Here is a 288358-nt window from a genome sequence, read left to right on the forward strand (position 1 = left end):
TAAGCATTACAAAGGGAATTCTTAAAAATCATAATTCTTTGAACTGAATCATAATTCAATTCTTTAGAAATTCTAAAGAGAAATGAACTAGTCTCACAAAACTTGAGAAGGAAATGGGTTCTGATTAATCAAAAGACTGAATGGATTCTGGGACATACATTAATCCTCTGAGGTCTACAGTGAGTAAAGTCCAGGAGCAGCTGCACAATAAGGATGTAAGTCTAAGAGTTAAATCAGGAGTATTTTATACTTAATTTAATCTTGGTAGAGGAAAAGTACAACTGTAATTTTTAAAGTAGAATTTCTTCTTGCCTCCCTTCTTTGGTTTTTAATCATAAAAATTTATTTAGGAAAACTAAAATTATTTTAAAAAGAGGCATCCAGTTCTAGAACAATTTTGCATATTTATATATGAAAAAATCAGAAACCAATTGGTAGATCTGTAATACACACACACATATATATAAACATTTTATTTTAATAATACTTTATCACTTCAATTTACATCATTCCATTATGAAAATGTTCAATTGAAGAGAGGATATTTCTTCAAAACTCTAAATAAGCAGAGCTTTATCAATTAAATTTACAGCATTACAGCCTTTAGAAATACATAATTCTTCATTTTACAGTAATACTTCCCCTTTAAAAATTCATCATGGTTTGTCACAGATTTAAAGTACAAGGCACCTAATGCTATGAAAGATAATATAGTATATGCAGTGTAAATGAAACAGATCTGTCAAACATTGATTCTTTTTAAAGTCCTACCAAATTTGTGTGAACATATTTGTTGCATAAATTAAACACTTTTTGTTTTGTTAATTTGTAATATTCTACAAAACTCAAAAATATAATTCGTACCTATTATAGGCAGCTTATTTTAGCATTTTACCTGTAAGAAACACTGATCTATGTACTTAAAATGATTTCTGAAAACATTTTCCTAATATAGTCCAGCATTTAACAAATAATAAGTGAAAATAAAGTCTTCAGAACATTAAAATTTTATTCTTTGATTAGTTCAAATTATTTCATCAGTTGAATTCCTTGAGATGTATAAGGCAGGTTGGTCCTTTAGATGGACTGTAGACCGAAACTTCCTATAACTGTAGTGGTATGTACACAGCTACATAGCAAAGTACTTCATTATGAAAATGAAGACAAAAGATATGAGGAAAATATGTTTTAGAGTTCCAAAGAACTGAAACTGTTATTTTTCAGACTAGGCACTGAAACATTTTTCTACAAAAACTTGCCAGAGATTGTCTCTTCGCTGTATACTACTCCATCATCAAGCTAAAAATAAAAACAAACACATAATCATCATTAGATTACAACTGTCATTTTTAATTTTCTAATTTATATTTTAAAAAGCAAATTATCTTAACATTGAAATACATATCAAACAGTCTATATACTTAAATAACTGGATACCAGAACTTGAGGTGAGTACTAAGAACTGATGTAAGTGAGTTCTACGTGTTGACTGACATCTGAAGCTATTTTAAGATCACAAAATAACAGTTTTATTCATAATACATCCTATCATTATCCCTGTGGAGATAAAGACTCCTGCCTAACCCAGTCTACCTTATTCTACTCTATTATAGTCTATCTTCTTTAGTCTTCACTATCTTCCTTTTATCCCACTCTCACTTCCAAAAATTTCTGGGTGAGAGTGGGTATGAATGTGAATATGAAAATGATGCACAGCATACCAGGGAGGGAAAATGCATAAATTAAAGCATTAAAAAGATTTAAAGAGGGACTTCCCTGATGGTTCAGTGGTTAAGAATCCACCTTCCAATGCAGGGGATGCAGGTTCAACTCCTGGTCAAGGAACTAAGATCCCCCATGCTGTGGGGCAACTAAGCCTGTGCCCTGCAACTAGAGAGCCTGTGCACTCCAGAGCCCAGGCACCGTATCTAGAGAGAAGCACAAATGCCTCCATGATAGATTCCATGTGTAGCAACTAAGACCCAACATAGTGAAATAAATAAATAAAGTATGTTCTAAAAAAGCTTTATATAACTATTTGCATTTTTTAAAAATTTAAATACGGCAAAATACATATTTAGTTCTACTGTCTCCAAAACCTCAGGAGAAAGACAATAAAGGGATTTTTTAAGGTTTAAACCACATGGACAAAGAACAGAGACAAGAATATAGCAGCTAATTCTTAGTTAGCAATGAAGAAATACAACCAGGTTTCTCTGTAGGGAGAGGTAAAAGAAACAACTAAAAATAGGTAGACTACAAACGTACAACTAAAAAACTAAAAAAATGTACAACTAAAAACGTACTAAAATTGGTACAAAATTTATAGAAAAAGGCAATTAGATACTCAGATGCCGTCCCTTCACTTTTCACAGCTAGTCAAGTGCCTCTTCTCTATCCCAGGAGAAGATCTGAGGTTAATTCTCTAAATGCCGGCACAATCCTACATAGTTCAGGAAAAATAACATTTATATGGTCATAACTTGGTAAACACTGATAACATATCTATCCAAACCACACGGTAACTATCCTGGATGATGAGGATGAAGGAAGGATACAGGGTTGGAAGGCAGGCAAGTGGAGTGGGAGCAGAGGAGGGGGAAGCTGAAAGTAACCTATCTTATACTGCCATAGTGGGAAAATCAACTGAAGATGCCTGAAACTGAAAAATCAAGAAATAGAAGTATAAGCATGGTACTTAGATGGAGAGGAAAATACAGAAATAATCAATGAGGAGTTTAAAGGGACTCCTCAGGGTGGGAAAAAAAGTGAGAGCAATATAGGCAGGGCAGGAGACAGCTGCACTGAACAAGAAGTCTTATAGAACTCTAACTCTTCACACTATTGCATGCATAGCCATCCTAAGAGTAAAAACTAGAAGAAAAAGGGACCAATCAGGGGTTCCCTGGTGGTCCAGTGCTTAGGAATCCGCCTGTCAATGCAGGGGACACAGGTTTGATCACTGGTCTTGGAAGATCCTACATGCCATAGAACAACTAAGCCCATGTGTCACAACTACTAAACCCGTAGGCCTAAGAGTTCTGTGCTCCATAACAAGAGAAGCCACCACAATAAGAATCCAGTGCATCACAACTAGAGTAGCCCCCACTTGTGGCTACTAGAGAAAGCCCACACATAGCAGTGAAGACACAGCAGCCAAAACACAATAAAACTCTTTCTGTCATGTAAGAAATATAAAAGATACTATTTCTTAAAATTAAAAAAAAAAAACAAAAAACTGTTCTTGAAACACTGTTAAGAGAAAAGCATAGTCAGAGAATCAGGATATGTTGGATGTATCATGCCAGTTATGGTAAACACACACATGCATAGAGAAAGGACTGGATATACTTGGTAATCACTTATTTGGGTTAGGTACCATATTTCATGTGTTTTAAACTTACCAAGTATTCAATACTTCTAACAACTTTGTGAGGGAGGTTCTTCTGCAACCCCACTTCACAGAGAAGAAAACAGGCACAATGAGGTTACAAACCTTGCATAACGTCACACAGCTAGTACACACAGAAGCTGGAATTGGATCCCAGGCAGTTTGACTCTAGAGTTGGATTTTCTCAGCCTCTAAGCTGTATCAACTCTCAAAAATATTAATTATAGGAAATTGATTCTGTATTTGAGCAATACAAGAATAAGAACCTGGGCTTCCCCAGTGGTTCAGTGGTAAAGAATCTGCCTGTCAATGCAGGGGACACGAGTTCGATTCCTGATCCGGGAAGATCCCACATGCTGTGGAGCAACTAAGCCTGTGGGCCACAACTATTGAGACTGCTCTAGAGCTCAGGTGCTGCAACTAAGGAGCCCAGATGCTGCAACTACTGAAGGCTGTGTGCTCTAGAGCCTGTGTTCTACAACAAGAGAAGCTACTGTGATGAGAATCCTACATATGGCAACCAACTCACAACTAAAGAGCCAGCGCAGCAAAGAAGACCTAGCACAGCCAAAAATAAAAATAAATAAACATTTTAAAAGAATAAGAACCTTATTCAATACTAATGCCCACTAACATACAAACCTGGAATATAGCTAACTAGCGCCATCCTCCTGAGAAACACCGTGCATAGGAATGAGACTCTCACACTGTTCACTGTCTTCTGGAACCCTTAAAAAAAAGACAATAGTTAGGAAAGCTTTAGACCTGAAAGGAACTTTTACAAATGATCTATTCCACTGGCTAATGCCTGAGGTCAGACCTAGGACTAGAGCAAGACTGCTCAACAAACTGTCCCAAGTTCTTTACAGAATGTAAGAAGTTCTTTACATTCTGTAATGTAATGTTTTAGAGAATATAAAATACTTTCTCTCTTAAAAAAAAAATGAAAAAGAAAATGAGGCAATGTTACCATGTTTTATTATGAATTTTGTTCACATCAATAAATTTTTTCTACACTTAAATTTGTTACAGCAAAACTGTAAGCACTTTGATTTCACCTGTGAATTAAAACATTTTTTAAAAAACAGCAGTTTTGAACAAACTATCCTATCACCCATAGATCTGAACAGATTCTTTTATCTGGCATTGTATATATAATATTATAATCTTTTAAAAATTCTTCATAGAATCTCTAAAAGCTAGGTCAGCATGGTATGATTCCCATACTTGGCAAACATTTGAAAAATTTATATTGGAACTTAACCTACTTCTGAATTCGATGTTTTCTGCATATAAAGGCAAAAATTCTTCTGATTCCCACCATCACAGGATCCCAATTATTGTAATGGCACAGGAGAGTTGCAATAAAAAATGAAAAAAATACAGGGATAGCGCCTGCAAAAAATAACCAAGAAAACTGCACCTAAAAATAAGAGACAGGAAAAAAGAAAAAAAAAACCCACAATTATCATTAAGACAATTTTCCCTTAAACACAACTTTTACATTTGTGATAACGTGGACAAATAAATTAAAACACCAAGAAAATAATACTAAGCACTGACAGAGTACATTAGGCAGTACATTATTAGGCAGAGTACATCAGAAATAGAATTATGAATTTTTAAGCATCTGTCTTACATATCACACTGCCCATTTGTTCTTTACTGATTACTGACTATTCTCAAGTTGATTCTTCTCCTCTAGTTTCTGAAGTCATTTTTTTTTAAATTCCCATTTATAAAAAACTAAGTTATGCTATAGCTGTGATATTGTGTTATGTTATGGGTCTTTTCTTATGACAGTACTGAAAACAGATGAAACTCTTAAGTGAAACTTTGGCAAACAATTTACTGATGAAATACAGCTTAAAAAGAAAAAGATTCCAAAGGAAATCACAAGTAAAGACTACAAAGAGAAATACTTTTACTAGGAAATGTGAGCCAAAGGAGACAGGCAAAGCCTCAGTGGTGAGGAGCTCTCAGATTGCTAATCCTGACCCTTCAAACCATCATTTTACCTGGATCATCAAGAAAATTAAAAATAATGAGATCCCATAAAGTTACCAAAAAAAAAAAATTATTTCCTTTACCACCTAGATTCAACTTAGGATCAAAAACAATTACCAAAAAAGCCTACACTGATTAATTATTGAGACTCAGCTGCAACACACTGGTAGTTTGCTTTCAAAATAATGATGAAAACAGTAACTCCTATCTTTAAAATAGGGAAGAAAAACTGCTTACCCTTTCTAAGTATTAAAGAAATGAGGTATAGAAACAAAGGCAAGACTCCCTCTTGTGGGAAACATATACTATTCCATTTCATATTAGCTTTAGTCAGAGTAAAGTATTTGTGAAAATAATTATTTATTTATGAAGGACTCATAATGCATAACACAAGGAAAACCACTAATAAATTTCAGCATGCACATTCTTCTCATATGGTACATATACACAGGCTGAGTCAGCCTAACACCTAGCAGGCAGTACTAAAAAGTCTTCACATGGTTATCAAACTATTGGTGTAGCATATTCTTGGAATATTTGCAGGATATTTAATCATCTAGAAAAAACATGATGAATTTAAATGACCCAAGAACAGAAAAAATACAGCATAAAAAAACTTATGACTAATTAGAGCTAAAAACGCAAATATAGTTGACAGAATGATATCATGACTATTCACCTAAAAAAATCCTACTGAAAAAACCAAACTTCATAAAGGTAGGTGAAACTCTAGATGACTTTTACAGGCAAAGTTCACTTTTAACAATGCAGTTATTTTTATGTTGCCAAATAATAAAAAACTTCTAATTTGAATTCCAGCAAGCTATGAGGACAAATTTTTTTTTTTTTAATGAAGACATTTATTAACAATGAAAACTGCCCAACTAAACAAAAAAAGTCTAATTTCTGAATATATCTGAATATAAGTCTGAATGCAATCAGGGATGCTTCCTATTATATCAAATAGCAATAAGTTAAAAACAAAACAAAACAAAATGTATCTTAAGCACAGTAAATAAAGTTAATGAATGCAAAATTTTTCAGAAACTATTGATATCTATAAATACCTTTCACTATTAGAATAAAAAAAAAACCTAAGAAAGTAAGTTACTCCCACTATGTTTCTATTGCAGTTCTGGGACACACCCTGCTACTTTTTCCAGAATGTTTCTTCTGCCCTTAATTCCCACCAAAGGCGCAGCCTACTCATTTAACTAAATGCCTGATGTGCAATCAAGAAGTGACTGTCGGTGTGTTTTTCTAATCAATTATATATACATATATTTTCCCTTCTGTTTTGCCTCCATCTTAAAATATTTGAACAAATTACAGTATCATTTACTAAAATTAAATTCGCTATTACAGGTCTTCTTAAAAATCCAAAAATAAAATTAAACTTCAATTTTTATTTTTCAAATCTGCAAAAAAGCTGATTTTTCAAAATATCAGTATGGTAAAGTTCATTTACACAGCAGCTACCAAAATCGTCTGTCTGATAAGCATCATTTCCCTAGTTTCACTAATTTTGGTTGATATTCAAGATTATGACCTGAAGATGTAGAAAGGCCTGGATATTATATGATGTATGATTTTAGTGTTATATATATTTAATAATATTCACATTATTTGAAAATCATGGTATATGAAGCATAATTAATTCTCAATTACAGAGATTTCCATTCTTAACCACAGTAAATAAATAATATACTGAATCAGAAAACAAAATTAAATAACAAAGAATTGTTTTTTAAATAAAAAACTAAATGTGACTAAATTACAAAGATGACCATTTCTTTGGTACTTTTTATATCTCTATGTAGTAAAACAGCTTGGAAGAGAAGGCACCAAGTATTATTCATGGTCATCTTTATAATTTAGTCACAGTCCCTTAACTTTCATTATTAGCTCTGATTTAATAATATACTTAAAATATATAGTAAATAGTTTGCCTTACCTTTTGCATACACATGTCAGCTATTATGGATAGAGGTATTGTAAGGCTTAGTGCAAGTGTGCCTATCAATGATGAGGTAAGAAAGCAGCCCCTAAAAAAAAAGCAAAGAAAGAAAATATACGTTGCCATACTGAAACAACAAAAGAACCAACAAAAAACAATGACCCCAAATTATCTATCCTCGTGGGGGGGACTTCCCTGATGGTCCACTGGTTAAGACCTCACTTTCCAATGCAAGCGGTGCAGGTTTGATTTCTGGTTGGGGAGCTAAAATCCCACATGCCTTGTGTACAAAAATCCAAAGCATAAAACAGAAGCAATATTGTAACAAATTCAATAAAGATTTTAAAAATGGTTCACATCCAAAAATCTTAAAAAATAAAAATTACCCTACCATATAGGCAAGAGAGATCAGGATAAAAGCTTACGACGGATTAACATAATAAACAATACAGTTACTAAGATAATTCTCAAAATTCATCTTTAAATATTAAAAATCCAATATATAAATATACAAATTTCAAAAGATTTTATATTATTTTCTAAATCTGCTTACAGATGATATTCAACTTTGGATGTGTAACTTATATTTTGTTAACACTTTTTATAAAACTGTCAGAAGAATTCTTAGTTTTGTGATAATGACACTTAGATAACAAAGGAAACAGCTATAATAAAAGTTCAGGACAATAACTTATAACAGTAAGAAAGTGATAACCAACAGGTGAGTCTGTCATTAAAGCAAAAATATCTTGCCCTCATTAAAAATTAAGTACTCTTTAGATGTTTGTTGCTCTTTTGGTTTGGCTTAGTATCAGAAAAAAAAAAAATGAGTATTTTTTTAAGGATCTTTCCTTGCTGTTTTTCATTTTTCTAGTAATTGATGTAACCAAAATATAAGCTCTTCATTTTATTTTCACATTGAATTATCAATGTTAGTATCAAATTCTGACATACCAACTGCATATAATTTTATATAACTGAATGAAAAAAATGAAGAAAAGCATTGTATTGAATAGATATTGAGTGTATAAAAATTAATTATAAAGCTGTAATATATATACAGTTAGGACTATAGAACTATGGAAATTATAGGTAAGTAAATTCTAGCTGTTAGGGTTAACAATATTGTCCTGAAATACAAGAGGCTAACTCTTGATAATATCAATAACCTCAGATATGCAGATGACACCACCCTTATGGCAGAAAGTGAAGAGGAACTAAAAAGTCTCTTGATGAAAGTGAAAGAGGAGAGTGAAAAGGTGGGCTTAAAGCTCAACATTCAGAAAATCAAGATCATGGCATCTGGTTCCATCACTTCATGGGAAATAGATGGGGAAACAGTGGAAACAGTGTCAGACTTTATTTTTGGGGGCTCCAAAATCACTGCAGATGGTGACTGCAGCCATGAAATTAAAAGACGCTTACTCCTTGGAAGGAAAGTTATGACCAACTTAGATAGCATATTCAAAAGCAGAGACATTACTTTGGCAACAAAGGTCTGTCTAGTCAAGGCTATGGTTTTTTCTGTGGTCATGTATGGATGAGAGTTAGTTGGACTGTGAAGAAAGCTGAGCGCTGAAGAATTGATGCTTTTGAACTGTGGTGTTGGAGAAGACTCTTGAGAATCCCTTGGACTGCAAGGAGATCCAACCAGTCCATTCTGAAGGAGATCAGCCCTGGGATTTCTTTGGAAGGAATGATGCTAAAGCTGAAACTCCAGTACTTTGGCCACCTCATGCGAAAAGTTGACTCATTGGAAAAGACTCCGATGCTGGGAGGGATTGGGAGCAGGAGGAGAAGGGGACAACAGAGGATGAGATGGCTGGATGGCATCACCAACTCGATGGACGTGAGTCTGAGTGAACTCTGGGAGCTGGTGATGGACAGGGAGGCCTGGCATGCTGCGATTCATGGGGTCGCAAAGAGTCGGACACGACTGAGCAACTGAACTGAACTCTTGATAAAGTATGTCACTTTAAGTGTTCAACAGAGGCTGGACAATTAGTTCTTATCAATGTGGTAAAGAGAATTCAAGGGATAGCCCGCAATTCATAAGCTTCTCTGTGAAAAGAGTATTTGGGGATCAAATATTGGGTTTAAAAAATTATTATTGGTCTTTTCTTTTTTGGCCGCACAACTTACAGCATCTTAGTTCCCTAACCAGAAGCAAGGCCTGGGACTGGCAGTGAAAGCACTGAGTTCTAGCCACTGTATCACCAGGGAATTCCCTGAGGTTTTTTTTTTTTTAATTATTTATTTGGTTGTGTCAGGTCTTAGTTGTGGCATGTGGGATCTTTCTTTGTGGCTCGAAGGCTCTTCGTTGCAGCACGTGGGCTGGTCTTTAGATGTGGCATGTGGGGTTAGTTGCCCCACAACATCTGGGATCTTAGTTTGCTGACCAGGGATCCTAAACACGCACTGCCTGCATTGGAAGGTAGATTCTTAACTGTTGGACCACCAGGGAAATCCTGGGTTTTTAAAATACATTTGTTCTTAGAAATTCATAATGCAAAGTAACATCAGACCGAGTCTGAGATGAAGTATTAAAAAACCCATTTGACTTATAGCAGGTTTCCCAATTTAGCTGATGGCTGAATTCATTTGATCTATTATCCATTCAGGACACTTCAGGAAATGCTGAGACAGAGGACTAGGTGGATAACCTCACATCTACACTAGAAGTACAGTATATGGAGCTAATGGTGCACTTGAAAAATTTTTTTAAATAAACAATGAGTGACAAGTACACATCTCTAATTTCCAAAAAAATTTACAACTGCACTTTTAAATCTTTAGTATGCTACTCCGTACATGATTATATATATGCTAAAGTTAGTTGTCTATTTATAGTTAACATAATCTTGCCTTCCTAAAAGAAAAAAATCATCATACATGTAGATTATGACTTCTGATTTAATTATTTTTAAGATATAAAATTATATAAAACATATAGATATGCTTCTTATAGTTGTTTTGAGTTACAATAACACCTAGAATTTAAGGGACATGAAATTTGTTCCATTACAGATTAACTTACTGCTATTGAATTGTTACTAAAAGTATTCTTAAGTGCTTGAGTATAGAAGTATATCTGAAAAATAAAACTTTTTTGAAGTCCTGAAAAATCCAGCCCAGGTAGCTTTGATCATAATATATGACTTTGAGTGTTCAGTTTTTTCAACAACAAAGATTCAAATACACAGTTGGGAATATAAACTGTGTTCCTTCTGTGGAGGATATTTTGTAACTCTTTATCAGAATCAGAAGTCCATGTGTTTGATTCAGTTTTTTTCAGTATTTATCCTATAGAATAATTACGTGTATATGCAAAAATATAAGGATGCTTAATACCATATAACTTTCAAAGCAAGAGACTACAAGCAAAAACATCTCTCAAGAAGGAACTGGTAAAACACATTATGTTCTATGCATTATGTTACATAACAGATTGGAGCATAACAGATTAGAATACTACACAGGCTTTAAAAAAATGAATCTAGTGGCTGATATGTAAGGATTTACATGACAACAATTTGTGGGAACAAAGAAAAGTAAAGAATGATATCCATAGTTTTCATGTTAAAAATAAAACAAATTGGAGGGGGGAGATCAAGAGATTGATACACACTTCTGTATGTACAGATAATTTTGTATGGTAGAAGGCTAAGAAATTAACAGTGGTTGCCTTTGAGAAAAAGAAATGAAAATTTGGGGTAGAAGACAAAGATTATTTTTTCATTATAATCCATTTTGTACATTTTTTAAATTTTAAAAAAGTTAAATATAAAAAAGAATACTTCAAAACATGTTATTTTATTATTTGAGTAAAATTTTCCAAGGGTGCAAACTTAGAATGCTCACATTAGAGAGCTTACATATGTCACAACTTGTATTTATTCATCCTCAAAGCCTACATTAAAATCTGCTGGCATAATGAAACTATCCTATATATTTATTAAAAATAAAACTCTCAATAAGGAATGAGTATTTTAACATTTGAAAGTGGCACTGTCCATGTTTACTCTAAGTCTTAATGTAATACGAACCATGCTAAACCTTTCTCTAGTCCAATATCCAAAATTTTTAAAATTATTTCTTTCAAATATGTAAGAACTCTTTGCTTTGAAATTTTCTAATTTAAACTAAACTTAGAATAGTACAGAATATAAACTTCTATTAAAATACAGTGAGTGAATAATCATTTAAAGCATAGGGTTCACTGCATTGAACCCTCTCAAACAGCCATCAAAAATGGCTGAAAATCAACAATTCTCTATGGTTCAACCAAGAACACTCAAAACATCACCAGTAAGTAGTTTCATCAGCTCAGAACCAAGAGTGGAAGGAGGCAGGAGAAACGATATAACAAAAGAAGTGACAGGATAAAAGAACAAGACATTTGATACATATTAATACACAAAAAAGGTAAGTCCTTTTGGTTTAAAAAAAAAAAAAAAAAAGCACCTAAAATAATTTGTACAAAATGAGGAAATAGATTTTGATACCAAAGGGTTCTAGATCAACAAAGGAATTTAAGATAATTACATACATTGTGTGCGTGTGTATTACTCAGTCTAACGACCTCATGCTCAGTCTTGGCAACCCCACGGACTGTATCCTGCCAGGCTCCTTTGTCTCTGGAATTCTCCAGGCAAGACTACTGGACTGGGTAACCACTCCCTTCTCCAGGGGATCTTCCTGACCCTGGAATTGAACTTGGGTCTCCTGCACTGCAGACAGATTCTTTATTGTCTGAGCTACCAGGAAAACCCAACTACATGAATTACTACAATATAAACTAAACCTTTAAGTACTACATAAAAGGGAGTGAGAGTGGAGGACATCAAGGAAAAAGATACTTCCTTAATTGGAGAGGGGAGACAAGTGCAGGTAGCATATTAAGCAAGACTTCATGGAAAAGGCTATTTTTGTTGCAGTCTTTTGCAAGGGAAAACTAATCAGTAGTTTAAATGGTATGCAATAAAATTCAGTCAGGAGCTTAAGTACAATTTGTGTTTCTAAGTTTCTATTAGATGGGAATAGAACTAAGTGTTAAACTCTATATTTGAAGGTTTTCTTAAACACTATATAAGATATTATCTTCAAAATATTTTAAGATTATTACCACATATCAACATAGTTGATACTACATCAAAGTATGTTAAAATCTCAAATTAATCAAACCCTAAAGATTAGGGTTTATATATCTGCCTCACTCATATGAAAAGTCCTGAGAATAAACAAAAATCTGAACAATCAAACAGACATTTCAAAGACTCCTGAATAAGCAAAGTTCCCAGATTCTCACTTAGAACGCACGTATGCATACCTGGGATACACATCTCCTAAGTGTGAGTGTCCATTAGAAAATGATACCATTAATCTGCGTAACACTCTACTTTATAAAACAGTTCTATAAATATAGGTCATTCATATTCATCTAATCATTCAACAAAGATTTATGAACTTCTATATGCAAGCCACTAGTCTATGCAATGGGAACACAGAAATTTAAAAAAATTAAAACAGTTCCTGCTCTAATGGAGTTACTGTATTACGTTGTAAGTATATAAGCTGAGAAAGTACATAGGAAGGGCCATCAGAAGACAGAAAATATAGAAATGCTTAAACTAGCCAAAAGTCAATAAATTCATAACTAATAAATCACAGGGTAATAAACAGTACATACCACAACCACAGGAACTCTGAGAGCACTGTTCCAATAAGGCCATTAATGACAATGCACATTAACACTACTTTATTGGGGAACTCAAAGTCCTCAAATCCAGTATAATGAAGTAAAAAGAAACCTGGCCATAAGAGCAGCAGATTAAAGAGACCTACAAAACCTAAACACGTATAAAAGAGACAAAAAGTTAGTAACTGTGATTTATTTCAATCTTTCAAAATTGCAACTCTACAATCAGAAAACATTAGGTTTCCTATAATGAGCTTCATTAGGTTTCCTTAACTGAAAGTTCTGTTACTTTTGTTTTTAAGTAAGTCCTATGGAGAGATGAACACAAGCAAAAACTTTATCAAGCGACTGGGGATCACAGAGTCTTCAAGGTTCAACTATCCCTACTGCATAGAGCAACTACTGAAGAAAAAACATTTACAATGATTCAAAAAGATTGGCTGTCAACATCAGATTATGATAATACAGTGTCCTGGAACGTAAAAGAAATAACTCGTGCATATCTATGTGTGCACGTGTTCAGCGCAAATTATTACGATGAACTACATACACTGTTTACTCTCTGATTCAATCTGTATTTATGCTTAAAGCACCCATGCTATGCTAGGGATAATGGAGGAAGGTTCTAAAAAAAGATAAAATTCTTGTTTCCTGCCTTCCTAGAGCTCATAAGCTAGTCTGTGAGATTACATACATATACAGATAGCTATGTAAATATGAACTAAACATGGACTATGTGTAAAGGATGGGTATAACATTTAGTGGGTAAGTGCAGTCTGACTGCCCTGGGATCCAATCCCACTCTACCATTCACTACTACTATAATCTTTAGGCAACATGCTAACCTCTTGCAAACCTCGGTTTTCCAATCTGTAAGTATAAAATAACATTTAATTAGGTTACTAGGAAGATTAGAAAAAAATACAACACAGTACATGGCATGAATAAACAGTTAACAAATGCTGTTATTTTAAATATAGAAATGTGAGCTTATATATGACTACACACATGAAAATGTAAAGACACAAATGTTATAATTTTATAGTAGTTTTTATTGGACTTTCTATACAGTTTAACTGGAGAAGGAAATGGCAACCCACTCCAGTGTTCTTGCCTGGAGAATCCCAGGGACGGGGGAGCCTGGTGGGCTACCGTCTATGGGGTCACACAGAGTCGGACATGACTAAAGTGACTTAGCATACAGTTTAACATCACAATTTCACTGTGAGATCCAAAGGTAATTATAGAGCTTTCCTAAAAGAAAATTACAGTAGATATATATTTTATATTTGCTGCTAAATAATAAACCTGTATTTAGGATGCCTAGTTAAATTGTAATAGGGAGGGAATGCCCACTCTCTATCTGCCACTAAGACTTACAGTACCTGCCTTCTCTGAAGAACTGTCCTGGAGAGTGAGTGACCAAGTCTGTCTTTCCCAAAAAGATCCCACCCTCTCCCCACTCCACACCCTCTGCAGCCAAATCCTAACGGCTCTAGGCTAGGACAATTCTGAGGACTGCCTCTGCTCTCCCTATGCTCCCTGCCCAGGGATCTATAACAAGCTGGCCAAGCCTCAGCTGCACCAGAGATCACATGGTTCTTGCCCCTTCTCTATTCTGCTTATCTCACTCGCTTGTCAGTCTTTCCTGCAGAGCACCCCTTCCATGAATCTCGCACACCAAATTACTGTCTCATATTTTGCTTCTAGGAAAACCAACTTAAGATACCTAGTGATAAAAATAAAAAACAACACACACAAAAGGCTTGTATAACATTAAAAAATCATTGTACTTAAAACATCAAACTTTGGGGTAAAGCATCTGCCTGCAATGCGGGAGACCAGAGTTTGATCCCTGGGTTGGGAAGATCCCCTGGAGAAGGAAATGGCAACCCACTCCAATATTCTCGCCTGGAGAATCCCATGGATGGAGGAGCCTTGTAGGCTACAGTCCATGGGGTCACTAAGAGTCAGACACGACTGAGTGACTTCACTTTCACTTTGACATTATCAGGAAGCAGATCTCTTTTTGTTCCCTGAACTTGAAGCCTGTGAAATTCCACATGAAGTGACAACCTTTGGATCTAGAGATGAAAGGTTCAAATCACTTCACTGGTTCTGCAGATTCTCATACGCCTCATATGCTTCTCCTCTTTCCTCAACTGAATGCTCCAGCACACTGGATCTACTCACTGTTTCCTGCTATGCTCTGCTCACACCGTGATGCCCAAAGAACTTTCCACATCTCAATTCTAACTACTTCTTCTCTAATTCTGTCTATTCTAAAGCCCAGGTCAAATTCATATTGCTTTACATATCATGGCATATGTCTACACATACTCTCCAGCAAGAGTAAAGAAGCAATTTTTCTTCAAAGCTGCCAATCTTAAAAAAAAAAAAAAAAAAAAACTGCAAAATATTAACATTTCAATCCATTCCAGATGGACTTTGCTATGACTTCAAAATAAGACGTCATTAAAATTATCTTCATATTTAAGGTATACTTAGGAATTCTCTACTTGAAAGCAACTTGAGTGATCACCCAGTCTGGTGGGTTTTCAAAGATTTTATTTTTGTTAATCATTAGGTGCAGATATTCAAACTACTTTTAGTAGAAAAATCATTTCTACAAATTAATTTATAATGCTAAAAAAACAACAAAGCAGAATTGCTTCAGTAGAAGCAGCAGAGCAGTCTGGGAACCAAACTCACACATTCAACTCCACTTCCTTCCAATCTTCCCAGGATCCTTAATAAATCAGCTACTAACCTAGTCTAATCTCATTTTCAGATGACTATGAGATAAAAGAAGTTACAACAGCTAGAGTACTTTGAATTCTCATCCCTAGGCTCCATTATCTATTGATATTCAGATATCGTTTAGAACATATCATGTCAATGTACTCTTCTTTTGTAATCCTAGATATCAGACTTCTTTACTGAGCTCATTTCAGGCAAATAAGAATTTATAAATTATATTAGGCATTTACCAAAATTAAGAATTGATGCCTGAAACTGTAATTGGGTAATTTAAAAAATCTATGTCATAAAAGAGTCTGAGTCTTACAGTGCAAATGACCTACAATTTTTAGTAAAAATTAGCTCATAGACAGAAATAGTATTAGACATCATTTTGGGGCAGTTTCCCCAATTCTATGCTTCTAACAATTCAAAAATGGCAAAATGTATAATACAACAGGTAACCCTCACATGCTTATAACAGCATAACCAGTGATATCAATGAGGAAAATATCTGATTTCCAGGTTAAAGATATTAATTTGAAAAAGGTATGTTAGAATTTCTTTTACCTCACATTGAGAGAGTGAACATTTCCTCCAGGTCCACAATTATGCAGAACAAGATAAGAGAAAAACACTGAGAGTGGACTTCATAATCTTTAAAGTCTAATGATTTTAAAGAATTACATGGGGGAGTGGGAAGGGAACCTTTCCTACTCCCTCCAAAAAACAAAAACAAAACCCTAAGTTAATCATTCAGAGTACATAGTCTCAACAAGTTAAACATATTCTTACCAAAGAACATTGGAATATCCAACTTATCTTCTCTGTCTACTTTTCTCTTAATCATAACAATATAAACAGCATAGAGCATGGCTCCAACAAGAGACCAAATGGAACCTGTAAAAGTCAATATAATAAAGTATTTGTTCATGAACTCATTCAACACATACTTAATTAAAATCTGACACAGTCAGGTCCTATTTCAAGAAATGAGTACTATTCAAATATGAAAAGATAAAGTATAACCCACCTTTTCCATGTCCTCCAGGAATATAGGAAGGACTTTAAAGTGTAAACCAACAAATACAAAATCATTCACTTTGATGATTTAACCAATCAGTTATACATGTTATAATACCAACACTTTGGTATTTAATTTTGAAGTGCATACTTCCTATCTTCCCGTACATAAACAATTTTGAGACCTGACATAGCCAACTTAACAATGTTTTCTTCCCACTCTAGGCTATTTATATTGTTCCGCACCCCCCGCCATGTATCATTTTAATACACATTCTACCACCATTTTCAAGACTGTTTTAAAGTCCCACACTGTCACCAAGCATCCTCTTTCTACTCCACTAAACTTCCATCCTACTTGTCTTCTATTTTAGACAATTTAATACTTACTACAGTTGAATCTAGTATGATTTTATTCTCTAGGAGTTTCATTTTGTCAATCATATATATTGATTAAAAGAAAAAACTTCTTGACAACTGCAAACACATAATTTATACTTTTTCATGTTCTAAAATACCTAACATAATGTAGCACTAGCAGTTCCTTCCTGCGTAATGAATATTGATTCTCTTTAATATATTAACTCACTCTCAAAAACATTTAAGTAAGCCTTTAAAAACAGCTATAATAAGGTGCTATTTGCCAAGTGACCACATTCAATACTTTAAATCAATTATCCAAAAGTTCAACGTTTCATTTATTTATTATTGCTATTAAAGGATAGCCTGTCAACAAAATCTCACACACAAAACACATATATTGTTTTAAACATACAGAGCTGCTCTAGGCGAGAAGAAGCTAAGACAGTTCAAGAGACACAGCTCCCTGGGCACTATCCAGGAATAGCTTAGAAAGCATTATTCTATTCAATGGACTTTAAATATCTAAAGAAAGTATACAGAAGGAAACCAAGGAAACTGGATTCTTCTGTTAAATCTAAACAATGGATCAAAAACTAAATGTTTACCATAGTAGTAATTGTTTCAGGTAAGAATCAGAAGAGAATAACAAAATTAGTGGCTGCAAGCATGATGGGCAGGATATATGTATAGTCTCCATATCTCTAACAAGATGCTTATCACTTACAAAGGGAAAAACTAGGAGCTACACTGGAGCAACCTGACAGACATCACTTTAAAATTAATGTCATTAGTAATAGAACAAATAAATATCATGAGCCTTCTTGATATGATGGATTTGTCAGGACACAGTATCACTTCCATGGTATTCTTGCCAAAAACGCACAATATTCATTTAACCATAAAGAATTACCAGAAAAATAAATTGAAGGACATTCTACAAAAAAAAGCAGACAGTATTCTCCAAAAATATTAAAGTTATGAAAGACAAAAAATGACAGTGGGATAGTCACAGATTAAAGAAAACCAAGGAGACATGATACCTAAACACAACAAATGATCTTGGACCAGAAGAAGAACATTAGTGGGGAAAAATGGTGAAATTTGAAAAGAACCTACAGACTAAATAAAAATGACTGTAATCGCTGTTAATTCCTGATTTTTAAACCTATACTGTAGTTATGTATGTTATAAACAGTTAAGAGAATCTGGGTGAAGGTTATATGAGAGTTCTGTGTTCTATTTTTTAATTTTCTTACATTATTTCCAAAGGAAAAACTTTTTTAATAAAAGCCTTATTAGTGCCCACCCTCTGCGTGTATATCTGTGTGCACATGTGTGCATATGCATGCACGTGTGTGTATGTGCACACGCACAATGATATGCACAGGTCTTTCTTGTATACTCTAACAGGAAGAATTCAGAGTCAGATACTTACCTATTGTGTTTCTTCCAGGAGACTTTTCAGATCCTGACAGATTTACCAGCACAACACCTCCAATGCTATGAGAAATAACCGTCATTACTGATGAGTAACATAATAAATTCCTTTAAAAGACTAATCATAAAGATCAAAGTTATTTACAAGTAATAAAGACTAATCTTAACTTTAGGTCAAACCATCAAAGAATTCATGATTTAATTAATACTGAATAATATCAGTATCGGAGAAGGCAATGGCACCCCACTCCAGTACTCTTGCCTGGAAAATCCCATGGACGGAGAAGCCTGGTGGGCTGCAGTCCACGGGGTCGTGAAGAGTCGGACATGACTGAGCGACTTCACTTTCACTTTTCACTTTTATGCATTGGAGAAGGAAATGGCAACCCACTCCAGTGTTCTTGCCTGGAGAATCCCAGGGATGGGGGAGCCTGGTGGGCTGCTGTCTGTGGGGTCGCACAGAGTTGGACACGACTGAAGCGACTTAGCAGCAGCAATATCAGTATACTATAAGTGCTGTATTTGTATTAATTCATTTAATCCACATAAAATGACTGACATTACCTTATAAGGAAGGTATTATTAATCATTACCATTCCCATTTTACACATGAGAAAACTAACGCACAAAAAAATGAAGTAACTTGACCAAAATCACATAGCTGGGATTGAAACGCAGGCAGTCTACTTCCGGAGTCTAGTGTTCTTAACTTGCTATGCTTATCTTCTGCCTTTCAATTAGGAAAAAGTCAATTTGTCATCCCTCCTTCAATCTTTTTTTTGAAATGTACATGTATTAAACCCATATAAACTAGTAATAACTCTTGATATTGTTATGGTTGTTTAGTCACTAAGTTGTCTGACTGTACAACCCCATGGATTGCAGCCCACCAGGCTCCTCTGTCCATGGTATTTCCTAGGCAAGAATATTGGAGTGGGTTGCTCTTTCTTACTCTAGGGGATCTTCCTTACCCAGGGATCAAACCTGCATCTCCTGCATTGGCAGGTAGGTTCTTTATCACTAACCCACCAGGTAAAATCAAAATTAACAGTAAAATTATTCTTAAATATTTAAATAAATAATTCCATCATTTTAATGGATAAAATAAGACCAAATAAAGGAGGCAGAGAAATCAGAGGTTATTTCTTCATTCAACTGTTGCTTATTGAGCAATAGTTTGGGTTAAGCAATGAACAAGAGAGATGTGATTCCCATCCTCACGGAGCCTTATATTGTCTTTCTATTTCTGTGCATCTTTCTACTTTTATTAAGACAACACAAAGAACAGTTAGAAATAGGCATGAATTGTGAACAAAGCTGGATAAACCTCATTACTTCCCTAATATAAATATACTGTATTTTCCTAGTGTAAAAATTCGTCTGGCTAAATCATGGGCCAGTCATGTAAAAGAATAAATTCCTAGCATCCATGAAGTCTAAATGGTAAATCAGTTGGCTCAATCAGACTGCCCATGAAAACTACCACTGTCAATCTACCCTTGTATCTAAAAGAGAGAAACACCACTTTGTGACTGCCAAGAACCAGTGTCTATTATAATCACTTTTCCTATACATCCTTCCAAACTTTAAAACAAAACTGTAAATTAGATGATACTATCATCATTTTGCCATCAAGGAAATCCTCTCAGAGAGTTAAGGGGAAATGGCCAGGGGCAAACAGAGCTCTGATTCAAAGCCAGCTCTGATAGCTCAAAAACACTAATCTTTCTGGTAAATTATTCTGGTACCTTCTCTGATTTCTGATTTTCTCTTACAAAAACAAGAGTTTCATCAAATCAATATATCTATTTGAATACTGACTGTAAGCAAAGCCCTATGCTAGGCCTTTGATAACACAAAGAAGCAGAAAACAAGGATTTAGTCTTCAATGGTTTAAAATCTCCTAGGGAAGACAAGACAAATAAATACAAAGCTAAATAAAAATAAAAGATTTAAATTAGTTACTAATGGTACTTATGTATTATATTACAAATAGTAATACAAAATTGCCAGATGGCTTATACAGAAAATAACTAAAAGATTAAGGCTGAGACAATCAGAGACAACTGCATGTGAATGTCAGTACAATACTTAGTTAAGTTCACAGTCTCATGAATGGGAACCAAAGATCCTCCCTTCAGTTATGCTCCCTAGGAAGGTTTTAAAAACTAAAACTAGCCAAGGATGTGATGCAGAGCTGATGTTCATTTAAAACCTTCTTTTATCTTCCTCTTTCTCTGCCTATATATGATATTATAATATAAACCCTCCTCTATCACTACCAGAAATGCTTTAAACACTGCATTTTTAAGAAGAACAAACTAGCTATTATACTATATTCTTACCTTAAGATTACAGCTAAAAGTTTAGAAAGAGTGAATCTATCTCCACTGTTACTTGGAAACATTGCAGCAAGGATTAAGGTAAAAAGTCCTGTGGAAAGAAAAAGATTTAAAGAAAGATACATTCGCTTAAATAAATACTGTTAAAATTATTTATTATCAACTTGATTGTTTAAATAAGTAAATTACTTATTACCTAACTTTTAAATCTTGTCATTTTTAAATGACTAAGAATACACTACAGTTACCTAGGCTGAAATGTTCAAAGACCATACAAGGAAACAGTCTCCAAATTAAACTGTTTATCTCACCAATACAGATCAAGTACAGTCCTATTTATTTTAAAACTACTAAGAGAGTTAATCTCAGCATTCACAGTAATATTCTGACCTCATCATAATCAAGTATGTGTGCTATAGTTATTTTTACAGCTCAAAAATACTTTTTTTATCTTCTAGACCTGGAAGTTGATTCAATTTTAAAAATAAAACACCTTTCATAGAGCAAATTATAGATCTGAAATAAGCAACCACATTTAGCCAAAGGGTCGAAAAAAATATCCTTAGAAAGAATATGTGAAAGGAAAGACAGCTACAATACAAAGGGTCAGCCTATAAAACTTTATATACAATGTATTTTTGTTGCATAGAAAATACTGTAAAGCATTAGAAGGAATATAAACAGTACAAGGCTATGGTACTAAACTTTAAGATTAAGTAATAGTTATAATACATTAATATATGTTAAAAAGAATGAAATAATTTATAACAAGATAAAAATATTTATATGTACACATATATATCAGAAATAGGCCTCAAGTTATAATACAGATAAGACAAATTTCTTACCAGAAGTTGAGGACAAAATATTAACTATAGCAACTTGTGTGTCTGAAAGTGCTTCTTGATATGAGAAATTTGCCAAAAACCACTGAAGAAACAGAAAATAATGAAACCTAATAAATTACTTATTTGTATTTGTTATTATAATTTATAGTTCCCTCCTTCTTTTCTCCTGCTAAATACTATTATAAGAAGTTTTAAATTTTGTTTTGCATTGAAAAATCACAGGCCTAAAAAGAAGACACACATTTATATCAGACCAAAAATCTTTGCTATCCAATTTTCTTAAGAAATGAACAAATTGGTTAAAAATTAGCACTCTTCAGGCTTCTTTTTAAAAATTAGGATAAATTTAATATCAAATCAACATTGAAATTTGATTTATCTAAGCACTGATAGTATTAAATTTATCTAAATCAAATTTAAGAGAAATCAATTGAACAGGTGATGCTTAAGGAGATGGAACTGGCCAGACTGATACAGACAAAGGCTGTATTCACTTTGGAAATTTCAGAATGTCCAAGAATACTGTGAATTTACTGGCTAACTGTGATTGTTTCTGTGATTCTCAGTTTTGAGACATAACACCAAAACTGGAGGTTTTCCAGTTATGGGAATTTTTTTCCCCTTCTTTCTTCCCTTTTGCTCATCTAAGCTAGGGTATCTTTATATTCCCAACCCTGGGCCCACTTTGATTTAGAGAATAAGAAATAAGGCCTCTTTTGACGAAGCCTGATGTTTGTGTGTATGTGCATACAAAGTTATTTTCACTGCCATCAGATATTCTAATGCAATTTACAACAACTTATCTATTTTCTGTTGGTGGACATTTTTTTGACTATTCCAAACAATGCTACCAAGAACATTTTAGCATATGCCTCCTGGGACACATGTGCATGAGTGTCCCTAATGTAGCATACATTAAGAAGCAGATTGTTGGTCTAAGTAAATTAACTGCTTGTCTACCTGTTTTCTGTTGCTTAAACAGAGGGACTGGATAATCATGTTCTGCTGGAGAATGATTTGTCTCTGTTAAGGGAGGGACATCTCCTGATCTCTTTCAGAACTTTTAGTTAAGTGAGTGGTATGATTATCAGCGTTTATATTTCAAAGAAGCAGTATAGACACATGATTTTAGCACACTGCTAGGAAGCAGCAGATGGTTGAGAGCCTAGAAGTCTCCATTCAGTCTACACTGTAAGCTAAAGCCAGACTGAAAGCACAGCAGAGACTCTGATTCCATCTGTAGTCTTCTGACATCCTAATTTCACTTGACTATCTAAATAAAAAATGAGGTTAGCAAATGGCAGGATGAGCAATATCAAATATATATTGCAATAGGAGCCACAACTGCTTGCAGTTGATGCACTAAACAAGAAGCAGAAGATTCTGCCCTTTAATTATCTTTTGGAGATTTTCTGCAAGAATAGGTAATGCTTATCAGGTGATAATTAGCTTTCTTGACCTACTTTCCTTACCATTTTAATACTTAAATACTGTGCTCACTTTCCAAACAATCTCACTGCTCTCTGCTAATGCAAGATAAAGAAATAAAATAAGACCATTTAGATGGTAGGAATGCAAAGATTCTAACTACTCATCATTAGCTATGAACTCTTTCCAGAAAAATCTTCCCACTCTCCAGTTCTCCCCAAATTCCATTCTCTGGCTCTCAAACTCAAGGCAGCCTCATCACAAAGTCAGACCATCTCAATTACCCTCAGTAAAAATTATTTTTACAATGTTTCTCTTCATTATTTCAGAGTTGAGGACAACCACTTACTAATAATTGAGCTATCACAAATAATTTATATAATACTTCATTATTTCATGAGTGGTAATTGATTTTAAAACTAGCGTAAAAGCCTGTGAGACCTAAATTGTACTTTACAGAAAAAAACTGTAACACCATAAGCCCTAATGAGACAAAATAATTAAAGGAGGGCTGGCAAATACAGTAATTATTAACTCCTTTTGAACTGCAATGTCCAATACACTAGCCACTAGCCACATGTCACTATTAAGCAAATGAAATATGGCTAGCTTGAATTGAAATGTTTAGAAATTGAAATAAAAACAGAAAATGAAATGAAATAGAAAAAAATATTTAAAAACTGAAATGTTTAGAAGATTTTAGTACAAAAAAAAGAATGCAAACTATCTCATCAATCATCTTTATATCAAGAGTATGTTCAAGTGTTTTATATACATAAAGTGGATTAAATAAAAATATAGTATTAAAATTAACTTTACTTATGTGGTATGGATGGACCTAGAGTCTGTCACACAGAGTGAAGTAACTCACAAAGAGAAAAAGAAGTATCATATATTAACGAATATATATGGAATTTAGAAAAATGGTACCAATGAACCTATTTGCAGGGTAGAAACTGAGATGCAGACTTAGACAGAGGACCTGAGGACACAGTGGGGAGGGGAGAGTGGGACGAAGTGGGAGGTTAGGATTGACATACATACACTACCATGTGGAAAACATAGCTAGTGGGAAGTTGCTATATAGCACACGGATCTCAGCTCAGTGCTGTGATGACCTAAAGAAGTGGGATGGAGCGGGTGGGAGGGAGGCTCAAGAGAGAAGGGATATATGTATACATATACCTGATTCACTCTGCACAGCAGAAACTAACACAATGTTGTAAAATAATTATACTCCAAAAAAAGAAAAACAAAGAATTAATTAAGGCCTATAAAGCGTTTCAAAGGCCAAAGATGAAAGACATCATACTAAGTACAAAGCCTCATTATGGGCCCTGCAGTTGATGGAATACAAAAACTCATTTATGGTTGGCAAAATTCTAAAACAGCTAAATTTTCAAATAATTCTCAAATAAAGACACAAGAAAAAAAATAACTTTCTCTTTTTTTAATGTGGCTACTAGAAAATTTAAAAATACATATATGACCTATATTTGAGGCTCACATTATATTTCTACTGAATAGCACTGCTCTAGACCTCAACTAAGCTTATCACTCTATTGAGTCAGGTTTCTAAAAAGTTGAATTCCTGGACTGTACTACTCTGACTTCCTATAGAAATGCCTTTACTAAAGATTAACATAGCTCCCTGCTCTTATATTAATAATGTACTTAATACTGATTTTTCTTTTTTTTTTTAATTTTATTTTATTTTTTAAACTTTACATAATTGTATTAGTTTTGCCAAATATCAAAATGAATCCGCCACAGGTATACATGTGTTCCCCATCCTAAACCCTACTCCCTCCTCCCTCCCCATACCATCCCTCTGGGTCATCCCACTGCACTAGCCCCAAGCATCCAGTATCGTGCATCGAACCTGGACTGGTTTCTCATTTCATACATGATATTTTACATGTTTCAAAGACTATTAAAAGTGGAAGCAATCCAAGTGTATATCAATGGATGAACAGATAAACAAAATGTGGTATATACACAGAATGGACTATTATACAGCCTTAAAAAGAAAAATATTCTGAACATGATACAAATATAAACCCTGAAGAACAAGAATAATTTATTAAATTATGAAGTGAAATAAGTCAGTCACAAGAGGAAAAATGTTGTATAATTCTATCTAAATAAAGTACTCAGAGCAGTTAAGCTCACAGAGACAAAAAATAAAATGGTAGCTGTCAGCAGCTAAGGCAGGTGGGAAAGGGAAATTATCATTTAATGGGTATAGAGTTTCAGTTTTGCAACATGAAAAAAGTTCTCCTGACAGGCACTGGAGATGTTTGCAAAACAGTGTGAATGTATTTAATGCCACTGACTTGTACACTTAAAAATAATTAAAACAGTAAGCTTTGTGATATGTATATTTTACTTCAATCTTTCTAAAAGGTTATTATCTGCACATATCTACCTGTAAATCTGCTATACAGAACAATATCTTGCTGCTGCTGCTAAGTCGCTTCAGTCGTGTCCGACTCTGTGCAACCCCATAGACGGCAGCCCACCAGGCTCCCCCGTCCCTGGGATTCTCCAGGCAAGAACACTGGAGTGGGTTACCATTTCCTTCTCCAATGCATGAAAGTGGAAAGTGAAAGTGAAGTCGCTCAATCATGTCCGACTCTGTGTCACCCTGTAGACGGCAGCCCACCAGGCTCCTCTGTCCATGGGATTTTCCAGGCAAAAGTCTGGAGTGGGGTCCTATTGCCTTCTCGAACAATGTCTTACTGCCTATGAAATTTATTCTCTCAGTTTTGAGTTGGGAAAAGTTAACTTTATCAATAAAGAGAAGTACTTCTTTTTAATAGACAACAAGCTACGTAAATCAGAAAGGTCTCCACCTTTCCTTCCTGTCAAACTGCCTAGAGATAAATTGTGTGCTTTCTTTTAGTGGAAGTTCCTGACATAATCAACGCATTCCACAGTCAGTTTGCCCCCTATACAGACATTATATGTTTAATCTGGTTCTTATCTCTCGCCTCCTTTTAAACTTTTACTATATAGATTCTTTGCGTTTCACCTCATGTCTCCTTTAAAAGTTAAAGAGATAAAATTAATTAATTTTAGTCTTGCTTTACACATTTAAAACAAGGTAATGGAAATCATAATAGCATAATCTAAATACATGAGCCTTTAAGTTAACCTTATTACATATGTAGTTACCATATTACAACTCCCAAAGATTCTTTGATTTTCATTCCTGAATATATTAATCAAGGTATCACTAAAACAGAGGTTATTCAGGCAGAGGATGGTGAAAAATTGGCTATGCCGTATATATGAAGCAAAACTGTAATGTAAAAAAAAAAAATCTAATAACCAGGCTAATAATATTGACATTAGCACTGCATCATTACCTAATTTTTTTAAATGCTCAGTATATATTTAAATCCTAAAGGTTCATACAAAACAACCTTGGAATAGGTTGAGTATTAAAATTCATTTTTAAATTGTAAATCAGAGTTTTTACTTACTCAGACAAGTTGTCTAATCCAAGATTAGCCTAAAATAATATTTTATTTGCTAAATGAATTTTTTATGTGAAACACTAAGCATATTTTTTGGTTTCTAAATCAAAATAATTGAGAAGCTATAATAAAATATTCTGAAAAAATGTTTACTATAAATACTAGTAATATTTTGACCACATTTATATGGCTTCCCAGGTGACACTAGTGGTAAAGAACCTGCCTCTCAATGCGGTAGATATAAAAGACCCGGGTTCAATCCTGGGTTGGGAAGATCCCCTGGAGGAGGAAATAGCAACCCACTCCAGTATTCTTGCCTGGAGAATCCCATGGACAGAGGAGCCTGGTGGGCTATAGTCCGTAAGTTCGCAAAGAATCAGACACAACTGACATGACAGCACACATACGAATTTTAAGTAAAACTACAAAAGCAATTATTTGAAGAAATCAATGCAGTCAATGCAAACTCTTATCTGGATATTTACTAGCATTTGTATTAATATATATCATAGTATAAAATAACTATTTATTATCCAAATTCTAAATATATATGAGTAGTTGTAGTGTACAGTATTTATTACATTCTTTCACATATGACTAGTAATTATTAACTTTAATACTCTAATTTCCCTCTGATGACAGATAACAGAGTTTAGAGTCATGAGTAAGCAACCTAAATTGTCTTACACTTCCATAGTATATTGTTGGTATGTATACTGTCTTAAAATTCAAATTCCAAACATATAATAAAGAGAAGACTTACCACAAAGCAAAAAAAAAAGCTAATTTTTGCTACTTGAGTTGCCGTAAGTTTCCCCACAGTTTTGAGTAAGGATTCTTGTTCTTTCACAGTAGGATATGACATGCGAGACAACTTAGCTTCCAATGCATGGCTTGATGGAAGTTGTCGAATCTCCATAATATTACTAAATCTTACACGAGACTTTTTGGGAACTTAAAAGGAAAAATATAGTACAAAATCATTAAACATTTCCCCTCACACCCAACAAAAGTTAAAAGTTTTAATATAATGATAAATGCATATAATTTATCTATGATCACGTTTGAATAGTCAAAAAAAAAACAGTTACATTATTATATGGGACAGCTCTGCTTATTGAAAAGAGTTTGCAAGAAAAAATGTTTCCATTTATGAAACATTTTGATGATTTTAAAATGAGACCAATATTCAAATAAAGTTTCTTCAACTGTATACATGCACAACTGCCTGATTCAGGATATAGTATGAATATTATTTTAGCATTTATATTGTTCAGTCGCAAAGTCATGTCCAATTCTGTGCAACCCCATGGACTGCAGCATGCCAGGCCTGCCTGTTCCTCACCATCTCCCAGAGTTTGCTCAAGTTCATGTCCAGTGAATCGGTGATGCCATCCAACCATCTTGTCCTCTGTGGCCCTCTCCTCCTGCCTTCAACCTTGCCCAGCATCAAGGTCTTTTCCAATGAGTTGGTTCTTCACATCAGGTGGCCAGAGTATTGGAGTTTCAGCTTCATCATCAGTCCTTCCAATGAATACTCAGGACTGATTCCCTTTAGGATTAACTGGTTTGATCTCCTTGCAGTCCAAAGGATTCTCAAGAGTCTTCTCCAACACCACAGTTCAAAAGCTTCAATTCTTTCACACGCAGCCTTCTTTTTGGCCCAACTCTCACATCCATACATGACTACTGGAAAAAACATAGCTTTGACTAGGACCTTTGTCAGTAAAGTAATGAGTTTAGAGCTCAAAAAAAAGGAAATCTGTCACTGCTTCCATCTTTTCCCCTTCTATTTGCCATGAAGTGATGGGACAAGATGCCATGATCTTAACATTTTTAATACTGAGTTTTAAACCAGCTTTTTCACTCTCCTCTTTCACCCTCACCAAGAGGTTCTTCAGTTCCTCTTCACTTTCTGCCATTGGAGTGGTATCATCTGCATATCTGAGTTTGTTATTTCTCCCAGCAATCTTGATTTCAGCTTGTAACTCATCCAGCCCGGCATTTATAGTAAAAGCTTATTTGGATTTTTTCTCATAGATATTCAATTTATGAGAATTATTTTCCTAGTCAAGCATGCAGAACATTCTTCTACAGTTCCACTACTTGCAAGAGAATATCATAGATAAGTTCTTCACTTTACACTGAAGCTGGCTTTCCTTATCACATTCACAACTGGCAAAACTCCTGTAATTCGCTATCAACGTCTTTGATGGCCTGGTTGCAGAAAACATTGTTGATTAAAAAATAAATCTATGTTTACAGTAACACCATAGAGATTTCTGGTATTTGGAAGCTATTTCCATTGAATTAATGAAAACTTCCAGTCAAACTACCAGACAACTACAGGTTGAACCAATACCACATGGAATAGGCAACCCACAGAACCACTTAATTTTGGAATGGCTTGAATGAAAAGCTAAAATTTTCATCCATTTCTAAGTCATGAAATTCTAAGTTTTGCTTACTTTTTTCAGTATCAATGTTTGTGTTCTCAGGTTTTTCACTTGGAAGATCATGAAATTTCACAGGAACATATAGAGGCTCACTCTGGAATGCAGCAAAAACAGAAACAAATATAAACAGCAAGTATAATATCTGATACACTGGCTAAATTTAAGTGAATGGTTTATAGACACAGATACCACCCAAAAGAGAGCCTTTCACCACCATGCTTATACAGCATAATTTTCCCAAAATGCATTTTCAAGACTTAAAAAGGAAACTCAAATGATCCACTCAGGTACAAAGACAGAAAGAATAAGTTTAAAGTTTAGAAATGTAATCGAACAGCACTGGCACATTATGATATTTAACATTTAAAAATCATAAAAACAGACCTCTCTCAGCTAATAGATTATCTCCCATTCCTTTTCATTCATTCTTTTAAGATATATATATTGAGTGTCTACTATGTCAGGTACTGTTCTAGGTCCTGGGGATGTAACAGTGAATAGAAACAAAATCTCTGTTCTCAATGATCAGTCAGTCTAATGGGGAAGGCAGACAATGAACAGATAATCACATGTATAATATGTATACAAATTTGCCAAATTGCTTCCCCTTACTACTTGAGTCACCTAAAACCAAAAATTCCTAAAAATCTGAACTAGATTAACAGATAGAAAAATAGCTTCCTCTTATCAGTTCTTACTTCTCATGTCCAGAGCAGGTAAACTTACATTTCTCATTAGTCCTCACAACAACTTTATAAAATGGAATTTTAAAGGAACTTTTCTAGAAGTTGAGATATAAAATAATTGAGTGGTAGACAACAGAATTAAATTCAGGTTTGTCTAACCATGCTCTAAAGATCTACATTTTTCAGTTCAGTTCAATTCAGTCGCTCAGTCGTATCCGACTCATTGCGACCCCATGAATTGCAGCAGGCCAGGCCTCCCTGTCCATCACCAACTCCCAGAGTTCACCCAAACTCATGTCCATTGAGTCGGTGATGCCATCCAACCATCTCATCCTCTGTCGTCCCCTTCTGCTCCTGCCCCCAATACCTCCCAGCATCAGGGTCTTTTCCAATGAGTCAGCTCTTCGCATCAGGTGGCCAAAGGATTGGAGTCTCAGCTTCAACATCAGTCCTTCCAATGAACACCCAGGACTGATCTCCTTTAGGATGGACTGGTTGGATCTCCTTGCAGTCCAAGGGACTCTCAAGAGTCCTCTCCAACACCACAGTTCAAAAGCATCAATTCTTCAGCACTCAGCTTTCTTTCTACATTTTAAGTGGTTCTAAACACCTCAACTGTTTTTGCAAATGTTTCTCAGATGATCTGTATTCAAGGTACAATTCTCCAAAGACAGTTTCTTAAATCAACATAAAATATTTTTTTTTTATTTAACTCCTGATACAGATTCTGTCAATTAAAACTATTCAGTAAATGAAGAGATAACAGGATTTGGAAATAGAGTCTCTTTGTTGCATTACAGCATTTGACCTAAAACAATTTGACATGTACATCTTACAGATAACAGCAAAACTTAGCAAAATAGTAGGGCTTCCCAGGTGGCACAGTGGTAAAGAATTCATCTGCAATATTGCAATGCAAGAGACGCAAGAGACGGGGTTTGATCCCTTGGTCGGGAAGACCAATTCACTCCAGTATTCTTGCCTGGAAAATCCCATGGACAGAGGAGCCTGGAGGGCTCTACAATTCATGGGTCCTATAGTTCATAGGGTCCCAAGAGTCAGATGTGACTGAGCACAGCACAGCAGCAGTAGAAGAGTAGGTTGCCATTTCAACTCTTGTCTTCTACACTGACAGAGACAACTGATATTAGTCTTGTGTTTTCTTCCCCTAGTTTTCTTTTTGCTGTTATTTTGTGTTTTGTTTTGTTTTTTGCTGCGCTGCACAGCTTTGTGATATCTTAGTTCCCTGATCATGGATCAAACACATACCCTCAGTAGTAAAAGCACAGGATCCTAACCACTCGACCATCAGGGAATTCCCAATGACTAGTCTTGTTGACACTAAAGATTCGAGAGAGAAAAGACATGACACTTTCTCTAAGTTTAACAAAGCCTACACTGTGCCGAATAACCTATCTTGCAAGCAACCGTAGTTCTAAGAGCCAGATGAACTAAAAAACAGTCAATAAGGTCACCTATAGTGCTTCATTAATTGGTACTAAATTTGAGAGTAACTTTAAAATCTTTCTCAAATAGAATACCACACTTGGAATGATACATTTTAAATACATAACTTAGTAATGATCTAAAAAGAGTATTCTTACATACTGTCTCCAACAAGATTAAATAGAGTGACTATGTTAATTCCTTTGTAAGCTTGTTTATTATCTGTCTCTCTTCCTTCCTCAAACACACACTGGAGCATAAGCTATATTTCAAGAGTCTAGAAGAAGTATTTAATATATTAAGTGCTCTTAAAAATTTGTGAAATGAATACACAATCTGCTTATAGAGTCTGTTTCAAGTAAATGCATTTGCTTCTAAGTGATAAAATATAACAAACATGATGTGACAAAGCTGGTAAGAAACAAAGGACTTCCTTTTCTCTTTTCACTCTTTAACTAATTTCCTCTTCCCTTCTCCCCTTAGAGGTGGCTGAATTGCTTGCTTCTAGGCCCCAGGTACCGCTAAGGAAAGAAAGTACCAAAAAAAAAAAAGAAAGTACCAAATTACAACTCTTGTGGAGAGCACCTAACATGGAGATACAACTATCTTAACATAGCTGTGGTGCTATCAAAGTTATTTCAGTCCTTCCCACCACGGTCAACTCCACCCAGTCTCTCCCTGACGAGAAAAGAAACACTTACCAAAGAACTATTCATAGTTGTATCTGTTGCGCAAGCAGCAAAGTACCCTTCAGCATCTGCAAACTACAAATTATGAGACATAAAATTCGATTAAACTCATGTTACAAACTAGAACTGATGTGAGTCACAGCTCAAATCAGTAAGGAAGAGTCAATGTAGAAAAATGGACAAGATATGGACAACTCACAGAAAAATTCTACTATGCAACAAATAACATGAAAAAAGTAACCAAAAACATGCAAATTAAACAAGATACCACTGCCTACCTACCCTACTGGCAAATGATTAGGGTTCTGCTGACAGTTCAATCTTACACACTGCTAACAGACATCAATCAGGTGAAACTACTACAGATGCTAATTTAGTGAAAGGAATCAAAAGCCATAAAATGACACTGGTGTTTTACCCAGCAATTATGCTTTTAGGAATTCAGCCTAACTAAATAACTACATATGAATACAAAGGCATTCCTATTTATTCACAACAAAAGAGAAGGTGAAAACACTCTAAAAATTGTTAGTTAAATAAAATAGGAAACAATGATAACAAATGTTTATTTGTCTGGAAAAATATTCACGATATGGTAAATGAAAAATCAAGTCAGGTTAGAAAGCAATATATATAGACCAAACCTATTTCTGCTATAAATCTTTTTTAATATATATACATATAAATAGATATCTACGGATAGTATCAAATATTTATAGTGGTCTTAGAATGGTAAGAGTACGAATAGATTATTCTTATTCTTCCTGTTAACATAATTTGTCTCCAACAATGAACTTTACTGCAATTAAAAAATACTTAACACTGAAAAATGTTCCAACAATGTTAAGTTTCATAAAAAGTTGTTTGTGATATACTATCAAGCACAAAAAGCAAGTAATAAAACAGGATGTAACAGAATAATTTCATTCTTATAAAAAGTGAAACAAAAATACACACATGTAAAAGAATGGTAGTACATATGCCAAAATAGTGTTAGAGATTATTCCTTGAATGGTAGAATTTATTATTTTCTTTGTTTTGTTCCTCTATATCTTTAACATTTTCAACAATGTACATGTATTAATACACATGTAACATATTCCTACATGTAATACTACAATGAATGTGCATTTCTATAATGTATACATCTTAACTTTTACAAAGTAAAAACTACTCATATTCATAATTTTGGTAAGTTTTTGTGCACAGGAGTATAATTTCCAGTCTTTACCTCAAAAATTACTGAAAAGCCCGATAAAAATCTAAAAAGTTCATTTCTCAGGCATGCATTCATTAGCTAAGACAAGAAATAATATTGTTTTAATTCACAAAAAGTAGTACACATAAAAGAAAAGGATTTCTGGAAACAGAAAATAAAACATAGGTTACCAGAAGCTGGGGGAAGGAAAGAATGGGCATTCAAGCAGAGTTTCTGCTTGGGATGACAAAAAAGTTCTGGAGATGGATAGTGGTAATGGTTATACAGAAAAACAAATGTACTTAATTCCACTGAACTACACATTTTAAAATGGTTAAAATAGTAAATTTTATGTTATATATATTTGAATACAATAAAAATAGGGTAAAAGAAAAAAATGATTAAAATGGTAAATATGATGTTATGTATATGTTACCAAAATTTTAAAAAGAAAGAGAGGGATAGAGAATCTAAAAACAAAAGAAAAAGAAAAGAATTAATGTAAGAGATAGTTTTATATTCTTTATTATGAAAAATTGAGTTTCCACTACAAGGAAGATATATCACTATATAAACTGTCATTTTTTCCCAACACTTAAAAAGAAGCATGTATGTCACATTAATGAAAGAATATAATTTGATTAGCCAAACATCTGAAAAATGCTCTGAAATATGTTATTTTCATTTTAACATACAAACTTTGAATTATTTTCTTCTATAATCAACTAATTAGATGATATTCATCTGGTCTGCAAATGACCAAAACTCTAGATACTTTTCTTATCCCTTCTCTTCCATTATTTTCTCCACATGTTCTGAACTGAACTGAAATAATATTTAACAACTCAGAGGATATCACAAGGTAAGCGAAAGAAACTGATTATGTACCTTTGATCTTTCACAAAATATTCTGATGCCAAGCTGATTAGAAAAAATTTTAAAGTATCAACAAAAGTAGGTTTTTCATATATCATACTATTTTCATTCATTTAACTGAACAACTTAAAATCTGACATCTTTCAAGAAACTGGTACTTTGAAAAATTGAAAACCCCTCTCCAACAAACACTTGAAATTTAAAACTTACAAAAGTAGCATGCTTTCCTCGAAATCCTCTTGTGCACTGTTGTCTCCAAGGCTTCCAAACTATAAAGCCCAAAAGGTACAGAACGAACATAGACGTTTTTGCAAAGGTGCTGAAGAATGGTTTGTTGTACTGAGTAAAAACATACTGTGGAGGAAAACAGTTACACAAACTGAGACAAACCTCATTACTCATTTCCAATAAAATAAGATTATTACATGATTTTTAACTCTTTGGAAAGATTTTTAACTTTTGGAAAGATCAAAAGAGACTACAAAAATATTTTTAATTCATTTCTGAATATTGTCTTTTTCTTATATGCCAAGCATAATATTTCTAAACAACTTGCAAAAAAAAGTTTTTAGTTTGCACTGAAAACCTACTATGCAACAGTATCTATATTAGGGACTAAGGCAAAGTAAGACAGGCTTTCCTGAGAGGAGATAAAAAGATCCAGATTTTATATATAGATAGATATAGATAAGAAGAATACACAGTGTAATATGCTAATACCATGACAGTGGGGTACAGGGTACCAAGGGAATACCAAAGAAAGATCATTCTGAAGGTTATAGAAATTTTCCAAAAGAAGCTATTCTTGATCCATATCTGAAAGGCTAAATAATAGCCCAAACAGAGGAAATAGCACAAAGAAAGCCAATGAAAAAGTATGGGCTATTAAGAAAACTGCATGAAGTTTAAAATTATTAGGAAGTTATAAAAAAAAAAAAACCTGCAATTATCATTTTTGTTTGATTTTTTTAAAAGTATAGTTGATTTACAATGCTGTCTTAGTTTCAGGTGTACAGCAAGACGATTCAGTTGTGTGTGTGTGTGTGTGTGTGTGTGTGTGTGTCTATGTATAAACTACCTATTTTTTCAGATTCTTTTCCATTTTAAGTTATTACATGGTATTGAATATAGTTCCCTGCACTACATAGGATATCCTTGTTATCATCATTTAAATTGAAAATATCAGCAAGAACTCATAATTTTTATTTCAAAAAAAAAAATCTTAAAGACAATCTCTTTAACAAGTGGTGCTAGGAAAACGGGTCAACCACTTGTAAAAGAATGAAACTAGAACACTTTCTAACACCATACACAAAAATAAACTCAAAATGGAGTAAAGATCTAAACATAAGACCAGAAACTATAGAACTCCTAGAGGAAAACATAGACAAAACACTCTCCAACATACATCACAGCAGGATCCCCTATGACCCACCTCCCAGAATATTGGAAATAAAAGCAAAAATAAACAAATGGGACCTAATTAAACTTAAAAGCTTCTCCACAACAAAGGAAACTATAAGCAAGGAGAAAAGACAGCCTTCAGACTGGGAGAAAATAATAGCAAATGAAGCAACTGACAAACAACTTTTCTCAAAAATATACAAGCAACTCCTGCAGCTCAATTCCAGAAAAATAAATGACCCAATCAAAAAATGGGCCAAAGAACTAAATAGACATTTCTCCAAAGAAGACATACAGATGGCTAACAAACACATGAAAAGATGCTCAACATCACTCATTATCAGAGAAATGCAAATCAAAACCACAATGAGGTACCATTTCACGCCAGTCAGAATGGCTGCAATCCAAAAGTCTACAAGCAATAAATGCTGGAGAGGGTGTGGAGAAAAGGGAACCCTCTTACACTGTTGGTGGGAATGCAAACTAGTATGGCCACTATGGAGAACAGTGTGGAGATTCCTTAAAAAACCGGAAATAGAACTGCCTTATGACCGAACAATCCCACTGCTGGGCATACACACTGAGGAAACCAGAATTGAAAGAGACACGTGTACCCCACTGTTCATCGCAGCACTGTTTATAATAGCCAGGACATGGAAGCAACCTAGATATCCATCAGCAGATGAATGGATAAGAAAGCGGTGGTACATATACACAATGGAGTTATTAGTCAGCCATTAAAAAGAATACATTTGAATCAGTTCTAAAGAGGTGGATGAAACTGGAGCTGATTATACAGAGTGAAGTAAGCCAGAAAGAAAAACACCAATACAGTATACTAATGCATATATATGGAATTTAGAAAGATGGTAACAATAACCCTGTATACAAGACAGCAAAAGAGACACTGATGTATAGAAGTCTTTTGGACTCTGTGGGAGAGGGAGAGGGTGGGATGATTTGGGAGAATGGCACTGAAACATGTATAATATCATATATGAAACAAGTCACCAGTCCAGGTTCGATGCATGATACTGGATGCTTGGGGCTGGTGCACTGGGACGACCCAGAGGGATGGTACGGGGAGGGAGGAGGGAGGAGGGTTCAGGATGGTGAACACATGTATACCTGTGGCGGATTCATGCTGGTATATGGCAAAACCAATACAATATTGTAAAGTTAAAAAATAAAAAAAAGGAATAAAAACAAATGAACAAAAAAAAATCCTAGTTATGTGCATTGAAAGCCCTAGAAAAAAATAACCCATAAGGAATGAGCACCACAAGAATCCAGATGATAATCTGTACCACTTTGAAAACAAAAAAACCATTGATCCTTGAAGAAAGGGTCAAATCCAAGACAGGAATGTATGACATAAGTCTAGGACATTTTGTGTCAAAAGGCAAACAGGATGGGGTCCTACTGAAAAAAGACACTAGAGACAATTTAAAGGTGCTCTCACTGGCCAAAGATAGGGCAGTTTAAGCATCAAAGGGATAATAAGCACAATCCTATTTCTTTTTTAAAATTTAAATTTATTTATTTTTAATTGGAGGGTAATTGCTTTACAATATTGTAATGGTTTCTGCCATATATTAACATGAATCAGCCATAGGTACATATGTATGTACCCACCCCCTTGAGCCTCCCTCCCACCTCTCACCCCATCCAATCCATTAAGTTGTCACAAAGCAGTGGATTTGAGCTCCCTGTGTCATATAGCAAATACAGCAAATTTCCATTGGCTATCTAATTTTACATAAAATAATTAATAACCACAATTGTTTAAAACACATCAAACATACAAAAATCCCTAAATGTATAATGATATACAAAAAATGCTCAATGATTATTTCTGGAAGTTGCTAGGTAACATTAATTTAAAATGAATAAAGAAAAGGAATAAAGATGTATCCAAACTTTCCCATATGAACCATGTTTCAGGATAACCAAACAGTAGTTGCAGAAAAGTTCTCCTTAAAGAATTTCAACTAATAAATGCAGAAGGAATGATCCTTAGAAAAATCAACATTTTATAACCTCTAGTGAAATACTCTCTCCAGTACTCTTGCCTGGAAAATCCCATGGACGGAGGAGCCTGGTAGGCAGTCCGTGGGGTCGCTAGGAGTCGGACACGACTGAGCGACCTCACTTTCACTTTCACGCACTAGAGAAGGAAATGGCAACCCACTCCAGTGTTCTTGCCTGGAGAATCCCAGGGACGGGGAGCCCGGTGGGCTGCCATCTATGGGGTCACACAGGGTCAGACACGACTGAAGCAACTTAGCAGCAGTAGCAGCAGCAGCAGTGAAATACTCTATCTGGACAATAATCATATGGATATTCAACAACTACATAAAGACTGATGAGGAACTTACAGTGCTCAAATTGGCATCATTCAAAGTAAGACTTGTAGCCATTACCAGCCTCATGCTATGATGTCAAAGGAAGTAACCAACACAATAAATAAAAACTAAACTATTTGAAACTAAAATAAAATTTTAAAGATAAGCGTATTTCCCTATCAACATTAAACAGATTTCTTTGTAGTTAAACTACAGAATGCTAATCTTAAAAAAAAAAAAGTTTGTAGAAGAGTGAAAAATCAATGGCCTAATGTATTCCAGAGTCTAACTCCAAAAAGGCTAAAAATTTATTCATCAGATACAATGCCAATGTCAACTATTTACTTAGCTACCACGTGGGATGACCAGCAGTATCGCAATGCTTCCTTTGACATTTAAATTCATTTTATAAATGCTAGTCTTCCTTTTGCCTTAATATAGCAACATGTAAGTTGAAACAATAATTTCTGAAAATGAATTTTTGCAGGGATCGTTAACTAAAGTGAATTAAGTACCTATACAAGTTGAAAGAAAAACTAGCTTGTGAACTCAAAATACCACATTACTACCAACAGGTCATCAATAAAAACAAAATAAAATTTAATTAAAGGCAATCACCCTATACATGTATTTCACAAGAACGTTTAAATCAGCAAACACATAAATGTCCATGCACCAATGTATATGTACAATAGTGACCATACATGAAAACTCGGATCACTTTCACTCATTTGTCCAAAAGTATTTTCACTTTCTACTAAATGGTGACTCCTGTATGGCTGTTCCACTAGAAAATAGTATTTATAAAAAAAGAAATAAATTTAGAGAAAAAAAAAAAAACACCAAAACCCCACAAATATTAAGAAAATAGGCATGTATCTCATTTTCTACATAACCTCCTTCTAGGGATTTAAGAAAACTGAATGAAACAATAAAAACAGTATCCTTTCAGCTTCAACTTGAATTGATACTTGTTCGTTATAAAAGAAAATTTAACAATATTCAAAATACCACTTAAGTGGGCATGAGAGACAGTAATGGCTAGAGATAAATATAACGATATTTCAATAACACAGCATCATTCCTAGATAAGGCTTACATACCGAAGTAAGTTCTGAGGATGCAACCCATATCACATCAACAAGTAGGAGAATAACAATCCCAAGAGCCATTCGCTTCCGCTGAGTGAAACCACTGCTCTGGGAATTTATTCGGTTCATGATAAACACACACACCATTTGCAGTCTGTTTTTAGAAAAACACAGATTACATTAGAAAGGATCTTTAAAAAATAACCATATAAAAATGAGAATATAAGTACAACAGAAGTATGACATTTGTTAAGCTAATGTTCAAAGTCACACAGTTTTTGTTTTTTTAAAGTGTTGAATTTACCTTATTTTAAAGGCCTTTCTGAGATCTTGAAGAGCAATGCCTGAAAACTTAGAAGATCTGAGTCTAAACGGAGGTGAAGAACTCAGTGCACCTAAAAATCACCACAGAATAATGCTTGTGAAAACATCAACCACTCAAAATAAGACTCATAAGCTCTTTTTCACTCTTCACCTTTAAAATGAAAGCAAATGAAAGAATATCGAGTATGTGAAATATAACTGACATTTTTCTCTACACTTCTGTTACCTACTATACATTTCAAATTATACTCAAAGAATACGATACAAAGAAAAAAAGCAAAATTCAACAATCAGCATATTTAAGAATACTTCACTAGTGAAGAACAGCTTCATAATAGTTTCATAAAGACAGAACTGGATTCGCCGCTCTTGCTACTCTCTTCAGAGGCACCCAACCCCCGGACAGTGTCTAGACACGCGCCTGTTTCTAAGTGTCTTCTCCGTCCCAGATCTTGAGTGGACTTGGCAGATTTGAGAGGAAGCGATTTGTTTTGTGTATTGAGGGCACGTTTCCAAGCACCTCACATGGTCAAGGGAAAGGATCCTCCACGCTTCCCCCACCCACCCTTCAGTGTGTCTACTATTTCGATCCGAAATAGTCATTCAGGAGGTGGGTGGGGAAACAGCTGTTCAAGGGAATCTTCCTTTTTTCGAGGAGGGAAAAAAAGAAAGTTAAGGCAGTGACGTCTCCCCGGAGAAAGAGATTAAAGCCGTGAGGCGGCGGCGCCGGGAAGCTTCCTCAACTACCAGAGTCTAGACTGGGCTCGCGCGCCCCTGTCAGCCTCCCCCTCAATAGGTCCCCAGACACTGTGGCCATTTCGGTCAGAGCACCTCGGCTGCTACCTAGAGGCTCAAGAGTGGGGCTGTTCGGGGCCCTCGGTCCCCGGCTTCGGTTCCGAGTGATTTCGCGGCCATCCTGTGCCTACTTACCTGGCCTTCCTGCCCCGGGATGGTGTCGTGGCGGCACCATGAGCGGACCCTGCCCGGACCCGCCGCCGCCCAGGGCCACGGCCGCGGCCTCGGACTCACAGAGCTCTCGCACCGCCTGTCATTGCGCTGCGCGCAGGCCTAGCCCCTGAAGCCGCGGTGGGCCTCGGGGCGACACTGCCGACGCCAACCGGCTCCACTCGGTTCGGGAGGGCTGGGGGCGGGCGAAGGTAAGGAACCGCGCAGGCAGCGATGGCCGCGGAGGCCCTGAGCTGGACCCTGGCCCCGGCCCCGCCCCCGGCCGGCCAGCCTGCCAGCCCGGCCTGCGGCCCCGCCCCTCTCTCCGGCGCAAGGGCGGTGGCGCACGGGTTTCGTCACGACTGCGCGACTGCAGGCGGCAGGAGGGTGTACGTCTAGGTTGGTTTGTCTATTGACTGGCGCTGGGCACAGAGCGAGAAGACGCCGCTGGGACGGCAGAGAGGAGATGGGAAGAAGGGAAGCAGGGCGCGGTGGAATGAGAAGAGGGAAGAAGGCGTGGGTGGTTGAAATGGAGCGAAGGACGAGGGTGGTGCCTGAGCCTCCAGATGGCCCCGCACCAAAACAAGAGCTAACAACTGCATTTGTTACAAAATTCGGTCAGGAAACTCTCAGTAGTTCTTTCTCGAGAAGAGGACGGAAGAGCAGAATGGCCGGGGAGAACTTTTGCTTTCTGGAAACTTGTATGTAAAATAGATCCCAGGTTCGGGAATTAGAAGTTCTGTCAGTAAGGCCAAACTATTTCACCTCCCTGGCCCTCAGATTACTGAAAATTAGGCATAATAATAGTACCTGCCTCGTCTATTAATTTGTATATATGCTAGGATTACTTGAGCATACAAATGTGAAGGGTTTAGAGAGTTCATACAGGTAGAACACAAATGTTAATAATTATTAAATTATACAGATTTTTAAAATTAGCTTTTGAATAGCCCATAAGAAAAAGCCTTGACCAGCGTCCTGATATGTATTTAGAAAACGAAAATGAGACCAGAAGTTTCTTCACTGGAGTTGTCTACTACCAGCGCATTTGTAACATCTTTATGAGGTGGTGTGAAGAAATTTAAGTTTTCTTTTGTAATCACAATGTAGTGCATTTCTTACCTTCTAAATTTCTCCTGTTTTATAGAAATTGAATATATTGAATTTGTTCCGTTAACTAGTAAAGCAATACCATTGAACATTTTTTGTTGACCCCGTCAATTTCTAATAAACTATCAGCATTAAGCTCCTCTAATAAATATTTAGAAAGGTATCATGCAGAATAAAAAAATCTTAACCATTTAAATTACTTAGGGGAAATTTGTTTGCAGACATTGATCAAATTATTCCAGTAGATGCTTTATTCTTGTTTCTTTAGAGTGGCAGACCCATAGTAGACTGAAAAAAAATAATAGCATTATGAATACCTTCCAGGATCTAAGAACCAGGAAAATTAGGTTGTACTCTTTTTTTTTTCTGTTTTGAGATTTATTTTTTTTAATTTTATTTTATTTTTAAACTTTACAATATTGTATTAGTTTTGCCAAATATCGAAATGAATCTGCCACAGGTATACATGTGTTCCCCATCCTGAACCCTCCTCCCTCCTCCCTCCCCATACCATCCCTCTGGGTCGTCCCAGTGCACCAGCCCCAAGCATCCAGTATCGTGTCTGACCACTCTTTATTCTGTGGTCTTGAGGACTATTATTCTCTCTACCTCAATTCATTAGAAATATGCTGATACTGTTACCTATTTCTTAAATAAATAATGCAAATGTAAGTACTTTGTAAATGTATATAAATTACCATTATTACCACTTATTTCCAGAGCATCTGTTAAAGGACAGTGCCTCTAGTCCTAGGTTAATCTTCCATTAACATGTTTTCCCAGCACACTCTGAGGAAAATTCCACTGGACTACTCTGAGTCAACAGACCCTGGTATGATTTCTGTGGTGTGGCATTCTGAACTCAGGCATTTCTTTCTTGTGTCCCCACATCTTGTCCAAGGCCAAGCCCTTAGTAACTTCGAAGTCTTAGAAAGCTGCTTTCTGGTATAACTTTCATTCTTATTTCTGTGATTAATTCTTAGATGCAAGAACTTTACATTTCCCTCCCTACAAAATCCCAACTGTCTACATTTTCAAATATAAATTCCACAAGAACAAGAATTTTTGCCTTTATTATCCTCCACTATACCCTTAGCATCTAGACTAGGGCCCAACACAGAAGAGTGGTCAATGTCTTGAATGAACTGGAACATGTCGCTGTCTCTTGACATTTTAAAGCCTATTTTCTTCCTCATATCTTCATTTTTGTTGGTACCACTATTTTTGTAGTCTCACAGTCTTAAAAGATTGATTTTTCATTTTTATTAAATTCCTTTTTACTCTTCAAAGTTGATCACTCTTTAAGTCCTTTTGAAATCTCTCAGTAGTAGACCCTTAAAATTCATGTTATTAAGTCCGATATCTTAAAAAAAAAGTTACCTAAAATATAGAGAATATAATTTCCTCAGTAATTACATGTGTCACAATATGAATATGAAGGTAAGATCATGTGTGAGTGTACAGGGCAGTCAGTAGTTCACTCCTGTACACCAGTATCAAAGATTACATTTCAAATTCAAGCCTTAGTAAAATCACAAATGGCTATGTCATGAGTCTTTGGAGCTTCCAGTTAATAGTTGAAACCACTTATAATAGTTCTGTGAATTCCAAGCGTGGAAATAAAGAACACTCAAATGAGAACAAGCAGAAAACATTTATTCAGAGCTTGCTATAGCAAGGCAGTCAGCCCACATCATTTGCATTTGGCAGAGATTCAAAGACGGGGAAGTGTAAAAGTTTTCCAGTAGAAACAGGGATAGGCTTCAGGTATACCCTGACGGTTGGCATGGGGAAACAAGGAAAGCTAACCAGAAACAAGGCATCCTTTGTGGTTGGAGGGATACATATTTACCTTGCTCTGGTTCTAAGTTGGAAACAAGACAGAAACTTAGGAAGCTGGCAGTTATTGATCAAGTGCTGACCAACAGTCTACTCTTGTCTCTTATATTTCATCATATTTTCTACTAGAATGCTGGGCACAAAAGCTCAATAAATAATTGATTTGATTTGTATCTAACACATGGTCTAATGGATTGGCGTTCACGATTTAGTTTTCATTACTGTACACAAGAGACTGCTTTTGAATTTGAATTACTGCATTTTACGGGGTAAGTCAGAACCTTGAGAGGTTCTGAGATTTAAATCTAAGATCCTAAGGGTTTATTGTGTACAATCAAGTCCTGCATTTTCAAGGGTTTACAGGCAGTTTGGAAGAGCAAAATATCAACAGAGAATTGAATAAAAGTTCTAAACACCCATAAAATAGGCATCTTAAGACAATGCTTGATTCATGGCCACTCATTGCCATGCCCTTGAGGGTATGGACCAGAGTTCTGCAGGCATGATCTCTTCAGGTAAATATAAAGAAAGCTTTAGAAAACAGGTGGATCTGAACTTCATTTTAATAATGGGTAGAATTTTGATGGGGATGGAATAGAGGAATGATTTTTTTTTCTAAGAATAAAAGAATATGAGTGTAGGGGAGGAAAAGTTCTTTTTTCCTTTTACCCTCCTGGTTTTCCAGCTGGGGTCCTACAAAATTAGACTGACAAAAGCCACGTGAACAAGGGAAAAACAAGCAGTTTATTAACCCATAGAGGGCATATCACTGGGGAGGAATCTAAAAGAAGAGTAACTCAAATTGGTGGTCAGAAGGTGGGCTAATACAGCATCTTTAACAAAACAAGAATAATTTGTAGAGATGTGATAAAGAAAAAGAGTTTCAGACTTTCAGGAGTGGCAAACCATGGGAAGGTAAATATTAATATGTGGGGCTGCTAATAGAATAAGGTTTGTTTGTGCAGCTCCATCTTGGCTTTCTGTCATCTTCATGGCTGTAAAACTTCCCAAGGAGGGCTTCCCCCATTCCATCCCTGGTCTGGGAAGATCCCACGTGCTGTGGAGCAACTAAGTCTATGTGCCACAACTGCTGAACTCGCACTCGAGCCCACGAGCCACAACTACTGAAGCCCGCATGCCCGGAGCCTGTGCTCCACAACAAGAGAAACCACAACAATGAGAAGCCCGTGTACCTCAACTAGAAAGTAGCCCCCACTCGCTGCAGCTAGAGAAAGCCCTCTTGAGCAGCGATGAAGACCCACCGTAGCAAAAAAATTAATTTTTTTTTTTAAACTTACCAAGGAGAGGGAATGTATGTATGGCAGTCCTTTTCAGAAGTTTCTGCTTTTAGTCAGGAACTTAGTCCGCATCTATTGATTCTAATTTGCCTCCAACTTAAAATATTCCTTACTGCATGGCCACGGTACCCACTGGAGGACGGCAAACGGTGGCCAGTTGGAGGGTCTCTTAAGTATAATACTGTTCCACAATTAGACTGATTTCGGAAGGAACAAGGGAAATGGGTAGAAGTAGCATATGTGTTGCCCTTTTTCTCTCTGCGAAATATGCCAGACTTATGTCCTAAGGATGTAGATTTGGGGGTGAAACCTTCAGCTCCCTCCTGTCCTCTTACTTTGCCCCCGTACCTGGGGCTCCAAGCTGAGCAAACTGAAAGTCAGAGAACCCCCCTCAGAAGGGTTGCCTTGGTCTCAGTGGAAATCCAAACTGAGATTCAAACTGCCCACGTGGAGGTCTAAACAACTCCTGTCTCAGTACAACCTCAGACTACTCTGGTTTCAGTAGAAACTCAGACCATTGAAGTAAGAGCTGAGATGGAGGACAGGAGACAAAGAGAAGAAGAAAAACAGGTTTCTCCAATCTATCCCTGGGATCATATGCGCAGAGCAGCCAGAGACAGGAACAGCCACACAAGCTGTTGCCTCTTTATGAAACACCCACCCGGAGAAATAATCAGTCTGTGAGAGTTAATAAGCCTTTTTCTTATCAAGAAATACAAAGAATCAAGGAGGATCTGGGAGACTATTTAGAGGACCCAGAAAAATATATTAGAGCTTTTAAAGGTGTTACTCTGCTTTATGACCTCACTTGGAAGGATGTGATGTATATCTCGGGACAAACGCTGACTCCCGACTCAAGGACTCGAGTTTTGGGAAAAGCGGTTGCTTATGGAGATGAATGGAGAAGGCAATGGCACCCCACTCCAGTACTCTTGCCTGGAAAATCCCATGGGCGGAGGAGCCTGGTAGGCTGCAGTCCATGGGGTCGCTGAGGGCCGGACACGACTGAGAGACTTCACTTTCACTTAAAATATTACTTATGCCAAAGTGACATATTCTTGTTCTCAACATGAGCAAGAGAAAAAGACGTGTCCAGAGGCAACTTATAAAACACTTGGCAGGGAACTTGCATGGTGGGCCAGTGGCTAAGACTCTGCATTCACAATGCAGTGAACCAGTGAAGCTGCTCAGTCGTGTCTGATTCTTTGCAAGCCCATGGACTGTCATGTACCAGGCTCCTCCCTCCATAGAATTTTCCAGGCAAGAGTACTGGAGTGGGTTGCCATTTCCTTCTCCAGGGGATCTTCCTGACCCAGGGATCAAACCCAGGTCTCCCACATTACAGGCAGATGCTTTACCATCTGAGCCACCAGGGAAGCCCTTAACATATTCCTTATATCAAAGTGACATATTCTGGTCCTCAACATGAGCAAGAGAAAAAGACATGTCCAGAGGCAACTTATAAAACTTGGCTGGGAACTTGCCTGGTGGGCCAGTAGCTAAGACTCTGCACTCACAATGCAGGTGGCCCCAGTTTGATCCGTGGTAAGGGAACTTATGTGAAGAGTTGACTCATTGGAAAAGACTCTGATGCTGGGAGGGATTGGGGACAGGAGGAAAAGGGGACGACAGAGGATAAAATGGCTGGATGGCATCACCGACTCGATGGACGTGAGTTTGAGTGAGCTGCGGGAGTTGGTGATGGACAGGGAGGCCTGGTGTGTTGCAATTCATGGGGTCGCAAAGAGTCGGACACGACTGAGTGACTGAACTGAACTGAACTGAAGGGAACTAGATCCCACATGCCACAACTGCAAGTTCACATGTTGCAACTAAGGATCTCATGTGCCACAATTAAGACCTGGCGCGCGCGCGCACACACACACACACACACACAGACCTGGCACAGCCAAATAAAAACTAAAACACTTGGCAGAACACAGCATGTATGTAGAGAAGCAATAGGAATTAAAATTTTGTCAAGGTTGCAGATATCATGGCAAGGTTCTACTAGCTGCAGAAACTAATTCAGAGAGTCTGGACTTTGAGAAACTAAGAGCTTTTAAATAAGAGAGCACTACATAAGACATCACACTTGAGGAAACCATGTTATAGGCAAAACTGATTATCAAATTAAGGCAGGTATTTGCTAAGCTAGAAAATACTGAATCTAAACATATATGTCTAGTATCCTCTTAGCACTCTGCACCATGCCAGACACCAGATTGACACTGATGCTCTTTTTCTGAAAATGGTCTCACTTGAGTATGACTTCATTTTATATCTTACTGTTGAAGGCATACTTGGTAAGGATGTAGATAAGGAAATAAGGGCCCCATCTGACTGGTGCTGAGGAATCTAATGTGGCACTGTGCATGCTCACCCTGTGCTTTCAGCCAGCTGATCAGCTTCCTGCCAACTGAGTCGCCCATGCCAGCAGGTTGTGGGTGTGGTTGTTAGTCACTCAGTCATGCCTGACTCTGTGACCCCATGGACTGTAGCCCACCAGGCTCCTTGGTCCGTGGAATTCCAAGAATACTGGAGTGGGTAGCCATTCCCTTCTCCAGGGGATCTTCCCAACTCAGAGATTGAACCTGAGTCTCCAGCACTGCAGGCAGATTCTTTACAGTCTGAGCCACCAGGGAAGCCTCAGCAGCAGATTAGAGCATAGTAATGAGGAGCTCATTGACAGCTGCATCCCCTTCCCAACATGATCCTGACCTCCTCAGCTTCTCTCTTCTTCTCCCATTTTGGTCTTATGCTCTGATTCTGATACTTGATATCAACAACTTGATATCTGATACCACTCTACCAGTACAACCTTGGGTCTTTCTTATCATTTCACCAACACCTGCACTCCCATCTGCTGCCAGGCTATAAGCAAACCAAACAGCCTGTGCCTCACAGTACCTGGAACACTTTCACAGCCCATGTGGCCCCTGAATAGCCCAGGTTCCCTCAATGTTCAAATGAGAAAATTTACAAAAAGCAAACTAAGGCTGTGATATATATATAATAGGTTCTTAGATGTGACTCTTTGTATTGTCTCCTGCTTTGAGCAGAGGCCCCAAAACACGGAATAAAAATAAGTAGCAGAGACAGTCATGTTCTAAGGTGAGATATTAGACTGCAAAGAGGGTGTCCTAACCCAGTTTTACTGTCAGCACACCGCTTGTATCCAGGCTGTATGTGTACATTATGAATCCATGAGAAGGATCTAAAGATGGGGAAATATGCATTTGTTTCAAGAGGTTTGCCACATGATCTGAATATTCCCATCAGCATCCCTGTATAGATTTGGGAGGTGTGTTTCTCCCCATCTCAAGAAAAGCAAGGGAGGAGGCAGGCACTTCAAGAGAGTATTCCAGAGTCTTGGCACACGTTCTCTTAATTTAAGGAACACAAAATATGGTGCCCAAGTTCAGGGGCAAGAGGATGTAACTAGGGCCTGTAGGAGCCTTGCTGCTTGGTCTGCAGGACAAGGAAAGAGAATTCTGATGGGAATGGCCTATATTTCCAGGCACAAAAATTAAGATGAACTTCTCCTGGGCCAAAAGTGGACCACATAGGAAGGAAACATACTGGGTTTCTTTTTCTTCTCTTTTTCTTTCAGTTTTATTGGCGTATAATTGACATATGACACTGTATAAGTTTAAGCATAATGATTTGATTTACATACATCATAAAATTATTACCACAATAAGTTTCGTGAACATCCGTTGTCTCACATAGAAAGAATATTAAAGAAACAGAAAAACAGTTTCTTCCTTGTGATGAGGACTAAGGATTTGCTCTCAACAATTTTCATATATAACATTCAGCCATGTTAATTGTATTTATCATGTTGTTACATCACATCCCTATTACTTATTTTTTTTAATATATTATCAACAGCAGGAAATGAGTTTTTATTGCATACTGGGCTTCTTAAGAGTGACTCTACCAACTAGGTCTGCCTAGAGAGATGAGGTCTGTAACAGAGAACTACTTGGGGGGTAGGGGGAATTGTAAGCGGTCGTGTAAATGAAACAGGATTGTGCCTAGGGAACAAAAGGAAAATATTTCCCAGCAGAAGCATTCCATGAGATCAAGATCTGCATTTGGAGTATACCATGCCAGTGGTGTTCCAGTAAAGGTTTACCACCTGATCTCCAGGAAGAGTCCAGATTTGTAGCATTTCTGCCTTCCATGGTGTGATTGGTTGGCTCCTGTCTCCTGCCACAGCCAACTTATGTGGGAAAGTTGCATGGTAGGACACCATTATAAAGTGTCTTTACCATGCAGATACAGTAGATGTAAATAAACTCAAGACAAGAACAGAGATAAAGTGTGTGCTCAGTTGCTCAGTCATGTCCAGCTAGCTCTTTGTGACCACATGAACTGTAGCCTGCCAGGCTCCTCTGTCCATGGCATTGTCCAGGCAAGAATACTGGAGTGGGTTGCCAAGCCATCCTCCAAGGGATCTTCCTGACCTAAGGATTGAACTTGCATCTTCGGCATCGCAGGCAGACTCTTTATCACCAAGCCACTGGGGAAGCCCCAGACATAATAGAAAAATGTAATCAAGTAGCTAGGAGCTATTGCATATTATCCCTGATTTTTAAAAATTTATTTAACTGTAAGTATATATATATATATATATATATATATATATATATAAATGGAGTAGGAAATGGCAGTCCACTCTAGAATTCTTGACTGGAAAATCCCATGGACAGAGGAGCCTGACAGGCTACAGTCCATGGGGTCACAAAGAGTTGGACATGACTGAACGACTAAGCACATTATGTATAATTTAGTTTTTTTTTAAGTCTTTCATTTTATTTATTGTTGGCTGTGATGAGTCTTCAATGCTGAACACACGCTTTCTCTAGTTGCAGCAAGCAGGGATTACTCTCTAATTGTTGTGCAGAGGCTTCTCATTGTAGCAGCTTCAGTAGTTGTGGATTATAGTCTCTAGAGTGCAGGCTCAATAGCTGTGGTGCATGGGCTTAATTGCACCATGGCATGTGGAATCCTCCTGGACCAAGGATCAAACCCACGTCTCCTGCATTGGCAGGTGTATTCTTAACCACTGAAAAACCAGGGAAGTCCATAATTTAGTTTTTAATGATGACTGGGTTTAACAACCATACAAAATTCCTAATAACTGAACAATTAGTGCTTGAGACATGACATAGGCAAACTTCAGCATGCGTCACTGTACTATTCTCAGAAGTCACAGATGTCATATTACAGCCAAGACCTTTTCTGTCCCTTCCCTGGTACCCTTGCTCTGCCTTATCCTTTATCCATGGAGGCTTCAGAAACAGGATAACAATATACAGCCTTGCTGTACTCCTTTCCCAATTTGGAACTGGTCAGTTATTCGAGATCATTCTATTGTTTTTGAGATTGCACCCAAGTACTGCATTGCAGGACTCTTTTGTTGACTATGAGGGCTATTCCATTTTTATTAAGGGATTCTTGCTCACAGTAGGATATAATGGTCATCTGAATTAAATTTGCCCGTTCCCATCCATTTTAGGTCACTGATACCTAAAATGTCAATGTTACACTCTTGCCATCTCCTGCTTGACCACATCCAGTTTACCTTGATTCATGTACCTAACATTCCAGGTTCATAGACAATAGTGTTCTTTACAGCATCGGACTTTCACCACCAGATGCATCCACAACTGAGGGCTGTTTCTACTTTGGCCCAGCTGCCATTCTCTCTGGAGCTAATTGCTATTAGTAATATGCTCTTTTCCAGTAGCATATTGGACACCTTCTGACCTGAGGGCCTCATCTTCTGGTGTCATATCTTTTTGCCTTTTCATACTGTTCATGGAGTTCTTGCAGCAAGAATACTTAAGTGGTTTACCATTCCCTCCTCCAGTGGACTATGTTTTGTCAGAACTTTCCACCATGATCCATCCATCTTGGGTGGCCCTGCACAGCATGGCTCATTGCTTCATTCAGATACACAGGCCCCTTCACCATGACAAGGCTGTGATCCAAGAAGGGGTTGATTTTTAAATTTTTAACATTTTTAAATATTTAAAAGTACCTTTTTATGCACAGAATATCCTTTAGAAAGTGTGCAATACAAGTATGTACAAATGTATGTATGTATATATTATTTACTATACTAAATATTTTACACCATAAGTTTATAACACTATAATTCTTGGTAAGGAAGAAAATATTCTAGAATTATAACTTAAAACATACTGTAAGTCTGAAAAGATACTGTTTCCTACCATAGGTCCTCATATGGCCATTGATCAAAAATTATTTATTAATGCTCTCTTTTATGACCATTGCTAGACAATGTGGGGAATATATTCATTGACTCACAAATATTTATTGAGAGCCTGTTATATTCCACCCTCTATTCAAGACAATAGACTATCTGAAAATGACCTTAACTTCAAAGCACTGGAGACCTAACAGTAAATAAAATAAACAAACCCCTGGGGACTTCCCTGGTAGTACAGTGGCTAGGACTCTGTGCTTACAACACCAAGGACCCAGGTTCAGTCCCTGGTCAGAAAAGTAGATCCCACATGGCCCTACTAAGACCAGCACAGCCAAATCAGTCAAGCAATAAATAAATAAATATTTAAAAATAAATAAATAAATAAAGCCCTTATATTCTGGAATTTATTTTCTAGAGGTAGACAATAAATAAACAAAACCAAAAACAAGTAAACACAGACCGTGATAAGTGCTCTGAAGAAAATAAAGATGGAGATGTGATAGTAAGTAGAAGAGACCAGTTTCCAGTGGACCTGTTAGGGAAGGCCTGTCTAAAGAGGTGACTTGTGTTCAGAAGACTGAGATTGAACCATAAATGTGAATAGCTGTGGGGAGAGCAATCAATGGAGGAAATAACAGGTGGTTTAAGAAGACCAGGTGTGGCTGAGGCCTCAGTGGGCAAGATGAGGTATGCTGCTGCTGCTGCTGCTAAGTCACTTCAGTCGTGTCTGACTCTGTGCGACCCCATAGATGGCAGCCCACCAGGCTCCTTTGTCCATGGGATTTTCCAGGCAAGAGTACTGGACCATTGCCTTCTCCCAAGAAGAGGTATAAGGTGGGTTAACTGGTAAGCACTGGCCAACACAAAATTAAAAAAAAAAAAAACAAACCTCTGGCTGCCATATGAAGAATGAATAGGAGCGTGGATACAGGGAAAAGGGAGAAATTAAAAGATTATTTTCCGAGTTCTGAGGAAGATGACAGTCTTGGATTTGATAAGGAGTTCCTATGGCTCATCGGGTAAAGAATCCTCCTGCAGTGCAGAGACACAGGAGACACGGTTTTGATCTCTGGGTCTGGAAGATCCCACGGAGGAGGAAGTGGCAACCCACTCCAGCATTCTTGCCTGGAAAACTTCCAGGTCACAAAGAGTCGGACACAACTGAGTGACTGAGGGCACACATACACAGCAACCAAGACATGCCTTGCAAGAGGTAGGGAATGTAAATCCTGTAGAAAATGTCCTTAATTTGCCTTCTAAAAGAATCTCTAGGTTGAAATTTTTTATGCACTGAGCAGTTTGCTTTCATGGATATTGTTAGGTTAGATTTTAAAAGTTAAACCTTGCAAAATCTAAATTACCCACAGTCCCGCTTCACCTTCCCAAGTCCTCTGTATTGTGATTTCCAGAATTGTTAATTGCAGTTCAGTTATGCATTAAGATATAAAATAGTTACTTTTAAAATCAAGAATTTGTGGGTGGTGAGAAGACCAGGCAGCCAAAATTCTCAGAAAATCCTCATCTTAGAATGACCTTAACTTCAGATTCTCCCCCTGCCAGGAATTTGCCTCATTAATGGCTCCTTGAAGCAGCTGTTGTCACTGAAATAGACTTTTGAGGTCATTAGGTATGAGAAGGACACATAAACTAGGAAAATTTGAAAAATGTGGTTAGCGTCCACTACATTTAGCATTAACATCGTAGCAAAGGTTAATTTTTTTCTTTTTTAGAGCAGTTTTATTTTCACAATCAGATTAAGTAGAAAATACAAAGAATTTCTCTGTAATCCTTCCAACTCGACTTCTCCCCTCTACCAACATCCCTAAACAGATCAACAGTATTTTAAATTCTACATGAACACAATTTTTCATGCCTTTCTTGTCTGACAAAGATAAACAAGTGAAGATTTGTTTTTCACAACATGCATTTATTGCAGCTAAGATAAGTCTCTGATATTTCATCATGATTACCCTTCGATTTTCCTCATAGACCAAGTCAATCACTGCCCCTTAGTCACTAAAGCAGCTCCTATGCTATTTCACAGACTTTCCTGTTATCAGTAGGATATATCAGCTGCCTTCATTCCCCCACCTTCCCAGCCAGACTTACACTGTCAATGATCTTTTTTCCTTAAATAAGTGAAAGGAATACATTTTCTGAAACTAATCGCATACCATGCTGGATGTATCTGCCTGTGCCTTATTGGTCAACTAAAGCCTTGAACTTTAATCAAAATGTACCATCATACAGGGTAAAGTAATTCAGAAAGAGAAAAACAAAGATTGTATGGTATCATTTATATATGGAATCTAGAAAAATGGTACAGATTAATTTATTTGCAAAGCAGAAACTGAGACACAGATGTAGAGAATAAATGTATGGAAACCAAGGGGGAGAAGGGGTGGGTGGACTGATTTAGTAGATTGGGATTGACATATATATACTGCTGCTGCTGCTGCTAAGTCGATTCAGTCGTGTCCGCCTCTGTGCGACCCCAGACGTCAGCCCACCAGGCTCACCCGTCCCTGGGATTCTCCAGGCAAGAACACTGGAGTGGGTTGCCATTTCCTTCTCCAAATATATATATATACTATGTATAAAATAGATAACTAATGAGAACTTACTGTATAGCACAGGGAACCCTACTCAGTTCTCTGTGGTGACCTAAATGGGAAAGAAATTTAAAAAGTGGATATACTTACAGCTGATTCACTTTGCCATACAGCAAAAACTAACAAAACATTGTAAAGCAACTATACTCCAATAAAAAAATTAGTAAAATGAAAAGAGAAAGATTACTTGGATTCAACCCAACCTTTTCTCACACAGTTCTTGGAAAAAAACTGTTGTGGAGACAATTCAGTACAAACACAGTGGGATTAATTAAACAAATTAGCAGGAATCTAGTGCTTTGATTCATTACCTTGCTCTTTATCCTGTACTTACTTTGTGCCAGGTGTGGTGCTTGCCACATAATAGTAAATAAATCAGCAATGGCCCCCATTCTTGCAGAGCTCCATCTAAGGTGCTTGTTCTCAGTGGGCTAATTTTATCTACCTCCCCTCCCACCCCCCCACCCCCCCAGCAGGAAATCATCACTTAGAATGAAGTGTTTGGGATTTATATAGACATCTCAAACTTACAAACAGAAATAAGTCCAGCCTACATCAGAAGAAGGTATAAGAATATATAGGAGGTTTTGCTCACTGTGATGTTTTCCGATTCTAGTACAATGATTCTCAACCTAAGGACTGATGTAGAATTCCAGAGAGTTTTAAAAACTTCTGGTGACCAGTTTGTACCTCTACTAGGTATACAGTAGGGAAATGTGAAACCTAACACAGAGTTGAGGGCTATCTCAGATCCTACCCACAGGGAAAAACTAGTGGAGACAGTTCAGTAAACCTTATAGGGATATTTAAACTTTCTTTCCTTCTTTTCCTTTCTTTCTTTCTCCTCTAAATTCCTTGAGCAGTTAAGTACAATCTACTTCACACTTTACTATATAAAGCTTTGAAGCTATAGTCTACTCATTTTATGAATGGAAATATTGTCTTTCCAAGAGATGATACAATATGAAATTTCATCTCATCTTCTTTTGATCCTCCTTTGGCCTAATGTAATGCTAACCATTTAACAAGTGCTAAACAATTGGTGCTTAATGACTTAAATAGATGAAAGAAAGACTCATAAAAGCTCCAAATACAGAGATAGGAGGAGGAGAGTATCAAATACGTCATAAGATGACAACTAAGCACAATGCAGTGGATCAGAAAGGGAAAACCCTAGAAAGACTATTATTGGGCCAGCTGGTGCAATTTGAATACAGATTGACCATTAGATAGTATTATGGTGTCAAAGTTAAACTGACCATGTTTGGTCATCATCCTGTGATTATGTATGAGAATGTCCTTGTTCATAGGAGATATACTAGGAAAGGGTAAAGGGTTAAGATATCTGCAGCTTACTATTAAAAATTCAACAACACAAATAGTAGTAATAATAATACACATATATGTGCACTTGTATGTATGGATAGATATAAAAAGTTGGTGATAAAGCAAATATGGTGGAATGTTAACAATTAGAGACTCTAGAGGAAGAGTGTCTGACTATTTATTGTATTCTGCTTTGCAATTCTCCTATAAAGTTTTCAAAATAAAGACTTACAATCTACATATGTATAATATTCTGAGAAATATTAACTGGGGCTTGGTAGTTGCCTGAATGCCATAGAGCAAAGAAGATTGAAAGATACTTTCCTGAAAGTTATACCTTTGCCATCTGCTATAAGCATGAATTACTTACGTGGCTACAGTGGAAACAGCAAGGTTCAAGTGTGAGATGGAATTTAGCCAATTAGGAAGTGTCATGCTTTTCTGATTAGGCAACATCTGCCAAATCTACAGCTGGACGAGAGCCTATAAAATTTGGATGGAGAGACTCTATAGTTCCCTATTCCAGCTGAAAGGGCAGTGTCCAAATGCTTATTCCTATACTCTCAAGAAAAAAATGTGTTTTTGTATTCCTCCTTGAACCTCTAAAATGGTAGATTAGTGGAAGAACATGGTCAAAGTACCCTGGAGGAGGAAATGGCAACCCACTCCAGTATTCTTGCCTGGAGAATCCCATGGACAGAGGAGGCTGACAGGCTACACCATGGGGTTGCAAAGAGTCGGACACAACTGAAGCGACTTAGCATGCATGCATGGTAAAAGTAATTAGAGGCCTGTTGCTTTTTTTTTTTTCCATCCCTCACCTCAAGCACTGAAAATATTCTGACTCCAGTCCAGGGCTAATTCTTTTAGACTACTAGTTTAATTTTTTTCTGTCATGGCATTTCTAAATACTCTGTATTTCTTCAAAGATATCTATACCACCAATACCTGAAACTCCAAAAACTCTATCACAATCTAGAGTGATTCCAGACAATTATGTACTCTTACATCTCCTAACAGCAAAGAAGTAAACAACTTCTCTTTCTCATCACCGTAAGTTTGGAACATCATTGATTGAGTTATTGGATCATTCAACAAATATTTGAGTGCCAAACCTCCTCCTCTCCCAGCCTCATTCTCTGTGGAGCAGTGTTAATTTTGTTCACCTCTTTTTTTTCATCCCAAGGATATCAAGTTCTACCAGTTCCACTTTCAAAATGCAAGTCCAGCTACTTCTCACACCCTCATCCAAACCCACTATCACCTCTCACCTTGACAACCAAAGGCATTCCTACTATCTGTCCTATCATTTACCACCTAGCTCACAAGATTCCAACCACACTACCTTCTATGCTGATTGTTCTTCCATCACCCCTAGCCCTTCCTGCCACAGGGCCTTTGCACTGGCCATTGCTTTCCCCTGCAACACCACTCCTGAAGTGTTCCAGGTCATCTCCTCAGAGATTTTCCACAACCCACGAAATCTACAGTTATTCCCCCCCACCCCATCCCACACCATCATCACTTTTCATTTTCCTACTCTGTTATATACTTTTTTTTTCATAGTAATTATCACCAACTGGAAATACAGTATATATTTATGCATTTTTTTGTTTTCCATCAGAATATCAACTCCAGGAGTGCAGGAACTTTTTATGTTTTGTTCACCACTGCATGCCCCACCTCTAGATGAGGGCCTAAAGCTTATAAGGAGCTAAATTAATATTGACTGATGGAATTAATTCATGACTAATACTTTCTGACAAATTTTCTAAACAAAGCTCCCTACTCCAGAGTAGTTAGCCTACAGTTAATGTTTTCAGAACCACTTGTCCTCAGAACTCTTGCTGTTAACTGTTCACTTGTTCTCCTGGGAACTGGTTGTTGTTGTTTATCGGAGTATGATTGATTTACAATTCTTGGAGCTCATAAAGGCCACAGGTTCAAGAAGAGGGAAAAAAGAGAGTAACAATTTGGAAAAGATCCATTTACTTTTCAAGTTTGACATTACACATTGGTGGTAAAGTAGATAGATGCCCATCTACTGAGGTGATAAGAACAGCAACTGTGACAAAAAATACCTTCTCTACTGGACTATTATATACCCTGAAATTCTACTGTTAAGGATTAAATTATCAAGTCATCAACATCAAAGTGCTGATTCTTCTTCAATTTTTCAGACAACAAACAAATTCTTAATGACTAATGTTCTTCTCTCTCCTCTGTGCCTAACGCATGACTTGCATGTGTATATATTCAACAAATATTTGTTGAATAAATACAGACTTCCCTCCTTGAGTTTACCACCTCATTTTCCTTGCCATGCACTTAAGTCTCTATTATGCATGTCTCTCCTCTACCACTTCAAACTCTGATAGTTCTTTTCCATCTTTAATTATACACCTGGATTTTTTCCAGAAATATATATGCTGGTTAACAGCAAAGACCTTGGCATCTGAAATGAAGGGCACAGACAGTTTTCTGAAATCTAATCTCTTCAGCCTCCCACTCAGACTTGCCAGAGAACTTATTCTGCCCATGTGTTCCAAATGTATTAATGCCCGCCCACCTTCCCTCCATAGTGAGGTGGCTGGCCTTCTCATGTCCTCTGTGTCATTTTTATTCTCACCTTTATAACTGCTTATTTGTTCCTCTACCCCCTGCCTTCTTCAGCCCATGGAAATAACACTCATTCTTCAGGGTTTGGATCAAAGAACATCTCAGACCACACTAATTAATCTAGCTTGCCTCTGAAATCTAATAATAATGTGTTGGTACCACTTGTTTGAACATAAAATTACATATTACCCTGGAACATAATCTTCCTGAAATTTATTTTGTCTCTCCAGTTTGATTGTATGAGCAGGGAATATATATATTTTCTTTTTCTTCTGTATTTCCTCTAAATTTCACACAGAGCCCAGCTGGTTGCTTTTGCATAATACTAGAGATCAATTCAGAGAAGGCAATAGCACCCCACTCCAGTACTCTTGCCTGGAAAATCGCATGGGCAGAGGAGCCTGGTGGGCTGCAGTTAATGGGGTCGAGAAGAGTCGGATGGGACTGAGCGACTTCACTTTCACTTTTCACTTTCATGCATTGGAGAGGGAAATGGCTCCAGTGTTCTTGCCTGGAGAATCCCAGGGACGGCAGAGCCTGGTGGGCTGCTGTCTCTGGGGTCGCACAGAGTCAGACATGACTGAAGCGAGTTAGCAGCAGCAGCAGCAGAGATCAATTAGTACTTGCTGAATTACACTGAGTACGAATTAAATACATTTGTGACCGGAGAAATATACCTGCTCTCTAAAACAGTTTGGATAAAGCCAAAGATAAGTTCCAGGTCTTGGCATTAATAATAAGCAAGACATCCCATCTTAGGTCCCTGTTGCAAGACAGAAGAGAGGATGAAGCTACATAAGACATGATGGTGCTCTTTCTACCTTATCCTCCTGAAGTCAGTCCTCACCAAATATAGCTTAGCTTCTTTTTCTGAAATATAAGGAAAACAATCTCATCACCGTATTATGTAATTGCATGCATGCTCAGTCATGTCCACCTGTTTGTGACCCAGTGGACTGTAGCCCACCAGGCTCCTTTGTCCATGGGATTCTCCAGGCAATACTGGAGTGGGTTGCCATTTCCTCCTCCAGGGGATCTTCCCGATCCAAGGATGGAACCCGTGCCTCCTACCTCTCCTGCCTTGGTAGGCAAATTCTTAACCACTTTACCACTGCACCACCTGGGAAACCCATATTAAGTAATATAAATGTTTAAAGCATGCTTTTTACATAACTCATTCTAGTAACAAAAGCACTTAATCTCTCAATTATAAACAAAGTCTAGATACATTAAAAATTAAGTTGGTAATTTTCAGGTGGTCCACTGCAGGGAGCATGGTCAAGGAACTAAGATCCTGCATGCTGTGTGGTGGGCCAAATTTTTTTTCCTTTAATTTTCAAGAAAGAAAGACTGGATTCTTGAAACTTCTGACCAGAGCACCTACGTGTGACCTGTTCGGTGTGGTGGTTTCAAGGTTATCAGACTTAACTTGGCAGCTCAAGCCCCAAGAGATCCAGATAAGGGCTAACCTTGAAAATGCCAGTCTGATATTTCTGCCATATTCTACTGGTCAAGCTAGTCACTATGGCTGAAATGCAAGGTACAGGGAGTTAGATTCCACCTCTCAATGGAGGGAGTGGTAAAAATGTGGGGTCATCTATAATCTACCACAGAAGTTATGTTTTCAAAAGAATAAGCTTTATTTTTAGACATATATATCAAAGGGTTTACAGATGAAAAGTATGCTGCCTGAGCTTTACTTCAAAATGATTGGGGTGAGGAGGGGATAAGGGTGTTGATGAAACAGGACGTCATGAATATTACTGGAGCTGGATGATAGCTATGTGGGGTTCACTGTATTATTTTATTTTCATATATGTTTGAAATTTCCCATAAAAAGTTTTTTAACAGCATTTTTTAAATAAAAAATTTTAAAGATTTATTTATTTATTTGGCTGTGGTGGGTTTTCATTGCTGCCCAAGGGCTTTCCCTAGTTGCCAGGCTACTCTTAGTTGCAGTGCGCAGGCTTCTCATTGCAGTGGCTTCTCTTGTGGAGCATGGGCTCTAGGCATGCAGGCCTCAGTAGTGAGGAGCCTGGGCTTAGTTGTTCCAAGACAAGTGGGACCTTCTGGGACCAGGGATTGAACCGGTGTCCCTTGCATTGCAAAGCAGAATCTTAACCACTGGACCACCAGAGAAGCTCCGATTTTTAATTGTTTTATTTTTTGGGCCACACCCTGTGGCTTTGTGGGATCTTAGTTCCCCAGCCAGATATTAAACCTGAGTCCTCAGCATTGAAAGCACATAGTCCTAACCACTGGACTGCCAGGGAATTTCACAAAAAAGTTATTTTTAAAAGTTCAAGTTTTCTTTTGTCTGAAAGCTATGCAATAGCGAAAGAAAGAAAACATCACTAGAAACATTTCTGTATGATGCATTTGGTGTATCTTTACTGATATTAAATATTGAGAAAACCAAAATAAATTACTTTTATAGCTAGGAACTTAGGTATTTGGAATTTGAAGGAGAAAATTTTATTTCCTTAGATTGCTGGTGTACAATTGTATATATGATATGAATTTACAAATATCTTGTATTTGAAATATTGTCAATAATTGTAATGGTGTGTAAAGTGCTTTCAATACCTAATACAGCACAAACCTCAACTGACTGCTTGATTATGTGGTTTTAAAAGTTTACTTTTAAATAGTTATAGTGGTAAAATCCTTCCAGGAAACTCAACTATTTTTCAGTTAAAAATTTACCTGCTTTAGTAAACACATTTTTCCCTTTAGGCATAACACTATGACTGCATTTTTTCCTTTCATTTAGATCTATCACTTGCAAAATCTCTAATGCAAGCGCAACTCAATGAATAACTAGAGAAAAATAGGAATTGCATGACATCTGAGTGCATAAAATGTACCTTGGATTTTCTGTTTCCCAAACTCTGAATTTTCATATTACTAGGTCTATTTTTGAACAATCTGCAATCCTTAATAATCGGATTTCTATATTGATCTCTCTCTATGCATAAAAATACAGAGGCCAGGTGACTAACATTTATATTACTATATAGCTAAATGTCTATAACTACCAAGTTGGTATTATGCCTTACAGAGGATCCCAAATCTATTCAGTATCTGTACAGGATTTGATGCTAAAATTTGTTACACTACCACGAGTGAGAGTCCTAAGCAGCAGATAGGGGGCGTCCAGGCTTATTTGAGAAGTATGCAATGATTCTGAAGAAGAAATGCTTGAGGAAAACAAATATTTTTGACATTGACGGCTATGTTTGCATGAACCAACTTCCCCTTCCCAACACTACCAAGGCCCTTCATGGAAGATTCTCCTTTCTGCAATGCTCCCACCTGATGCTAAAGTGGGGAAATTAAAGAATGATTTAGAACTTACAGCCATGGGACCCTGGGGAATACATATTCTTTCTGTGCCTCGGGTTCATCACCTGTATGATAAAGATGACAATTTCTGTCTCATCTACCATGCAGGACTATTAGGACCATCAGTGGCTACAATGTTCTCTGAAACAACTTTGAAACCTTAGAGCTTTCTGTAATAGCAAGAATTGCTGGAATTAGTACTATTCTACATACATGAAAAATGTTTTTTTAAAGGAAATCTAGAGCTATTTTATTCAAAAAGAAATTTTTGTTTCCAATTCTTTTAGCATTCCCCACCATTTTTTTCCATTAGAGAATAAGATGCCATCATTTTTAAGAATAGGAAAAATATTTTAAATTACACTGACATGGAAGTGATCACTGGTCACCTCTCTCCTTCTATTCCAATAGAACCCAGATTTTATTCACTGTGACCAGGTGCCCAGCTAAAAGATTGTATTTCCTGTCCAATATTACAGCTAGTTGTGATCTTGTGACTATGCCAAATATAGTGACAGGTTATTTAGGGGTTCAGAGGCAAACATCAAAACCATCAGCTAAAAGAGTAGAAATCATCCTTCATCTTTCTCTTCACTCTGTGTCTCTCAGTTGGATTTATTTTCCTGTGTAAACACTAAACTTTCTCCAAAGTGCTCTCAGCTAGCCATCAAATGGGGAAAAACTTGAAGGGTTCTTTCATATTAAATATTAATGGCTTATAGTAATTTAGTGTTCAAAATTCTTTACAGACAGTTGAATTTAGTATAATTTTCCAATCCAAAGAAAGGCTAAGATAACTCATAATTCCCATATACTATAATAAAAATGTGACAGTGTCTAGAATTGATAAAGAAACAGCAATATGAACTGTAACAAATAAAAGGAATAGCCAAAAGATTATAAGCACGGAAAGAAGAGTGGGGAGGTAGGGGCAGAGCCCTATTGTTTTTCTTAAAGGAAGGATCATCTCTATACTATTCTAAACATTTCAGCCTTTGCTACTTCTGGTGCTATTCATAAAAAGTCATGTGTCAGTATTAAACTTCAGAGAAGTTGGAAGCGACTGTGTAACAAGCATTCAAACACTGAACACCTGCCAGGATGCTGGTTCCTTCTGAGCAGAGGGATTCTAGGCAGTTCCTTAAATATATCTTGACTTGCTTAGTGTCATAAGACCACAGCTGAAATGAAATAAAAATGGGTTCACTGACCAAAGGCAACCAGTTTACATAGGTTGGGGTGGTCTTGCCTCAAAATCAACTTAACTGGGACAATCTATGTTAGAGGGTGACTAGTGAACCCCAATCTGGAGAAGAAAATGGCAACTCACTCCAGTATTGCTTGGAAAATCCCATAGACGGAGGAGCCTCATAGGCTATAGTCCATGGGGTCGCAAAGAGTCAGACATGACTGAGCAATCTCACTAATGAACCCCAATATAGCCTCTTTTTGGAAGATATGAATGCAAAAGAAAGAGCAGTTGGAAGACGTGGAAAGACAGGACAGTAGAAAAGGTCAGAGGAGGACATGTTCAGAGAGAAGAGCTAAATTGCAATCATTCTGGAGTTGAAAGCAAGAGTAGGAACAATGTGCCTGCTTCTGAGGTGGCCATGAGCTCACTGGGCAACACAATTATTGTTGAATGCTGAATGACGGTTGTACTGACACATGCAGTCATAGGCAAACTGCCAAGAGTTCTCCTTTGTTGCCTGTGTTGCCTAATTTTATAAACTTATTACAAACATCTCTTATCTGGGACACATTTGTTCCTTCCAACATGAAACAGACTGTGGTGGATGTGGTCATATGCTGCAAGGTTTAACTCTCCCCTCCTCTGGCATCATCTTTTCAGGAATACAGCCTTCACTTCTCTAGCTACCAGCATATTGAAGGCTGATGACTCCCAGCTAAATCACCAGAGAATTGCCTCGCCCAAGGTCACTGCCCTGTAGGCAACCCTCATCTAAAGATGGGGTGGGAGGAAGATGAAAATGAAGACACGTTTACCTCCATCAGGACAATTCATAGGTCCAGAGCTCCATAAGCTATCAGTTGAGTCCTCTGTTGTGACTGGATAGCAATTCATCTTTTCCTTCTGCCTCTTCACTCCCCCATTGATATTGGGGTACTGATATTAAGAGCACTCCCCTCTTCCCCATGATAAACGATTCGTGACATATGTATGTTTCTCTCGGAACATAACGTTAAGTAGACATGCTGGTTCTTATGCCAAATAAGATAAGCAGGATGTCTTTCTGTCATCTTTCTACCAAATCTCTAAAAGTTCCTGCCAGGTTTAAGGTAATAGCTATCAAGCTCCTCTTCCCAAATGCAAATAATCATCAGCACTAGTGAGTGCAGCCAGCTCAAACTCAGAAACGTCCACCAGTACAACAGAAAGCATCTCTAGGGACATGCAATGGCCCATAACAGCAGCCACCATCTTCTCAGCTGCCTTTGCCAGGGTACATCTGAGCCTCAACTATTTCTGGCCAAATAGAGACAGAGACGGTATAACTGTAGCAGGGCATAGAAACCAATGCTCCAGTCCACAGATCGAAGGATGCCTTCCTAGCCATCAAACAAGATGTCTTAGAAAAGACAGTATTCCCAGGTAGCACTAGTGGTAAAGAACTCACCTACCAATGCAACACACACAAGAGACATGGGTTCAATCCCTGGGTCAGGAGTATCCCCTGGAGGAGGAAATGGAAACCCACTCCAGTATTCTTGCCTGGAGAATCCCATGGACAGAGGAGCCTGGCAGGCTATGGTCCATAGTGTGGCACAGATTTGGACACAACTAAAGCGACTTAGCACACACATATAGCTTTATGTGAGCCAGAGTTCTGTCTTTTGTTTCAGGCTATTTCAGTTGTCATCTTCAGGGAGCTGTCCATATAGCAAAAGCTCAAGCTAGAGACACTCAGCTGCTACAACCTAAGGGTGGTAGACTGACCGTCTCATTATGACCACACAGATAAGCTACTTTGTAGATATCTAGCTGCATCCAAAATTTCTATACCAGGACTTGCCTGGTGGTACAGTGACAAAATATCTGTGCCAATGACATATATTTATAGGTAAGTCAAGAATTTTATTTCAGTCCTGACCAGCAAACATTAACAGTGATGGAATTAAGTAAAACACATTGATCGTGTGTTTTGAATATCGGGAGCACAAAATAATGTGTCTTAGAAACACCACATTTCTTTTTTTGTTTGTTATGTTTTAAAATTTTATTGATTTACTTACTTTTGGCTGCATTGGGTCTTCACTGCTGTGCACGGGCTACTCTCTAGTTTTGGTGCATGGTCTTCACGTTGTAGTGGCTTCTCGTGTTGCAGACCACGGGCTCTCGGGCTTGCAGGCTCAGTAGTTGTGGTGCAAGAGCTTAGTTGCCCTGCAGCATGTGGAATCTTCCTAGACCCGTGAAAAAACCTGTTCTGCATTGGCAGGTGGATTCTTAGCCACTGGACCATCAGGGAAGTCCTAGTATTTCAGTTTAATGAACTTTATCACTATGAACCTCCCTCCAAAAATTCAATTTCAATGACCTTCAGGACCTATCTTTCAAGGAGAGTTGTACAAAGGTCCTGGGGCTGATACAGGGAAATACAACTTGCTGTTGTTTCATTTGCCTCAAAACCACACTCATGTTCTGTGGTTCCTCTGTTTCAATCCTTCCTACCCAAGTACCCACAAAGCTGTTTCTGTGCTCACCCAGGGTCCCTGCAGGGGAGCAATGCCAGGGTATCCACAGCCCCAGATTGCAAATACATTTCAGTGCTCAGGAGACTTTTCCTCTCAGCCTTGGGGCATCCCAAAGAAACCCAGCAGAAAGTGTTAATTGTTAGTTCCGCAGTTGTGTCTGACTCTTAGTGACCCCGTGGACTCCACCAGGTTCCTCTGTCCATGGGATTCCCAGGCAAGAATACTGAAGTGGGTTGCCATTTCCTTCTCCAGGGGACCTTTCCAACCCTGGGACAAACCCAGGTGCCCTGCATTACAGGCAGGGTATTCACTGTCTGAAAGCCAGGAAAGTCCAATCCTACAGGATCCCTTTATAACTCTTACATTCTTTGCAGCTGAAGATGGAGAAGCTCTATACAGTCAGCAAAAACAAGACCAGGAGCTGACTGTGGTTCAGATCATGAACTCCTTATTGCCAAATTGAGACTTAAATTGAAGAAAGTAGGGAAAACCACTAGACCATTCAGGTATGACCTAAATCAAATGTCTTATGATTATACAGTATAAGTGACAAATAGATTCAATGGATTATATCTGATAGACAGAGTGCCTGAAGAACTATGGATGGAGGTTCATGACACTGTACAGGAGGCAGTGATCAAGACCATCCCCAAGAAAAGGAAATGCAAAAAACCAAAAATGGTTGTCTGAGGAGGCCTTACAAATAGCTGTGAAAAGAAGAGAAGCAAAAGGCAAAGGAGAAAAGGAAAAATATATCCGTATGAATGCAGAGTTCCAAAGAATAGTAAGGAGAGATAAGCAAGCCTGCCTCAGTGATCAATGCAAAGAAATAGAGGAAAACAATAGAATGGGAAAACTAGAGATCTCGTCAAGAAAATTAGAGATACCAAGGGAATATTTCATGCAAAGATGGGCACAATAAAGGACAGAAATGGTATGGACGTAGCAGAAGCAGAAGATACTAAGAAGAGGTGGCAAGAATACACAGAAGAACTATATAAAAAAAGATCTTCATGACCCAGATAACCACAATGGTGTGATCACTCACCTAGAGCCAGACACATCACCTAGTGGAGGTGATGGAATTCCAGTTGAGCTATTTCAAATCCTGAAAGATGATGCTGTGAAAGTGCTGCTCTCAATATGCCAGCAAATTTGGAAAACTCAGCAGTGACCACATGACTGGAAAAGGTCAGTTTTCATTCCAATCCTAAAGAAAGGCAATGCCAAAGCATGTTCAAACTATCACACAGTTGTACTCATCTCACACACTAGCAAAGTAATGTTCAAAATTCTCCAAACTAGGCTTCAACAGTACTAGAACTGTGAACTTTCAGATGTTCAAGCTGGATTTAGAAAAGGCAGAGGAACCAGAGATCAAATTGCCAATATCTGGTGGATCATAGAAAAAGCAAGAGAATTCCAGAAAAATATCTACTTCTGCTTCATTGACTATGCTAACACCTTTGACTGTGTGGATCAGAACAACTGTGGAAAATTCTTAAAGAGATGGGAATACCAGACCACCTTATCTGCCTCCTGAGAAACTACGCAGGTCAAGAAGCAACAGTTAGAACTGGACATGAAACAACAGATTGGTTCCAAATTGGGAAAGGAGTATGTCATGGCTATATATTGTCACCTTGCTTATTTAACTTATATTCCGCATATATCATGCGAAATGCCAGGCTAGATGAAGCATAAGCTGGAATCAAGATTGTTGGGAGAAATATCAATAACCTCAGATACATAGATGACACCACCCTATGGCAGAAAGTGAAGAGGAATTAAAGAGCCTCTGGATGAAAGTGAAAGAGGACAGTGAAAAGCTGGCTTAAAACTCAACATTCAAAAAACTAAGATCATGGCATCCGGTCCCATCACTTCATGGGAAATAGATGGGGAAACAGTGAAAACAGTGTCAGACTTTATTTTTGGGGCTCCAAAATCACTGCAGATGGTGACTGCAACCATGAAATTAAAATATGCCTGCTCCTTGGAAGAAAAGCTGTGACTAACCTAGTGCCACGGAGAAGGCAATGGCACCCCACTCCAGTGCTCTTGCCTGGAAAATCCATGGGCGGAGGAGCCTGGTGGGCAGCAGTCCATGGCGTCGCTAAAAGTTGGACACGACTGAGCGACTTCACTTTCACTTTTCACTTTCATGCTTTGGAGGAGGAAATGCCAACCCACTCCAGTGTTCCTGCCTGGAGTATCCCAGGGACGGTGGAGCCTGGTGGGCTGCCGTCTATGGGGTCGCACAGAGTCGGACACGACTGAAGCGACTTAGCAGCAGCAACCTAGTGCCAACAAAAATCCATCTAGTCAAAGTTATGGTTTTTCCAGTAGTCATGCATGGATGTGAGAGTTGGACCGAAGAAAGCTGAGTGCCAAAAAATTGATGCTTTTGAACTGTGGTGTTTGAGAAGACTATTGAGAGTCCCTTGGACTGCAAGGAGATCAAACCAGTCAATTCTAAAGGAAATCAGTTTTGAACATTCATTGGAAGGACTGATGCTGAAGCTGAAACTCCAATACTTTGGCCACCTGATACAAAGAACTGACTCATTGGAAAATACCCTGATGCTGAGAAAGATTGAAGGCCGGAGGTGAGGATGACAGAGGATGAGATGGCCCGATGGCATCACTGACTTGATGGACATGAGTTTGAGCAAGCTCCAAGAGTTGCTGATGGACAGAGAAGCCTGGCATGCTGCAGTCCACGGGGTCACTGAGTCGGACATGACTGAGAGATTGAACTGAACAGAATCCCTTGGATTTAGGCTGTTTCTGCTTTCAGCCTAGTCATAAGCCCTAAGGCATAGAATGGCAAAGTCTGATGACAATGAGTGGGGAGGGAAAATCATGGAAGAACAAACAGAATTTAGTAATTCAGTAAATTATCTTGCTATTTTCCAATGGCTTTCCCTCTCACTGAGCAAACAACTGGAAGTCCCTAACCTACTGTGACCTAAAAAGGCCGGCATGACTTTACCTCCTGCTCCCTCTTGCACCATGCCTCTTTCTTTGCACTCCCTTACCCTCTGTCACACTCTCTCATAATTCCACTGTATTCACACTGTACTTTATGCTCCTTGAACTTGCTAACCTCTTTCCTCCTCAGAGCCGTGGCAGCCAGCCTTAAGGTTGATCCCCAATGATCCTCATCTCGTGATTTTCATGTCTTTATGAAACATGAGGAAAAGGGGCAGGGCACAAACTTTGAAAGAATGACTTAGACACAGGACATTATAAAAATTGGTTAGAACCAACTAGGTCCAAGATGGTGGAAGAGTTGACTTCCAGTGACCTTGAACAGCTAAGTGACACACCCACCAGCTCCATGACATTTCCAACCATCAATGATCAAAAAGTGGGTGGTGGCCTAATTCCTGAATATCTCTGCCCCTTCCCCAAAATAGTTGGAATAATCCCCCTGGTCATTAGCCTATGAAATTACACAGTCCATAAAAACTGCTGCTGCTGCTGCTGCTAAGTCGCTTCAGTCATGTCCGACTCTGTGCAATCCCAGAGACGGCAGCCCACCAGGCTCCCCCGTTCCTGGGATTCTCCAGGCAAGAACACTGGAGTGGGTTGCCATTTCCTTCTCCAATGCATGAAAGCCATAAAAACTACCCACCCCATATTTCAGGACCTCTCATCTTCTCAGATGTCTGTGCAGTGTTTACTTCTAAATAAGTTCACTTCTTACCTATCACTTTTTCTCTCACTGAATTCTTTCTGTGATGTGATATCAAAAACCTGAACTTCATTAAGTCCTGAGACCAAGTGTGTGATCTCAATTAAAAGACTGTGGATTCAAGCCCCAATCTAGGTTACACAGTTTCACTTGGTTTCACTTACATAATCCCTTCCTACACTGGATGGGTTTATCTGTGAAACAATCAGATTTTGTGGAGATGATGATGTGTAGCTTCTGAGTTGGATCATATAAGGCATGAGGCTTCTGTGACTTCCTTGATGGTCCATTGGCTAACACTCTGCACTCCCAGTGCAAGGGGCCGAAGTTCAATCCCTGGTCAGGGAACTAGATCTCACATGCTGTAACTAAAAGATCCTGCAGGCCACAACTAAGACTGGAGCAACCAAAAAAAAAAAAAAAGACATGTGGCTTCTCTCTTGCCCCATTTTGGACTTTTTTCTCTGGGAGAAGCCAGCCAGTGTATCATGAAGACACTCAAGCAGTCTATGGAGGGGTCCATGCTGGCAGATACTGAGGCCTCCTGCCAACAATCAGCACCAAGTGAGAGAACCCATTTTGGAACTGGGTCCTCCAGCCCCTGTCAAGCCTTCAGAGACTGTACCCCTGTCTAACATCTTGACTGTAACCTCTTAAGAGACTTTAAGCCAGAACCACCCAGTTAAGTCACCTTCAAATCTGGCCCACAGAAACTATGAGATAATATCTATTGTTATTTTAAGCAGCTACATTTTGGGATAACTTGTTTTGTAGCGATAGATAACTAGTACCAGTCTTGACATGCTTTCCCCAGAACACTTGACCTCGAAATTCCTACATGTCTCCTAGACTCCATTAATAGTGCTCTAACATCTCCTTGCAAGAATGTCTTCTCTGACCCCCAGTGCAAAAACAGCTCTCTTTCCCCACTATGATGCCACGACTGGTCTCCATTTCCCTGCTTTATTTTCCCTCATTGACCTACATAACAACCTGATAGGTTATATTTAATTGTTTGTTTACTATCTGCACTCCCATGCTCAAATGTAGCCTCCCTGAGAACAGGGATTTGTTTTGTTCAGTGGTGTATCCCTAAGGCTGAGAACAGTGTCTGTCCCATGGTAGGCATTCAGCAAATATTTCTTGAATGAAGGAAGGAAGGAAATGAAAATTCAGCAAAGGATCGTCAGAAGTCATGGGGTTAGACTGAGGATATGAGACTCAAAGTGTGCCTTGAAGAGAGTAATAACAGTTTGGAAGGTATTATCTTCCAGCTCTGGTCCAGAAAATTAAACCAAAGAGAGCAATGCAGAATTACAGTTTGTAGGAGAACAAGGAAAGACTGAAAAGATAAGAAAGGCTGAACACCACAAATGCCAAGCCAAGGAGCTTCAGGGCATCTTTCAAAATCACAAGCATGAGATGTAACCCTACACAAATTGTAAAACTAAGAAATCAAAAAGTTCAATACAAAGCTGAAGGATTTTACAGTTTTAATGTGCCTTTATTACACATTTCACCTCACTGTGTGATTACTTTTTTAAAATAGGAGTATAGTTGCTGCTATGTCAGCTTCTGCTGTACAATGAAGTGAATCAGACATATTTATACATATATCCCCTCTTTTTTTGGATTTCCTTCCTTTTTAGGTCACCATAGAGCACCAAGAAGAGTTCCCTGTGCTACACAGTAGGTTCTCATTAGCTATCTATTTTATATATTTTTTGTTGTTGTTCTTCAGTTGCTAAGTTGTGTCTGACTCTTTGTGACATAGTATACATAGTAGTGTATATATGTGTGTGTGTGTGTGTGTGTGTGTGTGTATATACACATTTATACATAGTAGTGTGTATATGTTAATCCTAGTCTCTCAATTCATCCCACACCTCCCCTTTCTCCCTTGGTAGCCATATGTTTGTTCCCTATGTGATTACTCATTAATAATCATTGAAAGACTATAAGCATTTTAATCTAAAAGGTTATCCTATCCCAAGTAACATTCAAGATAAGTCCAGATGGAAGTTTGCACCTTCAGGAATCCTGCTGAGTAGCCAAAACACAATCTTTGCAAAAGAATTTAGTCAGATACCTATCAGAGGATAACACTGAATTAACAACAGCCAGGATTTGACTAGAGGTGGTATTTTCTGCAAAATATGTAAAGTGAGCAACTTATGTGTATCATAAGCTTCTTCGATTTGAAGAGCTAGAAATAAAACATTCTTTGAAGGGGAAAGAATCAGAGACTGGAAACCAGGGCAAGATGACAAGAGGTTTATTTGTTTGTTTGTTTTTAATTAATTATTAGTTTGCTTGCTCTTGGCTGCACTGGGTCTTCCTTGATGCATGTGGGCTTTCCCTAGTTGTGGCGAGTGGGGGCTACTCTTCATTGCCACACAGAGCTTCTTATTGCAGTGGCTTCTCTTGTTGCAGAGCATAGGGTCTAGAGCATGGGCTTGATAGCTGTGGTACATGGGCTTAGCTGCCCCTTAGCATGTGGGATCTTCCCGGACCAGGTATTGAACTTGTGTCCCTTCCATTGGCAGATAGATTCTTAACCACTGGACCACCAGGGAAGCCTGAAATGTGTTTTGTTTTGTTTTTTTCCTAAATATTGGCATATACTTTTTGGGGTAGGGCTTTTCTATTTTTTAATCTCTTTATTTGTCTTCCCTGGGGGCTCAGGTGGTAAAGAAATCTTGCCTGAAACTCAGGAGACCTGGGTTCGATCCTTGGGTCAGGAAGATCCCCTGGAGTAGGGTCCATGAAGTCACAAAGAGTTGGAAATGACTGAGTGCCACTTTTATTTATCTTAAAATACATTAAAGTGTTTGAGTGAATTATATTTCACCTCATTTCCATTTATCTTTATTTTCTTTATTCTGACCACTATCTATTTATATTTACTGAGTTTGTTGGTTCACGACGGCTCAGCATATTAGCTGGAGATCTGAAAGCACTGATTTTACTCTTGATCCATTAGTAATATTTTAATATCAGCTCCATGTTTTCCAAATGGGGTCAGTTTTTGTTTTTAGCTTTTGTTTAATGCTTAGAAGTAACTCTATTCAAATTTTCTTTTCTTTTTTTTTTTTTTAACTTTACAATATTGTATTGGTTTTGCCATATATCAAAATGAATCTGCCACAGGTATACATGTGTTCCCCATCCTGAACCCTCCTCCCTCATCCCTCCCCATAACATCCCTCTGGGTCATCCCAGTGCACCAGCCCCGAGCATCCAGTATTGTGCATCGAACCTGGACTGGCAACTCGTTTCATATATGATATTATTCATGTTTCAATGCCATTCTCCCAAATCATCCCACCCTCTCCCTCTCCCACAGAGTCCAAAAGACTGTTCTATACATCAGTGTCTCTCTATTAAAATTTTCTTATCAGGGCTTCCTTTGCTTTCAATGAAGTAGGTATGAATGCATATTTCACTGTCTGTTTCACACCTTCTATAAAACAGTGTTGTTGCACAGAAAACAATATATGAAAAAGTGTTTCACAACATACTCAATGAACAGCATGCTCTTTAAAGTGTCTAGATTATGGCATGCATACTAAGTTGCTTTAGTTGTGTCTGACTCTTGGCAACAGTATGGACTATAGCCTGCCAGGCTCCTCTGTCCGTGGGATTCTCCAGGCGAGAATACTGGAGTGGGTTACCATGTCCCCCTCCCAGGGATCTTCCCAACCCAGGGATCGAACCCACATTTGCTGCATTGACAGGTGTATACTTTACCACTGAGCCAGCAGGAGAGCTATGATTTGCCGTAAAATAACTCAGAATCACGCTTTGAACTTATGTAGCTCCTGCCCTTTGACACGCTTAAAGGTTTGAAAGAAGGCTAAGCTGTCTTCCTGCAGTTTAATACTGGGAGACAAAATGGCATAACCAAGAAAGCAAGAGAATTGTTAGGGAAGGAATTGATGTTTGTCTCTTGGGATTGTACTCATTTATCTTCTTGCGTAACCAGAATATGGTGAAGCTTAAACCTAGGTTGAAAATATATGGTATTGCAAGTTCTATGAAAATCTTACTGGGTTTCCTAAAAAAAAAATTTTGAGAATTATTTAATGATCATCTGGGTAGACTACTTCATTTTTGCTTAATGTAAAAAGGAGGAAAATACAAAGCTATTCATTTACTACAAGATAACCTTAAATATATCATTATTAAGCAATGGGTTGTCTTCTAGAAGAGGAAAAAATGAAACACATCTGTGAAATTGAAAGATAGACTTTATGGTTGATCAATGGACCTGCATATTCACCTACCTGAGTATTCACCTACCTAAGCAGTACAGCAGAACTATAAACTGAATGTTGTCAAATGAAAAGTCTTCTGTGTGCACAATTATTTTAACTAGGCAGTTAACATCTTTTCATTATCATATAAATGTATTATATTGAAAATTTGATAGTATGATATTAAATGGGAAGGCCTTCTTAAGTATAAAATTGGCATTAAAAAACTTATCATATATTTGCAAATATGCAGGTGGAAAACCTTTAAAGAATTTAAATTGCCTTAGTTAAAATAAAAATTTTCAGCCTAATTAAGATGAAAAACTCCGTGTGTACATGGGAATGACATTGCTAATGACTGCAATTGCTCTCTTCTGTCAGTGTAGCTGAAATTTTTCATATTTTGTAGGCCTGCTCTATTGTTCTACCTGAGGCTATCCGTTTTGGTCTCTGTGGCCCCAATCCCTGTCTAGATTTCCCAGAGTCCTTTGTAGACCACATGACTAGATTCTAGCCAGTGGACTTTGAAGTTATACCTCCATCATGCTTTCATGGGTATAACATCAATAAGGCACAAGAAAATTGCCAGCCACAAGATGGAAGAGTCCAAATCTCTAGATCAACCCATGGAAGAAAGCCATCTTCAATCAGGAACCCTTCACTGAACAGCTATATCAACAAAAAATATATTTTATTATGTTAAGCCATTACAATTTTAGGTTTTATTGTAGCAACTAGTCACTCCAATATAGTTACCTAAGTTAAGTAATATTTCACCTTATTAGAAGAAACACATTTGCACATACATTATATGCACACTAATACAAGCAAATATATATAAATATACATACACTGTTTTCATCTCTTTTTTTTGCTAATGGGAGTATAAAATTACACAATCTTTCTGGAATAAAAATTGATGGTCGTTATTAAAACTCTACCTGTTCATGCTTAATTATGTGATTATCTTGACCTCTTTCTAGAAATTATCCTGAATAAATCACAAGCTTCCCTGGTGGCTCAGACAGTAAAGCGTCTGCCTGCAATGCAGGCAACCCGGGTTCGATCCCTGGCTTGGGAAGATCCCCTGGAGAAGGAAATGGCGACCCACTCCAGTACTCTTGCCTGGAAAATTCCATGGACAGAGGAGCCTGGTAGGCTGCAGTCCATGGGGTCGCAAAGAGTCGGACATGACTGAGCAACTTCACTTCACTTATCCTGAATAAATAGTATGCAAAGATTTAGTTTCAATGATATTGTGTGGTATTTTTTTATATTGGCAAAAATCTGTATCCATAGAAATATCCATACTAATGAATGATTTAAATAAATTGTGGCACTTTAGACAATAAATATTTTAGACAATTAAAATATTAATTACCTAGAGATTATCATACTAAGTGAAGCAACTCAGAGAAAGAAAAATATCATATGGCACCACTTACATGTGGAGTGTAAAAATATGATTCATATGAACTTATTTCAAAACATAAACAGACTTCCAGACATAGAAAACAAATTTATGGTTACCAAAATCCTTCAAGCTAGGCTTCAACACTATGTGAACAGAGAAATTCCAGATGTACAAGCTGGATTTAGGAAAGGCAGTGGAACCAGAGATCAAATTACCAACATATGCTGGGTTATAGAAAAAGCAAGAGAAATCCAGAGAAACATCTATTTCTGCTTCATTGAATATGCTAAAGCCTTTGTGTGGATCACAACGAACTGTGGAAAATTCTTCAAGAGATGGGAAAACCAGACTACCTTATTTGCCTCCTGAGAAACCTGTATTCAGGCCAAGAAGCTACAGTCAGCAACAGTTAGAACTGGACATGGAACAACGGACACTTGTTCCAAATTGGGAAAGAAGTGTGTCAAGGCAGTATACTGTCACCCTGTTTATTTAACTTATATTTAGAGTACATCATGTGAAATGACAGGCTAGATGAGCTCAAGCTGGAATTAAGATTGCCAGGAGAAATACCAATAACCTCAGATATGCAGATGATACCACCCTTATGGCAGAAAGCAAAGAGGAACCGAAGAGCCTCTTGATGAGGGTAAAAGAGGAGAGTGAAAAAGCTGACTTAAAACTCAGTATTCAGAAAACTAAGGTCATGGCAGCTGGTCTCATCACTTCATGGCAAATAGATGGGGAAACAGTGGAAACAGTGTCAGACTTTATTTTCTTTGGTTCCAAAATCACTGTGACTTCAAAATTAAAAGACGCTTGCTCCTTGGAAAACAAGCTATGACCAACCTAGACAGCATATTAAAAAGCAGAGACATGACTTTGCTGACAAAAGTCCAGATAGTAAAATCTATGGTTTTTCCAGTAGTCATGTACAGATGTGAGAGTTGGGCCATAAACAAGGTTGAGCACTGAAGAATTGATGCTTTCAATCTGTGGTGTTGGAGAAGACTCTTGAGAGTCCCTTGGACAGCAAGGAGATCAAATCAGTCAGTCCTAAAGGAAATCAACCCTGAGTATTCATCGGAAGAAGTGATACTGAAGCTGAAGCTCCAATACTTTGGCCACCTGAAGCTGAGACAATTCATTGGGAAAGACCCTGATGCTGGGAAAGATTGAGGGCAGGAGGAGAAGGGGGAGACAGAGGATGAGATGGCTGGATAGCATCACTGACTCAAAGGACACAAGTTTGAGCAAACTCTGGGAGATAGTGAAGGACAGAGAAGTGTGATGTGCTGCAGTCCACGGGGTTGCAAAGAGCTAGACATGACTTAGCAACTAAACAACAGCAACAGTGGAACTAAATGTGATTTTAAATTGTTGTTTTTATTTCTGTATTTTCTGAATATTTTTCAGTGGATACACATGTTTTTGTTATACATTGTGTATACATCCACACACACACATACATGTATTGTGTGTGTATATATATATAATTGGAAGGAAGGGAGAGAGGTAATCTTGCTGCAGAACAGGCTTTTCCCCAGAGTACAAAATGAGGTCTCTATGATGGTAAAGAAATGTAGGAAAAAGTTGTTCATTGAGGACATGAAGATGAGGAAAGGCACATCAGACAGAAATCATTCCATATTAAGTTGATTCTGAAAAGAACTGCAGAGGGCACTAAAATTCTGAGTATTTTATACTACAATTTTTTGAATTAAAAAATTTTTTTTAATATATTTTTTTAATCTCAGTTTTATTTATTTATTTTACTTTACAATATTGTATTGGTTTTGCCATACATTGACATGAATCCACCATTGGTATACATGTGTTCCCCATCCTGAACCCCACTCCCACCTCCCTCCCTATCACATCCCTGTGAATCATCCCAGTGCACCAGCCCCGAGCACCCTGTATCATGCATTGAATCAAGCAGTAAATGCTGGAGAGTCTGTGGAGAAAAGGGAATCTTCTTATACTGTTGGTGGGAAAGCAAACTAGTACAGCTACTATGGAGAACAGTATGGAGAGTCTTTAAAAAACTGGAAATAGAACTGCCTTATGATCCAGCAATCCCACTGCTGGGCATACACACTGAGGAAACCAGAATTGAAAGAGACACGTGTACCCCAATGTTCATCGTAGCACTGTTTATAATAGCCAGGAGATGGAAGCAACCTAGATGTCCATCAGCAGACGAATGGATAAGAAAGCTGTGGTACATATGCACAATGGAATATTACTCAGCCATTAAAAAGAATACATTTGAATCAGTTCTAATGAGGTGGATGAAACTGGAGCCTATTATACAGAATGAAGTAAGCCAGAAAGAAAAACACCAATACAGTATAGTAACGCATATATATGGAATTTAGAAAGATGGTAATGATAACCCTGTATACGAGACAGCAAAAGAGACACAGATGTACAGAACAGTCTTTTGGACGCTGTGGGAGAGGGTGAGGGCAAGATAATATGGGAGAATGGCATTGAAACATGTAAATTATTACAATTTTTTTTTTATTAGTGAATCCCCATGGTACTCATGCAGTGATTCTGGCCTAACATCCACATGTGCTATATCCACCCTAATCCCTGTTTCACAACACTGCAAGACTCATGCCTGTCCAAGACCAAAGGTTGTCAAAGCAAACATACACTTTGTATTTTTAGCATCCCCCCACTTCTTCCTGCTTCTTTGTCCTTCTATTCTTCATATTTTCTCTTGTTTTACATCAATACTTAACCACCCAAAGCCCAAAATTGTCCTGACATTTAACATTTGGACACTTCTAAGCGCTTTGCTGGAGCAGCCATGAAGAGATACCCCATGTTCAAGGTAAGAGAAATGCAAGTAAGACGGTAGGTGTTGCAAGACGGCATCAGAGGGCAGACACACTGAAACCATAATCACAGAAAACTAGTCAATCTAATCACACTAGGACCACAGCCTTGTCTAACTCAATGAAACTAAGCCATGCTCGTGGGGCCACCAAAGACGGGTGGGTCAGGGAGAAGAGGTCTGACAGAATATGGTCCACTGGAGTAGGGAATGGCAAACAACTTCAGTATTCTTGCCTTGAGAACCCCATGAACAGTATGAAAAGGCAAAATGTTAGGATACTGAAAGAGGAACTCCCCAGGTCAGTAGGTGCCCAATATACTACTGGAGATCAGTAGAGAAATAACTCCAGAAAGAATGAAGGGATGGAGCCAAAGCAAAAACAATACTCAGTTGTGGATGGGACTGGTGATAGAAGCAAGGTCCGATGCTATAAAGAGCAATATTGCATAGGAACCTGGAATGTCAGGTCCATGAATCAAAGCAAATTGGAAGTGGTCAAACAGGAGATGGCAAGAGTGAACGTCGACATTCTAGGAATCAGTGAACTGAAATGGACTGGAATGGGTGAATTTAACTCATATGACCATTATATCTACTACTGCGGGCAGGAATCCCTCAGAAGAAATGGAGTAGCCATCATGGTCAACAAAAGAGTCCGAAATGCAGTACTTGGATGCAATCTCAAAAACGACAGAATGATCTCTGTTCATTTCCAAGGCAAACCATTCAATATCACAGTACTCCAAGTCTATGCCCCAACCAGTAACGCTGAAGAAGCTGAAGTTGAACAGTTCTATGAAGACCTACAAGACCTTTTAGAATTAAAACCCAAAAAAGATGTCCTTTTCATTATAGGGGACTGGAATGCAAAAATAGGAAGTCAAGAAATACCTGGATTAACAGGCAAATTTGGCCTTGGAATACGGAATGAAGCAGGGTAAAGGCTAATAGAATTTTGCCTTTTCTCTTAGCTAAGAGAACACACTGATCATAGCAAACACCCTCTTCCAAGAACACAAAAGAAGACTCTACACATGGACATCACCAGATGGTCAACACCGAAATCAGATTGATTATGTTCTTTGCAGCCAAAGATGGAGAAGCTCTATACAGTCAGCAAAAACAAGACCGGGAGCTGACTGTGGCTCAGATCATGAATTTCTTATTGCCAAATTCAGACTTAAACTGAAGAAAGTAGGGAAAACCACTAGACCATTCAGGTATGACCTAAATCAAATCCCTTATGATTATACAGTGGAAGTGAGAAATAGATTTAAGGGCCTAGATCTGACAGATAGAGTACCTGATGAACTATGGATGGAGGTTCGTGACATTGTACAGGAGACAGGGATCAAGACCATCCCCAAGGAAAAGAAATACAAAAAAGCAAAATGGCTGTCTGGGGAGGCCTTACAAATAGCTGTGAAAACAAGAGAAGTGAAAAGCAAAGGAGAAAAGGAAAGATATAAGCATCTGAATGCAAAGTTCCAAAGAATAGCAAGAAGAGATAAGAAAACCTTCCTCAGCGATCAATGCAAAGAAATAGAGGAAAACAACAGAATGGAAAAGACTAGAGATCTCTTCAAGATTTTTAGAGCTACCAAGGGAACATTTCATGCAAAGATGGGCTTGATAAAGGACAGAAATGGTATGGACCTAACAGAAGCAGAAGATATTAAGAAGAGGTGGCAAGAATACACAGAAGACCTGTACAAAAAAGATCTTCCTGACCCAGATAATCACGATGGTGTGATCACTCACCTAGAGTCAGACATCCTGGAATGTGAAGTCAAGTGGGCCTTAGAAAGCATCACTATGAACAAAGCTAGTGGAGGTGATGGAATTCCAGTTGAGCTATTTCAAATCCTGAAAGATGATGCTGTGAAAGTGCTGCACTCAATATGCCAGCAAATTTGGAAAACTCAGCAGTGGCCACAGGACTGGAAAAGGTCAGTTTTCATTCCAATCCCAAAGAAAGGCAATGCCAAAGAATGCTCGAACTACTGCACAATTGCACTCATCTCACACACTAGTAAAGTAATACTCAAAATCCTCCAAACCAGGCTTCAGCAATACGCGAACCATGAACTTCCATACGTTCAAGCTGGATTTAGAAAAGGCAGAGGAACCACAGATCAAATCACCAACATCTGCTAGATCATTGAAAAAGCAAGAGAGTTCCAGAAAAACTATTTTTGCTTTATTGACTATGCCAAAGCCTTTGACTGTGTGGATCATAATAAACTGTGGAAAATTCTGAAAGAAATGGGAATATCAGACCACCTGACCTGCCTCTTGAGAAACCTATATGCAGGTCAGGAAGCAACAGTTAGAACTGGACATGGAACAACAGACTGGTTGCAAATAGGAAAAGGAATACGTCAAGGCTGTATATTGTCACCCTGCTTATTTAACTTCTATGCAGAGTACATCATGAGAAGCGCTGGACTGGAAGAAACACAAGCTGGAATCAAGATTGCCAGGAGAAATATCAATAACCTCAGATATGCAGATGACACCACCGTTATGGCAGAAAGTGAAGAGGAACTCAAAAGCCTCTTGATGAGAGTGAAAGTGGAGAGTGAAAAAGTTGGCTTAAAGCTCAACATTCAGAAGACGAAGATCATGGCATCTGGTCCCATCACTTCATGGGAAATAGATGGGGAAACAGTGGAAACAGTGTCAGACTTTATTTTCTTGGGCTCCAAAACCACTGCTGATGGTGATTGCAGCCATGAAATTAAAAGACGCTTACTCCTTGAAAGAAAAGTTATGACCAAACTAGATAGCATATTAAAAAGCAGAGGCATTACTTTGCCAACAAAGGTCCGTCTAGTCAAGGCTATGATTTTTCCAGTGGTCATGTATGGATTCGAGTGTTGGACTGTGAAGAAAGCTGAGCGCCGAAGAATTGATGCTTTTGAACTGTGGTGTTGGAGAAGACTCTTGAGAGTCCCTTGGACTGCAAGGAGATCCAACCAGTCCAGTCTAAAGGAGATCAGCCCTGGGATTTCCTTGGAAGGAATGATGCTAAAGCTGAAACTCCAGTACTTTGGTCACCTCATGCGAAGAGTTGACTCATTGGAAAAGACTCTGACGCTAGGAGAGATTGTGGGCAGGAGGAGAAGGGGACGACAGAGGATGAGATGGCTGGATGGCATCACTGACTCGATGGACGTGAGTCTGGGTGAACTCTGGGAGATGGTGATGGACAGGGGGGCCTGGTGTGCTGCAATTCATGGGGTCTCAAAGAGTCGGACACAACTGAGCGATGAACTGAACTGTAGCCTATCTTGTTTTGTTTATTTTTCCTCTTTATTTATTTGGCTGTACTAGGTCCTAGTTGCAGCCTGTGGGATCTTCAGTCTTCATCAAAGATCCTTTAGTTGTGGCATGCAGAATCTTTAGTGGGATCTTTAGTTGTAGCATGTGGAATATAGTTCCCTGATCAGGAATGGAACCCAGATCCCGTGCCTTAGGAGTGTGGAGTCTTAACCACTGGACTAGGGAAGTCCCTAAGCCTAGCTTCTTTTAAATTTTGGACCTGTGATCTTGAGAAAGTTACTGGCATGTGTTGGGACTTATCCTTCCCTTTCTTCAGTGAAATAATTGAACCATGGTTCTCACCTACTCCAACATACAGAGATTTTGTGGTAATGAATTACCATCAGAGATAGATCTTGAACTTCACTCACGGTTTTCTCCCTGCAGCTCTGTTCCTGACCTAAAAAATATCTAGTTCCCAATCAAGGACCCTGATAGAGTTGTATGAATGCCTAGGGATTTTTCTCTTGTTCTTCCTTTTTCTCTTCTTTTATTCCTCTCTTTTACCTTACTTCCTTTCCCTTTCTTTTGTATAGTTATTAATATTTTAAAAATATTACTTCTAGGTTAATTCCCCTCTTGTCTTCCCAACTCTTTATTAGTGAGAAAAATGACAACTATCCAAATCTATCAATTACATTCCCATAATCAAACTTCCTCAGGAGTATCTATTAAGAACAAACCTGGGAAAGAGGAGTTTATTTTTTGGTAAACTTCAGGAAAATGAATCATTTAGGATGTCTGGCTGCTGATATTCAAATGTGGGCAGGGACATGTATGGATAGCCACTCATGTTTTCATTAAAGGGGCCTTAGTGTACATGCCTTTGCATCAACCATAGAGTCCCTCCCACCCACACCTACCATTGTGGGTCTGGAGACTAGGACCCTGAGCCACTCTGGCCCTGGGGACCTGGCCTCTGGGCTTCCCCTTCTAGTGAGGTTCAGTGTCACTGAAGTTCTTGTCCAGTCTTTTCTCATATACATGAGAAATTCTAGCATTCTCATGTATAAATGTCATCTGTGTGACTCCAGTGGGAAGAAACGGTAGGATTTAGGGATTCAGAAATCCTGGTAGCAATGGGTTTGTTTTGTTTATATGTGTTGCTCAGTGTTGTTAGTCGCCTAGTTGTGTCTGACTCTTTGTGACCCCATGGACTATAGCCTGCCTGCCAGGCTCTTCTGTTCATGGAATTCTCCAGGCAAGAATACTGGAGTGAGTAGCCATTCCCTTCTCCAGGGGATCTTCCTGACCCAGGGATTGAACCCAGGTCTCCTGCCTTGCAGGCATATTCTTTACAGTCTTAGCCAACAGGGAAGCCCTTCTTTTGTTTCCTCAAAGTCAAATAACTTGTGTGTTCAGGTGTAATTTCATTCTGGAGAGGTCCTCTGAGCTCTTCTTGATGACAATTTTCCTTTCAATGAGAAGAAAAAGTATTGCAGAGAAGCCCTTTTGGAAGCAATCGGGATGAATAATGAATAAAGTAAGCAATGAAAAGATAAATTCTTGGGAGCCTAGAAAGGAAACTATTTTTATCCATCTGAAAAGTAGTTCCATCATGTGTATCAAGGTTACATCAAAAAGTTATTTATCCAATGCAACTACATTTCTTCACTTATGGGAAGTCAGTGAATAATAGATATAATCTCCATTTTACAGAAGAAAAAAATGAAAGGTAAAAATTTCACCAAAGCTCAAGGTCTATACTTTAGTTTCCTAAAATGTGAGTATTATATTAAAATAATTGCACCTACTTCATGAGTTATGAGGGCTGCACGAGACAAGGCTTATAAGGAGGTTTGCACAGGTGAAAACCTGATAATTGTTAGCTGCTATATTATTATTATTATTTAATAAATGGCAAATTCTGAAACCAGTATTCTTGTTCCTAGTGTATAAGTACAAAAAGGACAGTACTGGGCAACAACAACAACAACAAAACACACAACTGAAAAATGGGCAGAAGACTTACACAGACGTTTCTCCAAAAAAGACATACAGATGGTCAATAGGCGTACTAAAAGATGCTCAATGTTTCCAATTATTAGAGAAGTACAAATCAAAGCTGCAATGTTATCACCCCACATGAGTCAGAATGTTTACAAATAACATTAAAAAGTTTACAAATAACAAATGTTGGAGAGGGTGTGGTGAAAAGAAAACCCTCCTACACTGTTGGCAGGAATGTAGGTTGGTGCAGCCACTATGGGAAACAGTATGGACGTTCCTCATAAAACTAAAAACAGAATTACTATACGATCTTGCAATCCCACTCCTGAGCATATAGCCAGACAAAATTATAATTAAAAGATATAGATGCACCTCTATGTTCATAGCAGCACTGTTCATAGTATTCAAGACATGGAAACAACCTAAATGTCCATTAACAGATGAATGGATAAAGAAGATGCGGTATATATATATGTAATGGAATACTACTTGGCCATAAAGAAGAATGAAAATGCCATTTCCAGCAATATGGATACAACTAGAGATTGTGATACTAAGTGAAATAAATCAGAAAGAGAAAGACAAATACCTTATGATATCACTTATATATACGGAATCTAAAATATGGCACAAATAAACCTATTTATGAAACAGAAGCAGACTCACAGACATAGAGAACAGACTTGTGGTTGCCAAGGAGGGTGGGTAGGGGAGAGAAGGATTGGAAGTTTGAGACTGCAGATGTAAATTATTATATATAGGATAGATAAAAAACACAGTCCTATTGCATAGCATAGGGAACTATATTCAATATCCTGAGATAAACCATAATGGAAAAGAATATTTTTTTAAAAAGTTTGTATATGTATAGCTGAGTCACTTTTCTGTATGGCAGAAATTAACACAACACTGTAAATCAACTATACTTCAATAAAAACATTTTTAAAAGAGAAAGAACAGTGGTGGAAAGGCTGGAGCAACATCAGGAAGAACAGCAATATAGATCAGGAATAATTCCTGAGCCCATAAACTGCTATGTTGGGGACAGTGACCTGACCAACAGGTATGTAGTCACCTGGTCCAGATAACAGTGATGGTAATGAGAACAGACACCTTAATTCTTCTAGTGTAGCAGGTGCTACCCACACCCACTTAGATACCTGCCCTTTTTGCAGATTTTCGCCACACTTTGAACCGCAGGAAAAGGTTCAGATATCTAACATTTTCTGCATAAGAATGGTAGTTCTTCCCATCCAAAATTTTATTTGCTCTTTCTTAATATGTGTTGTGCTTAGTCGCTCAGTCATGTCTGACTCTTTGCAACCCCATGGACTATAGCCTGCCAGGCTCCTCTGTCCATGGGGATTCTTCAGGCAGGAATACTGGAGTGGGTTGCCATGCCCTCATCCGGGGGATCTTCCCAACCCAAGGACTGAACCCAGGTCTCCCATATTGCAGGCGGATTCTTTACTGTCTGAGCCACTAGGGAAGCCCTTTCCTTAATATAACTCTTATCTAAAGGCAATAAATGTAGGTTTCATTTTGAAACACAAAACTTGCAAAATAATTTTGAAAAACAGCAGTGATTTGTGGTTGCCTCTTTCCATAAAACCAGAACAAGTCATTTTATATGTCTTATACTTTATATCAATAACCTCAGATATGCAGATGACACCACCCTTATGGCAGAAAGTGAAGAGGAACTGAAAAGCCTCTTGATGAAAATGAAAGAGGAGAATGAAAAAGTTGGCTTAAAGCTCAACATTCAGAAGACGAAGACCATGGCATCTGGTCCCATCACTTCATGGGAAATAGATGGGGAAACAGTGGAAACAGTGTAGGACTTTATTTTCTTGGGCTCCAAAATCACTGCAGATGGTGAGTGCAGCCATGAAATTAAAAGACGCTTACTCCTTGGAAGGAAAGTTATGACCAACCTAGATAGCATATTAAAAAGCAGAGGCATTACTTTGCCAACAAAGGTCCGTCTAGTCAAGGCTATGGTTTTTCCAGTGGTCACGTATGGATGCGAGAATTGGACTGTGAAGAAAGCTGAGCGCTGAAGAATTGATGCTTTTGAACTGTGGTGTTGGAGAAGACTCTTGAGAGTCCCTTGGACTGCAAGGAGATCCAACCAGTCCATTCTGAAGGAGATCAGCCCTGGGATTTCTTTGGAAGGAATGATGCTAAAGCTGAAACTCCAGTACTTTGGCCACCTCATGTGAAGAGTTGACTCATTGGAAAAGACTCTGATGCTGGGAGAGATTGGGGGCAGGAGGAGAAGGGGACGACAGAGGATGAGATGGCTGGATGGCATCACTGACTCGATGAACGTGAGTTTGAGTGAACTCCAGGAGTTGGTGATGGACAGAGAGGCCTGATGTGCTGCAGCTCATGGGGTTGCAAAGAGTCAGATATGACTGAGCAAGTGAACTGAACTGAACTGAACTGATACTTCATATGTCTATAACTGCTACTGATAATAATCTTCAAGAACTTGGGAGCACAATTCTCCTTTTTGGATTAGAAAACAGTGATACAAAAAATTTCAGGGACTTCTCTGGTGGTCCAGTTGTTAGGACTCCATTCTTCTAATACAGTGGGCACTGGCTCGAACCCAGTTTGGGGAACTAAAATTCCATATGTTTTTGTAGCAAAAAAAAAAAAAAATTGAATTAAAAAAAATTTTTTTTAATGGACTTCCCTGGTGGTACAATGGATATGAATCCTCCTGGCAATGCAGGGGACACTGGTTCAATCCTTGGTCAGGGAAGATTACACATGCCAAGAGGCAACTAAGCCTGTGCATAACTACTGAGCCTGTGTACCACAACTGCTGAGGCCTGCATGCCTAGAGTCCATGCACCACAACAAGAGAAGCCACTGCAATGAGAAGCCTGAATACCACAACTAGAGAAAGCCCGTCCAAAGCAATGAAGACCCAGTGCAGCCAGAAATGAATAAATTACTTAAGTTTTTAAAAAGCTGAAAGACCATGATCACAGAAACAAAATCTACCTACCTTTCTACAGGACTGAAATAACAGAGGGAAGTGTGGCAAATAGTTCATACTAAAGTGGTTAGCAAAAATCTTGGCATTGACAAAGAAATCTTATTCCAGACTTTCAGCATCCAAAGATATTCCCTTAAGGCAAGTTACTTAAATTTTCCAGGCATGAAAATTTTCATTTACAAAATGGAGATGATATAATGATATCTGCTTCTTAGATAATGGAGTAATATACATTGTTGAGTACACAAATAATCAACATAGTCCCTAGTACAGGATTAAACAATCAGTAACTTTTATCATTAACAATCAGCAAAAATAATAAACAGATTCACAGCAGAGGAGCTGGATCATCTAAGTCACTGGAGAGTCACTCTGGGAACAACCCCTGAAAACCTCATGTAACTCAAAACATGCATAAGACATCAAGATAGATTTTTCCCTTAAGATTAAATGTAATGAGGGAAATAATAGTCTGAGTGCATGTAAACCTAGGCAAATGAAATACATTTCTTACATCCAACTTACTGTTTAATGCACAATCAACAGTTTCTAGTGAGGGGAATTAAAATTATTTCAATGTATATGCATAAAGTGAGACCTTAATAATATTTTTCACTGCTCACTGTTTCAAATTTGCTAATTCATATCATTGTGAAATATAAACACACTGTTTATCCAAAGGCCATTCAGTATCAGAGAGAAAGTATTATAAGAAATGAGGCACAGGGGAGTGTATCAAAGGGTTTCAAGGGATATACTTTAAATATAGAGGAAAACAGTAGGAAATGTAAATCCTGCAACATCTAGAGTTTAAATTGTTGGAATTTCTTTTACAACTGTGAAACCTATAAGAAGGTACTTTTTTTTTTTTTTAATCTGCTGCTGCTGCTAAGTCGCTTCCGTCGTGTCCGACTCTGTGCGACCTCATAGACGGCAGCCCACCAGGCTCCCCCGTCCGTGGGATTCTCCAGGCAAGAATACTGGAGTGGGTTGCCATTTCCTTCTCCAATGCATGAAAGTGAAAAGTGAAAGGGAAGTTGCTCAGTCTTAGCCGACTCTTAGCGACCCCATGGACTGCAGCCTACCAGGCTCCTCCATTTTAATCTGCAAAGAAACCTAAAAAGGAATGCGAAATGATGACAAACTAAAACACCCCACTCCCAAGACACTTGCTGTGATGGAAGAGAACACAGAAATGTGGGAGGGAGGAGGTGGGAAATCCTACCAATTGCATGGACAAAAGCCAAACTTCTAATAAAAATTGTGCCTGCAAGGTTTGGATTTCCATGCTTACATTTCTGCCTCAGAGTATAGATCAAGCCTTACCTGATGACCTAGCTTCCAGATTCCACACTTTAATCCATGTCTTTTTTTTTTTTTTTTGGATGATAGCTGTGTTTTGCTTTTTTTTTTTTTTCTAATTTTATTTTTAAACTTTACATAATTGTATTAGTTTTGCCAAATATCAAAATGAATCCGCCACAGGTATACATGTGTTCCCCATCCTGAACCCTCCTCCCTCCTCCCTCCCCATACCATCCCTCTGGGTCGTCCCAGTGCACTAGCCCCAAGCATCCAGTATCGTGCATCGAACCTGGACTGGCAATACCATGTAAGAAACGAGTTGCTAATCCATGTCTTTAATCACATACTTGTCCAGAGATCACATAGAATGATAAGGTTTTGCTGCCACAATTCTAATGTCAGAAACTGGAAGAGAGAGAGTTTTAGTTCTGTTTTTCACTCTTAATTGGGAGAAGGAAGTTCTTTTAGCTTAAAAATTGAAGGCTTACATCTTCAATTTTTCCTATTTCAATTTTTAAAATGGGATTTAACTATACAGTTCATATGGCAGTGAATTATATCCATGAGATAAAGATCTTAAAAATATTACATAATTCAAAACTTGCATAATTCTAGACAGATTATCCCACCCAAAAAACAATATAATGTAAGAAATAGTATTCTCATAATAATAATAATAAATAATCCTACAACATTACAGAGCATTTCTTAGAGTAAATTTTTAGTGTGTTTTTTTTCAAAACTAAACTTTTTCTTTGGAAATAATTTTAGATTTATAGAAAAGTTTTGCAAAGATAGTATTGACTTTCCTTATACCCCTTACCCAGTTTTCCCTATCATTAACACCTAACGTTACTATAGTACATTTGTCAAAACTAAGAAACTAACATGGGCAATATTCACTGAATTTAAGATTTTACTCAGATTTCATTAATTTTCCCATTATGCTCCTATTTCAGAGAAGGCAATGGCACCCCACTCCAGTACTCTTGCCTGGAAAATCCCATGGCTGGAGGAGCCTGGTGGGCTGCAGTCCATGGGGTCGCTAAGAGTCAGACACGACTGAGCAACTTCACTTTCACTTTTCACTTTCATGCACTGGAAAAGGAAATGGCAACCCACTCCAGTGTTCTTGCCTGGAGAATCCCAGGGACGGGGAGCCTGGTGGGCTGCCGTTTATGGGGTCACACAGAGTCGGACACGACTAAAGTGACTTAGCATAGCATAGCATAGCACAGCATGCTCCTATTTTTGTTCCAGAATCCAATACAATTTTAAATACTTTTTGTTTTTAAAGATTCATATTATTCAAAATTTGTGTAAACTGATAACATTTTAAAATCACACCTTCAAATTTGTGAAATTAAAATTGGCAAGCTGTTTATGCAAAGGTTTTCCATAGTATTTAATACAAGGATGGCTGAAGAATTAACCTACCGCAGTGGCCTAAGCCAGTGTTGTTTAAATTGGAATGAGGAGTGGAATGGAGAGAGTGTATTTTGTACTGGGTTTCAGCTGAAGATTTCATTTGAATAAAATCACTAATAAGAAATCCAGGGGAAATATTAGAATACAGTGAGAAATACTAAAAAAACAAATAAGCCAAAATTGAAAATGATCATGTTATAAGAAACTTGCAGAAAACTGCCATAGGCATCATTTTTTCATACAAATAGTTTAAGCTTTTTACTGCAAAGGACATACAAGCAAATTAGGTAGCCACATACATTGCAAAATATTGTCCATTTGTTGTTACTATACACAAAATTGTTAACCAACTATATTGTTTTTGTTTACTCGCTAAGTCATGTCTGATTATTTTGTGATCCCATGGGCTACAGCCTGCCAGGCTCCTCTGTCCTTGGTATTTCCCAGGCAACAATACTACAGCGGGTTGCCATTTCCTTCTCCAGGCGATATTCCTGACCCAGGTATCAAACCTGTGTCTTCCACACTGCAGGCAGATAACTTACCATTGAGCCACCTGAGAAGCCCTATTAAAATATAAAGAGCCCTTACAAATCAAGAGAAAAATGAACAGAGAGCACAGCCAATTTATGGCCAATAAGCATCTGAAAAACTATTCAAATTCATTTTCAAAGAATACAAGCTAAACTGCAAAGTACATTTTTTAACTTATCAACCTGGTGAATGATAATGCAAAGTGCAGGCTGATGTGCAAAGAACAAGGCACTCTTGTACAATGCTAGTGAAAGTGAAAGTTGCTTAGACATGTCTGACTCTGTGAGACCCCATGGACTATAAAGTCCATGGAATTCTCCAGGCCAAAATACTGGAGTGGGTAGCCTTTCCCTTCTTCAGGGGATCTTCCCAGGTCTCCCACATTGCAGATAGATTCTTTACCAGCTGAGCCACGTTGCTAACATAGGAGTAAAATGTGAAAATTGTTTTACAATGGCTTGGCAATACATGTTTCCAGTTACCTATTGCTGACTAATTAAAATATTCCAAAATGTAGTCGCTTAAATCTACAACAATGTATTGTGTCTCACATTTCTGTGAGTTGGCTGCGTGGTCTTTCATGTCATGGAATGTTGGCTGAGGCCAAGCATGCAGCTGCACTCAGCTGGGAGCCCAGCTAGGGATGGATTGCCTAAGGCTTCTTTTCTTTTCCACATGGCCTTTCTTTCCATTTGGCCTCTCATCATTCAAAAGCCTAGCCCAAGGATCCTTCATGTCAACTGGATTCCAAGAAAGCAAAAATGGAAGCTGACAGATCTCTTAAGGAGTAAGTCTGGAAGCGATGGTATGCTGGAGCCCATTGGTCATATATGCTATCTCTTTCCAACTACATGCTCTGTGATATCACATTGGTAGCTCGAAATCAGTCATGCTGGCAGCACTTACACCATGTGCTCAGTTATTCAGTCGTGTCCAACTCTTTGCAACCCTTTGGACCATAGCCCACCAGGCTCCTTTGTCCACAGGATTTTTCAGGCAGGCACACTGGAGTGTGTTGCCATTTCCTCTACAGGGGGTCTTCTTGACCTAGGGATCAAACCTACATTTCCTGTGTCTTCTGCATTTCAGGTGGATTCTTAGAAATTGGCAAATGCTCTAAATCATGACTTTTAATTATGTTTCAAAAAGCTGAAAGTCACACAGCTTCACGTCCATCACATTCTGTTTCTTCAAGCAAGTCACAAATCCAGCCGAGAGTTCCTGTGGGAGAAGAAACAAATTTTACCTTCTTGATCTGAGGAGTGACAAAGAATTTGTGACCATATTTAATCCAACAGAGTCTTCCCTCTGGCCACAAATTATTTATATTCTTTCTCATGCAAAACAAAACAAAACAGACCATCTCCCAAGACACCTCAAAGTCTCATTCCAAGAGAGCATCAGCCTCAAAGTTCAGTATTTCTAACTCACAAAAAACCTACTATATAGCCCAGGGAATTCTGCTCAATATTCTGTAACAACCTAAATGGGAAAAAAGAATTTGAAAAAGAATAGATAGGTGTATATGTATATCTGAATCATTTTGCTGTACATCTAAAGTTAACACAACATTATTAACCAACTATTGTTGTTGTTTAGTCGCTAAGTTGTATCTGACTCTTTGTGACCCCATGGACTGTAGACTGCCAGGCCCCTCTGCCCATTGGATTTCCCAGGCAAGAATACTGGAGTAGGTTTCTATTTCCTTCTCCAGGGGATCTTCCCTACCCAAGGATCAAACCTGTGTCTCCCGCTTGGCAGGCAGATTCTTTACCACTGAACCACCTGTGAAGTCCCTTAATCAACTATACTCCAGTATAAAATTAAAAAAAATTTTTTAATGTTTTAAATAATAAAATAAATACCCACTTTGGAATTAAATTTTTAAAAAGCTCAATATTTCATGACCTGAATCATGCTAAGATGTGACTGCAGCTCCTCTGGGTCTAGAAAGCTGTGAACTGTGAACTTTCCCAACTTGCCTCCACCCTTCCACCCCTACCAGGCATTCAATGGTGAGAAGTGGACAGGAAAGTCACCATGGATGCTCCTATTCAACAACACAGAGAACAGGTTTATAACAATTCTTAAATCTACCTGGATATTAGATGAGAAATCCTCTATACCCCACCCCCCAGCTCTGGGCCTGGGAGCTCTGCTAGGGCTGAAACATGTCAAGTGACTGCTCATCCCCCTGGCTTCCCTAGCTGACCTCTATTCATTCAGGAGTCTAGGGCAAAGTTCTTTACAGAATGCTAGCTGGTTTCTCGGAGAAGGCGGTAGCACCCCACTCCAGTACTCTTGCCTGGAAAATCCCATGGATGGAGGAGCCTGGTAGGCTGCAGTCCATGGGGTTGCTAAGAGTCGGACACGACTGAGTGACTTCACTTTCACTTTTCACTTTTCACTTTCATGCATTGGAGAAGGAAATGGCAACCCACTCCAGTGTTCTTGCCTGGAGAATCCCAGGGACAGGGGAGCCTGGTGGGCTGCTGTCTGTAGGGTCGCACAGAGTCGGACACGACTGAAGTGACTTAGTAGTAGTAGTAGTAGCTGGTTTCTATATAGCAACAGGAGAAACTGCTATGTCTCTCAAAGGCTAGGTCTGCTGATTCGCACTGTTGTATAGCAAAAACCAACACAACACTGTAAGGCAATTTCCTCCAATTAAAAAATAATTTAAAAAATAAGGCTAGGCCTGGAATAGCAATAGTGTCTTCATACTAGTGTTTCTATATTTAGCAAATAAAAATACTGAATGCCTCATAAAAAGATGCTCAACATCGCTGATTCTTAAATGCAAATCACAATGGGATATACTTTACACCTGTCAGAATGGTTATTATCAAAAAGTCTACAAATATCATATTAGTAAGGAAATGGGAAAACAGGAACCTTTGTAAACTATCGGTGGGGAAGTAAATTGGTGCAGCTACTGTGGAAAACAGTATGGAGCATACTCAAAAACCCAAAAATAAGACTACCATATGACCCAGCAATTCTACTCTTGAGTATGCTGCTGCTGCTAAGTCGCTTCAGTCGTGTCCGACTCTGTGCGACCCCATAGACGGCAGCCCACCAGGCTCCCCTGTCCCTGGGATTCTCCAGGCAAGAACACTGGAGTGGGTTGCCACTTCCTTCTCCAGTTCATAAAAGTGAAAAGTGAAAGTGAAGTCACTCAGTCATGTCCAACTCTTAGCGACCCTACGAATTGCAGCCCACCAGGTTCCTCCATCCATGGGATTTTCCAGGCAAGAATACTGGAGTGGGGTGCCATTGCCTTCACCACTCTTGAGTATATATCTCTAAAAAATGAAAATACTAATTCAAAAATATACGTGCACCCCAATGTTCATTGAGCACTATTTATAGCAGCCAGGACATGGATGCAACCCAGGTGTCCATCAACAGACAAATGGATTAAGAAGACTGTCATAAGAAGAATGAAATTCTGCCATTTGTAGCAATGTGGATGGACCTAGAGAATATATTATGTTAGTGACATAAATCAGACAGGGAAAGATAAATACTATAGGATACCACTTACATGTGGAATCTAAAAAATTATACAAATTATTGTATGTGCAAAACAGAAACACAAACAGATACAGAAAACAAACTTGTGGTTACCAAAGCGGGGAGGTAGAGGGGGAAAGACAAATTAGGAATATGGGATTAACATATACAAACTACTGTGTATAAAATAGATAAGCAACAAGAATATATTGTATAGCACAGGGAATTATAGCCATTATCTTGTAATAACTTACAATTGAGCATAATATGCAAAAATATTGAGTCATTATGCTGTACACCTGAATATAATATCTTATAAATCAGTTCAGTTCAGTCGCTCAGTCATGTCCGACTCTTTGCGATCCCATGAATTGCAGCACGCCAGGCCTCCCTGTCCATCATCAACTCCCAGAGTTCACTCAGACTCACGTCCATCATGTCAGTGATGCCATCCAGCCATCTCATCCTCTGTTGTCCCCTTCTCCTCTTGCCCCCAATCCCTCCCAGCATCAGAGTCTTTTCCAATAAGTCAACTAAATCAGCTACACATCAATAAAATGGTACAGAATACCCAGTTAAATTTGAATGTCAGATAAATCACAAATAATATTTTAGTATAAGTATGTCCCACTTTACTGTTTGTTTGATATTCTAATTTTACTGAGCATCTTGTATTTTACCTGGCAATCCTATTTTCACCACATTCTGAACGTCAAAGTAAGTCACTCAAGGATAAGGAAAGGAGACATCACTTATTTTTGTTTGTGTCATGTCTTAGTTGCATCATGTGGGATCTTTCGTTGCAGCTTGGGCTCTCTCGTTGAGGCACATGGGCTCCAGAGCAAGCAGGCTTCAGTAGTTGCAGCACATGAGCTTGACTGCTTTGAGGCTTATGGGATCTTAGTTCCCTGACCAGGGATTGAACCCACATCCCCTGCATTGAAAGGCAGTTTCTTAACCACTGGATGATGAGGGAAGTCCTGAGACATCACTTTTTAAAAATTTAATTTGTTATTTATTATTGAAGTATAGTTGATCTACAATGTTGTATTAATTTTTGCTGTACAGCAAAGTGATTCAGTTACACACATACATACATTCTTTTTTATATTCTTTTCCATAATGGCTTATTACATGGCATTGAATACAGATCCTCATGCTATCCTATAGGACCTTTTTGATTATCCATTCTGTATATAACAGCTTGCATCTGCTAACCCCAGCCTCCCACCCCATTCCCTCCTCATCCTTCCTCCCCCTTGGCAACGATAAGTGTGTTCTCTAGAGACACCACTTATTGACGGATGAGTGGCATGCTTGTATAGGGAGAGGAGAAGTTAATGATGGCTATTTTTCAGACTGTCACCCTTAGCAAAAAACCTTGAAATTGTGCATCTCATTATAAAACCAATGATTCTATTTCTAGGGATTTTTAAAAGCACATGATTAAAGACGTATCAAAGATTTAGCTACATGAAAGTTCATTGTAGAACTGTTTGTAGTGGTGAAAAATAGGAATAACCTAGATGTACAAAGATAAGAAATAAGTATATTTATAGTGGCCCTAATATGCTCAAGCACTGAGTTGAGCCCTGAAGAGATAGTGGACAACATGGAAAACCTGTGGTCTCAGAAATTTTAAAGGCTAAAAGCACAAGGTTGACATTAAACAGATAATCATATATTTGACTAATTGACTATAAGTGTGCTAATTACCACAAAGGCAAATTACTGGGTGCTATGGAATCACCAAGGTATCTAAATTATTGGGGACTGGTTTAGGAGAAGGAGCAGGAAATAAAGAGAAAAGATGAGGGAAGAGAGCACTAAGCAGAGTGAAGAGAAAAAGGATTCTAAATATATATTTATTTACATGTAAAGATCATCATAATAAACTCACGAGTTTATTATATGAGATACTCACGAGACATCTAAGTGGAGATGCTGAATTGCATTTAGATACACAAGTTGGGATCCTGGGGAAGGTTAGATGTGGATATACAGACTCTGAAGTTACCAGTCTATAATAGTCACTGGCAGTGACATAGGAAAATCAGGGGCGTAGGGTGTCACAAAGTGGCTTCCCACATGGTGCTAGTGGTAAAGAACCTGCCTGTCAATGCAGGAGTCATAAGAGACGTGGGTTTGATCTCTAGGCAGGGAAGATCCCCTGGAGGAGGCCATGGCAACCCATTTCAGTATTCTTGCTTAGAGAACCCCATGGACAGAGGAGCCTGGAGGGCTGCCGTCCATAGAGTGGCAAAGAGTTGAACATGACTGAAGAAACATACCATGACTTAGCACATACACATGCATGCAGGGTATCACAGAAGCCAAGAAAAATTTCGAGGAGATCATGGTCACTTGGGAGAAAAGCCACTGAGTGGTTACATAGATGAAGGCAAAATGTGACCACTGAGTCTGGTAACATGGAGGTCACTGATGAATCTTTTAGAAGTTTCAGGTGTAGTGGGGAGAACAAAGGCCTATATGAAATGGACTGAAAATAGGTGATGCGGTGGGGAAAGGCATTCATTTGAGAAGTTTTTCTGTGAGAGAGCAGGAAAATGGGGTAGCAACTAGACAGGAATGGGAGGTCAAGAGCAGGTTTGTTGGCTGAAGGACACAACCCCCTAAAAAGAGGGAAACTGATAATTCAGGAGAGAGATGTCTATTTGTGGGAGTAAAGTCTTTGAGAAAGTGAAAGAGGATGAGGTACAGAGCACAAGGAAAGGGTTGGCTTTATCTAGGAACAGGTATGCTTCCTCCTATGATAGCGGATGAAAGACTGTGGGTGCTGATTCAAGAGGCTGCAGAGACACAGTGAAAGGAAAATGAGACACAGTGAAAGGAAAATGAGAAAGTGTCCATTTACTTCTATTTCTCATGAAGCATGAATCAAATCCACCAGTAAGAAGGGAAAGAAGGAAGGGGGAGATTAGAATAGGTTCTCTGAATATACTATACATCTCATGTTGATCCTGCTAATTTGAAAATCAATGCACGTATAGACTCTCACTTACCCAATAAAATTTGCAGTTTCTCAAGATCTCAAACAAGAAAAAAATGAAGAGGCTCAGTACCAAGAACAACAGTGTAAAAATCAAGATGGATTTATTGAGGAATTTTATTTAAAAACCTTAAAGCAGTTTTATAATCATATATTAAAATTCATCAGTGTCAATTCAGCAACAGGAAAATTCTGAAGTCATAGAAGGAAGTACACATGCAAGTATTGTTCAGTTCTGCATCTTAGCCAGAATTAACAGAGACCCAGTGATGGGCTTCCCAGTTGGTGCTAATGGTAAAGAATCTGCCTGCCAATGCAGGAGAGGTAAGAAATATGGGTTTGATCCCTGGGTCCCTGGAAGGAGAGCACGGCAACCCACTCCAGCATTCTTGCTGAGAATCACATGGACAGAGGAGCCTGGCGAGACTAGGGGGTCACACAGAGTTGGACAGGACTAAAGCGATGCATGCACACATGATGATGTCTGTTTTAGTGACTTAGCCAATGAAATAAATTGCTTATTTCCATATTAGCAAAGAGACTAAATAAGTAATTAGATAACGCATTTCTTATGACCAAGGCAGACTAGACATGAATAGACTCGTGAGATAAAGTTAATGTGATAAAATGCAATACACTACTGTAAATGCAAAACCAGCTAACTTGACACTAAGAGTTGACACTCCTGGGAGTATTTTTTCAGACGCTATTAGAAAAAATGAAATCTGAGAAGAACTTTTGGGTCATCAATGCTCTATATTTAGAATCTTCAAATAATCATAGATCTCAGCACTTTGTCAACAAGGGAGACATAGAATGGGGTTACATCATCTTTTCACTGGTTTTCTTTCTTGTTGAACACATTGAAAAATTTGTGATGGGACAGATCCCATCCTAAATCTTAAAAACAGATGTTACAATTTTCACATGAAATTAAAAATACACTATGATAATTTAGCATATAATAGTAACATTACCGGAGAAGGCAATGGCACCCTACTCCAGTACTTTTACCTAGAAAGTCCCATGGACAGAGGAGTCTGATGGGCTGCAGTCCATGGGGTTGCTAGAGTCGGACACGACTGAAGCGACTTAGCAGCAGCAGCAGCAGTAACATTACATTGCAATACAAATTTTTAAAAGAGCAACCATTCATTGAGCACTTAGGTACCAAGCACTGTTCTTTGTACCTGGTATATGTATTATCTTACATAAACTTCAGAACTCCTAAGACACCTATATGAGGTAGCTTCTATTACTACCTACATTTTGCAAAAGACAGAAAGTTGGTTCATCTAATCCAGTGTACTAAGATAGACTGTTACAAATATTATATACCTCTTCCATATCAAGTATATTACTACATTCAGGGGATTTTGTACAGTAAAAAAGAAGGCCCAGTGCCGAAGAATTGATTCTTTCGAACTGTGGTACTGGAGAAAACTCTTGAGAGTCCCTTGAATTGCAAGGAGATCAAACAAGTCAATCCTAAAGGAAATTAGGAGGAGGAGGTCACCATTAACCCCACCACAGAGCTGCCAGAACTTACACAGAACTGGGAAATAAACCCTTGGAGGGCACAAACAGAACCTTGTGCACCAGGACCCAGGAGAAAGGAGCAGTGACCCCAGAGGAGACTGACCCAGACTTGCCTGTGAGTGTCCAGGAGTCTCCACTTGAGGAGTGGGCTCAGTGGTGGTCTGCTGCAGGGTTGGGAGACCTGAGTGAAGCAGTACATGCTACACTCAGGATCTTTTGAAGGAGGCCACCATTATCTTCATCACCTCCACCATAGTTTGGTGCCAGGTAAATAACAGGGAGGGAACATAGCTCCACCCATCAACAAAAAATTGGATTCAAAATTTACTGAGCATGATAGGGCCATCAGAACAAGATCCAGTTTTCCCCTCTGTCAGACTCCCATCAGGAAGCTTCCATAAGCCTCTTATCCTTCTCCATTACAGGGCAGACAGACTGAAAACCACAGTCACAGAAAACTAACCAATCTAATCACATGGACCACAGCCTTGTCAAACTCAATGAAACTATGAGCCATGGAGTGTAAGGCCACCAAAGACAGACGTGTCATGGTGGAGAGTTCTGACTCTCCACCATGTGGCCCACTGGAGAAGGGAATGGCAAACCACTTCAGTATTCTTGCCTTGAGAACCCCATGAACAGTGGAAAGGCAAAATGATAGGACACTGAAAGAGGAACTCCCCAGGTTGGTAGGTGCCCCATATGCTACTGGAGATCAGAAGAGAAATAACTCCAGAGAGAATGAAGAGATGGAGCCAAAGCAAAGACAACACCCAATTGTGGATGTGACTGGTGATGGAAGCAAGGTCCGATGCTGTAAAGAGCAATACTGCATAGGAATCTGGAATGTTAGGTTCACGAATCAAGGCAAATTGGAAGTGGTCAAACAGGAGATGGCCAGAATGGATGTTGACATTTTAGGAATCAGCGAACTAAAATGGACTGGAGTGGGTAAATTTAACTCAGATGACCATTATATCTACTACTGTGGGCAGGAATCCCTTAGAGATTCTTGGAATGGAATGGAATAGCCATCATAGGCAACCAAAGAGTCCAAAATGCAGTATTTGGATGCCATCTCAAAAATGACAGAATGATCTCTGTTCGTTTCCAAGGCAAACCATTCAATATCACAGTAATCCAAGTCTATGCCCTGACCAATAATGCTGAAGAAGCTGAAGTTGAATGGTTCTATGAAGACCTACAAGACCTTCTAGAACTAACACCCCCAAAAGATGTTCTTTTCATTGTAGAGGACTGGAATGCAAAAGTAGGAAGTCAAGAAACACCTGGAGTAACAGGCAAATTTAGCCTTGGAGTACAGAATGAAGCAGGGCAAAGGCTAACAGAGTTTTGCCAAGAGAACGCAACAGTCATGGCAAACACCCTCTTCCAACAACACACAAGAAGATTCTACACATGGACATCACCAGATGGTCAATACTGAAATCAGATTGATTATATTCTTTGCAGCCGAAGATGAAGAAACTCTATTCTGTCAGCAAAAACAAGACCAGGAGCTGACTGTGGCTCAGATCATGAATTCCTTATTGCCAAATTCAGACTTAAGTGGAAGAAAGTAGGGAAAACCACTAGACCATTCAGGTATGAACTAAATCAAATCCCTTACAATTATACAGTGGAAGTGAGAAATAGATTTAAAGGACTAGGGGCGGTCCTAAGATGACCCCTAAGATGGCCCCTAAGATAGGATGGGGAGACCATTTTCTCCCCACAAATTCATCGAAAGAACATTTGAACGCTGAGCAAATTTCACAAAATAACTTCTGAATGCTGGCAGAGGACACCAGGCACCCAGAAAGGCAGCCCATTGTCTTCAAAAGGAGGTAGGACAAAATACAAAAGGTAAAAAGAGAGACAAAAGAGTTAGGAATGGAGACCCATCCCATGAGGGAGTTGTAAAAGAGAAGTTTCCAAACACGAGGAAACCCTCTCACTGGTGGATCTGTGGGGAGTGTTGGAATCTCAGAGTGGAACCTCAGTGTTGGAACCTCAACATAACCGGGAGGATAAATAAACAAAACCCACATGCCTAACGGCAACTCCCAGCGGAGAAGTAGCCCAGATGCTCGGGTCTGCCACCAGCAAGTGGGGGCTAAACAGGGAGGCGGGAGCTGCATTGCTTAGGGTAAGGACCGGGCCTGAATGCCCTGAGGGCAATCTGAGGGAGCTAACGTGGGATAGCAACCCAAACTGTGGGATAACCAGAGAGAGAGAGAGAGAAAAGAGAGAGAGAACTTTCTCTTGAAAAGCCCTAACCTAAGGCACTGCCAGGCCTGCTCACAGAACAAAGGACTGAGCGAATACCAAAGGAGAGATAACCCGTTGCGGACTGGCCATCCCCCGCCGGACGCAGGGAGGCAGCCAGAGCCGGAAAGGGGCAATCTCGGTCCCAGAGAGGGCATCCTCTACCAAACTGTGAGCAGGCTCCTAGTTGCTAACCAAGTCTTACTGGGTCCTGGACAGTTGACATCCGCTGGGAGGGTCGCAGCCAGAGATCAGCTCCCCAGAGAGACACATTGCACACCTGAGATGGCACTCCCGCTGTGCCCCAGGAAAGTAAGTGGCTGGGACAGGGGAGGCGATAAGACGCACCGCACCTGGGGAGTGTGTGCTTGCTAAGCACCTGGTCACCTGAGCTGCTCGGACCTGGGAAGGGCACAAAACACAGGACCCACGGAGTCTGTGCCTTTGTGGAGTACCCAAGAACCTCAACCGGAGCGGATTAGACCCAGGAAGTGCACGCAACCCAGGGCCTGCTTTAGACAGTTCCCCTGCAGAGCAACCTGGAGCCTGAGCAGTGTAGAGCGGGGGCAAACCCAGTGTGGCCAAGACACTGCAAGCACTCCCCACACACGCCAGTGATATTTGTTTGCAGTTTTCCTTCCTCCCCACAGCACAACTGAACAAGTGAGCCTAAATAAGTGACCACTTTCAACCCCCTGTGTCAGGGCAGAAATTAGACACTGAAGAGACTTGCAAACAGAAGAAGCCAAAATAAACGGAGGGAACCGCTTTGGAAATGACAGGTGCAACAGATTAAAACCCAGTAGTTAGCATCAACTACATTGGAAGGGGCCCATACATCTTGAGAAGTATAAGCTGGAACAAGGAACTATCTGAAACTGAACTGACCCCACACTGCCTGCAACAGCTCCAGAGAAATTCCTAGATATATTTTTACTATTACCATTTTTTTAAATAAAAATTTTTTTTATTTTTAAGTCTGCTATTACTTCTTAATTTTCATTTTTATAACCTACTATGAAGAATGCTCAAACTACCGCACAATTGCACTCATCTCACACGCTAGTAAAGTAATACTCAAAATTGTCCAAGCCAGGCTTCAGTAATACAATGAACTGTGAACTTCCAGATGTTCAAGCTGGTTTTAGAAAAGGAGGAGGAACCAGAGATCAAATTGTCAACATCCACTGGATCATCGATAAAGCAAGAGAGTTCCAGAAAAACATCTATTTCTGCTTTATTGACTATGCCAAAGCCTTTGACTGTGTGGATCACAATAAACTGGAAAATTCTGAAGGAGATGGGAATATCAGACCACCTGACCTGCCTCTTGAGAAACCTATATGCAGGTCAGGAAGCAACAGTTAGAACTGGACATGGAACAACAGACTGGTTCCAAATACGAAAAGGAGTACGTCAAGGCTGTATATTGTCACCCTGCTTATTTAACTTCTATGCAGAGTACATCATGAGAAGCGCTGGACTGGAAGAAACACAAGCTGGAATCCAGACTGCCGGGAGAAATATCAATAACCTCAGATATGCAGATGACACCACCCTTATGGCAGAAAGTGAAGAGGAACACAAAAGCCTCTTGATGAACGTGAAAGTGGAGAGTGAAAAAGTTGGCTTAAAGCTCAACATTCAGAAGACGAAGATCATGGCATCTGGTCCCATCACTTCACGGGAAATAGATGGGGAAACAGTGGAAACAGTGTCAGACTTTATTTTTTGGGCTCCAAAATCACTGCAGATGGTGAGTGCAGCCATGAAATTAAAAGACGCTTACTCCTTGGAAGAAAAGTTATGACCAACCTACATAGCATATTTAAAAGCAGAGACATAACTTTGCCAACAAAGGTCCGTCTAGTCAAGGCTATGATTTTTCCAGTGGTCATGTATGGATGTGAGAGTTGGACTGTGAAGAAAGCTGAGCGCCGAAGAATTGATGCTTTTGAACTGTGGTGTTGGAGAAGACTCTTGAGAGTCCCTTGGACTGCAAGGAGATCCAATAAGTCCATTCTGAAGGAGATCAGCCCTGGGATTTCTTTGGAAGGAATGATGCTAAAGCTGAAACTCCAGTACTTTGGCCACCTCATGCGAAGAGTTGACTCATTGGAAAAGACTCTGATGCTGGGAGAGATTGGGGGCAGGAGGAGAAGGGGACGACAGAGGATGAGATGGCTGGATGGCATCACTGAGTCAATGGATGTGAGTCTGAGTGAACTCCGGGAGTTGGTGATGGACAGGGAGGCCTGGTGTGCTGCGATTCATGGGGTCACAAAGAGTCGGACACGACTGAACGACTGAACTGAACTGATATATAAAATAAATAACTAATAAGAACTTACTGTATAGCACAGGAAACTCTACTCAGCACTCTAATGACCTATGTGGGAACAGTATCTAAAAAAGAGTGGATTGGCAGTTTCCTGGTGGTCCAGTGATTAAGAATCCGTCTTCTTAATGCAGGGGATGTGGGTTTGATCCCTGGTCAGGGAACTAAGAGCCCACATGCCTCGGGGCAACTAAGCTCTGCACCTCAACTACTGAGCCCGGGAAATTTAGAGCCCTCCAATCCCAGGGACGGGGGAGCCCGGTGGGCTGCCGTCTATGGGGTCGCACAGAGTCAGACAGGACTGAAGTGACTTAGTGGTAGCAGCAGTGCCACACCTAGAGAAGCCGGCACGCTGCAAGGAAAAATCCTACATGTCACAACTGACAATTGACCCAGCCAAATAAATAAACATATATACTTTTTAAAATAAATAAAAACTAAAAAGATTGCATATATATAACTGATTCACTTTGCTGTATAGCAGTAACTCACACAACATTGTAAATCAACTCTACTCTCATAAAAATTATTTTAAGTGATTTCCCTGGTGGTCCAGTGGTTAAGAACTTGCCTGCCAATGCAGGGGACACGGGTTTGACTACTGGTCTGGGAAGATCCCATATGCCATGGGACAACTAAGCCTGTGCACAGTGCAGCAAAAAAATAAGTAAATAAAATTTTAAAATTAATTAAAAAAATAAACAAAATTGCTGTCACACACTTACCTGCAGATTCTCATTGACTCCCTCTCTACCTCCCTGCTTTATTAAAAAAACTTTTTTTTTTAGTGAAACAAGTATTTATTAGAAGGAAAAAAGAGTATAGTACCTGTGGACACATGGGCAGGCTCAGAGACAGAGAGTCCTGAGTCATCCTCCCTGCTTTATTATTTAATTTTTTTTGTTAGCACTTATCACTATCTAATACAGCATATATTTTACTTGCTTATTCTATTTATTGTCTACAATGTTAGTAAAGGGTCCCTCTCCTGATTTAAAACCTGTGTGTGACATTTCAGGCCTGACCAAAGGCAATTCAAAGGCTTTAAGCTGGAAGGTCTGGGGTTGGGAGGAGGGAGCTTCCCCCTCCCCACACAGCCTCAAGGACTCAGAACCCCTGGGGGAAGTCATGCTCTTTCACTCCTAACCCTGGAGGCTTCATTCCTAGGTTTCTTTATCTAAGGCCTTGGGCAGAGATCTGCAGGCACCTCCAATGTGACCTCCTTATGGGTTTAGTGGGAAAGCCTCGACAATTTTTTCTTTCCTCTGACTCAGTACCACCTACTTATCCAGCCTTAGCATGCCCCACCTCACTTTGCCATCCTCCCCTCTTCTCCATAAAACTGCAGGAGACTCCCAGGTCTGTACTGATCCACCTGACCCTCACTGGAATGCCATTTTGTGGGGGAAATAAAACTGGAGGGAGCCTGCACTTTTCCCAGTTTTAGACTTTCTTATAGCATCACAAGAAGTGATTAAAGGCTTCACTCTGATTTTTGGCTTGTTTTAAAAAGCTATTACAACAGTTTTTTCCTTTCTTAGCTCAGCTAAGTTCCTGACAGCTTTACAAGGGCAAAGCTTTGACTTTAGTCTTTTTAGAGCAGTTTTATGTTCATAGCAAAACTGAACCCCCACATGAGTGTAGCCTCCCCCACCATCAGCAACCCATCAGTGGTACATATCACCCAGAGTCCATAGCTTAACTTCAGGTTCAATCTTGGTGTACATTCTACATGTCTGAGCAAACTGATGACAGGTATCTACCACTATGGTATCAAAGCCGGTAGTTTCACTGCCCTAAAGTCCACTGCTCTATTTGTTCCTTCTACTCCTGGCAATAAATACTCATTTTACTTTCATCATAGCTTTGCCTTTTCCAGAATGACATATTGTTGGAATCATATAGTATGTAACCTTTTCGGATTGGCTTCTTTCCTTTCACTTAGTAAGTTTACAGTTCCTCTATGCCTTTTCATGGCTTGATTGTCCATTTCTTTTCAGCACTGAATTATACACTATGGTCTGGGTGCATCACAGTTACTTATTTATTCACCTACAATGAAGGGTCATCTTGGTTGTTCCAAGTTTTCACAATTACAAATAAAGCAGCTATAAATATCTGAGGGCTATAATATCCCTCCCTCTAAAAGCATTTTCTTTCTATTCTACCCTTTTTCTGAGTTACAGTGGAATAGTAAAAATTACCTGACAAGACCTTTATTGGTCTGCAATCTGGGTGAGTGACAGAATCAACAATGGACACAATTCCCTACATTCTGTTTCCTTTGAAATGAGCCCTGATACTTTTATGCCAGGCTTCCCTGGTGGCTCAGTGATAAAGAATCCACCCGCCAATGTAGATGTGAGTTTGATCCCTGGGTCAGGAAGATCACCTGGAGAAAGAAATAGCAACCCACTCCAGTATCCTTGCCTGGGAAATCCCAGGGACAGAGGAGTCTGGCAAGCTACAGTCCACAGGGTCACAAAAGAGTCAGACATAGTAACTAAAAAAGAACCACTTCTATGCCACCTCAAGGCACCCTAAAGTTTTCTGCAATAGGGTTCACCCACCACTCAACATTCTAGGACTTTTTAACTTTCTTACTACACATCCAAACTTTTAAAATACTCTGTAATATTTTCCAACTGAACTGAACAATGAAATCTGAGGGACAAGACGGTCTTAAAATATTGCCAAGGGAAAAGAAGGAGCTGAGGGACAAGAGCTGAGTGACAAGAAGATCTTAAAATATTGCTGAGGGACAAGAGCTGAGGGACAGGAAGGTCTTAAAACAGTGCCTCACCCAGATGACAAAGTTGTCCCTATTCCTGCCAGTATCAAATGCAACCAAGTAACATTGCAATGATGGATAATAAGTCTCTCCTGCTTTCTAATGTCTATCCATAGCTGAAGTCACCAATCGGTTCTTGCTGACTTGCCATTGGAAGAAAAATTGCATGCTTGAACTGACTGATGAGTGAGGTATTAAGGACCAGCTTGACTGGCATCCTACCAGTTCTCCCAGAACTCTAAATTTAACCTGTCACAAAAGTTGAGTGAGTTGCTGGGTGAAGGAGTCTGCACACTTATTACCTCACCGTAGAGCACCTGGGCTCTACAGGTCATCAGATCCATGACAACTATGCTGTTGTCAGAACACTGATTTTTCTCAGAAGTGACAGAAAAGGTCATGGTAGGAGACCTAAAAGCCTATCTACCCTGCAGCTGAAAACTTAGTTCACTTTATGTGAATTATTTTTGTTTGTTTGTTTGTTTTTATTTGACTTCAGTTCAGTCAGTTCAGTTTAGTTGCTCAGTCGTGTCCGACTCTTTGCGACCCCATGAATCACAGCACACCAGGCCTCTCTGTCCATCACCAACTCTTGGAGTTTACCTAAACTCATGTCCATCGAATCAGTGATGCCATCCAACCATCTCATCCTCTGTCGTCCCCTTCTCCTCCTGCCCCGAATCCCTCCCAGCATCAGGGTCTTTTCTAAAGAGTCAGCTCTTCGCATGAGGTGGCCAAAGCATTGGAGTTTCAGCTTCAGCATCAGTCCTTCCAGTGAACATCAAGGACTGATCTCCTTTAGGATGGACTGGTTGGATCTCCTTGCAGTCCAAGGGACTCTCAAGAGTCTTCTCCAACACCACAGTTCAAAAGCATCAATTCTTCGGTGCTCAGCTTTCTTTATAGTCCAACTCTCACATCCATACATGACCACTGGAAAAACCATAGCCTTGACTAGACGGACTTTTTTTGGCAAAGTAATGTCTCTGCTTTTTAATATGCTGTCTAGGTTGGTCATAACTTTCCTTCCAAGGAGTAAGCCTCTTTTAATTTCATGGCTGCAATCACAGTCTGCATGAACCAGATGCAGATGAACCAGATGCATGAACCAATCACTTCCCATGAACCAGATGCCATGATCTTAGTTTTCTGAATGTTGAGCTTTAAGCCAATTTTTTCACTCTCTCTTTCACTTTCATCAAGAGGCTTTTGAGTTCCTCTTTACTTTCTGCCATAGGGTGGTGTCATCTGCATATTTGATGTTATTGATATTTCTCCTGGCAATCTTGATTCCAGCTTATGCTTCTTCCAGCCCAGTGTTTCTCACGATGTACTCTGCATATAAATTAAATTAGCAGGGTGACAATATACAGCCTTGACGTACTCCTTTCCTTATTTGGAACCAGTCTGTTGTTCCATGTCCAGTTCTAACTGTTGCTTCCTGACCTGCATATAGGTTTCTCAAGAGGCAGGTCAGGTGGTCTGGTATTCCCATCTCCTTCAGAATTTTCCAGTTTATTGTGATCCACACAGTCAAAGGCTTTGGCATAGTCAATAAAGCAGAAATAGATGTTTTTCTGGAACTCTCTTGCTTTTTCCATGATCCAGTGGATGTTGGAAATTTGACCTCTGGTTCCTCTGCCTTTTCTAAAACAGCTTGAACATCTGGAAGTTTACGGTTCATGTACTGCTGAAGCCTGGCTTGGAGAATTTTGAGCATTACTTTACTAGCATATGAGATGAGTGCAATTGTGTGGTAGTTTGAGCATTCTTTGGCATTGCCTTTCTTTGGGATTGGAATGAAAACTGACCTTTTCTAGTCCTGTGGCCACTGCTAAGTTTTCCAAATTTGCTGGCATATTGAGTGCAGCACTTTCACAGCATCATCTTTCAGGATTTGAAATAGCTCAACTGGAATTCCAGTTTCTATTTGACTTAGTCAAATAGAAAACAGCTCCAATTGATATTTTTCCAAAGAAGATATACAAATGACCAATTAACATGTGAAAGGATTCTCAAAATCATTAGTGATTGGTGGTGGTGGTGGTTAGCAGTGGTTTAGTCGCTAAGTCATGTCCAACTCTTGTACTGTAGTTCACCAGGCTTCTCTGTTCGTAGGATTCTCCAGCAAGAATACTGGAGTGGGTTGCCATTTCCTTCTCCAGGTGATTTTTCCCACCCAGGAATCTAATCCAGGTCTCCTGCATCACAGGCAAATTCTTTACCAAATGAGCTATGAGGAAATCCCAAATACTGGAGTGGATTCCCATGCCCTCCTCCAGGGGATCTTTCCAACCCAGGGATAGAACCCAGGTCTCCTGCATTGTAGGCAGATTCTTTACCATCTGAGCCACCATGGAAGCCCGATAGGGATACACAAATCAAAAATAGGTACCACTTTAAACCTTCCATGGGATTTTCCAGACATGAATACTGGAGTGAGTTGCCATTTCCTTCTCCATTTAAACCTTCTAGGATTTGTAAAATAAAAAATTGAGAACATAACATTCTCTTGCTGAGGATATGGAGAAATCAGAACCCTCATACACTGCTGGTAGGAATTTAAAGTGGGGTAGCCGCTTTGGAAATTAGTCTGAAAGCTCCTCAAAAGTTTAAATATGGAGTTATGATATAAGCCAGAAATTCATCTCATAACTATGTACTCAAAAGAATTAAAAAGTAAGTTCACACAAAAATTTTTACCTGAATGTGCATTAGTACCATTATTCATAATAGCCTCAAAACGGATACAGCCAGAATACTCACCAGTGAATGAATGGAGGAAAAAATGTGGCATACACATGTGAAACTGTTGGTCACTCAGTTGTGTCCAGCTCTTTGCTACCCCATGGACCATCCACTAGGCTCCTCTGTCCATGAATTCTCCAGGCAAGAACACTGGAATGGGTTGCCATTTCCTTTTCCAGGGCATTGCCAACCCAGGGATTGAACCTGGGTCTCCCACGTTGCAGGCAGGCTCTTTACCATTGACCCACCAGGGAAGCCCTGGTATATGCATATAATCGAATATTATTCAGCTACAAAAAGGAATAAACTACTAAAATATGAATGACCACTGAAAATCTATGCCAGTTGAAAGAAGTGAGGCTCAAAAAAATCACATATTGTATGAGTCCATTTATATGCAATGTACAGAATGGGTGAATTGAGATAGAAATAGAAAACAGAAAATAGAGATAGAAAACAGGTTAGGGACTTCCCTGACTGACCAGTTGTTAAGAGCTTCCAATGCAGGGGGTGAGGGTTAGACCTTGGTTGGGAAACTAAGATTTTTTTGGTGCAGCAAGGCCAAAAAATAAATTTAAAAAATAATAAAAAGAAAATAGATTAGTCATTGTCAAGGGCTGGAGGGAGAGAGGGATAGGAAGTAACTGCTAATAGGTATGATGCAACTTTGCGGAATGATGAAAATTTTCTTATCTTAGATTGTGGATTGTGCTATGCTCAGTTGCTCAGCCATGTCAGACTCTTTGTGGCCCAATGGACAGTAGCCTGCCAGGTTCCTCTGTGCATGGGCTTTTCCAGGCAAGAATACTGGAGTGGGGTGCCATTTCCTACTCCAGAGGATCTTCCCCACCCAGGGATTGAACCCACATCTCTTGTGTCTCCTGCATTGGCAGGCAGATTTTTTTTACCACTAGTGCCACCTAGGAAGCCCCTAGATTGTGGAGATGGTTGGAAAATTCTCTGAAAACATTAAAAAGCCATTCATTTGTGCTCTTTAAATGAGTGAATCATATGGTATGTGAACTATGTTTCAGTAGGTCATTAAGAAATAAAAAAGACAGCTCTTACCTATTGATAAATAGTCAATAGCCGAGAATATTATTTTTGTTTTTCAGCAAACCTGTCAAAACCTTAAAGAGGAAAAGGTACCCCATATGGTCTGGAGGGCTGAAGTCTATACCAGGAAGGAATCTCTTAGTAGTGTGGCAGCAGTTAAGCAGTTGTACTTTTGAGAGGAGGCCCCAACCCTTTACGGGCCAGGAACAGATATGGTCTCCCTGTCTCCTTTTAAGGCAAACCTGGAGCTAGTGAGCTATATTCACAGATCCACTGCAATTCCATTTTGTCAGTCAGACTTCTGAAGTCTTAATCAGGGATTGCAATCTTTCAGAATAGAGAACTACCTAGGTTGATTAGCTTGTCCTGGTTTACCCAGAAGTTTACCAGTTTCACACTGAAAGACCCACATCCCAGTAACCCTCTCCATGCCAGGAAAATTAGGATAATTAATTATTCTCAGACAACCAGATAGAGCATAGCCTATGGTGAGCAGCTGTCTGTATTTGTTCTTATGATCAATAAGCTACAGAGGGCAGAAATTATTACAATAATCTTTTGCTATAGAAAATAGACTCATATCTTTCCCTCTGGAGTCCTGAGGCTCACTGCTGCTCTTTCCCACTGTGGAACAATGACTGGAGCTTAAAAATAACCCAAGACAGTAAGCCATAAATCAGATTTAATACCATCAGAAAATACATCTTGGCAGTGGGATTCTGTCTCACTCACATATTCGAGCCATGCTGGAAAGTCACAGCAAACTTTATAGGATAGATAGACTGCTTGACGACAGGCAGAAACCACAAACCATAAATTTTGACCTGAAATTAAAACTATTGATAACAGGTGTTCATTAATGAAGGAACTTTTCAAGCACATATATAGGTCCTTGTCTAAAAATTTCCTGGAAGCTAATCACAGCTCTCTGAAACATCTATTTAATAAAATTTATAAACCATACCTAAACTGAAATTTGCCATATCAGAATAAGGTAATATAACATTAAAGGATTATTATTTAATCCATCTAAACTATTTATATTTTCCAGGGAAAAAATAACATTCATTCATAATCAGCTACTAACTGGGTAACCTCAGAAGGGAAAAATAGGTCCCAAGAATACTTTTCCAGTAATTTTAGTCATGCTTCCATATAGTAAACAAGAAACTGTGAAGGAAATGAACAAACAGTAGAAAAGTTTTATGTAAAAGAAAAAGCTTCAATGGCAATCTCAATGATGTATGCTTACTCTCCTGGCAGATCCTTAACTTCTGTGTCGTTCATTCAGATGTCTTAGGATCAGCTGAAGCAGAATGTTTTACAAAAATAAACTAACATGAAAACCTTTTCCCAATGTTCATGCAAAGAAGATAATTACAATTTCAGATGTAACGCCAGACTCTTCCTTTTCACATGATGATCTCCTGGTTTCTTAGTTGTGACACATAAAAAAGGTATTTGACCCAAATTGACTCAATTTGTTATATAGTTTATAGAATGTTAAAAGAAAAAAAAGGGAGAGAAACATTCCCCCTTCCTTCCTTCTTTCCTTCCTTCTTTCTATCTACCTACCTCTAACTACCTTGACTTTTCTCTGTAAGTGTGTGTGTATGTTTTACAACTTGGCAGAGGCTGAAGGCACTTTGTTGCTTTGGAAGTCAAACACGTTTGTTACTCAGCTGATACATCCCACATGACAATCATAGGATAAGCTGGTTGTTTTTTCCAAGGTATCACTGCATCATGCTTCTCCTCCTGCTTCAAACTGGGTGTTCCTTGTCCTCAGCAATTTATTTTTTTGCTATGAACTTAAAGCTAAAGTCCATCGAATCCCAGATTTAAATGAATAAACACTGTTCACTTGGTGAAAGAGGGAAGTAACAACTGAGGAAGGCAAATGTTGGGTAAAAGATGTGTTTTATCATGAGCTTCTACAATCTCTGAGGCTGATGTGCCTCTAATCGGACCCAGAGCCCTTTCTCCATACTGAGCCAAAATAATAGGACTGTCTCTTTTTCTTTCACATTCCTCTAACTAGGAATCCAGGCTGTCTGTTGGGACGTTTTCTCTCTCAGAGCTGGTCTTAGAGCGCAGATCAACCCATTATTACCCAGATAGAGTTTTGTTTTGTTTTATTTTTAACCCAGCTTCCCATGAAACCCAAAACAGTACAAGGTCCTGCTTTCCCTGAAGATAGATGGCCTTGCACCTTATCTTCCAGAGTCCACATTGCATGAATTTAGCATCTACAACCTACAATAAATTTTTATTTATTTACAATAAATTACCTTACTGTTAAACTTTGTTTTATAATTTTTATTTTTTACTATTATTATTTAGCTGTGCTGGCTATTCACTGCAATGCACAGGCTCTTTGTCACAGTGCAGGGGTTTCTCTAACTGAGGTACATGGGCTTCTCGAGTTGTGGTGTGCAGGCGCAGCTGCCCTGCAGCATGTGGGATCTTAGCTCCCTGACTAGGGATCAAACCCATGTCCCTGAAATTGGAAGGTAGATTCTTTACCACTGGACCACCACGGAAGTCCAAAACTAGGTGAAAGAAGGCCCTTTGAGTTTCTTTAGCTTTTGTGCTTAATTGGATCAACATTCCATTATTTCAACTGTTGGTTTTTCCACCTTAGGAAGGGAAAGGATGGAAATTCTTCCCTTGGAGGGGTGCCTTCCCGGCCTGGTGATAGGGAGCAGGCATTCAGTATGCTCAGCTTAGCCCCTATACCTCATTGTTGCTTCTCTGCCCCACCTCTCCTCAAGCATCTCTCATTCTATTTATCCATGGCATAAGCTTTCTATGTCAGGATCTGGCTGGAATGAGGAGACTTGAAGTTTAGTCAATCTGTAGGGAAAGTCATCAGGGAACCGAATTTTGGTTAATATCCATTCTCCAAACTGTCCCTTTGATTATTTTGTTTTCCAGCTGTCTGATTCCTGTGTCCACTTCTCAATGAGGTTTGAATTCAGAGGGCTGAAAGGAAATAATCACTTCTTCTACAGGAACAAAAACCCCCTCAAGGAACTTCCCTGGTGGCCCAGCGGTTAAGAATCTAACTTGCAGGGAACGCGGGTTTGATCCCTGCTTGGGGAACTAAGATCCCACATGCCATGGGGCAACTAAGCCCGCAGGTGCCAACAGAGACCCAGAGCAGCCAATAAAAAAGTAATTAAAGAAACCACACACACATAAAAGCCTTCCAACCTGTGGCTAAAATAACAAAGGTTTATTTCTCACTTATGTTACTTGTTCACAGGGTCTCTGGTCATTGTTTTTGACTATACACACCACAAAGTGGGAGTTTAGGGGTTTTAAAAATGGCTTAAATATTAGCATCCCTGAGTAGAATTTTATTAGAAAACAGAATAAGAAGAAATGTTCAGATTTGAAACCCACGATATAATTATAAAGACTGTCCCAGAATGCTGTTTTCAAATCTAACTCTTTCTATTGGGGGATATGTTTATAATAAACAATAAAAAAAGGTATGATCTGCTGAATAGGTCTTTTCATATCCTCTGATTTATTTTCGGGAATACTTAATTCAGAGCTTTTCTTTCGGGGTGTTGGCACTTTCCCTTTTTGGAAATGAGTTGTACTAGACTGACCTCTATTATTTCTGGATTACATGCCAGTGATGGAAAGTGAATTGAGTGCTTTGAGGAGGGAAAAAAATCATTACCAGAAAGATGAATAGACTGATTTTGTACTGGGTTCCTAAAAGGAGGGGCTCTGGAAAGATCAGTGGTTTGAATTTTCTGGGAAACATATCTTCTTGGATACTCTTCAGAGTTGTGATAAATTCCTCCAGCAGCAGGTGGGAGGTAGGTCTATTGATAGCAGACTCTCTTCGGGCCCACTGACTTCAAAGAGAGGCCTCTCTTTGCTATGTGATATTCAGATACAAAAACTGCATTGGCTCTCAGATTTCAGGCATTTGGAAAAGAGTCAACAGCCAGCCAAGTTTACAAATTTATTGCTTTGCCATAGCATGGAGAGATGTTTTTCAACAAATATGTATTATTTTCTACTATGTGCCACACCGTGCAATGTGCTGATGACACCTAATCTACCTATTAGATCCACCTAAAAGACCTATTTAATAGAGCTTTTGTTATTGGAGGAGGGAGCTGAATCTAGCCGGTAAACAGCCTACAATTCAGTGTGAGAAATACCAAACTGAGGACACATAGGGTACTAAGCTTCTGTGTGTTTGTGCTTAGTCGCTCAGTCATGTCTGACTCTGCGACCCCTGGTGGACAATAGCCTACCAGGTTCTTCTGTCCCTGGGGATTCTCCAGGCAAGAATACTAGAATGGGTTGCCATGCCCTTCTCCAGGGGAATCTTCCCAACTCAGGGATCGAACCCAGGTCTCCGGCATTGTAGACAGATTCTTTACCATTCTTTACCACCACGGAAGCCCAAAAATACTGGACCGGGTAGCCTATCCTTTCTCCAGGGGAAATTCCCAACACAGGAATCAAATCGGGGTCTCCTGCATTGCAGGTGGATTCTTTACTAGCTGAGCTACCCAGGAAACCCTAACTAATCTTACACTGGAGAAAATCAGGGAAGACTTCCTAAAAGAATCAACCTGGAATTGTGATCTCAGGAACGACAGGACTTAATGTCGTTGGATGACGACGGAATGGATGACGGAATGAGCAAAGTCCCAGGGGCTGGAGAGCATATGGCATATTTGAAAGCACTGAGAATATAAAGTTACATGCAGGGGTGAAGGAGAGAAATGTTTTTGTTTCTGTGTTTTTTAGGGAATAAATGAACAGGAAAGGGATGTGGCTTGAGGTTAAAGGGGTAAACAAATGCAATATCACGGAAAGTCTAGCAAACCATGTTACAAAGTATGACCTCTACCTTTATGGAAATAGTCATTGAATAATTTTTAGCAGGAAAGTGGCATGATTGAATTTGTTTCTGGAGGCCACTCTGGTTGCTATGTTGAAAACAGATTGAGAAAGACAAAGTCTGGAGATAGGAGATTAAAACTCCAAAGCAGGATCTATGTAGCTATCCAAGAAAGAGACAATGGTCCTCTGAGATCATGTATTGGCTGTGGAATGTACAAGAGGGCAGATTCGAGAAAATTCTAGAAGGTAGAATTGACAGGACATGATATGTGGATGGTGTAGGAAAGGAGAGGGGGGACTTTAGCCTGCTACTGAGATTGCTCAAGTTTCTGGCTTGGACACTAGGTTGATAGTCAGGTCATCTATTGAAATGGGGGACCCAGAAGGAAGATCTGAGTCTAAGATTTGAGTCTAAGATTTGAGTCTAAGATCTGGAATTCAGTTTGGGACAGGTTGACTTGAGGTGTGTAGTGGACACTGGCAATGACCTAGTCATGTCCCTGAAGCCTACTATTCAAGGACATGAATTTGAGCAAATTCTTGGAGATAGTGTAGGAAAGAAAAGCCTGACATCCACAGGGTCACAAAGAGTTAGACATGACTTAGTGACTGAACAACAAGTTCCTGTATGTGAAGAAAGCATCTGCATCTCTCTGCCTGAGGTCATTCCTTGCTCACTAAAGTGAGTTTTGCTTCAGGGCACATGTAGTCAGCTACAAAGTTTCAGGGAGTTGATGTCCCAAGAGTGACCAACCACAGTGAGGTACAGGAACTGATGAATCACAATCTTAGCTATCTTTCTCCTTTTGCCTCCACCTCACAGCTTTTGTGATCTTGGTTCCCCCATCAGAGATGGAACTTGGGCCCTCAGAGTCCTAACCACTGGACTGCAAGGGAATTTTTCTTGTTTTCCTACACACCATTTCTGAGGCATCTTCCATCCAGGGTTTAGAGGGTCCCATGAGACTAAGCCTCAGGTATCAACCACAATAGCTGTTCGTTGACACATCCTCTGCTGATTCTCTTTTTTTTCCTGTCTCATTCCCTTAGAAGGCCTCCAGAGATCACCTCCCCCCAAAATAAACCATTTGCACCCATACTGGAGTATCAGAGTCTAAAATGAAGCTGTTTTTGAAACAACCAAGTGGAGGTTTCAGAAGGCACATGGATATGAAGATTGGAAACTCAGATGGAAACTTTGGGCTGGAAGATATTTAATATTTAGGAGTCATCAACATATGCTTTCTCATTGAGATAGTGAATGTAGATGATTTTTAATAGTCTGTAGAAGAAGTGGAAGGCCAATCATAAGTATTATTTAGCGGAAAGGCAAGGGAAGCACTGACCTCCAGGAGGAACATCCAGAGAGGCTGAAGGAGAAATGGGGAAGTGTAAAACCACACAAATCAGAATAAGTAAAATTATCTTATGACAGAGGAGTTATCAGAAATCTCTAAGAGAAGAAGGCAAAAAATAGTCACTGGATTTAGCTACAAGGAGGTAATTGGTGACCTTGGAAAACACAATTTCAATACAACGTAAAGGCAAAAACATCATAGATTAAGTCATGAATGAGAAGTGAGGAAAGTCTGGGCAGAGAACATAGACAATTCTTTCAATAAGTTAAGCAATGAAGGGAGAGAGACTAATAGAACAATAGCTGGAGAAATCTGCTGAGAAGAGGAGCAGGGTTTCCTGTAAAGCTCCTTCAAATTTCTGCCTAACTTCCTTTCCTGCCTCCCTGGATTTGTGATTTCATGTAGCTGAACCAGATAATCAGGAAAATATCAGTTCTTTGAAGTCAGCCCCTTGGCAATCTTCATTCCATCTGCATCCTTCATTCCCCCTTGCTGTGTACCATCGCATATTCACAGATTCTGAAGACTTAATGGATTCCTTTTTCATTCCTAGTTCCATTATTAATACTGTGTTATTATAGTGTTGTGTCAAATTCTTCTAGAATTAACCCTTCCAACTTGTGTGATACTCTTCTTATACACAGTAGACTGTTGTACAATAATCTGTGTTTGGCCTGAAAACAGTAGTGATTTTATTTATATTTTTATAAGAAACACAAAAATCAAAATTTCAAGCCAAATAGTAAATATATCATGTGGTAGAAAATAACATTTATAGGAATTTTTCCTTCAGTTCAGTTCAGTCACTCAGTCATGTTGGGCTCTTTGCGACCCCATGAATTGCAGCACGCCAGGCCTCCCTGTCCATCATCAACTCCTGGAGTTCACTCAAACTCATGTCCATCGAGTTGGTGATGCCATCCAGCCATCTCATCCTCTGTTGTTCCCTTCTCCTCCTGCCCCCAGTCCCTCCCAGCATCAGAGTCTCTTCCAATGAGTCAACTCTTCGCATGAGGTGGCCAAAATACTGGAGTTTCAGCTTTAGCATCATTCCTTCCTAAGAACACCCAGGACTGATCTCATTCAGAATGGACTGGTTGGATCTCCTTGCAGTCCAAGGGACTCTCAAGAGTCTTCTCCAACACCACAGTTCAAAAGCATCAATTCTTCAGCACTCAGCTTTCTTCACAGTCCAACTCTCACATCCATACATGACTACTGGAAAAACCATAGCCTTAACTAGAAGGACTTTTGTTGGCAAAGTAATTTTTCCTCAGCCTTCCTAAATTGGCAAGATAGCCACTCAAAGATTACGCTGCTGCTGCTGCTGCTAAGTGGCTTCAGTCGTGTCTGACTCTGTGTGACCCCATGGACAGCAGCCCACCAAGCTCTGCTGTCCCTGGGATTCTCCAGGCAAGAGTATTGCAGTGGGTTGCAATTTCCTTCTCTAATGCATAAAAGTGAAAAGTGAAAGTGAAGTCACTCAGTTGTGTTAGACTCTTTGTGACACCATGGACTGCAGCCTACCAGGCTTCTCCGTTCATGGGATTTTTCAGGCAAGAGTATTGGAGTGGGTTGCCATTGCCTTCTCCCAAAGATTATGAGGAAGCAATAAATAGTAAACATCAATGGAAGCAGCAGTTACCTATAGGCTCCCAGAGTGTACAGTCAATCTTTTTAAGATTTTTGTTTTTTTTTTTGATGTGGACCCTTTTTAAAGTTCTTATTGAATTTGTTCAACATTGCTTCTGTTTTAAATTTTGGTTTTTTGGTTGCAAGGCATGTGGGATCTTAGCTTCCCGACTAGGCATTGAGCCCCACACTCCTTGCATTGGAAGGTGAAATCTTAGCCACTGAACTGCCAGGGAAGTTCCCAGTTGATCTTTATTAATGAGTCTTCTCTGGACCAAGTCCAGATCTGGAAAGTTCTTCATTGGCACTATCCCTATAAGGCTTTAATGAGCCCTATTCCATTCTATTATTAGGAAGCATCACTACGAACAAAGCTAGTAGAGGTGATGGAATTCCAGCTGAGCTATTTCAAATCCTGAAAGACGATGCTGTGAAAGTGCTGCACTCAATATGCCAGCAAATTTGAAAAACTCAGCAGTGGCCACAGGACTGGAAAAGGTCAGTTTTCATTCCAATCCCAAAGAAAGGCAATGCCAAAGAATGTTCAAACTACTGCACAATTGCACTCATTTCACATACTAGTAATGCTTAAAATTCTCCAAGCCAGGCTTCAGCAATACACGAACCGTGAACTTCCAGATGTTCAAGCTGAAGTTCAAGTTTTAGAAAAGGCAGAGGAAGCAGAGATCAAATTGCCAACATCTGCTGGATCATGGAAAAAGCAAGAGAGTTCCAGAAAAACATCTATTTCTGCTTTATTGACTATGCCAAAGCTTTTGACTGTGTGGATCACAATAAACTGTGGAAAATTCTTCAAGAGATGGGAATACCAGACCACCTGACCTGCCTCTTGAGAAATCTGTATGCAGATCAGGAAGCAACAGTTAGAACTGGACATGGAACAACAGACTGGTTCCAAATAAGAAAAGGAGTTCGTCAAGTTCTGTATATTGTCACCCTGCTTATTTAACTTATATGCAGAGTATATCATGAGAAACACTGGGCTGGAAGAAGCACAGGCTGGAAGAAGCACAAGCTGGAATCAAGATTGCCGGGAGAAATATCAATAACCTCAGATATGCAGATGACACCACCCTTATGGCAGAAAGTGAAGAGGAACTGAAAAGCCTCTTGATGAAAGTGAAAGAGGAGAGTGAAAAAGTTGGCTTAAAGCTCAACATTCAGAAAATGAAGATCATGGCATCTGGTCCTATCACTTCATGGGAAATAGATGGGGAAACAGTGGAAACAGTGTCAGACTTAATTTTTCTGGGCTCCAAAATCACTGCAGATGGTGACCGCAGCCATGAAATTAAAAGACACTTACTCCTTGGAAGGAAAGTTATGACCAACCTAGATAGCATATTAAAAAGCAGAGACATTACTTTGCCAACACAGGTCCGTCTAGTCAAGGCTATGGTTTTTCCAGTGGTCATGTATGGATGTGAGAGTTGGACTATAAAGAAAGCTGAGGGCCAAAGAATTGATGCTTTTGAACTGTGGTGTTGCAGAGTCCCTTGGACTGCAAGGGGATCCAACCAGTCCATCCTAAAGGAGATCAGTCCTGGGTGTTCACTGGAAGGACTGATACTGAGGCTGAAACTCCAATACTTTGGCCACCTCATGCGAAGAGCTGACTCATTGGAAAAGACCCTGATGCTGGGAAAGATTGAGGGCAGGAGGAGAAGGGGATGACAGAAGATGAGATGGTTGGATTGGGTTTGGGTGGACTCTGAGAGTTGGTGATGGACAGGGAGGCCTGGCGTGCTGCAGTTCATGGGGTCGCAAAGGTCGGACATGACTGAACGACTGAACTGATTCCACTCTGGTCTGGGAGGGAAGGAGAGAAAAGGAAGGGAAGTAGAAAGATGAGTATCATCAATGTGTAGAAGGACCCTGGACCATGAGAAGGGAGCGCAAGGTGGTGGCCAGTTCACAAAGGGGTCATAGCCCAGGCTTTGGGGCTGACTTGTGTGGTAAGAGGTGCTACCTGAAGACTGCTGATTGGCCCCAGCTGCTCCCAGCCTAAGGTACACTACTTACACCATCATTCTCTAAGTGGAGAAGTCAAAGTCACTAAAAACTCAGGGATGATTAGATTCCCAGATTGATTGGCAGATCAGAAAAGGACATAAGGGAACAGGACACCATGCCAACAGGGAAGCAGGCAGCAGCCCCTGTTGTAGGTCACCCTAAACACATTAGATGAACTGGGCAGCAAAAGGAATTTAAACACCTTCCTGGAAACTTCCACCCCTTCCTGGTCGCATTAATGACTTAGCATGTGAAAATGGTTCACAGGTCCTGAATATGCATTAAGCCTCTCTAAGCTATTTACTGGGCTTCTCAGGTGGTGCACTGGTAAAGAATCTGCCTGCCAATGCAGGAGACGTAGGAAACACAGGTTTGATCCCTGGGTCAGGAGGATCTCCTGGAGAAGAAATGGCAACCCACTCCAGTATTTCTGCCTGGAGAATTCTATGGACAGAGGAGCCTGGTGGGTTACAGTCCCAGGGGTTACAGAGCCAGATACAACTGAGCAACCAAACACACACACAAGCCTCCTACTAGACGCATTATGGCCATTATGTGATTTAATCTTACCCCCAGTTCAGTAGGCTCCTTTAGCACCTGTAATGAACAGAGAGAAAACTGAGGCCAGAGAAGTTTAGTTACTTACCTAAGGTCACACAGCTGATGCACTTCAGAGTTGAGATTCAAATTCTAGACGCTGATTCCAGAGCCTTTTCAACCAGGAAATACTTTATGCAGCTTTCTCTTCAGGATCATTTCTTCTTCTGTGGATGGATAATTCGAACCATCAGCCCATTTTGCTCTATAACAAGTGGCTTTTCCTAGAGCTATTTGTGTTGAAGTCTAGAAGAAATGTGTAAAATAAGTAGGCTATGAGAGAATTACCAGCAGGGGAAATATAAGAATGCCAGGTAGCTGTTTTGCTCTTTTCATGTCTTCAAGAAGATGGTTAACTTCCAACTGCTTAGGTGAGAAATGGGGAGAATATGTAATAGTTTACCTCAACAAGTACTTGTTTAGTGTCTCCTCCAGGAACAAAGGTGACATGTGGTGTTTCACGCCATGTTTCAGGAAGGCCTGTTTGACTTGATTTTCCTCTCTACTTTGAGAGAGGTGAAGTTGCCAAGCCACTGTGAGACAAGGAACTGGTACTGGAATTGCTTTTTCAGATCTGACACTGCCCTGGAATCCTTACTTCCGTTGAGTCATCTTCATACTAGCACCTAAGGTGTGTTGTAACAAGGAACCATAAAACTGTGTTACAGGGTGTGTCATGACCATCCACCAATGTCAACTTGGCTGGTGCATTTACATGAGAGGGAAATTACAATGTGTAGCCACTGTGTTCCTGTAATAATGAGACTCTGGAATTATTAAATACTCCCTGACTCTTTCTAAGAGAATCATGGAGAAGGTTAGGGTTGTCATGTTGAATAAGACAATATGATCGCAATATCAAATCACGAGCCAAACCCTGCTGACTCTTGGTATAGAAGCAAAATTTAAATGCTAAAGTTATGAACTCTAGCTTGGAGATAGCTCTTGCAAGAACCCCCACATTTAAGTGTATGTGTGCGTTTTAACCTAAAACATTTTTAGTTTATATATTATTATATAGCTATTTTGATTTTTTGCCTTTGAGGTAAAGTTCTATGAATTTTAACACATGTATAGATTCCTGCAACTACCTCCATGGCCAGGATATAGAACCATCCCATCATCCACCCTCCAAAAAAGACTCTCTCCTACCATCCCTCTATAGTCACTCACTCCCAGTCCCTGAAAACCACTATCTTTCTTCTTTTTTACAGTTTGTCTCTGAGAAAGCCATATAAATGGAATCTTACAGCATGTAACCTCTTGAGACAAGCTTTTTTCAATAAGCACAATGCCTGGATGATTCATCCAACTTGTGCGTGTATCAATACTTCCTTTCTATTTATTGCTGAGCAGTATTCCATGGTATGAATGAGTCATCATTATTAACCTCCTAAAAATTCATTATATTTTTAATTGAAGTTTAATTCATATACAATAAAATTAACCCCTTTACCTTAGTTTTTTTTTTTTTAAATGAAGAAATGAATCATGTGAACATCCTTACTCCATGAAAAGATATGCTTTAAACTGGAAACAGATTTTTGGACATGCCACGTTTGTCTGACTTTCTCCAGTAGATGGTCTCTATATTTGGAGAATTGTTCAGTACAGTTCTCTTTCCATCTGCTTGTACTCATGTCATTAACAAATAAATGTTCACTTCTTTCAACTGATTTCATATTGACTCTCCAACATTCTGCATTGTCTCTATTCTTTAGTGTTTTTTTAATACATAATACCTGTACATTGCACAAAATACAAAATGGTACATACCAAGATAAGTAAGTCACACCCACTTTCTATCTCCCAGTAACTCAGTTTCCTTTCTGGAGCTAACAGTATCCTCAATTCTTTTTAAAAGCATCATTAGAGGTATACTATGTTTTTACAAATACATACATGTATCAATGTATTAAAAAGTATGTACATGGACATATATAAGTATACAACTGTAGGTATGCACGTGTATTCAGCTTCTCAGTCATGTCTGACTCTTTGCAACCGCAGGGACTGCAGCCCACCAGGCTCCTCTGTCCATGGAATTTTCCAGGCAAGAATACTGGAGCAGGTTGCCATTTCCTACTGCAAGGGATTTTCCCAACCCAAGGATCGAACCTGCATCTCTTGCATCCCCTGCATCAGCAGGCAGATTCCTTATCACTAGTGCCACCCAGGAAGACCCACAAATATATATATTAATATATTTTAATATAAACTATAAATAGATGCATATAAAAATCAATGCATATATGCATGCTGCTAAGTAGCTTCAGTCGTGTCCAGCTCTGTGCGACCCCATAGACAGCAGCCCACCAGGCTCCCCCGTCCGTGGGATTCTCCAGGCAAGAATACTGGAGTGGGTTGCCATTTCCTTCTCTAATGCAGGAAAGTGAAAAGTGAAAGTGAAGTCGCTCAGTCGTGTCCGACTCTTAGTGACCCCATGGACTGCAGCCTACCAGGCTCCTCCGTCCATGGGACTTTCCAGGCAAGAGTACTGGAGTGGGGTGCCATTGCCTTCTCCACCAGGCCCTCTGCTGCTGCTGCTGCTAAGTCGCTTCAGTCATGACCGACTCTGTGCGACCCCATAGACGGCAGCCCACCAGGCTCCCCCGTCCGTGGGATTCTCCAGGCAAGAACACTGGAGTGGGTTGCCATTTCCTTCTCCAATGCATGAAAGTGAAAAGTGAAAGTGAAGCCATTCAGTCGTGTCCAACCTGAGTGACCCCATGGACTGCAGCCTACCAGGCTCCTCCGTCCATGGGACTTTCCAGGCGAGAGTACTGGAGTGGGGTGCCATTGCCTTCTCCGGCATATATGCATATGCATACACACATACATTTTCCCCACACACAAATGGGGGCATATTCTACCCAATGTTCTGTACTTTGCCTTATTCTCTTAACTTCCCTTCTCTCAGAATTCTTTCCAGAAAAGTACACTCAAAGCAGTACTCTATTGTTTGAGTGTATTAGAATTTATTTAAGTATCACATTACTGATGGTCCAGCAAGTTTCTAAACTTTGTTCACACAAAGAATATATTGTTTTATTTGTATCATTTCATTTCACACAAATGGAAGCATCTTTATAGGATAATTTCTTAAAAGTGGAATTTCTGAGTCAAGGGATATATTCATTTCTGTTTTTGAAAGATTTGGCCAAAATATCCTTCAGGACAGTCACATCAGTTTATATTATATTAGCAATGGATCACAGGGTTTCTACATTTATTTAGTAACTAATTATATTCAATGATAAGTATCAGAAAATTAGCATTAATAGCTTCTCAATCTTTATTTTTATGACATTAACACTTTTGAAGAGTTTAGGCCAGTTCAAAAACTGTCCTTCAATTTGGGCCTTTATTTTTTAAAAACAAAGAACCAATTGCAAATAACTCAAAGCAAAATACAAGGAAAACTTTTCAGATATAGACAAGAACAAGAAAAATAAAATTTAAAAATGTACTTAGTAAGAATACCTATCATTTGTGGGGGGTGAGGCTAAGAGGAGAGAAATAAGTGAGGAAAATTAAGAGGAACAAACTTCCAGTTACAAAATAAATGAATCATGGGTATGAAATGTATAGTGTGCAGAAATAGTCAATAACTATGTAATATCTTGTATTGTGACAGATGGTAACTAGATTTAGTGTAGTGACAATTTTGAAATGTATAGAGATACTGAATCACTGTGTCATGTGCTAACAGTGTTGTAGCTACAATTTATTTCAAAAACAAACTCATAGAAAAAGAGATCAGATTGTGATTATCAGAGGAGGGAAGAGAAAGGAGGAATTGGATGAACATTAGTCAAAAGGTACAAACTTCCAGTTATAAGATAAGTAAGTACCTATAATGTACAATTAACACTGTGATATAATGTACAACTAACTCTGTGGTATGTTATATATACAAACTTATAAGAGAGTAAATCCTAAGAGTTCTCATCACAAAGAAATTTTTTTTCTATTTCTTTAATTTTCTATCTATATGAGATGATGGGTGTTCACTAAACTTACTGTAGTCATAATTTCATGATGAATGTAAGTCAAATCATTATTCTGTATGCCTTAAACTTATACAGTTATATCTCAATAAAACTGGGGAAAAAAAAGAAGGAATACTTATCATATTTTGTTTGTTTGTTTGACTACTTACCATTTTTTGAGCACTTACTATATGGCAAATATTGAGTTAGGTATTTTGCTAGGGGTAACAGTGAACAGTTATTGGATGCTGAATTTGTGCCAAGTGAAGTGCAAAATTTTTTATATGCATTTATCTCCTGTATTCCTCATAATAATCCTTCAGTATTCTCTATATAATGCATGAGTAACCTGCAGTACAGAGAGGCAGAATTGTTTGCCTCTGGTCACAAAATTAGCTCTCTTCCTATTCCTTTCCTTCCCTTCTCTTCTTTTCAAGTTAAAAAAGTTCATATGCTCATTAAATCCAGAGGGGGTAAAGTAAAAGTGGAGTGCCTGCTGGCCTCCAGAGGTAACCTCTATTAACAACTGGGTGTGTTTATTTCCACACCATTTTCTATTAGAGCCAAGACTTAAATCCCATCTTTTCTGACTCCAAAGCCTTTATTCCTAATGAATATTCAATGCTGTCTTCCATAGGTAAATAGAAAATTATATAATTATATACATATGCTATAAAATGAAATGGCTCTTAAAACTCTTATCAGTTGGATTATTGTTGAAAAGTAGGAAAAGCTAAAACATAGTAAGTACCATCTCTCTGATACAAAGAGCCTTTTTATCCATAGCATAAAGAAGACTAAATTAACTAACTAATTAAAACTAAAAGAGCTTTTGACAAATGACACCCTGCAAGTACCTTTTGTGAACTTGCTACTTAGCCAACTGTTGACTATAAAAATAGAAAGAATAAGGCATGTGACCAAAGAGGAGGAACAAAAGCAGCTGAAATCAAAAGCAGTCCTGTTGTGCAATAGCTGATCTAGTTGAAGCTTTGCTGTAGAAGGAGCTTCGAGTCATTGGGTCCCACAAAACTCTTGCAGTTTCTAATAATTTCTAATCTAATACTAGATTACCTGTAGAGTACTGTCTGTGTGGTATCCCAGTGAGGTTATAATGGTGCTCAGTCATGTTCCACTCTACCTAAGGTCAAGAAGAACAGCAAAGTATCAATAGTAATGGCACTGGGAAATAAAAACTCATTTCTTCGGGTCATAGAAGGATCCAATTTGGATGATGATGCAGAACGCTGATGCCTCATTCTTCATAATCTGGGAAGCTAGTCGGTGAGGAGAACCCAGCAGTTTCATTGAGTTAAGATTCCCTCTGCCTTCTACTTCCATATAGCAAACACATTTCACTGGATCTCAGACTAAAAGATCTCTGTTAATTTTACCTCGAAAAATTTCATCTTTCCTTTCCTTGTATTGCTCTTGTCCCATTTTGGTGAAAAGGTAGTTAAACCTTCATAAAACAAAGTTCATGGCTTTCTTCCCCCTCCTTTTTCTGCTTGTAATTGTAAATCTCTAAAACTTTGGATTATCATTTCTTTAAAGGTTTTTTAATATGCACCATAAAATTTTCTGTACCTTCTCTTTTTGTAAGTGAAAAAAGGAGTGTTGCAAGAGTCCTGAGTACTTTCCATTTCTTTATTGGGTATTGGTTCATCTTTTTTTTTTTGGCAACTTTGTTAACTTTTGTTTTCTAGAAAAAAATACACTTTAACTTTTCAGTTTATTGGTAAAAAATTCTTCATACTATTCATCCATAATTTTAAATTCTCTGATATTTCTCTAGTTATGTCTCTTTCTTTACTCACATCTTTTTCTCTCATATTTTCATTCTCTTTGAGTTTCTCTGTCAATAAAGAAACCTATTTTTATAGGCTTTTCAAAGAACCAGCTTTGGGTGTTTAGAGTTTTTGTTTGCTTCCTCTTTGGGGGGTTTATCTATTTTCAAACTTGTTGAGTTGAATATTGAATGCTTAGTTGACTTGTTTTTAATACTTTTATATAAATACATTTGCATAATTCCACTTTAGCCGCAGGCTGGCAACAAAAGATTTCCTGGGTTTGAATCTCTGCTCTGTCACTAGCTATATAGTCTTGGACAAGCTATTTCACTGAAGCTCTGTGCTTCAGTTTCCCCTTCTTGTTGTTCAAATCAATTATTCATTATCCTTATCAATGTTTTAAATGCTTGGTCCATCATTATCTGAGAGAGATGTCTTAAATTCTCCCAGTTTGGGGATTAACATATTTCAAGGCTGTTTTTTGGGGGTGCAAGGGGGCAATACATACAAGTACATGATGATTCTATCCTCCTGGTAGACAATTGCTTATCTTAATATTATATCCTTCTTTTTGCATTAAATTATATTTTTGTAAATATTAATATTCTTATACCAAATTTGTTTTGTTTAGAGTAGATGTTGACAGATTTATATTTTTCTGTATCTTCATTTTCAAAGAAACCAAGCTAATGAATGGCAAAACCAGTTTTATTCCTAGACCCAGTCCTGTGTTCTTTTTTCCTGGCCATGACACATCCTAGGTCTACCTTCTTTCATGAATCAGCTGTCACTCTTCACTGTGAGGCCTCTCTCAAAACCTCAGCCTATAGTGACTGCTTCCTCCTCTGAATGCTCAATGCCAGCAGTACTTATTCAGTCCTGAAAATGTTCTCTTCTAGTGCTGTATGTGCATCTGTTCTGGAAGTTCCTTAAAAGCTAGAATAGGGTTTTGTTTTTTTGGCTCCAGTGGGTCTTCATCACTGCATGCAGGCTTTCTCTAGTTGTGGCAAGTGGGGCTATTCTCTAGTTGTGGTGCTCAGGCTTCTCACTGGGGTGGCTTCTCTCGTTGTGGAGCACAGGCCCTAGGGTGTGTGGCTCAGTAGTTGTGGTTCGTGGGCTCAGTAGCTATGGCTCTCGGACTTAGTGACTCCATGGCATGTGGGATCTTCTGAGACCAGGGATCAAACTGATGTTCCCTGCATTGAAAGGTGGAGTCTTAACCACTGGACCACCAGGGAAGTTCCTAGAACAGGGGTTGTTAATCAAGCTTCAGAAACAGAGAACTGATTGAAATTAAAAAGTGCTAATTTGGGGTTTGTTAGAACTGCAGGTGGAGAAGGCAAATGGCACTCCACTCCAGTACTCTTGCCTGGAAAATCCCATGGATGGAGGAGCCTGGTATTGCCTGGAGAATTCCAGGGAATGGGGAGCCTGGTGGGCTGCCGTCTATGGGGTCGCACAGAGTCAGACATGACTGAAGTGACTTAGCAGCAGCAGCAGCAGCAGGACTGCAGGATACACAGATTCAAGAAGCAGTTGAATTGTGTTCTCCCAGATCACAAAATGGCTTATAAGGGAAGAAAACTGAAGATTACTATGAGTTACTTGAATTATTTTTCAAGAATTATAATTGGAGCTGGAAAGAAGTAAGGGTGCTTATTAAGTAAGAATTGGTTGGAGTCTAAAAAGGTTGCCTAGTTACAAAGGGAGACCTTGAGACCACAAGGTTGCAGCTGGCAAGTGTTGTTTTGAATACAACTGGTAGTGTCTTTGGATCTGGTACAGTTCAAATAGAGCTCAAGTTCTCATGGTGTGGAGATGTGTCTGAGATCAGATCCTCAATGGCCACCTGACTCCATTTTTGTATGGCTGTAAGTGTGGTTAATCCATTATAATTTCAATTTGTCATCAGTTCAGTTCAGTTGCTCAAGGAAGCGTTTATCTTCTGTTATTCATTTTGAAAGATATAAAAGAGGAATGAAATAATGACAAATAACAAAAATGTTGGGTTGGCCAAAAAGTTCGTTCGGGTTTTTCCTTACCATCTCGTGGAAAAACCCAAAGAACCCAAATGAAATTTTTGGCCAACCCAGTAATAATAGCTACCATCTACTGAGCACTTAATACGTGCCATGCACTTTATTAAATGCTCTACATGCACTGTCTCATTTATTATTTACCAGATTTACCTTCTGTGGAGACTGTAATCAGGACCAACTTATCCATTATGCTCATTAGGTACAATGCCTAGGACCCACAATGCTTTTAGAGGTCCATGAAAATGTTTAAGTTTCTTTTAGAATCAGAAGGGAAAATAAAGGAATATAATCTTCCCTGGATATTAGTTTTTCTCACAGCCATAAAATGTAATTTATAATATTTTTTATGGAGTAAGCATCCATGAGGGCAAAATGCCTTTGGGCCTCAGAAAGTCATAATGTAGCCCTTGCTATAATCATTCCCACTTAACAAATAAAGAAACTGAGGCTCAATCAAGTGGAGAAATAAAACATGCAACAGAGCAAGAAATGGTAGAGATAATTTTGGATATAGCTCTGAGGGACTCTACTGATGACCCTTTTAATTACTACGCTATACATTAGACAACATTATGTAGCAAGAAGCTCACACCAAATTTGGAAAACAAATTTGTTTAATACTAATCAATTAGAAAATACTTCAGGGAAAGGAAAGAATATAATTAACTGCCCAAATTCAGGGACAGAGCCACACTATGTAGGACCTCAGGCTTTTACAACTTGAAAGATCTTCTTTCAGAAAAAATAGTAAAGTATAAATAAAAGTTAGGCCTAAAGTTTTTGGAGGGAACTGTCCCAAGAAGGGAGCCTTCAAATGGAAGCCTCATTTTGTGTGTGTGTGTGTGTGCACGCGCTTAGTCCCATCAGTCATGTCCGACTCTTTGCTACTCTATGGACTGTAGCCTGTCAGGCTCCTCTGCTCGTGGAATTCTCCAGACAAGAATACTGGAGTGGGTTGCCACGCCCTCTTCCAGGGGATCTTCCTGACCCAGTGGTTGAACCTGCGTCTCTTACATCTTCTGCATGGCAGGCAAGTTCTTTACCACTAGTGCCACCTGGGAAGCCTGGAAGCCCCATTAGCTTCATGGCAAATCCATCTCATCTAAATGTCCTTGCACCTGAAGAAGGCCAGACAAGGAATGAATCATCGTCAGCCAGGAATATCAGCAGAGATTTTTAGGAGGAGATGGACTTTGAAGTGTGGCTGTGATTGATGCTTTTGAACTGTGGTGTTGGAGAAGACTCTTGAGAGTCCCTTGGACTGCAAGGAGATCCAGCCAGTCCATTCTAAAAGAGATTAGTCCTGGGTGTTCTTTGGAAGGACTGATGCTAAAGCTGAAACTCCAATACTCTGGCCACCTCATGCGGAGAGTTGATTCATTGGAAAAGACTCTGATGCTGGGAGGGATTGGGGGCGGGAGGAGAAGGGAACAACAGAGGATGAGATGGCTGGATGGCATCACCGACTCAATGGACATGAGTCTGAGTAAACTCTGGGAGTTGGTGATGGATAAGGAGGCCTGGTGTGCTGCAATTCTTGGAGTTGCAAAGAGTCAGACATGAAATGAGCGACTAAACTGAACTGAGCTGAGCTGTGATTGGGCACCCTGAGTGTAAAGGCAGTGGGGGGAGTGTGAACACTGTCTGTTCACAGAAGGACAGAAAATACCACCTGCCTGAAACCCACAGTGACACTGGCCGTAGGTGAACCACTGGGTTTGCTGAGGAAGGCAGTGCCTATTTGAAATGCCAGGATGGAAAGTCTGCTGGGAATGTTCATACATTCCTTGGTCTTACAGCATTACACAGTGAAATGCATCAAAAACATGAGAAATAAGGACTTCCCTGGTGTCCAGTGACTAAGACTCTGTGCTTCCAATGCTGGGGTCCCAGGTTCAATCCCTGATCAGGGAACTAGATCCCACATGCTGCAACTAAGAGTTTACATGCTGCAATGAAAGATTCTGCATGGCGCAATAAAGATTGAAGATCCTGCATGTCACAATTAAGATCCAGCACAGCCAAATAAATAAAAATAAATAGTTTTTTTAAAAAAAAAAAAAAGAGGATGAGAAATCTGGTGCCAAGGGCAGGACTCTTAGGAGGGGTGGAAAGAGGCAAAGAGATCTAACTGAAGGACTATTATGGGTTTATTTTAATGAGTGCCTTATAAATTATGGGTGGCAGAGAAAAGGAAGGAGTGAAATAAGAGAAAGAGATTAAGAATGAAAAAAGATCCATCAGGCAGATGTGAGGACTAGACAGGGCTAAGACTCAGAAATAATTTTTACATTCTGAGCCTGGTCAATTGAAGGAATAGCTCTGGGACTGCCAGAAATGTAGGGAGTGTTAGATGTGGTTCTAGAGAAGCTAAATCCAGCTATGCCAAAAACTCGAACCAACTGGGCTACATGCATCCCTGGGAGAAGCTGAGTCCAGGGACAGGGAAATATCCTGAAAGAACTTGAAGGGGTTCTGCTGGTGTATTAGCCTTTACAGTCTTTTCCACATACCAACTCCCCATTGGATCAACACATTCTTTCTCCATTATGTTATCAGCATTTAGAACCCCCAGTCAGGTCTTACTGAGGAGTCCATGGGGTCATAAAGAGCTAGACTCAACTGAGCACGCATGCAGAGTTCTACACCCAGCCAAATTATCATTTAAATGTGAGAATTTCTTTAAAAAGACACTTTCAGACATGCAAGACCTTAAACAATTTACTTATCATATACCTTTTCTTGGGAAGTCACTGGATGAACCAACCAAAAGGAAGATGTGGGTTACTGGAAACAAGAGATCGCATTTAGGAAAAAAGCAAAAGACAGCTCTAGAACAGTGATCAAGAGAATCACAAGATGGTAGTTATACCCCCACAGCAAACCAATCCATATTGTAGCTTGTATCAGCTACCCAATGCTGTGTAACAAATAAACCTAAAATGAAGTGGCTTAAAACAAACTCTTTAGCTCATGCTTTTCTGGGTATTTCTTTTGGCTGATCCTAGCTAGGATCATTCATGTATCTGTGGCCAGTTGGCAGGTTAGCTGTGGGTGATTGGTTCCGGATGGCCACACTCACATGTCTGACAAGTGGTGATGGTGGCTAGAGCCATTAAAGTGGCTAAGCTATATAATTCTTTCCTCATCCAGAAGGTAAGCCTCACTTTTAACATGGCACCAGAACTCCAACAGCCCAAAGCACAAGATCTTTTCCAACTACTATGTCATGTTTACTAACATTTCACTGGCCAAGGAGAATCACATGGTCAAGTTAGGAATCAAAGTAGAAAATGTACTTAAAGTTGCAAAGCAAGGAACATGGGCTATTAGAAAGGGAATTGTTGGACATTTCTGTTAGCAATCTACTACAGAGTTTAGCAGAAGTTTCCAGGAGAAAATTCTCTAAGAAGATGAAATTAGTAAAATGTAACTGATGTGTCTGAACACATTAAGGGAAGATTTAGAGAGCTGTTAAAGATTTTGGTATTGAATTCATAACAAATAAAAAGATAATTAAGCAGAGAAAAAAATACAGGCCATTATTAACTCTGAGGATAACAGAATGTTGTTAGCAAATAAAACTAACCACAATTTGCAACAGATTTAGTGTTAATTAGTGTTTAATTGGTCATAAGTCAGCTGGTTAATACTAAATATTAAACAAATGAAAATTACAATTTGACCAGACTTCCCTGGTGGTCCAATGGCTAAGACTCTGTACTCCTAATGCAAAGGGCATGGGTTCGATACCTGGTTGGGAAACTAATATTCCCACATGCCATGCCATGCAGCCAAAAAGAAAAAGAAAAATTGACCAAATTGTGAGAAAAATGAGTACAAAAAGTGGGTACAAGTAGTGGGGGCAGGAACCGATAAAAGAGTGCTGAGTCCTACTCTTCTATTCTTCTTCTTGAATGGAAAATCAAGAGATCATATCTAAAACTGGAAAGTCAAGAAAGAGCAATGCAAAAATGTTATCTAGAAAAATGCAGGCAAATACCAAAATAATCAGGTGAAACTGGTGCCTCTGGGAAGGAGGAAATGATATGTGAGGGGACCTGCTGTGTTCCACAAAAAGTCACAAAGAAATATTTGTCTTTAAAATTATGTGTATGTTCACTTAAGTACAAATAAAAACTGAAAGAAAAAAGACAGAGAAGAAAGTGATAAGTATCTTTAATCCAGACTGACATGTAATAATCTCTGTCTAATATCAAGTGACAAAAACTAAAATGTGGAGTAGTTTGTATACTAAGCTATTGTTTGCATTTTAAAAACAGAGGCGGAGGTGTCCTCAGTGGCTCAATGGTAAAGGATCCACCTGCCAGTGCAGAAGACGTGGGTTCGATCCCCAGTTTGGGAAGATCCCACATGCCTTGGAAAAACTAAGCCCATGCACCACAACTATTGAGCCTGTACTCTAAGGCCTGGGTATCACAACCCCTGAGCCCATGTGCCACAGCTACTGAAGCTGTGTGCCCTAGAGCATGCTCAGCAACAAGAGAAACCACCACGATAAGAAGCCTATTCACTGTAACTAGAGGAGCCCCTGCTTGCACAACTAGAAAAAAAGTCCACAAAGCAAAAAAGACCCAGCACAGTTAAAAAAAAAAAAAACGTAAAAAATAAGTAAATAAAATTATTTTTTATACATAGGTAAATTTTTAAAAAATGGAGTGGGGATTTCCCTGGTGATCCAGTGTTTAAGACTTCACCTTCCAATGCAAGGGGCACGGGTTTATTTAATCCTTGGTCAGGGAACTAAGATTCCACATAACTCTTGGACAGAAAACCAAAAAAACATAAAACAGAAGCAATATTGTAACAAATTCAATGAAGACTTTAAAAATGGTCAACATAAAAAAAAAAACTGTGAAAAAAAAAAAAAAGAGGGAGTGGAAACTATAAATATACACTTGTTATTGCACAGAATGGGCTTCCCAGGTGGTTTAGTGGTAAAATTCTGCCTATCCATGTGGAAGACACAGAAGACATGAGTTCTATCCCTGGATAAGGAATATCCAGGGATAGAGGAGGAAATAGCAACCTACTCCAGTATTCTTGCCTAGAAAATTTTATGGACAGTGAAGCCTGGTGGGCTATAGTCCATGGGGTTGCAAAGAGTCAGACACGACTGAGCACGCATACATGCACTCATTGCTCAGAATAATTCATCAGAAAGCTCTGTTGAGTCTATCCTCAAAATAAATTCCAGTCCCAACCATTCCTCCCCTTCCATCATTCTCATCCTCAGGAGAGCCATCACCTCTTGCCTAGATGAGGCTAGCAATCTTCTCGTTACTTCACTGGCCTCACTGCCTCCAACCTTCAATCTAATCCCCACACAGCAGCCCAAGGTATCCAGTTAAAAGGAATATTAAATGACATCATCCACCCACCCCTTCAACTCTCTCCCTGTTCAAAACCTTTAAAGTGTTTTTTTTTTTTTAATCAAATTGAGTAAAACCATATTGCTCTCCAGGTCTCCACAATCCCCTATGATCTGGTTCTGACCTCATCTTATTCTAGCTCATTCTTACTTCAACACATGGTCCCTTTGCCTAGAGTGCTTTTCCCAGAGACTGAGTCTGGCCTATCACCCAGATCTCTGCTCAGATGTCACCTCCTCATAGGGACCTTTCCTCATCCTTGTCTCTGTCTCCTCCTTCCCCACTCCCCATCTACCTATAATGTCTGTCACCTTACCCTGATTTATTTTTCTTCATCGCACTGATCACCATTTGACATTTAGTTACATATTGAATGGTTTAGTTGTTTACTAGCTGTCTCTCCCAACAGCATGTGGAGTCCCATTAGGGAAGACCCCAAGCACCTAAAACAGGGCTGGTGCAGAGAGTGTGTGCCTAGTCACTCAGCTGTGTCTGACTGTTTGAGACCCCATGGGCTAGGGACCACCAGGCTCTTCTGGCTATGGGATTCTCTAGGCCAGAATCTGGAGTGGGTTGCCATTTCCTTCTCCAGGGGATCTTCCCAATCCAGGGACTGAACCCTTGCCTCCTGCACTGGCAGGAGGATTCTTTACCACTGAGTCAACTTGGAAGCCCCTGGGGCATAGTAGCTATCAATAAATTTCCTTTGAATAAATTAACTACAATGAAAAAATACAGGAGAACCCCTCCCCCCTCGCCCTGCTGGCCAAATATTTATCATGAATGGTTTGCGGAAGGCAATTGGGAACTTGGGTGTCATGGGTGGGAGAACAAGAGAGAATTATTTTCTACTTGCCTAGGTCCCATGATCTTTAATTCCTCCAGCACCCAGAGTCCAGACTGCCCCCAAGGTGGTGCTATAGAGCACCCAGAGTCCAGACAGCATCACCACGGTGATGTTCTAGAGTGAAGAAGGGAAATGTGAGAACATCTATTTAGGTTTATTTTTTTCCTAAAAGAAAGAAGGTATTATTAACATTCAATTCATCTACTTTGAGTCCATGTATAAAATTTATAAATTATATTTTGAATTTCATGTTCAATATGTTTTTGCTGACTAGGATATGAAATTTAAAAGTTTGGTCTGTAAGTTGGATCACAAACCAATGATCTTTAGGTCTTAGATAAATTGGACATGTTTGATGTGTCCCATTCTGTTTAAAAGTATACGAATCAACATTAAAATCCAGAAATTTCACAGAAAATCTCAGGCGTGTGGGTTGTTTGAGAAACCAGAGTTGTTGGCAGTGCTGGTCCTTTGATGACTGAGGGCCACATGGGTGCAGCCCCATTTAAAAATGCAAGTGGATCCTGGCTCACTGAGGTTCTCTCTGTCAGCTTCCTGTAGGTTCTCAGATTCAGCTCATCTCACTCCCTGGAGGCATTTTACTTTAAGACCCTTTTCTGAATCTTTTTCTCAGTTTCAGGCAAAGCATTTTTATCTGATAGCAGTGAAAGTGCTGAAATTTGCTAATAATCAACTTAAAACAAACAGAAGAGACTGTGTTTAGAGCTATCCCTATATTCACATGACACTTAACTCTTTCCATCTGCTGAGTAACAGGGGGAAGAGCAGGTGTTGGCACAACCATGATTAATAAGAGATTGTGTCCCTATGAATCATGGTGCTTGGGATTTGTCCCAGCTAGAGCAGACTGAGAGCCACTTCTCTGTAGCCCACAATTTCCTAATTATATATAGTCCTTCACTGTTATATGTGTATCTACAGCCCCATAGAAACTTCTTGTAAGAACTACTGAGTGTGTAGAACTCCTGAGTTCCTCAGAGCATCAAGTACTGAAGATATTTAATAAAGGTTTGTTGTTTAAGTGATTAACATTAAAAAAGTGGATACTGCCAGTTCTTATAACTTATATCACCACAGTTTACATAGTTAAATATATAGAGATAGTAAATGAAGAGTACATACACACACATGCACAAACACACATTTAAGAAAAGCTAGAAGGAAGAATGTCTTAGTTTTGTTTTCCTGTAGTGCCCAGGGAAGTGCCATTGCTATTAACAATCAGATAAATGGATGGATAAATGAATGAATGAAGTTCACAATAGCCACCTTCATCATAATCACAGATACTATTTACTAAGTATTCTCTGTGGACTGGCCACTGAGCTAACTCCTCAACATAATTTTCTCATTTAATTCTCTCAATCATTACTATGGCCATCTTTTTAATATTACAAATTTAAAATATAAGGCTTGGAAAAATGAAATAAGTAGTCCAGAGCCACATAACTATTAAATGGCAGATTCAGGATTCAAGCCCAGGGTGTCCCAAAGCCAGTGGTCTTTACTAAGAAATACCGAAAACAAACAGAACCCACTGGATGAGAAGTTGAAATTTCTCCAATAAAATATTCTCATACAAGGACATGGCTGTCACTGAAAATAAACTCTAAAGTCAGCATATTCTGCAAAAGCAGAAGTTAAACATGTATTTAGTCAAATATAAACGGGGAGAAAAAAAGGACATTCAGTTTAGAGCTCAGAATAAGTACATGACCAAGGGAAGTTGAAACCTTGAAAAACAGTCAGTCAATCAGTTCAGTCACTCAGTCATGTCCGACTCTTTGCGACCCCATGTATTGCAGCACACCAGGCCTCCCTGTCCATCACCAACTCCCTGAAAAGCAGCAGACAATTGTAAATTAATTTTTACAATAGCGGGAAGCTGCGTTTCAGCCACAACTTCTATTTATTGTAAATAAGAAGTAGTGACTGAATCATTTTTTTTTTAATGTAAAATCAAAACTCCAGTTTCATTCATCCAACGGTAACATTTCCTTCATGACAAAGGCCCTATTGAGCTGAAGAGATCTTAAACAGTTTGAAGGCTTAGGCTCCACACCCAAGGAGTTTACCATGTGCTAGAGATGCTGAGGTGTCTACATGCAACTGGAAAAGAACACTTGGTCAAGTGAGGCCCAAGCTGGAAGGTCTTGCCAGCCAGGCAGATAATGCTGGACTGTCACTTGGGAGCAAAGGGTTAAGAGGCCACTCTCTGCCCAGGCTGCATGTAACACCACACTCCGTTTGTTCACTGCAGAGAAAAAGAGGTGTGGTAACAAGAGTCCTTCATGAGATAAGATAAAAGCTTTAAGTAAATTAATCGGAATTGTTCTGAACATAAGATAAGGGGTTTAGATGACTGAGGGTGAGGCAGACTAAGAAGAGATATACATATTTCCCCAGCAGGAAAGTGTTACACAGTTCAAGGCAGCTTGCTTAATAGAAAGGAAAATATGCAACTTTTCTTTAGATGGAAAGTTGAGTGTCTGCTGTGTGTGTATACATATGCGAGTGCAGAATTATAAATTAAAAATTAAAGAAAAACTTCTAAGCTGGTTGGTAGACCATTCATGGGGTGATATAAAAGAGATTTTGGGTTTACTTTTAAAATTTTTCTCTCTAATAGAACAAATAATACACAAATATACTTTCCTTGCAAAAATTATAAAAGTTACAGGTCAAAATAAACTCCCCTTTGGCTATCTCTCAGTTATACCCTATTCTGAATCCCAACACCTCCTCAAACGATCTTCTGAAATTTGAAGTGCAAGTACATGTGGTATTTGAGAATAATGACAAAAAAGGAGAAAAATATTTCAGTAATAACACTAATTTCCTCTTATTAAGTAGGTGCTATGCTAGAATTCCATGGACTATATGGTCCATGGGGTAACCGAAAGTAGGACACAACCGAGTGACTTTCACTTTCTTTCTTTCATGCTAGATAGTCACCAAATCATTAGATCATTTAGCAAATGTTTTGTGAGCAACTAAATGCCAAGGACTATGAATACAATAATGACCTCAAAGAACTTGCAACTACATCCTAACTTGGTGTCCTTCTACTATATACTGATAAAGAAAGCAAGACTGAGAGCTTAAGCAACTTACCCAAGGCTGCTGTGAGATAAGTGGTAATACTGTGGTTCAAAGCCTGGACTGTACCTCTTCAAAGGCTCACTTTCTTTCTTCCGCTACCGCTCAACTGTTTTCAAACTGTTTATTTTAAAACAATAGTCTTGGGCTTCCTTGGTGGCTCAGTGGTAAAGAATTTGCTTGTCGATGCAGGAGATTCAGGTTCTATCCCTGGTTTGGGAAGATCCCCTGGAGAAGGAAATGACAATCCACTCCAGTGTTCTTGCCTGGGAAATCCCATGGACAGAGAAACCTGGCAGGCTACAGTCCATGGGGTTATAAAAGTTGGACATGACTTAGTGACTCAATCACCACCACCACCCTAAAAGTTCAAGTTGTGCAAGGTCATCAGGGCTAGTGAATTCCAAACCTGAAAGTGCCTGGGAATCACAAATTCCTGTCCCTCTCCCAATATTAAGGGCCCTAACTAAATAGTACTGGTGTTCCCATAAGAAGAACAAATTAGAACACAGTTACAGAGAAGGAAGACTATGTGAGGAAGCAGGGTGAAGATTGCCACCAACCCAAAGACAGGCCTCAGAAGAAACAAGTCCTCCTAATACCCTGATTTGGCATTTCTAACCTCCAGAATTGTGATAAAATTAATTTCTGTTGTTTAAACCACCCAGTCATGGTACTTTGTTATAGCAGTCCTAGCAAATAAACACAGGCACTATCTGGTATTATTTGCCCTTTGAATGCAGGAGAATTAATGATTCTGTAAGAGAAGGATGAGATCAAAGGGGTCAATAAAAATAAAAACAAGAAGATGACTTTCACTTTCATCAAATTCAATTTCAGGAAATGGTGAAGATAACAATAAATGAATGAGAAAAAGTGGACAACTGCCAAAACAAATCTTTGTTAAGGAAAGAGTACCAAGATTTCTTACTCTAACAGAGATGCCTGTGTTTTCAGTCAGTGGAGGAGAAAACTTCCTGAGCTCAATGACAAAGAGGTGAAGAAAGGCTTCCATGGAAGACATGGAGGTAAAGCACAAAGGAATTGAGAAGCATCATGCAAGTATATAAAATATTCAAGAAGGAAGAATATAGGAAAAGAAAGAAATGTGAGTTCTGAGATTAAAGGAAGTAAAACATTAAGAATTTAAGGAAGTAAAAGGAGTTTGAAAGAAGCCTAGAAAAGCTAAAAATAAACCATATATGTGGGCCAAGTGTTATGTAAACCGGAAACAGGTCACTGAGATAGCAGTAGATCACTCAAGGTTACAGGCACAGTTTATGGGTATCAGAGAGGAAAGATTTAGGGTATAATTTTACAACAAGAAGTAAAGTAATATGTGAAGAAAGACTGGATTTGGTTATCTACTTTTTCATGTTTCCTGGAGCCACTGAGTCAATAATTTCCCCATTTTGTGTCAAGTTTGAAACCAACCAAAATAATAAAATAGCTATGAATGGAGGGAAGAAAAGTGATACATTTCTTTTTTGCTATGTTGAACAGATTAGATATAATTTAACCACAATAGACCTTATGGGCAAGCCAGTCATCGCACGGATCCATTTGGGAAAACCTGCCATGTTCCACCATGCTGCTGCTGCTGCTAAGTTGCTTCAGTCATGTTCGACTCTGTGTGACCCCATGGACTGCAGCCTACCAGGCTCCTCCATCCATGGGATTTTCCAGGCAAGAGTACTGGAGTGGGGTGCCATTGCCTTCTCTGCCATGTTCCACCATGACTGTTAGCTAATCTTTTAGCTCCCAGTTCTCCTACCTCAGCTGACTGGAGCCAGGAAGGAGCATGTAACCCCCAAACAATTTTATAGATTTATGGTCTATGAGGAGGTTTGGCATAGAACCTTTGTCCAAGTAGGGATTTTTCTGAGTTAAGCAGACACTATCTTTTAGAAATTTGACAAGGAACTGCAAGATTATGAATAAGCTGAAGCTTAAGTTATCAGAAAAGAGAAGCTAAAATCACAAGGTTTTCACAGGGGAGCTGAGAAATCGGCAGGCAGATATAGGAATGGTGGAAGGGCAGATGGAGGGATGCTGAGTCATGGCAGTATAGGCTCTAAACTCACCAAGACAGCAAGATGACTCAGAGCAGCAACTCTTCACTGGATGCCTCCAGTTCCTGAATGACTGCCAGTGTTCATGAGGACTGACTCCATCACTTTTCCCAAATTCCAAGAAGATTCTTAAAAGTCTTTACTTCCACAGATGTCCTCACAGTACCTCTACTTCCAACCCTCAAATGAACCATTGTTCTTTGTAATGAAAGGATATTGACAACATCTCAGGAATAATAGCACTGGCTAATATTTATTTAACACCTATGTGACAAGCACTAAGGGGTTAACTTTACATGTTCTTGTTTGTTTAATGTTTTCAACAATCTATGAGGCACTATTATTACTCTTACCAATCTATAGGTGGAGATCCTAGTTCAGAGAAGTGATCTCTCCTACTAAAGGTCACAGTGATTCTGTGGCAAAGCTGGTTCTGTCTTCAGATTTGTACAACTTCAGAACCCAAACATATAATTAAATCTAACTCCAGCCAAGTCATTCTCTTTCTTTGGGGTCATGTTGCAACTACAAAGTGGGATTCAGTTACTCCAAATCATAAAATTTTATATGTAATGATTAGAACTTATAGGGAAGAAAAAAAAAAGATTCATCATGAATTTTACATGCTCTGCTGCTGCTGCTGAGTCACTTCAGTCGTGTCCGACTCTGTGTGACCCCATAGACGGCAGTCGACCAGGCTCCCCTGTCCCTGGGATTCTCCAGGCAAGAATACTGGAGTGGGTTGCCATTTCCTTCTCCAATATGTGAAAGTGAAAAGTGAAAGTGAAGTCACTCAGTCGTGTCCGACCCTCAGCGACCCCATGGACTGCAGCCTACCAGGCTCCTCCATCCATGGGATTTTTCCAGGCAAGAGTACTGGAGTGGGGTGCCATTGCCTTAAAATAATATAATCATGCATCTTCTGAAACTTTGGAAACTTCATAAAAGGAAAGTTCTGAAAAATTTCCCCTGAGCAAAACATAGTGAAGGAAAGTTAATTACTAATTTCAGATGCAAAATATGTGCTAGTTGTTATTTTAATTACTGTTTAAGGAAAATAAGTATTTTTCTAGTTTAAATCTGACCTTAATTTCCCTAAACTAACTTTCCTCACAAAATTTTAAGCTCCTCAACAATGAATTCTCTACAAAGAGGTTTTTAGAAACCAAACTTGGGTATAGAAGAGAAACTACTTTGCATTAAATAAAAAAAAAAGAGAGAAATGAAACTGTAGAGTTTAAAATATTTATATGTAAGGGAAAGAGGCTTTGAAATATAAAGTGCAAGATTCCAACTCTTTCACTTATGCTAAAGAAATAACTAAGATTGATTTCTCAAAATTGAGAAATTTAGCAGAGATGTATATTGTTTCCTTCACTGCTGGAGTCTCTGGCAAAATAATAGGTGCTCAATAAAAATATATTAAATAAAATGAAAGATGACCAAACTCAAGATACTGAGATTACTCTCTGGATTCTATCTCTAAATTACACAAGAATTTGAACACGTCACTTAGCAACTTTGGGTACAAATTTTATTTATTTATTGTGAGATATTTTTTGTTTATTCAAAACATATTGCAAGAAGATATGTTCTGTCAAAATTAACAGCACAGTACTGATTTAGAAATAAGCAAAAAAAACTAATGGAGCAGACTAGAAGACAGATTTTTTAAAAATTGAAGTATAGTAGATTTACAATATTGTATTAGTTTCAGGTATACAGCAAAGTGATTCAGATATATGTATCTATCTATATCTATATATCTATACACACATATATAAGCACATAACGTATGTACTCTTTTTCAGATTCTTTTCTATCCCTCCTTCCCCACCCCTGTCCCCTTTGGTAACCATAAGTTTGTTTCTATGTCTGTGAATCTGTTTGGTAAATAAGTTCACTTGTATCACACTTTTAGATTCTACATATAGGTGATATCATATGATATTTATCTTTCTCTCTTTGACTTACTGCATTTAGTATGGTAATCTTTAGGTCTATCCACATTGCTGCAAATGTCATTATCCTTTCCTGAGGCTGAGTAGTATTCCATTATATATGTATATATATATATATATATGTCTATACATATATATATATATCATGTTTTCTTTATCAATTCAACTGTCAATTGACATTTACTTTGCTTCCATGTCTTGGCTATTGTGAACAGTGCTGTATGTAAATGACCAATAAACATAAGAATCCACCAATTATTGATATAAGTTTATATAACCTTTTGGAGGCCACTTTGGCAATATGTATCTTTTCAAATTAGAGTTTTGTCTGGATGTGTGCCTAGGAGTGGGATGCTGGATCATAAGGTACTTCAATTTTTAGCCTTTTGAGGAACTTCCATACTGCTCTCTATAGTGGCTGAACCAATTTATATTTCTACCAACAGTATAGGAGGTTTCCTTTTTCTCCATACCCTCTTCAGCATTTATTATTTACACTTTTTGATGATGGCTGTCCTGAACTGGTGTGAGATAATATCTCATTGTAGTTTTGACTTCCAGTTCTCAAATAATTATCGATATTGAGTACTTTTCATGTGTCTGTAGGCCATCTGTAGAATTAGATTCTTGTATATATGTGTATGTCAATTTAATATATATGTATGTGTGTGTGTGTGTGTGTGTGTGTGTGTGCGGAGAAGGCAATGGCACCCCACTCCAGTACTCTTGCCTGGAAAATCCCATGGACAGAGGAGCCTGGTAGGCTGCAGTCCATGGGGTCACTAAGAGTCGGACATGACTGAGTGACTTCACTTTCACTTTTCACTTTTACGTATTGGAGAAGGAAATGGCAACCCACTCCAGTGTTCTTGCCTGGAGAATCCCAGGGACGGGGAGCCTGGTGGGCTTCCGTCTATGGGGTCGCACAGAGTCGGACACAACTGAATCGACTTAGCAGCAGCAGCAGCAGTGTGTGTGTATGTGTGTGTGTGTGTATTTATTATTCCATAAAGGCTGAATACCAAATCATTATGTAAAGTAAAATTGATTTGGGACAGCTGATTATTGTTTAAAGAAAAAATAATGCTAATTATCTTTCATATCACAAACTAAGCTAAATTTCAGATAGATCCAAGACCTGAAAATTAAAAAAAAATTTTTTTTTTGATGTGGATCATTTTTAAAGTTTTTATTGAATTTGTTACCATATTGTTTCTGTATTGTGTTTTGTTTTTCTGGCCTCAAGGCATGTGGGATCTCAGCACTCTGATCAGGGATCAAACTCACCCCCTTTATTGGAAGGTGATGTCTTAACCACTGGACCACCAGAGAAGTCCTGAATATTTTTTTAATAAAAAAGAAAGTTATAAAACTACTAAGAACAAAATTCATAGAAATGTTTTTATAACCTCAGGGTGGTAAAATCATTTCTCAGAATAACATTAAGCCCATAAAAGAAAATAATTAAAATGTGAAAAATTATAATTGTTTTTCATGTAACAGTACTATAAACAAAGTTAGGAGGTGAAAGGCAATCTAGGAACTCGGAATTATAACAAAGAAAATAAAGAAATCATTAGCCATAATATAGAGGGGCTGTAAATCAAGAAGAATCATAACTTACATATAACATAGTAAGAAAACAGGGAAAAGGGAATTAGCAGGAAATTCAGAGAAGAAATGATGTAGTTAATATATATATGAAAATCTACTAATGGCAAATATGTAAATGACCAATAAACATAAAAATCCACCAATTATAACCACCAATTAAGTTGATATAACCTCTTGAGGCCACTTAACTTCCCTGGTGGCTCAGATGGTAAAGCGTTTGTCTACAATGTGGGAGACCTGGGTGCGATCCCTGGGTCAGGAAGATTCCCTGGAGAAGGAAATGGCAACCCACTCCAGTACTCTTGCCTAGAAAATCCCATGGACGGAGGAGCCTGGTGCAGGCTACTGCCCATGGGGTCGCAAAGAGTCGGACATGACTGAGCAACTTCACTTTCACTTTCTTTGGCAATATGTCTCAACGGCATTGATCTAACTAAAAATGAAGGTGCAGAGGAAAGAGCACTGGTTTTGAAGTTAGACTGAACTGGGTCTGACACTTGCCTTTGCGATTTACCAGCTGTGTGATCCAGAGTAAGTTGCTTAACCTATCTGAGCCCTTTTCCCCCTCCTCTAGATTTCCTGCCAGCTTTGATTAGACTTGAGGAATGATTCAAGGCATATACCCTGAGAAAATAATAATTTAAAATGATACATGCACCCCAATGTTCATTGTGGCACTATTTACAATAGCCAGAACATGGAAACAACCCAAATGCCCAATAACAGATGAATGGATAAAGAAGATGTGATACACATATACAATGGAATATTATTTAGCCATAAAAAGGAATAAAACTGAGTCATTTGTAGAGATGTGGCTGCAACTAGAGTCTGTTATACTGGATGAGGTAAGTCAGAAAGAGAAAAACAAATATCATGTATTAATGCACACATGTGAATCTAGAAAAATGGCACAGATGAATCTATCTCCAGGGTAGGAATAGAGACTCAGATGTAGAGAGCTGACATATGAACATGGTTGGGGAAGGGGAGTTCGGGACAAATTGGGAGATGAGGACTGACATATATACACTAATCTGTAAAACAGATAGCTAGTGAGAAGCTGCTATTAATATAAAGTACAGGAAGCTCAGCTTGGTCGTGTGATGACCCAGAGGGGTGGGATGAGAGTAGGGGTGGGAGAGAGGCCCAAGACGGAGGGTATATATACATATATATATAGCTAATTCACATTGTTGTACAGCAGAAACTAATACAACATTGTAAAGCAATTATCCTCCAATTTTAAAAAATAATCTATCAGAAATAATTTTTCATGAATGGATAAGCAGCTTTCAAATTTTTATATACAGAAATGTTTGCAGAGGATAACAATTAAAAGAAAGAAAAGAAACAGAGAAAGAAACAAATAAAGGATAATTCTAGGATAACTGAAAAATGAAGATGTTAACAATTATTCGCAAGCAGACAATACAGCTTAAGAAGTGAATAGTAAATTGATCAGATTATTGAAGAGACATTTTCTTGGGTCAGACAGTTTTTCTCTGTTCATTCTTAAAATATTTTTTCAAATATCAAAGCAGTATGTGCATACATTTATAAAAAAGTATCAATGATGCTGAAGAGCTACTGCAAAAGGTAGGAATACCTGTTGCTACATCTCAGCCCTACCCCACTCCTTTCTCTCTACCCAAACCCTAGAAGACTCAAACTTGAAAATCAACTAAGTTTAACTTTTTAACAGCTACAGTTTATTTTTTATTTTATTCTTTTGGGTGGTTACTTCCCTAGCTCTCAGTAATACAGTCACATCAGGACTTTTTCTTTATCAAATAGACTTTTATCTATGGACTTCCTTCACATTCTGATACATGAGTACTTAGTTCACTTACATCCTCCTGACCCCTCAACATGAATAGCTCACTAGTTTTAATTCCACTATTGTAATTTTAGGTAATGCTTTTTAGTTCCTCTTTGCAATTTTCTTACTCTATGTATTTTTGTTTCCTGTTCCATTAACAAATGACCTATAGCTCTCAACCCCCCACTTTGTATAGGTCCCCTCCCCTTCCACTTCCAAAGTTCTTTTACTGCTGTCCTCTGTAAGATTTCAATGAAAAAGTTCAAAGGACCAGCATAATGGAATAAGAAGTTCAGGGAATTCCACGGTGGTTCAGTAGTTAAGACTCAGTGCTTTCACTTCCGTGGGTCTGGGTTCAATTTCTGGCTGGGGAACTAAGATCCTACAAACTGTGCAACCAAAAAACAACAACAAAAAAAAAGGAATTAAAAAAAAAAACCAAGAAGTTCAAACCACATTACAAAAATTGTGAAATAGTTCATGCACATAGACAATAATAGAGACTAATATAGAAACACATATATATCCACTACTAAGCTTTATCAAATCTTAACACTGTACATATTTACTCCCCTTAAAAAAAAAGCATTGCCAATCCATTAAGGGCATCTATACTATTTCTCTTTACTAGTATTTATCATTACATCAAAAACCTATCTCATTAATTCCATGTTTACCATTCTAACACATGATTTTGTATTTTAAACACATACTTTGACATCTATATATATGATAAACATATTTAAATATATTCATATATATTACATATCCATGTATTATTTATTAATGATGACATTTTCAAAGTAAAAATTTGCTGGGAATTCAGGAGCACTAATGTTTCTAAATTCTGAGATTTGGGGGTAACTCTTATTACAAGGCAAGGAAAAAGTTCCAGGAGCATGACTCGCAAGGCACACAGTCTACCATAAAAGGGTAAAAAACAGTAGCTGGGTAGTTTATGAGGAAGGCTACAGTACCAAAGGACAGAATCAGGAAGGTGATTTTTTTAAAAATATTTATCTATTTAATTATTTATTTTTGGCTGCATGGGGTCTTAGTTGTAGTACCCAGTCTCTCCAGTTGTGGGATGCATGGGTTTAGCTGCCCCATGGCATGAGGGATCTTAGTTCACCAACCAGGAATGGAACCTGCATCCCCTGTACTGCAAGGCAGATTCCTAACCACTAGACAAGGTACCTCAGCTGGTAAAGAAACTGCCTGCAATGCAGGAGACTTGGGTTTGATCACTGGACTGGAATGATCCCCTGGAGAAAGGAATGGCTACCCACTCCAGTATTCTGACCTGGAGAATTCCATGGACTACAGTAGGTGACCAATATGCTACTGCAGAAGAGTGGGGAAATAACTCCAGAAAGAATGAAGAGACAGAGCCAAAGAGTAAATAACACCCAGTTGTGGATGTGACTGGTAATGGAAGTAAAGTCTGATGCTGTAAAGAATGATATTGCATGGGAATCTGGAATGTTAGGTCCATGAATCAAGGTAAATTGGAAGTAGTCAGACAAGAGATGGCAAGAGTGAACGTCAACATTTTAGGAATCAGTGAACTAAAATGGACTGGAATGGGCGAACTTAATTTACACGACTATTATATCTACCACTGTGGGCAAGAATTCTTTAGAAGAATGGACTAACCCTCATAGTCAACAAAAGAGCCCCAAATGCAGTATTTGGGTGCAATCTCAAAAATGACAGAATGATCTTTGTTCGTTTCTAAGACAAACCATTCAATACCACAGTAATTCAAGTCTATGCCCCAACCACTAATGCTGAAGAAGCTGAAGTTGAATGATTCTATGATGACCTACAAGACCTTCTAGAACTAACACCTAAAAAAGATGTCTTTTTCATCATAGGGGACTAGAATGCAAAAGTAGAAAGTCAAGAGATACCTGGAGTAACAGGCAAGTCTGGCCTTGGAGTACAAAATGAAATAGGGCAAAGGCTAACAGAGTTTTGCCAAGAGAATGTACTGATCATAGCAAACATCCTCTGACAACACAAGAGATGACTCTACACATGGACATCACCAGATGGTCAGTACTACTACCGATATCAGATTGACTATATTCTTGCATCTGAAGATGGAGAATCTCTATACAGTCAGCAAAAACAAGACCAGGAGCTGAATGTGGCTCAGATCATAAATTACTTATTGCAAAATTCAGACATAAATTGAAACAAGGAGGGAAAACTACTAGACTATTCAGATATGACCTAAATCAAATCCCTTATGATTATACAGTGGAAGTGAGAAATAGATTCAAGGGATTAGATTTGATAGACAGAGTGCCTGAAGAAATGTGGATGGAGGTTTGTGACATTGTACAGGAGGCAGTGATCAAGAAAAAGAAATGAAAAAAGGCAAAATGATTGTCTGAGGAGGCCTTACAATTGGCTGAGAAAACAAGTGAAGGGAAAGGCAAAGGAAAAAAGGAAAGATATACCCTTCTGAATGCAAAGAATTCCAAAGAATAGTAACAAGAGATAAGAAAGCCTTCCTCTGTGATCAGTGCAAACAAATAGAGGAAAACAATAGAATGGGATTTCTTCAAGAAAATTAGAGACACCAAGGAAACATTTCATGAAAGTTCAGTTCAGTTCAGTTCAGTTGCTCAGTCGTGTCCGATTCTGTGCGACCCCATGAATCGCAGCACACCAGGCCTCCCTGTCCATCACCAACTCCCGGAGTTCACTCAGACTCACGCCCATCGAGTCAGTGATGCCATCCAGCCATCTCATCCTCTGTCATCCCCTTCTCCTCCTGCCCCCAATCCCTCCCACCATCAGAGTCTTTTCCAATGAGTCAACTCTTTGCATGAGGTGGCCAAAGTACCAGAGTTTCAGCTTTAGCATCATTCCTTCCAAAGAAATCCCAGGGCTGATCTCCTTCAGAATGGACTGGTTGCCAAAGCCTTTGACTGTGTGGATCACAATAAACTGGAAAATTCTGAAAGAGATGGGAATACCAGACCACCTGACCTGCCTCTTGAGAAATCTGTATGCAGGTCAGGAAGAAACAGTTAGAACGGGACATGGAACAACAGACTGGTTCCAAATAGGAAAAGGAGTACATCAAGGCTGTATATTATCACCCTGCTTATTTAACTTATATGCAGAGTACATCATGAGAAACGCTGGGCTGGAAGAAGCATAAGCTGGAATCAAGATTGCCAGGAGAAATATCAATAACCTCAGATATGCAGATGACACCACCCTTATGGCAGAAAGTGAAGAGGAACTAAAAGCCTCTTGATGAAAGTGAAAGTGGAGAGTGAAAAAGTTGGCTTAAAGCTTAACATTCGGAAAACGAAAATCATGGCATCTGGTCCCATCACTTCATGGGAAATAGATGGGGAAACAGTGGAAACAGTGGCAGACTTTATTTTTCTGGGCCCCAAAATCACTGCAGATGGTGACTGCAGCCATGAAATTAAAAGACGCTTACTCCTTGGAAGAAAAGTTATGACCAACCTAGATAGCATATTCAAAAGCAGAGACATTACTTTGCCAACTAAGGTCCATCTAGTCAAGGCTATGGTTTTTCCAGTGGTCATGTATGGATGTGAGAGCTGTACTGTGAAGAAGGCTGAGCATCAAAGAATTGATGCTTTTGAACTGTGGTGTTGGAGAAGACTCTTGACAGTCCCTTGGACTGCAAGGAGATCCAACCAGTCCATTTCATGCAAAGATGGGCACAATAAAGGAAAGAAATGGTATGGACCTAACAGAAGAAGAAGATATTAAGAACAGGTAGCAAGAATACACAGAAGAACTATACAAAAAAGATCTTCATGACCCAGATAACCATGACAGTGTGATCACTCACCTAGAGCCAGACATCCTAGAGTGTGAAGTCAATGGGCCTTAAGAAGTATCACTATGAACAAAGCTAGTAGAGGTGATGGAATTCCAGCTTAGCTATTTCAAATCCTAAAAGATGATACTGTGAAAGTGCCAGCAAATCTGGAAAACTCAGCGTGGCCACAGGACTGGAAAAGGCCAGATTTCATTCCAATCCTAAAGAAAGGCAGAGCCAAAGAATATTCAAACTGTCACCCAATTCCACTCATCTTACATGCAGGCAAGTAATGCTCAAAATTCTCCAAATGAGGCCCCAACAGTACATGAACCGAGAACTTCCAGATGTTCAAGTTGGATTTAAAAAGGCAGAGGAACCAGAGATCAAATTGGAAACATCTGTTGGATCATAGAGAAATCAAGAGAGTTCCAGAAAAGCATCAACTTCTGCTTTATTGACTATGCCTAAGCCTTTGACTGTGTGGATCACAACAAACTGTGGAAAATTCTGAAAGCAATGGGAATACCAGACCACCTTACCTGTCTGTCTCCTGAGAAATCTGTATGCAGGTCAAGGAAAAACAGTTAGAACTGGACATGGAATGATGCACTGGTTCCAAAATGGGAAAGAAGTATGTAAAAGCTGCATATTTTATCCCTTTTATTTAACTTATATGCAGAGTACATCATGAGAAATGCTGGACTGGATGAAGCACAAGCTGGAATCAAGATTGCTGGGAGAAATACCAATAACCTCAGATAAGCAGATGACACCACCCTTATGGCAGAAGGTGAAGAAGAACTAAAGAGTCTCTGGATGAAAGTGAAAGAGGAGAGTGAAAAAGCTGGGTATGGAAGCAACCTAGATGTCCATCAGCAGATGAATGGATAAGAAAGCTGTGGTACATATACACAATGGAGTATTACTCAGCCATTAAAAAGAATATATTTGAATCAGTTCTAATGAGGTGGATGAAACTGGAGCCTATTATACAGAGTGAAGTAAGCCAGAAAGAAAAACACCAATACAGTATACTAACGCATATATATGGAATTTAGAAATATGGTAACAATAACACTGTATACAAGACAGCAAAAGAGACACTGATGTATAGAACAGTCTTTTGGACTCTTTGGGAGAGGATGATTTGGGAGAATGGCATTGAAACATGTACAATATCATATATGAAACGAGTCACCAGTCCAGGTTCGATGCACGATACTGGATGCTTGGGGCTGGTGCACTGGGATGACCCAGAGGGATGGTATGGGGAGGGAGGAGGCAGAAGGGTTCAGGACGGGGAACACGTGTATACCTGTGGTGGATCATGTTGATATATGGCAAAATCAATACAATATTGTAAAGTTAAAAAATAAAATAAAAAAAATAAATGGAAAAAAAAAAAAGTTCAACATTCAAAAAACGAAGACCACAGCATCTGGTCCTATCACTTCACGGCAAATAGATGGGGAAACAATGGAAACAGTGAGAGACTATATTTTCTTGGTTCCTAAAATCACTGTAGATGGTGACTGCAGCCATAAAATTAAAAGACGCTTGCTTCTTGGAAGAAAAGTTATGACCAAACTAGACAGCATATTAAAAAGCAGAGACATTACTTTGCCAACAAAGGTCTGTATAGTCAAAGATGTGGTTTTTCCAGTAGCCATGTATGGATGTGAGAGTTGGACTATAAAGAAAGCAGACCACCAAAGAATTGATGCTTTTGGCTTGTGGTATTGGAGAAGACTCTTAAGAGTCCCCTGGACTGCCAGGAGATTCAACCAGCCAATCGTAAAGGAAATCCATCCTGAATATTCCTTGGAAGAACTGATGCTGAAGCTGAAGTTCCAATACTTTGGCCACCTTATGTGAAGAACTGACTCATTGGAAAAGACCCTGATGCTGGGAAAGATTGAAGGCAGAAGAAGGGGACGACAGAGGATGGGATAGTTGGATAGCATCACTGACTCGATGGACATGAGTTTGAGCAGGCTTCAGGAGCTGGTGATGGACAGGGAAGCCTGCCGTGCTGCAGTCCATGGGGTTCCAAAGAGTCAGACATGACTGAGCAACTCTCATTTTCACTTTTCTTCAAACCACCAGAGAAGTCCAAGAATGGTGATTTTTTAATTTTGCACCAAGACAGATTTTAAACTGGGCCATCTATGCAAAGAAATGAAGTGCTGAAGTTCAAGAGGATGTTTCCCTTTGGGGTTTCCTTTCTATGCTCCCAGGGTGGGTAGAAAGAGAGTATCAGGGAGTGTGAGGCAAGGCTGATCCTAAGGTGCTTAGGATAAAGTACAGCTCACACTTCACAGAAATGAAAATTAAGGAGCAAGGGACAGGGATGTGAGATTGACCCTTTTTCAGCTTCTGTGGACAAAAAATGTCACCATTTATAGCTAGAATGTATTACCAGAGAAGCATAGATAGCATCTAGCAGTTAAACAATTGAACTCCTGCTAGAAAAGTAGAAGCAAGAGTCACCAAAGAGAGCCCAAACTCAGTGTCATGGAGGCATAAATGTAAGGACACTCATCTTTCTTCATAGCTAAACGGAGTACATTTTTACAAGCAATTTTTTAAAGTGACCTGAAATTCCCTTACTATATGGTGATTTTGTTTCTTCATGTTCCACCCCAATTTTATCCCTCCATGCCCCCATACACACAATATATATGTTTATATTTTGCCACTTTTGAAATTTAACATGTTTTCTTCAATACACCATCAGTCATCAGACTTACATTCTCAATGTCTACATCTGGTGGCTATTGTTTCCAGTTACCTATAATTATAAATATATGCCAACAAGCACAATGGGTATTCTCAGCATAAGTAGGGGAGGAGATGCTAAGAAAAATTTTTAAATGAACTTTTTTTAAAAAGGAAAAAGTTAAATGTGAATGATTTAGAAGTTACCTTTAAGAGTCAGTTGATTCAGCAGAATCAGCTTCTTATTCTTATATATTAATTATGCACATTTTAGCAGGTATGCAGTTTGGCCCAGGGAGGATTTTTAATTTTTGAAATTTGAAAACATTTAAAAAATACAGAAAAAACCATAGATGACAGTGAAAAATACAGATACCCAGAATTAATGGATGTTCATCATATTTTTTCTTAAATACAAGAACATTCCTGAAAAGCTGAAGTCTCTTTTAGGCTCTTCTGCAGTCACATGGGTAGCCTTTTAATGATTGTAAGGAATAATAAGGCAACTTAGTCCCAAAGTAGTTCACATAAATGGTGATAAAGGACTGATAAATGGGTGTGATCCATGCAGACAGACTTTATCTTTTAACGGGTGGCTATTTCTAACAATTACAATAAGACTCTGTGTTTGTATAATGCATTACAGTTTGCAAAGTGCGTTTGTGGTCTACATCATAGAGGAATGTGAGGTAAGCTTCAGCCAAGGATGCTCCACTCCCTCAAAATGGATATGGGATGATGAAGTAGCAGTGGCAAGGGAAGGTGCCTATAGCAACCACACAGAAAGCAGGTTTTGGAGTTCAGTTAGGGAATCTTTGCTAGTTTCCACTACTGCAAACTCTCCTTCCATTAAAACACGAGCAGGACCATCCCTTCTCCTTGGATCAGTGTGACTCAGAGACAGCTCAAGGACAGACGCTCTGAGACGAGTTGAAACTCAAAGTTCTATTTTACATACTTTACTAACAGAAAATACTCTTAAAGGCAATCAAGAGAGCAGTGCAGGGCATAGAGCATTTCCTCACAATAAAGATGACAACATTCTCCAAAGTCCAAGCCTACTTGGAAGTTGCAGAATTGCATGGAGCTTTGAAAGTAATAACAGGGGCTGTGTACTCAGACCATACAATATGGGCTTCTCCAGGTATTTCTTATAAGGGATCCTGGGGCAATGTTGCTGGTTACAGAATGTAGGCTGATGGCTAACTCTATGACAAGCATGGTGAAAGAAATACAGAGCAGAAAATAAGAATGAAAAAGCAAAAGTGTTAGTTGTTCAGTCATGTCTGGCTATTTTGCAAGTCCATGGACTGTAGCCCACCAAGCTCCTCTGTCTATGGAAGTCTCCAGGCAAGAATACTGGAGTAGGTAGCCATTCCCTTCTCCAGGGGATCTTCTTGACCCAGGGATCAAATATGGTGTCCTACAATAAAGGCAGATTCTTTACTATTTGAGCCACCAGAGAAGCCCCAAATAAGGATGGCAGTCTTCAAAAGGAAGAAAGGAAGGTATTTAGGGGATTCAAGTCAAACAGGGTATGTGTATACATACATAAAATACATACTGATCCCAGTTTCAGCTTATTTAGAAGTCATCATTTATATCTACTAGGTAGAAAAAGCATAGATTCAACCGTATTTTAACACTTGAACATATGTGAAAGAAGCAGGAGAAAGACTCACAATAGAGCACAGTATTTGTAATATATTCACGTACATACATTTATATACATGGACATGCACATGTGTATGTATATATGCGCGCACACACACACACATATATTTGTAAAACAGAACTTTATGAATTGAAAAAATAAAAGAATTAGGACAAACCAGAAATGTCAATAAACTCCATAATATATCTCACATTCACAAAGTAACTGCCAGTTAGACCCAACATAGAGATTGTAATTAGCATCAGTATTACCCCTGCTGTGAAGCCTTCTCTTAGCTCCCTTTCCTCCCATTAGAGCTGATGATTTCCGCTCTATGTATGACGCAGAGCACTTTTCACTTTAAGCCTTTTTTAGCCTCAGTCACCATCATGATAGGTTGAATCACAGGTTTCTTTTGTTCTTCCAAGTAGGCTTGAAGGATAGGACAAGGAACATGTTCTACTCACTTTAATATCTCTGAAATCCAATACAGTATTTGGACAATGTATATACTCTATGCGTGTTTGTTGAAATTGAAACTGAGCCATTGTCTCTCACAGAGAGATTTTTGTCTTGTGGAAGCAAAATCTTCTGATCTTCCAGTCCATTTCTCCCAACTTGGTTCTCTCCTTTAGGCAAAGAATCAACATCTATCAAGCTAAGTTATTTTCCTTCTTCTATAGGGGAATAAAGATAAACAGTTTTTCCCCAGAGGCTAAGACACTAGTTTTTCTTACATCGTGTTAAAGGGTAAAAAAAAGAAAGACTATTGGAGACCTAAGACTGACTGATGATTGGAAAACCAGGGAACTCGACTCAGACAGAGGAACAGGCCTTAGGAGCCCCTCAAGGATAAAGCAAAAACACTCCAACTGTTTTCATCCCATATTAGGAAAGCAAAATGTCTTGAGTGATGTTGGTTGGCTGGTGCCATCTGAATCTTCTGTTTGTGTAATTATGGGGCTGGTCTTCTTTGGGAATATGGTATATATTTGGGCCATTTTGAGATTATGGTATGTAGGCACCTCATGATCTGCCTGATGGTGATGATGGAATCCACTGGGGTGTCAGCAGGCTTGGTGGACTGGTCAGAGTTTAGCAGTGCACACAATTACCCTGGGGTGTGCAGGTAGCCTTCCCATCTCTACTTTTGTCAAGAAAATCAAACCCAGTCCTTGTCACATAAACTGTGGCTCCACTTTTCAACGGTCTTCCTTCTCTGAGGTAAGGAAAGGGATGGACATGCATTCAGTGCCCACTGTATATCAGGAACACTAGTGTACTTAGAAACTTTACAAATGACATGAAGTAAATATCACCACTTTATGGAGGATGCCACACAGCTATTAAGTGGTAAATCTAGGGTTCAAAGCCTGGTCTAGTCTAGCTTAAAAATTTAGTTGATAGTTGATAACCTCTAAAGTGCTTCAACAGCATCAACAGGCCACAGAACTCTCACACTATTAGTGAATGACCTGGGCAGTTAGTTATAACATAGACACCCAGAGGTCCATCCCAACATGGATTTTTTCTAGGTCTTAGAGGCCCTGTGTTACTTTGTTAAGTGCAAGATGAGAAATTTAGACAGTCAAGACAACAGACCAGTAGCATAAAATGCTCTCTAATTAGATGGAAAGTGAAAAAAAAAGACAAAAAACTAAAAACAAAACAAAACCTTAAGTGGAAATAGCAAAAGGCTGAGAGTTTTTAGGGCATAAGAATCTAATTAACCATATTTAATGTTTTATTGATTTTGATGGTAGAAAAGCATTAAGTAAAAATACATGAAACAGAAAGTGCCTGTTATGATACAACTCACTAAAATTCAAATGAAGTAATAATGTATCTGAAAGTGTTTTAAAGGCATAAAGTGCTATATAACTGTGAGGGGTTATTTGAACAAGAAATCTTTTCTAGGAGAAACATGAAACATTGGTATTTTTGCCTCTCCTCTTAGAACGACAGCAGTTTTGAGAGTTGCTCTTTGCTGAAGAAACAACTTATGCTTATTTCCTCAGTTTGGCAGGATCAGGTAGAGAACAAAATTAGCCTTCAGGAGGAGAAACTCTCTGAGTCTATGTGAGGCTTCACAATTGTATTCTGAACCGTGGCCAAAAAGTTAGCACTTTTAAAAGTATTTTTAGAAAAAATACATAGTGAGTGTGATAATCTAAATTAAACATTAATGGCATGCCTAGAGACTTTGTACAGTGAAATATTTTTACTTAAAAAAATCAATTTTTATTTTATGCCTTGTACATATTCAATCTGCTTTCATCTGAGTTCTTTCTGCCCTGTTCTTACTCCCACTCCCTCAATCTCTGGTTCTTTCCTCTCTAGCCTTCCATCTCTCATTGTACTTGGGAGAAATGTGATTTTACTGTTCCTTTCTCCTAGAACTGTGTCTTCTGATTCTCTGAAGTGTCTGATCAAATACTTTCCCTCTGAGTCTGAAAGCACATTGCGCCTTCTTCCCTTCTCCTTGTTCCCTATCCTTGTCCCCACCACCTTGGAGCTTCAAGTTCCCACTACAATTTCAAACTTAGAATATTTTGCTGTTCCTCCTACGAGGGAGCTTAAAATGCCTCTAATTACACTGTTTCCCAAGTCTCTCTCCTCCTTTGCAATTTAGATATAGCACAGCAGAACAGTCTGCCTGACTCTCCTCTCTGATCTGTCATGTCCTTTTGAACAATTTCTGTCCTATGTTAGTCTTGTCTCAATACGGGCCCAGCGCCCCTTCCATGTCCAAAAGCACTGCTCACAGGTAAAGTCAAAGGGCCAAGAAGCTGCTAAACAGCAAGAGGCTTTGCTGTTTAGCCAGTGCCACGTTGCTATTCAATTCCTGGCTGAAAATAAATTTCAGTCCTATTTACCTAAAACATTTCCTTCTATTTCCTAGGATTTCAAGTTCTTTCAATCTGGATGTGTCCACAAGTATAAAGTAAGATAAAAGGTCAACTGTTTCCACTGGTCCAACGTAGCCTTCTTCAAAGAGAATGGGGTCTAGGGACTTCCCTGTTAGGACTCCAAGCTTCTACTACAGGGTTCATGGGTTTGATCCTTGGTCTGGGAACTAAGATCCTGCAAGCCGCATGGTGCTAGATAGTTGATAGATAGCCTCAAGTTTGAGAACTACATGAGAAACTGTGGTGAGAAAAAACAACAGACATAAGTGACAGGACAGTATTTTGAACATTAACTGATATTCCCCTCATTCCCACATATTCTTCCCTGTTAGCTCTACCCCTCCCAGAACCCTCATCCTCAGGCTACTAATTATTTTGCCTTTAGGCTTTAAGAAAAGACTAAAAGGAAACACAAAGTTGATTCCTGATGTTTTTGCATTTCAAAACAGACTTCAAAATCATAAATAAGAAAGAGTTGAAGAGAACAGTCTATTGAAGGTGAAAGATTCAGTTCAGTTCAATTCAGTCGCTCAGTCGGGACCAACTCTTTGCAACCCCATGGATTGCAGCACGCCAGGCCTCCTTGTACATCAACAGTTCCTGGAGTCTATTCAAACTTATGTCCATTGAGTCAGTGATGCCATCTCTCATACTATGTTGTCCCCTTCTCCCGCCGTTTGTCTTTCCCAGCATCAGGATCTTTTCAAATGAGTCAGTTTTTTGCATCAGATGGCCAAAGTATTGGGGTTTCAGCTTCAGCATCAGTCCTTCCAATGAATATTCAGGACTGATCTCCTTTAGAATAAACTGGTTGGATCTCCTTGCAGTCCAAGGGACTCTCAAGAGTCTTCTCCAACATCACAGTTCAAAAGCATCAATTTTTTGGTGCTCAGCTTTCTTTATAGTCCAACACTCACATCCATACATGACTACTGGAAAAACCATAGCCTTGACTAAATGGGCCTTTCTTGGCAAAGTAATGTCTCTACTTTTTAATATACTGTCTAGGTTGGTCATAACTTTCCTTTCAAGGAGTAAGTGTCTTTTAATTTCACAGCTGCAGTCACCATCTGCAGTGATTTTGGAGCCCCAAAACTAAAGTCTGTCACTGTTTCCACTGTTTCCCCATTTACTTGCCATGAAGCAATGGGACCAGATGCCATGATCTTAGTTTTCTGAACGTTGAGCTTTAAGCCAACTTTTTCACTCTCCTCTTTCACTTTCATCAAGAGGCTCCTTAGTTCTACTTCGCTTTCTGCCATAAGGGTGGTTATTATCTGCATATCTGAGGTTATCGATATTTCTCCTGGCAATCTTGATTCCAGCTTGTGCTTCATCCAGCCCGCCATTTCACATGATGTACTCTGCATATAAGTTAAATAAGCAGGGTGACAATATACAACCTTGACGTATTCCTTTCCCTATTTGGAACCAGTCTGTTGTTCCATGTCCAGTTCTAACTGTTGCTTCTTGACCTGCATACAGATTTCTCAGGAGGCAGGTCAGCTGGTCTGGTATTCCCATCTTTTGTAGAACTTTCCATAGGTTGTTGTGATCCACACAGTCAAAGGCTTTGGTGTAGACAATAAAGTGGATGTTTTTCTGGAACTCTCTTGCTTTTTTGATGATCCAATGGATTTTGGCAATTTGATCTCTGGTTCCTCTGCCTTTTCTAAAACCAGCTTGAACATCTGGAAGTTCACAGTTCACGTATTGCTGAAGCCTGGCTTGGAGAATTTTGAGCATTACTTTACTAGCGTGTGAGATGAGTGCAATTGTGTGATAGTTTAAACATTCTTTGGCATTGCCTTTCTCTGGGATTGGAATGAAAACTGACCTTTTCCTGTTCTGTGGCTACTGCTGGGTTTTCCAGATTTGTTGGCATATTGTGTACAGCACTTTCACAGCATTATCTTTTAGGATTTGAAATAGCTCAACTGGAATTCCATCACTTTCACTAGCTTTGTTTGTAGTGATACTTCCTAAGGCCCATTGACTTCGCATTCCAGAATGTCTGGCTCTAGGTGAGTGATCATATGATCATGATTATCTGGGTCCTGAAGATCTTTTTCCCATAGTTCTTCTGTGTATTCTTGCCACCTCTTCTTAATATCTTCTGCTTCTGTTAGGTCCATATCATTTCTGTCCTTTATTGTGCTCATCTTTGCATGAAATGTTCTCTTGGTATCTCTTACTTTCTTGAAGAGATCTCTAGTCTTTCCCATTCTATAGTTTTCCTCTATTTCTTTGCATTGATCGCTGAGGAAGGCTTTCTTATCTCTCCTTGCTATTCTTTGGAACTCTGCATTCAAATGTGTATATCTTGCCTTTTTTCCTTTGCTTTTGGCTTCTCTTTTCACAGCTATTTGTAAGGCCTCCTCAGACAGCCATTTTGCTTTTTTGCATTTTTTTTTCTTAGGGACGGTCTTGATCCCTGTCTCTTGCACAATGTCAAGAACCTCCATCCATAGTTCATCAGGCACTCTGTCTATCGGATCTAATCCCTTGAATCTTATTTCTCACTTCCACTGTATATTCTTAAGGGATTTAGGCCATACCTGAATGGTCTAGTTGGTTTCCCTACTGTTTTCAATTTATGTCTGAATTTGGCAATAAAGAGTTCACGATCTGAGTCACAGTCAGCTCCTGGTCTTGTTTTTGCTGACTGTATAGAACTTCTCTATCTTTGGCTGCAAAGAATATAATCAATCTGATTTTAGTATTGACCATCTGGTGATGTCCATGTGTAGAGTTGTCTCTTGCCCTGTTGGAAGAGGGTGTTTGCTATGACCAGCATATTCTCTTTGCAAAACTCTGTTAGCCTTTGTCCTGCTTCATTCTGTACTCCAAGGCCAAATCAGCTTGCTACTCCAGGTGTTTCTTGATTCGTACTTTTGCATTCCAGTCCCCTTTAATGAAAAGGACATCTTTTTTGGGTGTTAGTTCTAGATGGTCTTGTAGGTATCTTCATAGAACTGTTCAACTTCACCTTCTTCAGACTTACTGGTTGGGGTATAGACTTGAATTACTGGGAGACTGAATGGTTTGTCTTGGAAATGGACAGAGATCATTCTGTCATTTTTGAGATTGCATCCAAGTACTGCATTTTGGACTCTTTTGTTGACTATGATGGGTATTCCATTTCTTCTAAGGGATTCTTGCCCACAGTAGTAGATATAATGGTCATCTGAGTTAAATTCACGCATTCCAGTCCATTTTAGTTCACTGATTCCTAGAATGTTGATGTTCACTCTTGCCATCTCCTGTTTGACCACTTCCGATTTGCCTTGATTCACGAACCTAACATTCCAGGTTCCTATGCAATATTGCTCTTTACAGCATCGAACTTTACTTCCATCACCAGTCACATCCAAAACTGGGTGTTTTTGCTTTGGCTCCATCTCTTCATTCTGGAGGTATTTCTCCACTGATCTCCAGTAGCATATTGGACACTGACCTGGGGAGTTCATCTTTCAGCATCCTATCTTTCTGCCTTTTCATACTGTTCATGGGGTTCCCAAGGCAAGAATACTGAAGTGGTTTGCCATTCCCTTCTCCGGTGGACTACATTCTGTCAGAAATGTGAAAGATTAAGCTTTTGAAATATCAAAGCCCATGTCTTGAAAGGACTGGGTACAGTATGTAAGAATCAGATTTTTCTGTTTCCTGGGACTAGGAAGGGTCTGGCTCCAGGAGAGCCAGTGAGCAAGTCAGTGGTGAGTAGACTTAAGGGTTTCAAAGAAAGTGGTCTGTGAGGTATACATCCTGCTGAAGAGCAGAGAAGATGTAAGCCCCACAAGCTAATGACCTATGGCTGATTTATCTTGAGGTTTGACAGAAAACAACAAAATTCTATAAAGCAATTATCCTTCAATTAAAAAAAAAAAAAGCAGTAAGATCCCAGAGTTCCCCATTCCTTGCCAGCTGGGAGTGGAGAGAAATGGGCCAGCTGGACCATACTATAACATAAATTGTAGCAATATTTGGAATAATATGTAAAACTTGCTAAGCAATACTTGTTTTTCTTATAATTAACATAAAGCGTTTTCTATTAATGCAAAACAGGATTACATTCTATGTTGTTAATACAAAGATATGTACTCACAGTCCCTACTGAAGATTACTCTAAATTTCTTTTTTAACATTAATAAGAAATATAGACACTCCTAAAGGAACTGTGGGTTTTCCAGGTGGATCAGTGTTCAAGAATCCTCCTGCAATGCAAGAGAGGCGGGTTCAATTCTTGGATTGGGAATATCCCCTGGACAAGGCAATGGCAACTCTCTCCAGTATTCATGCCTGAGAAATCCCATGGACAGAGGAACCTGGTGGGCTATAGTCCATGGGGTTGCAAAGAGTCAGACATAACTTAGCGACCAAACAACAACAAAGGAAATGCAAACTTGGTAGCTACTGCTGTTTTATAAGTGATACATAGCCTATGAAATTAGAAAGATATTTGAACCACTCAAATGAACAATGGCTTTAAATCTATCCCTTCTAAAATTATTATTAGGAGCCATTTTTACAGGCATCACAATATTTTTTTAAACTCAAGAGTGTGGACTATGAATATAGCACAGCTATCATATTTAAGAAACACTTATATCAAACTTACACTGAGAACTAAAAAGATAGGAAAACTGGACTTCATGTGTTGTACTATAAAATATAGTCAATTCTCATTATGCATGGTAGTTATATTCTATAAAGTTGCTGTGAACATGAAATTAATGAATAATGAACCACTGATCCTAGGGGAAATGCAGGGTTAGGTTCATGTTGACCTCTGGTCACAATATTTTTGTCAACTGAACTCATAATCTTGCTTCATGTGTGTTTCTGTTTAAAGACATATTATTCAGTGTTTAATGTTGATTAATTAATTGTCAATTTTATATATTCAACCTAATGTTAACATACCCATTTTAATGATGGGGAACCTAAGGCTCACAAACACTGACTGTCCAGTGGCACACACAGCTTGCAAGAGAGACTCTGAATCTGAACCCAGATCTCTTGTTTCCATTGAGTACCAGGTATACATTTCAGGCCATAAAAGTTCTTGTAAAACAAATGTTTAACTTTCTTTACATATGTGTGTGTTAGTCGCTCAGTCATGTCCAACTCTTTGTGACGCCATGGACTGTAGCCTGCCAGGTTCCTCTATCCATGGAATTCTCCAGGAAAGAATACTGGAGTGGGTTGCCATTTCCTTCTCCAGGGTATCTTTCCAACCCTGGAATCGAAGCCAGGCCTCCCACCTTGTAGGCAGATTCTTTACCATCTGAGCTACCGGAGAAGCCCTTCTTCAATTGTGTGTGACATTAAATGCCCACCAAATGGTAGAGATTTGACTGTAAAAACAAAGGCAAACATCAGGATGATATTTCTGCCCACCAAGGAATACCAAAGACTGTCAGCAAGTCACCAGAAGCTAGGATAGAGGCCTGGAATGGATCCTTCTCTTACAGTCCTCAGAAGGAAGCAGCCCTGCCAATACCTTAATCTGATTCTTTAGTTGCCAGAACTGTGAGACAACACATTTCTGTTGTTTGAGCCCCCTAGTTTGTGGGTCCTTTGTTACACTGGAATCTAACATATAGCCCATCACTGGTTGAAGAATAAAACTTATCCCCTTATAGCTTCCATTTTGCTACATTTCAACAAAACCAGAAAATAATTTACTTAAAAGATAAACAATGAACTGAATCCTACCCAAGGTTATGAAACCATAGCATCAACTTTTCCCAGAGTACAAAAGTCTGATTTTGAAACCTACCTCAAAGGATGGATCACTTCTAGGCCATCTGGGCCACTGACAATTGTTCTGGACTTCCTAGCCATTAGTGTGGCTGCTTTTGTGTCATGTAAAAATTAATGCAGAAAGAGAGTTTCTTGGGGGGAGAGCAGAGGTCCCCATTGTTATTTAACATTAACAATGCTAAATGTATTTTGTTTCCTACACTGGGTGCCGATTACATCTTTCTTTCTTTTGTGCAGGCAAATATGCTTGGGATTATTTTGGACTCAACGTCGGCATGATTCTTTGTTCATTCTGCTCTATTCCCCATGGTTTCCCTATTGATGGGAGATTACTAATGAATAAATATAAGAAATAAATGAAAGTCCCTTTAAAAAAATTAAATGACTAGGTTTCCATTGCATTATATATTTCCAACAGCATGTTCATTAGCTATTCTATACCTCTGCTGGATATTTTGGGATGTGAACCTTGAAATACCTACATGAGTTCTGTGATGATGATGATCACTTGGTTCTTTGTCTAATAATCTGTCAAGTATTGTCTCTGGGGACCAGTCAGAAATCAAGTGAGATAGTTCAGTTGAGGGAATTTAATAAGGAACTGGTTATGAAGGTGCTAGATGGGCCAGAAAGCCTAACTGGGGAAAGAGGGGAAGCCCAGTGAGAAGCAATAGCAGAAAGCCTCTACCCACCACCTCTAGGGTTTGGAAAGACCAACAGAGGGACTGAGTTAACAGATCCCTGGAGTCATTTACCCCAGATGGTCCTAGAACGGGAATCACAGAGGAGAGCAGTCACTGTGGGAGAAGCTTCCTGATTCAGAGAAAGAGGCAAATACCTTGGCTTCTCTTCTTCTGCCTGTGTTCCTATTTTATCTTTTTATCTTTCATTACCCTAATTCTTTTTTGGCATGGGCAAATGAGTCTAAGAAATGAAGCTGGCAGGAATCAGCTTCCTTCCATATAGACAGAATAAGAGAATGACAAAGAATGAATGAATTTGACAGCAAGTAGGCCAATGACTAGGCTTTCCTGGTGGCACTAGTGGGGGAAAAAAAAAAAAACCACCTGCCAATGCAGGAGACCTAAGAGATTCGGGTTTGATCCCTGGGTCAGGAAGATCTGCTGGAGCATGGCATGGCAACCCACTCCAGTATTCTTGCCTGGAGACTCCCATTGACAGAGGAGCCTAATGAGCTATAATCCATAGTGTCACAAAGAGTCGGTCATGACTGAAGCATCTTAGCGCACACATGCAAGCAAATGGCCAGCACATTAAGCCCTTAGTACAGTGTGTTATGTTGTGCTTTGGGGTAGCAAATGGTCAAAACAGGTCAGAGAAAACAAAACCAGAGAATGGGCAAAGCCAGTGAGGTATGACAGATACTGCATACAGATTACAGGGTTATGGGACTTCCCTTGTGGTCCAGTGGCTAAGACTCCAGGCTCCCAAATTCAGGGGGCCTGGGTTTGATATCTGGTCAGGGAACTAGATCCCACATACTACAACCAAACTGAAAAAAAAAAAAAAATGAATGCAGAGTCATAAATAGGAGTTGAGTCAATAAAGAGAATCAGCACACATATGTCATAAATTATAAGTAGAGACATATAAAATAGTCTCCTGGAGATCAGAGGAAACAAGAAGCCATAGATTTTCAGGATAATTAGGCCATATCATGCAGATAGAACATCAACACACACAGGGTAGTAAGAAGGAGTCAAATAGGCTGACAGAGAGATACCATTCATTACCTGTATTACAGTAGGGATCCATCCCAAATAATCGGTTTGAAAAGTAGACATTCCTGTATTTGCTTGGAAATTGCACTTTGAAATCACTGTATTAGTTTAGTTACTTGTCTTTGCTTTCTCATGAGAGTAGATTATAAAGAAAAGTTGTAACTATTTGAGTTTTCTGTTGATTGCAAACTCTACAAGTAGGATGTTCCTGTTAGGTACTCACAAGGCACTTATCTGCAGCAAGGAAGGCAAAGATAATGGGGAATAAACAAAAAAGGAATCATCCAGTCAATGGATAGAATGAAAGTTTACATATAGAGTAATGTAACCATCAAATTCGTCTTACATTTTCTGTCCTTGTATTATTTCTTTTTCATGAGCTTGAGTAATGCTTTTCTTATTTATTCTATATAGTATCATATGAGAAAAAGATACTTTAACATGATCATACTATTCTCCTTAAAAATAATCTCTCTGCAATCCACTCCAGTATTCTTGCCTAGAGAATCCCATGGACAGAAGAGCCTGGCAGGCTGTAGTCCATGGGGTCGCAAAGAATCAGACACGACTTAGCGACTGAACAACAAAGAGGTTATTTCTGGGGTTGCAGGCAAGGCCTCCTGGGGAAGCGGTGGAAAGAGTCACGGGTTTCTCTGAAAATTGGCAAATGAGCCTCCTTGCAGCCCGCAGACCGGCTCTTCAGGCTATGTTCTCTGGCCGGCTCATAAAAAAAAGAAAAATCTCTTTGGATCCACAATGTTTATTTAGATAAAATGAAATGAAAATTGTTCCTTGTCTTTAATTAATTAGATTGAATGTTTTTAAACTAATTTTTTTTTTGTTAACCAAGCTCTTTTTTGGTGGAATCTAAATATAGGAGATGCCTGATCCACTAATTATACAGGCATTTATAATAATTAATGTTTGGAAGAAAGCAGTGTATTTTGCATACTCTCCTTCATCATTAAAATGTACATTTTGGAAAATAATAAAGGAAGCATGTGAATTTCAGAAATACTAGTTTATATAATCACACACACACACACACACACACACACAAACACACACACACACAAGGGAGGCCAAAAATCTATACAGATATAATGAGGCTGCTGTAGCTATAATTATAGATATTAATAAAATTCATTCACCCAGAAATAGAGGCATCAAATATGTGCAGGCACAAGGCTAGACTCTGAGAACATGTACATATACATAATTCCTAGCTTCAGGAAATAAATAAGCTAGAGAGAAAGTCTAAGAAGCTACTACAGAAGCTATGAGAGGTGACTATTGGCAGGGCTCACAGGTGGCACAAAGAAGAGAGGTAGAGATGTACCTAGGTACCTAGACGTACCTTGCCTCCTCCTTCCTAGGCAAGGAGTCATCCACAAGTTTTCAACCTCAAGATTTGCAAATTGGAAGCTCTGGACCTTGGACAGCCCAGTCCCAAGCTTTGGTCTCCTGCCCATGGCAAGTTCCAGCCTGGTTTCCATCCTGAGCTAACATTACACCGCTATACACAAAGCCATGCCTCCTGCTCACCTCTCACTCCCAGAACTCATGGGCACCCTTTATAAACTTAATTCCACCCCCTGCCTCCCACAGACAGACACACTTTGCTTCATGGGCACCCTTTATAAACTTAATTCCACCCCCTACCTCCCACAGACAGACACACTTTGCTTCCCACATCAAACAGGTCATCTAGTGCTGATGACTACATTTCTCAGAAACATCTCTGAACATCTGCTTCTGCTACAGTGCAGGTACGTGCCATATCTTAATTTGTTCTATCACAATAGTCTATTGGGTCTCTCCATCTCCTGTTTTGATCTGCTCTTTTGCAACTTTGCACTGACAAAGTGCTCTCTTTCCAAAACACGTTATTCTCTTTCCTGGTACCCTCTGATAGACCCCCACTGTCCATACACAGTGGCTCTCAGACTTGGATGTAACCCATTATCATGTTAGGGAACTTCTTTTTCCAACAGATTCCTCTTGAACTAAAATTTCCAAAGTGGGGCCTTGGCAATCTGTATTTTTAACAAGCTCTTCAGAAGCTATTTACTGTCAGCCTGGTTCCAGTCAAGGGACCAGGGTTTTGGAACTGCAAGATGAAGTCTAAACTTAGCACACAGTGATTCACATGGACTCTTCCCCCGTACACACCCCATATCATGGTCATGGTTGTAACCCATTTCTGAAACTCCCAGGGTTCTTCTAAAGCCTCTGTGTCACTGCATATCTGTTCTTTCCAGAATTACCTTGCACTCCTTTTTCATCCTGGAAAGCATTCCCTAAGCCCTCTTTAAAGCTTTCCTTGATCTCTCAGCTGAGTGAGCTAAGGGTCTGCCTTTGTTTTTAAAAGCCCTATGCAAATCTCTTCTCATAGCGTACTTTAATTTTCACTTGTCTGTTTCTTTTACTGTACTTTGACTCCTTCAGGGGTGGGACTGCAAATTACTCATCTCTTTAATCTTAAGAGTCCAGCCTTGTTCCTGATTCATAACAGGGACATAACAAATGAACAAATAGACTAATGAATTAGCAGAATTCTGGTTACACTATGGTAGAAATTGGCTGTGTATAGATCATTACTCTTTATGAACTGAATAATTATATATCTTTCAACAGAATACTATTAAGCAAAGCTAGCAGAAGCTCATCAGCATTTGAGATAAAATGGAAAGAAACAAATGCTACTACAAAAAATATGATTGTTCTCCATGTGCAGGATTGAGGGAATCATTAAACATTTAGATTAATGTATTGTTTGGCAGATGTCCAATGTTTTTTATTTTTCATTTGCCTTTGTGTTCATATATGGGCTGGTAATATAAATACTGGAGAAGAAAAAGGGCAACCCACTCCAGTATTCTTGCTTGGAGAATCCCATGGACAGAGGAGCCTGGTGGGCTACAGTCCATGGGATCACAAAGAGTTGGACATGACTGAGAGTAAACCAATATAAACACAAACATGCAATTCATCTCTTCTTTTTTTTTGCAAAGTCAAAAATATTTTTCAGTGTATTTCTATTTTTTTGGCTTTTAGTTGGTAGTATTTTTGTTTCAATGAACATAGCATGAACCCCTAACTACTAAGCAAGACACTGACACTCGATATCAGTTTATAATTCAATGTAAATGCAATTTTTAATGGACTTCATTTGTTTTTTCTTGCCTTACATTCATTCTCTGGGTAATAAATGTGTATTTTTCCCTTTGTGACTACTTCTCCTCCACTTTCTGTACACATGGTTCTTTTTGGTGAGACTGGTTGGTGACGGGGAACATGTGACCCAGGCTTGACCAGTTGGAGTCACAGTGAAGAGCTTAGGGAAGATGCCTGGTCCAAGGCAGCCAAGGAGAGTTAGTCCTAGTTCCTTTGCCAAGACTATTGGAAAAGATGTACTCCCTGCACTGGGACTGATACACTGTTAGAACATAAGCCATTTTTGCCACTGTGTGAGTAAAGCTGCCTAAGAATGAAGCCAACATGATAACAAGCAAAGCCAAAAGAGAAAGACAGGCAATTTCTGATGATACTTTTGAACCTTTGCATCCAGCTGTGACTAAATCGTTTACTGTTTGAGATTTTTACTTAGTTGAGCTCTACTCACTCTAAAGAAAAAAAAAATCCTTTTTATTCTTAAACTGGCTTGAGTTTGAGTTCTCTCATTTACTATCATATGTGTCTTGATCATAAGACACTATATCTGATTTTATAGCATCACTGAACTTATTATACAAGAATTGTGTGGATTTTCAATAAAGCTCTTCTCTTCTATGAATTCCTAGAGATATACTTAAGTAGAAGTAATCTACCAGTTTGTTGTCAGATCTTAAATAAATCATTTAATCCTCTGTACTTCAGCTTCCTCATTTGCTAAACTGGGGAATTATACAAAGTCCCTTCTGCAAAATTATTATTCTATGGAAAAAACACTGACACAATGTTAGAGCAACTGATTGCTATTGAGGATCATAATTCTCCAACCATAAATGCTGCCATGGCATACAGTAAGTGTCAGGGGCTGGAGGAGGAGAGGGTAGAGAAAGAAGGAGAAGAAAGTCCGATAAACTTCATTTTGGATAAACCCCAAACAGTCAAATAATTCATTATTTATCACAGTATCATTATTAGCTTCTTCTGTAATTGGGAGATGAGTTCCAGAAATGTGAGAACTGTCACAGGTTGTCAAATTTACCAAAGGATGAAAATAGATGTGTCAGGGAAAAAATGCATTCATAATTCAGTTTCTTCTCATCAAACTGGAACCAAATGCCCAGTTTTGGATTGAGAGAAGCCTAAACATATTTCAAATATGTGTTTCGAAGAGATGGCAGTGCCTGAGACAAACGTAGAAAAAAAGCAATGACTATTTAAAAACCTGGGCTGCTCTAAAACCAGAAGCAGTTTTAATAAAAACCAACATAATACATTAAACTAAATGTAATGACACAGTGGGTTACATAGCAACTTCAAAGAACTCAGAATGCACTTCTTTTTATCTTTCACTTAAGAAATAATCAAGGTTCCATTTCCTGAAACATTTTTTTTTCTCATGCGCATGTGTTTACATGACTTCCTATTCATCCACACCTAACAAAAATCACAGCAACCTACGATGTGTCTGTGTTTTCTCTCTCAAATTTGTATTTTTAGTTTTAGGTGTTAATATGTAGTGATCTGCTCCTAAGACACATTGAACTTGCTCAGGCTGAATCATCCTAAAAGTTTTCTATGACTATGTTTTGATATTTGCATTGGATTTCCAAGTTGTGTAACTCAGCAATTTTGCTCCTGCCTTATTAGATTTTTCTTAAATTATGAAAATTAATGTATATTCATTGTAATTAGACAGAAAATAAAGAGTTATACCAAAAGTTACAATGAAAAATTTAATCATCCTTCAATCTCATCTGTTAGGTCTCCATTGCTTCATGTGCAACTTTCTATACAGTTCCTGTTTATACCACATATGAACACAGACATACACAGGGCTCATCCTTCCTTCCTTTCTCCCTCCCTTAATCCTCCCTTTTCCACTCATAGTTTTCCAAATATTGGATCCCACTACAAATCAATGGTCACAAACCAGCGGCTCACAGTCAGGGAAAATATTTTGTTGGCAAAAGATTAGGGAAATTTAACACGAACAATCTGGACACCCATTCCTCTGTGCTGATGATGTTATCAACGCTGCACAGGCTTTCTAATTTAACATGGTCCTTTCCAGTTCCTATTATTCACGCCTCTACTAATCCACCTTTTCACATTCTGGCCTATCACCTGTAAGCATTTGAATTTATATCCTCCTGGTATTACTTACCAACTTGCTTTTTGCATTTAACATTATGTCATGATATTATCGATTAGAATTACATGCAGTTGCCTATAACTGAAAATGCCAAATGATAGTGGCTTAAATCCTACCGGTTTCTCTTTTTCACATGTAAAATAAATCTGGAAGTGTGTGGGCCACAGCCTAGATGGCACTTCAGAGTCATAAGTGACCTGAGCTCCTCCTATTTTTCCTTTCCACCTTCCTTGGGACCTGGCTTCTAGTCTCAAACTCAGTTTATCATCCCTACTGGCTAAGAACTCTAGTCACTCAATGTTGATCTGTGTTACAGGCAGTAGAAAACTGGAGGGCAAAACACAGAATGGTGCTTCTCCTGAATCAGCCTTCTTTAAAGGCATTTTCCGGAAGTCCTGCTCAAATACTTTCACTCAGATCTCATGAGCCATAACTTTGCCACACAGCCACACCTAGCTACACAGGAGGTGGAGAAATGTCCTTGACTGGGAACACAAGCACCAGAATAAGATCCGGGTACTGCTATCAAGGAGAAAACAAAAATATCAACCTCTGCTCCATATCCCTGCAGGTTAGTACAGACATATGGCCGAGACTGTCAGGGTCCCTCAAGTTCCAGATGCCTCTTCTTTTAAGTTAAAAGAAGTTTCAGCTTTAACCTGGTCACAGAGGTACTTGAAATGAAGGCTATATTTCTAACTTTTCAAAATTTTAAATAATACTTCATGATCATAACCTTCTCTTCCATCATCAGAGCTTTTTTTTAGGATTCACCAAATGGGATTCCTAAGACTACCTTAAGCAAAGTTTAAGTTGTTTTTTTTTCAGCTTATTTTGAATTGGAGGATAATTGCTTTACAATGTTGTATTGGTTTCTGCCATACAAAAATATGAATCAGCCATAAGGATATTTATATCCCCTCCCGCTTGAACATCCCTCCCACCTCCTATTCCATCCCACTCCTCTAGGTTGTCACAGAGCACTGGGTTGAGCTCCCTGTGTCATACTGGAAGTTAAAGTTTTAACAGATACTGGTGGTTCACTTTGCAGGAGGCTATGGCAGTTCACTTTTAAGAACTGACACAATGTTAGAGCAACTGACATACATTGTTCAATACATGTCCATTTTCTATATATTCTCAGCACTGGATTTTTTTTTTTTTCTCTTTTTAAATGTTGTGAATCATGGGTGAAAAATGGTATCTGTCATTGTTTGATTTGTGGTTCCCGTACTGTCAGCAATGAAAAGCCTCTTTGTCTATGTTAATTGTCCATTTAAATTTCTTCTGCAGGAGTTTGTGTTAAAACTCTTTGCCAATGTTTCTGTTGGATTATTTGCCTTGTTCTTACCATTTTGACTTTGTCATACATGATATAAATATTTTTATAATCCCATAATTTCTAAAAAAATCTTTAGCCACTGGAAATTTATGTAACCAAATCTTTCCATGAATGGTGATGGATTTCTACTTTTACTTAAGAAAACATCTCTTCCACTTTCAGATTATTTTCCTAAAATTTCTTCTGATTTTCTGATATATTTCTATCTTTATTATCCAACTCATCCAATCAACTATTTGTTGACCACTTATTATATGCCAGGTCCTCTTCAAATTCCACTGGGGATGTTTTCCTAGTTGGTAAAATGGACAATAATGCAATGAACTGATATAAAACATGAGGCATTTCACCATAGAATTAAAACATGGTGATGTGGTAGGGTGAGGCGGGCTATTTCAGATTGAGTGACCAAGAAAAGCTTCTAAGAGGAGATAAGATAAAACTGATTCAGGAATGACTACTGATTAGGGGAGAAGATGCAGGTGGGAATGGCCTTGAGATGTGTGAAGAGCTAGAAGGCTGATGTGGCTAATGGCTCAAGGAGAGGAGAAAAATTTGAGAGGGAGGCAGGAACCAGAACATGGTGGGTTTAGCAGACCAAAGAGGAGTAAAGATTTAATCCTACATTGAAGATTTATAGTTCATATGGACTTTTTTTTTATATGTAATATGGTATGTGTCTAGGGGGAGTCTAACTGTGATTTGCTTTCAAATGGAGAGTTCTATTTTAAATAAACTATTCATCATTTGCAGGTGGTGGTGGGAACTAGGGTGATATTCTACAGAATCTCACCCCATTTCAACACTGTATAGATAACATTACTAAATAAAATATTTGTTCAATTGAAATTAAACATAGAATGAGTGTAATTTTTGTTTTGTGTTGTTTTGCTTTGTTTGTTTGTTTTTGTTGTTGTTTTGGATTTTGGCCATGCAATGTGGCATGCAGGATCTTAATTCCCTGATCAGGGAATGAACCCATGCCCCCTACAGTGGAAGTGCTGAGTCCTAAACACTGGATAATCAGCAAAGTCCCCATGAGTATATAATGTTTTTATCTCAGGGATGTGCCTATTCAACAAATCTTTCTAGAACTACTTTTTAGAAACACGGTCAGAAGCAGTTTTTAAGTCATCTTGAGTTAATACAGTTCAGTCACTCAGTCATGTCCAGCTCTTTGTGATCCCATGGACTGCAGCACGCCAGGCTTCCAAATCCATCAACAACTCCTGGAGTCTGCTCAAATTCATGTCCACTGAGTCGGTGATGCCATCCAACCATCTCATACTATATCGTCCCCTTCTCCTCCTGCCCTCGATCTTGCCCAGCTTCAGGGTCTTTTCCAATGAGTCAGTTTTTTGCATCAGGTGGCCAAAACATTGGAGCTTCAGCTTCAACATCAGTCCTTCCAATGAATATTCAGGATGGATTTCCTTTATGATTGACTGGTTTGATCTCCTTACAGTCCAAGGGACTCTCAAGAGTCTTCTCCAACACCAGAGGTCAAAAGCATCATCTTTGGTGTTCAGCTTTCTTTATGGCTCAGCCCACAAATCCATACATGACTACTGGAAAAACCACAGCTTTGACTAGATGGGCCCTTGTAAGCAAAGCAATGTCTCTGCTTTTTAATATGTTGTCTAGGTTGGTCACAGCTTTTCTTCCAAGGTGCAAGCATCTATTAATTTCATGGCTGCAGTCACCATCTGCAGTGATTTTGGAGACAAAGAAAATAGTCTTTCACTATTTCCATTGTTTCCCCATCTACTTGCCATGAAGTGATGGGACCAGATGCCATGATCTTAGGTTTCTGAATGTTGGGTTTTAAGCCAGTTTTTTCACTCTCCTCTTTCACTTTCATCAAGAGGCTCTTTAGTTCCTCTTCGCTTTCTGCCGTAAGAGCAGTGTCATCTGCATATCTGAGGTTCTTGATATTTCTTCTGGAAATCTTGATTCCAGCTTGTGTTTCATCCAGCCTGGCATTTCACATGTTATATTCTGTGTGTAAGTTAAATAAGCAGGGTGACAATATACAGCCTTGACGTACTCATTTCCCAACTCAAAACTAGTCCATTGTTCCATGTCCGGTTCTAACTGTTGCTTCTTGACCTGCATACAGAGTTCTCAGGAAGCAGGTAAGGCGTTATTTCCATCTCTTGAAGAATTTTTCAGTTTGTTGTGTATCACATAGTCAAAGGCTTTGGCGTAGACAATAAAGCAGAAGTAGATGTTTTTCTGGGATTCTCTTGCTTTTTCTATGATTCAACGGATGTTGGCATTTTGATCTCTGGTTCCTCTGCCTTTTCTAAAGCCAGCTTGAATATGTTGAAGTTCTCAGTTCACATACTGTTGAAGCATAGCTTGGAGGATTTTGATCGTTACTTTGCTAGTGTGTGAGATGAGTGCAATTGTGTCGTAGTTTAAACATTCTTTGGCATTGCCTTTCTTTGGAATTGGAATGAAAACTGACCTTTTCCAGTCCTGTGGCCACTGCTGTGTTTTTCAAATTTGCTGGCATATTGAGTCCAGCACTTTCACAGCATCATCTTTTAGGACTTGAAATAGCTCAACTGGAATTCCATCACTTCCACTAGCTTTGTTTGTAGTGATGCTTCCTAAGGCCTATCTGACTTTGCATTCCAGGATGTCTGGCCCTAGGTGAGTGAGCATACCATTGTGACTATCTGGATCATGAAGATCTTTTTTGGATAGCTCTTCTGTGTATTTTTGTCACCTTTTCTTAATATCTTCTGCTTCTGTTAGGTCCATACAGTTTCTGTTCTTTATTGAGCCCATCTTTGCATGAAATGTTCCCTTGGTATCTCTAATTTTCTTGAAGAGATCTCTAGTTTTTCCCATTCTAATGTTTTCTTCTGTTTTTTTTTGCACTGATCACTGAGGAAGGCTTTCTTACTTCCCCTTACTATTCTTGGGAACTCTGAATTCAGAAGGGTATCTCTTTCCCTTTCTTCTTTGCCTTTTGCTTCTCTTCTTTTCTCAGCTACTTGTAAGGCCTCCTCAAGACAACCATTTTGCCTTTTTACATTTCTTTTTCTTGATTATGGTTTTGATCACCACCTCCTGTAGAATGTCATGAGCCTCTGTCCACAGTTCCTCAGGCACTCTATCAATCTAATCCCTTGAATCTATTTGTCATTTCCACTGTATAATCATAAGGGATTTGATTTAGGTCATACCTGAACAGTCTAGTGGTTCTCCCCACTTTCTTCAATCTACGTCTGAATTTTGCAATAAGGTGTTCATGATCTGAGCCACATTCAGCTCTTGGTCTTGCTTTCGCTGACTGTATAGGGCTTCTCCATCTTTGGCTGCAAAGAATATAATCTATCTGATTTCAGTGTTGACCATCTGGCGATATCCACATGTAGAGTCATCCCTTGTGTCGTTGGAAGAGGGCGTTTGCTACAACCAGTGCATTCTTTTGGCAAAACTGTTAGCCTTTGCCCTGCTTCATTTTGTACTCTAAGGTCAAACTTGCCTGTTACTCCAGGTATCTCTTGGCTTCCTACTTTTGCATTCCAGTCCCCTATGTTGAAAAGGACATCTTTTTTTGGTGTTAGTTCTAGAAGGTCTTGTAGGTCTTCATAGAACTGTTCAGCTTCTTCAGCATTACTGGTTGGGGCATAGACTTGGACTACTGTGATATTGAATGGTTTGCCTCAGAAATGAAGCGAGATCATTTTGTCATTTTTGAGATTACATCCAAATACTGCATTTTGGACTCTTTTGTTGACTATGAGCATTACTCCATTTCTTCTAAGGGATTCTTGCCCACAGCAGTAGACATAATGGTCATCTGAATTAAATTCACCCATTCCAGTCCATTTTAGTTTGCTGATTCCTAAAATATTGATGTTCACTCTTGCCATCTCCTGTTTGACCACTTCCAATTTGCCTTGATTCGTGGATCTAACATTCCAGATTCCTATGCAATATTGCTCTTTACAGCATCAGACTTTGCTTCTATCACCAGTCACATCCACAACTGGGTGTTGTTTTTGCTTTGGCTCCATCTCTTCATTCTTTCTGGAGTTATTTCTCCACTGATCTCCAGTAGCATATTGAGCACCTATCCACCTGGGGAGTTCATCTTTCAGTGTTGTATGTTTTTGCCTTTTTATACTGTTCATGGGGTTCTCAAAGCAAGAATACTTAAGTGTTTTGTCATTTTCTTCTCCAGTAGACCATGTTTTGTCAGAACTCTCCACCATGACCTGTCTGTCTTGGGTGGTCCTACAGAGCATGGCTCATAATTTCATTAAGTTAGACAAGGCTGTGGTCCATGTGATCAGTTTGGTTAGTTTTCTGTGATTGTGGTTTTCATTCTGTTTGTCCTCTGATAAATAAGGATAAGAGGCTTATGGATGCTTCCTGATGGGATAGACTGACTGTGGGGGAACCTAGGTCTTGTTTACTGGGTGGGGGCATGCTCAGTAAATTTTTAATCTAATTTTCTGTTGATTGGTGGGGCTGTGTTCTCTCTCTTTTGTTTGACCTGAGGCCAAACTGTTGACCCATGCCTCCACTGAGACTCCTGGACACTCACAGGTAAGTCTGGCTCAGTCTCTTGTGGGGACACTGCTCCTTTCTCCTGGTGCACATTAGGTTTTGTTTGTGCCCTCCAAGAGTCTGTTTCCCCAGTCTTGTGGGAAGTTCTGTACTCAAATCCCACTGCCCTCCAAAGTCAAATTCCCTTTGTTTTCTCCTTCCCTTTGCCCGATTCCAGGTTATAAATTTGTTTTGGATCCTAGAACTTTCTTAATAGTGTGAGAATTTCTTTGGTATAATTGTTCTGCAGTTTGTGGGTTGTCTGCTTGGCAGCTCTATGGTGAGGCTAATGACGACCTCCTCCAATAGGGCTTATGCCACATGCTGCATGACGCAGGTCTGCAGCAGCCAGAGCTCCTGTCCCCATGTCAGGCCACTGCTGACCTGTGCCTCCGTGCGAGACATGCAAACACTCAAGGGCCAAGATTTGCCACCAATGAAGATATTTAAGGGAATGTGCAACAGGCTCTGAAGGCAAGTCTGAAAGAAACCTTCTAAAAATATTTTGCACGATGGTAGCAGCTGCCGTCTATGGGGTTGCACAGAGTTGGACACGACTGAAGAGACTTAGCAGCAGCAGCAGCAGCGTTAAAAGAGTAAGCAGACGGGCCCCAAGATAATTTCTGTGAAAAGAGGGACAAACTTTAAAACTTTAGGTCTGTATAAGTAATAAGTAAAAGAGTCATTACTTTATAATTCAAGCATGTTCCTTTCGATCTTTTCATACAGTTGTTTTATAATTTGCAACATGCTTTTTAAAAATTTATGCTTTACAACAACTCTGTGAGTTACATATTCCTACCATTTTTTAAAGATGAAGAAACAGATTAATTTAAGAAGCTGACATTCAAGTCTCTTGATTCCAAGGTCAGTGCTCTCTCTACACACTAAGTTATTTAAGGTCACACGACTTGAGAAAGGAGAAGCCACCGTTCATAGCCATCATCCCCTATGACCACTGGGCTGCATGGACATCTTGACCATTTATCTAATCTGCCTTAATCAATGCTCTCTATAGATTTGATTGCTCTGACAACTTGCAAATAGTCACCTGTGCAACAAGTACCCAAGTTAATTTAAAAAAAAATAATATTGTTTCCCATTTTAAAATAATGGAAATGGAGTGCTGTGAAAGTCTTGGACATTTTAAGATTCAGAGACATTTGCTAAATTGATGTTAAAGAACAGGAATGACCTAGGAAATCTCATGGTAACCTGTAACCAGTATAGCAGTCAAAATTAAAGAATGCTTGTGGCATTATAACTTAAGAGTCCTGAAAAGGGGTCAGAACTGGGTTTTGATCTGGACTCTGTTCCTTAGTTTCTCTAAGATATTGGGAAAATCACTTAAACTCTCTGGGCTTCTGTATCATTTAGAGCTCTTAAATTTATGCAAGTAATGGAAACTGACTGCTGTTAACTTAGGCAAAAGGGGATTTATTGGAAGGATACTGTAAGATGGACAAATGCTTAAAAGGCTAGGAACTGGGTTTGGAAACTGACAAGAACAAAGCACCTAGTTGACCTGAACTGAAAGGAAAACCAGGGTACTAATAGGCAGCAATGAATTTAGGGCAGTCAAACAAATCCCACTCATCCACCACTGCTTTCCTTTTCATATCGATCAAGGATCATCCCCAAGAGGCCTTCTAGCTCTGACATCCTCTGCTTCTCAGTATTTGTAGAAGGGTAAGCAGGAAGAGGGGTGCATATGCAAACAGGGTGGTCAGAAATGCTTTGGCCGGATATGCCTCAGAAGGTTCTACATAGCTGAAGAAGGCTGAGCCACCACAGCGGTACAGATGCTGACCAATGTGGCATGCAGCAAGCAGGAAGTGGAAAGGGTCTTAAGCAGGCAAAGTGTTTGGGTAGGTGAGTTATGAGGAACCTCCACAGACAGTTTTCACAAGTGCTGGAAACTGAAACACTTCTAACAAGTCACTCCCTTTACAGACGAGGGACAGGTCTTGACTCTGTGAAAGAGACTGCAGCAGGTCTCCTCATGTCTACGGAATGAGACACAGTAACTACCATGAACACAAAGCTCATATTTGAATGTAATATACTGGTATACATTAAACAGTCTCTTGAATCAAACATTGAAAATGGGTAGCCTGTGGGTCAGATATGGTCTTCAAAAAATTAGTTACCAACAGATAAAAATACAGGTATTTCCAACTTTTCTTGAAAAAAAAAAAGGGAGGTTTTGGCAACACAAGGCCTACAATCTTACATAGCAACAATTTTCTACTGTCTTCTGTGGGCTCTCCACGTTGCCATACCCTCCTCATAGCCCTCTTCACTTATGAGGCTGCCTGCCTGGATCATTCTAGTTTCTGAACACTGATGTAATTACTTCCATGACAACCCACCCAAGGCCAGCATTTTGGACAGCCATTTTGAGGATCTATTGCTGTGGGCTTCCCTGAGCAGGAGAACTTCCCTGAGTTCAAGTTCCAAACCTCTGTTCTTGAGACCCCTTTGGTAAGATCCCGTTAGTCCAGACATACTACCTGTCATACTGGAAACAATCATTTGCTCTACGCCAACCAAACCACATCTCCATCTTCTGTCAGGGCCAATCTTCGGGCATCTGCTCTCCCCCAAAACCTTCAGTACTTGATGGTGGAAAAGGCAGCAAAGAGTCCTCATATACCATCTTGTATGTATAGTGAAAAAACAGAAGGTACCTGAACAAAGAATCACTTCTGTTTGACTTCTTGGAAGACAAATCTCTGAGGAAAGTGGCCCCTGAGATTTATTTATTTGTTTGTTTGTTTATTTCATATGAGTAGCTGTGGATGTACTGGGCACCAGTGGATGGTAATGATGATGATGCCCCTTAGTAAGTCTCCTTTGTACACATCTAATCCCATCTGGATGCTACTCCTCATATTTTCTATCTCTTAACGCCAACATCATATACGCTATATAAGCATTCACTTCACATCCATTCCTTACAAAGCAGGCAAAACATTTCCTTAAATCTCTGATGGATTCCAAGTTGCTTTTAGGCTAAACTTTAAGATGCTTTAAGAAGTCTACAAATCCTCGCATGATTTGATTCCTCCTTATCTCAGGCTTTACCTCCCATTCTGTCTTCTTCTCTGGCTCACTTCACTTTGAACACTTGGAACTTCTTTAAACTTGTGGAAGAAAAAAGGCTCATTCTCACCTCAGGGCCTGGACTCTTCTCACTTCCTGGAAGGCTCTCCCCTTCTTCCTCACTCTCCTCCCTATCTATCATCTTCCAGCCCTCAGTTTTTAAATGTTTCCCTGATAGCTCAGTTGGTAAAGAACTCGCCTGCAATGCAGGACACCCCAGTTTCATTCCTGGGTCAGGAAGATCCACTGGAGAAGGGATAGGCTACCCACTCCAGTATTCTTGGGCTTCGCTTCTGGCTCAGCTGGTATAAGAATCCGCCTGCAATGCAGGAGACCTGGGTTCACTCCCTAGGTTGGGAAGATACCCTGGAGAAGGGAAAGGCTACCCCCTCCAGGATCCTGGTCTAGAAAATTCCATGAACTGTATAGTCCATGGGGTCACAAAGAGTCGGACATAATTGAGCGACTTTCACTTTTGTCAGAGAAGCCTCTCCTACCTTTTGTTTCCCTCCCATTCACTCACCCCTCCTCCCCATTTCTCAGAGCCCTCTGCTTTATAATTTCTATTGCTCTTAATACAGTTTATATGTTTCTCCACTAAACTGTAAACTCTGCAGCGCGGAGAACCTGTTCATTTTGTGTCTACTGAATATTAACGGTCAGCATAGTCCCTGCCTTAATAGAATGGGTGAGCAATTCTTATTTGCCAAATGAATGAAAAGCTTAAATTACATTGCCCAGCCTGGTCTAACACCACTCTGTTATCTTCTGGAGTAATGAGACATCCTTTCTTAAGAAAAATATTTTTATTTCAGTCACCTATAAGTGAATCCACATGGTTTATCAGAAGGTAAACCAGAAGAGAAAAAAGCTAGTAACATTATAGGTTTCCTAGGTGGGGGGAGGTCCCAGACCAACACGTAGAAACTGGGTAGAAATGCAAATTACCAGGCCCCACTCCAGACCCCTTAGAGAACTCAGGGAATGTGGTTCAGCATTCTGTGCTGTAACAAGCCTTCCACGGAATTCTGATGCACACTTTGATAAGTTTAAATGCCATTTCTAGGCTTTCTAGTTTTTAATTTTTTTTAATTAAAATTTTTGGTCCTTAATCCGTGGTTTCATCCTTCAAGTAGAATAGCACAGTCTAAAACTACCCCGGAGAGTACTTTTTTCTCCTCATTCAAAGCCACCAAAAGCTTATATGTGTAAGTGTTTACCTGTACATTCCTGTGAGGTGTGCCTTCCTAGTGGGCACAGGCCTGCCCTCCGGGTGGCCTACAATCTAACCCTTGTGGTAACACTTGTAATGTGCCCCGTTGTAACAATGCACAAGTGTAACTGAAGAAAAAACAAAAACAAAAAACAATACCAAGGCAGAGGAGCCACGGCGCAAGCCTTTGTTCCTTTCTCCACCAACGGCTCACCCTCCGTCAGATATAGCTCTTTACCAACCAGAAAAGGAGCCGCTCAAGATATAAAAACGGATGGGTGCCGCTGACAAGGTTTTCAATTAGGCCGTTTTCCCCGGAGCACCGGAGGATAGTTGTGGCTGTGGAATGCGATTCCAACGCTTCCTCAACCTAGCACAGAAGTAATTGCAACGAAAAACCCCGTCCAGTTTCAGAAGGAGAATTGGAGGCTCGGGCAGACCTAGTCGCCCCTACCTGGAGAACACCCGAAGTGGACCACCTCACCTTCGGAATGGGAGCGGCAGCCGGCGGCGCTCCTCACTGCGCATGCTCTCTCGCCCCGCCCGCTCGGAGCCGGAAGGGGGAGCGCTCGAGGCCTAGGCCTGGCCTGGCCGGGGCGTCGGCACCGGCGGCCATCTTGGCTTCCCGGGGAAAGGCGGTGTGAGGGGAAGAAGTTGTAGGGTGGGGGCAGGAGTGAGGAGGAGGGGAGAGGGGGAGGAGGCCGCGGCGGGGCAGGGCGGGGACTGCCTGCCTGCCCGGGTTGCGGAAGTGGTAGCCGCTGACCGAGCCTGCTTCTCTCTCGCTACTGCTTCGGCTTCCCGGCTCCCCCCCAGACGGAGAGGGTGGCCCGGCCGTGGATGATCAGATAGCTTCTACCTCCCGCCGCCCATCCCTGGCCCCAACCGGCACGGAGCAGACGGCGGCAGCAGCAGCAGCAGGCGAGGAGGAAGATGGCGGGACGGCTGCCGGCCTGTGTTGTGGACTGTGGCACGGGGTAAGGGGGCTGATGGGCGGGGGTGGGGAAACTGAGGCGGAGGCAGGAAAATGGCGGGGCCAGGAGGAGGCCGGGAGATGAATGGAGCGGTAAGGTGCTGCCGCCGGCCGTGTCAGCCCGGGCCGCGCCGGGTGGCGAGGGGTGGGGCCCGCAGTCAGGGCCTCCCTCATCCCCCGCGCTTCACCCTCTGGGAGACGGGCGGCGGCGCGGGGCCCAGAAACCCCCCCGGGAGCGGCTTCCTCCGCGCGACCCTTCCCGGCCCTTCCCCCACCGCGGTGGGCAGCGCGGCCCGAGGGGCTGCGGGGACGGTCGCCTCCCCGGGGCCCGCGGTCGCGTGGGGGTGGTCGTCGAGCCCGGCGCAGCCGACCCTCCTTTGCCCGGTGCCCCTTCCTGCCCGTAGGTTTGGAGGCCGAGGGGAATGGAGCGCGGGGACTGGCCGGGCAAAGGAGCGAGAAAAGAGAAGCGCTCCTTTAGGTTTTGCAAGATTGCTGTGACAACATTCTACCCGGGGTGTGGGTGGGGAAAGGGAAGAATCGGACCCTGAAAATGGGAACCTAGATCGGGGTTTTCATTGGACCACCCACCTCCTCTTCCTTTTCGACTCCCGGTCTTTTCCATCTCCCACTACGTTCCTACCGGCCAAACAAGTCACATTTTAATTTGAGAGAAAGATGTCATGTGTTACTTCTCTTGCCTCAAAAAAGTCCCCCAGTGAGCAAGCGCGCTGCAACTTCCTTAGTTTTGTCAAAGCCGCTTCCTGCTTTCAGTCTTTTATACCCTTATAAGGTAGTTTTTCGTTTCCAACCTGAACACATCTTATTAGAACTTTCAAAATCAAGCAGTTTTCAAATAGGCTGAGATACTGGTACTAGGTATGAATTTCTGTGAACGTAAAAAGTATATTTGCGTTGCATGGAGAGGAAGGAGGGGAAGCACCCAGGAAAATTAAGTTGTATAGATTCATTCTGTGACCATGTCATAAGGAGAGAAGGAAGGTAATAGAGTTGTAAAGGAAGGTACTTGCTTTTCAAGGAGTTATTTATTATAGATCTGCAGTGTAGTTTACTAAAGTATATAACGGTGTGGAAGTGGTCGTTCCTTTTGTATTAATAGGCGTTTATAGCACACTTTATACTAACGTAGAAAATATTGCCTGTGTTTTAATGCAGAGTGACTGCTTTATGTTTCACTATTGGAAGTGTTTTCTTTTGTGCTTGTGAATACTGTCTGATACAGGATTACTTCTCCAATTCCCCCAGTTTTGGAGGGGGTTATGAGAAGTAGATTGTCAGCCTTTCCCTTCCCTTTTTACTCTTTAGCAAATATTGTTACTTAAAGGATGGTATACTCCTCACTCAGTTTGTTCTGTGTGAACTTTCTCTATAAGCCTCATAATCATACCTTTATGAAAGTGTGGCAGTTTGTAAAATCCCAGCCGTGCAGAAGGAAATAAGCGATTTATTAATATAATAAACCAGTGTCGTTTAGCCATGAAACTTGTATGTAGCTTTTTGATGGACGGCTGATTAAAGTTATTTTTCTTAATCCAGTTTTATTTCCTTAAACCAGTATTTTTTTTTTCCGCCTTCCTTCTTAGTCCAGTTGGTGAGTAGTTTTATGTTTAGGGTCAGTTTTAAAATTAGATTTGGCAGCTTGACTGAGAAAGAATTTTCAAGTATGTTTTGTTACAGTGAAAAATATTGTTACATAGTTAATATTCTATGCTTTAGTAATTATTGCCTTGTCAGTAAAATTAGTGTAGATAATTGTTGCCCTAATGGTAATATCTTAAGTAAGGTGTTAACTTTTTCTCATTTAATTTTTTCCCTTTTGAAATACAGTCTTGGTTATGTTTGAATTAGTATGCTGGCTATTTCTTTGAGGTTGACTATCTTTAAGTGCCTTTCTGATAGGGCAGCCTTGAATTTAAAACACAGACTGAGTGACTAGGAGGTGTGGGGGAGAGGGGTTCAATCTATACTTAGGATGCTGCCCATGCTTAGTGGTTGAGTTGTATCCGACTCCTTGTGGCCGGTGGACTGTAGCCTGCCAGGATCCTCTGTCCATGGAATTTTCCAGGCAAGAATACTGGAGTGAGTTGCCGTTTTCTACTCCAGGGGATTTTCCCCACCCAGGGATCAAACCTGTGTCTCCTGCATTGGCAGACAGATTCTTTACCACTGAGCCACCTGGGAAGCCCCTTATATTTAGGATATTTTTGCTTTAATGATCAGTTATTGATTATATTACTACATTAGTTTTATCTCATAGGGAGAGGTTGTTATCTGGACAGTCATGATTTAAATGAAACTGATCTAAGAGTTCTTGTTTCTTTTACCATCTGTCACTGTCTGAAATTCCACCTTTAGAGATCCATTTATTTATTTTTAATTTGATTGCCCATGCGAAATGTGAGATCTTAGTTCCCTGAGCAGGGATTGAACTCTTGCTTCCTGCATTGGAAACTGAGTGTTAACCACCAGGGAAGTTCCAGATATACACTTACTGTGGTTTTCAGAAGGCATTTTGGTCTTTCTTGTTGCCTATTAATACAAATCCTGCAAAGTTACACCTTCAACTTTAATAGCGTACAGAAGATAGCTCATTGAAATTGCACCTTTGATAAACATCTGTAAATAAGCCCTTAATATAGAGTTTTATGTTCCAGAGTACTGTAGTTTTCCAGATGCAAATTATGCACCTACAATGTGTGTGTTCTTTTGTACTTTAGAGAGTGCATTCATCAACCACAATTACCATTTACATAAGTGAAAAATTATAATGAGTTCAGATACTCATTCCATTTCATTATATAAGATAAGCAAAAGGTGATAAAAAGAATGGCTGTCTATGAAATTTGGTGGGCTTAGGTAAGAAAAGCTGTAAAAGTTAGGAAACAATGACATTTAATCCCCAAATTTAGAGATCCTCCAGTGATCCTTTATTTCAGCATAAGATAAAGAATCACCTAAGCACAGATCATAAAAGAAAATAATTCCTTTTAAAAAGAATTTAGAAAAAAATACTTCTTTCATATTGATACCATGTCTACATAGTTTTGGGTGGAATCTGTATTGGAATAGTAATGTAAAATAAAATCTGGGAACAGATTATTATTGATAGAGCAGGTTGCTTAAGAACTAAGGTGCGGACTCAAATGGGCTGGCTACCAGTGGTGAGGAAAACTTTTTTTTAAGCATTTAAAAAATATTGTAATACTTGTAAAGTTAAGATTATCCTAAGTTATCTTTTGCATATTTTCCCCCAGAATTCTTCAGCATTCAAGCCATATAAAGGAACTCCTTACATGCTTTTATTTTGTTATACTTGTTTGCAGAGCTGTGCATTGTGAAATTTCTTTCCCCTTTAATGTCTTTCCTTTTTTTTCCTAATAAATACTGTAAATTATTTCCATTAACAGAGTTATTATAGTCTTATTGTACATATATCCAAGAGCTCTTGGATATATTCGGATCTAGAATCAATTAAGCAGTTTTCCTAGTTGAGTTAAACTTCTTGGCCATCTTGAAATGTAAGCATAGTATTTTGTTGGAGTTGGTGGTTCATCTTGTAGTCACATTCTAGCTATTAGTACAGATAGGGTGTTCACGTTTGAGAGCAGTGCGGAAGAGCTGAGTGGGTGGGAGAAAATACAATTGGGAAGTCCTTGTTTCTTAAATAAATTCTGTATGTAATATGTAATAATAACGCTATTTTTCCAGTTGTCTTGAAGAGCAGAAACAGTCACAGTATCTAGTTGTTACCAAAACATTCATTAAAACTCTTACTACTTCATGGGTCTTGTTTTACATGCTGTTTGCAGTAAATATAACAGACATGCTCCTGTTGAAAAGTCAGATTCTTACTTGGTCATGTCTAAAATCTCTCCTTTCCTTTCCTTCCAGTCTTCTTCTGCCTGCCAATTTTGTGTTGGAATATTGACTTTGGATTGGGTATATGTTGTATCTAATGAACTTTTAAGCCTTATTGTAAAAGAGTTTGGAAATTTTACTTTTAAGCACAGAAGGGAAAGATCCACTAGTGGAGGATCTGTTGGTCAGGCTTTTCACTTATTTAATCTTGTGACAGCTATTTTTACCTCATCTTACAAGTGAGAAAATAGGATAGAGAATTTACTTTTTTGGTATCATGTAGTTAAGTGTGAGCGTTGCTATTTGCATTTAAGTTTATTTTATTATTATTTTTTTTTTTTGGTATTTAAGCCCCACGTTCTTTCTGTTAATACTGTGGGGACTCCTCTTAGGAACTATGCACATTGATTATTTGTATTAGTAAAGTTAACTCTATTCTTGCTTCAGTTCAGTTCAGTCGCTCAGTCGTGTCCGACTCTTTGCGACCCCATGAATCACAGCATGCCAGGACTCCCTGTCCATCACCATCTCCCGGAGTTCACTCAAACTCAAGTCCTTCGAGTCGGTGATGCCATCCAGCCATCTCATCTTCTGTCGTCCCCTCCTCCTCCTGCCCCCGATCCCTCCCAGCATCAGAGTCTTTTCATAATCTTATTTAAAAAATCCTAGCCTTACTAAGGCGATGGCACCCCACTCCAGTACTCTCGCCTGGAAAATCCCATGAACGGAGGAGCCTGGTAGGCTGCAGTCCATGGGGTCGCTGAGGGTCAGACACGACTGAGCGACCTAACTTTCACTTTTCACTTTCCTGCATTGGAGAAGGAAATGGCAACCCACTCCAGTGTTCTTGCCTGGAGAATCCCAGGGACGGGGGAGCCTGTTGGGCTGCCGTCTATGGGGTCGCACAGAGTTGGACACGACTGAAGTGACAGCAGCAGCCTTACTAATTCGGAGAAGGCAATGGCACCCCACTCCAGTACTCTTGCCTGGAAAATCCCATGGTTGGAGGAGCCTGGTAGGCTGCAGTCCATGGGGTTGCTAAGAGTCGGACATGACTGAGTGACTTCACTTTTCACTTTCGTGCATTGGAGAAGGAAATGGCAGCCCACTCTAGTGTTCTTGCCTGGAGAATCCCAGGGATGGGGGAGCCTGGTGGGCTGCTGTCTATAGGGTCGCACAGAGTCGGACATGACTGAAGTGACTTAGCAGCAGCAGTAGCAGCCTTACTAATTAGAGAAACCTTTCTGTGCAAATTTGACTTACTTTTGATTTTTCTTTTTCTGGATATGTGAATTCCCCGACTTATTTTGTCACTTTGTTTTAGAAATGATTAAATTTAATCTCCAGAAAAAATTTACTCCAGGTTTTGTTTATCAGGAAATACTAACAGCTAACATTTACCAAGAATTATGTGTCAAATGCTGTGCTAAATGTTCTGTGTTATCTCATTTACTTTTCATATTGGCTTGAGAAGTATTACCTCCGTTTTTAGACTGGGAAATGTAGGTTTAGAGAAGTTAAACTACTTGACTCAAGGTATTATAGCAAATACCTGTGGTAGAGACACTGTACTATGTAAGTCTCCTTACATAGAGGATGAGCTTTTGACAATTTTGAATCATTTAGATATTTTTTAAAAGAAAAATATATGTTGTTAAAAAGGCAGAAAGCAATGTAACTTAAGGATTACTTGCACAGGTGGAAAAACTGGTGTTGTCATATCAAGGCTAACTATATACTTAGCAGGGGGCTTTCCTGGTGGCTCAGTGGTAAAGAATCTGCTTGCAGTGCAGGAGACCCGGGTTCAGTATTCTTCCCGGTAGGATCCAATGGACGAGGAGCATGGCGGTCTACAGTCCATAGGGTTGCATAGATCCGACATGACTGAGCGACTAACACTTAAATACTTAGCAGGTCAGAAACTCTTGGAATTATAATGAAAATGTGTAGTACAATCAGCTCTCAAGAATCTCAATGAGACAAGAGTGAAAAATCATTAAAAAGAAATTAGAGGAGCTTTGTTGGTGGTCCTGTGGTTAAGAATCTGCTTTCCAGTGCAGAGCATTTGGGTTTCTAACCCTAGTTGGGGAACAAAGATCCCACATGCCTCAAAGCAACTACCTAGCCCTTGTGCCACAGTCAAGACCTGACAGCCATAAGTAAATAAATATTTCTAAAAGAATTTAGAGGATGTATAAGACTGTACTTAATCAGATGTTAAGATATTTCCTTTTCTGGCAGTAGTAATTCCTGTCCTATAGGTTAGTAAGGAAAGAAGAATTATTGTGGTCAGGATGAGTCGAGGAACTTGGAGTGAAGATAGGATATAAACTCTTCCTTTAAGGATTTGGATTGAGGCAGGGGAAGGAAAAGCACATATAGTGGGGAGTGGGGAGAGCTGTTTGTGTTTAGTCCTCTTAGCAAATGTTGCACCATTTCCCCTATGTTATGGATTGAAGTCTGTAATAACAGTGCAGATCTAGATTATGTAATGCGAAAGGTACTGACATTTATTGAGCTCTTCTTGTGTATCAGGTGTTCATTATATGGCAGGAAAGCTTTGATCAAAATAATTTTACTTGATAGGGCATAATAATCTAGTACACAGATGAGTGAATGTTGAAAATAGGGTTTTTAGAGTATTTCTGGAATGGAATTTAGTCGGATCAGGTGTAGAGGAGATAGTTGAGATGAATTTACCGGACTTGCTACATAGTAGGAACCTGAATCCTTGTTGAATGAATGAATGAATAAATGAGTGAATGAGCAATAATTAGGGATATAGTTTTTAAAAAGTGCATCAGAAACACCTTTTGCCCAGTGGTTCAGAATCTTATGGGTTGGGCCTAGGAGCATTTATTTAAATGGGCTCCCTGTGTGATTTTTAAGCACCCCTCTCAGTACCTGTTTTGCAGGAATTCTGAAATAGGGTGTTGGCAGTGGGAATGGAGAAGAGATCAATTTGGGAAAAGTTGCTGCTTTCCCTTTCTTTTGGCAGCTACATTGTTTTGTATGTTTTATTTATGGTTAGCAAGGGCTTTGTAGTCAGAGCTATTTTTGAGTTCAAGCTCTACCATTTTCTAGTTGTGTGATCTTGTACACTTCAGATTCTACAGATACTGTTTTTGTCACTTGGAGATCATAGTATCTTACGGAGTTTTAGTTTTTTGAGATAATACATGAAGATGGTTCAACCCAGTGCTTGGCAAATAGTAATAGTTCAATACATTGTAATCATTACAGTTATCAGTTAGCTCTGTCTTTTTATTGAATTGAAAAGTTCTTAAGGAAGGGAACACATTGTCTTATGCTTCTTATTTCCAACAGGCTTTGTCTACCATAGTTTTTTGCTCAGTCACAATATTTTTGTTGATTTGGAAGATGGAGGTATAGTTAGGGCTTGGCATTTGTTTCTGGTATATTGTAAATAGGAATCAATGAAGATTCCAGATTGTGAGTTTAGAGTGGGACATGAAGGAGTTGGTTTTGAGAAGCTGAGTAAGGTTGAAATTTGTATTTGTGAGCCATAATTGGAAATGTTCCAAGAGAAGTTAGCAATGTAGGAACTTCAGGAGTAAAGGTGGGGATTTGGCGGTCACCATTATAATTTTTAAATTGAAGCTAATAAGATGACAATTTAAAGAGAGAACAGAAAGGTTGAATATTTATCTTTCTTTTTTTGAAAAAAATCTTGGATATGTGGTCTGGCTTCTTGAACATCACAAAAAGAAGAATAAGAGAGCTCTGTGGCTTGACATGGTGAGTGATCTCATCCCACTTCTTAAGAGGCAAAGTGCTTAGAAGAATTTAGCTCAAGGTGGGTTATATTTTACTCCACAGTGTTTCTCCTAGTCCAGAATGCTCTAGTCTGGGATGGTTAAAATGTTTCTTTAGGCAATATATTTTCTTAAACAAAATTCCCTTGTAATAAAAGCATTGGAATGCTCACCTGCAGTTGTTTTGGAACTTATAGCCTCTTTTATGATAACTGTGGTCTATAATAGCCACTAACATAGAGGTAAGAGCAAAGCAGTCAAGTAATAATAGCGTTACATTAACATGCTTTCTAGCTTACCAAGAACTTAATAATTCATGAATTATTAAGGAATGGTGCAAGATAGGGTGATGTTATTGGATTAATGTTTTAAATCTGGTTCTTAAGTATGGTACCAATTAATACTATTTTTGTGTTGCTTGTTTTATGTCTTTGTGCTTGATCACTCAGTTATGTCTGACTGCAGCCCCATGGGCTTGTAGCTCGCCAGGCTCCTCTGTCCACGGAATTCTCCAGGCAAGAATACTGGAGCAGGTTGCCATTTCCTACTCCAGGGGATTTTCCCAACATAGGTATTGAACCCACATCTGTTGTGGCTCCTGCATTGGCAGACAGATTCTTTGCCACTAGCACCGCCAAGAAAGCACTTTATATCTTTATGTGTACCTTTATATCATAAAATATATAAAATGTGCCTGCATAACTGATTAATACCAGTGAAGAAAGACAAATAGTATCTTAATTTTTTTCAAAGGACAAAGTTTTATGGAATTTTAATAATTTTCTTTCAAAAGCTTTCCAAACTGTTCATTTAAACACAAGTCATCCTTGCAACCAGGAAGGGAACAGCCTTAAATATATCTGGTCACATTCTCTTTTTCACTCTTACTCCTTCTCTCGCTTCCTACTTACAAACCATACCCCAAAGGATATTTTCTTCATTTGTTCTAATGCTGAGCGTTTTATCTTTAAACATTCTCCTTGCAGGCTTCTTGCCCTTTGTGAAAGCGTGATACTTTTGAGAAGGATGTCTTTAACACTTTTTCGGTTATAGTAATTATGTGAATGAAAGGTTGCTAGAAGGAGGGTACGTCTTCAAAAGGGGAACTAGGATGCAAAATACCTTACAGTTTAGAGTTGGTTTGGAAGCTGTATAAAAATATAAACTATGTTTTTAATATTGGTCTATGACAAAACAGAAATGTGAGCCTACTTAAAGTTTTAAAATTCAATATAATTAAATACAGTGCACTTTTTCTTCTGCTATAAACATTTAAAAAATTAGGTTACTTTGAGGCTATAAAAATAGTATTTAATGTGTATTTGTAACACTTCACTTACACTTTAGTGAATGAAGAAAAGTGCCTAATTACTCACACAGAATTTTGGAGCTGAAAAAGACTTTGAAAAATAATTTAATCCACTCTTTATTTACAGATTAAACAGAGGTCCAGAGTTGAGAAATGTCTTTCAAGGCCCTTGTAAGGGTTTTATTTCTGAGATAACTTTTTATAACAGTTTCAGAAACCTTGCTAAATGGGTACTATTTATAATTATCTTTTTAAAGATGAGGAATGTGAGGTATGGTGAGCTTAAGTAACTTGCTCAGTTACGTAGTAGTCTACAATTGAGCCCTGTGGCAGTCTGACTCCAGGGCCCACTGCTGTACTACCCTAACTTGGGATATATTCAACAGGGATAGTTAAATTGTTCACCCAGTTTTTTGAATAGTGTTCAAAGTTTAAGCTACATATTTAGAAAAGCAAATTTCTACTTTTATTTCTTTATTAAAAAAATTTAAAGGATACTGTGTATTTATATATGGTTTCACTGGGTCATCGTTGCTACTTGCAAACTTTCCTAGTTGCGGCGAGTGGGGGCTACTCCATCACCGTGGCAGGCTTCTCACTGCGGTGGCTTCTCTTGTTGCAGAGCACAGGCTCTAGGCACATGGGCTTCAACAGTTGGGGCTGGCATGCTCTAGAACGTGGGCTCAGTAGTTGTGGTGCACGGGCTTAAGTTGCTTGTGGCATGTGGAATCCTTCTGGACCAGGGATCTAAGTGATGTCCCCTGCATTGGCAGGTGGATTCCTATCCACTGTACAACCAGGAAAGTCCTAAATTTCTACTTTAGAACTGCATTTTTTGGTGAGGGACGCAGGACTGTGCTGGGTCTTCCTTGCAGGGCACAGGCTTTCCCTAGTTACGGCCCAAGAGGGTTCCTCTAGTTGCAGTGTCCAGGCAGAGTTGCCCTCTGCATCTGGGGTCTTAATTCCCTGATCAGTGATCTAACCCCAAGTACCCTGCATTGAAAGCTGAATTCTTAACCATTGGACTGCCAGGAATGTCCCAGAACCGCTAACTTTGAACAAATATGAAATATATAGGGAGGTCTTTGTGACCAGTTCATTGGTTTTACTAACTGGAACCACATGTAAATTACATAGCATAGAATTATTTATTTAGCCTCACGAATATTATAAGGACATATATTGTATTTAACATAATAAAACTGACAATTGTTGGTTTATACAGGACAGCTCAATTAAGGAAATGATGTCTAATTACATATAACTTTAAAATGAAGAGCATATTTGTTAAGCTGCAATTTGAAGATAAACAATTGATGCATTTAAAAAGTCCTTCCTCATTAATGATGGCATAAAACACAGAAAGAAACGGTTGAACCCAAGAGTAAAACTAGCCTTAGAATCTAGGACTATAAAAATGATTTTTGTATTAGACTCAGAGGACTTAATACACATTTGCAATGTGTGTTAGGAATACAGTCTTAGGAGTAAAGTTTATAATCATAAGACAGTAAATGGTGGACATTTCACTCATGACTTTTTGATTTTATGGTCCATGTTCTTACCTCCCTACTAGTGTAAAGGTATTAAGTTTTAGCTCTAGAAGAATTGAAAGAATATTTCTGTTGATATTTAGGAGTCCAGATTCTTCCAGTCAGCGGTCTTGTACGTGTTTTTGTGTCAGGTTAAATAGTGACTTTCATGTAGTGAGAAGAGCATTGGAGGAGATTGGAAATGCTCTTTAAATAATTGCTGGTTATCTTTATAGCTAACATTTCCTGTTAACTAGATACTACCTTCTTGTTCTGAAAGTTCCTTAACACTACAAGTATAAAGAAAACTATAGCTAAGCTGAGAATTGACATATTATGAAATTTGACATTGGGATTCATTTGTATACCTCTTTTTTCATTTAAAATTTGAAAATCATTTGTTATTTTATAAAAATCTCTATGTGTACACTTTACTTTGTTTTTATAACATATTAAGGGTGGAAGCTGATCATTCGTACTGAGGTAAAATTCTTTCAACTTTAAATTAATGGTTCTCACTACCAAAAAATTTTGGAAAATGGATTGTACTGTTATTAAGGTTCTTTGCACTCTAAAGTTCTAGGGTCTAGGGTCTTTTATTTGTTTTGTTGTATGGTTTAAAATTGTTGCAACATTTAAAGTTAAAACTCTACTGCTGTTTTTCCCTTATGTAGTCTATAGAATCAAGTACACCATACTTAGTATAATAAATTCAGTTTATTCTTTTCTGGAATGATTTTTGTCCTAGCTTTCTATCCATTTCATTTTTGAAATGTGATTTTTTTCAAAGATTCTCTTTAATATTCTCATTTAATGGTTTGATGTCAGCAACTAATTGAGATCTTTAAGTAGTTTTTGCTGTGATATGTTTTTCAAAACAAAAAGAAAAGTGAACCATTGTATTAAGTAAAAAAAAGTACTTTTTGTCAACTAATGTTTTTAATAAGGAAACATGAATTTGTAGAATTAAAAGTAATACCCAACATGTGGGGTGCTACTGCTTTTATATTACAAGCATCACTGATTTTATTATTTAAAAATATTCTTTCATAAATTTATTCCTTTTAGAAAGATACAGTGAATAATATAACATATACCCCTATTTATTAGAATCATTACCTGGTAAAATTTTATATTTGTTTCATCTCTTTGTTTTTTAAGAATAAGAGAACATTATAAATGACTCTCCTCAAGCCCACTTTTCCCCTGCCCAGAAGCATTTAGGACTACAATAAATTAACCATTTTTTGTATAAATTTTTTTTTTTTTTTTTGCTGTTCATTTCTATCAGTCCAGGTCTTCCCTCACTCCCGACTTGATTACATTACCATTACTGCTCTTCTAGTCACTTTGATATAATTTCAGAAGTGCTTTTGAACTCTCTCTTTTATTGTATTCCTTTCTCATAAGCAATTTCTAACCTTGTTGCTCAAAACCAGCATTGTAGATTTTTTCTCATTGCTACTGCAGTCCAGGGAGATTTTTCTGTATATTCAACTTGCTTCCCTGGGCCACAAAGGAAAAAATTTGGTTTAATTTTTCTGAGTATTATATTGCCCTTATCAGTTTCATAAACTTAGTATAGCTTTGTCTTTTTCATTTTATGGTCTCTTTAAAAACCATTTAGAAATGACACTTTCTTTTTCTAAGTATAGGAAAGCTTAAAGAAAAAGAATCATTATTTCACTACCCAGGTAACCCAGTGACATGTTTTAAATTAAAGTAATATATATGCCTGTCTGTGTGTGAAATATCTCTGGAATACATAAATGATTGACTCTTGGGGTAGCAACAGACTGGTTAGTAGATCAGCCTTGTAGGGAAACTTTTTGTGTGGTAAAGATACTAACTTTAGTACTTCCTGTTTTATTTATTAAATTTTTTATCATGTGCTCATGTTACCTATTCAGAAATTCTTTTAAAAATAATTTATGTGTATGGTTATACTATTTAAGACAAGTGTTAATTTGAAAAACAAAATTCTGACATCCTGCTATCTGTGGGTAATCAGACTTTACTATTTCTTTTGTAGACTTTCAGAAGAAACCGTGTATATATATTCTAGCAATATATAATAGAATTATTCTTGATGTGTAATTTTATTTCTACTCTACATGTATATGTAAATTTTTGTTTGTAGTTGACAAAAATACTTGACATGAAAATATCAGAGTATTCACAACATGTATTTTTCCCTGTTTAGAACTAGGTTTGAAAGTATTTTTGAGACATTTTAAAGTAACAGTGTAATGTAATTAATACTAAAATACAGACTCACGTACATGCACAGGCACATACATACACACACACCATTTATTAAGACATAGCAAGTTGGAAGGCTTTAGGACTCTTCCTGATTTTGCCTGGGAATCATGCTGTGAAAATCAAATGTGTCCAAAAGGACTGATGAAAATGGAAGATTTGAAAAGGACCTTTGAAGAAACAAATGATTAGGATAAAACAAAAACAACAATGAAAAGAGGATGGAGCATTTATAAGTGCTAGGATTTATGTTTCTGTTCCCAAATACAATTTTCAAGACTTTATAATAGTTATTTCTTTCTGCTTCAGACATAACAGAGTGTATTGCAGGAGTTGAGAATTAAGAAAGTGAACTGTGGGTATCTAGATGAGTCTGAGAAGGTAAATAGGCATCAGATCATACATAGCTTGTTGAGGAGTAGTCTTCAAATCAGTGAAATTCATTGAGGTGTTCTAAAAAGCAGAGCCTTGGTTTTTTGTACTGTTAATCCATGTATGTGTGTGCAAGGCTCAGTTGTGTCCAACTCTTTGTGACCCCATGGACTATACAGTCCATGGAATTCTCCAGGCCAGAATACTGGAGTGGGTAGTCTTTCCCTTCTCCAGGGGATTGTCCCAACTCAGGGATCAATCTCAGGTCTCCCCCGTTGCAGGTGGATTCTTTACCAGCTGAGCCACAAGGGAAGCCCCTGTTAATCCATGCTTGACATTTAACTGTTAATAGGCACGTGCATTTAAGACTGTTATGTCTTCTTGATGAATTTATCGCTATATTATCATAAAATTTCTCTTACCTTTGGAATTACTCTTTTTCTTAAAAGTTTCATTCGATGTTAATATAGCCACTTCAGACTTATGCTTACTATTTGCCTTTCATCCATCTTTTTTCATTCTCCATCTTCATATTTAAAGTGTGTACCATGCAGACAATATATAGTTGGGGCTCCCTCTCTCTCTCTCTTTCTTCCTTTCTTCTCTTCCTTTTTCTTTCATCTGTACTGATTGTCTATCCCCTTTAATTGGAGAATATAGTCTATTACATTTAATGTAACAGTATAGTTGGATTTGGGTATGCCATTTTATTTTTTACTTAGTGTGAATAAAACTTAAGCAGAGTAGAACCCTTGTGTCTCGGTAGATTTATCAATACTAACTCTCTTGCCGCTCCCTCTACCTCATGGTGTAGTTATCATAGGTGTTACATCTACATATGTAACCCCACAATACAATTTAATTTTTGCTTTAAATACTCAAAAGTATGTCAAAAATTAAGCAGAAAAAAGTCTCATTTACCTGTTTACCATTTCTAATGTTTTTCATTAATACCACAGTTTCCCCTCTGGTGTCATTTCCCCTCAGCCTGAAGAACTTTCTTTAGCTCAGGTTTTAATGGCAATGGGTTTTCTTTTAACTAGAAAAATGTCTTTATTTCACTTTCTTTTTTTTTTTCTTTCTTTATTTCACTTTCATTGTTGAAGGATATTTTTGCTCTTAAAGATTTCTGGGTTGACTGTTTTTGTACCTCTTTCAGACTTAAGGAATATTACTTCACTATTTTTTGACTTCCATAGTTTCTCATAATAAGGTGCTGGTAATTTGAATTTTTTGTTCCTGTTATTGGGGCCTTTTTCTCTGGCTGCTTTTAAGATTTTTCTTTATCTTTGATTTTTAGTAGTTTAATTATGACATCCCTAAGGTTTCTTTGTGTTTTTTCTGTTTCTCCCCTCCCTCTCTCCTACCCACTTCCCTCCCAGCCTCCTCCTCCCCACCCTTCAGGAACTTCATTGTGTCACCTTTCATTTTTTGTTCCCTAAGTCTCTGAGGTCTGTTCTTTTCTCTTTGTGTCTATCTTTTTAATATTTTTCCTCTCTCTTTTCAGATTTTATAATTTTTACTGATCTGCCTTCAAGTTCATTGATTATTTCCTGTGTTGCCTCTGTTTTGCTTTGCTCATTCAGAGAACTTTTTGTACCTGGCATTGCATTTTTCAGTTCTGTTATTTCCATTTGCTCTTTTTACAGTTTTAGAGTTTCTTTGCTATTTATCATCAGTCATTACTACTTCATTGTGGTAGTCACAGCTGCTTTCATGGCTTTATCTGATAATTCTAACATTGGATTATTTCATCTTCTGTTGAGTGTCTTTTCCTTGGAAAATGGGTTACATTTTCCTGATTCTTCATATTAATAGAATAATTTTCGTGTGTATGAATTAACCAACCTTTTTTTGTTGTTGTTGTTCTCTTGTTGATGAATATATGCTTTGCTTCCAGTTTTGGGCCATCACGAATAATGCTCTTGTGAACAAATGTGCACATATCTTTGTGTGGGCATATGTTTTTATTTTTCTTGGGTGTATACCTAGAAGTCGGATCGCTGGATCATATGGTAAATGAATGTTTAACTGTTTTCCAAAGTGGCTATTTACAAATGATTTTGATTTTCTGTCATTTCAACTAGAAATGTATGAAATTTATCTCAGTGTACTTTTAATTTGCTTTTTTTAAGCCCTGTGGAGTTGAGCATCTTTTTGTTTGTAGCCATTTACATTTCTTTTTCTTAAGTGGTTAGTGTCTTTTACCTTTCCTTCCCTTATTTCCTCTTCCTTTCTTTGCCTTGTTGTCATCACCTTCTAGTTTTAGTGTTTACATGTAGGTCTTTGATTTATTTTGAGTTGTATGTGGTATAAGATTAAAGTCCAGTTTTCTTAGCACCATTTCTTGAAAAGACTGTCGTTTCACTGAATAGTTTTGGCACCCTTGTCAAAAATTATTCAACTGTATATGGCAGGGTTTATTTCCAGGCTTTGTTCTATTCCAGTTGGTCTATATGTCTGTCAGGCCACACAGTTTTGATTACTGTAAATTTTTAAGTTTGAAATCAGGAAGTGTGAGACCTCCAACTTTGTTCTTTTTCAGGATCGTTTTAGCTGTTGAGATTGCATGTGAATTTTAGAATAGATTTTCCATTTCTCCCCCCAAAATTGTTGGAATTTTGATAGCAATCACATGGGTCTGTAGGTGGATTTCAGTAAATAGCTTGTTGTTGTGCAAGTTTGACCCATGTCTGAGTCGTGTACCAAATAATGTTATCCAGATGGCAAATTTAAGAAAAATCCAAGCTATTTAATCTCATGTCTGTCTGAAGGAAGATTTTTTTCCTGAAGGTGTTACTGAGCAGTGAGGCCAAATGAACCGAAACATTGAGTTTGGAGCAGAGAAAGGTTTATTGCAGGGCCATGCAAGGAGACTGGTACCTTGTGCCTCCCAAACCCTTAACTCCTTGAAAGGTTTCAGCAAAGCACTTTTAAAGGCAAAACGATGGAGTGGTATGTTGGCAACTGTTCACATACGTCAGGTTATTTCTGTAAGCCTTGAAGACCAAAGATTTCTGCAACTTTTTATCTCTATATGAATAAGGAGGTATTATACTCTAAAAGGTCAAAGAAGCCTTGAGAATCTGTTATCCTGTGTATTTCAGATTATAGGCAATGTTTTTTTATTTTTACAAAAGTGCGGAGCTAGCATGACTAAGCATAGGAAACAAAGCACAAAGGTTAATAAAGTATATAAAAGGAACAGCTCTAATATGGAGTCAGATTTGTTCTTCCCTGTTACAAGGGAAGTTTAGAAAGATTTGGTGTGTGTATGTGTGTGAATGTTTGAAATTTAGTATAATTTAGTTAACTGTTATTTTCCCAATATGCTTAATTATATAAGTGACTTTTTGAACACCCCAAAAACTTAGTAGAAAATTGCAAGGGCTGTGGAAAAATAAAGTGTACTGACAGAATATATGAATTCAAAACAAAAATTTGCCTTGTAAATGTAAGGTTAGAAATGGTTTACTGTGCTATTTGGTCAGTATTTGTTTTTAAGTCTAAGGAACAGTATTATAACTAAGAGAAGAACGTGTGTATGCCTAGAGAAATTATTTTTTTTCAAACTTTTAACTTTGTATTGGGTCCAGAGAAATTCTTAATATGAAAAAGTTTGATTTGAAATGTTTCCTTTACTATAAAAATTGAATTAATTGTGAGAGAAGAGTTTTTTTGAGTAAGAAAAAAAATGAGAGAAGCTCTTCTGCCATCTACTTATACAGTGTTTCTTCTCTGGTGACTGGAGAATTTTGACAGCTCATTGTAAAAATACCTTAAATCAGTCATTTCAAATGTAAAACCTGATAATATTTTAATATTAAGTTAGGTTAATGAAAAGCTAGTTATATTTGAAAGCTCTAAACAAATTTAGTATTTAAAGTCTTTCCTGTTTTTTTTCTTATATTAATATAAAGAAAATTTAAGTGAAGTTTTAAAGCAAACCTCTTATAGCTATATTCTCAAATCCCCTCCAGTTTATTTATATGTGCTCTACAAATACTACTGTATCTTGTATGCATTGATATGTAAAGGGTTGGAAAGCTTTTTAGAAGCTAAACAACTTGTAAAATTACGTAAACTAGGACATTTCCCCTTACATTTCTTAAAAATGGGTGTAAATATTGTCCTCTATGATAATCTCAAGTATTATTATATAGTGGTCTCTATCTGGTGTATCTAGACTAGAAGATTTTGTTCTTTGGGGTATTATTTAAATCCAGGGCAGTAGAACATTGTGTATGTGTTTTCAGTTGCTCAGTCATGTCCTACCGTTTGCCACCCCATGGACTGTAGCCCCCCAGGATCCCCCAGGACTGTAGCCCCCCAGGCTCCTACTGGAGTGGGTTGCCATTTCCTACTCCAAGTAGAACATTAGTAAATATATTTGGCTGCTGTTCCCCCCATTCCCCCAGTTAAAAAATTATTTTGCTAGATTTGTTTTAAATTTAATAGAAATGATTAAATGTTATGGTGTATCCATATAGTTGATATATTATCTGTAGTTACCTTCATGTTTGGGGGAAGAACATACTTGTTTTGATTATGTCTTGACTTTTGTATTAAGTTTATTATATCCTTCTTTCAGTGTTTGTTTTGAGAGTAGATTATTGCTGAATATGCTCAACCTAGGGAATTTTACTTTGATCAGGAATAGAGTATTGATTTACCTGGTGAACTTGTTAAATGGAAGTTTCTTACGGTAATGTGGTTTCTACTTCAAGTTTCTTACTGTTATTCTTGGGAAATGGTATTACACACATAAAAATAACATAGGCTTATATATATATGTTCATCAAGTGGTTGAGAGAAGTTTATTGAAAGAAAGGATGACTCTTAGTTAAAATGATTAGGAAAGGCTTCATGAAAGACTCTTAAGCTGTGATCTGAGGTTTTTGAGAGGGTGCAGTGAGAGCACAGATAATACGTGAGGGAGAACGTGCAAGTCATGTAGGGGAAAATGAGGAATAGGTACAGTGGGCTTTGAGTTGGGTTCGTGGAAGTAAGTGATGGGAGACACTTTTAAAGTTGAATTGAGGATTATTTTGGAGAATCTTAATACTTAGCTGAAGGAGTCAGAGTCATAATTTTTTATCTACAAGGTACTTTACGAACTATTTACAGTGGCTCATTTTATAGACACAGAAACAAGTTCTAATCTTGTGGGTCATAGAGCCTCATTTGAAGATTTTTGTTAGGCAGTGACTTTTCAGGGAGATTATCCTCCTTTGTGAGGGTCATAGAACTGGAAGGAAGTCTTTCTGTTCTGTTAGGGTACTGTTGTATATAATTGCTTGAACAGCTTTGGGAATAAAATGGAAGGGACTGGATGAAAGAATAATTAGTATTCATTTTGCCACTGTGTTGGTAAGACAGTAGTGTCTTTTAGGGTTTTATAGCCTCAGGCAGCTTTAGACTGACTTGGTTTAACCAAGTCTTTGTTTTGATAAGGTTAAAGTAGTTCTTTTTTCCCACTGTGGATGGAGTGGGACAAGGTATACTGTTGGCTCTCTTCCTTTCAGTGTCATGGTAGCCTCTACTTTATCCAGTACTGCTTCCTAGGTGGTGCAGTAAAGAATCTGCCTGCCAATGCAGGAGGTATAAGAGAGGTGGGTTCGATTCCCTGGGTTGGGTGTATCCACTGGAGTAGGAAATGGCAACCCACTCCAATATTCTTGCCTCCAAAATTCCATGGACAGAGGAGCCTGCCAGGCTACCATCTGTGGGGTCACAAAATGACTGAGCACACACACATACCCTTTTACTTCAAGTAGGTTACTGTTAGTTTTAGTGAGTTCAGTGGGCACAGATTATTCATGTTAGTTGATGGTGGTTTTGTGTGTTTGAATAATTCTAATTTTTTTGTACCGAAACCAGAGGGTGTGAGCAAGTGGTTCAATCATGCTGACCTCCATCTATTACAGGAGTTCTATTCTACCACAGTTGAAGGTTTTACATTAAGAAGAGACTGATTTGGAAGTATAAAAAGTGTGGGCATTAGCCCTCTGTGACAACCCACACTCTTGTCTGTGAAGTATGTTTTTCCCAAGACTAGTCTTGCCTTATGAGATGGCTCACACTCTGTCTGTGGAGTATGTTTCTCTCTAAATAAATCCACTTCTTGTCTTTAAAAAAAAAAAAAAAGACAGTGAAAGGGTTGAAAAAATAGATACAAGCACTAATCTGAAAAATCTTCTACAGACTAACTTTCATTTATGAATACAGGGATAATTTGTATCATAGTGATAAGCCAAAGAATTGATGCTTTTGAACTGTGCTGTTGGAGAAGACTTGAGAGGCCCTTGGACTGTAAGCAGATCCAACCAGTCCATCCTAAAGGAGATCAGTCCTGGGTGTTCATTGGAAGGACTGATGTTGAAGCTGTAACTCCAATACTTTGGCCACCTGATGCGAAGAGCTGATTCATTTGAAAAGACACTGATGCTGGGAGGGATTGGGGGCAGGAAGAAAAGGGGATGACAGAGGATGAGATGGTTGGATGGCATAACCGACTCAGTGGACATGACATGGGTTTGGTGGACTCCGGGAGTTGGTGATGGACAGGGAGGCCTGATGTGCTACAGTTCGTGGGGTCGCAAAGAGTCAGACACAACTGAGCAACTGAAGTGAACTGATAAGTATTTAGAAGTTCAGTTATCTGCATGGCCTTTATCTGATTATTGGGGAATGGAAATTTTGGAGAGAATGCATGGACAGAGTAATTAGAGTTGACATGTATTAAGTGTGTCCTTTATGCCAGGTGCTGTGCTTAATGGTTTACCTTGTTCTCCTATTAAATACCCTTAACAGTCATAAGTTACTGCTCTTTATTTTACAAATGAAGGAATTAAGGCTTAGGAATTATTAGTAAACAATACTTGTACTCACAAGGGCAGAGGTAATCAACTATGTGGGAGGTTGTGAAAGTTTTCTTATAAAAGCAGTGGCATTTAACCCGGAACAGTGTTGATAGTGGCTCTTTGGCATGGCATGAGTTGGTCTTTTTGGAAATTGTTAGTATTTTTATGGTTTGGTAGTGTGGTGTGGTGTCAGGGCTGCTGGAAAAGGTTGTCAGGAGCCAAATATTAAAGGGGGTCTTTTGTATGTCCTGCAAAGAAGTTTTATTTATTTTTATAACGTATACAGTATGGAATCTTTGTAGAGATTTGGTCAGTGGAGCAGTATCACATTGTGAACAGTTTATGTTCTCCCCTTATTTTTAATGTTTTAGTTTGTTTAGCACTTTCAGATCTTGAACTTAATTTGGGGGCTAAAATGTACTCCAAAGAGAGATCTTCCCAATATTAAAAAATATTTATGCTGAAACTATTAAAATCCAAGAATATCACAGTAATTTACCTGCCTCCTGTTTAGCAGTGTGTTTGAATATAGAGTCAAACTCTGTCTGTGGAGTGTGTTTCTCAAAATATTGTAATGTAAATACTTTCTTTTTAAAGCCTGCTTATAGCCAAAAAGTATCCAGCTGTCTCCTAAGTAGCCCCCAACATGCTGCTTGTGGAAGCTCCGCTTTTCTAGACATCCTTGTTGTTATTTTGTTAATGTTGATTAGTCACTAAACCCCGTCCAACTCTTTTAGTGACCCTCTGGACTGTAGCTGGCCAGGCTCCTCTGTCCATGGGATTTCCCAGGCAAGAATACTGGATTGGTTGCCATTTTCTTCTACAGGGGATCTTCCCGACCCAGGGATTGAACCCATGTCTCCTGCATTGGCAGGCAGATTCTTTACTGCTGAGCCACCAGGAAAGCCATTGTAAGACTGTAGGTTGAATCTTTTACGGCAAACACTATAAAATTTATACTTTTTTTTTGAGTAGTAATGAATTCAAATGGTATGAAATAATATGTGATAAAAAAAAAACTTTTTACCCTTGCCTGTTACTTAGTTCTGTCCTCTAGAGACAACCAAAATTATGAATTTCTTAATACTCTTCCAGAGATATTCTGTGCTTATACAGCGAAATATGTTTTACCTGTACCCTTTACTTTTTTACAAATGTCACATTGTTCAGTACCTTGATTTTGTTCAGTTAACAAAAGCATTTTGGAGTTTGTTCCATATCTGTACATAAAGAGCTTTTTCAATCACTTTTTAATAGTTACCTAATATTCTATGGTTTAAACATAACATATTTAATAAGCTTCTCATTTGATGGCTCTTTATTTTCACTTTTGCTATTATAAGCAAGATTGTAATGAAACGCCTTATTCTGTGTTATTTTGTACATTATGAATATCCCTATAGGATCAGTTTCTAGAAATGCAGTTTCTCATGAAAAGCTGTGTGTACTCAGTTACTCAGTTGTGTCCGACTCTTTGTGACCCCATAGACTCTAGCCCTTCAGGCTCCTCTGTCCATGGAATTTTCCAGGCAAGAATACTGGAGTGGGTTGCCATTTCCTCCTTCAGGGGGTCTCCCTGACTCATTCCTGCCTTGGGAGGCAAATTCTTTACCACTGACCCACCTGGGAAGAAACAGGGGACACAGAAAGACCCTAAAGCTTCATAGATTCCTGCTTAGTTTTAATGACTTGTAGCCAGGTAGCCAGTTGCCTGGCTTTATAAAAAGTAAGATTATAGTTACTAGCTGCCAGCAGATACTGTTTTGATAATGTCCAATGGCATCCAAGCCTGACACGTCTCAGAAAACTCAGCTTGTTAGCAATGCAAAGACTAGCCTGAAATTACACCCATTGTGTCACCTCGTTATTTCTTTGGATGTCTGAACCATAGTTACTCTGAGTTTTGACTTTTAATATTTTTCTTATTAGCCAAAGCAGATATCATCTTTAACAATATTAGTGTTTCTCTGTGTATGAGAAGATGCAGGAATTGGGACTCATAAAATCTTTTCCTGAAGATATCCAACTCTCTGAAGGCCTGTTCTGCCAGTTTTTCCAGAGCACAGAATGCCTGATTCCTGATCTCCACCCTAATCTTTCAGTGGTGTTGAAGGTCAGCAGCTGCAGTGGCCATGATTTAATCTTTGTAGAGGTAGATGGCAACTGCCAGTTTCCAGTTGGCAGGGTCCCTTCGTGTCATAAATTTGACCGTGATTTGAGGCTGCTATTTCGTCCTGTTGTGCTGAGAATGCTCATTCCCAGGTCTGGCAGAGATATTGCTTATAGGCCACTCAGTGTGCTCTTACTGGACTAGGTCATAAAACACTATCCAAAATTCTCTGGACCACCTATATTACCAGCCTCTCGATCCAAGAAAACATTCCCTCTTGTTGCTTCTTCCATATCTAGTTTCACTGTTAAAATCATTGACCTCTTATGGAACTATATATTATTTTATCAGAGGCTTAATCACCCATTTGGTAATATAAGAGATAGCAGTTTTGTAAAACAGTTGAAATACAAATAACAAATAAAAGTTATGGGTACTTATAATTTTGAAAGTAGAAATGTTTAAATAAATTGAAGCTATGGGATTTTGTATAGTATTCACCCAGAATGGAATCTTGCTTTGTAACAAATATAAATCTAAGAATTAAATTCATAATTGCCAAGATATTAGTGAAATACTTATAAAATTCTTTTTGTTTTTCAGGTATACAAAATTAGGATATGCTGGAAATACGGAACCACAGTTTATCATCCCTTCCTGTAAGTATTTCTTTTAAGTCATAAATAAGCTGACTTAATATCTTTTTCTTGATAAAGTAAAAAAGAAAATAATCATTTCAACACTCTTTAAGATTTAGTCCTTTATAAACATGATTTGCCAAGTTCTAAATGTGGCCTCATTTCTGTACCTCTGACCCATTTATTTCAGATCTCTTTTTAGCTCTTCATTTACTAAATCTACCAAATACCTTTTAAAGACAAAAATGAATGAGCTGGGAATCTGCTTTGAGGATATTGCTATTAATAATGTGTGTATGTTACTATTAAGTAATGCATTTCCCATCACACGCCTACAAAGACCATCCTTTGGTTTGTGCTCATGATTTTTGCGGGGCTTGTGCTTGTTGACATCCCTAACAAAAGCCCATGGTTCAGAATAAGGATGGCATCTTATCTTTAGAGATGCAGACTTCAGCTGTTCTCTAATACTTTATAACCTTACTTAGGTTATTTTTGTTCTGTCTTATGTTTGTTAACTTCGCTTTAACTGATTGTCCAGTTTCAATAATTTATCTTTCAGATGTTTTTAAAAAATACTCTCAGACTTGGTTTGTTTGTGCTCTTATTTGTTAGCCTGAGCTATGTAGCTGGTCCTTGATGGACATATTTTGGACGTCTCATTTAGATGGTTCACCTTTTGCACATTGTATAGTCACATTTCTCAACTACCTGACCTACCACCAGGTTAAGACGTCAGCATATCAGACAGCAAACTTTTTGAGCCATTCCTTGGTGGTGCTAACTTTTAGGTGGTTTAATTTTGGAAGTATCACTAGTATTTGTGTGACTGAATATTTTTGTGTATTCTTACTGATTTATGAAAATGAGAAGGAAACAGAAAGATAAACATGCAGAGAATAGTGAAAGCAGCCTAGGATTCAGAGTCTGTGATATTGAGAACAAGGTAGAAATTACTAGACTTCCCTGAACTACAGATCTCTGGACTCAGTTGGGCACTCATTGGACATGAACGAGTAGTTTTGTTGTTTATGTATGGCAAGAACAAAGTTAAATGTGTGAAGATGTGTCAAAATTATCTCTAAAGGGGGAACTATTATATATTTCTTTCATTCTCTAGAAACAGACCTGTTTGACTTGTGCACTTCTGATAAACTTTTGATATATTTTTTCTAGGGATTGATTATCTGTGAATTTAGGCTATTACCTAAATCTAATGCTTCAATACATGGAATGGCTTTTAGCTGACACTGATGAAATAACTTATTCATAGGAATATAGTGGTGTTAATTTGTAGTACTGTTGTTTTTACCCTTTATTCAAGTATATTTGTTATCTACATGGAGGGACAGATTTGCTTTTTTTCACTTTTGTCCCAACTTTACATATCAGTATATTGATAGTTTGTTTAAGATTTTGATGACAAATATTGGCTCTGTTGCTGACTAAAATAGAGTACTTTTGCAAACTAGTACTTGACGTTAGTTATGTTTGAGTTTAGTTTTATACCATGTGTATATTTATATTAGTTTCCCAACGCTGCCAAGGCAAAGTACCAAAAACCAGATGGCTTAAAACAGCAGAAACTTGTAGTACTGCAAGCAAGAAGTCCGAAATCAAGGTGTCAACAGGGCCATGATCTTGCTGACAGCTGTAGGGGAGAAATCGTCTTGGCTCTTAAAACTTCTGATGTGTCCTGACAATCCTTGGCATTCCTTGGCTTGTATGTGCATCACTCCAGTCACACAGCTAACCCTATGTGTCTTCACATTGTTCTTCTTCTGTGAATGGATATGCCCAAATTCTGTATTTTTATAAGATCACCAGTCATTGGATTGTAGCCCATCCTAATAACCTCATTTTAACTTGAAAGACCCTATTTCCAAATAAGGTCACATTCTGAGGTAGTAAGAATTAGGACCTAAACATATCTTTTGGGGGGCACACAACTCTTAAAATGCTGATTTTGCAATCTCTTAATTTGTAATTTTTTATAAGGCATTGTATTGTGATTAAAACATTTATTTCAGGAGATTCCTGATGTGTTAACTCTGATTCTTGCAAAATTTGCTTTTGCTTATATTCTTCACTGCTGTATTAAGTCTTAGTTCGAAGCCCATATACTTTTGATATTTTAAACTTTTGGTTCTCATCACCATTATATTCTTTTTCTATTTCATCTTTCTGCCAAAATTTGCAATTTTAGTTTTCATTGTCTTTCTTATGAGAGGTTGAAGCATGTTAAAAATCCTTTTGTGTATGAAAGAAAAGATTTTTGATTATGGAGTTTTTTTTACTCAACTAGTTTTAATGCTGCAAGTGTAGTTTTATAATGAGCAGATATAATCATTGCCACTGATGAACATGGATATTTGACCTGGAAAACCTGTGGATATGATTCAAAGTTATTTTCATAATCTTTGTCTTCTAGGAAATTTGTAGTGACGCATCTGGATGTCTGTGTGCATTATGCTAGAGAAGCAGCATTTAGAAGTTGATTGGATTTAGAATTTTCTTCTGTATTTTCTACACACCTTATTAAGGATATAAATTGTTATTAACTGAAAGTGTAACTGTTTGAATGGCCCATCAGCTTATGTGCATGCATGTTTTTGTTTTTTTAAATTTTTGGCCACTCCTCATGCAGGATCTGAGCAGGGGTTGCACTCATGCAGTAGAAGACCTGAGTCTTAACCACAGGACCAGCAGGAAAGTCCCCATGCAGATGTTTTGAATGAAGAACTGTTTAATTTGAAGGATTCAGACATTTACAACTTAGTTAAGAAATTTATAAGTTTTAGGTCTAGAACTATATGCTGTTTTTTGAAATTATATAAGGAGATTGCTGTGGGTTTTACCTAAACGATTTGAAATTTCCCTTTGTATATGTGGATTAAAGTTTAACAGGTCCTTATGCCAGTGTTAAAAGTAAGCTAGTTCATAGTAGTGCAAACAGGATATGAAAAAATTAAAAAAAAATATTTCCCCATGCAATTTACCTACTTTTATTACTGGTTTTCAATTTTTTCTTTCTGATTGTCCATCAAGCCTATGTTGACTTGGTGGAATTACAGTTTTACTCAGATCAAAATAGAGCTTACATAGTTTTTACAAACAAAACTGAAACATTCCCACAGCAGTACTTCTCTTTTGGGGGCTTTTTATATTTGAGGCCTTGTTTCTGGGTGGAAGTTGAGATTTCATTGTATTAAAGGAATTTTGTCATTTTTTTATTAATGACCTTTTTGCTTTAATTTAGCAATTTAAATATACTAGATCATGTTCTATGTAATAATACTTTATTATGAAAAAATACAAGTGAAAAATTTGTCTCACTTGAAAAAAATAAAATTTTTTACATACATAAATAACTTCTATTTTAAAGGTATTGCTATTAAAGAGTCAGCAAAAGTGGGAGATCAAGCTCAAAGGAGGGTGATGAAAGGTGTTGACGACCTAGACTTCTTCATTGGTGATGAAGCAATAGAAAAACCTACATATGCAACAAAGGTATATTTTTATGATTTTTATAAAAATAAATAACATTTTATTTCAAAAAATTAGTTCGTTTAGTAATTTTGCCACTTAATTACAGGACTAATACTCTCAGCCTCTTCACAGTAGAAATTTCTTCTTTCTCTGTGACTTCTTCCAGCCTTGCTTTAACTGTATTATTTTTTCCTCCCCACCAAGAGGAATATTTTAGCTCCTTCACGTAACTGGTATTTACTTTTTCAATCTCAGAGTCATCAATGTGATTGACTTTCTCTTGCCTCCACATTATCACACCTAGAAATACTTCCCATCTTTATTCAAACCCACACTATTTTTCTCCTGTTGAAGCCTGTGTCATCTGAAAGAGCACTGTTTTGTATCTTGTTTGTTCCTATCCTTCATCCTCCTGCTCCTTTTTTATTGAGATATAATTTACATACTATAAAATGGGTAAGGCTTAGTTATACAGTTAAAAAAAATTTTGTGACTGTAATCATAAAAGTTCAGGATAGAGAACAAATCTAGTAACCCAGATACCTTCCTTGTGTCTGTGCTCAGAGTCACTGTCCCCACCTGCACCACAAGGTAGATACTGTTTAAATTCTCTTTGCCTGATCTGTGCATTTCTTCCTTTATATATCTTTTCTTCACTTCTCATAATTTATTCATTAACAAAAAAACTACCATGTATAAACAACTTTATTTAAAGTGCTGAGATTAAATAAGAAAAATGGATTTCTTGACTTCAAGACTATTGTAATGTGGTGGAAAGAAAGCCCTTGAAGAAGTAATTATAAGTGGTTTGCATTTATACAGATATTTGGCTCTTGGAGCTTATAAACAAGACAGAACTGGAGATAAATATTTGGAAGATATTAGTGACCTTTGGAAGGGGTAAGATTCTCTAGCGGTAGGCCTAGGACAGAGCTTGGTCAATGCACCATTGAGATTTGGATGGAGGAGGAAAGCCTACAAAGGATTCTGAAAAGGCATAGTTAGGCTGGGTAAACAGGAAAGAGCGATAAACAGTGTGGCATGCTGCTATCAGGTGATCTAGAGCCCATACGTTACTTGCTGTCTTTAGCTGCAAGGATGTTATTTGTAACCTTAATAAGAACAGTTTTAGAGGATTAATGAGCCTGGATTAAAGTATAGGTTAGATTGTGAATGGCCAGAAAAGTAGGCCAGGAAAAATGAAAGGATTATTTCCGTGAGGTTTGGCTTTGATTGGGAAGGAGAAATAAACAGATAAGTTGTGGGCATAAGATGGAAGAGATGTTTAAATGCTTAAATGCTAATGTAAGAGAATTATTAGAAAAAGAGATCAAAGTAACAGGAAAGACAGACTATAATACAGGTCGATGACAAAGCTAGAGGGATGGAATCCAGAGCATAGATGATCTACTTCATACATGGTGGTGAAGGTGAATTCGCTCAGTGGTGTCTGACCCTCAGCGACCCCATGGACTGCAGCCTTCCAGGCTCCTCCGTCCATGGGATTTTCCAGGCAAGAGTACTGGAGTTGGGGGATCTCTTAAATTATAAAAAATTGAAAAAGAAAAAAGAAGTAAGTGCAGAATCAGTTTTATAGATTTGGTGAGGAAAGTCAGTTTGGCTTCCTGACTGTTAGCTCCTGATTTCCTTGTGAAACACATGATGACATTTTCTCTACTGCTCAGGAAATAGAGGGGAAAAGTGCAGTCTGAGTGATGGGGAGAATATTTAAAATCATCACTGTGGAGAGTAAAAATGAACAGAGTGGGGAAACAACAGCTTGCCAGGTATATTTATGTCCATTTGGGAATAGTAGTTATGAATTCTTAGTTTTATCAGCCGGTTCTGTGTCATTTGTATGATCAGCATTCTGGATATAGGTTAAGTTTAGGGTAGGATCATGCCAAGTTGGGTTTTGGTAGATGGAATGACAAAAGGAAATATGAGCAGAGTAAGGAAGCCCAAAATCTAAACTGTGTGTTGTGAGGAGGGATGGGTTTTGGCTAGAGAAAAAGTAGATTAGCCTGTGGACTGCAAGTCAAGAGAGATGTAGTGAGGTGCTGGAGTATGCTAGAAGGATAAGAAGTTGTGATCAGAGAGGGGGTGTACTTGCATTTCAGAAATTTAGAGATGATAATGATACTAAGATCTAGACTGTGGCCAAAATGGAAAAGACACCTTCAGAGGTGGTGAAGTCAGTGAACTGAGAGGCCAGAGTTCTCTGCATTGATTCTGTTCTCTTAATACACTTTCAGGTCTTCCAGATGCAACAGGCAAATGACAAATCTTCTTACAGTCCTGCCTTCTTTCCTCAGCATTTTAGCTGTTGTTTTATTTTTCTTCTTTGTCCTTTTAAAAGCCAACTTATTTTGATAAGCTCTTTGTTAAATCCAGTTACATCTAGCAGTCTTCATCCTTCTTGATTTGTCTTTCTTTCACAAGATTACTCTGCTGGCTCTCTTCCTAACATGGGCTATTCTTGTTATTTGTTACTGTTCATTTTTTCCCCTGTACTGTCACTGGTTCTTCTTGCTTTGCCTGCTGCTGCTGCTGCTACTGCTAAGTCACTTCAGTCATGTCCGACTCTGTGCTACCCCACAGACAGGCTTCTCCATCCATGGGATTCTCCAGGCAAGAACACTGGAGTGGGTTGCCATTTCCTTCTCCAATGCATAAAAGTGGAAAGTGAAAGTGAAATCGCTCAGTCGTGTCTGACTCTTAGCGACCCCATGGACTGCAGCCTACCAGGCTCCTCCATCCATGGGATTTTCCGGGCAACAGTACTGCAGTGGGGTGCCATTGCCTTCTCCCTTCCTTTGCCTACTACTCAAATATCAGTATTTCCCGGGTACTGTCCTTGATTCTCTCTTATTTAAGACCTTTTGTAGATGATCTCATCCACACCTTCATCTGCAGGCACAGCTTAGATCTCTACCCAATTCCTTGACCCCATTTCCAGCTGCCTACTGTCACCTACCTATTCTCTGGCTCTTGAGTTTAATATATTCAAAACAATTTTTTATATATACCCCACCCTTGCTATTCCAAGATAAGACAAAATACATTTTTGGTATCTTGATTAATAATAGATCCTTTTCATCCTGATTTGATAGTTAGAAACCTATTAATATCTTTGAGTTTTTTCTCATAGTGATAGAAATCTTCAGTCTGGCCTAACATCATTTACAGCACAACTGGGGCTCTTATTCTCTTTTGTTCTTTCAGGATTCAGTTCAGCTTTCCCAATGTTACTATAATTATCTTCTTAAAAATCAAAGCTATTCTTGTTTACCCTGATAGAAAATTTCTACTGATGTTCTGTTTCTTATAGAATAAAACACCAATACAAGGCAAGTAATAGAGAAATCTAGAAACAATCTACCTATCTACAGGCACAGGTATGATAACTCCATGTTATATTATGCAGTGTTTGTACGTATTGTTTGCTATTCTCTATTTACATTTTCTTCTATCTCCCACTCTGAAAAGAAAATTAACAAGATTGCTCCTTTAAGACCCAGCTTAGATATGACCTCCTCAGTCATAGAGAAATAGGAGCCTTCATATTTTCCCTCCGAAGGCAAGTTGTTCATCTTGTCCTAGGTACTTTATTTCTTTAAAAGCTAATGTTTGTATCTGCTATATTTCTTTCATTAGATAGATTCTTATGGCAGGATGTTCATGGCCTTAGCATTTGTGCCAATGATTCATAGTAGGTGCACAATAATAGATGATGAATAAATATCATTTGGAACATTAAAATATGTAAACTTCCAGTAATGTTATAAAATGAATGATGTAATAAGTACATTTTTTTCCTTTCCTAAAGCAAAGTGAGGAGTTCAGTTCAGTCGCTCAGTCGTGTCTGACTCTGCGACTTCATGGACTGCAGCACGCCAGGCCTCCCTGTCCATCACCAACCCCCAGAGTTTACTCAAATTCATGTCCGTTGAGTCAGTGATACCATCCATCCATCTCATCCTCTGTCATCCCCTTCTCCCACCTTCAATCTTTCCCAGCATCAGAGTCTTTTCCAATGAGTCAGTGAGGAGTAGAAGTTATTTTTTAAGTGTAATGCTTTAAGAAGTATCTATTAGAAGGTTTTGGTGAAATGTGGTTATTAGAAATGAATAGATAAGAGGTTTAATGATGACTAAATGACAGTAGGATATTTTCTTCACTAGTGTATTCATCCTTAGGTACTGAGTGTATATTTATTCTATGTGCATGGAAGTATATTTTTAAAAATGTTTCTTTTGTAAAATTTTGGAAGATTTTTGCCTAAGCTTTTACTTTGCTTGTTTAAGGAATTCTTCATATATTCAGAATACTAATTTTTACTTTAGTTTTATGTGTTGTGAAACTGTTCTATTGCAGAGGTTCACGAACTTTCTTAGTGCCTTTAGTGTCTCAGTAAAGTTTTGACAGTTTTTTGTCACTTAGAAAGAAATTTTAACAATCTGTTTGTTAAGTAGCAACGTAGCTACTTGAAAAAAAATGACACTTCTTTGAAAGGAAAATATTTTTGTTAAATTGTTAGTTACTATTAGGATGCATGTGCCTGTCAGGTAGGTCACAGTTTCTCACACCTGGAATTAGATTTTGTATCCCCATCCTCATTCTTAATTTACTTTTTACATTTCTTATTTTATGGATTTTTGGGGGGAGGGATTTAATTTTTCTCAAAGCAACTGCTGGTAATCCAGTTTTTCAAAGAAGTGATGTTACTGACTGATGGTTGAAACTATACTGTCTTAAACTAGTAGATATGTAGTGTCAAACTGATTCTGAGTATCACCAAATTTCCCTGGAAAATTTAAAATATTTGCCATATCTTTTTGAATTTGCTGTAGTTCTGCCAGGTTCAGTTTTGAAACTGAGTCTATGTAGATATGTATGACTTGTCTTACAAAATTTTGCTTGCTTGATTTACGATTATTCTTGCTGTTTATTTACCAACTGTTTTTTATATATAAAACATGCAACAAATATTTGTGAGAGCTAATAAAGATTAAGCAAATTGTCATAACCTGTAATTTTCACAAGCTGAATTTTAATGGGGTATGTTTCTATTATAAAATTTTCAAAAATCCAGAAAGAGTGGTGCAATCTTTCATCTAGATTGAATAGTTTATAACATTTTGACATATTTGCATTTTTTTAAAATAGAAACATCTGAAAATATGTAGAAATCATTTCCTTAATCTCTACTTAAGTATGCATCTTCTAATGATCTGTGTGTCATTATACGTAAGAAATGCTTCCCTCATCTACTATTCACTAATGATTTGTTTTATTTTTGATATTAATAAAGATTTGATTCCTGTTTTATTTTTTTGTTTTAATAGTGGCCAATCCGCCATGGTATAGTTGAAGACTGGGACTTGATGGAAAGGTTTATGGAGCAAGTCATCTTTAAATATTTAAGGGCGGAACCTGAAGATCATTATTTTCTTTTGGTAAGCACAACTTATAATTTCAGTGAGGAAATTTTTGAAGAAGCTTAATGAGAATGTTTTCATTACATCTGTACTCAATAGGCTATAATTTATTTGTCATGTATCTAAAAATATTGTGATAAATCTGGATCATATTTAGTATCTTCAACTATAAATTTGAGGGGAAAAAGTTGGAAACATGGCACTTTTTTTTTTAAATTAAAAAAATAGCGGGTGTGATTTTTATTTCATTTGTGATTCTTGCTAATAAAATATGTAATTTAATTTTTAAACTTTTTTTATTAAAGCAATACATGTTTATAACTTTAAAAATTTAATTGCTATAGATTTAACTTTAAAAAACAGCATTTTTCTTCCTAACCTCTCCCTACTCTTAAACACTTGATTCTCCAGAGGCACACACTTTAACATTTTAGAGAGTTTTCCCTGATAGTTTTCTCATGTATTTCATTTGTTATTTTAAATATTAGATACTATAACTTCCTACTAGGAAAGATGAGTATTTTGTTCTTTTCCTTTTGTCCCCCCTCCTTAACACAATATCCTTATCTTCTTCCTCTTTCTGTGATATAGTTACATCATAATTTTGGGTAAAATTAATATTTTATATTTTATTATGGTGATTGTGAATATATATATATACATAAATACGGGAATATACATATACATAAATACAAAGTTCAAAGAACCTTGCAGTGAGCACTTACAATCTAGACTCAGCATTCAATTTTGCTGTAATTGTCTTAGAACATCTGTTTATTTGGTTACCTTTCTATTACTCCATCTTACTTTTTAAATCACCACAAAGAGTTGCAGATTGAGTCAATTCACCCCTAACTACTTTAGCATACATTATCATCAACTAGAGTTTATTATTGTTTACATTTTTTTCTTTTCTGTAAAACTTACATTCTGTAAAATCACACATCTTAACCCTGTCATTTTATCGGTTTGACCAGGCGTTGGCAAACTTTGTCTAAAGGTAGATAGGAAAGATTTTTGGCTTTGTGAACCATGTGGTCTCTGTTGCAGCTGCTTAGCTCTGCTGTTGTAGTAGGAAAGCAGAGCCATATGCAGTACTTAAATGAGTGGCTGTGGCTGGGTTCCAGTCAACTTTTATTTACAAAAAGAAGTGGTTGACTAGATTTGGCCTGCAGGATGCATGATGTATTAATCGTTGCCTTTCTGTAGTTTCGACAGATGCATATGTCTGTGTAACCCAAACCCTTATCAAGATACAGAACATTACTGTTAAGCTGCAAAGTTATCTCATGCCTTTTCCAGTTAATCCCTACCCCCATCTCTTGGAGGCAACCCTTGTTCCAATTTTTTTCCCACACATATACATTTTCCTCATTTTTGAGTTTCATATACATGGAATTGTATAAAATGTGCTCTTTGGTAAGACTTCATTCACCATAATCTTGAGAGTCATACATGTTGTTGCATTTAATGCTTTTTTTTGCTTGTCATACTCTGTTGTATAAATATGCCTCACTGCCAATTTCCCTGTTGAAAATCACCTGGGCTGTTCCAAGTTTTTGATAGTTATGAATATTTTGGGTATTGTGAATGTTCTTATACAAGTCTTTTGTGAACATGTTTTTATTTCTCTTGTGTAAAAAACACCTAGATAAGGAATTGTTGTGCCATAGGGTAGCTGTATGATTGATTTTATAGGAAAGTTTCAGAAGTTTTCCCAAAGGATTGTACCTTTTTGCACACCCACCCACAATGTGTTATTGATCCGGTTACTCTGCGTTCTATCTAACATTTGATATGTATCAGTCTTTTTAATTTTAGCCATTCTGGTGGGTGTGAGCTTTCTCATTTTGGTTTTAATTTGCATTTTTCTGACGACTGATAACATTGAGTACTTTTTCATGTGCTTATTAGCTATTTGTATATTTTCCTTGTGAGATCTTCTGATTAAATTTTATTTTGTATAGACTTCTGGAGTTTATAATTTAACTGCCTTGGTTTTTTTAGTTTGCTTAATTTTACACATAACTATTACTAAATTATCTCCAAATTCTTGAACATAGTCCAAAGCCTTCCTGCTGCTGCTGCTGCTAAGTCGCTTCAGTCGTGTCCGACTCTGTGCGACCCCATAGATGGCAGCCTACCAGGCTCCCCTTCCCTGGGATTCTCCAGGCAAGAACACTGGAGTGGGTTACCATTAAGTTTAAATACATCAAGTAGTTTAGAAGTTAAAGGTTGTATGAATGGAAAAGATCTAATCCCAGTTAATTGAAAAAAAGATTTCTATGGTGTCTTTTAAAATCTAGAACATGATTTTACTTGCAGTGATTTTAAGTTTTATCTGTCTTTCCTTTTGCAAGTTGTGCTCATTAAATTTAAGGACTTTTTCCTTAACCCCAGGTCAAAAAGATAATTCTGTATTTCTTAAATTTAAAGTTTTGCATTTCAAGTTTAAGTATTTGAGATAACAAAAAGAATTAAATAGTCAAATCAGATTCATGAGAATAATATCTTATGTGGTTTCAAGCTTGGTGATATAAAATAATTTAGGTATTCCTGAGGCAAAGGTGAAGCATGAAGTTCAGGATTTTGGGTGCTGTTCCTTAGGTCCTTTCTTACCTCACTGGGATAGTTTCTGACCCAGACTTACCCCATAGGTTTCTAAGTGGTGTGGTGTATGCAGTCACATAACTTAAACTGAAGAGAACTGTGTAAACATCTCCATTTTACACTCTAACAGTTATATGTATGTATAGATCTATTTGAATTCTCTACAGTTTTTCGTTAGCTTTGTACCTCTGGGTTTAATGACTTTTATATAAATATAGTGTTTGAAATACATTATTTCTCACTTACAAATTGTGTATAAAGTTATCACAGTAATCTGATATTGCCTATTTAAATGTTATTCAATTTCATAGACTGAACCTCCACTGAATACTCCAGAAAACAGGGAATATACTGCTGAAATAATGTTTGAGTCTTTCAATGTTCCTGGCTTGTACATTGCTGTACAGGTAAGCAAGTTTAGATGTCAAAATAAGCATGGCTCTTAAATTTTAACCTGGTTTAATTTAACCTTAAAATATTTGTGTATTTTTCTTAATTTCAAAACATATCATAGTTTTCTATTGAATTGATAATTTAGAAATCATTAGAACAATGGAACTATTTAGTGAGTAAAAGAGAAGTGTTAAAAGGAAGTAAGTTGATGGTTTTTGGATAAATTAATAAGGCCTTTTGTAAAACAAATAAGGGAACTAATATTTACTCAGAGTTCATGTCAAGAATGTTGTATACACATTGATTTACCCTTAGAACATTCATTGTATCCTTTTTTGTAGTCTGCTTTGAATTAGTTACCACTGCATATGTTTGACCACTGTCGCCATTGTGCCCCTCTGTATACTGTATATCACAAATCCCTATAGTTTTTTAAGTTTATAAGTTTTGTCGAATTTAATTTGTATGGAAATAAATCTGTGTGGAACAGTGGAATAGTCTCTCTCCCCTCTTAGGAACAGAGCTTACTTCTTACTTGTTTCTTAACCCTGTAGCAAATGTGATCCCTGGCATATCACAAATGCTTAATAAGTATATAAATTATTGTGTAGTTCTGTTAGCCCATAATGATTATGGTGTGATCCAGTGTTAAAGTAAGAGGATGGTCTAGTTACCTTTCTAGATTCCTTACAGCTATTATATTGCAAGTAGATAAAATAAAGCCAACTTAGTACTGTTTTTAATTAATTATCTTGTTTGAGGCTTGGATTTATATGAGATTTAGTTTTTTTAATTGAACTAGTTACATTAATTTCTTAATTTGTAAATGGAAAAACTTATACTTTATTGCTTATGCCAAGATTTTTTATAGAAAAACATTTCATCAACTTTGTTTTCCTAATTAAATCATAGTATTTGGAAGTGTGCAGTGGTCTTTTCTCTGGTTATATCGCTTGTTACATATTCCTGAATGCATGTTGCATTTAGAAAATTTGGAGGTAATATTATAAGAGTGATACTTGTGTATAGCCATCTATGTATTGAATAACTAATGGTTGGTGGTTGTGTGCTTCTCTGCCTTACTTTTACTTTTGTGTTTGTTACGGGCTAGGCCATATACACAGAGTTTAAGTCCTATACTGTATTATCTCATGTTAGTCTCCTATATGTTAGTACTGTGGTATCTCATGTTAGTCTTCCACTTTTTTTTGGCTATAGGAGGAAAATGGCCCTCACTAAAATATGGAAAATTATAAATATGCCCTTAAAAACTAATGTAAGGCTTTGTCTTAATAATATATAGGATATAAACAATTTTATTGTATAATGTAAGTTAATTCTGTGTATTTCCTTTCTAAAGATACTACATTTACAATTGAATAAAGTTCTACAATAAAATGAAATTTTCTATTAACTCTTTATTTTCTTGCCTGCCATATTTCTTTTTTTCAAGGCCGTTCTTGCCTTAGCTGCGTCTTGGACCTCTAGACAAGTAGGAGAACGGACGTTGACCGGTACGGTAATAGACAGTGGAGACGGTGTCACTCATGTCATCCCTGTGGTAAGGATATTTTAAAATTACTGAACAAAATAGCAGTTAACATCTAGCAAAGTTTAATTATATAGATTAATGCCACCTTTTAAAAAAACTTGAAATATTATATTTATTTACTAAAATTTGGTCATTGCTCAGGTATAGTTGTGTTTTGCTCACATTATTAGAATTTTATAAACAAATTCCAGTTTTGTTTTTTTTTGCTATAGGTTTGCCTGTAGTCAAAAATAATTAGAAAATTACTAGAAGTTTCCAGTTTGTAGTTAGGAAATGATGAATTACAGTATCTGGAATGGAAATGTGCCTTTCTTTTCTTAAACATGGAATTCAGTTTTCCAGTTTGGATTTATGTTAGCCAGTGAATGTGCTAAGTCGCTCAGTCATGTCCAACTCTTTGTGACCCCATGGACTGTAGCCTGCCAGACTCCTCTGTCCATGGGATTCTCCAGGCAAGAATACTGGAGTGGGTTGCCATTTCCTACTCCACAGCCAGTGAATAGTTTTTCTTACTCTTCTTAATTAACAGATTTCATACTTGTGTTAGCTTTCTACTAAAATGGCAGTTAGTTGAAAGCACATGACCATCAGTGACTTTTGGGAAATTACATTTTTTGAATTAAAAAGCTCAAGTTGTGATTGTGCTTTACATGGATTTAATCAAGCACAATTAAGAAAAATGCATCAGATTGGATTATTTGTGAGAGAAGGCATTTTTCTGCCAAAGACTTTCTACTTCTAATTTTTAATGACAAATTAAATTTTTTCATTGTGCCCAATAGATTCAGAATTATTACTTGAATTCATACTGATCTCTTTGGGTTGGTATATATAGAAATGTTTCTCTTTAAAAAAATTTTTATATTATATTGAATATCATGTAAAGAATGAAATTGTTTTGAACTTTTATTTCTTCATTATTCTTATTCCTCATTTTAATACACTGGGCAACCTCTGTTGACAGTTACATCCTCAGAGTGATTATTAGGTTCAGTTCAGTTCAGTCTCTCAGTCGTGTCCGACTCTTTGCAACCCCATGAATTGCAGCACACCAGGCCTCCCTGTCCATCACCAACTCCTGGAGTTCACTCAAACTCATGTCCATCGAGTTGGTGATGCCATCCAGCCGTCTCATCCTCTGCCTTAGGGTAGATGTCATAATTCACCCTCCTGATATCATAATAGTTTTAGTAATACTTGTCCTTTAAAAAAAAAAAATAGAAACTTTTTTGAGATGTAATTCACACGCCACACAATTCATTCGTTTATAGTGTACCATGCAGTGTTTTTTGTATATTCATAAAGTGCATCATTACCAGAGTCAATTAAAAAAAATTTTTATCACTCTAAAAAGAAACCTCATATCTTTTAGTATTCACTCTCCCCCTTTACCTTTAGCCCAGTCTACCTTTTCTGACTCTATAGTTTTGCTTGTTCTGGATATTTCATATAAACAGAGTCCTACACTCTTGGTGATTGTCCTTTCACATAGCCCAGTGTTTTCAAGGTTTATCCATGTTGTAGCATGTCTAGTACTTTACTTATTTTGCCAAATATCTTTTTATATGGCTATTCTACATTTTATTGTATTGTATTGGGGGATATTTTAATATCTTGGAAATTAGGGTTATATCTAATATTTTGATAGCTTTTTATAATTTAGTTGGCATATTTTTCTTAGTGCTACATATTCTTTTCCTTTTTTTTTTTTCCAGAATGGGAACAATAATAGCAACCTGTTTAATAGAACTGTTTTGAGGATTAAATAATGGATACATGTATGCTGCTTAGAGATACATAAAGATTCTTAAATTGTTCATTTAAAATTCTCATTTTAACCTCAAGATCTACGTTGTAGATTATATTATCCTTTAAGGACCTCAGTTTACTTACTTATAAAATGCACATGAGTTCCTTAACATCACCAAGTAGGTCATGGTGCTAGGATTTGAACTTGTTCTGCCTGACTGCAGCCTTTTCTTAATATCTACACAGTTAAGCAATAAGATCTTTATCCTTATAGTTAATATTGGAGTAGATAATTTACAAAAAGAAGCTACCAACTTGGAATAGTTTTATGAAGCATATTAAGAATTGGGTGTTCCTATTATTTTTTCCTGCATTCTTTTGAATTAATGGAATGTTTTTTATAATTTCATTTTGTCTTTTTTACTGACTTAGCTATGCTGTGTATTTCTTTGTTATTGTCATTTGATTTTGGTGAGTTTTGCTGTATGGTTTATAGTAAACATCTAACTTATCATAATCTAATAATAATACTCTACTTTTTCATAAATAACTGTGTTAATAAAATTTAATTTTGTTACATTATTTTTGTACTTCTGAGTTGTAGTAAATTTATGAATTCATTCTGTAAAATTAAATTATTTGGAAGTATTACAGTGCATGGACTATCCAGACTTAAGTTGGTACCTACTTCGTTATAAAAATGATAGAAAATATGTGTTAATGATTATTTCCTACAATGCAATTTAAATTTTTTGCTGAAATTATAGAAAATTTAAACAGTAATATCCTGTTTGAAGTCTGTTATCTAAAACCTTTAATACTTCTGAAATTCACTATTTCTTTGCTTTTGAGTCATTTCAGTCTTTGTTATAAACTCTTATCAGTGGGATAATAAATCTAACTTGCCATTCTCATTCATGGTGTCTGTACAGTATTGTAAATTCTGTGGTAAGTTAGCTGTAAAGAATACAGTTGAGGAATAAAGACTAGAAGAGTTTTCCTGGAATGAAGCAATACTTAAGGATACAAATGTAGTAATCTAAGAAATTGGTCTTTAGTGATTAGTTTAGGTGATTCTTGAAAACACTGAAAGTAAATTTGACACTTTTTCCCCATCTAGGCTGAAGGGTATGTGATTGGCAGCTGTATTAAGCACATTCCCATCGCAGGACGAGATATAACATATTTTATTCAGCAATTGTTGAGAGACCGAGAAGTAGGAATTCCTCCAGAGCAGTCCTTGGAAACTGCTAAGGCAGTGAAGGTAAAAAATGATTCTGAGAATATAATTCAGTTAGAAATTAAAGTCATGTTTATAATATTAATAGGAAAAATTCTTAAGTCAAGAACAGTAGTTTAAAAAAAGCTTTTGTTACCCAGTTACAAACCACTATTCTTATTTATATTTTTTCTCTGTATTTCTTAGAGGAAATTTTGGGGGCTTAGCAAGTTGTTGCTTGTTCTCACCACATTTCACATTTGAGAGGACTAACATATAAGGACATTTATACAAACTGACTTCAACATAGTTACTGTCTTAAGTAAAATAAATGTAGCATGCCTTGGAGGTACTATGGGTTCTGTTCTGTCCCACTGTGGGAAAGGGAGTATCACAAAAAAGCAAGTCACACAAATTTTTTGGTTTCCCAGTGCATTTAAAAGTTATGGTTACACTACAGTCTATTAAGTGGCAATAGCATTATGTCTATAAAATGTACATACTTTAATTTGGAATCCTGTACTTTAATTAAAAAATATTTTTTGCTAACGCATGCTGTCATCTGATAATTCAGATGCCAGATATCTTCAGTTTGTAAAAAATACGCTTTCGGCAAAGCACAGTAAAATGGGGTATGCCTGTTATTAGTTCACTTCAGAGTCCTCACATCTCAATTTTCACTGATTTATTTATTTCTGATTCTAACAGTTGTCTGTTAGAATAAAATTTTTGGTGTCATTGATTCATTGGGCTATAGGATAGATGCAATGGTAGGTTCAAATGATATGGCAGATAGAAGAAAAATGTGAAGGCTGTGTAAGGTATTTTAATAATTTGTAGGCTACACTAGGGCTTATGCAAAATACCAAAATATTTAGCATTGCTTTTTAAAATTTATCATTTGTCAACATTTCTAAAAAATTTCTTATATGTTTAAAATTTCGTATATGTTTTCGTATATGCTTTTCGTAAAAGCAAAACTTCCCAGGTAAAAATAATTCCATTGATTTGATAATCTTTGCATGATTATAGTGCATTAATGAAGCATAGTTGCTCTAATATATATGTTACAGGTGTACAGCATAGTGAGCCATAGCTTTTAAAGATCATAGTTCATTCAAAATATTGGCTATATTCCCCATGTTGTACAATATGTCCTTGAAGTTTATTTTATACCTAATAATTTGTACCTCTTATTGTATTAATTTGTGTGGTTAAGTCAGGTATTTATTCTGCAATTCTTTTGTATTTTATGTTTTCTCTTTTCTAAAATATAAAGTCCTTTAATTATTGAAACAGTATAAAATTTTGTATGACATTAATGAGTGCTTTCATGAAGTAGCACTGAAATATTAGAAATCAACTCTTTGTTAAATCTTATTCTATATGTATGTGAAGCCCAGGAGATGAGCTGTTTATTTGTACTATACATATGATAACATCCTAACATAAAATTTTCTTCATCTTAGTCTCTGAATTTTATTTTCTGAAGATATTTTTTGATTTGATTTTAGTTTACTGAAAATAAATACCATTCTGTTTTGCTTTTCCTAAAACAAGAGGGAAAAATTACTCTTCGTTTTCTAGGAGCGCTATAGTTATGTCTGCCCAGACTTAGTAAAAGAATTTAACAAGTATGATACAGATGGATCAAAGTGGATTAAACAGTATACTGGAATCAATGCTATCTCAAAGAAAGAGTTTTCCATTGATGTTGGATATGAGAGATTCTTGGGACCTGAAATTTTTTTTCATCCAGAGGTAAGTCTTGTTTCTTTTTTTAAGATAGACTTGTTTTGAATTATTCTGCAGAAAATACCAGTCAATAGTATCAGAGAGAGTTAATCTCAGGAACTTTCTTTTGAATGCTAAAGTGCTATAGTGAGTAATCTTTACATCAATGTATGTTCTCATCAGCATTGTAAAGTGCTCCCATTTATATAGATTTTTGCCAGGTCATAGTATATGTTTGGCTTTACATTTTTGCTAATCTGATGGTTATGAAATGGTATATGTAATCATTATTTTAATTTTATCTCTTTTGAAATCTCTGATTTCAGTGTCTTTAATTTGAATCAGAGACCAGAATTTAATATTTCTATAAGTCCTTTATTTTTTAACTGAAAAGTTTCTTAATTTTTAATTGTGATATTTAAATCAGTAGTGGTCTAATCTCTATCATGTGTCCAACTTACTTTTCAGTTTGCTAACCCAGACTTTACCCAGCCTATCTCAGAAGTTGTAGATGAAGTAATTCAGAATTGTCCTATCGATGTCAGACGTCCTCTCTACAAGGTCAGTGTTTATAGCAAAATTGTATTCTAAGTCACACTTCTAAAAATGTCTTTATTTTCTCTCTGTTGGTGAATGTAGATTTAAAACCACATCTAAACTTCTCTTTATGTAAAAGTTCTATTTATTTATTTTTCTCTACTAATACAGAATATTGTCCTCTCTGGAGGTTCAACCATGTTCAGGGACTTTGGACGTCGTTTGCAAAGAGATTTGAAAAGAACTGTAGATGCCAGGCTGAAATTAAGTGAGGAATTGAGTGGTGGTAGATTGAAGGTAGGTTTTCTCAGTTATTGGTGGAAAGGTTGAGGGTGCCTTGATTATTGTATTGGAAATGTAGAATGTCTGCCAGCTTTTCTTTGGAAGGTAAGAGGAGCCTGAGGTATCTAATGGAAAGTGGTTAATTTTATAGATTCATATCCATGATATTCTTGGTCATTCCATTCCTCTAGGATATAACCTATATTTCTGGAAAATACGACAGCCCACTGCAGTATTGTTGCCTGGAGAATTCCATGGACAGAGGAGCCTGGTGGGCTGTCGTGGGGTCGCAGAGTCAGCCGTGACTGAGTGACTAGCACTTTCACTTTTATAGCTATGAGAGAGATTTTTTTAATGTTTATCTCACAAATAATATACATATAGTAGATTTGTTGCATATTCCAGGAATAATATTCTTTATGAGTCTACAAAATATTAAATACCTTTTATAGCAGGACAACAAAGCAGAGTTGAAAGAGAGAGACTGTTGTGTGATTTCACCTGTTTTCACACACTGACTTTATCCTCTCCTATAGCAGCCTCATAGTGTGAAATGAGATTGGTGGTACAGGAAAATAACCTTTCAATTTCTGTCCTGTAATTTTGGGCTTGCTGTCAAAAAAAATCAAAATTAACTTCAAATTCTCAGATGACTGCTTTACATATTTGTAAGACAAATTTTCAGTAAATTTGTTTCATTTTCATTATGGGATATTGTGGGATATTGAAGCAAAACATTGATTCAGAAGATATGTTACTAAGTAAAACACATTTATGCAGCTTGGAAAATTACCAAGAATGAGGGCTTCATCCGAGACTACCAGTCACCCAGAATTACTTGAAAGCAGTAGATAACAACACTCTGCTTTACTGCTGTTTGAAGAATTGCATGATAGCTGACTACTTTCAGCCCCTAAATTTTGATTATCTTTAAACTATTCCTTGGAGTACAGTAAAAAGTGGTGGTTTAGTTTGTAATGACTCATTGCAGCTAAATAAAAATGTTAAAATATTTTTATGCTTCTTACACATTTCTAAATAAGAACTGATTTTTTTTTTCCTCTCAGTGATATCAGCACTATGCTAACATATCTAATAATATAGGAAAAATCATACATACTGGAGTACTCCACCTTCCCTTTTATTTTATTCAGTAGTTATTTTTATGGATCTTTATAACATCTTTATATATCTGTATTTAAATCTGGCTTTTTTTTCTGTCAATCCAATTTTAAATGACAGTCAAATAGCTTTTTTATAGTAACAAAAAGCCATATCTTTTTGTGATACATAAATTAAAAATTTTTTTATTCCAAAATAATTTCATACTTTGAAACTGTTGGCAAATTCTAGTGGAATTCCTATATATTCGTCTCCTAGATTTCTAAATTTTAGCATATTTGCTTTATTTTTCTATTTTTATAAATATATGTATGTATACATGTATCTTCCTGAACTATTTGAGAGTGAGTTGCAAATATAGCCTATTACCCCTAAACGTTAGTGTGTATTTCCTAAAAACAGGCCATTACAATTATCAAAATATATATATATAAATATATATATATATATATATATATATATATATAATAATATATATTTATATATATATATATATATTTTTTTTTTTCCTGGTCTAGGAGTCAGTCCAAGATCATATGTTTGAATTTGGTTTCATTTCCCTCTTATCTGGAAAAAGTACTCATTTTTTTTTGTCTTTTATAATTTTAATATTTTTGAAGACAACAGGAAATTTATTTTGCAAGCTGTTTCTCAGTTTGGGTTTGTCTGATGTTTTCTAATGATTGGGTTCAGATAATGCATTTTTTGCAGTAATAGTACAGAAGTGATATTGTATTCTTTTTACTGCATTGCATTGCCAGACGCATGATTTGTTTTATATGTTAACTTGGATCACCTGGTTAAGTGTGTCAGGTGTCTCTATTATAAAGTTATTATTTTTTCCTTTATATTTAATAAGAATCTTATAGGATGATACTTTCAGATTATGTATAACTGCCTTGTTTTTCATCAAAGTCTCAGCCACTGCTTATAACATCATATTTAGTTATTGCTGTGGTAGTTGCCAAGTGGTATTTTGCAAATTCCATTATTTGGAATTATGTTTTGGAATTCCAAATTCCAAAAACTAACACAATATTGTAAACCAACTGTACTTCAATTAAAAGAAACCAGGATTTGGACACTAGATATATATTCAGTTGTTACTGAGGGGTCAGTGCATCTAGGCCTTGTTGGCAGTCAGATGTAGTGTGTGTGTTTGTGTGTGTGTGTGTGTGTTTGTGTGTGTGTGTGTGCATATAAATCTAGTTCTCTGTTTAAACTAAAAACTACAGATTCATACTGATAATAGAAGTTCCAGAATACTGTAAGGTTCATTCTAGCCTTATACCTTCCTATATTTGTAATGCTCTTCTCTGATGGTGAGAAACCAGCCTTATGTTTGTTGTTTGCTCAGTCCTGGAATACATATGTAGTCATTTTAGAGTTATTGATCCATGCCACTGTGAGAAATAGACCGACTAATGAGAGTTCAGTGTTTGCTTAGTTTTTAGCTTAACCTTGAGGGCGTAGTCCTAATACTGTGTTCATGGGTTACCTGGATTAGTTCGTTTCCCTTACTTTACTGTGGTTATATTTTTTTAAAAAATAATAAAATTAGCTTAATTTGTTTCTGTTACATTGTTTTGCTCTATGTACACCCCCACCTTACATCTTTTTTATTTGTTTATTTTTGAGTATGTACAACTAAGGTTAAATAATACAAGAATTGTTATATGAGTTTACCATTGAACTGATCTTACTACATCTTTTATAGCCAAAACCTATTGATGTACAAGTCATTACACATCACATGCAACGATACGCAGTTTGGTTTGGAGGATCTATGCTGGCTTCCACAGTAAGTGAAATGAAGCTTTAAAATTTGACCTTTTTGTTTTAAAGATAAAGTAATTTATCAACTTAAACAATTTAGAAGAACAAGAGAAATTTCTTAAATTTTTATGTAATATTGCACAGGAAAGTTTTAAAATTGAACACAAATAAACATAGTATTTTTGAAAAGTGGAATTTATTTGGACTTACTGGTTTTTGGGTTTTTTTTGTTGTTGTTGTTCTTGCTAGACATTTTTTGAGTGAGCAGTTCTTTTTAAAATTTATTTAACATATTTTTTTTTTGGATGTGCTGAATCTTCATTGCTGCATGTGGGTTTTTTCTAGTTTCAGCAACTGGAGGCTGTTCTTCATTGCAGTGTGCAGATTTCTCATTGTGGTAGCTTCTTTTGTTGCAGAGCACAGGCTTAACTCTGTAGTAATACAGGTATCAGAAGGTCATTGTTTTTTCTGTGCAAATATTTTAAAATATTAAGTTACCACATAAAAAGGATGATGTTCTAAACTTGAGTCAAGGGAATTAATAAGATACCTCTCCCAAACCAAAACATCTTAAAGTCCCTTTAAAAGATACTTTAAATTTTAACATCCTTCACCTCGTAAGTAGTGGTGCTCTATCCTGTAGTACCTGGAGAAGGAAACGGCAACCCACTCCAGTATCCTTGCCTGGAAAATCCATGGACAGAGGAGCCTCGTGGGCTGCAGTCCATGATGTCGCAAAGAGTTGTACACGACTGAGTGACTTAACTTTTTTAGCTTTATCCTATAGTACACAGTATAAAATAAAATGTAAGAACTTTTATTTGAATTATTGAAAACCATATAACCTTGGATTTCAATAAAAGCATTTAAAAATAAGAGGTAAAAGTTATTTTCTTCCTTAATTTGAATTGTCTTCATTTGTGCTGTCTCTATCACCTAGTTGAGTGTGTAACTTTCTCCTTGGAGAAATGAGGTAATAGACTATGGAATAGTCTGTCTATACCAGACCTTCAGTGAGGAAAGCAAGTTCATCTAGAAGTTTTTGGAGCATGACCTGGAATACATCATCTGTAACTTACATGAATGCTGCTGCTTTTCTTGATTCACTGTACAGTGTGGGAAAGCCACAACAGAATAGTTGGGCATTTGAGATTTAGGCTTCCATTCCATTCAATTTTTTCAAAATTGAAAAATTCCAGGAGAAACAAACGTTGAGGAGAGGGATTGGAGAGACTTTTGTCAAATGCTCCTTTTCAGTTTTGGTTATAGACTTGTAGCTGATTTTGAGTCACAGTTGCTAGAATTTCAAAGCTTTGTTCAGCTACCATAAATGGACTGATAAACGTTTTGGATTTAAAGTGGTACATTTTTGACCTTTCCAAAAATCTGTTTTTATTTTCAGCCTGAGTTCTACCAAGTATGCCACACCAAAAAGGATTATGAAGAAATTGGACCTAGCATTTGTCGTCACAATCCAGTGTTTGGAGTCATGTCGTAAAATTGGCTTCATAGTTATTGGGGTTAGGGAGGTGGGGAAGAAATAGTCTTTCTGATTACCTGTTTTGTCTGGATGGCTGGTTTTGAACCTGACTTGAAATAATAAGACCAAACATTAATTATACAGGAATATTTTAATAAGTATATCAACATGCGAATGTAGAGGAGAGCCAAAATGATTAAGTGTTTTTCTTTAGATTGAATATTTGAATCTTACGTGTATCAAAAGAAGTGGGTTTTAGTTCTTTCTGTGCCCTGGTATTTTGTATATTATTGAATTATCCAAGATTTGATGGGATTTATCAGTATGTAGATAGCTCTATAATGCTTGAATTGTACACTTTGAAGTGTGTGCAATGCAAGAGCTTGTTTATATTTCATACTTTTTATACTTTGAGGAAAAAAAGTCAAAGAAAAACTAGTATTTGAGGGTAAAAATAAAAAAGTGACCAAGTAAAGGATAAATACAAAAAATAGCCTGTGAGACTTGGCGTACACACACACTCATGGGATTCCAGTTATTATGAAGTGCTTCCACCCTCCTGTGCCCCCCAATGGTTTTCTTTGCAAGTGCTTTTGGAACTAAGAAGCTAGTGTCTTGGATTAACTGATGCCTGCTAGTGCTTTCTGATTACTTGCATTCTGTTTTCTCGCTTTAAAGGAAAAGTAAAGACAAGACTGTTGGACCAGTATTGCAGTTCTGTAGTGTCATTTCTTATTAAAAAATGAATAATTTGATTACCCAAATTGGTATATTTAAAGCCTAACACCATTCTAATAAAGGCACAAATTTCTTTTTAATACTTGTTTTAAGCTCTTTAATCTTTATAAGTTAACTAATAAATCTATTTTCTTCAAACCTCTGCAATAGTTCTTTAAAATCTCAACAGTTGGTTAGTGAGCTGACTTTTTTATGTGCTCTAAACAAATAATTGTGAACTTTTAATATGTTGAGTGCTTTCATTTTGATAACTGGATCTCCATTTGATATTTTCATTTGTATAACTCATTTGCAGTCCAAAAATTTTTTTAGTGCCAGTCCCTGACATATCATGGAAAGTTAATTTTCATTACATTTTAAAATAATCTGGATCATGAAGAACAAGTGATGAAAATAAATTAAAACTGAATTACCTTTTCTAATGTTTTTTTTTTAGAAGCAGTGTCGTTCTACTTTGTGTTTATATATTTATATGCTTTTTATTTCTGTTGAAATAGTAGAATTCATTGAAATCTCTCTATATATGTGGTAGAAAATTTCTTGTGAACTTGAAATTTTGCCAGTTATTTATAGAAGACTAAAATGAGAGATGTTTTATAGGCTTTTAGAACTTAAGCAGTAATACCAGTGAACACTTGAACTTCATTAACCATGAAAAACCACACAGGATTAATATTAATATATACTTCTGTCCAAAAATCTAAGAACAGTTAAAGTGTTTTTGTCTTTAATATAGATTTGAGGAGTAAACTTTAGTTTTTATTTAGAGTGAATATGGATGCTTAAAATTATATTAATCATTTATGTGAATCTTAATTCTTTTGAGTGTGGCAGTCAGGAACATACTGTATGTTGTAAAATGGTAATCCTGTCAGGATCAAAGATCTTGTTTTATTTGAAAAAATATTTCATGAACATTGTTAAAAAAAAAAAACTGTTCAAGTAGTACCAAAGAGTACATAATGAAAGATTTCTTTCCTACCCTAGCCTCATTTTTTCTCATCATTACACTCTTAGAATGTCTTTTATGTCCTTGTAATTTTCTGTGCATATAGGAATGAAAATAGCTCCCTTGTTTTACAGAAATAAGAGCTTACTATATATACTGTTCTGCACTTTGCTTTTTCAAAGATCTTTTGATACAGAACTAAATTAATAAGCATTAAAGATTTTATCCACCTGGCCCAATACAGTATTATTATTAGTATTGTCATAACTGTCTTTTCCATCTGAGATGATTGAATAGTAAACAAATAAACTTGAGGGTCAGAAATTTTATTTTAAGCTTAAACTTACTTGGGGAAACAAGAAGTCTCTAGCCTTTCCTGTATGTTTCCTGGTATATAATATGATAGAAACAGTGGTCTTACGTCCTTTACATCTCTCCTGTCATTGTATATCATTAATTTATTGCACCCTTGGTTGTATATGTATAGAGGTTGGCCAAGGTGATTAAAACCTATAACACCAGTATAAGAGACTGCATAAGCATGTTACATTGGAAAAACACCAGACTGAAGCCTAAAGCCAATTGTTGAAATTTTTATTCTAGTTCTACAGATTGATAATACAAGTCCTTCAACTTTTATTATTGTTGTTATTGTTAAAACATGAAAAAAAATTTATATAATCATGGACATATTGTTTGAACTTGCTCGACCTTAATTCAATTTATATATAAGATAGTAGTGTTATCTGGGAGCTTCCCTGGTAGCTCAGCTGGTAAAGAATCGCCTACATGCGGGAGACCCTGGTTTGATTCCTGGGCCAGGAAGATCCCCTGGAGAGGGGATAGGCTATCCACTCCAGTATTCTTGGGCTTCCCTGGTGGCTCAGATAGTAAAGAATCTCCCCGCAATGCGGGAGATCTGGGTTGGAAAGATCTCCTGGAAGAAGGCATGACAACCCACTCCAATATTCTTGCCTGGAGAATCCCCATGGACAGAAGAACCTGGCAGGCTGCAGTCCACGGGGTTGCAAAGAGTTGGACACAATTGAGCGACTAAGCATATCACAGCACAGTGTTACCTGGATTAACAATGCAGTTTTTATGAGTTGTGAGACTAATCTGTTTGTGGTAGTAAAGATGTTTTTAAAGGTCTCTTTTTTGATAGGCAGGACTTTTAATCAATTGAAAATACTAACAGACAGAAATAAAATAGATGATGGCTCTCTCTAATATGATGTTTACTCTTTGGTAAGTACAGCTTACCCTTAAAATCTCTAAAAGATGTATACTGCAAGTAATCATCCTGTTCTGATCGATCTTCCTTTTTGATAAGAGATAAGGCAGTTAATATATTCAGGTCCCTTAATATACATTTTTTGGTTTGTTTTCAAAGCTACTTTAAAAAATGGAAATAAATTGTTCTTGCAGTTTCTAGAAATACCTTCAGAAATAAAATGAACTGTGTGGATAATAGGCTATTATGTTCTCTATTCTTTACTTAATTTCTAGAGAAGTCCTAGAGAATATGTCTATATGAATAAAAACTTTCAGATAACCCTAAAGGTGGTACTAGAGTACTTGTAACAATGTTGAGGAAATTATTTGTAATGTAAAAGCTTATTTGTGTCATTGTAAAGAGTGCTGTTATAAATACTGGACTTTCTGTCACTAGTGAAATCCAGTGAATTTGTGATTTTCTTACCATCCCATCTCTGACTCTTGTGACCCCGTACTCCCTGATATTTTGTAATTCATCTTCAGTAACCTTGAGTACCTTGGATAGCCCTTGGCAGTCTCTTCTTTAACTGTTAACACCAAGAATCTCAGCTTCGGTTAACAGGGACTAAATATATTAGCTAACATACAAACCAAAATATGTGCCAACTCTAGGAGTGAAGCATTCTCTCATTCATATTGGAATCCTGTCTTTTAGAATATGTTTCTGTGTAATAACACTTACTCTATATAGTTGGCCTGGGGCAGAGTTGTTATTGAGAGTTTATAAGGAACTTTCACAGCAAATTCAGAAAATAAAAATTTATTTTTATAATTAGTTCCATATCACATCTAAGCTAACCTTAAGCAACAATATTTAGATCTGCTTGTGAGTATGAAAAGTTTTTAGACATTAGTGGAAACGGATTTCTGCGACTCATTGTTAATAACACCACAGTACTATATAAATGTTCATCTCTCTTCCACATTTTCCCCCAGCATTCCAGAGTTTTCTTTATAACCTGCTTGGTCTTGGTAGAACCTTAACAAAAACAAGTTAAAATCTATGGTTGTCTTTGATATTCTCTATGCCATAACCCAGTTTAACTGATACATTTTTAACTTGGAGCTGAAAGGAAATAACACCTATTTGAATTTAGAATTACTTTAACATTGTTCCAGTGTCACAGGCACAGTAAAAAAAAAACAAAAAAACAAAAATAGAAATGAATGATTTAGAAAAAGTGGCAATTGGGGGAAAAAAACCTGAAAGAAGAAAATAAGGAAATTAAAAATGGAAGAAGAAAAGTATTCTTTATTTTGATTTAGCAAATTATTATTCTTATACTGTTTTCCAGTGTTTCTTCACTTTTGGTGATTTTTATGTATTACATTTAAAGCTAAGATGCTGAGTCAAAATAGTTTCAGTTTTATTCAGACATTACAACTCATTTATACTCTATGTAGTGCATCAAATCTGGGGCCTCTAATCTCACGGGCACTTCTTGACTACATACTGTGATTCAGGCACTGCATGAGAGTGAATAGAACATCTGCCCTGAGCTCAGAGGCTAATGTATTAGTAAAGATGCTCTCAGAGGAGTGAGGAATATTTTGCCCTGAGTTTTGCAAAACATCATGTTAACTTAGAATTTCTTTTCGTAAAGATGGTGGTGGTGGTAGTGGGTTTTAGGGAGAAAACTCAGGTGAAGTGGAAAATACATACACAATATAAGTGTGCTAAGTCACTTCAGTCCTATCCGACTCTTTGTGATCCTATGGATTGTAACCCACCAGGCTTCTCGGTCCTTGGGACTCTCCAGGCAAGAATACTAGAGCTGGTTGCCATTTACTTCTCCAGAGGATCTTCCTCACCCAGGGATCAAACCTGTGTCTTAGTCTCTTGCATTGGCAGGCAGGTTCTTTACCAATAACCCCACCTGGGAAGCCCAATATAAGTGCGGCTGTGGTTTAAAATTAGCTTCCCTGATGGCTCAGAAGGGAAACAATCTGCCCTCAATGCAGGAGACCCAATTTGATCCCTGGAATGAGAAGATCCCCTGGAGAAGGGAATGGCTGGCTACCCACTCCAGTATCCTAGCCTGGAGAATTTGTGGACAGAGAAGCCTGGTGGGCTACAGTCCATGGGGTCACAAAGAGTAGGACACTACTGAGTGACTAACACTTTCAACACTTTATGGTTTAAAATTAGTATTTTATGTGTGCCTGAGATTCTTAAAATACTGATAAATGTTACCCAACAATAGTTGACAAAAGTGAAATCTCAAAGTAGGGTTTGTCTTATCCATACACTCTTTCTAGGGCCTTACGGTATTGTCTGGCACAGTGTGGTGGTTAGGTGGCTGTGTCTGATAGATGAATGAATAAAAGCCATTTTTCACTTTGAAATTAACAGTTTGAGTTACTTGAGTATATAGCTTTTTTCCTTAAAAAAATATCTGTATCAGAAAACTTAAGACTGAATTATTAATGTTTTTTAATGCCAGTAGTTTTTGCCTTAAAAATAAAACAGTGATACTTTACATAAAACAGTGGGGAATTATTTAAATGATCAAATTTTCTGAAGTAGATCTTCAGTAGTTCCTTAACTAGGTCTTTGATCATTTTGAAATCTCTGATGTAAATGACTATGTCTCTGAAAATCATTGCATTGTACAAGGCTAATTGAAATGCCCTGAAATGTTTTGTAACATTCAATATCAACAGTAAAAAAACTACTGATTTCTAGCTCTGGTTTTTATTGATCAGTTATGATTGTTTTGTTCAAATTTCATTTTAAACCAATTGATTTAGAGGTGATGACTTCAAAATTGCCTCCATTTTCAATTAATAAGTCAGTGGTATGGTAGGCTGTTAATCTCTTGGAGGTTTATTAGAAAGTTAATACTGGAATTAGAACCACACAGTCTTTCTCTTATTGGCCATACATGGTATCATTCCCAAACAAATTCTTAAGAATCCATTGTTTAGAAGGCTGGGCAGTAAAAAAATCTGAGACTTGTATTTGGTGCCATGATGCTTAGCTGAGATGTCACATATATTCATGAGATGATGGAAGTACTTCACAGAGAAGTACTTCACTTTGTATTGAAATACTACTGGTCTTTCCTGAGATCCTGAAAGAAGAATAAGATTTTGGTAGTTGGAGAGTAGATGGGGAAGATGTTTTTAGTTATAGAAGAAACAGCCTGTGAAACAATTAGTAGTTGGGCAGAGAGAGAGCAAGTGATTGTAGACAAGTTTGAAGAGTGGGGCATAAGATGAGAATGTGTCTCCTTCAAACACTGACTGACTTAAAAGTTGATGCAGTTAAGGTTGATATCACACCCAAATTGACATCAGTATCACTGGGGAATTTTCAGAGTTTGGTCTACTTAAACTCACTTTATAGATGAGGAAACACATTGTGTGAGACCACTTTAATAGTCGCAGAATAGGACTTGTTGGGAATGATACTTGTTTATATTGAATAGCATATGATTTTGTTTTCCAAAATTTATTTGGCAACATTGCTTAGCCTCTCAGACTCATCATTCTCTTGGGAGAGCTCATACCAGCATTCTTATGCTAGATGCTGTTTATAAGAGGAAGGTGTTAAATGACTTAATGTCTACCAAGTCGTGCACAATGCCCATAGTTACCAGGCCAGAGGGCTGAATGAATAGCAAGAGCCTAAAACTCAGAATGTCTATTTGAGACTGAATTAGATGTTAAGAGGCAATGGTCTTTAAAAAGAAAGTAAAGGACACCTCATATACAGAACAAGCTTTGGAATCTTAAACTGTCCCAATATAGGTGAAATGGCATATTTGAGCTCTTACACATTTTAGCCATGTATCTCTAAAATGCTAAATTTATGTACCATATTTCAGCTCTCACTAATACTGAAATTTAAATTTGTCAGTGGCATAACTTTTTTTTATTAGTACCTGAACTGGTTTTAAAAACAGAGAAAGCATTTTTAGACTACAAATAAAAAGTGAAGTTTATGATAATGTTAGGAAGTTATCATGGCATGTGGGAAGTGCTCAGATATTTCTTGGAAAAAAGATCTGGTTCAAAAAGGACTTGTGGAAATGATATTTCTGATCTTGTCACTGTTTTGATCCAGTAATTTAAAAGAATACTTATAATGCAGGCAGGGGGATATCTGTTTTAAAAATAGGTCACAAATTTGGCACAAATTAAAAATTTACATATACATTTATAGCTGTCTTTAAAATTCATCTTTTGTAAGATGGTTCATTGAAAAAGTAGTTCAACACTATGTATATATTTTAATAACTGCAAGGATTTGCTAATGATTCCACATTTGGATTGCATTTGAGTTGTATGTCTGAATTCATCTGTCATTGATATATCTAAAAAAATACATATATGGTTATTTGATCTGAACAGTACTATTTTCCTACCTAATTTTCTTTTCCACCTTTATAAAATGGAAGTAACAACTCTGGACATTATTTCTTAGGGCATTGGAAGAATGAATTAAATGGTTTTAAGTACTTTTTCCCTAAGGAGAAAGATATGACTTCTTAAACCCCACATAGGAGACTACACTTAATCTTTAGCATTTTTATATTATTGAAATTGAAGGTACTACTTGTTTTTACCTATTTCACAAAGAAGACACATGACTTAAAAGACATTTAACAGATGGAAGGAGTGGCAGAGGTAGCTTTTGAGTTTAGTCTTTGAATCCATCCACTAGATGTCTCTCTCTTCTCCATTAATGAATATATTTCATTTAGATTTGCTGCTGTCAAGAGCAGTTTGGATCTGAGTTATACCAAAAACATTCACTTTCCCATTTAAAGGATGCCATTTTCAGCATGGCTTTTAAAAATGAAATATTCCTTAGGCTGTTTCATCGTTCAGAGTGATTTATTCTGCAGTATTTGTTTGGAACATTCTGTATACTAAGTACTGTTCAAGATGCAGGGACTATAATAGCAAAACAGAAGTGGTATTTGCTACCTGAGACTCTTCTTTAAGGTTAGGCTTTGTTCAATTTCTCTTTCGTGATGTAGATCATTGGAAAAATGCCAAGTTAATTGCAAAGTCAAAGAAGTCTAAGATTCATTACATCTCATGTTACAAAGACATGATTTGTTAATTGTCTTGAATACATGCAGACTTGAGACACCCACCAACTTAAGTTTTTTAAGGTTAATATATAAAGGGTAAATTAAGATTTCTTAGCAGAAAAAAAAATTAAAAATTACCTCCATTTAGCAATATGTGATCAAGAGCTCCTTGCGGTGGTGTATTTTATCCATCAAACTGAACGTTGGGTGAAACAGCATGAATTGGTTTGGCCCATTGCTCTTCCTGTTTTAGTCTGATCTGAGGTACTGTGCTTTGGCCTCAGGATTGTGATTTCAGTTTTATATTCCAGAATATATTCAAGGTATGTATACCCTTTTCTGGACATTGGTTAGTCTTTTGCAACAGAAAATCTCAACTTTTTTTTTTTTAACTGACATCATAAAATTACAAGAACTGGGAATTTATGGTGTTCTGAGACCAGGGGCTGTGTGCTCTGTGTCACCTACATTCTTGGCAAGATCATTTCCCATTCCCCAGCAGCTTTCCTTCTTGGGCCCTTTATATTCTCAAAATGAGCACCAATAGCAAAAGGAGATGATTAAAGTTCCTTCAGTATTAATAAGTGGCCTTGAGCCTTAGTAGCAAAGAAATGAACTGAAGTTATACTTTATCAAAGAAGCAAGCATTTTTATTTCCTTATATCCTGTTAGGTTTTCTACCAGCTCTTCCTCATAAAATGTGCAAGGTGAACTCCAGTGGCACAAGCCTAAAGCTAACTCTTAAAAGAATGCTTTATTGTGAGTTTGAGGGATGGCAGTTGAGATTGAGATAGAGCTACCTGAAGTTTAATGCAAATTTTTGTGAAGTGGAATAAATGCCTGTGTATTGTCTTGACAGTACATAGGTATTAGGATTTTAAATGACCTTGAGATAACTCTGGAGAAAGAACTTGCACATTGAACCAGGCAGGAGACCCCTGGCTCTGTGACACAGCTGCAGTAATACATGTCTCTTGTCACTCCCAATTTCAAGAAGGGGCTCTACAAATTGACTGAAAATCTTTTATGGGGAGATGCCTTGCTGACGTCTGTCACCACTTCTGCCTCTGAACATTTGTCTGTTCTGAGATCGGGGCCAGTTGCCCTAGCTGGTCAACAGGGCATGGTAGAACATCAGTACTGTGCTTAGTCACTCAGTCATGTTCAACTTTGCAATTGCACGGACTGTAGCCCACCAGACAACTTTGTCCATGGGAATTCTCCAGGCAAGAATGCTGTAGGGGATTTCCATGCCCTCCTCCAGGGGGTCTTCCCCATCCAGGGATTGAGTCCAGGTCTCCCGCATTACAGGTTGATTCTTTACCATCTGAACCACCAGGAAACCCCAGAACATCAGTAAGGAAGTCTTGTGTTCACCACATTGTAGTACGTTTACCTTAGAATTATTAAACTCAGAAATTCTAGTGCCATGTCTTTTTATGTATGCAGACAGCGTGTCTTGTGAACTACAGCTTTTTGTACTGTCTGTCTGTTGGTTTACACCCACCACACCAATTTACAGACATGCCCTACCAGTGTGTTAACATCTCATGATGCAGTGAGTGGAAAGTGTTCTTAACACACAAAAACCCTTGAGTGACTTTTAAAATAGTTTGGTGGTGGTTTCAGGGACTTTGAAGAGCTCCAGCACCATAGTGCTTTATATCAGCACAGAAAGAATTCAGCAAGAGGCAAAGCGATAGGTAAGAAATGATTTATTAGAATAGGGCACTTCTAAGGCTTACAAGTGGGTGGGTGAGAGGATGCTGTGCTCCAAGAACTTACTGGGCTACAGTTTTATAATCAAAGGAAAAGTGGGGAGGGGGAGAAAAACAAATTTTTTGGTGTAGATATCCTTCCATCATCGGTTCCTCCTGCAGGTTGAGCCAGGAAGTTTTCTTGTCCCTACATGGTCAAGCTAAGACCACAAATTATTGTTTTTTATGTGTGCAGAGAGCATTTCCTAGGCACCATTAACTTTCTAAGCCCACTGGGCAGGATGTGGGGCTCATGCCACCATTGTGTTATTTTGGGGGGCATGTTTTGTGCTTCATGGTTTTGCTGCTAAGCAAGCCTGCTTGGTTTTGTGGTTAAGCAAACCTACTTTGTTGAGTAATCGGTAATGTATAGGAGTTTCCCATATATAATATATGTAGTCCTATATATATAGCAGACTGTGCTGGGTCTTCATTGCTGCATGTGGGCTTTCTCTAGCAATGGCCAGTGAGGGCTACTCTGTCGCGGTATGCGAGCTCATTGCGGTGGCTTCTCTTCTGGAGCCAGGCTCTATCTGTGAGGGCTTCAGGGTTGCAGCACATGGACTCAGTAGTTGCAGAGTGCAGGCTTAATTGTTTTGAAGCATGTAGACTCTTCCTGGACCGGGGGTCAAACCCATGTCCCCTGCAGTGGCAGGAGAATTCTTATCCACTGTACCACCAGGGAAGTCCTCCTGTATTTTTTTACTTAACAATCCCTTAGTGGGTTTAACCATTTATTCACCTACTTTGTCCCTTTACTCTGTCCCTATCACATTGGGGTAAGAACAGGTTTCCACTCCATGAGGTCTTATTATATTCTCTGTAATGGGTGTGATTATCTAATGATGACACATTGGAGCTAAGATGATGTTATATACATCATTTGAGCAATAAAAACAATAGGCTATGCCTTTTCAAGCAATTAATGTGTGTCTAGGGTAGGATAAGACAGGAAGAAAAGGCTGATTACTGTCCCCATTCATAAAAAGAGCAAAATCTAAAAGTTGCAGGTTGAAAGTATCACCTTATTTGTGTGAGCAGGGTTTACACAGAAGGCTAACCCGATTCATGGCTGCCCATTTCGTTTGAGAGTTCTTTTTGTACGTGCAGCTTTGCTGAATGGATTCCTGTTGAAATCCTGTTAAATCACTGTTCCTTCCACCTGAGGAAGACTGGCCTGCCTTCACTTTTGAAAGTGGGGAGGTCTTTTGTTGTAGCTTCGTAATATACTGCTTGAATCAGCCTCATCTTAGTTTTGGTTGGGCGTGATGTGCCATTTTTGCTGAACTTGAAATATTGCTATTCCTTGGTGATCAAATTCAGTCCAAAAAAATATGTTTGAGCATTCATCACATAGGAGGCACTGTGCTAGACAGTGGGGACACAGAGCACTTTGTATGTGTAGCTTAACTTGGAGACAGCCCTGAACTAATGTTACTAAGCAGAGGCAGGACACTGCATTGCTCTTCATGAGACACAGATAAAGAGTTAACAGGAAACAGTGTTTCTCCCATGGATATGCTGCAACTGTAATATAACAATCTCCTTAAAGTGTCTACTGCTTTTTTGCTCATTGAGAAACTTTGTTTTCTAAGTCTTATAGACCATCAGAAATTTTGTTACTTAAAATTTGTCAGTAAGATGAAATATTCCACTTTTTTGTCATTTAGTTTAATACAAGTTGCCCTGGCTTCCAGATGAGGGGCAGAGCTTCAAATAAGGGTTTGGGAACATGTCATGGCACATGTCAACTCTAGTTCCCAAGGATACAGAACCCTGTACCCAGTTGGTAGTCCAGACCTTATGTTCAGCCCTTTACGGAGCCTTGCCTTGCTCTGAGCCTATCACAAGGTTGATTTATTGAAATTTCACCCTTTCCCCAGAATTTGTAATTTCCACATTTCCTTCATGTGCAGGTATTTTTACAGTAATGGGTATTGTCAGACTGGTGACTTGGTCAGTTTATTGGTATGCTCCTGGAAGTCTTAACGGTGATTGGGCTAGGACAGAAATCTATTCCAAGTATAAAACACAAAAGGACAGAGAACCTGATTTTAACTGAGGATTCAGGATTGCTTCAAGAAGGCAGCTGAATTATTAATTTATTAGGTGTTGTCACCTTTTGAACAGTTTGGTATTACAGATATGAGACGAAGTAAACTGAAGTGATTTTTCCACTTTGACAGTTCTCAATTTAGCATTAAATATATGTATATGTAATGCATTTACATACTATATGCACTAATATATACCTGTATCCTGTGTTTTCACTTTTAGTAGTTTTATATATAGATAGATAACTTCTCTTCCACAAAGTAATACCTCTTCATGGAGGGTGGAGTTTGTGCTTAAAATTCCATGTAATTTTTTTCCAGTGTCTTGACCAGCGTTGTGCATATAGTAGGTGTTCAATAAACACTTTCCAAGACAAATATCGTATGATATGGCTTATATGCAGAATCTTAAAAAAATGATACAGTAGAACTTACAAAACAGAAACAGACTCACAGACTTAGAAAAGAAACTAATGATTACCAAAGGGGAAAGGTGGCAGGGGAGGAATGAATTGGGAGTTTGAGACTGACATATATACGCTATATTTAAAACAGGTAGTCAGCAAGGACCTACTGAATAGCACACAGAACTCTACTCAGTATTCTAAAACAACTTAAATGGGAAACAAATTAGAAAAAGAATAGATGTATGTATATGCATAGCTAAATCACTTTGTGGTACACCTAAAACTAACACAACATTGTTATCCAACTGAACTCCAGTATAAGGTAAAAATTAAAAATAATAAAACATTTAAAAGATAAACACTTTACACCTTGAATCAAAGAAGTTTCACATCTTCGCTATTTCCTTGAGACTTTCCCCAAATTTGAAACCTAAGGTATTGTGGCATCCTCCTCTTCCTCACATTTCTGTCTCTGTATAAAGTACAAGTTACCCTGATAGTGAGGCGCTGTGCAGTTGAAGCTTTTTGTAGCTCCATCTGTCTAAATGTCAGTGAATAGATGTATTTGTCATAATGTGTGGTAAGTGCAAATAAGCCCCCTGTTAGTAGTATCACTAGAGAGAAAATCGATACACAGGAACTCAAAGAGGTGATAAGCTGTCAGATTGCCCTCTAAGGAAATACAGAATGTCATTTGTAGCTGAAAATGTGCAGAAGTAAATGCACAATTTCTCACTCCAACCTGATTTGTTTTTCAAACCTCTGTGTATTTACTTTTGTTCATTCACCACTTTGGTTGAAATAAACTTTTAATTAAAAACAGCTCAGGAAAACTACTGACGGCATTAATAGATTTCAACACAGCAGCAGCAGCACAACAGTCTGAATTCACTGACTTGCCTTCCAGGCGGGCCTTGCCCTTTCTGTAGAGGCTGGTGGAGAAGCTGAAGTCTCTGGCTCTTAGTGGCTGCTGGGGGATCTATGTCCTTGATCTACTTATACCTAAAGTAACACTTTTCCTTGAAACTTGGCTATTCAAGGATTCATAAAACCAGCAGAAGTAGGAAATAATAAACCTTTTGAGTAACCAGAAAGGATTGGGTAAAAGCCCACATTCTGACCCCTTGCTCTTTCCTCATGGTTGTGCCCTAAAATTCATGCTTACCTGACACATGGTTCTGAAAGCTCTCTGTTCTAGTGTTTCGTCCCTAATGAGTGTTAATATATTAGATTTTGAGTTAGTGTTTCTGTCCCCACCCTCCTCTGGACTTACTAGGTTGTTTGGTGAAGCCTGATCACTTCAGTGATGTACACCTGGAGTGGTTTTATGTTTTCCCACTGAAGGCAGGTGAAGGAACCAGGAGGGAGTCTGTCCCAGTGTTTGCTGTTACACTCATTGGTATAATGCACTGCGTATGTGAAAAATAATGAAGATTCCCAGTCATGATCCTAAGCTGCTTTGGTTTTGATAATTTTTCCACAGAAAGATTCAATTCTGTTCAATAAGTATTAAAAAGTAGTTGAAAAGGGAAAGTGTAAAAGATAATGTTTAAAGGATTTTTTGCTACCTGAAAAATGAGGCTGACAAGTAGTTGAAAATATAACTACTGAGAATTCCTTGGCAGCTCAGTGATTAGGACTTTGTGCTTTCACTGCCCAGGGGATGGGTTCAATCCCTAGTTGGGGAACTAAGATCCCACAAGCTGTGAGACATGGCCAAATTAAAAAACAAGACGGGGCTTCCCTGGTGGCTCAATGGTAAGGAATCTGTCTGCCAATGCAGAAAACATGGGTTTGATCCCTGGTCTGGGAAGATCCCACATGCTGTGGAACACTGAAGCCCATGTGCTACAACTATTGAGCCTGTGCTCTGGAGCCCAGGAACTGCAACTACTGAGCCCACCTGCCACAATTACTAAAGCCCGAGTGCCCTGGAGCCCATGCTCTGCAACAAGAGAAGCCACTGCCATGAGGAATAGCCCCTGCTTCCCACAACCAGAGAAAAGCTCCCTCGACAATGAAGATCCAGCACAGCCAAAAATAGTTAGAAAAAATTTTTTAAAGGCAAAAACTAATATCTGTTGAGCACCAACTCTGTGCTAGGCAGTGTTTTGGATTGTCACTGTTTAGTTGCTCAGTCACATCCAACTCTTTGTGACCCCACGGACTGCAGCACAATAGGCTTCCCTGTCCTTCAGTATCTCCTGGTGTTTGCTCAAACTCATGTCCATTGAGTTGGTGATGCCATCGAAACATTTCACCCTCTGTCGTCCCCTTCTCCTGCCCTCAGTCTTCCAGCATCCGAGTATTTTCCAGTGAGTTGGCTCTTTGAATCAAGTGGCTGGAGCTTCAGCTTCAGCATCAGCCCTTCCAATGAGTATTCAGGGTTGATATTTCCTTTAGGATTGACTGATTTGATCTCCCTGCAATCCAAGGGACTCAAAGAGTCTTCTCCAGCGTTTTGGATACTTGACACTTAATCCTCACAGTCACTCCATGATTTGGGCATCACTAACTCCATTTACAGAGAAGAAAAATGAAGCTTAGCAAGGAGGAAAGACTTGACCAAGGCAGGCTCCATTTGGATACAATAACAGAAAATCAAATTCAAATAGATTAAATAAATAAGAATATCACCTTGTGTGGAAGCAATCGACAGGTAAGTAGCTCCAGGAGTGATTAACCTGATAGTCCACTGGCATCATCCAGAACCCCATTTCCCCCTCTTTCTGTTGTGCCATTCTCAGCACGAACTGTGTTTGGGTTCTCTTCCTGTGGTTGACAGTGAATAGTTGCTGTTTCAGGCCTCTTATCCAGACACCATCGTATCCAGCAGCAGCAGAGACAGCTCATCCTGGATCGTCGTTTTTTAAGAAAAAGGGCAATTTCCTACATACCTCCCAGAAGAGTTCTTACGTGTTCCATGGTCAGCATGTGTCCATGCTGAGTGGATTTCAGTGTTTGACTTAGTGAGAGCAAGTGGAAGAGTGTGTCTCCCTGAGACAAATCAGGCGTGTGCACATCTCAGATTGCTGGATACACAGTCAACAATGTCTGTTCCCTAGGAGCAGAGCAGGGGCCTATCCAAAGCCTGTGCTTGCCTCACGTATTCCTGAAACTCACATGTGCATAAATGCTTCCTGTGTATGGCTCTTAATGAAAAATGTGACTGGAGCAGATCCCAGTGTTTAAGAGATTTACACTTGTAATTACATTTGGGTTAGATAAGTATTAACATTTATTCACTTTCTCTGAACATTGGCCAAATGGTGTGTGGAGCAACTGTGGTATTGAAGAGTGTGACTTCCTGGAAACAAGACAACGTAACTCCTTTGACTGGTTTTAACAGTCTCTTCTTACAGAACGTCCCTCTCACTGTCTCCTTAGTGAGGAGTAGCTATGGGCTCACGAGTTTGAGAAGGCAAATTGAGGAGGCCCTTGAATATCATTCAGGCCAAGGGATGCTTTTCTGTAAGGAACCTGGAGTCACTGAAGACTAGCCAGAAAAAGACATGCATATGTGCTAAGTCGCTTCCGTCGTGTCCGACTCTGTGTGACCCTATGGACTATAGACTGCCAGGCTCCTTTGTCCATGGGATTCTCTGTGTAAGAATACTGAAGTGGGTTGCCATTTCCTCCTCCAGGGGTTCTTCTCAACCCAGGGATCAAGCCTGTGTGTCCTGCATTGGCAGGCAGATTTTTTACCATTGACCCACCTGGAAAGCCCATACTTGTTCTAGAATTTCATATAAATAGAATCCTTCAGCTTTCACTCAGCACTCTATATGTGAGACCCCTCCACAGTGTCGTGTGTATCAGCATTCACTTTTGGTGCTTAGTGTTACTTTTGTGTTGTTGAATAGCATTCCACCTCTTTGTTTTGTAAGTTGTTCCCTGCCTCTCCTCGTCTTTCCTTGGAAGCAGCTCCTTCTTGAAGCCCTTGTTCCCTTAAAAAGCATTAAGTGTGCTTTCTCCAATAAAAGCCAGAAAGATTTTTATTAGAGGCAAGGATGTACAAAGTGTTTGTCTTCATGGAATAGAAGAGGGAAATGGCAACATAAAAACATACAAGTTAATCAATAAATTAGGCTACCACTTAATTCTCCAGTAAAGAGCCAGTTCAGCCTTAAGTTAGAGTGGAGACTGGGAACAAGCTCAAGGGAGTGGTTATGAAAGCTGGTGCAGAGCAGGTGTCAGTGGAGCTCAGTGCATCATTAGATCAGGCAGAGGTGGAGGAAGGACCATGCTGAGTAGTGTAGCCTGGGTGGTGTTGGAGATGACTGGGTTGGGGGTGAGGAGGCAGGGTGAGAGGGTGGATTTGGACTCAGATTCCTAGGAGAGGACTTTTCCTTGTACAGTGGTACAATGGATAAGAATTCACCTGCTAATGCAGGGGACATGAATTTGATCCCTGATCCAGGAAGATCCCACATGCCATGGAGCAGCTGAGCCTGTGCACCACAACTACTGAGCCTGAGTTCTAGAGCCAGTGGGCTGCAACTATGGAAGCCCATGTGCCATGGGCCTAGAGCCCATGCTCTGCAGCAAGAGAAGCAACCACAATGAGAAGCCTGCACGCCGCAACTAGAGAAAGCCTATGTGCAGCAAGGAAGACCCAGCACAGCCAAAATTAAATAAAAGGAATTAAAAAAAAATGTTCCCAGAAGAGGTAAGAGCTAGTAGGATGGGAAGAAAGAGGGGTCAGGTTAAGCCTGGAGAAGAATGATGGCTGGGTCCTCTTCTTGGAAAGCAACAAAGCAGGAGAGGTTGAGTGACATATTCCCGAGTACGGATGGTGCAGCCCCAGCTCCAATGCCTGTCCTCAACATGACATGGCTCCTTAAGAGATTTTTTTTTGTTCTATTTACTCTGAACAGGTGAAGTTGATAAAAGGTCCCACTTCAGGCTCAAGGAGGTTGGATTTCAGTGCAGCACGTGTACAGGAGGCCTCTCCCAACTGCCCAGGGCTAGATAGTAGAGCTCACTCTCCCCAGAGTCAGTCTCTAGCCTGTCTATCATGTGGTGGTAGATGGCAGCAAGCCCTAAGTTAGGAACCACACGGTGATGTGTTATCAAGAGACACTAGGCACACATTCTTTGATCAGATCAATCAGGGATGGAATTACCTGGCTCTACCAATTTCGATTAACATTGGCTGCAAAGATTGGCAAGATGAACCTGGGACATGCCAGACTTTGAATTCAGGAGCCCTTCTGGTTTGTAATCATTATCAGAATTGTATCTGCAGCACAAAAGGGGCTCCTAGCAGACCGAATGGGCTTCACAATGAATGTGATGCAGCAAGTGTACAGTTTGCTCCAGCCAGAGTGCTTCTGTACTTCTTGAATGCATGCCAGTTGGTGATACAGGCAGGCAGTGATGCTGTGATGTTTTTACTTGACCCCAGGATCCTGGTTGTGTTCTGGAGGGTTGAAGTTGCCAGAAATCTGGCTACATCTGAAAAGGGATGTACATTTTTAAAAACCCTAGCAAGTGTCCTCAGTATGGGCAGTTGACAGGCCCAAATATACACAGATTAAAATTTTCATAAGTATATTTTTGACTTTCTAGGCAGAGGATACTGGTCTAAGACTGCTCTGCTCATTCACATTGTAGAGACGTCCTTATCTGATATTATGGATTTCATCATTGATACTTCTAGAAAAAACTGTCATTTCCCACCTCCCTTACCCATAACCCATGAATCTTAGGACTTTTTGTCATTTCCTTCTGAAAGGAATGGCCCCACTCTAGTATTCTTGCCTGGAGAATCCATGGACAGAGGAGCCTGGTGGGCTACATACAGTCCACGGGGTCTCAAAGAATCAGACATGACTGAGTGACTAACACTTTCAGTGTCACCAGTGTCTTTACTTCTGTGGGTGCTGTAGCCATTAACCTACAAAAGAATAAAAGATATGTCTAGGAGGTTATCTTTCTGGAAGATGTCTGTACTCAACGACACTGCTGCTGCTGCTGCTGCTGCTGCTAAGTCGCTTCAGTCATGTCTGACTCTGTGCAACTCCAGAGACGGCAGCCCACCAGGCTCCCCCATCCCTGGGATTCTCCAGGCAAGAACACTGGAGTGGGTTGCCATTGCCTTCTCCAATGTATGAAAGTGAAAAGTGAAAGTGAAGTCGCTCAGTCGTGTCTGACTCCTAGCGACCCCATGGACTGCAGCCCACCAGGCTCCTCCGTCCACGGGATTTGCTGGGCAAGAGTATTGGAGTGGGTTGCCATTCAACGACACTAGTTTCTCTAAATGTTTAGAAATCAACTCCTAAAATTCTATCAGTGCCCAGAGAGTGGAGAGAACTAAAAACTGGAGGCTGTAAGAGTGTCTACAGCAGTGTCTGCCTCCCTCCTCTCTCCTACTGGCGGTCTGGGTTTTTTTATTTTTTTCCAATATGTAAACTCCCTCTGCCTGGAGGCGGATGCACCCCCTGCTGAACGCCTGGAAATGTGCTCCAGGCCTCTGAGAACTTGTCCTCTGACAGATGGTGGCAAATTAAACTGGCAATTGAAAAAAGATCGTTTCCAGGCCCTCTGCTGGGGAAGTGATTCCAGAGGGGGAGAGGCAGGGAGGACAAATAGCTGAAAGTGGCCAAAAAACATTTGGTGCTCGGCAGCATCTATTTGGCCAATAAGCACTTCCTGAATGCCTATGTAGGAGGAGCTGCTCCAAGCACTAGAGGAAAACATAGAAATCACAAAGACCAAATTCTATCCTTTATCTAGTAAGACTGACAGCACCTGGAGGGGTGCAGGGACAACTCTAGGAACGAAGGCTTCTCTAAGGGTGAACGGAAAACTGTAGCCACCCTACAATGACGTGGTAATGTGTATTGATGCGTAGGTCTTGAATACACAAAGAGGAAGACAGAAACAAAATTCCAAGGTTGGAGATGACACTTGGCAATCTTCTCAATTTAAAGGTTGGGAGGGACTTCCCTGGTGGTCCAATGGCTAAGACACTGTCCTCCCAATGCAGTGGGCCCTGGGTTCTACCCCTGGTCAAGGAACTAGATCCTGCATGCTGCAACTAAGACCCAGCACAACCAAATAAATAAATAAAGTGGGGAAACCAAAGCCTCTTTTCAGCAACATGGTGTGGTTTGTTCAAGGTCAAAGTCACTCAGTTATCTGGTGCTCAGTGATTATTACTACTACTACTGGTAGTACTCATACCATAAATAATAGTACTAATGATGCTATGAATAGGAGTGGTAATAATAGTACTAACAGGGCTACTAATAGCTAAGATTATAGAGCACTTACTGTGTACCAGCCACTATCCTAGGTGCTTTGCATGTATTATCTAATTGAATATTCACAGCTGGTTATGTTGTTTTTCACCTCCATTTCGCAGATGGGAAAACTGAGGCAGAAGAGTACAAGTAGCTTGCCCAAAGTCATAGAACCAGAAAGTGGTGGAAATGAGATCTGCCCCAGGCAGCTGGGCTGCACAACGTGCACTCTTCATTTCTGAGCCACAGAGCCCCTCAGTCTGTTAGGGGAAGCACACTGATTGAAACTGCCCACCCTGGGCCAGGTACCATAGTACCCATTTGCATGAGTTGTTTTATGACAGGAGGTCCTGATAAGGAATGCGGAACTAATAAGCCACCACCAACCGGAAGAGTTCGGGAAAGGTTGAAAGAAGACACCGCGTGTCCGTCCACTTCCCAGAATCCCTCTCGATAGCATCCACCTTGGCTGAGCGGTGCGTGTGCCACGAAAGACTGAATTAGAGTGATTGGCCAAAGACCACCCGGAAACTAATCCCATCACCATAAAACCCGAGACTGCAGGCCACGCGGCAGAGCAGTTCTCCTGGGTTCCCTTACCCTACTGCTCTCCACCTGGGTGCCCTTTCCCAATAAAATCTCTTGCTTTGTCAGCACATGTGTCTCCTCAGACAATTCATTTCCAAGCATTAGACAAGAGCCCAGTTTCGGGCCCTGGAAGGGGTCCCCCTTCCTGCAACAAGTCCAGTGCTCCTCGTCCAGGGCTTCTCATCTAGTGCTCCTAGGCCTTGAACTGGGCATGTAAGGCACTGAGAAGTCATTGAGCCAGGGAGTGACTTGACAAAAGAGATACTGAGAGTTGGTTTGTGTGGATTCAGTGGTCTGGGTGGAGTAGGAAAGAAATGGAGAAGGGAGACCGAGTAAAAGACTGTCTAGATATAGTTGAACATCTGGGCCACAGCAGGAATAGAGGATTACACTGGACAAGAATGATGTTAGCCGTCACTCAATTAACAGTAAGAATTAGCCAGTCCAGTGGCTTATCCTCCTCGAAAACAAAACTCTGACCTGTAGAAGGAAGGAATGGAGAGAAGGTGAAGGACCAAAAAGGGGAGAAGTAGTACAGTAAAGAGAAGGGGCAGACAGCAAAAGTAGAAATGGAGTGGATATTGATGGCATCCCCCCTATTTCTTACTTATAGATCCTGCTTTTGAGCGGATGGTTTAATTTACTTTACATAATGCCTGTGGCCATTTCTCATTGCACGAGGGTAAGAAAGAACAGAATGAGAAAGATGTGATCTCCTAGCGCAGGTGTCCCCTACCTCCAGAGTCTAATGCCTGATGGTCTGAGGAGGAGCTGATGTAATAATAATAGAAATAAAGTGCACAATAAATGTAATGCCCTTGAATCATCCTGAAAGCAAACCACCCCCCACCCCGAGTCCATAGAAAAACTGTCTTCCATGAAACCAGTCCCTGGTACCCAAAAGATTGGGGCCCACTGCCCTAGTGGGCATAGACCTTAACAACGGAATAAACATCATGTTAGGAAATGAAGAGAACACACTCTGCACCCCAGCTGCCTGGGGCTACCTCAGCTCCAGACAACCACCAGCTGGTTTTCAGTGATTGGTGACGCCCTCGGGGAAGGACTTGTTATCCCTCCCCCAGACCCTTGTTGGGAGGTCTGCAGGGCTTCCTCCTCCCAGGCATTGCCTTTGCCTGGAGACCCTCACCCAGTGACTGACAGATACAAGGGTATAAAGACTGGGACATCTTGGCCCAAAGTGGGCAACCCTGACAGGCAGTCTACACTCCAAACTTTTGGGCACCAGGGACTGGTTTTGTGGAAGATAGTTTTTCTATGGACTCAGGTTGAGGGGTGGTTTGCTTTCAGGATGATTCAAGTGCATTACATTTATTGTACACTTTATTTCTATTATTATTACATCAGCTCCTCCTCAGAGCATCAGGCATTAGACTCTGGAGGTAGGGGACACCTGCGCTAGGAGATCACATTTTTCTCATTCTGTTCTTTCTTGGAGAAGGCGATGGCACCCCACTCCAGTACTCTTGCCTGGAAAATCCCATGGATGGAGGAGCCTGGTAGGCTGCGGTCCATGGGGTCCTGAAGAGTCAGACATGACTGAGTGACTTCCCTTTCACTTTTCCCTTTCATGCATTGGAGAAGGAAATGGCAACCCACTCCAGTGTTCTTGCCTGGAGAATTCCAGGAACGGGGGACCCTGGTGGGCTGCCGTCTATGACAGGTATTATGTAAAGTAAATTAAACCATCCCCTCAAAAGCAGGATCTATAAGTAAGAAATAGGGGGGATGCCATCAATATCCACTCCATTTCTACTTTTACTCTCTGCCCCTTCTCTTTACTGTACTACTTCTCCCCTTTTTGGTCCTTCACCTTCTCTCCATTACCTCCTTCTACAGGTCAGAGTTTTGTTTTCTAAGAAGATTAGCCACTGGATTGGCAGCTGAGACTGATTTGGGCAGTACAGAAATTCAGCTCTCCATCTACCCAGTCCTGCCTCTGCCCCCTCCCAGAGCTTGCCCACTAAACTTCAAAGGCACTTCCCGGGGAACACAGGGACCCTCAGAGAAGCCTCTGACTGCCTTATCTGCCACCCACTGTGGCCTGACTGCTGTGATGGGGGGTGGGTGTCTCCTTCCTGCATCACCATGCACTTTCTCCCCCATACCGTTTACATCATGAAAGCTAATTGGATAAAACCTGCTTTTCGGGTGGGCAGAGGTATAGCACCTCTCTTGCTAGAATCTTCAGACAGGCCTGGGCAGTATGGCTTAACTCATTGTTGATCACGGATACTATATATTATATAGAGTATAGAATTGCTCAGAATTTTTCGATTAGAAGTAATTTTTTATCTGTGTGCAGTCCTCAGACTCCCCAGGTGAACTCAGAGGTCTGGCAGCTCAGAATCTACTGATAGATCATCAGACTGTGTGTGTGTGTGTGTATGAGTGTGTGTGTGTGTATGAGTGTGTGTGTGTATGTGTGTGTGTGTTAACCAGAAATAACTCCAGAGCACAGGCAGGAACGCCTCTCTGCAGCAGACTCTGCTCTGGGCTGGCGTCCGCTTGCAGCTGGCCCGTCTTGGCCGTCTTCCTGTGCACGACGTGGCAGCAGTTGCCCCTTAGCACCTGAGTCCACCTCACCGCAGATTTAGTTGCACCAGTTCATGATTTCTGAATACCGATTCCCAATCCCAAATGCCAGGAGGGAGAGAATCTGGCTGCCTTCCTTGAGTGACATGGCCATCCTGGTTCAACATGTGTGGCCGGGGTCTGGGGGGTGCAGAGTCTCAGAGGAAGAGGCTGAGGTGAGCTGGGGAGAGGACCCCTCCCACCCCCCGCAGAATGATTAACTACATATAATGTGTGAATCTGTCCTTGGAGGGTTGAACGAGGGATGACTAGATTTCTCAAGATATTTACAACTCTCAGAGATGAATGCCCATGATAAAGAGAAGCAGAATTATATGTCAGGAGGAACAGAAAAGACAATGAACAGCTCTTTGATTTATAGCTGTCCCCGCTCACCCATGAGGGGATACCTTCCAAGACCCTCATTGGATGCCCAAAACCATAGATAGTAAGTTCTGAAATCTAATATGATGTTTTTCCTGTACATGCATGAAAGTTAAAGTGTTAGTCGCTCAGTCGTGTCTGACTCTTTGGGACCCCATGGAATGTAGCCCCGGGCTCCTCTGTCCATGGAATTCTCCAAGCAAGAACACAGGAGTGGGTAGCCATTCCCTTCTCCAGGGGATTTTCCCAACCTAGGGATGGAATTCAGGTATCTTGTATTGCAGGCAGATTCTTTACCATCTGAGTCACCAGAAAAGCCCCATACCTGTAACAAAGTTTAATTTATAAATTAGACACAATAAGAGATTAACAACAATAACCACTAATAAAATACAATTACATAAAAATACACAGCAATAGATAGAATATTATAAAGCAGAGATGTTACTTTGCCAACAAAGGTCCGTCTAGTCAAGGCTATGGTTTTTCCAATGATCATGTATGGATGTGAGAGCTGGACTGTGAAGAAAGCTGAGCGCCGAAGAATTGATGCATTTAAATTGTGGTGTTGGAGAAGACTCTTGAGAGTCCCTTGGACTACAAGGAGATCCAACCAGTCCATCCTAAAGGAGTTCAGCCCTGGGTGTTCTTTGGAAGGAATGATGCTAAAGCTCAAACTCCAATACTTTGGCCACCTCATGGGAAGAGTTGACTCATTGGAAAGACCCTGATGCTGGGAGCGATTGGGGTCAGGAGGAGAAGGGGAAGACAGAGGATGAGATGGCTGGATGGCATCACCGAGTCAATGGCCATAAGTTTGGGTAAACTCCAGGAGTTGGTGATGGACAGGGAGGCCTGGCGTGCTGCGATTCACGGGGTCGCAGAGTCGGACACGACTGAGCGACTGAACTGAACTGAACTGATTCTGCGATAAAAGTTATGTGAATGTAATCTCTCTCAAAATACCTTACTGTACAAATTGAATGTCTCTTCCATCTTAACTCGGCACTTACTACGTGTGGTGACTCTAACTTCTGCAGTTTGAGGTGTGACAGCAAAACGAGCACGGATTCCTTTTTCCCTTCTCACAATTTCACAGAAAGATTTGTTCTTTCTGTAGCGCCTAACAACCTCCGCATATGATTTTTCCCACTTTCCTCATTAAGTAGAAAACTTTTCCCTTTTCACTCAGAGAGCACTTCCGTCTTTGGTATATCCACCCAAATCGCCAGCATCACCACTCTTGCATTTTGGGGTCATTACTAAATAAAAGTGACTTGAACTCAAGCCCCAGATGATCACAGCTGTTGATCTGATACCCAGCCTGCTACAAAGTAACCAATGGGCGGATGTGCTGGACCTAGAGCTGATCCGCTTCTGGGCGGGATTTAAAACCTCGCGAGATTTCATCACGCTGCTCAGTGGTGCGTGATTTAAAACGTAAGGATTTTTTATTTCTGGATTTGCTATTTAATATTTCCTGTTCATAGTTGACCGTGGGTAATGGAAACCTCCGAGAGCCAAGCTTCAGGTAAGGGGGAAACGGCTGTCATTGTAAACTGGACAAAGGAGGCCGGGAGACAGACTCTGGTGCTTCTGATTGGCTCTGAGAATAGCTGTATGTGGCGTTAGATATTTAAAGGAATGGATCTGTATTTGGGTGATAAGCTGTTGTTAAGTTTCCGAGTGATATTTCATTGGCATTCTGTCGGGCGAACTGCACTCATGCTCCTTTTCAAGCCCTGGACGTGAGCAGTTTCCCCAATATCCACCAGATGGTACCTTCCTACCAGAAATTAGGTTTCAGGCTGAGGAACTCCACGTGGTTTTTCTGCCCTGCAGACACGCTACAGATTTCAGATGCCTGTCAACTACAGTGGTAACACGAAAAGTCAGAAAGACTGAATCCCGGGGCAAAAGGGGGTAGGGGAGCCTGTAATAGTTTTATTTTCAAGAATATGAAAAAGAAGTCTAGTGTTCTTTTTGTGGTGGGGCAGCTGCTTGTGGAGAGTGGACCAGAGTCCTAGCAAAGGTCACGTGTGAGGTGAGGGCTGTGGGGTAAGCCCCCGAGAGGATTCCATGATGCCTCTGTGTCATCCCATGAGTTGCCAAGCGCCTTTTGCTGGCGTTTCTCTGAAATTATAACCGGTCACCGTGTTAAAAAGAGCCTTTGTTGGAGAGACTTCTCAGTTCCTTCAGCACTTTTAATCCCCACGTTTAGCATCCTGGACTGGGGAAGGTCATGGTGTTTACTGCAGGATGATTATTCTGTCCTGGTGCCTAGTACTTTCCTGCTTTTAGCACTGAGAGCAAAGCAGAATCATATGGTCAGTGATCCTGGTTGACTGAATGTTCACCCCAGAGAAAACAGACCTTTACACATGTTCAGTGGGCCGAGCAGTTGAATGGGGCAGTGGGATACCATTTCTTTTTAATGTTTATTTTTTATTTACTTATTTATTTGGATGCACCTGCCTTAGTTGCAGCACACATGATCTTTGATCTTCCCTTGTGGCCTGGGGGGTCTTCTAGTGGGGGAATACGGGATCTGTAGCTGCCGCATTCGAACTCTCAATTGTGGCATGTGGCACCTAGTTCCCTGACCAGGGATAGAACTGAAAGGTTGTTGTGGAATCATGGGAATACACTGGGATTCTTGGCCCCCGGAGGAGAAGAATTCAATCCGGGGCCAAAGATGAGGCTTGATCGCTCAGAGCTTTTGTGTAATAAAGTTTTATTAAAGTATAAAGGAGATAGAGAAAGCTTCTGACATAGGCATCAGAAGGGGGCAGAAAGAGTACCCGCTTGCTAGTGTTAACAATGAAGTTATATACTCTCCAGTGAATCCAAAAAATGTCTGGAGGTTGTAAAGACCTCCCATAATTTACATTTTAAGATAACAGAATTAGCCAGAAGGTTTAATCCGGAGACTGTCCTCAGGCAGTATACATTATTGTTATATAATCCTAAGGAATGTAGAGAAGGAAAAAAAAGTTTGTCCTTTCTTTCTCCTTGAGAATTCCAGACCCCTCTCTCCTTGGGGACCCCTAGACTCCCTATCAACCTGCCTAGGAAATGACTCTCTCAGAACCTGGGCCCCATACACTGCAAGTGCAGAGTCTTAGCCACTGGACCACCAGGGAAGTCCCAGTATTTTCAAATTATGAGTCACTTAATTGCTGGTATTTTCTTAGCAGACCCCTTTGCTCCATGTAAGCAGAGGGAGGTATGTCAGGAAAGGCAGAGTGCTGGAGAAAAGGGCTCTTTTGGCTTTTGAGTTTCAGAAGTTTAGGTCTTCTCTGATAGACTTGGGAGCACAAGTGGTAAATAGACACAGTGGTCCCACGTTGGTAAGAGATAAGGGAGGGGTGTGGGGTGACGAGAGGGGGCACTGGGGTGCCTGAAACCAGGGAGGCCATGCTGCTCTCATCTACCGTCAGCCAAGTTCCCCGGGGAGGGCTGGGCTTGTGGGACCTCAGGGACCCTAGGGAGGAAACAGGAAGGGTGTGAGGGTCTCAGAGCAGAGAGGGCTGTCCCCTCGTCCCAGAGCAGAGGGCCACAGAGATTCAGGTGACTTTGAGAGGCACAGAAGCAGCAGGGACAACCGAGGCTGCCGAGAGGTCCGTTGTGGCCAGGGCATTCAGGCCCACCTCTGCCTGCCTGGCAGAGCCTCTTGTCTTTCCTTATCATTTCTCTGTTTCCTGCTACTTGCCTGATATTTTGGCCAGACTGAACTGGGCCCTGTGCCCCGTACTTTCTGCTGGAGCCCTTGAGTCAGGCTGTATCTTGACTGAAACAGGTCTTTCCATCCTTGTTTCCTGTCAAAACCTTACCCTTTATTCCAGGCCCAGCTCATGAAGCCTTTCCAAGTCTTTGCAAAACCAGCTGTCAGCTCTTTTTCAACTCTGGCAATGGTCTTGAAGTATTTTTATAGGCAGCCTCTTGGCGTTTTGTATTCCTTTGAGTCCCCATGGCACCCATGGTAGGTCTCAGCCAAGGTCTGTCGATTTGTTGGGTGCAGTCAGTGCTGAAAGGAGTGCTGTATTCCACGTACACTGTGGATAGTACCTCGTGAGGTGTGACGGAAGCAGACCTTTATGATTTGGGGAGGCTCTTTGTGCCCTGGCTGCTCTGGTCCTCTGGATGGAAAGCTCTGTTATCAGGGCCAGAATATCATAGTACTTATGGGTTCAACCTGTGACTTTCCAGAGAGCTGAGGGAAGAATAATCACTGGGGCCTTCTGTATGAAAACCTGGTCCTCTTGCTCTGAGGGTGGCTCTTCTGTCTCCCTAGTAAAACACACTGGTGTCATCGAGCCCCTTGGATGGCCTGATTTCAGCGTCTTGCTGACTGCCTTTCATTCCCAGATCTTCTGCTGATGCCTGAAACCCTTAAACTGGCCACACACATCTGTGTTCTAAGATCCGAGATTGAACATGGAAGGCAGGTTTTTCTGGGTGAGGAAACGAGTGATTTAAATTTTCACTGAGGTCTAAGCTGTTGATAGCAGAGTTTTTCCTGAGACTGGCTTTCCACTAGGAGGAGGAGGTTGGCAGGAAGAACAGAGCAGTGGGTGGTGGGAAAGAAGGCCGGGCACCCAAAGATGAAGTTTATCTTCCTACCCTCTTTTATGTCCTGGGCCCTGTCTCATTCTGACTTTCTACAGAAATGGGTCTCTGACTTTTGATTTCATAAACCTAAAAAAAAAAAGATTCTAAAATCATTTTCAGATACCAGAAGGTTACCATTATTTATTTGATTACATAAGAATGTTAACAATAAAAAAAACCTCTGCCACATATTGTTGCCATCATTTCATAAAAGAAAGGAGGTTTTAATGATAAAATATGTATTGGGGAAGACAATCTCAGATCAAAGTGTTTTCCTTCAAATTGTATGAATACCTTTACAGGAAAAAAAAAAAAAAAAAAACGACCACTTTGCCTCTATCTGTCTCCCTTTGCTGTGGACCCAGGAAAATGTTGGCAGGGTCTGGCATCCAGGTCCAGCTGGTTTTTGAGAATCACATCCATCCTGGTTCTGAAACCCAACTATGGTTTACCGTTTAAGACACCATGCTGCCCCCTGGTGGTCCAAGGGAGTAACTGTAGCAGCTAAAAGGGTCTCAATATATTAATGTTTAGGGCCTCCTCCTGTTGATTTGGAGAAGGCAAGGGCACCCCATTCCAGTACTTTTGCCTAGAAAATCCCATGGACCGGAGAAGCCTGGTAGGCTGCAGTCCATGGGGTCGTGAGAGTCGGACACGATTGAGCGACTTCACTTTCACTTTTCACTTTCATGCATTGGAGAAGGCAATGGCAACCCACTCCAGTGTTCTTGCCTGGAGAATCCCAGGGACAGGAAGCCTGGTGGGCTGCTGTCTGTGGGGTCACACAGAGTCGGACACGACTAAAGCGACGCAGCAGCAGCAGCCTAATGATTACAATATGTTTATTTCACCAACCAGCCACTAAGGGTGGGGCTGCATAGAACAGGGTCACATGAAGATGAAGAGAGCCAGGCCCTTAATACCAAGGAGCTTTCCTACGACACTGATGTTTCAGACAAAAGTTAGCAAAAATGTTTGGATTTGTGTGTTGAAACATCCACTCCCTGCCAATGTGGTTTTACTTCAACTCTGAGTCCAGAGGCCCAGGGTAGTCACCGACCCCTGTGTGGTGGCATGCAGTCGATCTGTCAGCATCCGAGCAATTTGTGAACTAGGGTCCAGTGGCCACCTGGAGCTTGATTTCCATCTCCACCTAGAAACCTAAGCCCACAGGGGCTGAAGAAGCTGGAAAGTGACAGCACTAACTAATCTAGCCGTGGTGATTCTTGCACAACATTCCTGTTTCCAGCTCCTCAGTGTCTGTTTTTCTTTTTTTGGTCACACTCTGTGGCACGTGGGGTCTTAGAACCCAGACCAGGGATTGAACTCATGCCCCCTGCATTGGAAATGCAGATTCTTAACCACTGGGCCACCAGGGAAGTCCTGTTCCTCAGGGTCTAAATCCTACTTATTAGGCCATCCCCAGGTCAGACAAGCCCACCTTTCTCTTGAAATCGTTTGTGCCTCCTCCAAACCCACAATGACCTCTCTGTCCTCAGGACTAATCAGGACTACTCTTTACCATCAATTTTTTTCTCTTGTTTTCTTTTTCAAGTAGACAAGTGATTCCTGGATGGCTGAGGCAGTATTTTATCAGTTTTCTCTCCATCTCTGCTTCTGAAATAACATCTCAGAGCTTTTAATTTTCTCTTTTATTATGTAGAGGAGCTGCCTACTTCCTTTCAAATATTAGGGCTTCACTTAAGACTAATCAAAATATTTTTCATCAAAGATGAGAAATTAAGTCATTTTAGGCAGTTGGGCTGTAACAATCCCCAAGTCTCTATGGCTTAAATTAATGGAAGTTTTTTCTTCCTAATGCTACATGGCCCGTGCAGGTCATTTGGGAGTAGGGTTGCTCAAATTAACAAAGAAAATACAGGGCAACCAGCTAAATTTGAATTTCAAATGATCAATCTGTTTTTTTTTCTTTTAGTGTAAGTACATCTCCAGAAATACATACTAAAAATTATTACTATAATTACTTGAAGTTCAAATTTAACTGAATACCCTGTATCTTATCTGGCAACCCTACTTGGAGTTACCTGTTGAGGTGTTCTGTTGTCCTGGTAATATCTCAGTCTTGGCGAGGAAGAGATTGAGAGTGACATTGGGAAGGATGAGAGGATGAAAAAGGTGGTACCCACCCACAGCCCATTCTACAAAACAGGACTGAGGCTCAGGTAACTGAGCAGATGAAAGAGGGCTGTAAATTCTTTGCTACTCATCCCCTTGAATCTGAGCCAGCCTTAGTTGTCCAACAGAACGTGGCTGAAACGACACTGTATAACTTCTGAGGCTTGGTCAGAAGAAGCCTTGAAGTTCATGCCTCAGTCTCTTGGGACACAACCTCAAAACCCCAGTTGACTGTGTTAGAAGTGTGACCACCCTGAGGCCCCCTTGAGCTGCTCCAGTTGACAGTCCAGCTGAGCTCAGCTTTTCAGCCATTCACACCGAGGCCCCCCAGGTATGGGTGAAGCTGTCCTGGACCCTACAGTTCATCCTGCACGTGTGTGCGTATGCTAAGTCACCTCACTTGTATCAGACTCTTTGTGTCCCTATGGACCATAGCTTGCCAGGCTTCTCTGTCCGTGGGATTTTCCAGGCAAGAATACTGGAGTGGGTTGCCATGACCTTCTCCAGGGTATCTTCCCAATCCAGGGATTGAACCCATGTCTCTTAGGTCTCCTGCATTGGCAGGAGGGTTCTTTACCACTAGTGCCACTGGGAAGACCTCAGTTCATCCTACTCACCATCTAAACACCACAGACTGGTCTCAGTTGATGCCATGAGGACCTGAAACATCCCTTAGCTAAACCGTGGCCTGAATTCTCAACCCAAAAAGTCACAAGATATAATAATATGACTATTGTCTTAAAGGCACTGAAGTAATGAAGCAGATAATACACACTTAGCACTCACGCTCAGGTACTCGATTTTCTTTTCCCTTTTCCCAGATCCTTCATATTGTGTGCCTGGATGCTTTCACCCGTGAGGAGGCATGGTTAGCCTGGGATCTCCATCTTCAACAGAGATGCTCCAGATAAACTCTTCTTTTAAGTAGAGTTTGGTCTATACTGCAGGTACAATTTTGTTGTCAGCTTAAATCCAATAAGTAATCAATCCAGTGTTGAGTAAGCATCTCCATGGGGAGGGAAGTGTGCTGGATGGTGATGGAAGAAGACTGTCTCTGTACATATCATGTAAAACATCTCACTGCAGTTTAACAAGTACACAGGCACGCATGCTAAGTCGCTTCAGTTGTGTTTGACTCTTTGTGACTCTATGGACTGTACTCACATGCTTAATTAATTTGCTTTTTACCATTACCTGTGAAGCAAATATCATTTTATTACACTGAGACGTCAACTGAAACCAGGTCACATAAGCAGTAAGTGCCAGAGATGGGATTTGAACCAAGACTTACCCACCGATTCAGGTCTCCTGTTTACTTGCTGATAAACAGGAGACCCTAGGTTCATTTCCAGCGGTGCCTTGACTGAGCATCCAGCTTCTATTGGGCTTCCCTGGTGGCTCAGATGGTAAAGACTCTGCCTGCAATGCAGGAGACCTGAGTCGGGAAGATACCCTGGAGAAGGAAACGGCTGCCCACTCAGTATTCTTGCCTGGAGAATTCCATGGACAGAGGAGCTTGATGGGCTACAGTCCATGGGGTCACAAAGAGTCAGACATGACTGAGCGACTAACACTTTCACTTTACCCACCAATTATTTTCCATTATGTGAAAGCCTTAAAAGACAGATGCAAACCTTCATTCTACAAATAAGAAGATTGAGAACCAGGAAGAAATAGTATCACTGCTGTGCTTTATCACTAACCACAAATCTCTGGCTAGGAACTCTCCAGCCTGGCCTCAAAAGCTCCCTCGAGTGTAGACCAAAGATGTGTTGAACGAATGTCTTCAGAACCATTGCCTTATGAGGGGTGACAGAGAAGATGAAATTTCTACTGCCATTTCTCGTATGTTCCTGAGGAACATGAGCCCTCAGTCATTCTGTTTAGCTCCTGGCTGGGGGAACTAGGCTGATGAACAGTTTGTGGGCAAAGGGCTGGATTGGTAACAAGAGCTTTTTGGAGAGAGCATCCTCCCATAAAATCATCCACCCCTGTGATCTGGGATGAGTCACAGTTTCATCTTTGTTCCAGAGCATGGAAAAGCAGAAAAACAGTAAGTTGGTGGTGCTGTTTCTGAATCATAAGTTACTCAAAACACCATTCCTGGCTTGTTCAGGATGTGTCAGTCTGCCAGGGTGTCCAGATCCATGTCAGCATTGGTCATCAGCCTGGGGAACAGTGAAGAGGCCAGTGTGGAACATGAAATGGGTACAGACAGAGAGGGACCCTGTGTGACATGGACGAAAATTCTGAATGGAGTCAGACACTCTTAAGTTGAAGGCTCTCTGGAGATTAAGTGTTTATGAAACACTTTGTATCCACAAAGTGAATTTCAATCATTTCTCATCTAAAAACACAATATCACTGATGACACATGTATTTGTGTTATGGTTGACGCCCCAAACTTGAACTGCTGCCTGTACAAAGGGGGACATCTCCATGCACCTGAGATCTATTTTTAATTCTATTGTGAAGGAAGAACAGGAATTTTGGACACATATACGTGAGTCTTGGTCCAGACCCATCATGAAGTGGGTTGCCATTCTCTTCTCCAGGGGATCTTCCCAACCCAGGGGTTGAACCTGGGTGTCTTGCATTGCCAGCAGATTCTTTACCATCTGAGCCACCAGGGAGGCTTCAGTCATTACCACGCAAACCTGTAATTCTCTCATATGGCACTTGTGGAAGTTCCGGCTCTCTTGTTGACAGGCAGCTGTTCAAGGTGGATTCTTTGGACGAACCTCTGTTAACTCTTCCCTCTTTGTTCCACAGCTGGGTGGTTGGCGTTTGTGTAGTGCTTTGTGTTTGAGATGACCAGATGACTGGGCTGAGGGTGATTGTGAATATGTATGGCTGAGAAGACCACACCAACTAATTTTCATCTAGAATTTAAGGTGAACACTGCTTTGCATTGTTTCAGTTGAAGCTGTTTGCAAAACCAGGGCTGATTGTGGCTGTTTCTAAAATTACCAAGAAGAGTCCAAGAAGTGTGCCTACATTTTAGTTTTTCCTCTAGCTGTTCAAATGACCCCATTTATAGATAGACTTCTGTCCTTAATCTAGCTTCTCTCTGCAATTGTCTAAAATACTGCTTTGCTTTTTAGTTAGATTTGTTGAACATAGGCTTCCCTGGTGACTCAGTGGTAAAGAATCTGCCTGCTAATGTAGGAGACATGAGTTTGATCCCTGGGCCAGGAAAATCCCCTGGAGAAGTAAATGGCAACCCACTCCAGTATTCTTGCCCAGGAAATCCCATGGACAGAGGAGCCTGGTGGGCTGTAGTCCATGGGGTTGCAAAAGAGCTGGACGTGACTGAGCGACTGCACAACAGCACAACAACACAACAACAACAGTTGACCATAGTAGCTAAAAAGAATTGTATAGACCATCTGGTACAAACCTCTTATTTTTCTGATGAAGGAACTGAGATTCTGAAAGGTTAAAAGGAACTGGAATCCATGTTTTCCAAAACTTCCTTCCGCTGTGTATTTCAGAACCTTGTGCTGTGGGATGTTGTTAAATGTGTTCCCCCAGCTCCACTGAATGCTTTTTATGTTGGACTTTTCCACATTCCACAGCATGCCTTGTACAGGGTTCATCCACAGCACAGTCAATTGGCAGTTGACTGGTAATGGCTGCCAAGAGAGCCCTGTTGAGGAGGAGTCAGTAAGAACCTCTCAGGCTGGAGAAACTGGTCAAGTTTCTCCTGAGATGTGACCTCTACCAAGAGGACTTGAACACCCCAGCTCAAGTGCCGTCCCTCCTCCATCTTCTCCTACATCCATCTCCTTTCCTTGCTTGTCTTCCTTTCGCCTTGCATTATCTGAAATACTCTATCTTGTATATTGCCTTCTTATCCCATTAGAGTATAAGCTCCAAGGGACTTCCAGTGGTTAGGACTCTGCGCTTCCACTGCAGGAGACACAGTGGTTGGGGATCCCTGGTTGGGGAACTAAGATCCCACAAGCCATGCAGTGCAGCCAAAAAAGAAAAAAGCTCCAGTAGGGCAGGGATCATGTTTACCTTGTCCACTGCGTATCTGCTGTGCCAGTTAGAGTGCTGACATGTAGGAAATGCTTAGTAAATACTTGTGGAAGGGATGGCCAAATGCCATGGTTGATTAGAGAGGTCTGTTACAGGTAGTGGAGGGACCAGTCATGATGTCAGTACAAACTTTTGTTATCACAGGATTGGTTAATAATGGCCAAACAATTCTGGATGCAGAACTGGTTTCCTTCTGACATCCAGCTTGATTCTAGTCCATCTCCTGATGACCAGTTATTAGGTACTCTGGAAATAGGAATTTATTTTCATCACTAATAAGAATTTAAAAGGAGAAGGCACATTTTCTGCTGTTATCTCCTTTTCTCAAGAGTATAATAGTGTCATATTCATCATAGAACATCTCTGACATAGCACAGTTCTTTGCACAATAAATATTTATTCACTGACCATTTGTGTTTTTCCGGTGTCATTTTTAGAGGGATTTTCAACCTTCTTGTGAATCTAGAATAGCGTCACCAGGGACACCCTACATAGTACACAGTACCTATGGCCCATTGATGTGACTGATTGAGACTCAGATGTGTAAAGCCATGAGCAGAGTTCAGGTAAATATCCAAATTAAACTGTCCTAAAGCAGAGTGAGCGGTGTCCATTACTTTCGCACTGAATATTGGCTATTCTCATCCATCCCCTCCTGCAAGTCAATATCTGAAATTGGCTAGTGTGAGAAAGGAGAGGTTTGAGAAAAATAAAGACCAAAGAGAGATTTAGGGCTTAAATATATTTGGAATTCATCTCTCTTTCTTTTCATCTCCTTTTAAAAAACTGTGGTACATATGAAAGCATTTGTAGCAGGTAGAGGTTTTCAGAAATTGGCTCTTTTTTGACCCAGTCAATACTGGTGTTTCATGTCAAAACCAAAACATGATTCAGTGCCCTAGTAAATCTGATTTAATATTCCCTAGGACTCTGGGGTTGTATGCCATCTATACTCCTAAATTTGATGGTGTCAATATGACCTGACATTTAATTATTTGCATAGCCTATTTAAAATTAAAATAGCAACAGGCTCGGAGTTCTTTTCAAGCTCTAATACACTCTCCTTTTAAAAATATATTTTTCATAAATTACTGTGCTGTCTGGCAGGCCATCACATTCTTTAGTTCCTGTAATAAAAGGGGAATGGTGCTATGTGGGTGTGAAATGTGAAACGTGGAAGAGAACGCAGTAGTTAAACAAGAGTGGACACTGATCAAGTCCATTAATCAAAGCACATTTTAAACCTCTGCACATTGAAAACACTAGCATCCAGGGATTGATTAAAGAGGAAATATAAAATGGCAGAAGAGGCCCAATAGCTGCCCAGGCAGGTCACATCTGAGAGCCTCTGATTAACAGAATGTTGCTTTCAGTGGGATTTGTTTTCCCTGGGTTATCTTTTGAAGCATATTTGCTAAGAAACAGTGGGTCTGAGCTACAGTGTCTCCTTCTCATGACTATGGCAAAATCACCAAATCAACATTACAGAGGCTTGCAAAACTCTTCAGACCAGCATCTTACATTTTTCCATCATCAGATTACTCTCATGACATCCATGTCACATGAATAACTTCTCTAGTCTTTTCATTACCCCATCCCAGTGTCCCATATCCAAGGCCACAAGGATTCCTTAGCATTTTTGAAGGATACTTTAATTTTTTTAAATTGAAAAAAATGTTTTTTGATGTGGACAATTTTTAGTCTTTATCGAATTTGTTACGGTATTGCTTCTGTTCTCTGTTTTGTTTTTTTTTTGGCCTTGAAGCGTGTGGGATCTTAGCTTTCTGACCAGGGATTGAACCCAAACCCCCTGCATTGGAAGGCAAAGTTTTAACCACTGGACTACTAGGGAAGTCCTGAAGGGATATTTTAATCTTAGAGGTCATTGTCATTGGTACCATCTGGTCATTCTTTGTTGTTGTTGTTCAGTCACTCAGTTGTGTCCAACTCTTTGCCACCGCATGGACTCCCTGTCCTTCACTGTCTGCTGGAGTTTGCTCAGACTCATGTCCAATGAGTTGGTGATGCTATCCAACCATTTCATCCTCTGTTACCCACTTTTTCTTTCTGCCCACAGTCATTCTTTGGTTTGTTCATTATTTTATTCACCAACTCATTCAAATATATTTATTGAACATTATGTCTAAACAGAATCACATGTGACAAGAAAGGCAAAAAGATTTCATGACTATTCTCTGGGTGCTTACTGTATGGTGGAGAGAGGTCAACATGTACTATATAACACGGCAAGGTCTGGCTACCCCAGGCTCTCTGCAGTACAACAGGAGCAAGGAGAAGGCAACTCTGAAGTCTCCACGGGTGGTGCAGGGGAGGGCTCTCAGGGAAGTTCTCAGGTAGGAGAGGAGTTGGGGGCTTGGAAGCACAGTGTAAGCAAATGCACGTGCAAGGGAGTGGAGGCAACAGAACACGACTTGCTCAAAACAGCAAGTACAGCAAAAGTGAGCAAGAATGAAGCATTTGGGTGTGGGCAGGCAGGTAGGAGCCGGGTTGTAGAAGATCCCTATGTGAGGGAGTAAAGGAAAGTCATCCCAGGATTTCCTGTGGGTGAGATGCACTAGATTTCCACGTTGGAAAGACCATTCTGCTGCTGGATGGACGATGGGTGGACGTCAGGAGAGATTTGAGCAACAGAGAAAACTAGAAGCTGAGCCCTAATCTGTGAGAGAAATGGCTAGAACATGAGCTACTAAGAGGAGTGGCAAAGGGAATTTGAGATATGTTCTAGAAATCTCCAGGGCTAATACAAATTAGGCCAGATATGGTGAGAAGGAGAATTTCAACTTGTTCCAAGGTTGCTTTTACATTAATCTGCTCACAAAACCTCAGGGAGGCAGATGATAATGCCGTTTGTGATTTTAGGATGAAGGAAAGTCTCCCATGGCCTCCCTTGTTTCTAGATGTATTTTGGATGTTTTGGCAGCCAATGTGGTGAGATGTCTGCCAAGTCAGAGAGGCCAAAGGCTGTGGGTTTCATGACCCAGGACACATCGGCACCTAGCACCACTGCTAGCTTCATGAAAGGCCAGTCACACTAGGGTCTAAATTCTGGGTCCTGAGGTTCTTAATGGAGTAGTTTCCTCCTTTTCATATGTGTTTTGTTTTTCTTTACCCTAAAGTGAGTCTGGAGATGGGTAGCAATTTTAGGATATTTGAGTTTGAGCTGTGTGTGGGACGCACGGAAGATTTGGGTCTGGAGTTGGAGCCTGAGTCATCATTGAGACTTGAGAAAAAGATGGGGTGGAAAGCATTGCTATATGTGAATGATGGAGAATGTGCAAAGCATCAGGACAGAGCCCTGGAAAACATATGTATTTAATCAGAAGAAGAGGAATGTTATGGACTGAGTGTTTGTGCTCCCTACCCTTGCCCTCAAATTCATATGTTGAAAGTCTAACTCCCAATGTGCTGGTATTTAAAGATGGTGCCCTTGAGGGTGGGGTTGTCATGATGGCGTTAAGTGGCCTTGTAAGAAGAAAAAGGGAGAGAGCTCTCTCTCCCCTCCAAGTATATGCGCCAAGAAAAGACTGAAGGCACACAGAGAAGATGCCGTCTCAAGCCAGGAAGAACACTCTCACCAGGAATTGAGTCAGCCCGCATCTTGCTTGGACATGCAGCCTCTCAAACCATGAGAAATAAACTTCTGCTGGTTAAGTCCCTCATTCTGGGGTATTTTGTTATGACTTGCTAATGTGTGCTTAGTCACTTCAGTCATGTCCGACTTTTTGCGACCCTATGAGCTGTAGCCCACTAGTCTCTTCTGTCCATGGGATTCTCCAGGCAAAACTACTGGGGTGGATTGCTGTGTCCACCTCCGGGGGGTCTTCCTAGCCCAGGGATTGAACCCACATCTCTTATGTTTCCTGCATTGGCAGGTGGATTCTTTACCACTAGCCCCACCCGGGAAGCCCCCTTTGTTATGATGGGTCAAGCTAAAACAAGGAGGCTAAGAAAAAGAATAAAAGCATGATGAAAAGGCTAAAGGGAGAAGCCTTCCTGAAGATAACTTCATAGAAGTCAAGGATTAGACAGATTTAGGAAGAAATGGTTCTCCAACTATGTCAGAGAGATCCACATCACAGGTGTCTACTGGGCTGTGTCTGTTTTAGGCTTAAAGCCTTGTGCTGTCCACGTGTGCATGACATGTGTCTCTTTCAAGTAGGATAAACTGATTAAGAAAAGTGTAAAGTGTATTTCCTACTTGATTGTACCTATTATGATCACCAACAAAGTTTTGATTAAAATTTTATGGCTTTTTTTTTTCCATATTGCAATTGTAGCAACTGTTCATTATAGGAAAAACAGAAAATTTGGATTAGGGTAAAGAAAAAACACATTTTAAAAATCTTCCATATTATTATCATCTAGAGAAATTGCTTATAAAATTTCAATTTGGCATACGTATTCACATATAGATGGATATGTATGTATATATATATAAATGTATGTATTGTATAAATACAATGGGATTATATTATTTTGTAACCTGCTTTTTTCAACATAATGAACTCATTTGATACCAACAAATATTTCTCCACAGAATAATTTTTTAGATGGTTGTAACCAATCTCATGCAATAGAACATTTAGATTGCTACTATAAGTGATATTGTAATAACTATCCTTAAAGCCCCAGATTAATTCACATTCGTAATTAGTTCCTTTGGTTAACTTCCTTAAAGTAGAATTGTAGGGGCATAAGTGGTCATGCTTTAAAGAGAGCACAGGAGTGTTCCACGTTGGTGTGCTCTATGTATGAAATATGAAGAAATGTTCTTTTAAGTCAGAATTGGTAGAGTGCGACTAATTTGTCACCATTTTGGGGAGAGACTTATATGCAGTTTGCCATGCACATTTGTATAAATATAAACTCAGTTCTGTAGCAAATTATGATGGCAACTTTTAGTTGTTTTACAGTGAGAAAGTGGCTCAGTTCAGTTTAGTCGCTTAGTCGTGTCTGACTCTGCGACCCCATAGAATGCAGCACTCCAGGCCTCCCTGTCCATCACCAACTCCCGGAGTTTACTCAAACTCATGTCCATTGAGTTGGTGATTCCATCCAACCATCTCATCCTCTGTTGTCCCCTTCTCTTCCCACCTTCAATCTTTCCCAGCATCAGGGTCTTTTCTAGTGAGTCAGTTCTTCACATCAGAAAAGTATTGGAGTTTCAGCTTCAGCATCAGTCCTGCCAATGAATATTCAGGACTGATTTCCTTTAGGATGGACTGGTTGGATGTCCTTGCAGTCCAAGGGACTCTCAAGAGTCTTCTCCAACACCACAGTTCGAAAGGATCAATTCTTCAGTGCTCATCTTTCTTTATAGTCCAACTCTCACATCCATACATGACCACTGGAAAAACCATAGCTTTGACTAGATGGACCTTTGTTGGCAAAGTAATCTCTCTGTTTTTTAATATGCTGTCTAGGTTGGTTATAACTTTTCTTCCAAGGAGCAAGTTTCTTTTAATTTCATGGCTGCAGTCACCATTGGCAGTAATTTTGGAGCCCAAGAAAATAAAGTTGCTCACTGTTTCCATTGTTTCCCCATCTATTTGCATGAAGTGATGGGACCAGATGCCATGATCTTCGTTTTCTGAATGTTGAGTTTTAAGCTAACTTTTTCACTGTCCTCTTTCACTTTCATCAAGAACCTCTTCAGTGCTTCTTCACTTTCTGCCGTTAAGGGTGGTGTCATCTGCATATCTGAGGTTACTGATATTTCTTCGGGCAATCTTGATTCCAGTTTGTGCCTCATCCAGCTCAGTGTTTCTCATGATGTACTCTGCATATAAGTTAAATAAGCAGGGTGACAATATACAGCCTTGACATGCTCCTTTTCCTATTTGGAACCAGTCTGTTGTTCCATGTCCAGTTCTAACTGTTGTTTCCTGACCTGCATACAGATTTCTCAGGAATCAGGTCAGCTGGTCTGGTATTCCCATCTCTTGAAGAATTTTCCACAGGTTGTTGTGATCCACACAGTAAGAGGTTTTGGCATAGTCAATAAAGCTGAAGTAGATGTTTTTCTGGAACTCTTTTGCTTTTTCGATGATCCAACAGATGTTGGCAATTTGATCTCTGGTTCCTCTGCTTTCTCTAAAACCAGCTTGAACATCTGGACGTTCATGGTTCATGTACTGTTGAAGCCTGGCTTGGAGAATTTTGAGCATTACTTTACTACCATGTGAGATGCATGCAATTGTGCGATAGTTTGAGCATTCTTTGGCATTGCCTTACTTCGGATTGGAATGAAAACCGACCTTTTCTAGTTCTGTGGACACTGCTGAATTTTCCAGATTTGCTGGCATGTTGAGTGCAACACTTTCACAGCATCATCATTTAGCATTTGAAATAGCTCAGCTGGAATTCTGTCACATCCACTAGCTTTGTTCGTAGTGATGCTTCCTAAGGCCTACTTGACTTCACATTCCAGGATGTCTGGCTCTAGGTGAGTGACCACACCATCGTGATTATCTGGGTCAGGAAGATCTTTTTTGTATAGTTCTTGTGTGTATTCTTGCCACCTCTTCTTAATATCTTCTGCTTCTGCTAGGTCCGTAGCATTTCTGTCCTTTATTGAACCCATATTTGCATGAAATGTTCCCTTGGTATCTCTAATTTACTTGACAAGATCCCGAGTCTTTCCCATTCTGTTGTTTTCCTCTATTTCTTTGCATTGATCACTGAGGAAGGCTTTCTTATCTCTCCTTGCTATTCTTTGGAACTCTGCATTCAAATGGGTATATCTTCCCTTTTCTCCTTTGCCTTTCATTTGTCTTCTTTTCACAGCTATTTATAAGGTCTCCTCAGAGAACCATTTTGCCTTTTTGCATTTCTTTTTCTTGGGGATGGTCCTGATCGCTGCATCCTGTGCAATGTCATGAACCTCCATCCATAGTTCATCAGGCACTCTATCAGATCTAATCCCTTGAATCTATTCTCACTTCTACATCAGGGATTTGATTTAGGTCATACCTGAATGGACTAGTGGTTTTCTCCACTTTCTTCAATTTAAGTCTGCATTTGGTAATAAGGAATTTGTGATCTGAGCTACAGTCAGCTCCCAGTCTTGTTTTTGCTGACTGTATAGAGCTTCTCTATAAAAAAAAGTGGCTAGAACCCCACAATCAGTGGGAATGAGAAAGCAGCCTTTCAGGCTATTTTGTATAGTTTTTCTGCTTATCCACATACTGCAGTGATTTGTGCTAAATTCTTAGTATTTACTTGTGTTCTTGTCCAAAGTTTTGTCTAAAGGCAGTGAGTTTTTATTAACTAATTTTAATGGAAGATTTTTACTTCTTGCTAGGTGCCTGCTTTTAACTACTGATGAGCAATGGCTCTATGAGGTGTGTCCTCTGTCTTTCTGGGGAGAAGTGCTGTGCTCTGTGATGTGATGAGTGGTTTTGGGGACGCTGGTGGTCAAGGAACATTTTATTTGTTTTCATCGGTTTTATTGGAGTAGAGTTGCTTTACCATGTTGTGTTCGTTTCTGCTGTACAACAAAGTGAATCAGCTAGATGTACACACATATACTGTCTTTTTTGGATTTCCTTCCCTGTTAGGTCACCACAGAGCCATTGCATAGAGTTCCCCAGGGTATACAGTAGGTTCTCATTAGGTTATCTATTTTATGCATCAGATCAGATCAGATCAGTCGCTCAGTTGTGTCCGACTCTTTGCGACCCCATGAATCACAGCACACCAGGCCTCCCTGTCCATCACCAACTCCCGGAGCTCACTCAGACTCACGTCCCTCGAGTCAGTGATGCCATCCATCCATCTCATCCTCTGTCGTTCCCTTCTCCTCCTGCCCCCAATCCCTCCCAGCATCAGAGTCTTTTCCAATGAGTCAACTCTTCACATGAGGTGGCCAAAGTACTGGAGTTTCAGCTTTAGCATCATTCCTTCCAAAGAAATCCCAGGGCTGATCTTCAGAATGAACTGGTTGGATCTCCTTGCAGTCCAAGGGACTCTCAGGAGTCTTCTCCAACACCACAGTTCAAAAGCATCAATTCTTCGTCGCTCAGCCTTCTTCACAGTCCAACTCTCACATCCATACATGACCACAGGAAAAACCATAGCCTTGACTAGCTTTGACTAGATGAACCTTTGCTGGCAAAGTAATGTCTCTGCTTTTGAACATGCTGTCTAGGTTGGTCATAACTTTCCTTCCAAAGAGTAAGCATCTTTTAATTTCATGGCTGCAGTCACCATCTGCAGTGATTTTGGAGCCCAGAAAAATAAAGTCTGACACTGTTTCCACTGTTTCCCCATCTATTTCCCATGAAGTGGTGGGACCGGATGCCATGATCTTCGTTTTCTGAATGTTGAGCTTTATGCATAGTATCATTATATATATATATATATATATATATATATATATACATACACACACATACATATAAATCAATCTCAATTTCTCAAGGAGCATTTTAAATCTGTTCTACTGGAAAGAGTTCCATATAGGTGGCAGTCTGAACTGAAAATGGATCCTTCTTGTGCTGTATTGCAATGACTTCCCATGGAGAGCTTAGAACATGACTCTGTATCCACTTCATGTGTTCCCGAAGTGGACACTTACCCGGAACCCTCATGTACCAGGCACCAGTTGATGGCACTTGCAGGCCAAACAAATAACACTTCTATCCACGTGAAGCTTCCATTCTTGTAGGGGATTTGGACAGAAAGGGTATAAATAATAATCAAGGTAATATTTCATAATTTTATTTTATTGAAGTAGTGTTGGTTTAAAATTATGTTTGTTTCAGGTGTATAGCATAAGGATTCACCTTTTTTGCAGACTGTATTCCATTAAAAGTTATTATAAGATATTACATGTGTGTGTGCTCAGGTGTGTCTGATTCTTTGTGACCCCATGCACTGTAGCTCACCAGGCTCCTCTGTCCATGGGACTTTCCAGGCAAGAGTGGGTTGCCATTTCCTCCTCTAGGGGATCTTCCTGACCCAAGGATCTAACCCAAGTCTCCTGTGTCTCTGGCATTGGCAGGCAGATTCTTTATCACTGCACCACCTGGGAAGCCCATTATAAGATATTGAGTATAGTTAATTCCTCATGCTATACAGTAAATCCTTGTTGCTTACTTATTCATGTACAGTAGTTTGTATCTGTTAATCCTATACTCCTAATTTGTCCTGCTCACCCTCCCTGTCCTCGTTGAATATCACACAGGTTTAAATATCATGGTGACAATAGAACTCACTCATTCAGTTAGTGTAGCAGAGGTAATGGTGGTAGCGACACACCATTGGGTTGGCTGAGGAGGTGATGTTTGAGTTGAAAACTGGGTAAGGAGAAGAAGCCAACTTTGGAAAGATTTTTAACTTTGGAGTGTTTAACAGAGGAAAATGTTTAATGGAGAAGAACAGAAGTGCAAGACTCCCCAGGAGTTGGGGGGGGGGGGGTCCTAAGATGGTGGAGGAATAAGACAGGGAGACCACTTTCTCCCCCACAAATTCATCAAAAGATCATTTGAACACGAGCAAATTCCATAAAACAACTTCTGAATGCTGGTGGAGGACACCAGGCACCCAGAAAGGCAGCCCATTGTCTTCAAAAGGAGGTAGGACAAAATATAAAAGATAAAAAGAGACATAGACTCATCCCGGGGAGGGAGTCGTGAAGGAGAAGTTTCCAAACACCAGGAAACTCTCTCACTGGCAGGTCTGTGGTGAGTTTTGGAATCTCAGAGGGCAACATAACCAGGAGGAAAAAATAAATAAATAAACCCCACAGATTATGAGTCTAACCAAAACTCACAGTGGAGAAGTAGCTCAGACGCTCGCATCCACCACCAGCAAGCAGGGGCTGAACAGGGAGGTGTGGTCTACATTGCTTAGGGTAAGGACGGGGCCTGAATGCCCTGAGGACAATCTGAGGGAGCTAGGGTGAGATAGGAACCCACACTGTGGGACAGCCAGAGAGGAAAAAAAAAAAAAGAGACAACTTTCCTGTGAAAGGCTCTAACCTAAGGCACTGCCTGGCCCGCTCACAGAACAAAGGACTGAGTGAATACCAGAGGAGAGCTAGCCAGCTGTGAACCGGCCTATTCCCCACCAGAGGCAGAGAGGCAGGTGGGTGACAGCCAGAGCCAACGAAGGCCAAACTCGACCCCAGAGATGGCATCCTCTACCAAACTGCGAGCAGTCTCCTAATTGCTAATCAAGTCTTCCTGGGATCCTGGAAGGTTGATGTCTGCCAGGAGGGTCGCAGCCAGAGATCAGCTCTCCAGAGGAGATACACGGCACACCTGAGACGGCGCTCCTGCTGCGCACCCAGGAAACCGAGCAGCTGGCCCCAGGGAGGTGATAAGATGCACCACCCCATGTAGGGAGAGTGCGCTCGCCAAGCACCTGGTGGCCTGAGCTGCTTGGACCTGGGAAGGGCACAAAACGCAGGCCCAACCGAGTCTGTGCCTTTGTGGAATACCCGAGAACCTGAACCTGAGTGGCTTAGACTTGGGAAGTTCATGCAACCCAGGGCTTGCTTTAGATATTTCCCCTGCAGAGCAACCTGGAGCTTGAACAGTGTAGACTGGGAAAACACACACATCACTAGTGGGGGCAAACCCAGTGTGGCCCAGACAGTGTGAGCACTCCCCACACACGCCAGTGATATTTGTTGGCAGTATTCCTCCGTCCCCAGAGCACAACTGAACAAGTGAGCCTCAATAAGTGACCACCTCCGCCCCCTTGTGTCAGGGTGGAAATTAGACACTGAAGAGACCTGCAAACAGAAGAAGCCAAAATAAACAAGGGACCGCTTGGGAAGTGACAGGTGCAAGAGATTAAAACCCTGGATTTAGCACTGACTACATTGGAAGGGGCCTATAGACCTCGAGAAGAAGTATAAGCTGGAACATGGAACTGTCTGAAACTGAACTGACCACACACTGCCCACAACAGCTCCAGAGAAATTCCTAGATATATTTTACTATTATAATTTTTTTAATTAAAAAAAATTTTAAGCCCTTTATTATCCCTTTAATTTTCATTTTTATAACCTACTATTACCTTGCAAAAAAAAAAAGATGCTACTTTAAAGCAATTTCATATATATTTTTTATAATTTTTGTGATTTTCTTTTGTTTTTTTAATATTGTATTTTTGGGAGTCTAACCTCTACTCTAGATTTTTAATCTTTGCTTTTTGGTATTTGTTATCAATTTTGTACCTTTGAGAATCCAATCTTCAGTACCCATTTTTACTAAGGATTGTGATTACTAGTTTGATTGCCCTCTCCCCCTTTTGACTCTCCTTTTTCTCCCCCAGGTCACCTCTATCTCCTCCCTCCCCTTCTCTTCTCTACCCAATGCTGTGAATCTCTTTGGGTATTCCAGGCTGTGGAGAACACTTAGGGAACTGATTACTGGCTAGATCTGTCTCTCTCCTTTTGACTCACCCTCTTCTTCTCCCAGTCACCTCTATCTCCTTCCTCCCTGTTCTCTTCTCTGTGTAAATCTGTGAACCTCTCTGGGTGTTTCAGGCTGTGGAGAGCACATAGGGAATTGATTACTGGCTAGATAGTGCTCGCCTTTTTTGATTCCCCTTCTTCTCCTTCTGCCCACCTCTATCTCCCTCCTCCCTCTTCTCTTCTTCATGTAACTCTGCAAACCTCTCTGGGTGTCCCTCACTGTGGAGAATCTTTTCTCCATTAACCTAGATGTTTTATCATCAGTGCAGTATGGATGGAGAAGTCGTGAGGCTACTGTAAGAATAAGACTGAAAACCAGAAGCAGGAGGCTTAATCCAAAACTTGAGAACACCAGAAAACTCCTGACTCCAGGGAACATTAATCGACAAGAGCTCATCCAAAAGCCTTCATACCTACACTGAAACCAAGCCCCACCCAAACCCAACAAGTTCCAGAGCAAGACATATCACACTAATTCTCTAGCAACACAGGAACATAGTCCTGAGCATTAATATACAGGCTGCCCAAAGTCACACCAAACCCATAGACACCTCAAAACTCACTACTGGACACTTCATTGCACTCTAGAGAGAAGAAATCCAGCTCCACCCACCAGAATACCAATGCAAGCTTCCCTAACTGGGGACAAGCCACTCATCCAACCCCACCCACAAGGAGGAACCTCCACAATAAAGAGGAACCACAAACTTCCAGCATACAGAAAGGCCACCCCAAGCAGAGCAATCTAAACAAGATGAAAAGGCAGAGAAATATTCAGCAGGTAAGGAACATGATAAGTGCCCATCAAACCAAACAAAAGAGGAGGAGATAGGGAGTCTACCTGAGAAAGAATTCAGAATAATGATAGTAAAAATGATCCAAAATTTTCAAAACAAAATGGAGTTACAGATAAATAGTCTGGAGACAAGGATTGAGAATATGCAAGAAAAGTTTAACAAGGACCTAGAAGAAATAAAAAAGTCAATCAATAATGCAATAAATGAGATCAAAAACACTCTGAAGGATACCAACAGTAGAATAACTGAGGCAGAAGATAGGATAAATGAGGTAGAAAATAGAATGGTGGAAATAAATGAAGCAGAGAGGAAAAAAGAAAAAATAATTAAAAGAAATGAGGACCACCTCAGAGACCTCTGGGACAATGTCACATACCCCAAGATTTGAATCATAGGAGTCCCAGAAGAAGAAGACAAAAAGGCCATGAGAAAATACTTGAGGAGATAATAGTTGAAAACTTCCCTAAAATGGGGAAGGAAATAGTCACCCAATTCCAAGAAACCCAGAGTCCCAAACAGGATAAACCCAAGGTGAGACACCCCAAGACACATTTTAATCAAATTAATGAAGATCAAACACAAAGAACGAATATTAAAAGCAGCAAGGGAAGAACAATAAATAACACACAAGGGGATTCCTATAAGGATAACAGCCAGTCTTTCAATAGAAACTCTTCAGGCAAGAAAGGAATGGCAGGACATACTTAAAGTGATGGAAGAGAAAAACCTACAACCCAGATTACTGTACCCAGCAAGGATCTCATTCAAATATGAAAGAGAAATCAAAAGCTTTACAGACAAGCAAAAGCTGAAGGATTCAGCACCAACAAACCAGCTCTTCAGCAAATGCTAAAGGATCTTTTCTAGACAGGAAACAGAAAAGGTTTATAAACTTAACCCAAAAGAACAAAGTAAATGCAACAGGATCATACTTATCAATAAATACCTTATCAATAATTACTAGAGATCTCTAGTCTTTCCCATTCTATTGTTTTCCTCTATTTCTTTGCATTGATCACTGAGGAAGGCTTTCTTATCTATCCTTGCTATTCTTTGTAAATGAGTTGAGTGCCCCAACCAAAAGACAAAGACTGGCTGAATGGATATAAAAACAAGACCTCTATATATGCTGTCTACAAGAGACCCACCTTGGACACATACAGACTGAAAGTGAAGGGCTGGCAAGGGATATTTCGCACAAATGGAGACCAAGAGAAAGCAGGAGTAGCAATACTCATATCAGATAAAATAGACTTTGAAATAAAGGCCATGAAAAGAGACAAAGAAGGACACTACATAATGATCAAAGGGTCAATCCAAGAAGAAGATATAACAATTATAAAAATATATACACCCAACATAGGAACACCGCAATATATAAGGCAAATGCTAACAAATATGAAAGGGGAAATTAACACAATAATAGTAGGAGACTTTAATACCCCACTCACACCTATGGATATTTCAACTAAACAGAAAATTAGCAAGGAAACACAAACTTTAAATGATACAATGGACCAGTTAGACCTAATTGATATCTATAGGACATTTCACCCTAAAACAATGAATTTAACTTTTTTCTCAAGTGCACATGGAACCTTCTCCAGGACAGGTCACATCCTGGGCCATAAATCTAGCCTTGATAAATTCAAAAAAATTGAAAATATTCCCAGCATCTTTTCTGATCACAATGCGGTAAGATTAGATTTCAATTACAGGAAAAAAAAAAAAAAACTATTAATAATACAAACATGGAGGCTAAACAACACGCTTCTGAATAACCAACAAATCACAGAAGAAATCAAAAAAGAAATCAAAATATGCATAGACATGAAAGAATATGAAAACACAACAACCCAAAACCTATGGGATTCATTAAAAGCAGTGCTAAGGGGAAGGTTCATAGCAATACAAGCTTACCTCAAGAAACAAGAGAAAAGTCAAATAAATAACCTAACTCTACACCTAAAGGCTTTGGCATAGTCAATAAAGCAGAAATAGATGTTTTTCTGGAACTCTCTTGCTTTTTCCATGATCCAGCAGATGTTGGCAATTTGATCTCTGGTTCCTCTGCCTTTTCTAAAACCACCTTGAACATCTGGAAGTTCATGGTTCACGTATTGCTGAAGCCTAGCTTGTAGAATTTTAACCATTACTTTACTGGCGTGTGAGATGAGTGCAATTATGAGGTAGTTGGAGCATTCTTTGGCATTGCTTTTCTTTGGGATTGGAGTGAAAACTGACATTTTCCAGTCCTGTGGCCACTACTGAGTTTTCCAAATTTGCTGGCATGTTGAGTGCAGCACTTTCATAGCATCATCTTTCAGTATTTGAAATAGCTCAACTGGAATTCTTTCACATCCACTAAATTTGTTTGTAGTGATGCTTCCTAAGGCCCACTTGACTTCACATTCCAGGATGTCTGGCTCTAGGTGAGTGATCACACCATCGTGATTATCTGGGTCAGGAAGATCTTTTTTGTACAGTTCTTCTGTGTGTTCTTGCCACGTCTTCTTAATATCTTCTGCTTCTGTTAGGTCCATACCATTTCTGTCTTTTATTGAGCCCATCTTTGCATGAAATGTTCCCTTGGTATCTCTAGTTTACTTGAAGAGATCTCTAGTCTTTCCCATTCTATTGTTTTCCTCTATTTCTTTGCATTGATCACTGAGGAAGGCTTTCTTATCTCTCCTTGCTATTCTTTGGAACTCTGCATTCAAATGGGTATATCTTTCCTTTTCTCCTTTGCTTTTCACTTCCCTTCTTTTCACAGCTATTTTTACGGCCTCCTTGGACAGCCATTTTGCTTCTTTGCATTTCTTTTTCTTGGGAATGGTCTTGATTCCTGTATCCTGTACAATGTCATGAACTTCTGTCCATAGTTCATCAGGCACTCTGTCTATCAGATCTAGTCCCTTATATCTATTTCTCACTTCCACTGTATAGTCATAACGGATTTGATTTAGGTCATACCTGAATGGTTTAGTGGTTTTCTCCACTTTCTTCAATTTAAGTCTGAATTTCACAATAAGGAGTTCATGATCTGAGCCACAGTCAGCTCCCAGTCTTGTTTTTTCTGACTATATATAACTTTTCCATCTTTGGCTGCAAATAATATAATCAATCTGATTTTGGTGTCGACCATCTGCTGATGTCCATGTGTAGAGTCTTCTCTTGTGTTGTTGGAAGAGGGTGTTTGCTATGACCAGTGTGTTCTCTTGGCAGAACTCTATTAGCCTTTGTCCTGCTTCATTCTGTATTCCAAGGCCAAATTTGCCTGTTACTCCAGGTGTTTCTTGACTTCCTACTTTTGCATTCCAGTCCCCTATAAGAAAAGGACATCTTTTTTGGATGTTAGTTCTAGGAGGTCTTGTAGGTTTTCATAGAACTGTTTAACTTCAGCTTCTTCAGTGTTACTGGTCAGGGCATAGACTTGGATTACCGTGATATTGAATGGTTTGCCTTGGAAACAAACAGAGATCATTCTGTCTTTTTTGAGATTGCATCCAAATACTGAATTTTGGACTCTTTTGTTGACTATGATGGCTACTCCATTTCTTCTAAGGGATTGCTGCCTGCAGTAGTAGATATAATGGTCATCTGAGTTAAATCCACCCATTCCAGTCCATCTTAGTTTGCTGATTCCTAGAATGTCAGTGTTCACTCTTGTCATCTCCTGTTTGACCACTTCCAATTTGCCTTGATTCACGGACCTAACATTCCAGGTTCCTATGCAATATTGCTCTTTACAGCATCAAACCTTGGTTCTGTTACCAGTCCCATCCACAACTGAGTGTTGTTTTTGCTTTGGCTCCATCCCTTCATTCTTTCTGGAGTTATTTCTCCACTAATATGCAGTAGCATATTGGGCACCTACCAACCTGGGGAGTTCATCTTTCAGTGTCCTATCTTTTTCTCTTTTCATACTGTTCATGGGGTTCTCAGGGCAAGATACTGAGGTGGTTTGCCATTCCCTTCTCCAGTGGACCACATTCTGTCAGACCTGTCCCATGACCCGTCCATCTTGGGTAGCCCCACATGGCATGGATTAGTTTCATTGTGTTAGACAAGGCTGTGGTCCATGTGATCGGATTGGCTAGTTGTCTGTGATTGTGGTTTCAGTCTGTCTGCCCTCTGATATGCAGATGACACCACCCTTACGGCAGAAAGTGAGGAAGGACTAAAGAGCCTCTTGATGAAAGTAAAAGAGGACAGTGAAAAAGTTGGCTTAAAGCTCAACATTCAGAAAACTAAGATCATATCTGGTCCCATCACTTCATGGCAAATAGATGGGGAAACAGTGGCTGACTTTATTTTTCTGGGCTCTAAAATCACTGCAGATGGTGATTGCAGCCATTAAATTTAAAGATGCTTACTCCTTGGAAGGAAAGTTAGGACCAACCTAGACAGCATATTAAAAAGCAGAGACATTACTTTGCCAACAAAGGTCTGGCTAGTCAAGGCTATGGTTTTTCCTGGGGTCACGTGTGGATGTGAGAGTTGGACTGCGAAGAAGGCTGAGCGCCAAAGAAGTGATGCTTTTGAACTGTGGTGTTGGAGAAGACTCTTGAGAGTCCCTTGGACTGCAAGGATATCCAACCAGTCCATCCTAAAGGAGATCAGTCCTGAGTGTTCATTGGAAGGACTGATGTTGAAGCTGAAACTCCAATACTTTGGCCACCTTGTGCGAAGAGCTGACTCATTTGAAAAGACCCTGATTCTGGGAAAGATGGAGGGCAGGAGGAGAGGGGATGACAGAGGATGAGATGGTTGGATGGCATCACCGACTCAATGGACATGGGTTTGGGTGGACTTCGGGAGTTGGTGATGGACAGGGAGGCCTGGCATGCTGTCTTTCATGGGTCGCAAAGGGTTGGACATGACTGAGCAACTGAACTGAACTGAACACCTAAAGTAACTAGAAATGGAAGAAATGAAGAACCTCAGGGTTAGTAGAAAGAAAGAAATCATAAAAATTAGGGCAGAAATAAATGAAAGGAAACAAAGGAGACCATAGCAAGAATCAACAAAGGTAGAAGCTGGTTCTTTGAGAAGATAAATAAAATAGACGAACCGTTAGCCAAAATCATCAAGAAAAAAGGGGAGGAGAATCAAATCGACAAAATTAGAAATGAAAATGGAAAAATCACAACAGGCAACACAAATATAAAGGATCGTAAGAGACTACTATCAGCAACTATATGCCAATAAAATGGACAACTTTGAAGAAATTGACAAATTCTTAGAAAAGTATAACTTTCAAAAACTGAACCAGGAATAATAGAAAATCTTAACTGCCCCATCAGAAGCACGGAAATCGAAACTGTAATCAGAAATCTTTCAGCAAATAAAAGCCCAGGTCCAGACAGCTTCACAGCTGAATTCTAACAAAAATTTAGAGAAGAGCTAACACCTGTCCTACTCAAACTCTTCCAGAAAATTGCAGAGGATGGTAAACTTCCATACTCATTCTATGAGGCCACCATCACCCTAATACCAAAACCAGACAAAGATGCCACAAAAAAAGAAAACCACAGGCCAATATCACTGAACATAGATGCAAAAATCCTTAACAAAATCCTAACACACAGAATCCAACAGCATATTAAAAAGATCATACATCATGACCTAATGGGCTTTATCCCAGGGATGCAAGATTCTTTAATATCTGCAAATCAATCAATATGATACACCACATTAACAAATTGAAAGATAAAAACCATATGGTTATCTCAAAAAATGCAGACAAAGCCTTTACAAAATTCAGCATCCATTTATGATAAAAACCCTCCAGAAGGCAGGAATAGAAGCATCATACCTCAACATAATAAAAGCTGTATATGACAAATCCACAGCAAACATTATCATCTATGGTGAAAAACTGAAGGCATTTCCCCTGAAGTCAGGAACAAGACAAGGGTGCCCACTCTCACCACTACTACTGAACATAGTTATGGAAGTTTTAGCCACAGCAATCAGAGAAGAAAAAGAAATGAATCCAGATTGGAAAAGAAGAAGCAAAACTCACTGTTTGCAGATGACATGAACCTCTACATAGAAAACCCTAAAGATTCCACCAGAAAATTACTGGTGCTAATCAGTGAATATAGTAAAGTTGCAGGATATAAAATTAACACACAGAAATCCCTTGCATTCCTATACACTAACAATGAGAAACAGAAAGAGAAATTAAGGAAACAATTCCATTCACCATTGCAAAGAAAAATATAAAATACTTATGAATAAATCTACCTAAATAAACAAAAGACCTATATATAGAAAACTATAAAACACTGATGAAAGAAGTCAAAGAGGACACAAATAGATGGAGAAACATACCATGTTCATGGATTGGAAGAATCAATATAGTGAAAATGAGTATACTACCCAAAGAAATCTATAGATTCAATGCAATCCCTATCAAGCTACCAATGGTATTTTTTCAAAGAACTAGAACAAATAATTTCACAATTTTTATAGGAATACAAAAAAACCTCAAATATCCAAAGCAATATTGAGAAAGAAGAATGGAACTGGAGGAATCATCCTGCCTGACTTTAAGCTATACTTCAAAGCTACAGTCATCAATACAGTATGGCACTGGCACAAAGACAGAAATATAGACCAAAGGAACAAAATAGAAAGCCCAGAGATAAATCCATGCACCTATGGACACCTTATCTTTGACAAAGAATGCAAGAATATACAATGGAGAAGAAACAATGTCTTTAACAAGTGGTGCTGGGAAAACTGGACAACCACTTGTAAAAAAATGAAACTAGAACACTTTCTAACACCATAACAAAAATAAACTCAAAATGGATTAAAAATATAAACATAAGACCAGAAACTATAAACCTCCTAGAGGAAAACATAGGCAAAACACTCTCCAACATATATCACAGCAGGATCCTCTATGACCCACCTCCCAGAGTAATGGAAATAAAAGCAAAAATAAACAAATGGGACCTAATTAAACTTAAAAGATTTTGCACAATGAAGTAAACTATAAGCAAGGTGAAAAGACAGCCTTCAGAATGGGAGAAAGTAATAGCAAATAAAGCAACTGACAAAGAATTAATCTCAAAAATACACAAGCAGCTCCTGCAGCTCAATTCCAGAAAAATAAACAACATGATCAAAAAATGGGCCAAAGAATTAAACAGACATTTCTCCAAAGAAGACATACAGATGGCTAACAAACATATGAAAAGATGCTCAACATCACTCATTATCAGAGAAATGCAAATCAAAACCACAATGAGGTACCATTTCATGCCAGTCAGAATGGCTGCAATCCAAAAGTCTACAAACAATAAATAGTGGAGAGAATGCAGAGAAAAAGGAACCCTCTTACACTGTTGGTGGGAATGCAAACTAGTACAGCCACTATGGAGAACAGTGTGGAGATTCCTTAAAAATCTGGAAATAGAACTGCCATATGACCCAGCAATCTCACTGCTGGGCATACACACTGAGGAAACCAGAATTGAAAGAGACACATGTACCCCAATGTTCATCACAGCACTGTTTACAATAGCCAGGAGATGGAAGCAACCAAGATGTCCATTGGCAGATGAATGGATAAGAACGCTGTGGTACATATACACAATAGAATATTACTCAGCCATTAAAAAGAATACATTTGAATCAGTTCTAATGAGGTGGATGAAACTGGAGCCTATTATACAGAGTGAAGTAAGTCAGAAAAATACTGATATAGTATACTAATGGACATATATGGAATTTAAAAAGATGGTAACGATGACCCTACATTCAAGACATTAAAAGAGACACAGATGTAAAGATTAGTCTTTTGGACTCTGTGGGAGAAGGCAAGCATGGGATGATTTGAGAGAGTAGCACTGAAACGTGTTTATTATCATATGTGAAGCAGATCACCAGTCCAGGTTCGATGCATGAGACAAGGTGCTCAGGGCTGGTGCACTGGGATGACCCTGGAGGGTTGGGATGGGGAGGGAGGTGAGGGAGGTTCTGGATGGGGAACACATGTGCACCTGTGGCTGATTCATGTCGATGTATGGCAAAACCCACTACATATTGTAATGTAATTAGCCTCCAATTAAAATAAATAAATTTATTTTAAAGAGTCCCCAGGGAACAAGTTGGGTGTGTTTGAGACATAGAAAGAAGGCCAGGTTGGCTGGGGCAGAGTGAGTGGGCAGAGGGTGGGCAGAGATGAGCTGGAGGGGGAGGTAGGGAGAGTTGCTGTGGAGTCTTTGGGTTCATGTTAAGGAAACTGGATGCTTTGAATTGGGATAAGATGCTTCACTGTGCTTAGGCAATAGAGTGGCCTGTTTGTTTGGCATTGTGGGAAGTGAATCACAGAAGGGAATTCAGCAGAAGGCAAGGGGGCAGAGAGCTCTCTTGTCATAGAAAACAAGGAATTTCTATAAAGAGGGAATACTAAACTGTGTCGAGTTCTTCTGAGAGGATGAGTGAGATGAGAATGGAAAAACATCTTTTGGACTTTGCAAGATGGAGATTATCAAGGACTTGGGCAGGAGAGTCTTCATTTCAGAGATCAGGATGGAGAACTGATCAGAGTGGTTGAGGGAGAAAGATTTCCTGGGAAGAGACTGAAATGAAGAAGATCTGAGCTTGCAGATGGCCACACAACGAAAGATAGAAGTAAGGCAGGAAGATAAACAAGGGATCAAGGAAAACTGCATGCTGAGTGGGGTTACCCTCTAGGCCCCTTGCCTTTCCCAGCAACTGGCACGCAGGCAGCCATATGTAAGAATGCAGGCTTGGAGATTGAGGACTTCTGCCTGGAGACATCGTCTAGGGTGAGATAAGAGAACTCCAGACACTAATATTAGAGAAACCACAACAGAGGAGTCTGACTCTCCTCTCCTTGACTGTACTGTGTGCTCAGCAGTTAGCATACTGCACCCCTACACAAATAGTTTCCAATCATGTTTTAATGCTGCACTTTTAAACAAGAACTGGGCTTCCCTGGTAGCTCAGATGGTAAAGAATCTACCTTCAATGAAGGAGACCCAGGTTCAATCCCTGGGTCGGGAAGATGCCCTGGAGGAAGAAATGGCAACCCACTCCAGTATTCTTGCCTAAAAAAATCCCATGGACAGAGGAGCCTGGCGGGCTACAGTACAAAGGGTTGCAAAGAATTGGATGTGACTGAGTGACTAACACTTTCACCTTAAACAAGAACAGAAAGCCAGGGAAGAACATGTATTTAAAGTAACCCTCTATGATGAAACAGAGAGTGAAATGAACAAACAGAGGGAAGAAAAGAAAAGAACTCAGAGAAAGCAATGTGGAGATCAGACAGACTTCAAAAACCTATAATTAATATCTTCAGAAGCATAGGAGAAGATTTTATGTTCATGAAAAAGAATAAGGCAGTATAAAAAGGAACATTCAGAGAAAAAGATAGAAGGTTGGAAATTTAAAATATACTAGAGACATTGGTATTAAAGCTAAGGAAATCTTTCAGAAGATAAAACATAACAACAAAAAGAGATGAAAAGTAAAAAAATTGATATGCTGTGGAAAAATTAAAATTGAAAGAAAAAGAAAGCCTGTCAACTCAAGATTTTAAACTATAATAAAACAGAAAATGAAATGGAATGCTCAGTAGTAAATAAAACAAGAAAAAGCATATTTATTTATAGATAGTTATAATTAAGTGAAAAACGTACATTAAAAAGAATTTTTTTAAGTATATAATGCAAACAAAGTATAGAGGATATATGTCAAAATAAGCATATAAATGAATTGTGAGATTATTGGTTGTATTAGTTAGGGTAAGCTGAACCCAATAGCCAATGGCTCAAACATTTTTAAACAGCTTCACTAAATATAATTCATATACTATACCATTATTTAAAATATACAACCCAATGCTTTTTAGTGTATTCATAGATTTGTACAACCATCACCAAAGTTTGAGCATTTTCATTACCTCAAAAGGTAACCTCATACTCTTTTACCTGTCATCCTGCTAACCCCCTAATCTCCAACCTCCCAGCCATAAGCAACCATTGATCTGCTTTCTGACTATAGATATCTCTATCCTAGAGATTTCATATGAATGACATAATGGCATATGTGGTCTTTGGTCACTGACTTCTTTCCCTTAGCATAGTATATTCACTGTTTGTCCATGTTGTAGAATTCATCAGCACTTTCTTACTTTTTGTGGCTGAATAATATTCCATTGTGTGGAATATTACTAATTAATTAACATTTAATTAACATTAAAATAAATTAACATTTTGTTAATTCATCAGTTTATGGATGTTTGGGTTGTTTCTAACTTGGCCTATTATAATGTTACTATAAACATTCATGTATTAAAAGTTTTTATTTTAATTTCTGTTGGTTGTATACCTAGAAGTAGAGTTGGTGGGTCATACTGTAACTATATTGGATTGTTGGAGGAATTGCCAGATTGTTTACCAAAGTGGCTGCACCCTTTTAAATTCCCACCAGCTTCACATTTAAGAAGGTCCCGATTTCTCCACTTTCTAACCAACACTTGTTATATGACTTTTTGACTGTTGCCATCCTAGTGGGTATGACTAGGTATCTTACTGTGGTTTTAATTTGCATTTCCCTGATGACAAATGGTGTTGAATATCTTTGCAAGTTCTTACTGGTTATTTGTGTGTCTTCCTAGGAAAAAATGCTTATTCAGAGCTTTTACCTATTTGTAAAGTGAGTTTTTTAAATTATTGAATTCTTTATGAGTAAGAGTTGTTTATGTATTCTAGATACAAGTCCCTTTTCAGATATATGATTTGAAAGTATTTTCTCCTATTCTGTGGGTTGTCGTTTTTATTTTCTTGGTAGTGTCCTTTGCAGCAGAGAGCTTTTTAATTTTGATGAAGTCTGATTTGTCAGTTTTTTTCTCTTATGGCTTGTCCTTTTGGTGTATTTAAGAATCCTTTGCCAAATCTCAAGTCATGAAGATTTACTTCTATTCTATGTTTTCTTTGAAAAGTTGTGTAATTCTAGTTTTTACATTTTTGTCTTTGGTTTATTTTGTTTTCAGTTTAGAATACAATGTGAGGTCAAGTTTTAGTTTAATTCTTTTGCATTTGGCTAATCAGTTGTCCCCAATACCATTTGTTGGAAAGACTATTCTTTCTCCCTTGGATGGTGTTGACACTCTTGTGGAAAATTGGTTAACCATTGATGTGTGAGTTGACTTCTGGCCTCTCATTTCTGTTGCATTGATTTAGATACCCATTAGTACATCAGTCGGAGAAGGCGATGCCAACCCACTCCAGTACTCTTGCCTGGAAAATCCCATGGACGGAGGAGCCTAGTGGGCTGGAGTGCATGGGGTCGTGAAGAGTCAGACATGACTGAGCAACTTCACTTTCACTTTTCACTTTCATGCATTGGAGAAGGAAATGGCAACCCACTCCAGTGTTCTTGCCTGGAGAATCCCAGGGATGGCGGAACCTGGTGGGCTGCCATCTATGGGGTCACACAGAGTCGGACACGACTAAAGAGACTTAGCAGCAACAGCAGTACATCAGTTTCACTTTCTGATTAACATTGCTTTGTAGTAATTGTCAGAACTGAAAAGTGTGAGTCCTCTCATTTGTCCTCCTTTTTCTGCTTTGTATCGGCTATCCTGGGTCACTTGTAATTCCGTATGAATTTCAAATTGCCTTTTAATTTCTGCAAAGAAGTTAGCTAGGGTTCTGAGTAGATTTTGTTTTGGATTTGTATTAGATAAGTTTGGGGATTGTTACTATCTTTTTTTTTTTTAAATTTTATTTTATTTTTAAACTTTACAATATTGTATTAGTTTTGCAAACATCAAAATGAATCCACCACAGGTATACCCGTGCTCCCCATCCTGAACCCTCCTCCCTCCTCCCTCCCCATACCCTCCCTCTGGGTCGTCCCAGTGCACCAGCCCCAAGCATCCAGTATCGTGCATCGAACCTGGACTGGCGACTCGTTTCATACATGATATTATACATGTTTCAATGCCATTCTCCCAAATCTCCGCACCCTCTCCCTCTCCCTCTCCCACAGAGTCCATAAGACTGATCTATACATCAGTGTCTCTATTTCTGTCTCATACACAGGGTTATTGTTACCATCTTTCTAAATTCCATATATATGCATTAGTATACTGTATTGGTGTTTTTCTTTCTGGCTTACTTCACTCTGTATAATAGGTTCCAGTTTCATCCACCTCATTAGAACTGATTCAAATGTATTCTTTTTAATGGCTGAGTAATACTCCATTGTGTATATGTACCACAGCTTTCTTATCCATTCGTCTGCTGATGGGCATCTAGGTTGCTTCCATGTCCTGGCTATTATAAACAGTGCTGCGATGAACTTGTTACTATCTTTTAAAAAAAATTATTTATTTTAATTGGAGGCTAATTACTTTAAAATATTGCAGTGGTTTTTGTATTAAGTCTTCTGATCAATAAACATGGCATACTTACCCATTTGTTTAGCTGTTCTTTCAATAAAGTTTTGTAGTTGTCAGCATATAAATTTTGTACTTCTTTGTTAATTTATTTGGTGACTGTTTTACTCTTTTTAATGTTATTGTGAATTGTTTTCATAATTTATTTTTGGATAGTTTATTGCAAGAGTGTGAAATACAGTTTGTTTTTGTGTCATTTATCTTGTATTCTGTAACTTTGCCAACAATTTATTTATTAGTCCTAGTAGTCTTTTGGGGGCTTCCCAGGTAGTGCTAGTGGTAAAGAGCCTGCCTGCCAATTCAGGAGACCTAAGAGATGCTGAAAGTAAAAGTGGAGAGTGAAAAAGTTGGCTTAAAGCTCAACATTCAGAAAATGAAGATCATGGCATCCGGTCCCATCACTTCATGGGAAATAGATGGGGAAGCAGTGGAAACAGTGTCAGACTTTATTTTTTGGGGCTCCAAAATCACTGTAGATGGTGACTGCAGCCATGAAATTAAAAGACGCTTACTCCTTGGAAGGAAAGTTATGACCAACCTAGATAGCATATTCAAAAGCAGAGACATTACTTTGCCAACAAAGGTCCATCTAGTTAAGGCTATGGTTTTTCCAGTGGTCATGTATGGATGTGAGAGTTGGACTGTGAAGAAAGCTGAGTGCTGAAGAATTGATGCTTTTGAACTGTGGTGTTGGAGAAGACTCTTGAGAGTCCCTTGGACCTCATGGAGATCCAACCAGTCCATTCTGAAGGAGATCAGCCCTGGGATTTCTTTGGAAGGAATGATGCTAAAGCTGAAACTCCAGTACTTTGGCCACCTCATGCGAAGAGTTGACTCAATGGGAAAGACTCTGATGCTGGGAGGGATTGGGGGCAGGAGGAGAAGGGGACGACAGAGGATGAGATGGCTGGATGGCATCACTGACTCGATGGACGTGAGTCTGAGTGAGCTCCGGGAGTTGGTGATGGACAGGGAGGCCTGGTGTGCTGCGATTCATGGGGTGGCAAACAGTCGGACATGACTGAGCGACTAAACTGAACTGAAGAGATGCTGGTTCAGTCCCTGGGTTGGGAAGATCCCCTGGAGGAGGTAATGGCAACCGCTCCAGTACGCTTGTCTGGAAAATCCCATGGACAGAGGAGCCTGACAAGCTATGGTCCGTAGCATTGCAGAGTCGGACATGACTGAAGCAACTTAGCACACTCAGTAGTTTTTTGGTGGTTTCATTAGAAGTTTCTATATACAAAGCCATGTCATTTGTGACTAGAGACAGTTTTACTTCTTCTTTACAATCTGGTTTCCTTCTATTTCTTTTATGCACTAATTGCTGTTTACAAACTTAATATTTGTGAATATTTGTATCTCCCTAAAATTCATAAATTTAAATCCTAATCCCCAGTGTGATGGTGTTAGGAGATAGGGCCTTTGGTAGGTGATCAAGTTATGAAGGCGGAGCCCTCATGAATGAATTGATGTTCAGTCTCTCAGTCGTGTCCGACTCTTTGCAACCTCAGGCTTCCCTGTCCTTCACTATTTCCTGGAGTTTGCTCAAACTCATGTCCATTGAATCAATTATGCCATCAAACCATCTCATCCTCTGTTGCCTCCTTCTCCTCCTGCCCTCAATCTTTCCAAGCATCAGGGTCTTTTCCAATGAGTCAGCTCTTTGCATCAGGTGGCCAAAGTATTGGAGCTTCAGCTTCAGTATCAGTCCTTCCAATGAATATTCAGGGTTGATTTCCTTTAGGATTGACTGGTTTGATCTTGCTGTCCAAGGGACTCTGATGAGTCTTCTCCAGAACCACAATGTGAAAACATCAATTCTTTGGTGCTTAGCCTTCTTTAAGGTCCAACTCTCACATCTGTGCATGACTACTGGAAAAACCATAGTTTTGACTATGGAGACCTTTGTCAGCAAAATGATGTTTCTGCTTTTTAACACACTGTCTAGGTTTGTCATAGTTTTTTTTTTTTTTTTTTCTCCAAGAAGCAAGCATCTTTTAATTTCATGGCTGGAATTCAGTTTGGTTCAGTTCAGTCGCTCAGTTGTGTCTGACTTTTTGCAACCCCATGAATCACAGCACGCCAGGCCTCCCTGTCCATCACCAACTCCCGGAGTCCACCCAAACCCATGTCCATTGAGTCATTGATGCCATCCAGCCATCTCATCCTCTGTTGTCCCCTTCTCCTCCTGCCCTCAATCTTTCCCAGCATTAGGGTCTTTTCAAATGAGTCAGCTCTTCGCATGAGGTGGCCAAAGTATTGGAGTGTCAGCTTCAATATCAATCCTTCCAATGAACACCCAGGATGGATCTCCTTTAGGATGGACTGGTTGGATCTCCTTGCAGTCCAAGGGACTCTCAAGAGTCTTCTCCAACACCACAATTCAAAAGCACCAATTCTTCAGCACTCAGCTTTCTTTATAGTCCAACTCTCACATCCATACATGACCACTGGAAAAACCATAGCCTTGACCAGACGGACCTTTGTTGGCAAAGTAATGTCTCTGCTTTTTAATATGCTATCTAGGTTGGTCATAACTTTCCTTCCAAGGAGTAAGCGTCTTTTAATTTCATGGCTGCAGTCACCATCTGCAGTGATTTTGGAACCCAGAAAAATGAAGTCAGCCACTGTTTCCACTGTTTCCCCATCTATTTGCCATGAAGTGATGGGACCAGATGCTATGATCTTAGTGTTCTGAATGTTGAGCTTTAGGCCAACTTTTTCACTCTCCTCTTTCCCTTTCATCAAGAGGCTCTTTAGTTCTTCTTCACTTTCTGCCATAAGGGTGGTGTCATCTGCATATCTGAGATTATTGATATTTTTCCCAACAATTTTGATTCCAGCTTGTGCTTCCTCAAGGCCAGCGTTTCTCATGATGTACTCTGCATATAAGTTAAATAAGCAGGGTGACAATAAACAGCCTTGAGGTACTCCTTTTCCTATTTGGAACCAGTCTGTTTTTCCATATCCAGTTCTAGCTGTTGCTTCCTGACCTGCATACAGGTTTCTCAAGAGGCAGGTCAGATGATCTGGTATTCCCATCTCTTTCAGAATTTTCCACAGTTTATTGTGGTCCACACAGTCAAGTCCCCTTATAAAAGAGACTGTAGAGAGCTCCCTTGCTTTTTTTGCTGTATAAGAACGCAATGACAAGAGTGGTCTATGAACCAGGAAGCTGTTCTCACCAGACAGAGTCTGTTGGCACCATGACCTTTAATTTCCCAAGATAAATATTTATTAAGTCAACCAGTCTGTGGTATTTTTTGAAAGAATCTTAAATCACTAATTGCCCTGGATAGAACATCCAGTACAAGGTTGAATAGAAGTGGCCAAGAATGGTCATCGTTGTCTTGTTTATTGTCTTAGGGGTAAATCTTCCAATTTTTCACCAGGAAGTATAAAGTTAACTCTGGGATTTTCATAGATATTTTTATCAGGTTGAGGAAATTCCCTTCCATTCTTAGTTGTGTGTTTTTATCCTAAAAGTGTTGGATTTCATCAAATTTTTTTTCTGTGTCTTTTGAGATGATTGTGTAATTTTTGTTTTTTACCTATATAAGATGTATTACATTAATTGATTTTCCAGTGTTAAACTAACCTTTAATCCGTGGAATAAATTCTAGTTGGTTATAAGTTCTTATATATTATAGGAAGAGGAAAGAGCATAGAGGAGTGTACATGGGGGGTTTTGTGGCCCATGCCAGTAAGTAGAACATATTACCACCACTCACATTAGTGAGTAGAAATGATGTATCTCACTCACTAATGGACTGTAAGTGCATGCCCAGACTGCAAGGGGTGCTGGGCAATGCAGTTTACCATGTGCTTAGTTTCCTCACATGGATACTTTTTCCCATCCCTTTTTTTTAAGTTGAAGTATAGTTGATTTATAATGTTGTGTTAATTTCTAGTATATAGCAAAATTATTAAGTGTATTTATATACACACATTCTTTTCATATTCTTTTCCATGATGGTCTATTATTGGAAATTGAATATAGTTCCCTGTGCTTTACAATAGGACCTTGTTGTTTATCCATTCTTGGCATAATAGTTTGCATCTTCTAGTCCTAAACACCCTCCTCCACCCCTCCTGCCACCTGGAAACCATAAGTCTGTCCTTTATTTCTGTGAGTCTGTTTCTGTTTCATAGATAGGTTCATTTGTGTAATATTTTAGGTTTCACATATAAGTGATATCATATGGTATTTTTGTTTCTCTTTCTGACTTAGTACGATAATCTCTAGGTCCATCGTCACATGAATTCTTTTAATTTTATCATAGTTTATTTGTATTTTATAACTTCCAACAATGAATTTATGTTTATAACACAATATAAATTTAATTCAAAATAGAGACTAGGTAGGCAATGAGAAAGCAGAGATAGAATGTATATGAACAACTCTTTCTGAGAAGTTTTGCTGGTGCTATTTCTGGAGGGGAGGAAGGTTAAAAGAAAGTTATTAAACATGGAGATTCTACCATATTCTTGCAAGCTGAGAATTATCCAAGAGGGAGGAAACAGTTGATAATGAATTTTTGAGTTGGTTTCCCTTAAAACCTTTGTAGACTCTTTTTCTAGAAAAAAGGGAAAACATTTGAAAATGGCCACCCATTCTATTTCCACTCATTCAGGATTTCAGATCCTTTCCTGAAAGACTTGTAAGCAGGAAAAAATAGTGTTTATTGAGCTTGACAACATTAAAAAATTATGAAAATTTTCAAAGCTAATTATTGTTTTTTTATAAAAAATTTCCTTTGACATGCTAATAGTTTTAATTAGGGTCCTTAGCTACAGAAACTCTTAGGTTGCAAAGAACACCAGAGCAACGCACTAATGTGCTGAGTGTGGGTGATTGCTGTTTACCAGTGGACTTTAACTATGACATAGAAATGAGACCATCATGCAGTGGGGCTTCTCTCACTAACTTTCATGAAGCTAACCCCAGTATCAGACCGTCACTCCAGGTGAACCCCAGAGAGCTGTCCTGCCCTCTCCGGCTGGCTGATCTTTGGCACTTTGATCCAAGCACGTCCCTCTGTGAATGTGTCCTTGGCACTCTCACTCTCCTGATTGGCCAGCCCTTTGTTCATTTGTCACCTTGTGTTCCAGTAGCAGGGCTTCACTAGGCACTTTCAGGCTGTTTGCTTTCCTGCAGGGCTCCAGCAGTGAATCCCATAGACGTGGTCTTGGTGGGGATGACAGGCAAACAGACTGGGAGCTCTAAACTCTAGGAAGAGTGCTATGATGTGGGGGTGGGGGCACGGAGGGAGACACAGAGTGCTGAGGGGACTCAGGAGAGATGTGTCTCATATGCTTCCAGGAGGTGGTGACCCGGTGAGAATGTCAGTCATCTTGGTTAAATTCCTTTCTCCTACTCCAGTCTGCTCCCAGATGGCACAGTGGTAAAGAATCCTCCTGCCAGTGCAGCAGACACGAGTTCGATCCCTGGGCTGGGAAGATCCCCTGGAGAAGGAAATGGCAACCCACTCCAGTGTTCTTGCCTGGGAAATCCCATGGACAGAGGAGCCTGGCAGGCAGTCCATGGGGTCACCACTTAGTGACTAAACCACCACCACCACGCCTATCCCCACATATAATCATCAATTAATTCTGTTGCTTTTTCTCTACAATATTTGCCAGATCAGTTCTTTCCTTTCGTTCCTTCCTGTGAAAGAAGTTGCTTATGGGAACCAGGCAGGCCTGGGCATTTCAGCTGTGGGGCCTTGAGCAAGTTAATAAACCCTTCTCTGTCCCAGTCTCTAACTAAAAAATGGGGAAAGCAAAACTTCCCTCACAGATATATGTGCTAAGTCGCTCAGTTGTGTCCGACTCTTTGTGACCCCATGGACTGAATCCTGCCAGGCTCTTCTGTCCATGGGATTCTCTAGGCAAGAATACTGGAGTGGGTTGCCATGCCTTCCTCCAGGGGATCTTCCCGACGCAGGGATTAAACCCGAGTCTCTTATGTCTCCTGCATAGGCAGGTGGATTCTCTACCACTGGAGCCACCTGGGAAGCTATGTGATGAAGAACAAATAAGATAATACTTTAAAAACAGCCCCAGGCTTGGCATTTAACAGCTTATCATT

At 39.0% G+C, this 288358-nt stretch overlaps 2 protein-coding genes and 1 long non-coding RNA gene across 7 annotated transcripts; 1 reads left to right on the forward strand and 2 right to left on the reverse strand.

The window, feature by feature from the left end:
• Positions 1-458: 458 nt before the first annotated feature.
• SLC35F5 (solute carrier family 35 member F5) lies at positions 459-40494 on the reverse strand. Of its 3 annotated transcripts, none has more exons than XM_061439560.1 (16): positions 40161-40494; positions 39211-39301; positions 38919-39060; positions 34277-34420; positions 32005-32067; positions 29184-29265; positions 27479-27669; positions 21806-21887; positions 20961-21048; positions 18614-18678; positions 16588-16692; positions 13045-13204; positions 7353-7443; positions 4660-4814; positions 4034-4120; positions 459-1299 (listed from the first exon to the last, which is right to left on the reverse strand). In XM_061439560.1, the coding sequence occupies exons 1-15, from the start codon at positions 40198-40200 to the stop codon at positions 4045-4047; spliced, it is 1575 nt and encodes a 524-aa protein (XP_061295544.1). In that variant the 5' UTR covers positions 40201-40494; the 3' UTR covers positions 459-1299; positions 4034-4044. The 3 variants fall into 3 exon arrangements, 2 of the variants coding, with proteins under 2 accessions (XP_061295544.1, XP_061295545.1); XM_061439561.1 differs by lacking the exon at positions 40161-40494 and adding an exon at positions 39545-39578; XR_009741019.1 differs by lacking the exons at positions 459-1299; positions 4034-4120; positions 13045-13204 and having other exon boundaries at positions 40161-40466.
• Positions 40495-87698: 47204 nt separating this feature from the next.
• Positions 87699-178395, reverse strand: LOC133261008 (uncharacterized). Of its 3 annotated transcripts, XR_009741022.1 has the most exons (5): positions 178201-178395; positions 122892-122958; positions 118229-118451; positions 117875-117992; positions 87699-89278 (listed from the first exon to the last, which is right to left on the reverse strand). It is a non-coding gene; the product is annotated as an uncharacterized LOC133261008 (long non-coding RNA). The 3 variants fall into 3 exon arrangements; XR_009741021.1 differs by lacking the exon at positions 122892-122958 and having other exon boundaries at positions 178201-178386; XR_009741020.1 differs by lacking the exons at positions 118229-118451; positions 122892-122958 and having other exon boundaries at positions 178201-178346.
• Positions 177184-224889, forward strand: ACTR3 (actin related protein 3). The gene is made up of 12 exons (XM_061439599.1): positions 177184-177616; positions 200316-200371; positions 203736-203860; positions 209188-209298; positions 212202-212297; positions 213737-213844; positions 216705-216848; positions 218391-218564; positions 219006-219098; positions 219246-219371; positions 222196-222279; positions 223657-224889. The coding sequence occupies exons 1-12, from the start codon at positions 177573-177575 to the stop codon at positions 223750-223752; spliced, it is 1257 nt and encodes a 418-aa protein (XP_061295583.1). The 5' UTR covers positions 177184-177572; the 3' UTR covers positions 223753-224889.
• The last annotated feature ends 63469 nt before the right edge of the window (positions 224890-288358 follow it).

Source organism: Bos javanicus, chromosome 2 (assembly GCF_032452875.1).
Source record: "Bos javanicus breed banteng chromosome 2, ARS-OSU_banteng_1.0, whole genome shotgun sequence".
Lineage (NCBI taxonomy): Eukaryota > Metazoa > Chordata > Mammalia > Artiodactyla > Bovidae > Bos > Bos javanicus.

Coding starts and splice junctions, on each gene's coding strand:
- SLC35F5 (XM_061439560.1), bottom strand. CDS start 40,200: ATGGTGCCGCCACGACACCATCCCGGGGCAGGAAGGCCAG. Junction 27,670..29,183: donor AAACATTGATACTGAAAAAA/GTAAGCAAAACT, acceptor TTTCCTTTTAAG/TTCCCAAAAAGTCTCGTGTA. Junction 4,815..7,352: donor CTGACATGTGTATGCAAAAG/GTAAGGCAAACT, acceptor TCTTATTTTTAG/GTGCAGTTTTCTTGGTTATT.
- ACTR3 (XM_061439599.1), top strand. CDS start 177,573: ATGGCGGGACGGCTGCCGGCCTGTGTTGTGGACTGTGGCACGGG. Junction 209,299..212,201: donor AAGATCATTATTTTCTTTTG/GTAAGCACAACT, acceptor TCAATTTCATAG/ACTGAACCTCCACTGAATAC. Junction 216,849..218,390: donor AAACTGCTAAGGCAGTGAAG/GTAAAAAATGAT, acceptor TTCGTTTTCTAG/GAGCGCTATAGTTATGTCTG.